The sequence below is a fragment of the Ovis canadensis genome, chromosome X (assembly GCF_042477335.2).
Source record: "Ovis canadensis isolate MfBH-ARS-UI-01 breed Bighorn chromosome X, ARS-UI_OviCan_v2, whole genome shotgun sequence".
In the NCBI taxonomy this organism is placed as follows: Eukaryota; Metazoa; Chordata; class Mammalia; order Artiodactyla; family Bovidae; genus Ovis; species Ovis canadensis.
In genome coordinates, this window is record NC_091727.1 from 99,907,606 (window position 1) to 100,195,963 (window position 288,358).

The window sequence follows — 288,358 nt, forward strand, 5'->3', positions numbered from 1 at the left end:
ACCTAGAGCCAGACATCCTGGAGTGCTAAGTCAGCACTTAGCCTTAGTCAGTGGGCCTTAGGAAGCATCACTACAAACAAAGCTAGTGGAGGTGATGGGATTCCAGCAGAGCTATTTCAAATTCTAAAAGATGATGCTGTGAAAGTGCTGCAGTCAATATGCCAGCAAATTTGGAAAACTCAGCAGTGGCCACAGGACTGGAAAAGGTCAGTTTTCATTCCAATCCCAAAGAAAGGCAAGGCCAAAGAATTTGTTTCATAGCACCTTTCATTTTCAAACACACATTATGTATTTGATTTATTGTTTATTGTCTAGCCCTCCTCACTAAAATATTAGCTTTAGGTGGTCAGGGACTATTGTCTTTTTGTTCACTGATGAATTCTCAACACTCAAAGCAGGCTGACACACAGTAAGCACTGAATAAATATTTGCTAAATGAATGAGCAGATGGATGTTCCTCATGACAAGATTATAAAAGTATCTACCCATTTTTCTTCTAGTACTTCAGTGGTTCTACATTGTACATTTAAACCTTGGAGCTGGAATTTATTTTGGAGTAAAAAATGTGGTCTTCCCTGGTGGCTCAGATGGTAAGGAATCCACCTGCAATGCAGGAGACTCAGGTTCAATCTCTGGGTTGGGAGGATCCCCTGGAGAAGGGAATGACAACTCACTCCAGTATTCTTGCTTGGAGAAATCCATGGACAGAGGAGCCTGGCAGGCTACAGTCCATGGGCTTGCAAAAGAGTTGGACACGACTGACTAACACTTTCTTTCAAAAAGTGTGGCATGAATCTATTGCAGGAAGGGGAACCACTTACTTCAAGGGCCCAAGTGGGGTCTCTTGTTTATCACTCAGGAATTGTCTGAGGAGACACAGATGCTGACAAAACAAGAAATTTTCTTGGGAAGGGGTGCCTGGGAGGAGAGCAGGAGGGTAAGGGAGCCCAGGAGAACTTCTCTGTCACATGGCTTGCAGTCTTGGGTTTTATGGTGATGGGATTAGTTTCTGGGTTGTCTCTGGCCAATCATTCTGACACAGGTCCTTCCTGGTGGTGAATGCATCCCTTAACCAAGATGAATTTCAGCAAGAAGGATCCTGGAAGGTTGGTAGGACTTACAGACTGGTGTCTCCTTTTGACCTTTCCTGAATTCTTGCGGTTGCTGGTGGCTTGTCAGTTCTATGTTCCCTACCAGGACCTCCTGTAGTAAAACAACTCATACAAATGGTTACTGTGGTGTCTGGCCAGGGTGGGGGATTTAGGTCAGTGGTTCTCCTAACAAATCCAGATTTCTTTCTCCCTTCCAAAGGCTCTCTAATTGCCTTGACACAAGTTATTGAAAATGCAATCATCTTTCCAGCCCCCACCATTTTGAGATATTTCTTATGGTTTGCTTCAGTTCCTTTTTAAGGGGGTATGAAAGGTGAAAGCATTAGTTGCTCAGTTGTGTCCAGCTCTTGGCAGTAGCCCACCAGGCTCCTCTGACCATGGAGTTTTCTAGGCAAGAATACTGGAATGGGTTGCCTTTTCTTTCTCCAGGGGATCTTCCTGACCCAGGGATCAAACCAGGGTCTCTTGTATTGCAGGCAGATTCTTTACTGTTTGAGCCACAAGGGAAGCTCAAATATGAAGCCTGTTTAAAAGTCATCATCTCCTCCACTGTAGAGAAAGATACAGTAGAATTCTATCTTCACTCATCCTTCCAGTTACCCTATATCAGAGCTGTACACTGGTTACAAAGTTTTTTTCCTTGCTTGTTGTAGCAAAGTAGGCTATCTTCTGAAAAGTGTCTTGGAAAGCCTCCCAATCTTTAATCACATACAATTCTTCTCTCCCTTCCTCCTTGTTTCATGCCAGATAACAGACATTTTTAGAACAAGTGGCAAGATATCTTTCTGTAATTTGAAAAACAGGCATAACTGGCTGCAGAGTGACCTCACATTTGCTTTTTCTGTAAAAATGCAAGGCTGACAGGAGAGCTTTCCTTTAACTAACTCATCACAAAGGGACCCTTAGCTTGATGACTGAAGGTTATTTCTTAACCATTTAATGGTTTTAAGTTTTTAAAACTATGGAGTGTTTTTGTTTTATTGTTGTTTGTTCAGTGAAAAAAAAGTGAGCCCTTTTCAGGTGAATTGGGATTTGAGACAAGGCCATCAGTATTCATTAAATACTTATTATACACCCATCTTATACTAAGTACCACGGAGGATAAAAAAAGCTTGTAGTTCATTCATGCGTGTGTGCTAAGTCACTTCAGTACGACTTTTTGCGACCCTATGGACTGTAGCCTGCCAGGCTCCTCTGTCCATGAGATTCTCCAGGCAAGAATACTGGAATGGGTTGCCATGCCCTCCTCCAGAGGATCTTCCCTACCCAGGGATCAAACCCATGTCTTTTACATCTTCTGCATTGGCAGGTGGGTTCTTTATCACTAGTACCACCTGGGAAGTCCTGTAATTCATTCAGTCAATATTTATTTAGCACTGATTATATTCCAGGGATACATAGGGGCAAATTTAATATAACTTGACTCAGACCATCAATCACTGAGATGACATCTGGAGAGAAACAAATGGGGCAAAGGAAAAACCAGAGTTAAGAAAACTATAACTACATGTAATAATAATCCAAAGGAGTAAACAGGAAGAAAGAAGTAAAGAGAAAAATCTAGAAGATCCAGGAGAGGGAAGGATGGGATTCAGAGATTCATTTGGGGCAGTGTGAGACTTGCTTACTGGACTGTCTGTGGACCAGAGTTGCTAACTCTCAGCCTGCCCACATCCCTTCTCTCTTGGAACTACATCAGCAACACCCTGCTTCCTGCCCCTCCCTTCCCCAGCACAGCCATGGTGATCTCTTTAGATGAAATCTGATTACCTCCACTTCTGATCAAATCAGTACACCCTCTGCCTCCCTCTCCACCTACTTGCTTTGTCCTCTCTGTCTCACCTCTAGATTCTAAGCTACAGCCATAATGATCCTGTCTTACAGATTCTTCAACTAGACATCCCCCACCACACCTTCCTCTCTCTTGTGGTCCTTTGAAGTGCTGTCTACCCTAGTCTAGAGCACAACACTCCCTACCCCCATCCCCATATTCCTGAGCACCAACCACAAAACCTGCGTGATCTGTTCCCATCTTGAGACCCAAGGGGACAAAGCCATCTATGGTAGAGTCAGCCCTGTTTTGCCCTAGACTGGAAGAGGCCCTGTCATCCTCTGTCTGGATCTGAGACAGAGAAAGAGTGCTTGCTGGCCTCAGGGGGAGGGATTTCTCCTAATTCTCCCTGGAGGTGCAAACTCTGCTTCCTGAGCCATACATTTAAGTGGTTTATGCCAACCTGGCCAGTTCCCAACTATTGGCAGAGACAATAGTATATATAACTTATTCTGAACACAAGTAGACGTGACTTTTGCTTTTCTTGTTATCATTTGGCTGAGAAAACAAAAAAATAAGAACAAATATTCTTATGCTACTGAGCAGTATTCCCTCCATTAATGTTAATAACTCAGAGCTGGTTCCAAAGTACCCTGGGGGTTTTTACCTATGACCTGAGTTGAGCATCATTTACTACCACCTCCCCGGCATAAATCATAATTCACCATGGCAGACAGACCAACTGTAACTGTGTAGAAGAAAAATAACAACTGTTCACAAAATAAACTGGTAACATTTTAGCCTATTTCCTTCCAGTGTCTTTCTCTCCACATGTATTTTTTAATACTTAATACTGTGCGATTGGGGGACTTCTCTTTTCCCCATTATAGTCTCTTCTTTGGTGGTCTCATTCATTCTGATGAATTTTATTACTATTTCTAAAGCAACAAATTTAGCCCTGATCTTAACTCTGAGCATCAGATTTCTCCATCCCCACCCACATCCCCAAACTTGCTCCTTTGCAGCTGTTTTAGTAAATGGCCACCCCTTACTAATACCAGATATTTACTCATCCATAATGACTTATCCTGTTTTTCAAATTATACCTCAATGCTTTTCCATCTGATTCATGAGCAAATCCTGTCCATGCTGCTTGCCATATACACCTGCCACAACCTTAATTCAAGGCACTGTCTTCTCTTTCCTGGTCCATTTGCACAGCCCCATTGTTGTCCCTGTTTCCACACCTACCCCCTGCAATCTTGTAGTGGGTTTGAATGTTCTGCCTGCCTTGGCTCCCTCATATAATGCCCCTTAAATTCTGGTCACCCTGGATCCCTTTTTGTCCCTTGAAACATGCAAGGTCTTTCACTCCACTTTGTGCTTCTTTTTCTGAAAAGCTTCTGATCCTCCCCTGCCCTCCAGCTTACCCATGGAGGGTTTCTTTTCTTCCTCAGATCTGACCTCCAAAGTCACTTCTTCAGGTAGACCTTCCCTGAGGGTTAGATCGAATTTGGTCTCTCAAATATTGTCTATCAAAGCACCGAGTTTACTTTCTCCCTAGCAGTAATCACAGCGTGCAATTAATTTGTTAATTGTATTTAAATTTCTTCTTCAGTTTTTAAAGAAATTAGCAAATCAGAAATGTTTGTGATCCCCTCCACGAGTAGGATTGACAGGTAAAAATGAAAACTCCAGTTAAATTTGCATTTCAGATAAATGCCTAATAAGTACATCATATTGAGAGCTATTATACTGAAAAAAGTATTTGGTATCCGAAATTCAAACCTGACGGTGTTTTCTGTATTTTCACCTGCTAAATCTGGCAGCATTACCAATGAAGCGCGTTGACCTCGTCTTGCTTATTCTGGGTTGTACCCTCACGGCCAAGCCCAGAGCCTGCCTGCAATTTAGTAGGTGCTCAGTAATTGTTTTATAAAACGGGTTATCTCCCCGCTGTTTACTACAGGTTTTTTCCCCCACTTGACATTTATCAGAATTTTCCCCATTCACCAAAAATTCTTGTTAAAGGCATTTTGGGGAAATATATTTTATTATCTAAACTCCTTTGTTTTTCCTTTCTGCAAAACTGGCATAGTTCTACCCTCGTCATGTTGTTTCGAGAATTAAATGAGTTAATGGTTGTAAAGTTTAGCACCTTGCCGGGACCACTAGAACATGCAAAAAATTTGAATTCTTTATTATATTCAGTCTGTGAACCATTTTAGCAGAAAGCAAAAACGCGGGTTTGTGGAGCACCGGTGGGGGCTGGGAAAACGGTTAGAAACTGGGGCCGGCCGAAGAGACAAGGGCCCGGGAAAAGGGGAGGAGCGAAGAGTGATTAACAGCGGGAACAGCCAGTGAGGATACTGGGAACCTCTCCCCCTCCCTACACGTTTCAAATTCTAAGCCCCGCCTCCATCCGGGTCCTTGAGCCTCGTTCCCGGGCCGTATAAAGTTTGCTGTCTCCTTTGTTCGCCCTCGTTGCGCAGTAGTGCGAGCGCCTCACAGCTTCCGTTCTCAGGGTCGGCTGCCCTCCCGCGTGCCGAGCTGCTTGGAAGCCGCTGTTGGCGAGCTCGTAGGAGCTTGAGACCGTCGTTCATCTCTCCAGTACGTGAGTCCTTTTCGTTACTGTGTATCTTGCGTCCATTCTTGCCACGTTACAATTTGGGATTATCTCCGTGGAGATGAAGGTGGCGGACGCCATTTTAAGAACCCGGAGGTGCCGACCTATTTAGGCAAAGCTGGGAGTGTCGACGGGAAACCGACGGCGGTGGGGGGCGGGGGGCGCTTCGTAGTGTGCCTCCCCGGAAAGTTTGGCTGTTTCTCCTGCAGGGGTGGGGGTGGCGGAGGTTACACCGGAGCGGGACGAGGAGGGACCGCGCCTCCTCCGCCGGTATCTGCGTGGGGATGGCCCTGGCCTCGGGCGGGCACGTGCACTTTTGCGCGGGGTCCTTGTTCATTGGCGGGCCTTGGAGAGGAAGCCCTTTGAATTTTCTGAAGCGCGGCTGGTGGCAAAAGTTACTCCCTGACCCGGGGAGGTTGTTCTGGGCGCAATCCAAGTGTCGCCATTTTGTATTTTCCACGCGGTTTTTAATGACGGGTTTTAATTGGGTTCCACTGCAGCCTTTGAGTGCTGGGTTACAGGGCGCGCTTCCACATTCCGTTATTTCGTATGAGATAATATTAATGCTTTTAAAAAGTCGGTAATGTGAGCGGGGCAGGGGCTGCTGTGGAGAGTCATAACTTGGTTAAAACTTTAAATTGCTGCTTAGATTTACTAGGAAATCGTAATGAAAGGAGCTAGACTTCTTGGATTGGTCAGAGGGACCTGCGTTTGGTCTGTGACCTTGACTGAGTAGGTTTTTAAAAATCAGTAGGATAATTGGGATGGGATAATTGAATTTTTTAAGGCTTCCCTGGTGGCTCAGCGGTGAAGAATCTGCCTGCAACCCGGGGTTTGATCCCTGGGTTGGGAAGATCCCCTGGAGAAGGGAATGGCTACCCACTCCAGTATACCTGCCTGGAAAATCCCGTGGACAGAGAAGCCGGGCGGGATGCAGTCCATGGGGTTGTGAGAGTCGGACACGACTTAACAACTAAACAACAACAATTTAATTTTTAAAATGCAGTAAATCTAGTGTTTAAAGTAAAATGCGCTTTTTGAAGAGTTGTAGTTACTTAAGACTGCCAAAGTGGATTAAAGATAGAGGAATTACAAGTTGGCTTTATAAACCAGTTTATTAAACTGCTGTCACTAAACTAATTACACAGGTTTTCTGGTGAGGCTTAAGAATTGCTTTCCGTGTATTATGTTAATGATTTTAGTAAACAAAAAATAAGCCCTGATACATAACATTGGGTAAACTTGAACTTTTTTTTAGGGAGGGTAACTCTTTTTTTTCCCAACAGATTTTAACCAGGGGGGAAAAATGGTTGAGGCAGATCGCCCAGGAAAGCTCTTTATCGGTGGCCTCAATACAGAAACCAATGAGAAAGCCCTTGAAGCAGTATTTGGCAAATATGGACGAATAGTGGAAGGTGAGTTATCTGAAAATGTATGCAGGGTTATTATAATTAAAAAGGTGAGCTGTGATGACTTCGATTGCATTGATCACATGAAATGATAATGTGCTTTGTCCTCTAAGAAGTTCTGAGCTTGCTTTCTTTTTTACAGATTAATTTTTGGTTTTCGTTTTCAAGTAGAGTAACACTTTTTCCTCCTGAAAACTACTTTTTAGTTCTCTTGATGAAAGATCGTGAAACCAACAAATCTAGAGGATTTGCTTTTGTCACCTTTGAAAGCCCAGCAGATGCTAAGGATGCAGCCAGAGACATGAATGGAAAGGTAAAATTATCTGCAGTATACAATGTTTCCTCGTATGTAAAATAGCACATTGTTACCCAAGTCCAGTGTAGGGCTGCTCTTGAATTTGAGTATAAACCTTTCCAGGACCCTGCTACAGTGTCTTGTAATTTCAGCTTTTCTTTTTGGTTATTTGTCTTAATAAGTTGGTAATTGTTTCGCCTTGTTAAATTTTACCAACTTAACGTTTTAGTTCAAATAATACCTTAAAATTTTAAATGTTAAACAGAAAGGTAAAAACATTTTGAAGGACATACTAGTGTCAGTGCATAGTGGATCGGCAAGTTCTCTTTTAAATATTTCTAATTAACCATTGGTATTATTTAGTCTTTAGATGGAAAAGCCATCAAGGTAGAACAAGCCACTAAACCCTCATTTGAAAGTGGTAGACGTGGACCACCTCCGCCTCCAAGAAGCAGAGGCCCTCCCAGAGGTCTTCGAGGAGGAAGAGGAGGAAGTGGAGGAACCAGGGGACCTCCATCCCATGGAGGGCACATGGGTAATGACTTAAGTTTAATTTAGGCTTGGTATATAAATTAAGAACTCTAACACAGTGTGTACTTTGGTTAATAAATCTTTATTTTAAAGGCCTTAGCTTTTGAAATTGAGAACATTTTATTCATCTACCAAAGTGATTTCCTTAAGGGAAACATAGAAGGCGTACTCAGTTAAATTAACAATGCCTTGACATAATTAACAATAAGCTATTCTTCATCCAGATTAACTCATTCTATAGGGGAAAACACTTATAGAAAAATCTTGATAGGTATTGTTGGTATTTGGGGGATTTTTTGAAGTAACTTGAACCCTCAGTAGAACCTTTCAGTTCTACTTTTCTGATCTATACTAACTCATGTCTCTATGTAGACTAACATGTCTCACAGTCTCTCTGTAGACTAACAACTAAAGATTTCCCCAACTAAACAGAAATGGTCTTGTTCTTGATCAAGCAAAACTTTTGTAGCTTTTTCATGTATTAACATGATATTTTTTTTGTTCTAATGTAGATGATGGTGGCTATTCCATGAATTTTAACATGAGTTCTTCCAGGGGACCACTTCCGGTAAAAAGAGGACCACCACCACGAAGTGGGGGTCCTCCTCCTAAAAGATCTGCCCCTTCAGGACCAGTTCGAAGCAGCAGTGGAATGGGAGGAAGAGGTAAATGTTCTGTATATGACAGTCTATCCTACCATCATAACACAAGGATTGAGGTGAATCCTAAAAATGATATTTAAATTGTACCTAGATCACTTGGAGTCATGAAGTTAAATGCAGAGCATTGAAAATAATTTTGGTGTAATTAAGAAATTTTAGAGAATTTCCTCATATACATCCATATTGTCATATTTGTTTGAATCACTGCTTTTCATTGCTTCAATGCAAATATACATTTTTACTTTGCTCAGGGTGTATTTTTAAAATTGATTTTTCCTTAAGCTCCTGTATCACGTGGAAGAGATAGTTACGGAGGTCCACCTCGAAGGGAACCCTTGCCCTCTCGTAGAGATGTTTATTTGTCCCCAAGAGATGATGGATATTCTACTAAAGACAGGTAACAGAAAAGTATGGTAGCTTTTGTCTCTTAATACTTCAGATTGAGGAGAGCTCATCAAAAGTATGAACCAAGTTACTTTTGTTTCTGTAGCTATTCAAGCAGAGATTACCCAAGTTCTCGTGATACAAGAGATTATGCACCACCACCAAGAGATTATACTTACCGTGATTATGGTCATTCCAGTTCACGTGATGACTATCCGTCAAGAGGCTATAGGTATGTGACTTTGCTCTTGCTGCCATGGCTTGATGTAAAAAAATTTTTTAGCTGTAAAAACTATTGTTTTGGGGCTTACACATATTTCTCTTTAATATAGTGATAGAGATGGCTATGGTCGTGATCGTGACTATTCAGATCATCCAAGTGGAGGTTCCTACAGAGATTCATATGAGAGTTATGGTAAGATTTTGGTTGAGGGTCTCCGACTATCACCAGCTTGAGTTTTTAGGTTCATGAGCCAGTTTATTAGGCTGTTGTGGTGCTTGCTTTTAAAGGGATGTTTGCTTGCTTTTAAGGGGGTAATTTATTCAGCTGGGCTTTTCCTAGTCTTGTGAGGGGCTTTTGTTTTTTCTAAGTTTTTTTTGAGGCTGTTGGCTTGCTTTGGAGGGGATTTTGCTTGCTTAAATTGGCAGCCTTATGTGTTTTCCCCCAACAGTGAAAATACAATTTAAAAACTTAAAATTAACAAGATCAAATGTTTACCATTGCAATATGAAGGAAAGTCTACAGTTCAAAATTGCAACTTATCACTGGAAAGTTGGCTGAGTGTCTACTATAAAATAACAAGCTGTCTGGAATATCCTCTTGAAATACACACCGTCTTCAGTCTTTTCAAACAAACATTAAAACCCACCCATTTCCGTGTCTCAGCAGATGAGCAAATCCCTGTTAATGGCCAGCAATGGCAGAGTTTAAAATCTCCCAGTTAAGACAGTAAACGTTTAATACAAGAATTCTGTAAATTCAGATTTAAATGTTGTATATATACAATTTATAGTGTTGCCATATTACCTGACCATTGACCCTGCAGGTAACTCACGTAGTGCTCCACCTACACGAGGGCCCCCGCCATCTTATGGTGGAAGCAGTCGCTATGATGATTACAGCAGCTCACGTGACGGATATGGTGGAAGTCGAGACAGTTACTCAAGCAGCCGAAGTGATCTCTACTCAAGTGGTCGTGATCGGGTTGGCAGACAAGAAAGAGGGCTTCCCCCTTCTATGGAAAGGGGGTACCCTCCTCCACGAGATTCCTACAGCAGTTCAAGCCGCGGAGCACCAAGAGGTGGTGGCCGTGGAGGAAGCCGATCTGATAGAGGGGGAGGCAGAAGCAGATATTAAAAACAAACAACTTTGGACCAAAATCCCTGTTCAAAGAAACAAACAAAAGTGGAACCTGTTCTATCATAACTACCCAAGGACTACTAAAAGGAAAGATTGTGTTACTTTTTTTAAATTTCCTGTTAAGTTCCCCTTCCATAATTTTTATGTTCTTGTGAGGAAAGAAAGTAAAACATGTTTAATCTTTGATTTTATGACATTGCTTTCAACAAGCAAATGGAATGTTAAGTGTGTTTAAGACTTGACATGTGTACTAGTGGTGTAATCTTCCAAGTAAAAGTGTCCCTAAAGGCCACTTCTATAGGATTTTCCCCAGTAAATGATGAGGCAAGCAGTTTATCTTACACAAAATATCTAGTCATCTAAAATGGAGAGATGAATCCTCCTGCCTATATAAACAAGCTAGCTATTAGAGGGTGGTCGGGGTATGCTACTCTTAGGATTTCAGAGTGTCTTCAAGCTGAAATCTCAAATGTTCTCAGTATGAAAAACCTGAGATCAGATGCATATATGTAAAAAAGTGCTATTCGCCCAGTAAACCCAGAAAAAAGCAAATGGATAATGCTGGCCATATTTTGCCTTTCTGACATTTCCTTGGGAATCTACAAGAACCTCCCCTTTCCCCCTCCCCAATAAGACCATTTAAGTGTGTGTTAAGCAACTACAGAATACTAAATAAAAAGTTTGGCCAAAACCAACCATGAAGCTGCAAACGATGCTTGCTCTTACTGTTTCAAATTTTTGCAACTCTGTAGTGTCTCACTTTTAAGGAACAGCTTGATTGCAAAGGAGAAAATAGATAAGCAATGAAGTTATCTCCAACTTCTCAAAGGCTTATGACTTCTAAAAAGTGAATCTATCAGCATTCCACATCAGATTTAAAGCATCAAATGCCTGTGAAACAGCAAAGATGGTAAGCAAAGCAAACTAGTTTTTCCGTCTAAGTCGAAATTGAACACTTACCTTCCTCATAGTACAGTGAAACATACTGTACCTCATGGCAATGGAAATGCTTTCTAGATTAAAAAAAAAAAAAACTTTTGGAAAACAAAGTGTTCGATAGCATATTAGAAGTCCTCCAAATTCAACACTTGGATTTCTTTTTTTTAAAGCATGTGTGACACTTAAAGGCCTTAATACAGCTGTTTACCAGTAGCGATCTGGGGCTTGGGAGGGGGTATTTTTTAAATCTTATTTTTGATGAAGACCTTTAAACATGCTTCATGTTTTAACGTTTTTCAAGTTAGTCTTTTAGTCAATATAGGAAATGGCTTAAGTTTGGGGTCCCCCTCTCTTTACCCCCAGTAAGCCATTGCAAACCTGACATTTAGTTGGATGCCTGACTTGTTTTTAGTTCTGTGAAACTACACTCTATGGAGAAAATCTATTGCAAGTGGTCTTTAAAAAGCAAAACCTGAGGCAGCATGACCCAGGTCCAGCCATGAAGTTGAAAAAGATGCTCTTGAATATAGTAAACTTGAAGACCTCCAACTAAAAATCCTTACACTGCACTTAATTCCTTCAAATTTTGTCCGTTCAACTTATGGATTTAACATGGCAGTGCACCATTGGAACAGAATGGGAATCCATAAGCCATGCAACTTAACCATTTAAGCCATTCCAGTCCATCCCAAGCCAGTGAAGCTTCCACCACTTAAGAGAAATAGTAGAACACGAAATACATTAAGCTGCAAGTCTGAACTTGCCTTTTCTTTCTGGAAAAGAGGGCAGTTATAGGCAAGTTTTGAAGAATTTCCTTAAGAGAGATAACTAGTTACCTATTTAATTTTTACAGGTTGAGAATTTTGGTCATGGTCTTGATGGTCATGGAGTGCTGATTTTTTTCACACTAGATAAAGCTGGCAACAAGAGAAATGCAATGCTAAGGTAAGTTTTGAAAGCAGTGGTTTTTATAGGTATAAATACTATGGCATTGCCATGTTGCATGCCTTGATATTGGCAAGTTATCTGTAATGGGTTAATTTTAGGATTAGCAGGGTAAATCTGTAACACCTAGTACATAAAATGGGAGTAAGGTTTTCTCAAAGATAGCTGTATTGAATGTATTTAATGTATACAGCTTGCTAGTCCTTTGTTACCAGTTGGCTGGAGTGATAAAGTGTAGCGTTTTGCTATGTGAACAAACTTGTGTGAGGTTCAAACTGTTTGCTGAGCCTTTTTAAAAAGGATACTGTATCAGTTCCAATTTTGCTAAAGGGTGAACTGATAACTGATGCCACTAAATCCTTAGCTTGAGTAACAGTTCTACTGGTACAATGATAACAGGAATTCTGACGGGGTTTGTTTGTTTTTTGTTTTTTTTTTTGAGCTTCCTGGGTTATTTCCAGAATGAAACAATAAATATCTTGTGACCTGATAGCACCTTTTCATTTTACAGAGCTGTTGAAGCAGAAGAATTGCTGATTGTCCTTAAGGCACAACAGTTGCATAAGCAGTACTCATCAGAATTGGTTTGGTGCAGACAAGATGTTTGCCTTCCAGGGTTCCCGTGGCTCTAAGGAAGGCATCAACCCCAGTTGGTTAGCACTCTTAACTAGGGAGTGGCAGTTTCTTAAAATAAGTAATTGACAAGATGGAGAAAGGGGAGTAATTAAGGAAATGGGTAAGTGGAGGTAGTCAGGAAGTTCTTGTTCTTTTTTCAGCTTTGACTTTACTTAGCTAAAGTCGTAGAAGTGATGTGAAAGTCGCTCAGTCATGTATGTCTCTTTGTGACCCCATGGACTATACAGTCCGTGGAATTCTCCAGGCCAGAATACTGGAGTGGATAGCCTTTCCCATCTCCAGGGGATCTTCCCAACCGAGGGATCAAACCCAGGTCTCCTGCATTGCAGGCGGATTTTTGACCAGCTGAGCCACAAGGGAAGCCCAAAGTCATAGGGACAACTGCAACTTAGAACTTCCTAATTACCACTGATTGTCAGAAAGTTGGATTAGAAAACTGAAAGGCATAAGAGGTAACTTTATCCAGTAAAGTGATTTTTCAGTAAGTAAAATATTTCCTTGTGTTTATCCAAAAGTGAGATTTAGTTTTAAAACTAAGTGGAAGACTAATATCTGGAAACTAAAGTAACTGGAAACATAACTGAAATGCTCGAAAGCACACTTTGAAAACTGGAGACAAAATTGGGCCGGTTGGCTTTTGCTGTTTGTTTTTTTTTTTTTTAAAGAGAATAGTTGTTTTGTAAGCTTCCTTTACCCCCTACCCTAGTTCATGTCATGCAAACAAATCGTTACAGCTTTATCATTTATTGCATTGAAGATTAGAGCCAATGGTGTAAAAGCTAATGTTCTCAAAGGAAACAGATTTGAGTTGTTGGGTTAGAAGGAACCAACTCACCTTCTGAATGTTTACCTAGTAAATATCAGTACTGTCATGTTTACCATTTGCAGTTGTGGAAAATATGCAGAAATTTAACCCTCACTTTGATAGGCTCTTCCAATCACAGATGATGAGGGTATTGACCAAATTTAAAAAGCCATTGCACTTACATAGCTGTCTTCCTCAATCATTCTGTAATTGAAATTACTTGGGTCTATGCTCCCAAGGACCTTTTGGCTCTTGAGATTTTATTTAGGTATCTTGAAGATAGTGTAGAACATAGAGACTAATCGTAGTAAAACAAATACTAAATTGAAGACTGTTTAATGACCAGACAGCTATTTGGCAAATAGTTTACTGACCCAGCAGACTTATTTCTGCTCCTGTTGGGAAAAGAATTGGTCTTGATTTATACTTGTAAAAGAAACAGAACAACATGTTTCCCTTGTTTAACTGGTAGTTGAATATAGTACTTAGATATAATAGATGGCTTTTCTCTTTTTGGAATGTTTTGTATTTGAACCTAATAAAACTTGACGTGCATATTTTGTGGCTCTGGGGTCTTTTTTATAATAAAGGATTTTACTTTGGCTTTTAAATAAGGATCTGCAAACATCCCCCACCCCAAAACCCTAGTTCTTAGGCACTGTTTGCCCTTGCAGCCAGTTGCCAGGGAACATGGTCACTGAAGTAGCCTATGGCTAGGCTTCTTAGGGGAGGGAGCTTCAGGTGGGCATTGAGGTAATTCAGGTGATTTTATGTAAACCTTACCCTGAAATTGGAGCAATAACACCAAAACCCTGAAAGCTAGAATACCAAAGATTGACTAATGTTTCTAGTATTTCCTGCTGGCTCCTGGGAGAAACAGGTCGGTTAATTCAATTTGGCAGTGAGTCCCACTTTGAACGAAGTCCCTTGGGGATGTCATTAAATCAGCACAAGACTAGTGTGTGTGGGTTCATGTTTATTTGCACTTGATAAAACTAATTTAGTGACAGTTGTCCTTTAAGGGAAAGCAGTCAGTGGGTTGAGTACAGTACCTCACAGGCAGCGAAGCACTGTTCCCAGGGGATCATTGGCTGTGGGGCCCCTGTTTCTAGTAGGGGAAGGTGAGCTTGCTAAAGCTGAGTTGGGCTAAGTTGATACAGATTTTGTAACCCTGTGGACTGTAGCCCACCAGGCTCCTCTGTCCATGGGATTCTCTAGGGAAGAAGTGGGTTGCCATTTCCTTCTCCAGGGGATCTTCCCAGCACAGGGACTGAATCCACATGTCTCATTTGCATTGGCAGATAGATTCTTTACTAGCACCACCTGGGAAACCCATAAAGCCGAGTTAAGTCGCTTCAGTCTGACTGCTACCCCATAGACGGCTGCCCACCAGGCTCCCCTGCCCCTGGGATCCTCCAGGCAAGAATACTGGAGTGGGTTGGCCATTTCCTTCTCCAATGCGTGAAAGTGAAGTTGCTGAGACTCCTAGTGACCCCATGGACTGCACCATACCAGGCTCCTCTGTCCATGGGATTTTCCAGGCAAGAGTACTGGAGTGGGCTGCCGATGTCGTCTCCATAAGCTGAGTTGGAGGATTGCAATTGTGTCCCGGCTTGCCTGGTTGCTCAGTGGTTAGAGAATCTACCAGCTAATGTAAGAGACAAGGGTTCCATCCTTGGGTTGGGAAGATCCCTGGAGTAGAGAATGGCAGCCCATTCTAGTATTGCCCAGATAATTCCATGGACAGAGGAACTTGGCCAGTTACAAGTAACAGTTCATGGGGTTGCAAGTGACATAATTGAGTGACTGAACAATGTTAAAGGTCACCTTGATGTGGTTTCCTGTAATCATGCGCTTTGTAGGTTTGCCTTTGTGAAGTGAGTCAGGCCACTGCAACAGCCTTCACTTTGTGGTTCCTGTTACATGTATTTCATTTCACTCAGTCGTGTCTGCCTCTTTGCAACCCTATGGACTGCAGCATGCCAGGCTTCTCTGTCCATTAACTCCCGGAGCTTACTCAAACTCATGTCCATTGAGTCGGTGATGCCATCCAACCATCTCATCCTCTGTTGTTCCCTTCTAATACACTGTGTAGATTATATAGCCAGGTGAAAACTCATCACCAAACCCCCTCTCTGGTGGCTCAGATGGTAAGAAGCTACCTGCAATGCAAGAGACCCAGGTTCTTCCATTCCTGGGTTGAGAAGATTCCCTGGAGAAGGGCATGGCAACGCGTTCCAGTATTCTTGCCTAGAGAATCCCATGGACGGGAGCTTAGGCAGGCTCCCGTCCATGGGGTAGCAAAGAGTAGGACAGGACTGAGTGACTAACACTCATTGTGCAAATAACCTCAGGCAGTTCATGGCAGTGTGTGCATGCTCAGTTGTGTCTGACTTGGGATCCCAGGGACTGTAGCCGGCCAGGCTCATCTGTCCGTGGAATTTTCCAGGCAAGAATACTGGGTTGGGTTGCCATTTCCTACTCCTGGGGGATCTTCCTGATCCAGCAATGGAACGAACCCGAGTCTCTTGCATTGGCAAGCTCATTCTTTATCATTGAGCCATCTGGGAAGCCTGAATAGCCTCAGCTCTGTACTACCAGCTGTTCCAGGAAAACTTAAATCATCCCATCAATTTTTATTTTTTTTAAGTTAGTTTTAATTGGATAACTGCTTTGCCGTATTCTGTTGGTTTTCTGTGAAACATCAACGTGAATCAGCCATAGGTATATCTGTGTCATCCCATCAATTTCTGTTTAGTTGCAAATGTCAACCTGAAAAACATAACAAGCTCTGAACAAATTTTGAAGGGACTTCAACCTAAAGCATATCATGAGATTTGGTGAAGACATACACACTCTCAAGGTAGAGAACGTTGCTGTCACCTCACCACGTTACCTTGTGGCCCTTAACAATTCTTTCCTTCATCCCCAGACATACAGACTAATTGCTTGTTCTGGAACTTATAAATGCAAGATACGGGTCCTTGTATAAGGCTATCATTAGGCAGAATGTTTTTGAGATTCAGGCATGTGTGTATGTATGAGTACTGGATTTTTTTTTTTAACATACTCTTGGCTATTACAAATAAAATCCCTATGAATGGTGTTCTTATGCAAGTCTGTACATGGTTAGAGATGAAAACAGGTAAGAAATTGCTGGATATTACATAAAGCAGAAAGTTTTGTGAGAAATGGCCAGATGATTTTTCCAAAGTTGTGTTACCACTAACAGTATGAGTTCTGGTTACTCTGTACCCCATCAGTGTATCATTGTGAGTAGCATCTACATTTTAAAAATTGTGCTGGGTCTTTGCTGCTGTGCGGGCTTTTCTCTCACTGTGGCAAGTGGGGACCACTCGCTGTGGTGGCTTCTCTTGTTGCAGAGCACAGGCTCTAGGGCCTGTGGGCTCAGTAGATGTGGCTCACAGGCTTAGTTACTCCACTGCATGTGGGATCTTCCTGGATCAGGGATCAAACCCACATGTCCTGCGTTGGAAGGAGGATTCTTTACCATGAGCCACCAGGGAAGCCCCACCCAGTATTTACATTTTTTGAACTGAAATATTTACAGTGAAATGCATAGATTTCAAGTGCTCAGTTTGATTAGTCCTGAAAAATAGGCCAAAACCTGCGCATCAGGAGAGAACGTTTCCCTCCAGGAAGTTCCCACCCGCTAGAGAAGCAACACTGACTTGATTTCTACTGGTGAAGGGTATTTTTGCTTAATTCACCTCTTTATATACATTAAATCCTACATCAATGTACCTTCTGTGTTTAGTTTTAAACATGTTTGAAGCTCATTCATGTAGTTGTATTAGTAGTGTGTTCCTTTTCGTTGCAGGGTAGAATTCCAGTGTGTAGTTTATCCCTTATATTGATGGACATCTGGTGTGTTTGCAGTTTGGGGCTATCAGGAATAATGTTGCTATGAATATTCTTGGGCAAGTTTTGGACATACATTTTCATGTCTTCTGGAGAAATATCCTGCAGTGGAATTGATGCAGTAATAGAGTAGATGATACATGCTTGATTTTAAGAAACTGCCAAAAAGTTTTCTTCAAAGGTGACTACCACTTTGAAAAGTGAAAGTGAAGTCGCTCAGTCGTGTCCGACTCTGCGACCCCGTGGACTGTAGCCCACCAGGCTCCTCCATCCATGGGATTCTCCAGGCAAGAGCACTGGAGTGGGTTGCCATTTCCTTCTCCAGGGGATCTTCCCGACCCAGGGGTCGAACCCAGGTCTCTTGCATTGCAGGCAGACGCTTTAACCTCTGAAGTCGTTAACAATTTATGAAAGTTCTGGTTGCTTTCCAACATTTGCTGCTGTTGATCTGTTCCATTTTAACCATCTTAGTGGATGGGGTGGTGGTGGTATCACATAGTGATTTCTTGTTTGTTGGCCACATGGCACAGTTTGTGGGATCTCAGTTCTCCAACCAAGGATCAAACCCACGCCCCCTGCAGTGGAAGCCCAGATTGTTACTTAGTTCTGCTTTCCAACTTCAAACTCTCTTCCACGATAAAGGCTTGCCTCAAAGGAGTGGAGATTTCTGGTTTGGTGCTCATGATTATGAGTAGGAAATTAACATGTCTGTAAGCTCTGAGGGCTTCTTCACAGCCTCACTATTGAGTACTGTGCTCAGGAAGTCCTGATGCCATTGCCTTTGGGTTTTTTTTCTTGGGATACTCACATTCCTCAATGAAATCTTGGTCAAATTCCTGCCTTTGAGGGTCTTGTGTTTATTCACTTGCTCTAGACGTAGGGCTGGGGTTTCTCTGTGTGGATGGGAGTGGGAGATGACTCGGCCTGTGTACCTGCCAGTGTAATATACCCCCTGCTCCCAAGCAACTCCGGTGCTGCCCTGTGTGACACTTGACACCACCGTTCTGTTTTGCTATGCTGACAAAGTAGACCATGATTCTCCCAGAACAACACAGAAGGGGGAACAGAAGGACACAATCAGAAAGTTTCCTCTGGCCTCTCTCGTCCCTGGTGTGCGCCCCTCTTCCATTTTAGGCCGCTTGTCCCTGACATCCAATCCCCCACCCCAGACTCGCCCCTTCCAGTCTCTTGGTGGTCCTCAGTTTTATCTGGACTGAGTTAGAATTTCAGCTCCAGTATCACCAGTTCTGTGACTTTAGGCAAGTTACTTAATCTCTCTGTACTTGTTTTCTCATTTGTATAATGGGATTAATATAGCATTGGCTGGGAAGATTAAATGAGCTAATAGTGCCTGGCGCATGGTAAATGCTGCAGAATGATTTCATCATTGTCTGTCAATTTTCCTTCTGTGTGTCATCTTTAGGGCTGGAATTGCAGGGAGCCAGCACCTTATGTTAGACCAGCATCTTGTCAAGGACTGAAAGTCCCTACTGCAAGCCAATGTTCGTTCTTTCTCTCCTGAGTCATACTCCTCAATTTTTTAATTGTTGTGATTAGTCCACACAGGACCCTTGTCGTTTAATTTTCACTTTTTATTCCCACTCCCATTCCCCTGCCCAGCAGTGGCAACAATTCTAATGCATTTAATCTATATTCTTTTTGTGTGTGTTCTTATTGAATATATCAATGTTTTATATGCATGTTTTATTCATTTAATTTTAATTTTTTAATTATGAAAGTATTATACTTTTTACAGGATAAATGTGTGTTATCAAACACATTTACAGGAGACTTGGAAAATACAGAACAAGGTTATATGAAGTTCCACTTTATGTTATAATTATTTTATAAGTAGATAAATTATGAGTTTTAGTTGGAGTTTCAATAATAAATGTTCAAAAATTAATAGAATGAATATACAGAGAAGTAAAAGGATATAGTGGACCTGAAAAGCATTGTGAACCAATTCAACATAATTAATATTTATACAATTTTCACACAACAGTAGGATACAAATTCTATTCAAGTTCCCATAGACTATAAACTAGGAGATACTGGAAAATATCCAGGAACATAGCACAAGGTGAAAAAATTTCATGGTCTAAAGTTAATGAAATTACACAGTCTGTTCTCTTGTCACTGTGGAATTATGGTAGAAATCACTATCAAAAGATATTTGAAAATAACCCACATTTTCCAGTGCTATGTGACATTTACCAAGGGAGATCTTCAACTTAGCCATCAAAGGCATATATTTTAAGTTAAATGATATATTGTATACCTTTCTCTGCTTCTTACAACTTCTGATCACCAGTTTTGAAGTTTTGAAGACGTTGCAAATATATATCTAGTCCATTGCTTCTAACTAGCATAGTATTTGAAGGTGTTCCTTCCCTGTTTAGCCTGTTCACTCTCCCAGTTTGGTGTATAAACTGTTCTTCCTGGGTTTTAAGTGTATCTAGCTGCCTAGAGTAGACTGAGATTTGACTATAGCTATGGATTTAATGGCAGTTTAAGTGGTTTTGGTGGGTCTTAAAGAGAATACCACCCCCTTTCAAGGAATCTGCCTCAGGTGAAGTTATCATAGGATTTTAAGCAGCGGAAGGCTTATTTCTCCAGATATAGCAGGACAAGCTGCTTCAACTGGTAAGGGAGGTTGAGAATGGCTTGCGGCTTCAAAATTGTTCGTTTCAGCTAGGTCCAAACAGTTTCTACTAGGTCCAAACTCCATTCTAAGTTTCAGGGTCCCATTCCTTATCAATCACTGCCTTTCACAAGAGAAACCTGAGGCTGAATTCAACTGTCGCTGTAATTCAACATCCTATGATTTTGGTTTTCAGGAATATCCGCCCTGTGATTACAAGAAGTAAGAGGTTTGTTTTAGGGTTGTCCTGCAAGCTCTTTGATTTTCTTTGATTTGAACTGAGAATTAATGGACTTCAGCTTATATTTTGTTTCTTTGTAAGCACTCAAACACACTCAGAAAAATCCACCCAACACCGCATTATGATGGTCATCATTACTGGTATAATGGTTAGACGTAGCAGCTACTTGATCCTCCAAAGCACTGCTTCAGTTGGCACTTCTTGATGCATTGTGATTGCCTCAGCATGCCACGGATTGCTAGCATCTTTTCTTCTCATTTGCAAAGAGCACTTCCCTCAAGTCCAAGTTCAGTTCAGTTCAGTTCAGTCGCCCAGTCATGTCCGATTCTTTGCGACCCCATGAATCACAGAACGCCAGGCCTCCCTGTCCATCACCAACTCCCAGAGTTCACTCAAACTCATGTCCATTGAGTCGGTGATGCCACCCAGCCATCTCATCCTCTGTCATCCCCTTCTCCTGCCCCCAATCCCTCCCAGCATCAGGGTCTTTTCCAATGAGTCAACTCTTCGCATGAGGTGGCCAAAGTACTGGAGTTTCAGCTTTAGCATCAGTCCTTCCAGTGAACACCCAGGACTGATCTCCTTTAGGATGGACTGGTTGGATCTCCTTGCAGTCCAAGGGACTCTCAAGAGTCTTCTCCAACACCACAGTTAAAAACCATCAATTCTTTGGCGCTCAGCTTTCTTTATAGTCCAACTCTCACATCCATACATGACCATTGGAAAAACCATAGCCTTAACCAGATGGACCTTTGTTGGCAAAGTAATGTCTCTGCTTTTGAATATGCTATCTAGGTTGGTCATAACTTTTCTTCCAAGGAGCAAGCGTCTTTTAATTTCATGGCTGCAGTCACCATCTGCAGTGATTTTGGAGCCCCCAAAAATAAAGTCTGACACTGTTTCCACTGTTTCCCCATCTATCTGCCCTAAAGTGATGGGACCAGATGCCATGATCTTCGTTTTCTGAATGTTGAGCTTTAAGCCAACTTTTCCACTCTCCTCTTTCACTTTCATCAAGAGGCTTGTCAGTTCCTCTTCACTTTCTACCATAAGGGTGGTGTCATCTGCATATCTGAGGTTATTGATATTTCTCCTGGCAGTCTTGATTCCAGCTTGTGCTTCTTCCAGCCCGGCATTTCTCATGATGTACTCTACATATAAGTTAAATAGGCAGGGTGACAATATACAGCCTTGACATACTCCTTTTCCTATTTGGAACCAGTCTGTTGTTCCATGTCCAGTTCTAACTGTCGCTTCCTGACCTGCATATAGGTTTCTCAAGAGGCAGGTCAGGTGGTCTGGTATTCCCATCTCTTGAAGAATTTCCCACAGTTTATCGTGATCCACACAGTCAAAGGCTTTGGCATAGTCAATAAAGCAGAAATAGATTTTTTTCTGGAACTCTCCTGCTTTTTCGATGATCCAGCAGATGTTGGCAATTTGATCTCTGGTTCCTCTGCCTTTTCTAAAACCAGCTTGAACATCTGGGAGTTCACAGTTCACATACTGCTGAAGCCTGGCTTGGAGAATTTTGAGCATTACTTTACTAGCGTGTGAGATGAGTACAATTGTGCAGTAGTTTGAGCATTCTTTGGCATTGCCTTTCTTTACGTGGGGTCGCTCCTCTCCCTCAAGCCCAAAGACATGAACAAATCAATCCCCAAATCATGTTTTTGTGAGTCTGGAGTTGTCAATTTTCCGGGTCTATCTCCAGGCCATTTCAGTATTTATTTGGAGAGGGAAACTACACAGCCCTACATAGCAGGGAAGGTTTGATATGAAGAATTATTTAACATGGATAGAATAATGAGGGATTACTTAGAAGTAAAGAGAACTCTTAACAGCATATGTAGTAACCACTATTCCTAGGGCCAAGATGGAGTACTCAAGGAAGAGCCCCACTCCCACCCCAGGGCTGAAATCTAGACCTTGTTGGGGAGGCATGGCTTTGGCTTGTTGAATGGTAGAGAAGTCACTGTGGTGCCACACCCACAGAACTTGCTAGAACTCTACCCTTTAGGGTACTGAAAGTGAAATTGTCGCTTGCTCAGTCGTGTCCAACTCTTTGAGGCCCCATGGACTGTAGCCCACGAGGCTCCTCTGTCTGGGATTTTCCAGGCAAGAATACTGGAATGGGTTGCTGTTTCCTTCTCCAGGGGATCTTCCCTTCCAGGGATCAAACTCGCGTCTCCTTCATCTCCTCCATTGGCAGGCGAATTCTTTACCACTAGCGCCACCTGGGAAGCCTTTAGGGTACTGACGGAGGCTTTTGGTACTCAGCTGTAAAACTTGAGCAGGGAGGGGAGTTTCTGGGGCAACTGCTGCCCATAGCACACTGCAGGAGCTCTGAGCACAGTAGGGCCTGAGGCTGGAGACACCCACCTCCACCAGAAGAAGCTGCCCTGGCTGGAGAAACACATGCTGCAGGAGCCTGCCAGGCAAGCCTATGTCACCCCGAAAGCAAAAGTCTTTTTTCTTCTTATAATCTCTCTACAGTGTCCTTTACTGACAAAACGTAATATGATGTTGTGATGGGATAAGAAGTACGTACTTGAATCTTCATCCCCAGCTTCTTCTGAAACAGCCCCAGAGTGATAGACATGAAAAGAGCATCTTTTGCTGTAATACTTGGTTTTTGTCCTCAGTTACTGAAATAGTTCCAGAGTGGTAAATGTGAGATGATTTTCTTTTGTTGCAGGCCTGTTTTCACCACACCCGGGTTTGTGCTAATAGAATGACTTTTGGAAAGTCCCTAAGGGTGTGGGGCTGGTTGCCAGGAAACCAACTCTGTGGTGAGAGGACTGGAACTTTCAGACCCACCTCCTGACCTCAGGGAGTGGAGAGGAGTGGTCAATGATGTAATCATGCCTATATAATGATACCTTCATAAAAACCCTAACCAAAGAGTTAACAGGCTTCCCCCGCTGGCTCAGCGGTAAATAATCTGCCTTCAACGCAGGAGGCTGGGGTTTGATCCCTGGGTCAGGAAGATCCCCTGGAGAAGGAAATGACTACCCACTCCAGTATTCTTGCCTGGATAATCCCACAGACAGAGGAGCTGGGCGGGATACAGTCCATGGGGTCGTGAAAGAGTTGGAGACGACTGAGCAACTAAACAACAGCATGAAGGGTAAACTAGTCTTATAAAATGAATTGGGAAGTGTTTGGTCCTCTTTTTTGGCCATGCTGCACAGTTTGTTTAATCCTAGTTCCCTGACTAGAGGATTGAACCCAGGTCCCTGGCAGTGAAAGCACAGAGTCCTAACCACTGGGCAACCAGGGAACTCCCCCTCCTCCTCTCTTTTCTGAGAGTGTGTTCAGGGTTGGTACTACTGTCTTTTCTTTAATGTCTGATAGAATTTATTAATGAACTCCCCTGGACCTGGAAATTTATTTGTGGAAAGATTTTTTTAAATTGCAAATATAATTTATTAAGTAGACATAGATCTATTCAGGTTTTCTATTTCTTTTTGTATCTGTGGTAGGCAGGATTCCAACATGGCTCCCCAGATTTCCCTGCCTAGTCCCTGGGACATGATATGTCATAGTCACAATTATGTTCCTTGATAAAAGGGATTTTGCAGATATAATTAAGGTTATTAATCACTTGACTTTTACAAAAGAGAGATCACCTGAGTAGGCCCAATATAATCTCATGAACTCTTTAAAAGCAGAGGTTTTTTTTTTTCTCTAGCTGTTAGCACAAGAGGCAGTCAGAGAGATTCAGATATGAGAAAGATTTCATATGCCATGACTTGCTTGAAGATGGAGGCAGATCATGTCAAGGAATAAGGGTAGCCTCTGCTGCTGCTGCTGCTGCTGCTAAGTCGCTTCAGTCGTGTCCGACTCTGTGCGACCCCATAGACGGCAGCCCACCAGGCTCCCCAGTCCCTGGGATTCTCCAGGCAAGAACACTGGAGTGGGTTGCCATTTCCTTCTTCAATGCATGAAAGTGAAAAGTGAAAGTGAAGTCGCTCAGTCATGTCCGACTCTTAGCGACCCCATGGACTGCAGCCCACCAGGCTCCTCCGTCTATGGAATTCTCCAGGCAAGAGTACTGGAGTGGGGTGCCACTGCCTTCTCCGAAGAGTAGCCTCTAGAAGTTGAGAAAGGCCAGCAAGGAAAAGGAACTAAATAATACCATCAACCCAAATGAGCTTGGAAGCTGATTCTTCCCCAGAACCTCAAAAGACTAGCCCGGCCCAGGCAGTGCCTTAATATTAGCCTTAGATGACCCTAAGCAGAAAACCTAACTGAGTTGAAAACATCCATTTGATTAACTCTCTCATTTCCTTCAAGTCTTTGCTCATCTCATCCCCTCAATGAGGCCTACTCTGACTCTCCTATTTAATGCTGCAATCTGCCCATCCCAGGCTTCCAGGGTGGCTTGGCGGTAAAGAATCCACCTGTCAATGCAGGAGACACAAGAGACATGGGTTCAATCCCTGGGTTGGGAAGATCCCATGGAGAAGGAAATGGCAACCCACTTCAGTATTCTTGCCTGCAAAGTCCCATGGACAGAAGAGCCTGCTAGTCTACAGTCCATGGGGTTGCAAAGAGTCAGGCATGACTGAGCACACATGCAAAACCCATCCCATCTCTCCCCATGCCCAGCAGGCCTGAGCTCCATTACCCTGCTCTAGTTTTCCCCCATAATTTTATTACTTTCTTGCCTACTATTATACCCATTATTTATTTTCTGTCCTTCCTTGTTAGAATATAACCTCTGTGAGATTAGGAAACTACCTGTTTGTTTATTGATGTGTCTTAAAAGTCTGGCAGAGTAAAAGTTCAACAAATATGTCGAATGGTTCAATACCCTTTTCTCCCCTTACTCTTCCCAAAATGTTTCTGCCTAACACACTTTGACTATTTTGCATATACCCCAAATATACTACTCCATTTTGTTGTTCAGTCACTCAGTCATGTCTGACTCTTTTTGTGACTGGACTGTAGCCCACCAGGCCTCTCTGTCCATGAGATTTCCCAAGCAAGAATATTGGAGGGGGTTGCCATTTCCTTCTCTAGGGGATCTTCCCTACCCAGGGATCGAACTTGCATCTCCTGCATTGGCAGGTGGATTCTTTACCACTGAGGCACCAGGGAAGTACCATACTGCTCCACAGCCAACCTCAAAGAAAGATAACCCAAATTTTGTGAATAATTGCATTGAACTCCAAATGCAGAATTTCTGGGCTCTTACCTCTATATTCTCCTAGATATGGACTAAAAATGCTAACTTTCTCCCCAAACATTCTATATAAAGTATTGGGAGGAAACAAGAGTATGATGCAGCAAGGGACAAAATTCAAGTGGAATCTATAGCCCTTGCTTAGGTAACTAGTCACAAGGCTATAACTGGTATTTATGATTCTCTCTAAAAGATCCATTTATTATACCCTTTTACTTCAGTTAATGGTATTTTACTTGGTGATACAACCTAAACCTTCATTCCTGAGGAGTCCAACTACCTGTGTGTTGTAGTAATCTTCTTTAGCTTTTAAAAAACATTTTAAAAAATATTGAAGTGCGACACAGAAAAGTCAAGAAAGCGACTTCCACCTTTGACCATGATGGAGTAATTGGTACTGAACCAACTTTCCCACCATAAGCAATAGTAAAACTGGATAAAGTATGAGACAACTATTTTCAGGCATTGCTCAGTAAGTGTTAAAGGAGTACAATCCCTGAGGAAAGAGAAACACATGAGGGGAGCCGCATATTCACTCCAGTTCTCTGGCCTGGGACGCTTTCCTGACTGTAACATGGGGGGGTAGAGTCCAAGTCCCATCGAGTTAAAGTCGGGGTGTTAGGACAGTTGCATTCCTCTCGGTAGGCTCAAGAAGATCCATTTTCTTGCTCATTTGCTTTGTCGGTAGATTCCATTTCCACAGTAAACTGTGGTCCATGTTTACTCACAGATTGTAAACTGAAGGATACTCCCAACTTCTATGTGCTCAGTAGCTTCAGTCATGTCTGACTCTTTGAGACCTAATGGATTGTAGCCCATCAGGGTCCTCTGTATGGGATTCTCCAGCAAGAATACTGGAGCGGGTCGCCATTCCTCCAGGGGATGTCCCTGACCCAGGTACTGAACCTGGTTCTCCTGCGTCTCCTGCATTGGCAGGCTGATTCTTTACTGCTGAGCTATCAGGGAAGCCCTCCCAGCTTATAGAGGCTACCAGATTCCTTCGCTTGTGTCCCCCTTCCTCCAACAACAGAGACAGCAATGGCAGGTGAAGTCCTTGTTACGTTACATCTCTCTGACCTCTTCGGCCTCTTTTTTCCACTTTTTACAATTCTTGTGATTAGATTGGGCCCACATGGATAATCCAGAATAATTTCTCTATTTTATGTAAACTGATGAGTAACTTTAATTCCATCTACATCTTTAACTACTTTTCTCCATGTAACATAACATATTTATAGGTTCTGGGGATCAAATGTAGACATCTTTGCGGGCACCATTATTCTGCCTACCATATAGGATATGTTCTCTAACTATAATGGAACCATGCTAGAAATCAATATCAGAAATGCAATAGGAAAATCTATGACCACTTAGAAATAAATCTTTAGCACTGCTAAATAACCCATGGATCAAAGAGAAACTCTCAAAGGAAATAAAAAAAAGACCTAAGAATTGAATAAAACAGATCAAACTATGTGGGACTGAGCTAAAGCAATGCTGAAAGGGAAATTTTTTTTTAATATAGTAGCTTGAGATAGACTTTATCCTTTTAAAGTGTGCAATTCAGTGGTTTTTAGTGTATTCACAGAGCTGTACAACATTACCACTATCTAATTTAAGAATACTTTCATTGCCCCCAAAAGAAATCCCATACCTATTGCAGTTTCCCATTCCTCCTTGCTCCCAGGCCTTAGAAATAACTAATCTCCTCTCTGTTTCTATGGATCTGCCTGTTTTTTACTTGCATGTGAATGAAATCATATAATATCTATGATTGGCTTGTTTTAGATAACACAATATTTTCAAGGTTCATCTTTGTTGTAGCCTGTATCAGAACTTTCTTTTTTGTCAAGTAACATTCCATTGTGTGGATATAAGGCATTTTGTTTACCCATTCCACAACTGATGGGCATTTGAGTGGTTTATTCCTTTTGCTTGTCATAAGTAATACTGTGTGGGTTTTGGTGTGTGTGAACATGTTTTCAGTTCTCCTAGGAACATACCTCAGAGTCAAACTGCTGGGTCATATGGTAACACATTGCTTACCATTTCGATTAAAAAAAGAAAACAAAACACATCTTTTTCCAAAGTGGCTACACCATTTTACAATTCCATGAAAGAGAAATTTATAACACTAAATGCTGTTTACATTAGAAAAGAGAGGTCTCAGTTCAATAATCTAAGTTCCTTTTTCAATCAACCAGAAAACAAAAAGCAAAATGAAACCAAAGGAAACAGAAGGAAGGAAAGAATAAGAACAGAAATCACTGAAATTAAAAACAGGAAAACAGTAGAGAAATCAATGAAGCAAAAGGTGATTCTCTAAAAAAAAATCAATGAAATTGATAAACTTCTAGTAAGACTGACAAAGATTTTTTAAAAGTTATAAATACCAATATTGGGAATCAAACAAAGGATAGAAGTACAGATCCTACACACACTGAAAAGATGTAAAAGGGAATGTTAGGAACAACTTGACACTCACATATTTGAAAACAGAAGAAATGTACCAACTCCTCCAAACTCACGAGGTACCTGTGATGTTTAATTTTATGTGTCAACTTGACTGGTCTAGGCGAAGCCCAGATAACTGGTGAAATATTATTTCTGGGTGTCTGTGAAGGTGTTTCTGAAGTAGATTAGCATTTGAGTTGGTAGACTAAATAAAGAAGACTGCCCTCATCCGTGTGGATGGGCATCATAGATTCAAGGCCTTAAAAGAACAAAACAGGCAGAGGAAGGATGAATTTGCTCTCTGCTTGAGCTGAGAAATCCATCTTCTCTTGCCCTTGGACATCTATGCTGGTCCTCAGGCCTTTGGACTTGAACCGACTTATACCATTCAGTTCAGTTCAGTCGCCCAGTCGTGTCCGACTCTTTCTGACCCCATGAATTGCAGCACGCCAGGCTTCCCTATCCATCACCATCTCCCGGAGTTCATTCAAACTCACGTCCATCGAGTCGGTGATGCCATCCAGCCATCTCATCCTCTGTCGTCCCCTTCTCCTCCTGCCCCAATCCCTCCCAGCATCAGAGTCTTTTCCAATGAGTCAACTCTTCGCATGAGGTGGCCAAAGTACTGGAGTTTCAGCTTTAGCATCATTCCTTCCAAAGAAATCCCAGGGCTGATCTCCTTCAGAACGGACTGGTTGGGACTCTCAAGAGTCTTCTCCAACACCACAGTTCAAAAGCATCAATTCTTCGGCACTCAGCTTTCTTCACAGTCCAACTCTCACATCCATACATGACCACTGGAAAAACAATAGCCTTGACTAGACGGACCTTTGTTGGCAAGGTAATATCTCTGCTTTTGAAAATGCTATCTAGGTTGGTTATAACTTTCCTTCCAAGGAGTAAATGTCTTTTAATTTCATGGCTGCAATCGCCATCTGCAGTGATTTTGGAGCCCCCCAAAATAAAGTCTGACACTGTTTCCACTGTTTCCCCATCTATTTGCCATGAAGTGATGGGACCGGATGCCATGATCTTCGTTTCCTGAATGTTGAGCTTTAAGCCAGCTTTTTCACTCTCCTCTTTCACTTTCATCTTATACCATTGCTCCCCCCCCCCCCCCACCAACCAATCCTTGGACCTTCAGGTATGGACTGGAACTATACCACCAGATTTCCTGGGCTTACAGATGGAGATGGGACTTCTCAGCCTCCATAATTATGAGACACTTCCTCATAACAAATCTCTTTCTGTATCTATATCTTGTTGGTTCTGTTTCTCTGGAGAACACTAATATAGTGCAGGCTTACCTCAGGGATATTGCAGGTTAGGTTCCAAACCACCACAATAAAACAAATATCATAATAAAGAGAGTCACACCAGTTTTTTGATTTCCCAGTGCATATAAAAGTTATGTTTACACTATACTGTAGTTAATTAAATGGGTGTTAGACTGCCCCTTTCAGGCTTACAAGTCCTGTGCTCACCCAGCTTCAAGACCAAAGAGCCCTTAGTCAGTGACAGAGACATCACTGGTTTGATGGATGGGGGGAGCTTACATGACAGAAGCAAGGTCCTGCAGAAATACCCCACCCACTGTGTGTGGTGGATGGAGGGGCGATCTCCAGTTATAGGGGAATTGACAATCAGGTGGGCTCATTAGTTACCAGGGCAACTAGGGGCAAGCCCCTCACCACCCCTTTGACAAGAACAATGACTAGCTGGGGCCTGAGAAAAGTACATAGGAAGGTCAGGCATGTGAGTAGCGTGTAGGTGAAGCACGCACTGGTTGGGCAGGGGATATACAGAGAGCAAGAGAACAGCCATCTTGAGTGGCCTAACCATACAATGTGCAATAGCATTACGTCTAAAATAACAATGTACATACCTTAATTACAAATACTTTATTGCTAAAAGCTAACCATTATCTGAGCCTTCAGTGAGTCATAAGCTTTTTGTAATGGTAACATAAGGTATCACTGATCACAGATGACTGTAACAAATATAATAATGAAAAAATTGGAACTATTGTGAAAATTAACAAAATGTGACACAGAGTCATGAAATGAGAAAAGACTGATGGAAAAATGGTGCCGATAGACTTTCTTGATGCTCATAAACCTTCCATTTGTGAAAAACACAGTGTCTGCGAAGTGAAATAGTGAAGAACAATGAAATGAGGTGGGCCTGTACTAAAACTCAACCAAGATAAAATAGATCATCTGAATAGCCCTTTTACCACGAAAGACGTTTGAATTCACAAACTAAAAAAGCTCCTTAAAAAGAAATCTTGGGAACTTCTCTGGTGATCCAGTGGCTAAGACTCCAAGCTCTCAATGCAGGGGGCCGGGGTTCAATCCTTGGTCAGGGAACTAGATCCCACATGGCACAGAGACTTTGCATACCACAAGTGAAGATCCTGCAGGTTGCAATGAAGATCAAATATCCTGAAACTAAGACCTGGCACAGCCATAAACAAAAAAAAAAGTGCTACCTCCATAGCATGGAGTAATGTGCAGCAATAAAGAAGAATGAGCTTGATTCATGCCACAAACTAGATAAATCTCCAGAGCATCGTACTAAGTAAAAAAAGTTAATCCCAAATGTTACATAATATATAGTTTCATTTATATGACATTATTAAAATCACAAGTTTATAGAGATGAGAAGCAGACTAGTAGTTGCCAAGGACTGGGCACTGGGGCATGGAAGGTTTTGAGGTTGGTGTAAGAGACTGCATGAAGGAATCTTGTGATGATGGTGTTGCAGAAACCAGTACTCGAGAAACCAAGCACCACACTCAGAGAGTTGGAGAACTCATGTTAATTACACCGGCAGGCCCAGAGGGGTTAACACTCCAAGCTCTGAGCCCTGAACAAAGGGGTTGCAGAGTTTTTATACACAGACAGGTATGATTAAGTGGGTTTGTGGGTTTGTGGGTTTGCAGGGGCTGGGAGATTGCAAACAGCAGGACAAGGGTGAGTGAGATAAGCTCCAGTTCCTGGTATTGTGAGTCCCCACTTTCTGAGACCTACGTGATCCAAACTTTGCAAGGAGCAGGAGGTTATGTAAAATTTTAACTTTGCCTCTTCAATGGAACAGTTAGTTCTACACTTTCACTTTCAAAGTATTGAAAGAAAAATCTGTCAAACGAAAGTCCTATATCCAGAAAATGAATATGAAAGTCACTCAGTCGTGTCCACTCTTTGCAACTCCGTGGAATTCTCCAGGCCAGAATACTGGAGTGGGCAGCCTTTTCCTTCTCCAGGGGATCTTCCCAACCCACGGATCAAACCCGGGTCTCCCATATTGCTGGCAGATTCTTTACCAGCTGAGCCACCAGGGAAGCCAATATCCAGAAAACTTTTCTTCAAACTGAAGAGAGTTGCTAACAGAGTAGATCTTAGGAAAAAATTATCACATCACAAGGAAAAAAATTATTATGTGTGTTATGGATGTTAACTAGATTTATTGTGTTTATTGTGGTGATCATTTTGCAATTAAACAAATAAAAACTGAAGGCAACACAAATTCCCAGATAAACAACCAGTGAGAGAATGTATTGCTAGCATAATTACTTCACAAGAAATAGCAAAAAATAAGTAAATTAAATTAAATGGAAAAAAAATCAAAAGAAGTTTTTTTTTAGGGTGAAAAGATTTGATACCAGAGAGTAAATCAAATCTGTACAAAGAAGCAAAGAGCATACTAAAGGTAATTATGTAGGCAGTTATACAAAGACAGAAATTATATAGCTATAGTACATTCTCTTTTCTTATCTGAATAGATTTTTAAAACAACTCCATAAAATAATAATTACAAAATTGTATTATTGGGCTTTTAACATAAAAAGATGTGATCTATATGATGATAGTATCAAGCGGAGGAGAGAAGGAATGAAACTATATTAGAGTAAATAAATGACATAAAACAGTAAGTTGAAACCACAGGAAAAAAAAAAAAAAGAATGCCACAAGTGGTAATATCTATGTTACTACAAAAAATTCGAGCAACCACTAAGAAAAATAACTCAAAATATTGAGAAATTATTCAACAAAGGAATGAAAAAGACACAGTAGAAAATGTGTTTAATAAAAAATAAGGCAATAATTAAAAGAGGGACAGAATATTCCTCAGATGACACATACATAAAAAATTAGCAAAATGGCCAACATAAATCCAACCATGCCAATAATAACATTAACTGTGAATGGATTAAGTGACTTAATCAAAGGTAATATTATGAGTGGATTAAAAACCCAAGATGAAACTATGTATTATCTATGAGAGATGTACTTTAGTTTCAAAGACACAAATATGTTGCAAGTGAGAAGATGTGTTCATACAATGTGATGAAAATGTTCCTAGAGACAAATGATATTTTATAATGATTACTTGCATGGGTGCTAGGTAGTTTCAGTCATGTCTGACTCTTTGCAACTCTATGGACCATAGTGGGCCAGACTCCTCTGTCCATTGGATTCTCCAGGCAAGAATACTGGAGTGGGTTGCCATGGCCTCCTCCAGGGGATCTTCCCAATCCAGGTATTGAACCCGTATCTCTTATGTTTCCTGCATTGGCAGGTGGGTTCTTTTCCACTAGTGTTACCTGGGAAGCTCGAAATGATAAATGTTAACAAAAAATGTAGAGAAATTGGAACCCTTGTGTATTGATGTTGGAAATATAAAATGTTTCAGCCACTTTGCAAAGCAGTTTGACAGCTCCTCAAAAACTTAAACACACAGTTACCATGTGACCCAGCAATTCTACTCCTAGGTATGCATCCAAGAGAAATGAAAACATGTTCACAGAAAGACTTATGCATGGATGTTTGTAGCAGCTTAATTCATAATAGCCAATGAATGGTTAGAAACAATCCAAAATCTCCATCAACTGGAGAACAATAAAATGAAATATATTCATTCAGTGGAATACTATTTCCATAGAGATGAAAAAAAAAACAGACTACTGTTTCATGCTAAATATGTGAAAGTTGCTCAGTCGTGTCCGACCCTTTGTGACTATATAGTTTACAATGAAATTCTCCAGGTCAGAATACTGGAGTGAATAGCCTTTCCTTTCTCCAGGGGATCTTCCCAACCCAGGGATTGAACCTAGGTCTCCCACATTGTGGGCAGATTCTTTACCAGCTGAGCCACATGGGAAGCCCAAGAATACTGGAGTGGGTAGCCTATCCCTTCTCTAGAGGATCTTCCTGACCCAGGAATTGAACCGGGATCTCCTGCCTTGTAGGTGGATTCTTTACCAACTGAGCTATGAGGAAGCCCTGCTATAACATGGATGAACTTCAAAAACATTCAGAAACTAGGTGCAAAAACTACCTATTCTATAATTGCATTTATATTAAATGTCCAGAAAAGACATATCTATATAGACAGAAACTAGGTTAGCTGTTACCTAGGTATGGGAGTGAAGATTAACTGCAAATGAACATGAAGGTGATGATTGCACAATTCTGTAGAGCTACTAAAAACTGTTGAACTGTTACAGAGATGAATTTTATGGTATGCAAATTGTACCTTAATGAAGTTGAAAATATGATCAATATCACTAGTTACTATGAAAAGGCAAATTAAAACCCAAATGTGATAACATCACATATCCACTAGAATGGCTAAAATTAAAAAAAAAGTAGACAACAATTATTGGTAAAGATACAGAGAGATGGGAAACCTCATAGATGGCTGATGGGAATGTACATGGTGCAGAATGTGTATGGGAATGTGCATTGGAAAACAGTTTGGCAGTTTCTTAAAATGTTTAGTTATAAGTTTACCATATGACCCAGCAGTTATTTTCTAGGGTGAATGTGTACCCAAGAAAAGACTAGTACAAGAATGTTCCAAGGAGGGTGCTACATTATAGCCAAAAAGTAGAAGCAAATCAAATGTCAACTAACTGATGAATTGATAAACAAACTGTAATACAACAGAGTGTCATTCAGCCACAAAAATGTATGCAGTACTGATACATGCCACTATGCCACTGAACCTCTAAAATGTGATGGTAAGTGAAATAAACCAGATAAGAAAGTTTGCAGATTGTAGCTACATGTATTGATACACATACTGTATCACATGTATTATATGATACCATGAAATGTCCAGAACAAGCAAATCCATAGAGACAGAAAGTGGTCACATGGGCCTCATGATGAGAACAAGCATTATCAGTAAATAGGATTTTACTGGGATGATGAAAATGTTCTAAAATGGATTTATGGTGACAATCATACAGTTTAGTAAATTTACCAAAAATCATGGAATTGTACACTTGACATGGGTAAATTATATGATATGTAAATTTGCATCAGTAAAGAAATATATACATTTTTTTGCTCTGCCACTTGGCTTATGAGATCTTAGTTCCCTGACCAGAGTTTGAACAAACAGGAAGAGCATGAAGTTCTAACCACTGGCCCACCAGGGAATTCCCAATAAAGTTATATTTTTAAAAAACTGATGTGTGTTAGGGATGTGTCGTCATTACTGTTGTTCTGCCTGGATTCCCTCCAGGGATACTGTGATTTACAATAAGAAATATATACTTGGTTTTCCTCATCATTGCTCGCACAGAGCTGCTAAAACATTTGAAATTTCCTGAGTGATAAGAGATATTAAGGTATATTTTCTTTTTTTATGAATAATGAATAACTAATTTTTATTTAAAAAAAACTTTTTTTTTTGTATTGGTTTTACCACACATCAACATGAATCCGCCACGGGTGTACACGTGTTCCCCATCCTGAACTCTCCTCCCTCCTCCCTCCCCATACCATCCCTCTGGGTCATCCCAGTGCACCAGCCCCAAGCATCCTGTATCCTGCATCAAACCTGGACTGGCGATTTGTTTCTTATATGATATTATACATGTTTCAATGCCATTCTTCCAAATCATCCCCCCTGCCACAGAGTCCAAAAGACTGTTCTATACATCTGTGTCTCTTTTGCTGTTTCGCATACATGGTTATTGTTACCATCTTTCTAAATTCCACATATATGCGTTAGTATACTGTATTGGTGTTTTTCTTTCTCGCTTACTTCACTCTGTATAATAGGCTCCAGTTTCATCCACCTCATTAGAACTGATTCAAATGTATTCTTTTTAATGGCTGAATAATACTCCATTGTATATATGTACCACAGCTTTCTTATCCATTCATCTGCTGATGGACATCTAGGTTGCTTCCATGTCCTGGCTATTATAAACAGTGCTGCGATGAATACTGGGGTACATGTGTCTCTTTCAATTCTGGTTTCCTCGGTGTGTATGCCCAACAGTGGGATTGCTGGGTCATATGGCAGTTCTATTGCCAATTTTTTAAGGAATCTCCACACTGTTATCCATAGTGGCTGTACTAGTTTGCATGCATTTATTGCTTGTAGACTTTTGGATCACAGTCATTCTGACTGGCGTGAAATGGTACCTCATTGTGGTTTTGATTTGCATTTCTCTGATAATGAGTGATGTTGAGCATCTTTTCATGTGTTTGTTAGCCATCTGTATGTCTTCTTTGGAGAAATGTCTATTTAGTTCTTTGGCCCATTTCTTGATTGGGTCGTTTATTTTTCTGGAATTGAGCTGCAGGAGTTGCTTGTACATTTTTGAGATTAGTTGTTTGTCAATTGCTTCATTTGCTATTATTTTCTCCCATTCTGAAGGCTGTCTTTTCACCTTGCTTATAGTTTCTTTTGTTGTGCAGAAGCTTTTAATTTTAATTAGGTCCCATTTGTTTATTTTTGCTTTTATTTCCAATATTCTGGGAGGTGGGTCATAGAGGAGCCTGCTGTGATTTATGCTGGAGAGTGTTTTGCCTATGTTCTCCTCTAGGAGTTTTATAGTTTCTGGTCTTACGTTTAGATCTTTAATCCATTTTGAGTTTATTTTTGTGTTTGGTGTTAGAAAGTGTTCTAGTTTCATTCTTTTACAAGTGGTTGACCAGTTTTCCCAGCACCACTTGTTAAAAAGATTGTCTTTTCTCCATTGTATCTTCTTGCCACCTTTGTCAAAGATAAGGTGTCCATAGGTGCATGGATTTATCTCTGGGCTTTCTATTTTGTTCCATTGATCTATATTTCTGTCTTTGTGCCAGTACCATACTGTCTTGATGACTGTGGCTTTGTAGTAGAGCCTGAAGTCAGGCAGGTTGATTCCTCCAGTTCCATTCTTCTTTCTCAAGATTGCTTTGGCTATTTGAGGTTTTTTTTGTATTTCCATACAAATTGTGAAATTATTTGTTCTAACTCTGTGAAAAATACCATTGGTAGGTATCTTTTCTTATTCACAACAAACTCCTTTGAACCACAACCAAGTTTCTATTAATGAGGTGACTTTTGGAAAGCCCCCAAGGATAGGGCTGGTTGCCATGGGAACCAATCTTGTGATTAGAGAGTTTGACCTTTCAGCACCAACCTCCAACCTCTAGGGATGGGAGAGGGGTAGAGGTTGAATCAATCACCAATGACCAATGATTTAATCATTCATGTCTAAGGAATGAAACCTCCATAATAACTCAAAAGGGTGGGTTTAGAGAGCTGCCCAGTTAGTAACCACATGGAGGTGCTGGAAAAATGGTATGCCTGGAATGTGCATGGAGCTCTGCTTTCTTCCCACAGACCTTGCCCAAGGCATCTTGTCAGTCTTGATATTCCTGAGTTGTATCCTTTTATAATAAACTGATAATAGTAATTATACTTGATCTTTGAAAAATTCGAGAGTTAGGGGCACTGACCCTGTGAGCAGTTGAAAATCTGCTCCATTTGGGTGGTTCCTCCATATTTGAGGTTTCACATCTCAAATTCGGCCAATGGTAGATGGTATAGTAGGTCGTATTTATTACTGTAAAAAAAAACCAATGCATATAATTAGATACTCGCAGTTCAAACCCTTGTTACTCAAGGCTTAACCATAAACTTTTTCCTGACTCCTGTGAGCTACTCTGCTGCTGCTGCTGCTAAGTCGCGTCAGTCGTGTCCAACTCTTTGTGACCCCATAGACGGCAGCCCACCAGGCTCCCCCGTCCCTGGGATTCTCCAGGCAAGAACACTGGAGTGGGTTGCCATTTCCTTCTCCAATGCGTGAAAGTGAAAAGTGAAAGTGAAGTCGCTCAGTTGTGTCCGACTCTTGGCGACCCCATGGACTGTAGCCTACCAGGTTCCTCCGTCCATGGGATTTTCCAGGCAAGAGTACTGGAGTGGGTTGCCATTGCCTTCTCCGCGTGAGCCACTCTAGCAAACCTCAAATTCTTTTAACAATTTGTGAGCACAATTCCACTGGCTTTTGTTGTCACTTTGCTTCTGTACCTGTGTCTCTACTGCTCTTAGAAGCCTGGTTTTGGGTTAATGGAGCCACTTTGCTTGTACATGCAGAGAGCTGGCATTGTCTCTGAGTTTATAGTCATCCTTACACAAGCCCTTTTCTTCCCATCTGCAAGTCGTGGACAGTCTTTACTCAGTGACTGACTGCTGTGAGAGTATGTGTATGTAGTTCCTTTGCCTCAAGTAGGAACAAGCTCTGAGGCAGAATTTCCATTTAGTGTTCTCCTGCTGGATCACACTGAAGCAACCCTCCACAAGATGTTGCCAGAAAGTATATATTTGTTTAGCTTCTTCCTCTTTCCGGTTACACTTCCTCCATTCTCTTATCAGGTTGTCCTGGGAGAACTTCCTTAAGTTCATTGCAAGTACATTTCAGCAACTGCTTCTGGGGAACCCAACCCAAGATGAGGGAGCTATTTATTCCTCATTCCCCCAGTTTGCAGGTGGAAGAACACCCACTGAGGTAACACTCCAGGCTTCTCTGTCCCCTCACTTGCTTCTCCCTATGGGACTAGGAATTTGGCATGTGTGGCTAGAGCAGATGCTCTGTGAGCCCTCAGATAGAGATGCTGCCTGAGACCTTGTGGGCCAGTCAAGGCAAATCCATACTTCGCATTGTGTGTCAAAATGAACTGTTGACATTGTCAAAGGGAAGGGGTCATGTAATCATTTTGACAGCAAGTGAATGGTTGATATCCTCTGTTGCTGGAATGTTAACATTTGGCCATGCCAATGTGTACATCAGTGAAGCCCTGGCTGATGGGCTCACGCATAGCTGCCGTCACTGTGCCTTCTCCACTGTTCAAGGACTAGGATGGCAGAGGACAGACTGGCTGACATCAACTGACCAGATCATCCTGTCTCCTTGGTCATTTTATGAAAAGACAAATCCTTCATTTTGTGCCCATTCCCATAAGTCTATCCACATGCCTCTCCCTCAGACCTCCTTGACCCCAGTCTTTCCATCTTTCCCATCCAAGCTCCTGACCAACCAACCAACCAAACCATTCACTGTTGGCCGTGAACCAATATATATCATAACCTCAAGCCACTTCTTCCACACAAAGTGGATGACCAAGTGTACCATCAAAAGCTCTGCCCACTGTCTTTCAGGGACATCCTTGAGCGGAGTGGTAGGGAAGCAGCTGCACATTATCAGCTTATACCCAAACACTGAGCCGATACATCCAGGAACCAAGTTTGAGCTCTTTTTTGCTTGCAGCTTGTCATAAGGGATGCTCCATTTCATGTGCGCATAGGTGAGATTTGAAGGAGAGACCCCAGTGCAACAGTGGTGGGTGACATAAATGTCTGGACCACTTGTTCCTACAGCTTCCTTGTTTCCTCTGCTTGATCCCAATCCGGTTGGATGTACCACTTCATCTTAGAATGAATTTCTGCTGGGTCTGCCCAACCTTGTAGCTCGGCAGATCAGACAGGATCCAGCTCATGATAGGCAGTTCTGGGAACATGGTCACTTGATGTCCCAAATTCAGGTGTTCAATCTCTTTTAGGGCCCAGTAACCTGCCAGGAGTTCTTTTCAAATGGTATACAATTCTCTCCTTCCTGATGGCATGGCCCTGCTCCAGAACACCGAGTAATAGCACTGCATTGCTCCTATTTGGCCTCGTCAGAGACTCCACATGGCTTTTTTTTTTTTTTTTTTTTGAAAACCACCAATACCTCTACCTTCATGGAACTTTCTGGATCATGCATTTCACTGACCCAAATAACAGGATTGCATTTACTACATCTGGGGCTTGCTACAGAGGCCTTTCTTGCTCTGCTGCTGCTGCTAAGTCACTTCAGTCGTGTCTGACTCTGTGCGACCCCATAGACGGCAGCCCACCCGGCTCCGCCGTCCCTGGGATTCTTGCTCTGAGCCCCATTTAAAATGAGTAGCCTTCTGTGTCATTCAATAAACAGACCAGTGCAGTATTTCCAAGTGCAGAATGTTGCTTCCAGACCCAAAGGGTCCAACTTGCCTCCTGAATCTTTGTAGGGTTTCTCTCCAACTCTCTAGAGTGTGTGTCTTATCAGGGCATTCAGGGTACTTTTGCGTTTTGCTCCTCACATCCAATTAACATGATACCATCTGTATGGTGGACCAATACGATGCTTTAGGAAGTATCCAGATGGCTTAGTTTCCTTTGTGCTTCTATGAGAAGCTTCTATGAGAAGCTTCTTAGTTTCCTTTCTATCTTCTATGAGATAGAGTACAAGAAATAACATAGCCCTGGGGTAAGACTGTGAATATATAGTCTTGATGTCTGTCCCATGTGAATGGAACCTGTTTCTGATTTTCCTTCCTGATGTGTGTGAAAAGAATATATCTGCCCAAATCTGTGGCCACCTGTTAATCTGCTCAAGTAAAGAGACCATGTCCAGCTCAATAAGTGTAATTAGGACTGTTACTGGGCAGATGCCAGACTGATTAAATGGGCATATGGTAGAGATCATGGCTCTTTTTGTAAAAAAAAGTTTGTTTATTTGTATTTTTGACTGTGCTGGTTCTTTGGCTGTGCTACACACGGGCTTTCCCTAGTTGCAGTGAACAGGGGCTACTCTTCACTGTGTAGTTCACTGGTGCACGGGCTTCTCATTGCAGTGAAATCTCTTGCAGCATGCAGGCTCAGTAGCAGTGGCTCCCAGGCTTTAGAGTGTGGTGGGCTCAGTAGTTGTGGTGCATGGGCTTAGTTGGCCCATGGCATGTGGGTCTTAGTTTCCTAACCAGGGATGAAACCAGTGTCCCCTTCACTGGCAGGCATATTCTTAACCACTGGACCATCCGGGAAGCCTGGGATCATGACTCTTGCATCATTTAATGTTTTGAGAGTGACACTAATCTTTGCTCCCACCCCCATGCTTGTGCAGGGATTTGAGGTTTTTTTTTTTTTTTTTTTTTTTTTAATTTACCATTTTGGCCCTTAGAATGTTTTCTGGGGGAGAGAGTTTCAGGGTCTTTCATAGGGCCTTTCCTATTATAATATCTCTTACTTTGTAGATCAAGGAACTAATGTAAGATATCTACTAACTGCTAATATATTCATTGCAATTATTCATCTGGGAGTCATGGAGATAACTACTGGACCTACAGAGACAGACCTGAGCTGATACTGTTTATCTCATTATTATCTGACCCTCGTATATCCCTCTCTAACAGGGCAGCCACACAGCAGTTTGGGCTTCTGTGTATCAGTGTCAATTTATTTCCTGGTTCCAATAGACCTTGAAAGTGTACTCTCCTTTCCCCAGCTGAGTAAATGGTCACAGATCCTGACTTTCAGACTGAGGAAATCACTACCAGGTATACATGCCATGTTTTTATAGGGTCCTTCCTTACGGGAACCTGGCCTTACCTTCACTTTATGGATTTTGGGATCTGAGAACTGTCTTAGTTCTGGAAGTTGGGAAAAGAGATGTGACTTTCCACTGCAGCAGTTGACCTGTGTCTTAGTCTGTTTGACCTACTATAAATAAAAACATCAGAGACTGGGTAGCTTATAAACAATAAACGTTTATTTCTCACACTTCTGGAGGCTGGAAAGTCCAAAATCAAGCTGACAGCAGATTTGTTGTCTGGTGAAAGCCCACTTCCTGGTTCACAGGCAGCCATCTTTTCATTGTAACTTCAAATGGCAGAAAGCATGAGAGATCTGTATGGGGTATCTTTTGTAAGGACACCAATCCCATTCATGAGGGCCCTACAGGACCTAATCATCTCCCTAAGGTTCCATCTCCAAATACCATCACCTTGGGGATTAGGTTTCAACATATGAATTTGAGGGGGACACAAACATTCAGTCTATAGCAACCTCAGACTTCTGCTTATTTAATTCATATATATATATATATGTCAGTCTCTCAGTCGTGTCTAACTCTTTGCGACCCCATAGATGCAGCACACCAAAATTCCCTGTCCATCAGCAACTCCCGGAGCTTGCTCAAACTCATGTCCATTGAGTCGGTGATGCCATCCAACCATCTCATTCTCTCTCTATGAAAGAGAATAATCATGCCCCTAGGAATTCAGTGTTCTATGAATCATCTCATTTGAAATACATGGGTCAGGCACACTTTGGTGAGATTGTACCTTTGGTGCCCATTACAGTAATTATACCCACCGTGCTTCTCATGCTTAAGTGCTATCACCTGACCTCACATTTTCCAGAATCTTATCACCCCTGTTGCTACTAGGGAGTCCAGTCCTGCATCTTCTACCATAAGCCCTGGCTCACATCCACAGCCTCCCTTCCTCCCCTGTTTTCCTCTTTCTCTCTCTCTTTCTTCCCTCCCTTCCTTCCTTTCACCCTCTTTTCATTCTGTTCCTCTATCTTTATTTGCTTTTGCTTATGAAAGAGTCCATTTAAAAAAATTTTTTTGTATTTATTTTATTTATTTTTGGCTGTGCTGGGTCTTTGTTGCTGCACAGGGTTTTCCCTAGTTGTGGTGACATGGGGCTACTCTCTAGTTGCAGTGCACGGTCTTCTCATTGCAGTGGCTTCTCTTGTTGCAGAGCATGGGCTGTAGGCATGTGGGCTTCAATAGCTGCAGCACGTGGGTTTCAGTAGTTGCAGCACGTGGGCTTCAGTGTGTACAGGATGCAGGCTAAGTAGCTGGGGCACACTGACTTTAGCTGCTCCATGAAGTGTGGAATCTTCCTGGACCAGGGATCAAACCCATGTCCCCTGCATTGCCAGGAAGATTCTTACCTGTTGGACCACCAGGGAAGTCCTCAGGAGCCCAGTATTTATGGCAAAGAATTTCTCATGGGTTTTGAGACTCCTCTATTGTTTTTTTCTAGTCATTTACAGGAAAACAGAGAAATTTGTTCTACTAATGTTGTATATGGTTTGTCACTAATCTCAGAAACCAAAGAACAATATAAAATTGATTGATACTTGGCTTTGGTACAGTTCTTTGCTTCACAGGGACATAAGGCCTCACTGGACAAATCAAAATATTGCTGATCTGAGGTAAAACAGGACATCTATTGTCAGCTGTAGGCCACAGAGTGTGGCAGTCTGGGAGACAGCCCATTTTGCAGATCTATCTGTTACTTTAAAAACCTGAGATAATTTTGTGATGAGTACAAAAGAGCTGTAGACAGTAGATTCCAGTTTTTGCAGAGGAGACAAATCTGATGAAGCAATTGCCTGGTTCACCTCCAGATTTTCTGGTTTGGTCCTTAGAATCTGAAGAGGCTTTTGAAAAACTGAAATTGATGATAGCCTCTCCTTCAGCTTTGAGGCGTCCAAATTTTGAAAAAAAAAATTCTGACTTGTTTTATGTGCTGTTCTTGTTAGAAATGCAGATTTAAGGGAATTCCCTAGTTGTCCAGTGGTTAGGACTCAGCGTTTTCCACCCACTGAGGTGGCCTGGGTTCAATCTCTGATCCAGGAACTAAGACCCCTTAAAATGTGTGGGGTGGCCAAAGGAAAATAAATGCAGATTTAATGATATTTACCAATGGACAATGTACTGTAGCCAAAAGTGACCCACTTATGTCCTCCAATGCTGTGCTGGCTTGGCATACAGTCATGGAAGCTCATGGTTTGTCTGGAATTAAGCCAACACAAGCATATGAGTTAATATCAGTTACTAGAGCTACAGTCCTTGGTCTGGGCTTAAATATATAATGTATTGACTAATAATAAAGGGCTTCCATGGTGGCTTAGTTGGTAAAGAATCCGCCTGTGATGTGGGAGACACGGGTTCAGTCCCTGAGTTGGAAAGATCCCCTGGAGGAGGGCATGGCAGCCCATTCCAGTATCCTTGCCTGGAGAATCCTCATGGACAGAGGAGCCTGGCAGGCTGCATACAGTCCATGGGGTTGCAAAGAGTCAGACATGACTGTGCGACTAAGCACACAGCACTAATAATAAATGTATGTTTGGTATCTGTCATGCAACAGAGCAATTTAAAAAATGGAGGATTTTCACTTTATTTAGAAGTGAAAAACACAAAATATCACGGAAAACTGCAAGGTGATTTGTGGTACCAGTAGTTCACATTGCTGACAGAGTGGCAAAAACTGCTGTTAAAACATGGCAGACTTCACAAACTTAGAAGCCCTATTCTTTTTTTTTTTTAATTTATTATTATTATTTTCAGCTGGGAGATTCTATTCTTTGAAAAATTTAATGTTTTGTACAATTTTTAAGAAGTCACTTTCCACTTGCAGTTATTCCAAAATATTGGCTGTATTCCCTCTGTTATACAATATATCTGTGAGCCTATCTTTTTTAAATATAAATTTATTTATTTTAATTGGAGGCTAATTACTTTACAGTATTGTATTAGTTTTGCCATACATAAACATGAATCTGCCACAGGTATACACGTGTTCCCCATCCTGAACCCCCCTCCCTCCTCCCTCCCTGTACCATCCCTCTGGGTCATCTCAGTGCACCAGCCCCGAACATCCTGTATCAAGCATCGAACCTGGACTGGCAATTCATTTCATATACGATATTACACATATTTCAATGACATTCTCCCAAATCATCCCACCCTTGCCCTCTCCCACAGAGTCCAAAAGACTGTTCTATACATCTGTGTCTCTTTTGCTGTCTTGCATACAGGGTTATTGTTACCATCTTTCTAAATTCCATATATACGCGTTCAGTTCAGTTCAGTTCAATTCAGTCGCTCAGTCGTGTCCGACTCTTTGGGACCCCATGAATTATAGCACACCAGGTCTCCCTGTCCGTCACCATCTCCTGGAGTTCACTCAGACTCACGTCCATCGAGTCAGTGATGCCATCCAGCCATCTCATCCTCTGTTGTCCCCTTCTCCTCCTGCCCCAATCCCTCCCAGCTTCAGAGTCTTTCCCAATGAATCAACTCTTCGCATGAGGTGGCCAAAGTACTGGAGCTTCAGCTTTAGCATCATTCCTTCCCAAGAAATCCCAAAGGGTTGATCTCCTTCAGAATGGACTGGTTGGATCTCCTTGCAGTCCAAGGGACTCTCAAGAGTCTTCTCCAACACCACAGTTCAAAAGCATCAATTCTTCGGTGCTCAGCCTTCTTCACAGTCCAAATCTCACATCCATATATGACCACTGGAAAAACCATAGCCTTGACTAGACGGAACTTAGTCGGCAAAGTAATGTCTCTGCTTTTGAATATACTATCTAGGTTGGTCATAACTTTTCTTCCAAGGAGTAAGGGTCTTTTAATTTCATGGCTGCAGTGATTTTGGAGCCCCCCAAAATAAAGTCTGACACTGTTTCCACTGTTTCCCCATCTATTTCCCATGAAGTGATGGGACCAGATGCCATGATCTTCGTTTTCTGAATGTTGAGCTTTAAGCCAACTTTTTTTACTCTCCTCTTTCACTTTCATCAAGAGGCTTTTTAGCTCCTCTTCACTTTCTGCCATAAGGGTGATGTCATCTGCATATCTGAGGTTATTGATATTTCTCCCGGAAATCTTTTTTTTTTTTTCTCCCCGCAATCTTGATTCCTGCTTGTGTTTCTTCCAGTCCAGGGTTTCTCATGATGTACTCTGTATAGAAGTTAAATAAGCAGGGTGACAATATACAGCCTTGACGTACTCCTTTTCCTATTTGGAACCAGTCTGTTGTTCCATGTCCAGTTCTAACTCTTGCTTTCTGACCTGCATACAGATTTCTCAAGAGGCAGGTCAGGTGGTCTGGTATTCCCATCTCTTTCAGAATTTTCCACAGTTTGTGGTGATCCACACAGTCAAAGGCTTTGGCATAGTCAATAAAGCAGGAGTAGATGTTTTTCTGGAACTCTCTTGCTTTTTCAATAATCCAGTGGATGTTGGCAATTTGATCTCTGGTTCCTCAGCCTTTTCTAAAACCAGCTTGAACATCTGGAACATTGGCTACAGTCCAAGGGGTCGCAGAGTCAGACACAACTGAGCATGCACTCAGGATTATTGTTAGGTAATTCCCACAGCCCAAATTTCCTGCAGAGTTTGGGGCACTGAGTGTAGCAGTAAATTTGGGCTGTGGGAATTACCTAACAATAATCCTTGAGTGCATATTAAAGATATTAAACATATTCAAGAGATGTGCTGTTTGTCAGCAGAATTCTTTACAGGTCTCTCCCAAGTTAACACAGGAGAATCTCCTAACTAACTTTACCAAGCACCTGGTGATGACTGGATTTCATAGAACTAATGGTTGTGAAAAGTAAGAGATTTTGTCTGTTTATGGTATGTATGATGTTTGGATGGCCTGAAATGTTGCCCACTTCAAAAGCCAATATTCTGGAGATGGTAAACCCTGCTTAATGTATATATTTCCCCCTTTTGAGATACTAGAGCATATTGGCTAGGACAGAGGAAGTCACCTTATTTCTACTGTTGTTCAGGAAGTATGCAAATTTTTGCAGATTCCTGTAAGCCTCAGTCCTCCAGATGTGTAGAGGAAAGACTCAAACTCCCTGGCTAAGACTCAGCAATCTACCCTGTTAACATGGCCTAGAACCTTATTTAAAATTTGAGAGATGCCTGCAGGCAAGTATGGAATTTCTCCCTTTGAAAGTTTGGCAGCTCTATGAATTTGGGTCTGAGACCACCAGGTCCTGTGCCTGCTTTACCTGAATCTTCTCATAATCATGTGCAATACTTGGAAAGCTTTCTCTTGAGACTTCCTTGGAGGTCCAGGTGTTAAGACTTCACACTCTCACTGCAGGGAGGGCGGGTTCCGTCCCTGGTGAGGAAACTAAGGTCCCACATGCTGTGAGGTGTATCCAAAAGTAAGTAAATACATACAGAATTAAATAAAATTTCTCTTCCTTTGGCCTGAGAAAGAGAAGGTAATCTTAATCAGGATCTTTTGGTTTGAATTAGTAAGCCTAGGTTCACTTCCGGTTTCGGCAGGGTAGATTTTTTAACAAATTATTTTTAATACAACATAGTCCATGGGGTCACAAAGAGTCGGACACAACTAAGCGACCTCACTTTCACTTTTCATTTTCATGCATTGGAGAAGGAAATGGCAACCCACTCCAGTGTTCTCGCCTGGAGAATCCCAGGGACGGCGGAACCTGGTGGGCTGTCATCTATGGGGTCGCACAGAGACAGGACTGAAGCGACTTAGCAACAGCAGCCTGTGTAAAAGACAAATCTAACTTTTCTTTTAAATCTTGTTTTAAATTAAGTGCTTCTGATAGAAAAACTAGATATGTTAAAAGTCAAGAATCATAAAGTAGGAATTATAGCTTTAAATTTCATATTTATAGGAGGATGCATTTATGAGACTCTTAGAAACTTATATATAAGACCACAGAAAATAGGATAATAATCAAATCCCTGGAAATATGATAACTTGTAAACCATGAAATGATAGAAGTCAGGGGGCTGCTCTGGCTATCCAGTGGTTAGGACTCCACACTGCCAATGCAGGGGACACAGGATCCAACCCTGGTCAGGGAACTAAGATCTCACATGCCATGTGGCATGGGCTAAAGATTTTTTTAAAAAGGCTTCTCTCTTCCCTGGAAACCTTGAGACAATGATATAGGACCTGGAAGGACCCATCGGAGGAAGTCTTCCACCTCTACCAACTGGAAAACTTTATCTGTATAAAGGTATTCCAGTGAAAAAATGGGCTGAGTTGAACGTTTTTAAGTGCTGCTGATCACCCATATGGCTATAACGGTAAAGGAGAAACTTAGCTGGATTCATGCTTCCCACTGCAGGAAAACTGCACTGTGTTTTTCACAAAGGATTTTTCTAGAACCATGGATATTGATACCGAGCTCAATTGAAAAGAGATTCTAGAAAATTGATTACTATTCTCAGAAGCTACATGGCTGTCCTACTCACAGCAGTGCTTATTCTAATTACTTTAAGAATCAAATTTACTAAAAAAAGAAACATTATGACATAACTTTTTCTTTCTGCACTCTTAATGGTTCCCGAAATCACATATTTCCAATCAACTCTAACTTGTGCTCTCAGTTTGTACTTGATCTCAGTTTAAAATCTCACAGTCCAATTATTGGCAGAGTACAAGTGGGACTATCCTCATTAATAATTTTTGATTGTTGTTGTTCAGTCACTCAGTCGTGTCTGACTCTTTTTGGCCCCATGGACTGCAGCATGCCAGGCTTCCCTGTCCATCACTAGGTCCCAGAGTTTGCTCAAACTCATGTCCATTGAGTTGGTGATGCCATCCAGCCATCTCGTCCTCTGTCATCCCCTTCTCCTCCTGCCTTCAATCTTTCCCAGCATCAGGGTCTTGCATCTATGTACTTGAGCTCTAAATATAACACAGAATATTTCAACTGGTTTGATTGGAAGGTTGATGTAATTTTAAAAATCGTCTAATTAGCAGACAAATGGAAAGCTCGCATCTACAGATAAAAAATGCAGAAGACAGGTCTGATTAACACTTAGAGACAAGTCTCAGTATTGTGGGATAAACAAAGGTGGATGCCTATTATCTATAGATATTCAATTGACTGTTACAATAGTGTGAGTATTGATTTAGACCAACATGAAAACGGCGCATAAAATGGGTTTGCCCTCAAGACATAAAACATTAGAATCGGGTACATGAAACACTACAGTTTCAATCTGTATTCTTTTTTTTTTTTTCATTTTTTTTCAATCTGTATTCTTGAACTGGTGTCTCATAATGAGACTTTGATATTAGATGATGGACGTGTGTCTCTTTGTATTTCACATTTGAAAAAAAAATTTGGAAAGATGAAACAATTATTGAAAGGCCTAACATCATGTAAATATGATGTTACTTGTATAATCAATGGAAACTCAGGATAAATTTATTGCCCTTAAAAGGAAGACTCTTTGGACTTCACTCATGGGATGCAGTTTCCCAAAATTAAAATTTATTAAGAACTAGTTAGCGACTTCTTGGGTGGCCCAGTTGTTAAGAATCTGCCTGGCAATGCAGGGGACAAAGGTTCGATCCCTGATCTGGGAAGATTCCACATGCCAAGGAGCAACTAAACCTGTGCACTGCGACTACTGAGTCCACAGTCTACAGCCCACTAGCCACAACTACTGAGCCCATGTGTTGCAGCTGCTGAAGCCCACATGCCTAAAGCCCATGCTTTAGCCACCATGAGAAGCCTGCGCACCACAACTAGAGAGTAACCCCTGCTCACTGCAACTAGAGAAAGTCCTCGAAAAGCAATGAAGACCCAGCACATCCAAAAATAAATACATAAATAAATATTTTAAACAAGGAAGACACTTTTTTTAAAGCTTATTTTATTAAAGCATAGTTGGGCTACCCAGGTGGCTCTGTGGTAAAGAATCTGCCTGCAATGCAAGAGATGTGGATTGTATCCCTGGGTTGGGAAGATCCCCTGGAGAAGGAAATGGCAACCCACTCCAGTATTCTTGCCTGGGAAATCCCATGGACAGATGAGCCTGGCAGGCTACAGTCCATGGGATCACAAATGAGTCAGACACGACTTAGCGTTTTAGCACACATGCACGTAATTGTTAATTTCTACTGTACATGTAAATCAACTATACTTCAATAAAAATTAAAAAAAAATTCGAATGTACAGCAAAGTGATTCAGTTATACATATATAGACATTCTCTTTCATATTCTTTTTCTATTATAGTTTATCACAGAATATTGAATATAGTTCCCTGTGCTATACAGTAGGACCTTGTTGTTTATTCGTTCTATCAATATGTATAATACTTTGTATCTGCTAATCCCAAACTCCTAATTTATCTGTCCTCCTCCCTTTCCCCTTCAATAACCATAAGTTTGTTTTGTGTATCTGTGAATCTTTTTCTGTTTTGTAGATAAGTTCATTGTAGATTAACTTGTTTTTATAGATAAGTGTCATATTTTAGATTCCACATGTAACTGATATCATATGGTATTTATCTTTTTCTTTCTGACTTAGTATAATCTCTAGGTCCATCCATGTTGCTGCAAATGGTATTATTTCAAGAAGGTTAATTCTCCTGGTTGGAAGTAAAGTATGAGATTTCCTTCTCCTTTTTCGCTAAGCACTTATTTTAGAAAACTTGTAATAATAAGCACTTTCTCAGCTCTTTGAAATTTATTTTATTTTTTAAAATTAATTTATTTATTTTAATTGGAGGCTAATTACTTTACAATATTGTGGTGGTTTTTGCCATACATTGACATGAATCAGCCACAGGTGTACATGTGTTCCCCATCCTGAACCCCCCTCCCACCTCCCTCCCCATCCCATCCCTCAGGGTCATCCCAGTGCACCAGCCTGAGCACCCTGCCTCATGCATCAAACCTGGACTGGCGATCTATTTCACATATGGTAATATACATGTTTCGATGCTATCCTTTTGAAGACTATAGACTTTTTGCCAGCTTTGTGACCCAGGAAGTTCTCTCATATGGACCTGGGAACCAACTCTTTGATATAAACCTCAGGAGAGATTGCCCCCTTATCTCCTAGTTTCTGTGGGAGGGTAGGAGCCTAACATTGGTAGGTACTTCACTCAAGTTGCAAAACCATAATTTGCCATAAAGATATGAGATGTTTGTTTTTTAACTTGATAAATTTGCTAACACAGATGATCACCCCAATTGCCGAGTAAAGTTAGGATTAACTGTGTGACAAATGGTGCTGTCAGGTCCTTTTGCTGAAGAAATAATTACCATTTAGGGACTTCCCTGGCAGTCCAATGGTTAGGACTTAGCACTTTCACTGCTGGGCCTGGGTTCAATTCTGATTGGGGAACTAAGATCCCACAAGTCGCATGGCAAGGCCAAAATAAACAAAAACAAACACAAACAAACCATGTATATAATAGGTTGTATTTGCCTGGCCATACAAAAGGGTGAGATTGCTTTCAGTCTTTGCAATCTCTTAGTAGATTACCTGTGATCCACATCACAGTCTGGTTTAATGCCTATTGACTAACATGTGTTTTTCTTTCTCTGCTACCACTGTGGAAGCGATTTCTGAGTTTGGAGAGATTTTGTTTTTAATTGTATTTCTCTAACTTAGGCAAAATTACACCCACCCCCACCAAGATGCCCATGTACTAATCCCTGAAATTTGTGAATGTTACCTTACATAGCCAAAGATGCTTTGCAGATGTGATTAAAGCTATAAACCTTGAGATGGGGAGAATAGCCTGGATTATCTATGTGCTAATCCAGCTGGGCTTCCCTGGTGGCTTAGTGGTAAAGAACTTGCCTGCAATGCAGGGAGCTGCAGGAGACTTGGGTATGATCCCTGAGTGGGGAAGATCCCCTGGAGAAGGACATGGCAACCCAATCTAATTACATGAGTTCTTCAACAATGAAAGAGAGAGGCATATGAGTGGGTCAGAGATTCGATGTGAAGACTCAACTAGTTGCTAGCTTTCAAGATGGAGACAGGGGGCCAAAAGCCAGGAAATGGTGTTCAGGCTCTTATAACAAAATGCCATATACTGGGTAGTTTAAAACACAACCTCTTCCTGGTTCATAGCAACTGCCTTCACATGGTAGGATGGACTGGGAGCTTCTTTTTCGGTTGTCCCCTTCTCCTCCTGCCCCCAATCCCTCCCAGCATCAGAGTCTTTTCCAATGAGACAACTCTTCACATGAGGTGGCCAAAGAATGGGAGTTTCAGCTTTAGCATCATTCCTTCCAAAGGAATCCCAGGGCTGATCTCCTTCAGAATGGACTGGTTGGATCTCCTTGTCTAACATATACCAAATTCCCACATGTGCATGGGTTAGTTTCTGGGCATTCTATTTTTAGGGGAGACACTGATTTGTTCACTTAATTCTGAGTCAACACCACATGTGTTTACTTATTGTACCTTTATAACATTTCCTTATGGAAAGGAAAGTTGCCTTGTGGGTAAAATCTCTTTTTTTAATTTTAATTTTTAAAAATAGTCTTCTCTATCTGAGAGGAAATGTAGCATGACCCTAGATGAAATCACCTAGGGAGTGAACACAGATAGAAAAGAGAGGGTGCCCAACAACTGAGCCCTGCTGTGCTCCAATATTTAACTTATGGAAGGAGGGGAGGAACCAGTGAAAGAGACAAACAGAAGCCAGTGAGGCTGGAGGAAAACTATCGGGCAGTCTGGAAGCCACATGAAGAATCTGTTTCAAGTGGAGCAACTGCTAAGCCATATTATTCCTTTGTGAAACCAAAACAAAGCAAATAACAAGACAAACAAGAAGCCTTATCTCTTCCTCAAGTTAAAAAAATAATTGTTAGTGTGCTATTTATTTTCCAATATAACAATTATAAAACTATAAGATCATTCTGTATAAATTATACAAATCAAATATTGAACACAAGAGTAGAAATAACTCAAAGATTTAATCACAACATTAGGAACTCAAAACTGTCAGAGTATAATAATTTATTGTTTAACAGTTTTACATCTTGTTTTTATGAAAACCGAAATCTTTATGACAGTTTCAATACTGACTTGCTCTATGTCTATAGAAACAATCACTATATATGACAGTTTTCTTTTGACTCTGTAGACATTAAGTAGTTCTTTTTCTTTTCTTAAAGTGTCTTTTGTTATGTTTTTTACTTTATTTATTTATTTTTGTCTGTGCTGGGTCTTCCTTGCCTTGCACAGGTTTGTTTTAGTTACAGCGAATGGGGCTACTCTCTAGTTGCTATGTGTGGGCTTCTCATTGCAGTGGCTTCTCTTGCTGCAGAGCATGGGCTATAGGGTGCAAGTATGCTTCAGTAGTTGTAGCACATGAGCTTAGTTGCCCCGTGGCCTGTGGGATCTTAGTTCCCAGATCAGAAATCGAATCAGTGTCCCCTGTATTGGCAGGTGGAGTCTTAACCACTAGACTATTCGGGAAGTCCTTAAGTAGTTCTTAATACATTTTAATTTGGGGAAACTGCATTCTCTATTGGTGACCATTATTGATGAAATTAAATACATCCTGAGAGCTCTAGAAGTATTCAGAAATGTATCTGGTGAACTATTGCTACCCAACTGAATGCAGAGTTCCAGAGAATAGCAAGGAGTCATAAGAAGGCCTTCTCAAGTGAACAATGCAAAGAAACAGAGGAAAACAAAATAGTGGGGAAGACTAGAGATCTCTTCAAGAAAATTGGAAATCCAAAGGGAACATTTCATGCAAAGATGGGCTCAATAAAGAATAGAAATGGCAAAGACCTAACAGAAGCAGAAGAGATTAAGAAGAGGTGGCAAGAATCCACAGAAGAGCTATACAAAAAAGGTCTTAATGACCCAGATAACCACGATGGTGTGGTCACTCACCTAGAGCCAGACATCCTGGAGTGTGGAGTCAAGTGGGCCTTAGGAAGCATCACTATGAACAAAGCTAGTGGAGGTGATGGAATTCCAGTGGAGCTATTTCAAATCCTGAAAGAGGATGCTGTGAAAGTGCTGCACTCAATATGCCAGCAAATTTGGAAAACTCAGCAGTGGCCACAGGACTGGAAAAGGTCAGTTTTCATTCCAATCCCAAAGAAAGGCAATGCCAAAGAATGCTCAAACTATAGCACAGTTACACTCATTTAACACATTACCAGGGCTTCCCTGGTAGCTTAGCTGGTAAAGGATCTGCCTGCAATGCAGGAGAACCCAGTTCAATTCCTGGGTCAGGGACTTCTCCTAGAGAAGGGATAGGCTACCCACTCCAGTATTCTTGGGTTTCCTAGGTCACTCAGATGGTAAACAGTCTGCCTGCAATGAGGAAGACCTGGGTTCAGTCCCTGGGCTGTGAAGATCCCCTGGAGGAGAGCATGGCAACTCACTCCAGTATTCTTGCCTGGAGAATCTCCATGGACAGAGAAGCATGGAGGGCTATAGTCCATGGGGTCACAAAGAGTCGGACATGACTGAGTGACTAAGCACAGCACAGCACATGCTATCAAGATTACCCTCAAAATCCTTCAGCAGTATGAGAACTTCCAGATATACAACCTGGATTTAGAAAAGGCAAAGGAACTGGAGATCAAATTACCAACATTCATTGGATCACAGAAAAGAGAATGAAATTGCTCCCTTCCCCCCCCCCCCCCCAAAATCTACTTCTGCTTCACTGAATACACTATAGCCTTTTACTGTGTGGATCACAACAAACTGTGGAAAATTCCACCACCTGTCTCCTGAGAAGCCTGTATGCAGGACAACAAGCAACAGTTACATGAAACAATGGACTGGTTCCAAACTGGGAAAGTAGCAAGTCAAGGCTGTATATTGTCACCCTGCTTATTTAACTCATATGCAGAGTACATCATGTGAAATGCCAGGCTGAATGAAGCACAAGCTGGAATCAAGATTGCTGGGAGAAACATCAACAACCTCAGATATGCAGATGATACCACTTTACTGGCAAAAAAAGTGAAGAGGAACTAAGCCTCTTGATGAAGGTGAATGAGGAGAGTGAAAAAATTGGTTTAAAGCTCAACATTGAAAAAATAAAGAAAATGGCATCCGGTCCCATCACTTCGTCGCAAATAGATGGGGCAAAAGCAGAAATAGTGACAGATTTTATTTCCTTGGGCTCCAAAACCACTGCGGACAGTGACTGCAGCCATGAAATTAAAAGACGCTTGCTCCTTGGAAGAAAAGCTATGACAATGCTAGACAGCATATTAAAAAGCAGAGATACCAGTTTTCCGGCAAAGGTCCATCTAGTCAAAGCTATGGTTTTTCCAATAGTCAGGTACAGATATGAGAGTTAGACCATAAAGAAGGGTGAGCACTGAAGAATAGATGTTTTTGAATTGTGGTGTTGGAGAAGACTCTTGAGAGTCACTTGGACAGTAAGGAGATTAAAACATTCAATTCTAAAGGAAATCAACCCTGAATATTCATTGGAAGGACTGATGCTGAAGCTGAAGCTCCAATACTTTGGCCCCCTGATGTGAAGAGCTGACTCATTGGAAAAGACTCTGATGCTTGGAAAGATTGAAGGCAGGAGGTGAAAGGGGCAACAGAAGATGAGATGGTTGGATGGCATCACTGATTCAATGGACATGACTTTGAGCAAAGTCCAGGAGATAGTGAAGGACAGAGAAGCCTGGAATGCTGCAGTCCATGGGGTCAAAAAGAGTCAGACATGACTTAGCAACTGAATAACAACAGCAACATTGCTGCAAATATATGGTGTACTTCAACAAGAGGCTTACTAGATTTTAGTAACCAGTTTTTCAGTTCCATATTTTAGTTCCTGATACATCAAGGAGTATCAATATCTCATTTCTTACATAATCAGTTCAGTTCAGTTCAGTTCAGTCACTCAGTCATGTCTGACTCTTTGCGACCCCATGAATCTCAGCACGCCAGGCCTCCCTGTCTGTGACCATTTCCCAGAGTTCACTCAGACTCATGTCCATCAAGTCGGTGATGCCATCCAGCCATCTCATCCTCAGTCGTCCCCCTCTCCTCCTGCCGCCAATCCCTCCCAGCATCAGATATCATCAGTCATTTCCATTTTAAGCCTTCCCAGATGTATTAGCTTATTTATATTATTATTTTATATTTATATACTATATTTATTAATGACATATATATATATATATATATATATATATATATATATCAGTTCAGTTCAGTCGCTCAGTCATGTCCAACTCTGTGACCACATGAATTGCAGCACGCCAGGCCTCCCTGTCCATCACCAACTCCCGGAGTTCACTCAAACTCATGTCCATTGAGTCCATGATGGCATCCAGCCATCTCATCCTCTGTCATCCCCTTCTCCTCCTGCCCCAATCCCTCACAGCATCAGAGTCTTTTCCAATGAGTCAACTCTTCGTATCAGGTGGCCAAAGTATTGGAGTTTCAGCTTCAGCATTGGTCCTTCCAGTGAATACACAGGACTGATCTCCTTTAGGATGGACTGGTTGGATTGCCTTGCAGTCCAAGGGACTCTCAAGAGTCTTCTCCAACACCACAGTTCAAAAGCATCAATTCTTCGAAACTCAGCTTTCTGCACAGTCCAACTCTCACATCCATACATGACCACTGGAAAAACAATAGCCTTGACTAGACAGACCTCTGTTGGCAAAGTAATGTCTCTGCTTTTCAATATGCTATCTAGGTTGGTCATAACTTTCCTTCCAAGGAGTAAGCATCATTTAATTTCATGGTGGCAATCACCATCTGCAGTGATTTGTGAGGCCCCAAAATTAAAGTCTGACACTGTTTCCACTGTTTCCCCATGTATTTGCCATGAAGTGATGGGACCAGATGCCATGATCTTTGTTTTCTGAATGTTGAGCTTTAAGCCAACTTTTTCACTCTCCTCTTTCACTTTCATCAAGAGGCTTGCCAGTTCCTCTTCACTTTCTGCCATAAGGGTGGTATCATCTGCATATCTGAGGTTATTGATATTTCTCCCTGCAATCTTGATTCCAGCTTGTGCTTCTTCCAACCCAGCATTTCTCATGATGTACTCTGCATGTAAGTTAAATAAGCAGGGTGACAATATACAGCCTTGATGTACTCCTTTTCCTATTTGGAACCAGTCTGTTGTTCCATGTCCAGTTCTAACTGTTGCTTCCTGACCTGCATATAGGTTTCTCAAGAGGCAGGTCAGGTGGTCTGGTATTCCCATCTCTTGAAGAATTTTCCACAGTTTCTTGTGATCCACACAGTCAAAGGCTTTGGCATAGTCAATAAAGCAGGAGTAGATGTTTTTCTGGAACTCTCTTGCTTTTTCAATGATCCAGTAGATGTTGGCAATTTGATCTCTGGTTCCTCAGCCTTTTCTAAAACCAGCTTGAACATCTGGAAGTTCACGGTTCACGTATTGCTGAAGCCTGGCTTGGAGAATTTTGACCATTACTTTACAAGCGTGTGAGATGAGTGCAATTGTGCAGTAGTTTGAGCATTCTACGAGACCTTTTAGAACTAATACCCCAAAATGATGTCCTTTTCATTATAGGGGACTGGAATGCAAAAGTAGGAAGTCAAGAAACACTTGGAGTAACAGGCAAATTTGGCCTTGGAATACGGAATGAAGCAGGGCAAAGACTAATAGAGTTTTGCCAAGAAAATGCACTGGTCATAGCAGACACCCTCTTCCAACAACACAAGAGAAGACTCTACACATGGACATCACCAGATGGTCAACACCGAAATCAGACTGATTATATTCTTTGCAGCCAAAGATGGAGAAGCTCTATACAGTCAGCAAAAACAAGACCGGGAGCTGACTGTGGCTCAGATCATGAGCTCCTTATTGCTAAATTCAGACTTAAATTGAAGAAAGTAGGGAAAACCACTAGACCATTCAGGTATGACCTAAATCAAATCCCTTATGATTATACAATGGAAGTGACAAATAGATTTAAGGGACCAGATCTGATAGATAGAGTGCCTGATGAACTATGGACTGAGGTTCGTGACATTGTACAGGAGACAGGGATCAAAATCATCCCCATGGAAATGAAATGCAAAAAAGCAAAATGGCTGTCTGGGGAGGCCTTACAAATAGCTGTGAAAAGAAGAGACGTGAATAGCAAAGGAGAAAAGGAAAGATATAAGCATCTGAATGCAGAGTTCTAAAGAATAGCAAGAAAAGATAAGAAAGACTTCCTCAGCAATCAAGGCAAAGAAATAGAGGAAAACAACAGAATGGGAAAGACTAGAGATCTCTTCAAGAAAATTAGAGATACCAAGGGAACATTTCATGCAAAGATGGGCTTGATAAAGGACAGAAATGGTATGGACCTAACAGAAGCAGAAGATATTAAGAAGAGGTGGCAAGTATACACAGAACTGTACAAAAAAGGTCTTCATGACCAAGATAATCACAATGGTATGATCACTCACCTAGAGCCAGACATCCTGGAATGTGAAGTCAAGTGGGTCTTAGAAAGTATCACTATGAACAAAGCTAGTGGAGGTGATGGAATTCCAGTGGAGCTATTTCAAATCCTGAAAGATGATGCTATGAAAGTGGTGCATGCAATATGCCAGCAAATTTGGAAAACCCAACAGTGGCCACAGGACTGGAAAAGGTCAGTTTTCATTCCAATCCCAAAGAAAGGCAATGCCAAAGAATGCTCAGTTGTGTCCGACTCTTCGCGACCCCATGGACGGCAGCCCACCAGGCTCCTCCGTCCATGGGATTTGCCAGGCAAGAGTACTGGAGTGGGATGCTATTGCCTTCTCCAAAGAATGCTCAAACTATCACAAATATATATATAGGTATGTATAAATTATATATTTATTGTTTGCATGCGAAGTCGCTTCAGTTGTGTTCGACTCTTTGTGACCTCATGGACTGTAGCCCACCAGGCTCCTCTGTTCATGGGGTTCTCCAGGCAAGAATACTGGAGTGTTTTGCATGCCCTCCTCCAGGGGATCTTCTCGACCTGTATCTCTTACATCTCCTGCCTTGGCAGGAGAACTTTTTTAAAATATAAATCATGATTATATTTTTTATTTGTATTATTACTCTCTAACATATTGTTTGCAATACTGAAAAGGCAGATTTGTACTAGGCTGAATTGTTGTTTAGTTGCTAAGTCATGCCTGACTTTTTTTGACCCTATGGACTGTAGCCTACCAGGCTCCTCTGCCCGTGGGATTTTCCAGGCAAGAATACTGGAATGGGTTGCATTTCCTTCTCCAGAGGAACTTCTTGACCCAGGGGTGGAACTCAGGTCTCCTGCATTGGCAGGTGGGTTCTTTACTGCTGAGCCACCAGGGAAGCCCACTAGTCTGAATAGCCAGGACCCTGGAACGTGTAAATGTAATCTTATTTGGAAAGAGGATCTTTGCAGAGGTGATTAAGGGCCTTCGGGTTATTACGAATTTTCCAGGTGGTCACTATATGCCAACACAAGTGTGTTTATAAAGGAGAGGCAGAGACTTCCCTTGTGTTCCAGTGCTTAAGACTGTGCTTCGACTGCAGAGGGAGGGCACAAGTTCAATTCCTGGTTGGGGAACTAGGATGCTGTGCAGTGTGGCCAACAAGAAGATAGAGGCACAGGTTTTAGTGATGTGGGTAGAAGGCAGGGAATGCTGGTAGGACCAGAGAATGGCTTCTCCTCTAGAATGTCTAAAGAGAGCAGGGCCCTATTTGATTTCAGACTTCAGGCCTCCAGGACTATGGAAGAATAACTTTTTGTTGTTTTTCTGTTCACACTGCTTTATTGATTTAGTTTGGCTGTGCTGTGTTTTCAGGGCTGCACTCGAGCTCTCTATAGTTGCCGAGAGTGCGGGTCACTCTCCAGATGCAGCGCACAGGCTTCTGTCTTGGAGCACAGGCTCTGGGAGCACGGGCTTTAGTGGTTGCAGCATGCAGGCTCAGCAGTTGCGATTTTCTGGCCCTATGGTTCTTGGGCTTCAGTAGTTGTGGCACAGCGGTTCATTAGTTATGGCTCGTGGGCTCTAGAGCTCAGGCTCAATACTTGGGGCACATGGGCTTAGCTGCTCCCTATCCCCACTGCATGTGAGATCTTCCTGGACCAGGGATCACACCTGTGTTCCCTGCATTGACAGACAGATTCCTATCCACTTTGCCACCAGTTCAGTTCGGTTCATTTCAGTCGCTCAGTCGTGTCCGACTCTTTGCGACTCCATGAATCGCAGCACGCCAGGCCTCCCTGTCCATCACCATCTCCTGGAGTTCACTCAGACTCACGTCCATCGAGTCCGTGATGCCATCCAGCCATCTCATTCTCGGTTGTCCCCTTCTCCTCCTGCCCCCAATCCCTCCCAGCATCAGAGTCTTTTCCAATGAGTCAACTCTTCGCATGAGGTGGCCAAAGTACTGAAGCTTCAGCTTTAGCATTATTCCTTCCAAAGAAATCCCAGGGTTGATCTCCTTCAGAATGGACTGGCTGGATCTCCTTGCAGTCCAAGGGACCCTCAAGAGTCTTCTCCAACACCACAGTTCAAAAGCATCAATTCTTCGGCACTCAGCCTTCTTCACAGTCCAACTCTCACATCCATACATGACCACAGGAAAAACCATAGCCTTGGCTAGACGGACCTTAGTCGGCAAAATAATGTCTCTGCTTTTGAATATACTGTCTAGGTTGGTCATAACTTTTCTTCCAAGGAGTAAGCATCTTTTAATTTCATGGCTGCAATCACCATTTGCCACCAAGGAAGTCCAATTTTTGTTGTTTTAAGCCACCAAATTCTGTGATAATTTGCTATAGCAGCTCTAGGAAACTAATACAGCCATGATAGTCTTTAATTATTGTAAACTTTTCTTTTAAATATGATACTGTATACAATATAGACAAAAGCTTAGCTTGAAATTGATCACCATAGATATACAGTTTAAATGAGTTGTCTCTCCCTGTTTTATGTTTTTACACTGAAGAGGTTAGTCTCAATTTTAATAGGCCCTACAATTTGTTTAGCATCATTAATATATTTGGCTTAAACATCATGGTTCGTTTTTTTGTCAAACAATTTCTAAGTTCCTTCGATGCTTTCAAAGGCACCTGTATGTGGATGACTGATAGTGATAACTGTGATATTTCAATTGTGATAATATGCTACAAACTGATTCTGTGATTCTCTCCAAACTCATTTCTCCTCAAGGAACTGAGAAAACAGGGTATTGAATTGATCATATACATGGATATTGAAATCACCAGTTGAAAAAAGCTTTCAGGTTTTAAACTTAGAGTCCTCAAATTGTAAAAATATGAACACTTTGCTAATAATTAAAATATCTATGATTGTGAATGGCACTTACTTAGACATAAGGCACTTGTGCAGTGGACAACCTGAACAATATGTAGTGACCTTGATTTCAAGAAGGAGAAAGTAATCCGATATTTCAAATGCCACTGAGAACTACTAATGTGTCTTTATAATTGACCACTGGGTTTGATAACATGGAGATTGTTATGGGCTGATTTCTGTCCTCCCAAAATTCATATGCTGAAGTCCTAAACCCCAGTACCTTGGAATGTAATTATATTTGGAGATAAGGTCTTTAGAGAGGCGTTTAAGTTAAAGTGAAATCTTTAGAGTGGGTCTTAATCCAGTATGACTGAAGTTCTTATGAGAAAAGAAGGCTACAGAGACAGTAGACACGATGTGTGTAGACAGCCAGGTGTCCACGTGAAGATACAGAAAGAAGGGAACCATCTGTAAGCCAAAGAGAGAGGCTTCAGGAGAATCCAGACTGCTGAAGCTTTGATCTCAGACTTCTAACTTCCAAAATTTTGAGAAAATAAATTTTCTGCTATTTAAGCTACCCAGTCTGTGGTATTTTTTTATGGCAACCCCAGTGTTACTGAGTCCAAACTCATATTGCTTGCAGCACAACAGGTCAATCAATGGAAAAACAAGCTGTTGGGGCAAGCAGTGTTGGCTTTATTAGGAAAGCCAACAGGCTGGGAAGATGGTGGACCAGTGTCCCAAAGAAACATCCTGCCCAGGTTTGGATGCTAGTTTCTTTTATTGTACAAAGAGGGGGAGGTGTATGTGTGTGTGTTAGTCACTTAGTCGTCTCCAACTCTCTGTAGCCCCATGGACTGTAACCCACTAGGCTCTTCTGTCCGTGGAATTCTCCAGGGGATCTTCCTGACCCAGGGATCGAACCTCTGTCTCCTGCACTGCAGGCAGATTCTTTACCATCTAAGCCACCAGGGAAGCCTCAAAAGACAATAAGTTGTTGCAAATATTTCCTGGTTCCGGCAGACTCCAGAGGAGATGTGTTGATGTCTTCTTTCCTGCAGCCTTTTACAGGTGGGCCTGGTCAGAATGATTCCTGTGAGCTAATATATTTTAGCTTAACTTCATTGCTTAGGAGGCAGGGTCCTGGGAAATGGACCATTATGTCTACTTTAAGCTATATGATGCTGTGAACATGCTGCACTCAATATGCCAGCAAATTTGGAAAACTCAGCAGTGACCACAGGACTGGAAATGGTTAGTTTTCATTGCAATCCCAAAGAAAGGCAATGCCAAAGAATGTTCACTCTACCGCACAGTTGCACTCATCTCACACACTAGTAAAGTAATGTTTAAAATTCTCCAAGCCAGGCTCAACAACACGTGAACTGTGAACTTCCAGATGTTCAAGCTGGTTTTAGAAAAGGCAGAGGAACCAGAGATCAAATTGCCAGCATCCACTGGATCATTGAAAAAGCAAGAAAGTTCCAGAAAAACATGTATTTCTGCTTTATTGACTATGCCAAAGCCTTTGACTGTGTGGATCCCAACAAACTGTGGGAAATTCTGAAAGAGATGGGAACACCAGACCACCTGACCTGCGTCTTGAGAAACCTGTATGCAGGTCAGGAAGCAACAGTTAGAAATGGACATGAAACAACAGGTTCCGAATAGGAAAAGGTGTACGTCAAGGCTGTATATTGTCACCCTGCTTATTTAACTTATATGCAGAGTACATTATGAGAAACGCTGGGCTGGAAGAAGCACAAGCTGGAATCAAGATTGCTGGGAGAAATATCAATAACCTCAGATATGCAGATGACACCACCCTTATGGCAGAAGGTGAAGAAGAACTAAAGAGCCTTGTGATGAGAGTGAAAGAGGAGAGGGAAAAAGTTGGCTTAAAGCTCAACATTCAGAAAACGAAGATCATGGCATCTGGTCCCATCACTTCATGACAAACAGATGGGGAAACAGTGGAAGCAGTGGCAGACTTTATTTGGGGGGGCTCCAAAATCACTGCAGATGGTGACTGCAGCCATGAAATTAAAAGACATTTACTTCTTGGAAGGAAAATTATGACCAACCTAGATAGCATATTCAAAAGCAGAGACATTACTTTGTCAACAAAGGTCCATTTAGTCAAGGCTATGGTTTTTCCAGTGATTATGTATGGATGTGAGAGTTGGACTGTGAAGAAAGCTGAGCATGAAAGAATTGATGCTTTTGAACTGTGGTGTTGGAGAAGACTTTTGAGAGTCCCTTGGACTGCAAGGTGATCCAACCAGTCCATCCTAAAGGAGATCAGTCCTGGGTGTTCATTGGAAGGATTGATGTTGAAGCTGAAACTCCAATACTTTGGCCACCTGATGCAAAGAACTGACTCATTGGAAAAGACCCTGATGCTGGGAAAATTGAAGGCGGGAGGAGAAGGGGACGACAGAGGATGAGATGGTTGGATGGCATCACTGACTCAATGGACATGAGTTTGAGTAAACTCCGGGAGTTGGTGATGGACATTGAGGCCTGGCGTGCTGCAGTCCATGGGGTTGCAAAGAGTCAGACACAACTGAACGACTGAGCTGAACTGAACTAAACTGAAGCTATAGGCAACATCTCTTTAGTGATTAACTTATATAGCAAAAGCAATAGAACACAAAGGTTAAAGGAAAAGAAGTAGATCCAATATGGAGTAAGATTTGTTCTTCCTTATTATAGTAGCAGACTAAGATAATACTGTTGCAGGAAATGGGGGGGGGATAATTGCAAGAGCAAAGTCCTTGAGTGGGTGAGGTTGATCTTCGCAAGGAGCACTGACAGTTCATTGATTATAACAGGAGGGAGGACAGAGCAGATGAGTACAGATGCAGATAGCTTGGTTGACTTGGAGAAGGGGAGATAACTGGTTCAATTTTCTCAGTTAAATATGCAAGATTATCATCTGGCGGTGAGGAGCATAGAGAGGAAGATGCAGATCTGATGAGAGAAGCCAGTGTTTTCAATAATCTTCTGATGAAGTGGAACAGTAAGTGAACTAGAGAAATACAGTAAGATTACTTGGTAGTGCTAAAGGTCCAATCAAGGTGTGAGATACTAAAGTGAATCCAGAGACTTCCCTCATGATCCGAAGGGAAGGATCGGCTAAGACTCCAAGCTCCCAAGGCAGGCAGTCTGGTTTTGATTTCTGGTCAGGGACCTAGACCCCATATGCAGCAACTAAAAGATCCTGCATGCCACAACTGAGACATGGAACAGCCAAATTAATAAATATATATTTTTTAAAGTGTATATTGTACCTATGGCATTGTGAGACCTGTGGGTATCTTTCATTTCAAGAATGTTATATAAATGAAATCATACAGTATGTAACTTTTGGGGATTGATTTTTGTTTCATTCAGCATCATTCACTTGAGATCCACGTAGGCTGTTGTGTGTATCAATAATTTGTTCCTTTTTATTGCTGAGTAGGATTCCATGATACGGATGGACCACAGTTCGTTTATCCATTTGCCTGTTGAAGGAAGGACATTTGGTTGATTTCCAGTTTGGCCTGCTACAAATAAAGTTGTTTTGAACATTTATGTATAGATATTGATATTTTTATTTTTTCTGGAATAGATTACCAGGAGTATAATTGCTGGGTTAGATGGCAAATACATACTTAGTTTTTAAACAAACGAAAAACAACTTTTTTTTAGATTTTTTAAAAATATATTTAATTGGAGGATAATTGCTTTACAATGTCATATTGGTTTCTGCCACACAGCTTTTTTTCCCCACAAACTACTTTTCCATAGTGGCTGCAACATTATACATTCCTCCCAGAGATATAGGAGTGATCCAGTTTCTCTGCATCCTTAGCAGCATTTGGTGTTGTCACTGTTTTTTGATTTTAACTCTACTGATATGTGTGTAGTCAGATCTCACTGTGATTTTAATTTGCATTTCCCTAGTAGCCAATGATATTTAACATCTTTTTCATGTGCATATTTGCCATCCACATGTCCTGTTTCAAGAGCTGTTTATGTCTTTTGCCCATTTTCTATTGGATTGTTTATTTTTTAACTACAGTTTTAAATGTATTAAAAGGTGTTTTAGACTTTTTAGTATGTATTCTAGATAGTAGGTCGTTATCACATATATGGTTTCTAAGAGTTTCTCTCAGTCTGTAGCTGTCTTTTCATCCTCTTCAAATGGGTTTTCAAAGAACAAAAGTTCTTAATTTTGATGAAGCCTAATTTCTTAACTTTTTTTGTTCTGTAGATTGTGATTTTATAATCTTCCAAACTTGTCATTATTTTCCTAGGATAAGTTTCTAAAATGACCTTGAGGAAGAACTTTAGGCATGATATAAAAAATGTACATCATAAAGGAAAAGATTGGTATATTTTATTATGTATAAATTTTAAATTTCTGTATAATAATTGCTAAGAAATTAATAAAATGTAAAAAAGGCAAATACTAACCAGGAAACAATTTAAAAAATATATATCAAAAGATTAGTATCCTTAATTGGAGAAGGCAATGGCACCCCACTCCAGTACTCTTGTCTGGAAAATCCCATGGATGGGGGAGCCTGGTAGGCTGCAATCCATGGGGTCGCTAAGAGTCGGACACGACTGAGCGACTTCACTTTCACTTTCACTTTCATGCATTGGAGAAGGAAATGGCAACCCACTCCAGTGTTCTTGCCTGGAGAATCCCGGGGACGGGGGAGCCTGGTGGGCTGCCATCTACGGGGTCGCAGAGAGTCGGACACGACTGAAGCGACTTAGCAGTAGCAGCAGTATCCTTAATATCTAAAGAGCGATTATAAGTGAACAAGAACAAACTATATTAGGTCTCACTTGTATGATATAGACGACATAATTAAAAGTAGACTGAGCGAGGGACTTCACTGGCAGCCCAGTGGTTAAGACTTTGCCTTCGAGACTTCCTGGTGGTGCAGTGGATTGGAATCCGCCTGCCAGTGCAGGCAACAAGGGTTCATTCCCTAGTCTGGGAAGATTCCGCGGCCTCGGAACAATTAAGCCCCCGCACCACAACTACTGCGCCCGTATGCTCCACAAGAAGAAGCCACTGCAATGAGAAGCCCAAGCACTGTAACGGAGAGTAGCCTTCGCTGATTGCAACTAGAGAAAGCCCACGCAAAAGCCACAAAGACCCAGCACAGCCAAAAAAACCCCAACAACTTTGTCTTCCAATACAGGAGGTGCAGGCCAATCCCTGGTCAGGGAGCTAAGATCTCACATGCCTTGTGGCCAAAAAACCAAAGCATAAAACAGAAGCAATATTGTAACAAATTCAATAAAGACTTTAAAAATGGTGCACACCAAAAAAAAAAAAAAAAAAAAAAAAGTAGGCTAAGCCAACCTCTGCTTCTACCCATGAAGGATTATGTGGTATGGACTTGTCCTCCCAATATAAACAACTTGAAAACCAGTCAGAATATATGAAACAACTCTTTCCAGAAATTGAGACAACCAGCAGTATAGGACTTTGATCCCCAAGAGAAGGGAAACAAATGGGGAAGAACCTTATGGTCACTCAGATTTTTGCCTAGAGGCAAATTCAGTTCTATAACACGAGGAGGGGTAAATTGATCGGATGCTGTGTTGAAAAAAAAAAATCTCTGAAAGACATTTTAGGGACAAATGGGAAAGTCTTAATATGAACTGAAAATTGGATGGCATTAGTGAATTTTGCTTATGTTGAAAATATCCTTAATTTGAGGAGAAGCATGCTGAAGTATTTAGGGTGATTTAGGGTGATAGGATGTCTGCAACATATTTAATCATTTATTTACAAAAATATAGCCACTGCGCCTATTTAGGCAAGTGAAATATGGCAGAATGTTTCCAATGATTAAATCTAGATGGTGGGGACAAAGGAGATCATCATATTCCCTCAGTCTTTCAGTAAGTTATACATTTTCCTTATTAAACTGTGTGTGGGGAGTTTCAGTTTTAGTCCCCCATCCTGACATTTTGGTTGGAATGCAAACATCATGACTAGTGTCCAAGCAGTCTGTTTTATTTACTTTTTTTTCTTTGCTCATCACAATTGCTTTTTTATTTTATTATTATTATTTTTTGGTTGCACCTCACAACTTGTGGGATCTTAGTTCCCTGACCAGGGATTGAACCTGGGCCCTTGGCAGTGAGAGTGCAGTCCTACTACTGGCCCACCAGGGAAGTCCCACAATGGCCTTTTAAAAAATAGCAATTTTGTTGAGACATGATTAACATAGTATATAACTTACCTATTTAAACTGTACAATTCAATGGCTTTTAATATATTTACAGAGTTGGGCAACCATCACTAAATCAATTTTAGAATATTTTCTTCACTTCCCCCTCCCCGCCTGGAAGTCCCACTCATATCCATTGGCAGTCAATCCTTATTTCCCCTCAATTCTCACCTCAGTCCTAGCCAACTGCTGTTCTACTTTCTATCTCTGGATTTGCCTATCCTGAGCATTTCATATAACTGATCATACGATATATGATCTTTTGTGACTGGCTTCTTTCACTTAGCATAATGTTTTCAAGGTTCATCCATGTGTAGGATGTGTCTGTACTTAATTTCTTTTTGTAAAATGAATAATATTTACTTGTAACATTTTATTTATCCATTCATCAGGTGATAGAAATTTGAGTTTTCACTTTTTGGCTATTATGAATAATGATGCTATGAATCTTTGTGTAAAAGATCTTATGTGGACATGTTTTCATTTCTCTTGGATTAGAATTGTTAGCACATATGATAACTGTATTAACATTCTGAGTCACTGCAAAACTGTTTTCCACTGCAGCTGTACCATTTGACATTTCCACCAGCAATGTATGAGGGCTCTAATTTCGCAACAGCCATGCCAACACTTGTTATTGTCTGTGTGTGTGTGTGTGTGTGTGTGTGTGTGTGTGTTTTATCATAGCCATCCTAATAGGTGTGAACTGGAATCTCATTGTGGTTTTGATTTGCATTTCCCTGAAGGTTAATGATGTTGAGCATCCTTTCTTGTGCTTATTAGCTATTTGTATATCTTTGGAGAAATGTCTTTTCAGACAATTTACCCATTTTTAGCTATTTGTCTTTTTGTTGTTGTAAGAATTTAATATATATATATATATATATATATATATATATATATATATTCTGGATACAAGTCCCTAATCAGAAATATGATTTGCAAATATTTTCTCCCATTCTGTGAGTTGTCTTTTCAGTTTCTTGATGGTGTCCTTTGAAGGACAAAATTTTTAGTTTTGAGAAAGACCTGTTTATCTCTTCTTTTCTTTTGTGGCTTGCGGCCTTGGTGTGATATCTAAGAAACCATTGAGGGGACTTCCCTGGTGGTCCACTGATTAAGACTCTGTGCTTTCACTGCTGGAGGCGTGGGTTTGATCCCTGGTCCAGGAACTAAGATCCCACATGTTGCACAGCCACAACAACAACAACAACAAACCCACTGCTTAATCCAAATTCACACAAAGAATCATTTTGAACTATGAGGTGGGAAGCTAAAAATGGCAAAGTAACTGAAAAGTAGCATCCTGGATCTCTGATGACTTGGAAGCTGCATGCTAGCCTTGGACTGCCAAATTCTGTATTTGTTTTATATGAGAGTGAGATAAAGTATCTTATTTAAAAAATTGAGGACTTCTGTTTCCTAAAATGTGCTACAGAATGAATTATTTGCAAACAAATAACTAACATTAATTTAGTATCCACAAGGTGTGACAAACTTTTTTTTTTTTTTTGGTTGCACACTTCAGCTTATGGATCTAAGGTCTCTGACCTGGGAACAAACACAGATACCCCTTACCTGCCCCCCTTCCCATTGCACAGTGGAAGCGTGGAGTCCCAGTATGACAAAATTTTATGAATCAATAACAAGAAGACAAACAACCTAGTAAAAAATGGGCAATAGAAATGAACAAAGATTTTACAGAAGAGGAAATATGAGTGGCCAATCAACGTATAAAAAAATTCTCAGGACTTCCCTGGTGGTCCAGTGGTTACGACTCTGTGCTTTCACTGCAGGGGTCCTGGGTTCCATCCCTGGTTGGGGAACTAAGATCCCCCAAGCTGTGGGGTATAGCCAAAAAAAAAAAAGGCTCAACCTTATTAGTAGTCATACAGGAGTAAATTTCACACCCACAAAAATTTTTTTTAATTAAAAAGTCTGTAATATGGAGTGTTAGCTATGATATGGAGCGACGGGAAATCATACCCTGCTTGTGGGAATGTAAATCTGTATAATCATCTTAGAAAACCATGCTTTGAGGATCGCTATGTGGCTAAGGACTAATTGTAGTGGGAATAACTGAATAAACAAGCTGAAAAGACAGTTGGTTGTGGTTAGAAAATGTAGTGCTTGAATTCATGATGCAGGAGGCAGAGAAGTTTGTTCGATGACCAAGTACAAGGTGTGACCTTGCAAGTGGTTAGCTAAAGTGGAGGTGAGTTCACTGAAGATGATGAAGCGTGTTAGTTTGGGTCCAATTAGGACAGAGAAAGCACAGGGGGATTTTAATAGGAAAAGTTTAACATAAAGAATTACTAACGATAACAGGGGACTGGAGTAATAAGAGATTGGCTGGTAAGAAGTCAAGAGAACTCTAAAAGAATATAGGAAGAGCAGATATAATATACAATGGCAGACAATATAAAAACAATATGTAACAGTCACTACTCACAGAGCTGTGATAATCTCTCTTTCCCTGTATAGCTGAGATCCAGGCCTTGTTAGAGAAGTTGCCTGTGGTGTGCTGAGTCAGAGGAACTTGCTGGACATCCACCCTCTGGAACTGGCTGAAAATGTGCTTCTCTAGGATGTTTCCCATTCATAGGGGAGGTATCGCACCAGAAACACTGCTACAGAACCACCCAAGGGTGGTGCCAGGGGAAATTGCCACTCACTGTGCATTGAGGAAGCCAGTGCACAGAAGGTGGGTGCTAGGAAAGAGGAGGGTAGGATGGGTGGGGGTGAGGTGTCAGCGGGGGTGGGGTAGGTAAGGGGGTGGTCTCACCAGGAGTCTATGGAGGAAACACACAGGAAACAGGAAGTAAAGCCCCTTCTTCCTGCCAGGTCTTTCCACCACCATCTACTAGATAACATATATCAAACCTGCTGGCAAAAGAACACAGCCTGAAAGGCCCCAGATCCATTTTCACAACAAAAGGAGGGACTGAGAGGTACTATATCAATTACAGGCACAGGAGGTCTAGAAACTGAGTGGTCATGCAGTTGGGTTGCTGTTCTTGTGAATACTGAAATTATCACCGGTGTTTGCAGATGTTTTGGTGGAGCATAAGGTTATAAAACAACTTGTTTCTTCAAGTGTGACCTTGGTCCACTGCCTTAGAATCAAAGGGATACTTTAATAATACAGATTCCTTTGTCCCACTGCAGATCCTCTAAACTGGGATATTAGGGAATTGAGCCCCCAAATCTTTTTAACAAGTGCTCTAGATTTAAAATTCCAAAAATCATTTATGATTATTCCAAACACAGAAAAGTAAAGAAAATAACATAATGGGTTCCGATGTACCCAGAAACAACAAATGTTAACACTTGCCTTATTTGCTGTAGGTTTTTAAATTTTTAATATAATATTACCAATTTACCAATCAGCACAAGTTCCACTCTCATGCCTTTCTCCTCCCTCCATCACAAGAGGTGATTATTTTTGTATGTTGTCATTTGTAAATGACTGCTTTAGGTGATGCAGAGCCTTTGAGAGTTTTTGAGCAGGAATATTAAACTATTACAGAGGTGTTTTTGGGAAATCAACCAAACTGTGCTCTGTAAGGGAATTCATTAAAATGAGAGGATGAAGGGGGAAAGCCAGTGATGAGGCAGTTTCAGTGACCCAAGGTGTGTGGTATTAAGGATTTGAAGTAGAACCAGAAACCTTTGCTCTTTGTATGGCAAAAACCATCACAATATTGTAAAATAACTATCTTCCAATCAAAATAAATTAATTAATTGAAAAAAGAGCACTATACTAAAAAAATTTTGTGGGAGGCATTTAATTAATTAATTTAAAAGTAATTTTTATAAGAGGATAGTTGTCTTATCTTTTTAAAAAATTTGATTTGCTCATAATTTATGTTATACTTTATTTTAGGTGAAATCTATATGTAATTTCAAGTTGAAAAAATCAACTTCAGTGCTCCCATTTCATTTAGTTTATGTTTTCCAATTTCTCTGTCTCTTTCTTTTTTCTTTTGATGTTCTTTCTCAAGCCTTTATCTATCACATATAGTAGAAAAGCTTTTGTATACATATATAACATATGTATAATATATATATTTTAGAAAACTTATGAATTTTTGCCTAGCTAAAAAGTTTATGACAGTTTGATTCCAGATGTTTGACTTAGTATGAATAGAATGTTACATTTTTAACTCATATTCACTCAAAATTTTGGTACAGTTCCATGTATTTGGTATCTAGTATTACTGCTAAAAGTCTAGAAAGTTTATTATCTTAGTGATTTAAAAAAAATGAATAAAGCTTGAAACTTCTAATCCAATTCTGAGAATATAAAGAAGTACCATGTTGTAAAAAAAAAAAAAAGAAAGAAAGAAAATTAACATGTGGTACAATATTATTAATTAAAGTACAGCTTTTGTTCAAATTTCAAAAAAAATGGGAGCATTAAGTTAATTAATTTAAAATTAATTTTTATTGGCATATAGTTGCTTTATCTTTTTATTTTATTTTTTTTTAAATTTTATTTTTACTTTATTTTACTTTACAATACTGTATTGGTTTTGCCATACATTGACATGAATCTGCCACGGGTGTATACGAGCTCCTAATCCTGAATCCCCCTCCCACGTCCCACCCCATATCATCTCTCTGGATCATCCCCGTGCACCAGCCCCAAGCATCCTGTATCTCGTATCGAACATAGACTGACACTTCGTTTCTTACATGATAGTATACATGTTTCAATGCCATTCTCCCAAATCATCCCACCCTCTCCCTCTCCCTCAGAGTCCAAAAGTCCGTTCTATACATCTGTGTCTCTTTTGCTGTCTCGCATACAGGGTCATCATTACCATCTTTCTAAATTCCATATATATGTGTCAGTATACTGTATTGGTGTTTTTCTTTCTGGCTTACTTCACTCTGTATAATTTTTAAAAAAATTTGCTTATAATTTATGTTCCACTTTATCTTAAGAAATCTATGTATAATTTTAACTTGAAAAAATCTGCAAAAAATATAGTTTGCAAAATAGAGCACATACTGGCTACTTTTTAACAAATCTGAGCAATATTCATTCAGTTCAGTTCAGTCGCTCAGTCGTCTCTGACTCTTTGCTACCCCGTGAATCGCAGCACGCCAGGCCTCCCTGTCCATCACCATCTCCCGGAGTTCACTCAGACTCACATCCATCGAGTCAGTGATGCCATCCAGCCATCTCATCCTCTGTCATCCCCTTCTCCTCCTGCCCCCAATCCCTCCCAGCATCAGAGTCTTTTCCAATGAGTCAACTCTTCCCATGAGGTGGCCAAAGTACTGGAGTTTCAGCTTTAGCATCATTCCTTCCAAAGAAATCCCAGGGCTGATCTCCTTCAGAATGGACTGCTTGGATCTCCTTGCAGTCCAAGGGACCCTCACAAGAGTCTTCTCCAACACCACCGTTCAAAAGCATCAATTCTTCAGCACCTAGCCTTCTTCACAGTCCAACTCTCACATCCATACATGACTACTGGAAAAACCATAGCCTTGACTAGACGGACCTTAGTCAGCAAAGTAATGTCTCTGCTTTTGAATATACTATCTAGGTTGGTCATAACTCTTGAAAACAATACCAAGATTATAGAAATTCAAAGTTACAATCCTGTTCAGAAAACTCAGATTTAAAACATCTTTTCAGAAAGTTCAGTGTCTATCTTCTAAAGTTATCATGAAATCGATTTCATATCTGGTGTCATGTTGTGTGCTTAGTCAATAAAGTAGAAATAGATCTCTGCTTTATTGACTATGCCAAAGGCTTTGACTGTGTGAATCACAATAAACTGTGGAAAATTCTTAAAGAGATGGGAATACCAGACCACCTGACCTGCCTCTTGAGAAACCTGTATGCAGGTCAGGAAGCAACAGTTAGAACTGGACATGGAACAACAGACTGGTTCCAAAGAGGAAAAGGAGTACGTCAAGGCTGTATATTGTCACCCTGCTTATTTAACTTCTATGCAGAGTACATCATGAGAAACGCTGGGCTGGAAGAAGCACAAGCTGGAATCAAGATTGCCGGAAGAAATATCAATAACCTCAAATATGCAGATGACACATCACCCTTAATGGCAGAAAGTGAAGAAGAACTAAGCCTTTTGATGAAAGTGAAAGAAGAGAGAGAAAAAGTTGGCTTAAATCTCAACATTCAGAAAACTAAGATTGTGGCATCCGGCCCCATCATTTCATGGCAAATAGATGGGGAAACAGTGGCAGACTTTATTTTTCTGGGCTCCAAAATCACTGCAGACGGTGACTGCAACCATGAAATAAAAAGACACTTACTCCTTGGAAGGAAAGTTGTGACCAACCTAGACAGCATATTAAAAAGCAGAGATATTACTTTGCCAACAAAGGTCTGTCTAGTCAAGGCTATGGTTTTTCCAGTAGTCATGTATGGATGTGATATTTGGACTATAAAGAAAGCTGAGCACCGAAGAACTGATGCTTTTGAACTGTGGTGTTGGAGAAGACTCTTGAGAGTCCCTTGGACTGCAAGGTGATCCAACCAGTCCATCCTAAAGGAGATCAGTCCTGAATATTCATTGAAAGGACTAATGTTGAAGCTGAAACTCCAATACTTTGGCCACCTGATACGTAGAGCTGACTCATTTGAAAACACCCTGATGCTGGGAAAGATTGAAGGCGAGAGGAGAAGGGGATGACAGAGGATGAGATGGTTGGATGGCATCACCGACTCAATGGACATGAGTTTGAGTAAACTCCGGGAGTTGGTGATGGACAGGGAGGCCTGGCATGCTGCAGTCCATGGGGCCACAAAGAGTCAGACACAACTGAGTGACTGAACTGGACTGTGTGCTTAGATAAAACAATTGCTAGATTTCTGTATGGCAGAAGGGGAGCAGATAGTGTTGTTCATCAAAATGGATACACTCTAATATTCATATGATGGAAGAGAAAACTTAGGCTTCTGCTTGAATTAAATTAAATGAGTCAGTGAGGTAATTTTATGCAAGTTCTGGATACATGTATCCACCTTTACTTCTGCCATTTTCTTCTTGCAAGCTTCAACAAGGTAACTTTTGCATAGTGTTTTATTTTTTCATACTCTTACGTAAAGCCTGTGCTTTGTGCTGCTGTGATCTCCTGTCTTTCAGCCTTCCACTCTGTTCCCCCAGGTCCTTAACTTCTTTTCACTGCCCTGGGTTCCATGGCTAGTCATTTCACCTGTATGGTTGCTACTGTCCTGGAATGCCTTGCTTTCTTGACATTTGCCCATACCGACCCTAACTTCCAATCTTTATACTAGTAGAAGTGTTTTTCTGCTTTGAGATGGTCTTGCCTTTCTGATTTTACTCTGTTGCTTACAGTCACTTGCGATAGCCAATGTCTAAAATGAGGCAGATTTTCACCCCAATAACCCCAGTGGGCTCAAGCCTATTTTGAACGAGGCTGGATTCCTGAAATTACCCAGGCTTTATTCTTCAACAAAAAATGTAAGTGATACTTCAATAATACTGCCGGATCTGTTTGTCTGTAGGATACAATTCTGATGAGCATTTGTGAGAAAACTGGTCAAATGAGATATCAAAGTATATTTAAGCAGGTTACATTTAAGAATTTCATTGATCAACACATGGATTTTGGTTTTATTTCCATTACATAGATTTGGTCATGGATCAAAAGTCAATGAAAACTTTTGATTGACTATATTTATTTTGCTCATAAATATAATTATATCAAACTGAATATCTGGAGGTCAAATCTTTCTTATAGAACTATTGATAGATACAACAACATGAATGAAACTCAAAGGGATGATGTTAACTGCAAGAAACCAGACAACAGAAAGTTCCATATTGTGTGATTCCATTTATACAAGATTCTAGAAAATGCAAACTAATCTATAGGATTGAAAAAGGTTGTTCATTGTCTGGGATTTTAAGGGAAGGGAGGAAAGATCGGGTTGAAAGGGCACAATAACACTTTTTGGGGATGACAGAAAAGTTTTTTGAATTGTGTGTATATGATTGTATCATGGGATGTATACCATATGTCAAAATCTATTAAATCATACATCTTAACCATATGCGATTCATTATGTCAGTTATATCTCACTAAAAGTACAAAAATCATTAGCAAGGAAAACATGTTGGTTTTAAGTCAAAATGTCTGCTGTGTACCAGGCACTCTGCTGGGGACAGTGTTCATCAAGGCAGACAAGACCCCTCCCTTAGTGGAGGCTACATTCTGGTGGAGGAGACAGATCAACAAATGACAATAGTCAAGTCGGATAACTGTTATGACAAGGTAAAAAGGGGAAGCTTTGAAAGAATGTAGCCAGATTTTTTAAACAAATTTTTATTTGGTTGCACCTGGTATTAGTTGCGGTATGTGGGATCTTCACTGTGGCATATGGGATCTAGTTCCCTGATCAGGGATGGAACCTGGGCCCCCTGCATAAGGAGTGTGGAGTCTTAGGCCCTGGACTACCAGGAAAGTACCCCAAACATGTAGCAGGATTATCTAAGCTGATTATTTGGTAGTAGATGCCTGTCACTGTATTGAAAAGATTCTGAAAGTTAGCATGATCCCATGCATCAGGAGAGGGTAGGGAGTACCATGCATTTGCCCAGATCAGGCTATACTGTTGGCCTTATCATAAATTTCCTAATCATGTGGCTATTATAACTGGTTATGAAGATGTTTTAAGAATAGTGTAGATCTCTTGTTATAGACCAGTTTTTTTCCAGAGCAATATTTTTAAGGCAAAGTGTTTCTTGTTGGGGAAACATCAACCTTCAGACTGTAGTATAGACAGAGGACAAGTGTTCTTTTGTTCTCAAAAATTCTGTTTCCAAGTGCTTTTTACTCGCCGATATGACTGTGTCTGAGCCTTTGCTAAGGGCACTGCAGCTGGATTGTGTAGTGGAACCAGGTCCAGAAAAAGAATCGCTCAAGAATGCAAGTAAACAGGATGTCAGATGTTATCCTTAGTCTATTTCCCTAAACATAGCTTTTTGGCTGCAAAGTAAAATGCCATTCTTCTAGTTTGTGCTTACACAGAGTGATGGCTGACAGCAGGCACAGTCTTCATCTGCTTGGCACGTTGTCACCGTGCAATTCAATGTGTTTTGCAGAGGAATGATCATGACACATTATCTCGGTGAGACAGTAAGAGGACATCCGGCCATTTCTTGGAAGAATTTTCCCAGCTTACCTTCTCTGAGCCCTGTTGTGCCAGCACAGCTCCCCACGAGGCTCAGATCTGTCTGACCTAAGAGCCAGTTGGCATCTTCCTCTTGACAGAAGCCAGATTTTCACTGGGGCTAGACTATTTATTGACAGCATTTTCCCAGACTGGCCCATGAGTATCTCATTTCCAAGGTCCCCTGAAGTGCTGGCTCGCCTCTATTTTCCCAGAGCACTCACTGCCTTCTCTTTCCTCCCTCCCCAGCATCCTGCTCACTTCCTTCCCTTACAGCTTCTTGCACTGTTGGTTTTTTTTTTTGGGGGGGGGGAGGGGTGTGAGTGTGTGTATGTATTTCTTCTTTTTTTTTTAAAAAAAAATCCTAATGAATTTGTTTTGCAGCTTTTGAAAAAGAATCCCAGTGTTATCCAGGATTTTCCCCTCATTCATTCTATTTCTACATCTTTGAGTGTGAGCTCTGTGGTTTTCAAATCCCAGAATTGGAGTGGCTTCCACCGTTGTCTAAGGAACGTTGTTTTAGAGCTTTGCTCTGCAAGCACGAGAAGAGAACTCATAAAAAGGAAGACAACAGCAGATGCAATCGCGGATGTGGCTTAGTCCTTGCAGCTGCCCCAGAGAGGTGCTCGGGAGCGTTCAGTCTGCAGTAATGAATCCAGAAGAGCGCGTCGTGACCTGGCTCATATCCTTGGGAGTATTAGATTCCCCCAAAAAGACCATCTGTGATCCGGAGGAGTTCTTGAAGTCCTCGTTGAAAAATGGGGTAGTGCTGTGCAAACTGATCAACAGATTAAGGCCTGGCTCTGTAGAAAAGGTAAGGGAAATTTGCAGTATCTTTAGGGTTGCTCACCACCAGAGAGCAGCGGTAATGTCACTCTGGAGATTTTCGGTTGCCTGGGTCATGGGACACTCCTGCTTTCATCTCTTTTTGAGATTTAACCGTTCTTTCTTACTGTTTTCATAGTCGGAAAAAGTCAGAAAATGAAAGGTTTTCCTTTAGTGATTGGCCACTAGAGGTTAGTACAGTAAAAACCTTTGACACTACTGGTACCAGGGGACAAGGAGAACACCCCTGTCACGAGCTGGCTCTGCCACAGAGACGTGTGTTGTGCCTCTCTGTGCACCGAGGACATGTTTTGAACCTGAGGTTCATGTGAGTCTGTGGAGTAATGGGATGATTTGTAACAGATATTCAGGGTGCTTATTGATGGTATGACTAAATTTGCTGTGGATTTACTTCTCAAAGAAATAAAGTATCCATTGAAAGAGAGGCTATTTAGCAATCAGGAGAAATAATCCAAAATGTCACAATGGGTTTGTTAAAACAATAGAAACCAAATATATGTTTTGAATGCAACACGTGTTCAAAGTGAAACTAACCTTACTCATTTTTAAAAATCCAAAATTGTGAAGGTTGGAAACCCATGATCACCAGTAAGAATAATTTTTAAAATGGGCACCTTAATCAAGTTTAAAAGTGGAGCCATAAATTATTTTCTTAAGGTCAGCAGGGAATGAGACACTGAGTACAGTTCATTTCCCTCCTTGAGGCAGTGTTTTTATTGAACATACCGATTTACTTATAATTTCTTAAACTTGGAAAACAGTGATAAAATGGAAAATGTCGAGAAATGTGATCAAATGTAAAGAACAGCGAAGAGGGAAATACAATTTTAATACATTATCATGAGGAGGATGGAGGGAAATGATAGGTTGAAAGCAGGAACCATGATGAAAAAAACTTGCAGGGTCTCTCTAATTTGCTATCACCATGCTTTGCATGAGAAAGTTTATAAGTGGAGATGACTTGGGGCTAAGGATTTGGTGACATTTGGAACAAGACCAACCGTTTAGATTTTTGCATCACTTCCTTCAGTGGTTAATTTCTCTTCCTGGATTGACAGTAATGTTGGCCCCACCTTAAAAAGCCTACTTTATCTACTTATCAGCGAATGATGCAATGATGTGTCCCACTTGGGATGACAGTCTCCAAGTGATATTTGACTGTGTTTCTTTAGTACTGTCTGGAGCCCCAAACTGAAGCTGACTGCACCAACAACATCAACGACTTCCTGAAAGGATGCGCAGCCCTTCAAGTGGAGGTAAGCCCACCCAGGTTGCCTTCCTTGTGGTCATTTTTCACTCTGCTAATGAATATGGTGTCGTGGTAAAAGGCTTATTTTTACTGTTAAACCGAGGAAGCATTTTTATGGAAACCATGGTTAAGATCGATGGTCCCCAGTCATGGTTTGCTAGTTTGTTTGTTTGTTTATTTTTTTTCCGGAAACCAATTCCAAAGCAAAACAAAATCAAAATTCAAAATATGGTAACTTTTATCTTACTGTATAGCACAGAGAACCATATTCAATATCCTATGATAAACCATAATGGAAAAGAATATTAAGAAAAAGAATGTCTGTATATGTGTAACTGAATCATTTGGCTGTACAGCAGAAATTAACACAGCATTGTAAATCAATTAAAAAAAGACAAAATATGGTACCATTTAGAAACAGCTCCCAAAATTTGTTGTATGACTCAGGGAATTCAAACCAGGGCTCTGTGACAACTTAGAGGGGTGGGATGGGGTGGGAGGTCGAAGGGAGATTTGAGAGGGTGGGGACATATGTATGATTCATGTTGAAGTATGGCAGAAACCAACACAATATTGTAAAGCAATTATCCTCCAATTAAAAATAAATTAAAAAAAAAAACACAGCTCCCAAGCTCTGAAAGCAGGCTTTTGGTGCCAGAGGTTGTATGGTATGCGTCCCTACTAAGTGGAGCCCAAAGTGGGCCACTGGATGCTGCAGAGGGTTACTGTAATCCTTTTGAGTTGGGAAGCGTGGAAAGATTATAACCACTTTTCCCTACTAACACTTTAGAACAGAGGCCATGAAAGAACTTGGCCCTGAGGTAGAAATTGTATATTAAATTACACTGTATTCCTTTATGTTATGTGGATCCTTGCAGTAAGTATAGGGGGTGTTGCTGAAAAGGAGGTGATGCTTTTGCTTGTATGTCACATTATTTAATGTCTCTGTACCTTAGTGTTTTAATCTGTAAAATGGACACAATAATAACTACCTCATGGGGCTGTTTTAAGGATCAAATGAGATACTGCATAATAATTTAGAGCTAAGAGCTTGAAATTCCAAAGATCTATGAAGTAACATAGGTAGAGTACTCAGCACAGGACCTGGGGTGTAAGAAGTATAGACATGCATTAGTAGTATCACTTGTGGAGAAATGTTAGTACTGGTTTGAGCCTGGACTCTTCCCTACTGGCTCAGACAGTAAAGAATCTGCCTGTAATGCAGGAGACTCGAGTTCAGTCCCTAGGTTGGGAAGATTCCCTGGAGAAGGGGACAGCAACCCATTCCAGTGTTCTTGCCTGGAGAATCCCATGGACAGAGGAGCCTGGTGGGCTACAGCCTGTGGGCTTGCAAAGAACTGGATACAACTGAGCGACACTTTCACACACCTTCTGATATTAGACTACTTGGATTCAAATCTCAGTTATCTCTTGCTAGTAGCTTTGTGACCTTGGGCATGTTATGGCTCTGTGCCTCAGTCTCCATACCTGCAAAATGGGAAGAATAGCAGCACCTGTCTCATGGGATTGGTATAAGGTTTCAAAGAATTCACATCCTTGGAAGAGTGCATGGCACACAGAAAGTTTTCTCCAAGTGTTAGTTAACTACTAGTGGTACTAGTACAAGTAACTTTTCCCCAGATAAACTTTGCTTTCTTCAGAGTTTTTCTGAAAGTTAGCCATAGCATCAAGCTATGCTTGTTTCAGAATATTTTATTCCAGATTTCCGTATTGCCAAATTTTAGCTCCTTCCCTCTCTCTCTCTTTATCTTTCTGTGTGTGTACCTGGGCACATGGTGTGTATGGCTTTTAAGGCAGGTGCAACCTACTCTATATCCCTTATGGAATGATGTCTGCTACTAACAGATCATGGCATTTTCTTTTCATTTGTTAAATAAAAACATGGTGAGGTTGCCAAAGATTTATGCACTCTGAAGCTGTCAGAAGGTATATTGAGCTTCTATATGGTTCTAAGAATACTAGGTGATACAGAAACACCTCCTGGGTCTGGCATTGTTGGAGAATGAGTCTTTTCACATAAGTGGATTTTTCTGATAACTAATGCTTATTCCGTTAAGCACCCATACTTAAAATATTTTTGGCCACTTTGGACACAAATCTTTCTTTGAAAGTATAACATAATTTTCATTTCTTACATTGAAGGTCGCCAAACATATTTTGATCTCTTTTGGATAATTCAGGCTGGTCTGAGCATCAGATGAATATTGTGAGGAGGCAATATCTGTCAGGATGGTTAAGCACATACCTTCTCCAGTTTGACAGACAGACATGGGTCAGAATTTTGGCTCTGTGTGATTCTGGGAAAAGTTATTTGGCCTCTCTCTGCTCCAGTTTCCTCATCTGTATAATGGAGACATGAGTAATAGGTACTGCATTGGATCTGTTTATTTATTTTTAATATTTTGACCATACCTCGCAGCATGTAGGATCTTAGTTCTCTGACCAGGGATCAAACCCTTGTCCCCTGCAGTGGAAGCAGGGAGTCTTAGTCACTGGACGGCCAGGGAAGTCCCTGCACTGGATTCTTTTAAAGATCAACTGAAATAATGCATCTAAAGCACTTCATATGTCATCGCACATAACACATGCATAATAGCTCTTCACTCATACCATTATTACTAGGTAGTGTTGCACACAAAATTATGCCTGAAAGGGGTGCATAACAGTCATACTGAGGCACTGCTAGAACCCTGAGGGAAGATTAATAAAATCAATACAGGAGGAATGAGATTGAAAGCTGAGCTGGGTGCACCCAGCAGCCAAAAATACTGACCATTCAGTCTCAAGTTCCCAAGGTAGCTAGAATACAGACCTAAACACAAATATTTGCAAATTAAAAAACATTATTTTAAACATTGAAAGTATTGGACATACAATATGGTGTAAATTTAAGGTGTACAATGTGTTACCTTAATGCATTGATATTTTTTAATATCATTGCCATTGTAGCGATATTTATCACATCACCTAAGTACAGTATTGTTGTCTGTGTTCCCCATAGTGGACATTAGACCCCTATGGTGTATTTACTGCTCATTGTAGGTTGGTACACTTAAACAATGTCAGTTTTCATCCCTCAGCCTCCACCCTCTGATAACAGCTCTTTTTTTCTGTTTGATTTTTTAAGATTCCATGTATAAGTGAGACCATACAGTATTTTTATTTGACTTATCTCATTTAGCATAATGTGTTCAAAGTCCATCCCTGTTTTTGCAAATGGCAGAATATCCTCCTTTTGCATGGCTGAATAACAGTCCATTGTGTGTATATACCACATCTTTTCTTGAAATCCATTCATCCGTTGATGAACATTTAAATTGTTTCTGTATCTTGTCACTTTAGATAGAGTATCTCTCAGAACTAAAGTACCTAGCACAGTGCCTAGTCTGAAGTGAAGTGAAGTGAAAGTTGCTCAGTTGTGTCCTACTCTTTGCGTCCCCATACAGTCCATGGAATTCTCCAGGCCAGAATACTGGAGTGGGTAGCCTTTCCCTTAGGGCATACTTAATACTTTTTTTGTTGACACTATGAAACTGTTAATGTTTAAAAAGCAAAAAGAGCAGGGCTTGATTGTTGCCAAGGACACACTATTATTTATATACAGAAAGAGTGCCAGCTTGAAACGGTCAGTTTGGAAATCTAGAAAAATGAAAGCAGAGACGCAGCAGTACATTGACAATTTGGGTGTTGACTGTGGGGCACGGTGACCACATGAAAGAGCCTGCTGCCTTCTGACCCTCTGAGTGGCCAGCTGGTCTCTGCAAGTGACCTCCATCTTTGTGTTCTCATGTGGCTTTAGTGTCCTAGGGTCGCTAGAGGCTCATGCCACTCGCAACCGATCAGGGAAGTCTGCTGAGACACCTGGGAGACAAGGGTGTTTCTGAAGTGCCTCCCAGACTTCGATGGCATCTTCCTAAAAATATTTCCCCATTTTCTTTCTTTTTAATTTAATTAAAATTGTTATTATTATTATTGGCCGTGCTGTGTGGCTTGTGGGATGTTAGGTCCCCAATCAGGGATCAAACCCGGGCCCCCACCAGTGGAAGTGAGGAGTCCTAACCACTGGACCACCAGGGAAGTCCCTAAAAATGATTTTTTATTACATGAAAAATTCCTTAAATTCTATAGTGCTTTCTAATTTTCAAAAGTTTCACACATGTGATTTCGTATAGTCCCATAATAACCCCTTTTATTCCCTTATCCCTATGTTGCCCCCTCCCTCCTTCCCTCGCCCCACAGGCAGTTTGTTTTCCATATCTGTGAGTCTGCCTTTTTTGTTTTAGTCACTAGCTTGTTGTATTTTTTAGATTCCACATATAAATGATATCATACAGTATTTGTCTTTCTCTGACTTGTTTCACTTAGCATAATGCCATCCAAGTGTCCATCCATGTTGGTATAAACTGGCATTATTTAGTTCGTTTTTATGGCTGAGTAGTATTCCATCCATAACACACACACACACACACACACACACACACACACACCCCACATTGTCTTTATCCATTCACCTGTTGATAGACACTTAGATTGTTTATACCTTGGAAATTGTAGATAATGCTGCTATGAACATTGAGGTGCATGTATCTTTTGAATTGGTGTTTTTGTGTGTGTGTTTATATATATATATATGTACCCAGGAGTGAAATTGCTGGGTCATATGGTAGTTCTATTCTTAGTTTTTTGAGAAACCTCCATACTGTTTTCCACAGTGGTTGTACCAATTTACATTCCCATCGACAGTGTAGGAGGGTTCCTTTTTCTCCACACCCTCCCCAAATTTGTTATTTGTGTTCTTTTCAGTGATAGCCATTCTGACTTGATTTGCACTTCCTTGATGATTAGCAATGCTGAGCATCTTTTCATGTGGCTGTTGGCCATCTGCATTACCTCTTTGGAAAAATATCTATTCAGGTCTTCTGCCCACTTTTTAAATTGGGTTGTTTTTTGATGTTGAGTTGCATGAGCTGTTTATATATATTGGATATTAACCTCTTATTAGTCAGCATTTGCAAATATTTTCTCCCATTTAGTAGATTGTCTTTTCATTTTGTCAATGGTTTCCTTTGCTGTACAAAAACTTTTAAGCTGTAGGTTCCATTTGTTTATTTTTTAAATTTCCTTTGCTTTAGGAGATGGATCAAAAAATATTGCTGTGATTTATGTCCAAGAATATTCTGTCTATGTTTTCCTCTAGGAGTTTTATAGTATCTGGTCTTTAATCCATTTGAGCTTATTTTTGTGTATAATGTTAGAGAATGTTCTAATTTCTTTCTTTCACATGTGCTGTACACTTTTCCCAGAACCACTTATTAAAGAGACTGTCTTTTCTCCATTGTATATTCTTGCTTCCTTTGTCATAGATTAATTGACCGTAAGTGAGTGGGTTTATTTCTGGGCTCTCTGTTCTGTTCTACTGATCAATGTATCTGCTTTTGTGCTAGTACCATACTGTTTTGATTGCTGTAACTTTGTGGCATAGCCTGAAGTCAGAGAGTGTGATTCCTCAGCTCTGTTCTGTCTCAAGATTGTTTTGGCTATTTGGGGTCTTTTGTGGTTCCATACAAATTTTTGAATTATTTGTTCTAGTTCTGTGAAAAATGTCACGTTGGTATTTTTGATGGTTTGTTGTTGTTGTTCAGTCTCTAAGTCATGTCTGACTCTTTGTGACCCCATGGACTGCTGCATGCCAGGCTTCCCTGACCTCCACTATCTCCCAGAATTTGCTCAGATTACTGTCCATTGATCAGTGATGGTATATAACCAACCATCTCATCCTCTGCTGCCCTCTTGTCCTTTTGCCTTCAACCTTTCCCAGCATCAGGGTATTTTCCAATGAGTTGGCTCTTTGCATCAGGTGGCCAAAGTATTGGAGCTTCAGCTTCAGCATCAGTCCTTCCAATGAATATTCAGGGTTGATTTCCTTTAGGATTGACTGGTTTGATCTTGCACTCCAAGGGACTCTCAAGAGTCTTCTCCAGCACCGCCAATTCAAAGGCATCAACTTTTCAGTGCTCAGCTTTCTTTATGGTCCAAGTCTCACATCAATACTGAAAAAACCATAGCTTTGACTAGACAGACCTTTGTTGGCAAAGCGATGTTTTTGGTTTTTAATATGCTGTCTAGATTTGTCATAGCCTTCCTTGCAAGGAGCATCTTCTAATTTCATGGCTACAGTCACCGTCCACAGTGATTCTGGAGCCCAAGAAGATAAAATCTGTCATTGTTTTCACCTTTTTCCCATCTATTTGCCATGAAGTGATGGGGCCAGATGCCATGATCTTGGTTTTTTGAATGTTGAGCTTTAAGCCAGCTTTTTCCCTCTCTTCTTTCACTATCATCAAGAAGCTCTTTAGTTCCTCTTCACTTTCTGCTATTAGAGTGGTATCATCTACATATCTGAGGTTGTTGATATTTCTCCTGGCAATCTCGATTCCAGCTTGTGATTCATCTAGCCTGGCATTTCACATGATGCTGCTGCTGCTAAGTTGGTTCAGTCGTGTCTGACTGTGCGACCCCATAGACGGCAGCCCACCCAGCTCTCCCGTCCCTGGGTTTCTCCAGGCAAGAACACTGAAGTGGGTTGCCATTTCCTTCTCCAACACATGAAAGTGAAAGTGAAGTCGTGTCCAACTCCTAGTGATCCCGCGGACTGCAGCCTACCAGGCTCCTCCATCCATGGGATAGAGTCTGCATATAAGTTAAAAAAATAGGGTGACAATATACAGCATTGCCACACCCCTTTCCCAGTTTGGAACCAGTCCATTATTCCATGTAATGTTCTAACTGTTGCTTCTTGACCTGCATACAGATTTCTGAGGAGGCAGGTAAGGTGGTCTGGTATTCCCTCTCTTAAAGAATTTTCCACGGTTTGTTGTGATCCACACAGTCAAAGACTTTAGCATTGTCAATGAAACAGAAGTACATGTTTTCCTGGAATTCCCTTGCTTTCTGTAGATGATTCTTTCCCCCACTGAATTGATTAATGTAGCTGAGTGGTAAGTTTTCAAATCAGAAAGCATGAGTCCTCCAACTTTGTTCTTCATTTTCAAAATAATTTTGGCTATTCTGGATCTCTTGTGTGCGCATATGGATCAGGATCAGCCTGTACATTTCTGCAAAAAGGCAAACTGGAATTTTTAATAAGGATTGTATTCAGTCTGTATATTGCTTTGGGGAATATTGCCATCTGAACAACATTAAGTCTTCTGATCCATAAACACAGGATGTCTTGCCATTGATTTAAGTCTTTAAAATTTCATTCAACAATGTTTTGTAATTTTCAGTGTACACGCCTGTACTGCCTTGATTCAATTTATTCCAAAGTATTTTATTTCTTTTGATACTATTGCAAATGGAATTGTTTCCTTAATTTCACATTTGGGTTGTTCATTGCATAGAAATACAATTGATCTTTCACCATTAAGCATAATGGTAGTTGTGGGTTTTCATAGATGCTCTTTATCAGGTTAAAGGAGTTCCATTCCTTTCCTAGTTTTTTGAGTGTTTTTTGTCATGAAGGGGTGCCAGATTTTTTCGAATGCTTTTCTTTGCATCTGTTAAGATGACCATTGATTTTCTCCTTTATTATACCGCAATGTTTATTACATTATTAATTTTCATATGTTAAATCAATCTTGTATTCTTGGGATAAATGCCAGAGGGTCACGTTGTATATGCACATAGAGATTTGTGTACCTCTGTGATTATTCTTGAAGCATCTTTCTTCATAGAAATGGAATACCTGTGTTACAATTTGATACTCTCAAATTCCCCTACAAACATGCTGTATGAAGCTCTAATCCTACCAACAGTGTAGAAAGTGCCTTCTTCCTCATGTCTCTGGTGGCCCTGGATATTATTTATCATTAATGTTGGCTAAAATGTTGGGTGCAAATGGTATTTCTTTATTGCTGTAATATTAATTTCATGATTCCATGTGCGTTTGGACACCTCTCATGCCTTTATTGTTTATTTGTATTTCCATTTTTGTGAACCAAATGTATCTTTCTTATTTATTTACAGAATGGAGAAGGCAGGGAGGACACTCAGGCCTCAAGAGAAAATCTTCCAGAACATATGGAAAAATCCTCATGTCTAGGTAGAGTGTCACTAATGTGACCAATAAGTCCCTCGATAGCACTGTCCTAGCAATGGTCTTTTTTCTGCCTTTGAACTTGCTGGGAGTCAGGGACAGCTACAGTTCTTATGATCATCTGGGACTGGCCTGGGTGGTACCTCTGACTACACGGTCCTGGCTAAGCCCCAGGAAGGACTGGTCTTTCCCAGCTCTAGTCCTCTGGTTTTTCTTTCAGCCAGGCTTCCCCCAGCCTCATCCCCAGTAGGCACTTCTTTTTCACCTGCCACTTTTATGAACAACCCATTGCCAGGGATACTCTACCATCTCCTATTCTGCTCCTGGGCCAACATTACTTCGCCGTTTTGTTTATGAAGGATTTCACTGAACGTATATGAAGCTCAGTTAGGGCTTCTTTCACTCTCTTTCTTCCTCCTTCTCTCTCACCAGCTGGTATCAGTATGGCTTTTTCTTTGCCCCCACCCGTAACTGCCTCCTGTCTCCCTGAGTCACTCCATCTGCCTTGTCACTGGAACAGCATGGGTGCTGTCCCCAAAGTGGGGCCTGTGGGATGGACGATTTGCCATTTCCCAGGGCCGGCTCGACAGGGAAGCAGTTCTGGAAGGAAGGCAGCTCTACTAATGATCATGAGTCAAGGGCTAAATCTCCCATAATCGATCTGAGCTCTAGGAGAGCAAAGCCTCCCTGGAGCAATGAGGCAGAGGCCAGGCAACTAAGCAGTAGCTGCAGTGGGTATCAGGCCCTGAAACGGGCGACGTTCTCTCCGAGAACTCAGAGTCCCCTTCTCTCGGCCTCAGTTGACTCATCTGTAAAAATGAGGAGACTGGAGTAAGGATTGGTAATGTCTCACTGTTGGACACTGTTTTTAACTGGCCGTTTCCATCAGTTTCCGCTGGGGAAAGCTTTGTATATTTAGCCGCTCAATTTGAGCTAGTGAGAAGACTAAAGAGGATTTTGGTAAGTTTTTGGTCTTTTTTTTTTTTTTTCCCCCTCTTTCTGTCGAGCCAGTCTGACACTCCTACTGGAATTTCCGTGAGTTACATCAAATGACACCCATGACTGGCCATCCTAATCTACCGATTCCATTGCTTTTCGGTAAAAACTGGACTTCAAGTAAGGTCGGAAATATTTGCCTTCTCTCACGAACCTTTTCATTCTTCCTCGAAGAGACTATTTGGTGTGGGGCCTGTTATCCGAGAAGTCCGGGAAGGGCATCCAGGACAGTTCGGGGAAGGGAGGGGTGCGGAGGGCCGCTGGAGAGCGCTTCCTCTCTGGGGTGGCTCAGCGGCTCACCACAGGGTTTAGGGGCTCCAAGCCGCGTCCGGGGCTGGAGGAGGAAGCGGGCCACCTGGCAGGGCTGCTCAGTGAGGCCGGGATTCCCGCCCGAGGCTCTAGCAGAGGCCCGCGGCAGGCCAGGCGGCGGCAGCCCGGGGCTCGGGGTTGAACCCGGCGGCAGCAGCATGCGCAGTGTGGCGGCCGCCGCCGCTGCTCCGTGGCTTCTGCTGCCGCCACGGCTACCGGGCGGCGGCGGCGGTGGCGGCTGCTCTGCCCTGCGCCGCTGTCACTTCCAGTTCCTACTTCGGCGATCCAGGTCCGGGTCACTGCTTCCCCGCCGCTGGCCCGGTCCCTCCAGGCCGCTCTCCCTCCCGGGCTCTGGCTCCCGGCTGGAGGGGGCCGGCGAGGTACTGAGAGCCGGGTGCGGAGCGGCCGCAAAGGCGGGTTCCCAGGGCAGCCGCTGCCCGCCCGTCGCCGCCCCGCGCGCCCTCGGCCGGCTCGCCGCCCGCGCACCCAGCAGGGCGCGTCTCCTGCACCCCGCTTTCGGCCCCGCGCTCCCCACCGCTTTGGAAACAAGAACTTGAGGGCCAGCATCTGGCTTCCCTTTAGATTAAAAAAGGCGGGGGGGGGGGGCATTAAAAAAAAACAACAAATAAAAAAAAACCCTGGTCTGGAGAGGTTGCGGGCGCTGCTCAGAGTTTGGAGACGGGCGCCCCCTCCTCGTCCGCGTCCAGGAGCAAAGTTGCAGTCGCCCCTCCCCGCCCCGGCGAGCCGAGCCCAGCTCTCCAGTTTCGCCCTGGTGGCGGCCGCGCTCAGGGCAGAGTCCCAGCTCCGGCCGAGTGGAACCGTTCCCGCAGCCTTGGCACCGGCTCGGCCGCCCGCTCGCCGGCCCGGTGACTCGGGAGGGCGAGCGGCTTCCCGGAGGCGGCAGCGGCGCGGATAGAGCGAGCGAAAAACTGGAGGACCAGAGGGCAGCCGCCAAGCCAGGTGACCTGCCCGGGCGAAGGGTCAGGGGAAGGGGACCGCGCGAGGGCCTGGGGTGGGGCCGAAGGACCCTCGTTGGCGAGGAGCCGCCCTTCCTCCCCTGGCCGTGGCCGCGGGGTCCGTCCTCCGCCAGGGCCTCGCGGGGCTCTGAGCGCCTGGGTGCCGGGAGCGGGGGCGGGGGCCGAGGGCGCAGAGCGGGGACGCGCCAAACTTAGGGGCGAGTTGTCCGGCTCTGGCCGCGAGGTTTGCATCAGACCCGATTCCTTCTTTTCCCTGAAACCAGAGCAGGAATCAACAGTACTATTTTTCTTTTATACTAATTGACATCCCCCACCCCCCCGCCACCGTCCCCGGCATCCGTACATTTGGGGATATTTTAGGCGTTGAGTACACAGGTCTGTCGCAGGAATGGTTTGTGGATGGGGAAAGTCCTGTATCTACAAGGTGTTCTAACGTACCTGTGGTTAATTTCGAGTTTTCATTTTCCAGTCATTTAGGAACCCAACAGGTATTTGAGCGATTTCGTTTCTCAGCTCTAGAGTGGAGAGCCCTTAAGTTTATCTGTCTCTTCGAAAATCTTATAGTTTTATTTTTGGTTTGTTATTGTTTTTGGATACAGGGGTGACTCACATGATTTTTTTTTTTTGTCTCTCCTTAATGTGTAGTGGGAGAAAAAATAGAGTCCTAAGGGAATATATTTTTCTATGCAACTATGTACCTTTTGTCAAGAAAAGCTTCACATAAACCAGAAGCCATTATAGGAGAGGAGACAATTTTAAAAGCAAGATTCTGAGGTTCAGACTGTTTTTCTAACTTGTATTTGCCTGGGAACCCCACGATTTGTCCTTGAACTTCCTATCTTAATTTTGACATTGACCATGGTAAGAAGAGCTCCGATGACATCATTTGCTCCAGCCACAGTTCTGGTGTTCCGTGACTGAGAGCGCCTGTCTCCAAAACGTAAAGCCTGGGCCTGCCCTTGTAGTTCAGCTGAGGCATTTCCAAGGATTTCTCTTAAGCAAAGTATTATGCTACATGCCAGGCAGTGCTGCAGTCTCTTCTTACATAAGCGAGCTTCAGGCTGGTGGAGTCTCTGGGTGTGCTTGAAGCAGTTAATATCAGAGAGTTCTCAGTCTTGGGGAGGGAGGGTGGTGGTTGGTGACTGGAGTTTGGAACAAAGTAAATTTCCAGCCTAGAAATCTCATCTTGCCTTCTTTTGCTGCTTCAAGTTTTGGAAAACATTCTATTTATCTTATCTAAAACTCACCGTGCCCTTGTGAAGGATGTAGGAGAGATGGCATTGCTTTCATTGGCCAGAGAAACAGAAAAGTTTAGTGATCCAAAGTCACAGAGCTGACGGGTGGTGTCATCAAAACTCTCACCCGAATCTTCTGCTCTCAGCCCATGATTCTGCTTTGTGTTTATGCCAATGTGACATTTGATACAAAAGTGTCTCATTTGGTACATATCCTGGATGGTATGTCTTCCAAGCTACTGTTTCTTTCTGTTCTTTCTTGCCAGCTCACAGGACTGGTACTGTTACTGTTACTAGAGGTGAGGTCAGGGACAAAGCTTTCCACAGGAGGGTCTGTGGTTGGTATTGATCTATGGTCTGCCTCCTCTCCAGTCATCTTTGGGGGTAGCAGTGTTGAACAGAGTGAGCCCCCAGGGCCCAGAAATGTCTGACATTCATTTGACATCACTAGCCCAGGTATAATATTACTTCAGTTTTTACAAAGAAACTCATTCAGGAGGAGAAACCGGAGAGTGTGAGTTTTGTTCGTCTGCAGCGATCTGCTCATCACTGGGCTGAGACTTAGGAACTTAGACTTGAAGGAGAGAGAGGAGTTGGGTATCTACCATTTCTCAAGCACATACTGTGTTCTAGGTTGCGTGCTAGGTGCTCTAAGTATATTATTTCATTTCATCCTCACAACAATCCTAGGGGGGAGAGGATATTGTGCCCATTATACACTGGTGGAAACTGAGGTTTGGGGATGATCCAGACAAATGCCACACACTGCCAGTGCAAAACAGAGCCAAAATGTAATCACTGATGTTCCTTACTTCAAAATTTGTTCCCTTTGCCACGTGCCAAGCTGTTAACCCAAAGGAGCTATTGAGAATATGGGAACATCTAGCCTTGGTTTTCAGACATAGCTGTACATCAGAGCCACTTGGGGTGTTTTTAAAAAAATACAAATGTTGGGGTCTACCCACACTGGGCTTTTGTGTTAATTGGTCTGCAGTGAGATCCAGGCCTTCCTCACTATTTCTTCTTTTTTTCTAATGTTTAAGTAAACTTTATATTGACGTACAGCATGAATTTAGGAAACTGCGCAAGTCCTGAGTAAAAAGTTCATTGGATCCTTACAAACCGAACACATCTGGAACTGGTGGTTCAGTGGTTAAAAATCTGCCTGCTAAGTGCAGAGGACACAGGTTCAATCCCTGGTATGAGAAGATTCCACATGCCTCAGGGCAGCTAAGCCCATGTGCCACAGCTACTGAGCCCAGGCGCCCTAGAGTCTGTGCTTCGTTGTTCTTTTTTATTGCTAGTGGTATTCCATTGTGTAGATGTCCCCTATTTTCTTTATCCATTCACCTGTTGATGGACATCTGGGTTGTTTCCAGTTTGGGTTGCTATGAACAATGCTACTATGAATATCCCTGTGTATGTCTTCTGGTACACATTTCTGCTGGGTTTATACATAGGAATAGAACCGCTGGGTCATAGGGTATGTGTATGCTTGGCCTGAGTAAGTGCTGCCCCCAAATTTTCCGAAGTGGTCTTATTATTTGGTTTTGAAAGCTCCCCAAGTGATTCTAATATGTAGCCAGAGTCGAGAACTATTTCCCTGGTTTATTTAGAGTTCAGCCGTCCAGCAACCCCTAGAGTCTGCCACCAAGCTGAGAACCTCATCAGCCTTGGATCGTCTAGAAAATCTCTGCTGAACTGGGCAGCTAGCATCCATTTTCCCATAATCCTTTGTGCACGGCTACCTTTTTGCTGCCTGCCCATTCTCAGCATGGTAATCTGTGATTACATTTCTCTCTCTACTAGTCTCGGGGCTTCTCAAAGGCAGGAACTAGGGGTTGATCATCCTTGTAATGCCAGCAGTCATGACAGAACGTGGCACATAGCAGGTGCTCAGTAAATGTTTATTAAATGAATGATTGCTAGAATGACTGAGTGGTCAGGCAAGGTCTGGGCTGCAAAAGAGATGCCCGCTCTTTGTCCTTGGACATGTGCACTTCATTCCTAGGAGTCTCCCTTAAGCCCTCAGTCAGAACCTAATTGCTTTTATTTATCAAAGCCTGTTGGAATTATGGGTAATCTGGTTGCTCATCCCCAAACTGATTAGAAATAGCAAATTAGATTAGATGAGATAAGGTATGTGGAAGCACTTTGTAAACTGGAAAACAGCATCTAAATGGAAAGTTGTGATAAAGGGAGAAGAGAGGTTGCTCCAGATTCTACTTGCTGGTGATGGTAGAAAGTCTATATCTATGTGAAACATGGAAGCAATGAAATCAGCAGGAGACACAAACTATAAAAAAGCAGACTGCCAAACATAACCATCCAGGTATTTTTGGCATGGGATCAGGTAACCCAACACATGCTGTGTGGTCTAGTGGTCAGAATTTCTAACTTTCTCCGCCTTGGTCTAGGTCTGATTCCTGCTCAGGGAACCTTTGTTCTTGAGAAGTCGTGTAGTAGTGCAAAGGCTAAGAGCTTGAGTTTTAGACTTGAACTGACCTGAGGTAGCCACTTGTGAGGTATATGACAATTTCCTTCATGGTGAAAAGCGTTAGTCGCTCAATTGTGACCCTATGGACTGTAACCTGCCAGGTTCCTCTGTCCATGGGATTCTCCAGGCAAGAATACTGGAGTGGGTTGACATGCCCTTCTCCAGGGGATCGTCCCAACCCAGGGATTGAACCCAGGTCTCCTGCATTACAGGCAGATTCTTTACCAACTGAGTCACCAGGGAAGCCCTTTCTTCACGGTAGTGTTAGGTAATATTAGGTATATATATATTACTTTCTTATTATTAGATATATGTTGCTGCTGCTGCTAAGTCACTTCAGTCATGTCCGACTCTGTGTGACCCCATAGACGGCAGCCCACTAGGCTCCTCTGTCCCTGGGGTTCTCCAGACAAGAATACTGGAGTGGGTTGCCATTTCCTTCTCCACTGCATGAAAGTGAAAAGTGAAAGTGAAGTCGCTCAGCTGTGCCCGACTCTTAGCGACCCCATGGACTGCAGCCTACCAGGCTCCTCCATCCATGGGATTTTCCAGGCAAGAGTACTGGAGTGGGTTGCCATTGCCTTCTCCAGATATATGCTACCTCTTAGCATTAAATGAGAGAAGTAAAGCACTTCACACTAGTGCCTGGCACTGAGTAAATACTCATTAGCATCTAATTAGTTCCTAATTTAGCTGTATTTTAGTTTTTTGGTTGCATTGGGTCTTCGTTGCAGCATGGGCCATGTGGGATCTTAGTTCCCTGACTAGGGATTGAACCCACATCCCCTGCATTGGAAGGTGGATTCTTAACCACTGAACCATCAAAGAAGTCCCTGGAATTTTAATATATCCTAGTAGACTAGTGTTCACAAATGATCACAATGCAGTATCCAAAAAGGTTCACTTTCTTTCTTGTTGACAGGTTAGGCAAACTCTATTTAAGAAGGGAATCATGCTTAATAGAAAGATTTGCTTTAGAAATTTTAACATAAAAAAAATCTTGGGACTTCCCTGGTGGTCCAGAGGTTAAGAATCCACCTTGCAATGCAGGGGACATGGGTTTAATCCCTGGTCCAGGAAGATCCCATATACTGCAGAGTAACTAAGTCCGCAGGCCTCAACAACTAGAGCCTATGCTCCACAAAAGTAGCCACCACAATGAGAGGCCCCCAGTCACTGCAACTAGAGAATAGCCCCCGATTGCCACAACTAGAGAGAGCCTGCACAGCAATGAAGACCCAGTGCAGAGAAATAAATAATGAAATAAAATAAAAGCCCTTGGAGACAGGAAAGGGTAAACTGTGGCCTCTGGGGAATGATGGCTTCACCTGGGGTTCTGAAGTTTTACACTTGTTCCACTGAGAATTTAGATGAGGATGAAATGTAAACCAGGAAAAAGAAAATCCAGCCATCTTGTTTCACAGTTCTATGCTTTATTTGGCAGAGATTGCTTGTTTTTGGAAAAAAAGTTGTTAGAAAATAAAGTTGAAGGTTAAAATCCCCACATATTTTTTAATACTTAACATCTTTCTTCCAAAGATAAAACAAAGTTGAACATTTCTGGGAATTTTCGGTGAAAAGTGGTGGTGGGCTTGACCTCTGTTCTCCTAGTGAACAGCAGAACTCCATCCTGCCAACATTATTAACCTCTTTCACTCACTAATTGAAGTGGTTTTTTTTTTTCTTTTTCGGAACTTGAAATTCTTAGTGTCTCGCATCACAGAAAATAATTTGACTTTAGATTAGAGGGTGTTGAAATGTGTTGAAAATTATCTGTAGGTCATATTTACTGTGTTTACATATTTTATTTGGAAGATTGCATAAAGACAGTTTAAATTTTGGTGATGTTATAGCCCAGTGATAGCCATGGGACAGAAACTGGAAGCTGTAACTCTAATTTCTGATAATATATGTGTAATCTTAAGAGTTTTATGAACTGGTTATAAAAGTTCCTGTTAAGTCTCCAGCCTAATGTCTTGCTGCTGTTTTTAGTGCTTAGTGTGGTTGATAAGAAATTTGTATATGGGTTTCTTTATAACAACTCAGGACACGAAATATGTTTGGGGATCCAGTTCTAAAGAGGAACTGGAGAAGACAAAGCGACTGAATTCTTCTGAGACTATGAATTATTCAGTTGTTAACCACAGTAACTTCTTTAGCTACCATTTTGTGTGCTAATAATAGAAACGGTTTGGACGGATTCCTCTTGGAATTGAAAAATCAGGAAAGCTTTTCACTCTTTTCTAGTCTATGCATAAACTAGGAGAATGTTTAAAAGGATATTTTCAGTTTCTCATGTTTACCTGGATAAAATAATAGGTGTGTCTTCTAAAACAAAGGTATTGATATTCGTTTGTATAATTACTATAGCTTGAAATTTAAAAATCCACTCCAGAGCAGTTTGCTTCTTGTTTTAGTTGAATGAAACAATTCAACAAATGGTTTTTTGTTTTTGATGATGACTGACAAAACCTTTCCCCTTTGCTCCCAGGAAATAAGTAATAAACCTGTTGAATTGGGCACAGTTGAGGGGGAAAAATAATTAACTGCCTCTATACAAAAAACAAAAACAAACAAAACCCCCATGGTATGTAATACTTAAAAAGGAAACAGATAGTTTCTGAATTCAATGTGTGTTGATAATACCAAAAGGAAGGCATTTTGTTGGAATTAAATCTAAGTCAACTCTAATTTGGTTTTAATGTTGACTCGAATCCAGGCTGTTTCTGGGGGCAACAGAGCACAATACAGGCCTTTATTAAGACCACACAATCTTGGCCAGTTCTCCCCTGCTCCAGCCCATTCTAATTTGGTCGTATGCTATAATTGAGGCGACCCCCCGAGGATCGGTCTGAGAGGTGAGGACGTTGCCAACACAGCATAAGGTAGGAGAGCCATTGGTGATGACACTGGGGCTAGCACCAAAGGGAAGTACAAGGTCTGGCCGATTGCTTAGGGCCTTTGCTTAGCTCCGTTTTTAGAGGAGGTGTATGTCCACTCAGCCCAGAAGGCTGCTCCTTATCTACATTTCAACATTGACCTTGCCACTTCCTCTGTTGTCATCTGAAAGAAAGACTTACAACACCAGACATCTGTCTAATTAGTTCCCATCTTTGTCAGACCCTGGCAAACTGGACCCTGCCACACAGAGGGTTGTGTGGCTTCAGATGACATCTAGTCACGTGTCATTTTTATTTGACTTCTTGGCAGAAGATTTACCTTCCTAATTAAGTTCTGCTTAGAGAAATAGAGTAAAATCCCAGCTTTGTACTTTCTTAGGGACTTGAATATTATTACAGAGATCAGACATGTCAACTGAGAGATTGAATAGGGCAATGGGGAAGAGAAAGAATTAAATTAAGGTGAGATGAAGTGCAGCAGTTTGCAAAGCAGAGAGTGAAAGTGTTATAAGGACTTGCTTGTCTCACCCTAGACAAAACATGAAGGTTTCCCTACCCTTGGAAGCATGGGCATTACTTTAAGAGGCATCTTTAAGGGGTCAAGCTGTGAACAGCTTTTATGAAGAGCTGGCCCTGTGAAGCAGTCCCTCAACACTGAGGAACATTAAGTCTTGTATTAATAACTTGTCTGTTCTTCATGGCTAGGTTTCCAGCAAACTGGGGCTACTTACCAATGATTTCTGAGAAATGTATGCAAACCAAGAGAATTTGGTATTTTACTAACCAAAGAAATTTAACCACTTCTTTGGAGAAATGTGTGTTGTGATAGTGTAAATCACCATTTTTACTGTGAAATAACCCGCTTGCATTCTTTGAAGATATGCTGGTATTTGGGAATGGATTGGGGATTAAAAAATCACCTTCAAGGAAAGAGAACAGAATGAAAAATAATGTTTGACAGTTGGTGTATACTTGTAGGGACTTTTTTTCTTGATAGATGTCATATAGCATCCGTTTTGTTTCTTATCTTAAAACAAATTTATGCATTAGTGCCTGGCGTATACCAGGTGTTCAGTAAATATTTGTTGAATGGGTAATGAGTGGATGAATTGTTAAGAATTAATTTTAGATAGCTTGAATATCTAACAGCCTAAATGTAGATTATCAAGAGCTGACTTAATTTATTGAAGTGACTCTTTAGTGGATGAAAATAAGGCTAACAGGAAAACTGGGTCTCTCCTAGTCAGTATTATTACTCAGTTTCTTTATACCAAGCTGGAGCACCTGTTTCATGTTTTTAAAAGTTAAAAAAAAAAAGAAAAGAAAAGAAAAAGAAAAACATGAGAGATTAGGTCACACAGTGTCATATGGAACCTTTCTCTGCCTTTCCTGTCCTCAGGTCACTTCTTATTCCTTGTGTTACCCAAACTCTGTCAATTTCACTACAATTTCAAGTGTGAGATTTGCATATCCAGGACTCTAACTTTGATTCTCCAAAGTGGTCCCATGCAGTAACCGCACTTCTTTTGGGTGAGGTAAATGCTTTATCAGCATTCTTTTCTTCTCTCAATCATATTCTTCAAAAACAAACATCTGTCTTCCCATGTGATGGAAAATATATGAGCCCTGATTTAACAAGTTCTATGAGAAAAAAAAAAATGACCTCCCCCTGCCTTTCCTTCTGGAGAAGGTAGGCCCAAAGGACAGGTGTTTCTGGTGGAAGAAATAGCCACTTAAATTTTAGGTTGAAAGGAAAGAGGAATAGTCAGCAAATGTTTGTGGATCGTCTGTGTGGCAAGTGCTGAGCATTGTGGAAAAAGGCAGCATGTGTACGGGAAATAGTCATGGAGTTTTGCAGTGGATGTCTGGCCGGGTAGCCATGCTGCCAGAGTCTAGAGCATAATACAGAGTGGAAAGAGAAGCTCATTGTGTACTAAGGTAGAGTGTTGGAGAAAGACCCTGTGGAGGAGAGTGGCGGAGGATGGGCCCCGAAGACCTGCTACAATTCAGATGATTTAGGGAACTTGTTCATAAAGAGAAGGGTGCCTAGCAGAGAGCGGCACAGTGAAGGAAGCAGAGGATTCTGGGGCATACATAGAGGTGATGGTAAGAAATGACATACTTGCTAGTGGTGAGACCAGCTTGAGAAGCACTTTGAATGCTGGCTTGAAGCATGTGGACTTGATCTTGTAGGCAGTCACAGGCAAGGTTACCTTAGGCTGAGAGACGTGACTTTTAACAGAAAGCACTGTTCATGCTGGCTTGGATGTCTGAGCTCCTGAATGCCCACTTTCCTGTGTTTGGATGGTTTCCTAGGCACAGATCTTGTTTGGGGTCAGATGGAGGAAAACTAATTAACTTATTCATTAATTGGTTGATTGATGTCTGCTGGGCCTCGATGGGCATCTCTGAAAAGGGCATAATTTTGAAAAAGTGACTCACATAGAGAAGTAAGCAAAGTATGCCAAAAGTCTTTGCCAAATGAATTGTTGAAGGTGTTCTCGAAAGAAAGAAAGTGGGAGAAACTTTGGCACAACATCCTTCCTACCCAGATTAGCTGGTGTGAGAGGGACTTCAGGCGTGTGATTTGTGGTCTTGCCAATGGCCTGTCACCGCTTCTTCCTTCTCCTGGGTTACTTTGCCATATTTTGTCATGTCCCACTGTGCCCTGCTGGGACTTGGACTCTGTTTTAAGGCAAGGGATAAACAGGTTAATGTGGCTCGTAGTGGCTGTCTTTTAAGCTGTTTTACAATAGACTGTTCAAAAAAAAAAAGATAACCCAGCCAGCCAAACAGTGACATCTCACAGTTCTTTCCAGCATCCCTTCTCTGTAGTGCCTACATCATGGTGCTTTGGGAGGAGATTTGTACCACCTGAGACAAGCCAGAAATTGCATGGGTACATGAATCACTGAAATCCATCCCCGTGGAGTTTGAAGCATCTTTAGTCACCTCACAGTCACTGGGCTTCAGTTTGGGGATAAGCACAGGTGTGTGTTAGTTTAGATAACAGATGTTTCCTGAAAAGTCATATGGAAATAGATTCTTTTTCTTTGCTAATCATATATATATTTTTTTGCCTTTACTTGTGATCCTGACAATGCCTTTTCCTCAATTGTAATTAATCACCAATTGGTGAAAGCTTCTAAACTGTAATTCATCAAACAGCTTTTGAACACATACTATGTGACACTCTTCTAGACACTGAGGATCCAGAGATGAAAAAAAATTTAAGACTATTGCAGTATAGTTGATTTACAATGTTATGTTAATTTCTGCTGTACAGCAAAGTGATTCAGTTATACATTTTTAATATTCTTTTCCTTTATGGTTTGTCCCAGGATATCAAATATACTTTCTTGTGCTATACAGTAAGACCTGGTTGTTTATCCATTCTGTAAGTAATAGTTTGCATCTGCTAACCCCAAACTCCCAGTCCGTCCCTCCTCCACAACCAGATATGAAAACATTTTAAAAATCTGGCTTCATGGGGCTTATTTCAGTTTTTCTGATAGTCCACCCTACCAATCCACCAATGAATGGTGGTTTATTGAGTGTCTCATATGTATTGAATGCTGGACCAGGGCTGGGGGACACTGTGCTGCAAAGAGTTGGCTTTCCCTGCAGAATAAGTAGAGAGTATTACATGAGTTGATTGAGAGCTTATGTGTGTGCCATCTGTGCAGACAGCAAGAAGAAAGAGAGGCATGAGGGTGGAGGACTTTAAGGAAGGCAGTGGATGAGACTGCCAGAGGGGGGACTCCTGTGTTCATTGCCCACCTCCCTCCCTCAGCTTTGTGCTCGTAAAGGCTATATATCGTCACCCTGCTTATTTAACTTATATGCAGAGTACATCATGCAGAATGCCTGACTGGATGAAGTACAAGCTGGAATCAAGATTGTGGGGAGAAGTATCAATAACCTTAGATATGCAGATGACACCACCCTTGTGGCAGAAAGTAGAGAGGAAATAAAGAGCCTCTTGATGAAGGTGAAAGAGGAGAGTGAAAAAGCTGGCTTAAAACTCAATATTAAAAAAACTAAGATAATGGCATCTGGTCCCATCACTTCATGGCAAATAGACGGGGAAACAATGGAAACAGTGACAGGCTTTCTTGGGCTCCAAAATCACTGCAGATGGTGACTGCAGCCATGAAATTAAAAGGACTCCCTTGCTCCTTGGAAGAAAGCTGTGACCAACCTAGACAGCATATTAAAAAGCAGAGACATTACTTTGCCGACAAAGGTCCGTCTAGTCAAAGCTACAGTTTTTTCCAGTAGTCATGTACGGATGTGAGAGTTGGACCATAAGAAGGCTGAGCACCAAAGAACTGATACTTTCAAACTGTGGTGTTGAAGAAGACTCCCGAGAATCCCTTGGACTGCAAGGAGATCCAACCAGTCCATCCTAAAGGAAATCAGTCCTGAATATTCATTGGAAGGACTGATGCTGAAGCTGAAGCTCCAATACTTGGGCCACCTGATGCGAAGAACTGACTTATTTGAAAAGACCCTGATGCTGGGAAAGATTGAAGGCGGGAGGAAAAGGGGATGACAGAGGACCTGGTTGTTTATCCATTCTATAAGTAATCGTTTGCATCTGCTAATCCCAAACTCTCAGTCCATCCTTCCCCAATGCCCAGACATGAAGATGTTTTAAAAACTGGCTTCATGGGACTTATTTAAGTTTCTCTGATAGTCCACCTTACCAGTTCACCAGCGAGTGATGATTTATTGATATAAGCTTGGCGTGCTACAGTCCATGGGATTGCAGAGTTGGATGCAACTGAAGGACTGAGCAACAACATGTAACACTAGTCTCTCCTGTGCATGGAATTTGTTGCGAAGCAGTTGCTTCTACTAGGTTTTCAGGCTCTGACCCTAAATCATAGAAAGCAGGGGCTTTGGGAACCCTGTCTTCACAGGAGAGTCCCCTCCTTCACTGCCTGGACAATTAAACCAGCAGGAGCTCTCGGCACTTTGACTTTCCGAGCCTCTTCTCATGGTCTTTATACCTATGGCTGGATTCATCATGGGGAGTTCTAAAAGAAATAGTACCTGGAATATCTAGGGTGTTTTTTATCTTTTTAATTTATCCTTTACATGAAAGGACAAGGAAGAAGTATAAAGGATGAGGATGTTGATTTGGGACCCCATGTTCAGGCATCCTTCAGTGTAAAAATGGATTTTCCAAAAGTTTGTTTTTAAGTTATTGTAAGGAACACATAGCAGATTTTCCCATAGAAATATGGCGCTACACGGTGACTGTTTTCTGGCCGGCCTACAGCGGCTTGTTTAATAACTAATGTGACTGAATTACAGATGTCACAGAGACTAAGTGGCGGGAATGATGCTGTATCTCTGGGAAAATATGTTCCTTATTCCATCTGCAAGACTAAGAAATAAGTCGCCTTCTCTGAAGGGGTGGGGACTTAGGGCTCAGGGAGGACACCCCCAGCTCCGGTGCACAGATGCTCCAGCGGAGGAGGGAGGGGTCTGGAGGGTCTGTCCGCCCTACCCTTCAAAACTGGCAGCTTGTGTAAGCTCTAGTGACAGAGGCACAGGAGGACGGTGGGGGGCGGGAGGTGGGCCACAGTGGCCATCTGGCTGGGCGGCAGCTGGTTCTAGGTCTTCAGCTTCTCTCCTTGGCTTGGCAAGTGCTATTGACAAGAGAGATTTTGTCTTTTCCTTTCTTTCACGTCTACTCTCTTTTTGGTGAGATTATCCAAAGCCAATTGTCCTCTCTCTTTCTCTTTTTAATCTTGGCACTGTTTCCATGCTGCTGCTACTGCTAAGTTGCTTCAGTCGTGTCCGACTCTGTGCGACCCCACAGACTCCGCCATCCCTGGGATTCTCCAGGCAAGAACGCTGGAGTGGGTTGCCATTTCCTTCTCCAATGCATGAAAGTGAAAAGTGAAAGTGAAGTAGCTCAGTCATGTCCGACTCTTTGCGACCCCATGGACTGCAGCCCACCATGGGATTTTCCAGGCAAGAGTACTGGAGTGGGGTGCCATCGCCTTCTCCGACTGTTTCCATAAGGATGCCCATATTATTCCTCATTCCTTTCCCTCTTTCCTGAACACTTGCTACTCAACTGAAGATAAATTTCTGTCATAGAGAAAGTAGTTTTTGCCGTAAACATGTGCTCACAAGGAAGAATGGAGATCATAAAGTTGGATGCGGTGATGTCAGTGATGCTGAGGAAGCCATCTGGAAGTGGATTTTGGGATTTCGAGATGAGGCGTGAGCAGTAACAATTATGCTCAGACCTTTGCTCGTTTTACAGGAGCTCTGTGAAGCTGGACTTCCTGGCTCTGGATATTATGAGGTCCAAGTCATCAAGAAGCCCATATTAGTTATCTAAAGTAACTCTGTATAAATCCACAGAAACAAAAGGACATAGATGGTCAAAGCCATCCCCAGTTGCAACGCGAGTCCCACAAAGCACTGGCAGGAAGATAGAGCCAGAATTTATAAATAAACCATTTAAAAATGACATTTTGGAAAAAAAAATCGGCTGTAAACAGGTATTAATTATGTTAGGCTGTGATACTGCAGACTCCCTTTGCTCTGATTCTGTATTATCCAACAAATTTCTGATTGTAATTTGGCTTACCATGTAGATTTCTCTGTTGGGAGAGAGTGATCTAGGCCATAAAATGGAAGGATCCAATCCTCTTAATGGTTCATTTTTTGAAAACTTAGTACATTGGCTTTTCACTTTATGTATTAGCCTTTTGTGAATGTGGTTAATGTGAGTCTATTTTCAAGAGCCTTGAGATTTGAAGACCAGATTCTGGACCTTGGGGACCCAGCCAAGATGCTGCCTTTGGGAGCCCCTGTTCAGAGGATGAATCAGCAGGCCTTTTTACTGCGCTCCTTTGGTCAAAGACATCTCTCACCATCCAGATGGGAAACAGAGACACAAAGAAAGTAGTGTTGCTTTCCTTGAGTCCTCACAACTGCCCCGCAGTGACAAATCTTGGATTAGAGTCAAGGCTTCCTGACCCTCACGTCGGTGTTCTTTTCAGCACACCGATGTTATTGCAGCTACGTGCATAAGTCAGACCTTGTTCTCTAAATGGCTGAAGTGTAGAGGAAGGAAGGAAATAATGGAGAGAAGTGGCGAGCAGGCTTTGCACCATATCAGATTGGAAGAGTTATCATTTAAAACCAAGCAGAGTAGAAATGTTAACTCCTGTATTCTAGTAAGTGGAATACCAATATCAAAGTGAGTCCAGTTTCTGAGATGAGAGGATTATTTGTTGCTGACTGGGTGACTGCTTTCAGGAGGAGCTGGGTAGAAGCATCACAGGTCGTGTCTACAGAACCAGGAGCACTGCCACCCAGTGAAATATGACTAAGCAGCTCAGATGTGCTTGCTCTGTCGCACGACGTAATGACATTTCCTCCAAAGTTCAGGGGTTAACAGAGGCAGTGTGCTCAGCTGTGAGGATTAGAGAATGGGATTCAAGATGGTCTAAGTTAATTTAAGATCTTATTCAATAAGAACAAGAAGAACAAGGAAGAGATGGAATGTTCCTAAAATATTTGAAAAAAGTTATTTTCTTTTTCTAAATGGGCCTGAAACATAAGCTATATACATGCGGTCTCACTGAATCACTTGCTTTGCAGTTGATTAGGCTTTAATAGTTGAGTGATGGAGTCTATTGTGATCCCCTCAAACCCCGAATTAGCTTTAAATGAAATGCACTGAGTGGTACTGAAGCCACATGGCATTAGAGGCATCACCTAGTTCTGAACTGGTTTGTGGTATGGCTTCTTGTCTTAACGAGGATGTGGCGGGGGCTATGACTGGTTAACGCAGATGCTTAGAGCATGACCTGTAACCATGGGCCGGATCCCCCACCCCGACCCCCACCCCCACCCCGTCAGCCAACGCTTAACGTATATGGATGATGGAACCAGACGAACAAACAGGAGTAACTTAGTACAGCCCTGAACCCCTTCTGGCAAACACGACGAGGTGCCTGCTGGGTCAGGGCTGCCCCCTGAAATGAGAAAGACAGCACAGGAGTTAAGTAAACCCCTGCAGAGACAGTCTTCTCATACAGGTGAATTTCTCTTTGTCACAATTAGTTGAACTAAGTTGACTTAGAGGTTGTAACCAACTTGCTGCGGGTGGTAAAGGTACTCCTTGTATTGACAGCAGCAAGGGATTTCTTTTCATGTACAGACTCACAGATTTCATTCTCATCTTTTTAATGTCAGGAAAACATGGTGGCTCAGTTGGTAAGGAGGCTATCTGCGATGCAGGAAACCTGGGTTCGATCCCTGGGTCAGGAAGATCTCCTGGAGAAAGGAATGGCAACCCACTCCAGTATTCTTGCCTGGAGAATCCCATGGACAGAGGAGCCTGGTGGGCTACAGTCCGTGGGATTGCAAAGAGTCAGGGCATGACTGAGCAACTAACACACACACAGTAAAACTTCGAGTATGCATACAGGGCTAAAATGCTCCTCAGAGTACTTTCTTGTATATTTTTATTGATTCCATCACATTCTTGCTTTCTGACTTAACTACTTACTTTGAGTCACCATTTACTTATCTATAAAATGAGGGAAAATAACTGTACCTAGATTACAGGCTTGCTGGGAGGATCAAAGGCAATGAATGGATGGTGTCAGCCCATAGCACATAGCAAGGGCTCAGTAAGTCAGGAAATTGTAGCAGTAAGATTACCAAATGGTTGGGGGAGTGTCTTCTGTGCTTCCTTACTTTTGTCAGTTTAGGGAGGATGTCATAAAATAGCATACATGTTGAAATTGAAAACTCCTCCAAAAAGGATCTATTTGTAAAGCCATATAAATATTAACTTCTGTGCAGCTTATACTGGCAGATCCCCAATGGTTCAGAATTAACACCTGGTGTTTAGTGGATGGAAAATAGGTTTTGCTGTCATTGTGGATATCCAAAATGGAAAAATGTGGGGAAACATTTAAAAATGAAGGGCCTTGTCTGATTTCAGCTGCTGATGTAGGATTAGACCTTAGGCTAGCCCTATGTAAATACTTAAAATCTTTAATGAACTTTACTCCTTGTCTCTCCATTGCTTACCCAGTGTAGAGTAAATGTTTTTTTGCTGTTGTTATTCTTGAACCTTGCCTCATTCCATGGCAGGCCTGGGACCTTGAAACCGTTGAGCTGTAGTCTAAGAAGCAATCTTTTCTTTCCTGTCTGTCTCACAGTAGTGGTGAATGGAGGGAGGGAATCCTGCTGTTCATTCGACCTTCACAGATCCAACTGGAACTAAGCAGCTAATTTCTGCACCAAAATAAGTATCAAGAAAGTTCAGCTAGGGACTTCCCTGGTTGTCCAGTGGTTAAGACTCCATGCTTCCAGTGCAGGGGACACAGGTTCAATCCCTGGTCGGGAAACTAAGATCCCACATGCTGCATTGTGTGGACCAAAAAAAAATTTTTTAAAAAGTTCAGCTAATCTGAAGCTCAGTTTCATACCAGAGACACTAAACAGGTGCATGAAGCTTTCATAAAGGAGCCAGAGATGCGTGTCATCTGGCCACTGTATTGGGAAATCGCATATAGCATCTGAGCAGAAATTTGTATTACCTTTTCACCATCCCAGTGCTTTGCAGATAGAAAACGGGAATTGGTTCTCCATTTTGTACATGTAAATGATTGGGATTAATCCTAGGCAAGTGACTTGTACTGGATTCTACTTACCTCATACCCTCTCCATGGTGGGGGAGTCTCCCTTGCTTTTTCCCAGATGGATGCCAGTGCCCTTAGTTTTTCTCCACATCATCATCTCTAAACTTGGTTTCACACCTCTCATTTCCACTAAGGTGTAAAAGACTGATAGCAGCTCAAGGTATTGCACTTTCTGTAGACAGTATTTCCATTTTAGTAGGTGACCAATCTCAAGAGCGAGGAAGAAGGTCTGGGACGGAATGTTCAGTATTATTCCATGTGAGGCTCATGAGGGTGTGGTGCAGTGGAGGGTGACATGGTTCTGTCTAACTTTCCATTGGCTCAGAAATCATAACCCTCTGGCTTTGCTTTCTCTACTAGTCCCGAGAGGCCGCTTCCAACTTCTTCCTGTGTAGTTCCGAGTGCTTCAGAACAGCATCTGTGGGTAAATTCTTGTGTATTGAGGTTTTCTAAAAAAGGGAACTGTGTATAGTGCAGGAACTTCCCTCAAGCAGATGCAGTACCTCTTGCTGATGCATGTTTCATTTTCTGATCAGTGTCTTTGTTCTCAAATTCGGCCAAGTACCAACACAAGTGGGCTTCCCTAGTGGCTCAGTGGTAAAGACTCCGCCTGCCAATGCAGGAGATATGGGTTTGATCCCTGTGTCGAGAAGATCCCCTGGAGAAGGAAATGGCAACCCACTCCAGTATTCTTGCCTGGGAAATCCCGTGGACAGAGGAACCCGGCAGGCTACAGTTCATGGGGTTGCAAAGAGTTGGACATGACTGAGCGACTAAACAACAACTAATACAAGTGAATATTGCCAGTGTGGTCGCCTATAGGAGGTCAATTAACCTGGATAAGGAGCAACCTCAAAAGAAATGTGGAGGTTTTTTTTATCACAGTTCTCAGTCTTTTTCTGCAAATATTTACATCCATTTATTATTTTAGACACTACTCATCTCCACCACATCTACCCAATGCACACATCCATGTGCATACACATGCTCACACTCCCACTAGGACTTTTTTGCTTTGTTACCATTTTGGCATACATGTCATTAAAGTGAAGTTGAAAGTGACGTCGCTTGGTCATGTCTGACTCTTTGTGACCCCATGGACTGTAGCCTACCAGGCTCCTCTGTCCATGGGATTTTCCAGGCAAGAGTACTGGAGTGGATTGCCATGTCCTTCTCCAGGGAATCTTCCTGACCCAGGGATCGAACCCAGGTCTCCCACATTGTAGACAGACGCTTTACCATCTAAGCCACCAGGGAAGTCCTTACATGTCATTAACACTTTCCCATTGATATCACTTCTAAGGGAGATACAATAAGTTTGGAATCCCATGGGATACTTGATAGTGTCTCTAGGGTCTGTTGCATCTTGTTCACTCAGGTCTTGGCAAACTAAAACAGAATGCCTATCCATTTATTCCTGGAAACCTTTGCATTTTAGATTGTAGCATTCAGGAACATATTTGGATTGTAGTGTCCTTTAACTCTTTAGTAATATTGACATCTCCCCTTTGCTAGAAGTATATTAGAATCTCATTTTTAGATGTGATTGGGCTCATCAGTCATTTTAAGCTTGAATGCAAAACATTCATTGATTAAATGAATAAAGACTTGTGGGTCTCAGAAGAGGCCCACATTTGCATATATTGTTTACATGGACGGCCTCCCTCCCAAATGTGGGAAAAAAAACGGATACTATATATTTTCACTCAAGAGACAGATTTTAGGTCTTAAAGAATATGTACACAAAGAAGACAAAATTGGATTTTGACAAAGCTCCCAGAAAACATGCAGATTAGAAATGGAACAAATGTCTCTACCTTCCCATCAGGGAAGACAGATCCTTCAGAATCTTAGGCTCATTACCAACCATGCCCCACATGAAAAGGTACATTTTATTCCCATCACCACACTGGGGGAAAAAAAAGGATACAAACTTCTTGACATCCTGGAACAAAATGTTTTAAGGTGTATTTCCATCCAGAAAGTGGGCCTCTGGTTAAGCATTGGAGGGAGGTGCTAGTGGTAAAGAATCCACTTGCCAATGCAGGAGATGTGGGTTTGATCCTTGGGTTGGGAAGATCCCTGGAGAAGGAAATGGCAACCCACTCCAGTATTCTGGCCTGGGAAATCCCATGGACAGAGGAGTGTGGTGGGCTACAATCCCCTGGGTAGCAAGAGTCAGATACAACTGAGCACAGCATGGCACAGCACAATAGATATGTATATAGATCTGGGAATCCAGGTGGCTCGGTGGTAAAGAATCTGCCTGCCAATGAAGGAGATGTGGGTTCGATCCCTGGGTTGGGAAGATCCCCTGGAGAAAGAAATGGCAACCCATTCTAGTATTCTTGCTTGGGAAATCCCATGCACAGAGAAACCTGGCAGGCTACAGTCCATGGGGTCATAAGAGTCAGACAAGACTTAGCCACTAAACCATATATAGATCTGTATCACTGACTGGCAGATTAATAGGTTGAGCCTGTCCTTGAGCAGACTTCTAGTTTCAAATACACATTTATGAGACTAGAAGACATCGCCATACACTTTAATACATTGAAAGCATTTACAATTTTATTCTTAAATTTGTGAAATTATTTTTTACTAAAGTATAATTGATCTACAATGTTTCAGGTGTACAGCAAAGTGATTCACTTATACATCTATAGATCTATTCCTTTTCAGATTCACTTCCATGATAGGTTATTACAAGATATTGAATACACTTTTAAATGAACAATTGTCTTTAAAACAGTAACTGCTTGGTATCTTCCCTAGGGACAGGGGATATCAGAATGATGGTTACAACTGGCCATGTGAAATATTGTATTTCTTCAATGTTTTGCTGCCAGCAGTTGAGCAATACCAGGAAGGGCAGAGGTCATATCCGGAAAAGTTACCTAAGGCCAGGAAGAACCTAGAGGCTCAGAGTGGCCAAGGGTCAGATCCATGAAGATGAGCTGAGAGGGGCAAGATCAAGCCGCAGAAACTGGGCACTGAGGCTGGGAGCAAGAGGCAGGCCTAGGCAGGAAGTTTGGGCAGTGTGAAGTTGGGACCCAGTGTGTGGCCACAGTGAGGATGGGCAGAAGTGAGGAAGGCAGTGCTGACAGCGCCCGGCTGAGCACAGTGAATAAAGTGTACTGAGGGAAGGGTGTCACAAGGGCTCCCCCTCCTTCGGTAGTTGATGGGCACTGACTGTAACCTAGCACAGGGTTTCCGGTAACTGGGCCGAGAGTATTGATGGGTTCAGGTCAGAAGAGCAGGTCTGTGCATTTCCTGGTGGGCGCTGCACTCGGCGTAGTTCTCATTTCCCATTACTGCTTCTCTCTGACTCACTGATGGCTGCCATATGTCATTAGGCGGCTTTGCTGCCGCTTTCATTTTTTCCCAACGGTATACAGAGGTTTGGGTCTTGGCTTTTACATTATTTTCCCCTGAGAGCTGGAGGAAGTAGCCTTCTGATACTTTGGTTTGTTGAGTTGAATACTTACAGTGTCTTAACAGTTTCAATTTCCTTTCTCATAGATATTTGATCCTGAGGACCTTTATGCAGGGGTCAATTTCTCCAAGGTTCTGCACACTCTTTTAGCTGTCAACAAAGCAACAGAAGGTAAGTAGGGCTTGAGATGGGTGGGGGGGCCTGGGTGACATGTTTGGGTTCATGTGTCTCTGATTCCTCTAGGATCCGACTATGTCCACAACTGTGCCCTTGGGACAGATTTCTCTCTTCCCCTTAAAAGAACCCCAGTGGGTGCCAGATGCTTTAACTCGTCATACTTTAGGATTTCAACATAACTATTACAGATGTTTTCTAATGCCCTTAATATAGTAAGAATCAAGAAACAATTTCATTCAAAGCTATCAAATAGACCCCTGAGTATAACAGGCAGAAAATTAAAAGGAAAAAGATCAGTTCCTTTTTTCATAAAGTTTACAAAATGCAGCTGTTACTTCCCTTTCCCCGCCAGAGACATTTTTTTTTTTTCTCATAGTTTTCAGTATGTCTTTGTCCATGTTAAGGAACCCTTCAGTAACCTCGCACTGGAAATGAAACCTCAGGTTCATAGTGAGAGAAAAGAACATCATTTATTTAAATGTTTAGTACCCATCACATTGGCAGAATGAAATAAATATAAATCCTAGTACATGTGAACCAAATGATGATAACCTTAAAGGATAGCTTCATTCCTTCCATGATACAGTATCTTACTGAGAGCAGGGCAGTAATAACCATAGTTAGCATGCGTTGACCCCTTACCATGGGTCATGACTGTCCTAAGAGCCATCGGTAGTCCCATTCAATCTTTGAAACAAGCCTGGGAGTAGGTGGAGTAGGTGTCAGTAGTAGGTCCATATTACAGATGAAGAAAGTCAGGCCCATAGTGGTTCGAGCAGAAAGTAAGCAGCAGACCTGGAATTCAGACCCACATCTCACTGACTCTAGAGCCCCGACGCTCCAACTTGGTTCTTGCTGCTCAAAACACTGAAAAGTCAACACGCTGTGTGCCCAGCACTGCCAGGTGCTACAAAGAAAGTGTAAGACGTGGTCCCCGCCCTGGAGAAAATTACCATCTATTTAGGGAGACTCAACTTACCCATGTGAAACAATTAAAGAACAGACAATATAATCAAGTGCCAAAGAGGCTGGGGCATCTTGGAAGCTATCAAGTAATTACAGTTTTAGTCAAAAGAGCTGTATATAATAGCAATAAATGTAAAAATACTTCTCTGAAGTTGTTCTTTTGCTTTCTGGAAGAAAATGCTTTGGCGCTATTGCAAGGCGTATAGCAGAAAGTACAGCTAATTCAAGTAACTATATTTAACACACATGACAACTATCCAGTTCTGGGCAGGGAGGATCGTATAATTCTAACATTATGCCATACAAATTATATGTTCCTTTGCCAAACTCTCCTAGCAAGTTTTACAGTCTCTTCCCTTGCCACAGATATTTATAAAATACAAGGAGGTGAAAGTTAAAACCCACAGCATCAAGGAAATTACTTGGATACTGAGCTTGTCGCCTAGGGAATGTTTGGGCTTTAGACTTTTGCAGTTTATATCTTTTAAAAATAAATGGAGAGGAAAAGAACTCTCATTTGAATTTGTCAGGAAGCCAACTCCTCCCTTTAGTATGCTCTGGGCATTCTGAAAACACCCAACTCAGCGCTGGGCTGATCGAATTTCACATGGTTTCAAGGAAAAGACTCTTGAATTTGAGTTAAAAAAATTTTAGTATCAAGACTGCATCTTTCCCAGACACACATTCCCTCTCATTCTTATTCTCCCATCCCCCAGGCACAAAGGGAGATTTGACATTATATGTGCCACATTGCTCCATGTGAGGAAGAAAAGAACCACTCAGTTATGGGCCAAAAAACAAAGCGAGAAATTTAAAATATTTCAAAGTAATAAGAGCCACAGACAGCTGTTTGGTACCCAATATAGTTCTGCTGGGGATCACAGGGCATACTGTTGCAACGGGTTCAGGAGCAAAGTGTTGTAGAGAAATGGGTTAAGAGAAAATGTGGTTGTGTCGCTGTTTTTCTTTCTACTGGAGAACAATGGCCAGTAAGGTTAAGAAAGAGAAGTTGGCCACTGCAATGGAGGGGAGGGGGGATGAAATAAGCTCAGCATGTTCATCATGGAACAGTTTAGAAGTTTGGTCAGATTGCCTTTGATAATGTCCCGTGAAAGATAATATTTTGCTGGAGACGTTTTTCTGACACAAGGGCCTCTCTTTACGGTGCCTTTTCCTCTTTTCACAGATCAGCTCTCAGAAAGGCCATGTCGACGTTCCTCTTCTCTTAGCGCTGCTAATAGTTCTCAGACAAACCCACAGGGAGCAGTTTCTAGCACAGCTCCAGGACTGCAGAGGCAGTCAAAGCCAGTGGTAAGTATGGTCCCCAATTCCCCTGGCCTGTTTTTAAATCTGTAAAATTCGATGGCTATCTTGGTTACATCTCCATAGGTGGTGACATACCATCCTGTTGGTTTGCGGTGTTGTGATAAAATGAATTTGGAACCTCACCCCAATTCAGGCTGGCCCAAGGGAACACATCAAAGGCATGTGGGCCGCAGAGTCAGAAAGTCAGGGTTGAAGCCTCAAAGTTCTATCCCTTTCTACTGGAGTGGGTAGCCATTCCCTTCTCCAGGGGATCTTCCTGACCCAGGGATTGAAACCCAGGTCTCCTGCATTGCAGGCAGATTCTTGACTGTCTGAGCCAGCAGGGAAGCCCATCCCTTTCTAGAATTGAGCAACTGAGAACCCTATGCAAATGTCAGTTGTCAGTCCAACTTCCTGAGGGAAGTTTGCTGTTATTTCCCCGTCACCAGCCCCCACCCCTCGCTCCCGCCCCCGCCCCCGGCTTATTAGAGAACTAAATAGTGCCTGGCACAGTGCAGGCAATCAATATATATTACTTGCTCTCATCATCATCACTGCCATTTTCTTTTTCTCTTTGCATTCCTATTGAGCTCCTGTATTGGGATGGCTCAGTTATCATTGCATTTGGTCTTAATGGGAGCTTTCTTTTGGAAGGAAGCACCCTAGCTTCTGTTCTTTTGAGACCTTTATTCCTTGTCAAAATCCACCCACTTGCTTTAAGCCATCAGGAGCTATTAGTTCCAAAGTACTTTAATTACTTCCAAAGCACTTAACCTTTTGAGATCAGAGATCCCTTTCAGAAGCTGATGAACACTGTATGGTTCCATACCTCTTGGGCCCTCTCCAATTGTATGCAAAATCTTCTCCCTGAACTTTCTAGTCTCTGTTTTGGGTAAAGGCACATTGTGCCATCATCTTCTCAGGGACCTGTGACAGGTTAAGAGCTCCTGACTTGGGTAACTATGGGATATTTGATCTTTGCATATGACTAAGCCTTAGCCAATTTAAGATATTCTTAGTAATTGGGAGGTGGGAGGCAGATTTTATGAGATGAGGTTAGTACCTAATCATGGTCATGTAATTATGTAAGACTTTGTCTGAGTGTTGGGTACAGGCAGAGTGGGATAGTTTATTAATCTACTTTGTTTCCTAGCTCATTTAAATAAGTATCTTTCAGGAATTCCCTGGCAGTCCAGTGATGAGGACTCCATGCTTCCATTGAGGGGAGCCTGGGTTTGATTCTTGGTAGGGAAACTAAGATCCCCACAAGCTGAGTGGTGTGGCCAAAAAAATAAAAGTAGTATCTACTGGTGGGGGACAAGGAGATGAAGGCATGACCCCCTCCAAAATACACATTCTCACAAATGCAAAAGTTTGCCTACAATTTTGAGGGCTTTATTAATCCCCTTCTTCTCACTGCCTGTGCCCCCGAAAGGCCTACCTACATTAGGCCCATTCCTAAGTTAAAGATTCAAGACTGAGATAGACCTGGGGTTTTATCCTTGGTCACCCTACTTTATTTGCCTAAATTCATAGAATTTCTGCCCCAGCCTCGTTGACATAAGTACCTAATCTGGTGTGACTTTTATTTCTCCAGGAGATGACGGAAAATGGAAGTCACCAGTTGATAGTAAAGGCGAGATTCAACTTTAAGCAGACTAATGAAGACGAGCTGTCTGTCTGTAAAGGGGACATCATTTATGTCACTAGAGTTGAAGAAGGAGGCTGGTGGGAAGGCACATTAAATGGGAGAACAGGCTGGTTCCCTAGTAATTATGTCCGAGAAATTAAATCCAGTGGTAAGTCAATCTTTTCAAAGCTTTTTTGACTCTCAAAGCTTTTTTTGGTCTTTGGACAGAAAATCTTGCAGTTTTCATTGGTTCACAGAATTGTTTGTACTGGTATATGTGAAAAAGACTAGAACAGAACTGGGGTAAAAAAAATCTGTGATTAGATATTTTGAAGCCAAGTTGTATTTAGATTACATCAAGGCGGCAAGAAACTAAAAAAGCAAAAGAATTCAAAGCTTAGACAACTGTTCCACCTTAACTATGTCCCTTTCTGCTACTAATTCTAGCCCCTGTAGCCCATCTACAAAGTCCTTCCTGCTACTCCAAGAATCACTGATGGCAGAATACAATAATAAGAGAGGCCATGTGCTCGCTTCCTTTTTTTATCCCTAAGCTCTTTGAGCAAACTTAAGTCTAAATGTCTCAGAGATATGTAGGAGAAATAACAATCACAAGGCTGCAGGAAGCTGTCTGGCCACTTTGATTCTGAATAAGATTGCCCTTAAAGTCATTGCACACTGCTAACCGTTTACCCTTTTTCATGATGATACCCAGAGAAATGCAATCTAATCACTCATCAGTAATCATTCTAGAACTTTCTTAGGTAACTCTCTTGCCTTTTATTCTTCAAGAAACTAAATCTTGCTTATATTACAAAACCAACAAAAATCCTTGGCATTATAAAAATGTGTCATAATACAGATAAAATAAGGTTCAGTTATTCACATTATTATTGCTCTTCCTGCTTCAAAACTATTTACCCAGGGGCTCCTTTTGAGTAGTTAGCTCCTTGGTATATTTTTTCCTTTGGTTGATGTCTTTTTTGCTTTTTTAATACCTCAAAATTAATACTATTATTTAATAAGATTATAGGCTCACTATAAGTTAAAACTTATCAAAATAGATAATGGAGACAATAAAAGTTCCCCTCTTATCTCTTCCTCCAGATAACCACTGTTAGGAGCTTTTCCCTAAAGTATTTGAGCTGAAATTTAGCTTCACACTTTTCTGTGTTGTGTGTCAGTTGAAGGTAGAGCATTTCCTTTAGTGGAATAAGTATTTACTAACAGATTTATAATTATGTGTGTGTGTGTGTAAATGTCTTAGTATCTTTTAGTACTGGGAATCGAGGAGTTTCTGTTGAGCCCTGAAGTATTTTCATGGGTTTTGCCTGGAGTTTCCTTGGTTTTGATGATTTTCACAGCCGATTTTTACCCCTTTTACATCTTTCAATGTGTATAATCTGATTGTTAGACTCTCTAAATAATTTGACAGATTCACTGTAACTTTGTTCACTGATTCAATGCCTTCATCAGAAAAGTAAAAGGAACAGCCCTTGCTTCCTGGCCTGGCCTGGGAATCCCAAGAATTGTTGAGGGGATGTAGTAGCCAACAGACAGCACGCCACACTCCTTATAGTGTCCTTTACTGAGATGCCTTGTAGCATATAGTCTGGCTCCTCCCTTGTGAACCAACCACCCTAAGTTTGTCCTGGTCTTGGACCCCTTCTCTTGGAGTTTTTCCTAAACTCTCTTTGGTTTACAACTCAGTTAAGGATACACTTGGCAAGCTCTGGCTCTTGTTTGAGCACCTGGGGAACCTAACCCTTAGAAACTCTTTTCCAGCTGTCAAGAATAGGTCTGCCTAACTGGGGTCAGGAGGCCTGCCTCTCAGGGAAAGCCTAGGACTGGAAGAGTATGGACCACTTCCCACCTAGTTTACTGCAATAGCTTCTTAACTGGCATCCCTGCCCCTGTCCTTGTCACTCCTATAGTGTAGTTTAAACTCAATAGCCAGAGGGTACTTTTAAAATGTACCTTGAGCACTATTAAAATGATTGAGAAGGTACTTTTAAAATGATCCTTTTAAAATGTAACTTGAGTACTATAATGGCTCCCAGCTCAAAAACAGTGAAGGTCAAGGTCATCCCAGTAATCTACATGGCCTCCAGGATTGGCCTCTGGTGTCCCCTCTGACCTTCTTTCTGACCTCTCTCCCCCTCACTTGTCCCACTTCAGCCATGCGGGCCTCCTGGTTGCCTGTTCCAGACAGGTTCCTGCCTCACCTGCTGTCCCTCCACCCTTACCTACTTCAGGTCTTTGCTCCCTTGTTGGCTTCAAAGTAGCATCTTATCCGGTCACCCAGGGGAAAATTGGACCCTGTTGCCACTACTGTTGTCCCCTTTCCCTTTTGTAGGTTTTTTTTTTTTTTTTTTACCATTTATTTCTAACAGTGTATATTTATTTATTTATTTAATTTACCACCTGTATTCTACCATTAGCATATAAGTGCCACAAGGGCAGAGATGTTTCTTCTGTTGATTTGGTTTGGTAAATATTTGTAAAATGAATGAATGTTGTGGGACAGGTCATTCAGTTCTGTTCAGCTTATTTGTTGAGTATTTCCTGGGTACTGGGTAGGGCTGTGCTGTACTTACCCACTGAGACGTGTCTCACTCTTTGCGACCCCGGACTGTAGCCCAGCAGGCTCCTCCATCCATGAGTATTCTCCTGGCAAGAATACTGGAGTGGGTTTCCATGCCCCCCCCCTGAGGATCTTCCCAACCCAGGGATTGAACCCAGGTTTCCTGCATTGCAGGTGGATTCTTTACCATCTGAACCACCAGGGAAGCCCAAGAATACTGGAGTGTGTAGCCTATCCCTTCTCCAGGGGATCTTCCTGACCCAGGAATTGAACTGGGGTCTCCTGCATTGCAGGTGGATTCTTTTTACCAACTGAGCTACCAGGAAAGCCCACTTGGTGGGAAGGGGTTTGTAATAATCTGTCCTCATGGACTCTGCCCCCAAGGACTTTTCAGTCTAGTAGTCAGGATAGGTGTGCACATGACAGGTTAGGACAGAGTCACACAAAGTTATATGTACAAAGCTGTTGGAAGAGTAAAGAAATTATTTGATTAACAGTAACCTAAGAGGAAAGAAGCACTTGACTTCGGTCTTGAATGATGAAAAGAGGCTTCTGATGGGCAGAGGATAGAAGCAGTTACTAAGTTAAAGCTGGGAAGTAGGGAAGCATGGAATGAGTGGTAGGAGGATTTGGGTTGAGGGTTAGGTGAGTGAAGAGAAGGGGTGTGGCTGGAGCTACTTTAAGAAGGCTGTCAATGACAAGCTGTAAGCAGGGGATTGCATGTGGTTTAGAGAAATCTTTCTAGTGGTGATGTTGGGGCTGGATGGCAGGGAAGTGGTGGGGATAATCAAGGAGGATGTGGGGAAAGCAGTAAAGACTACTGCTGAGGTCCCAGCAATTGACTTTGATGACCGTGGAGAAGAAGAGAAAGTGGATGGATGCAGTTGCTGCTGCTGCTGCTAAGTCGCTTCAGTCATGTCCGATTCTGTGCGACCCCATAGACGGCAGCCCACCAGGCTCCTCTGCCCCTGGGATTCTCCAGGCAAGAACACTGGAGTGGGTTGTCATTTCCTTCTCCAATGCATGAAAGTGAAAAGTGAAAGTGAAGTCTCTCAGTCGTGTCCGACTCTTAGCGACCCCATGGACTGCAGTCTACCAGGCTCCTCCATCCATGGGATTTTCCAGGCAAAAGTAGTGGAGTGGGGTGCCATTGTGTTCTCCGGATGGATGCAATAGATACTGTGAAAACAGAATCAAGAAAACTTGCTGATGATTAGCTATGAGGAAAAGGAAGAGGTGAACATAATGCCAAGCCTAGGGGTCCAGGTGGATGGTGAGCTCCTTAAGGGCATGCAGTGTCATCCGCCTAGCTGAGCAGCAAAGGTTTATTTGCCACGAGTAGGATATCAGTTCTATGATGAGGGAACCAGTGAAGCACATAAACCTGAACCATGCCTCTTGCCCTCGTGGTGTTCATAGTCTTGTGGGGAGATGGTCTTACTAGCATATCGAATGTTAAGTTCTAAATACAAGGTAGTCTGGAGAATGGTGAGCAGAAGAGAGGTACCCAGCTCATCCTGACAAGGAGGTCAAGCAGAAATTATTCATCTTTGTATATCTTTCTGTGTCCATAGTGCCTAATGTAGTCCTTTGCTGCTGCTGCTGCTGCTGCTAAGTCACTTCAGTCGTGTCCGACTCTGTGCGACCCCATAGATGGCAGCCTATCAGGGTCCCCCGTCCCTGGGATTCTCCAGGCATGAACACTGGAGTGGGTTGCCATTTCCTTCTCCAATGCATGAAAGTGAAAAGTGAAAGCGAAGTCGCTCAGCCGTGTCCAACTCTTCGAGACCCCATGGACTGCAGCCTACCAGGCTCCTCTGTCCATGGGATTTTCCAGGCAAGAGTACTGGAGTGGGGTGCCATTGCCTTCTCCTGTAGTGCTTTAGACATAGGAAATGTTTGGTAGATGCTGAACTCCCTTAATAGAGAAGATAGGAGGGTGTGTGTGTGTGTGTGTGTGTGTGTGTGTGTTGGGGGTGGGTGATTGGTACTGAAAGATGATGAGTTGTTTTGGACATGTTGAGTAGAGGCGCCAGCAGGTTATCATTTTGAAGATTTCTAGCAGGTTGGCAGGATGAATTTAGAGCATGGGAGAGAGCTAAGAGCTGGAGATTAAACTGCCAATGAACACTACAAAGTGGTAGATGATGAAGTGTCAAATAGATAGCAGATCATCAGTGGACAGAGAGTACACTGTGACTGGAGTGGATGGGAGAGGCTTCTCGGAAGAGATAGGACTTGAGCTGAACCCTCAAAGACACGGAAGCTGTGTGGATAGGTCCAAAAGAGAGTGGAGGACAATGTAAGTTGTAGTGATTATTTGGGGAGAATGAAAACTGTGAAAGATCTGTGGTAGTTCAAGTGGAGCATATTTAAGGGACTTTGGAGGAGATTAACTTGGTGTAATGCAAACATCTTGTTGGGAAAGTAGGTATCAGCTCTTTGCCAACTTGAATCCTTTCCCACCCAAATCTTGCTGCACAAAACAGTAAGAAGGCCACAACCTGCTTAGAAGGCTGCTGAGGGACAATATAAACTCAGTGTTATGCTGTTTTATCCCCTGGAGAAGGGAATGGCTACCCACTCCAGTATTCTTGCCTGGAGAATTCCATGGACAGAGGAGCCTGGTGGGCTGTAGTCCATGGGGTTGCAAAGAGTCAGACACGACTAAGTGACTAACACTTATCTTTGGAATGTCTTTCCATAAAATCCATAGTGATGTGTCCACTTAGGAAAGAACATTTATCTTTAATGAGTCTTTAAAAATGATTTCTAGATTAAATGTGTAGCTCAAAGAAATGAAACCTTCAACTTGGAGTTTTCAACCCCTCTGCTATACAGCTTCTGGGTCCTTTATAAAGTTGAATCAGGCATGGAACAAAGGACTCCTGTGATCTCTATCTGCTTACTGTTGGGCCAGATGTGTAACATGGAGATCACTGGAAGAGTCAGGAATTCTGGAATACTCATTTACGGTAGCCTGGGTACAATTCAGGCTGATGCTACAGGTTCTTTTGTCTTAGAAATCAAAGAAAGGAACTCCAGTCCCAGGCAACCCTCAGCCCGCAGACAGCTCTGCTGGCTCCGCGGTGGAGAGCTGTGCAGAGTTTTGTTCCACTGACAAGAGCACTTCATGCTCTGGTAAGTTTGCCCTTGGGGAATGGATTTTTAAGTTTGAGAAATCCTCTGTAACTTTTGTCTAGAGATAATTATGGCCAAAGCCCTGGAGACAGTTTCTTCCTCTCTTCAGGAGGAGGTTGATTTCTGAGGACTTACAGAACCACCACTCTAAAACTGTAGAAAGTTGAGAAATAGAATATTTGAGTATAATGTGTTACACACACACACACACACACACACACACACACACACACCTTTTAACATGAGTTTAAGGCTGAAGATAGAATAGCTTTTTGTGACCATGATGACGAAAGCCTCTCCGCAAGAATGACGGAACTCAGGCACAGGTGACATTAGGGAGCTCTTGTCACCAGTCCTGCTGGCCACCTTTCAATTTCCTGTCACATGAGAAAAATAAACCCCATTTTGAGGAAAAAATATTTTTTTCAAGGATCTTACTTCTTGAAAAGTACACGTATGAATAACTTAGTCATTATATAAACTACAGAAGCTCTTTTTTTCCCATCAGTTCACTTGACCCAGATACATTATAAATAAGAAAATTAGCCATTTATCCTGTTTTCAGTCTTTTTCTTTAAAATTAGTGGTAACTTGTGAATGACCTTGTTGTTTATACACCAAAATCATGTTTGCCACTACATCACAGTAAGTTATATCTCAGTAACACAGTAGGTTATATCTCCCCTTAAAATTTTTGTCTGTTACCAAGAAAGGGTGAAGTTTTTTTTTTTTTTTTTTTAAGGGTGAAGGTTTTATCAGGACTTTGCATTAAATTTTTCCTGGCTATTGAGGCAAATATGACTGGAGCAGATATTTTAAGCAAGTTCTGTTTTCTTCAGCTGATTCAGTTAAAGGGTCAATAAATCCTTCTAAAACTTCTTCTTTGCAGGTAAATATAGATGTCAAATGAGGGGATTAGGTAGATGGCTAATTAAATTGTATTAAGGCAGATTAAGAAATGACTCTTCCTACTTATTCTAATCCAAAAGCATGATGGGGCTTTATATTTACACTTTCTGTTTTAATCCCCAGGGTGTATCACACAGATCCTTCACATCCAGAGAAAACCAGTTATCACTAGATTTCTTTTTGACTTGTCACCACCAACAGGCATAGGAATCTATACCTTAGCAAGGGAGAGGAATGAATGGAGAGTTAATGGGAAAAGGATTGTTACATAGGAATAAGGACGATTTCTTTTTTTCCCAGCATTTGTAACTTTTTAAATTGAAATATTTGTTATTGTTGTTTAGTCGCTAAGTTGTGTCCAACCCTTTGTGATTCCATGGACTGTAGCCCTCCAGGCTCCTCTGTCTATGGGATTTCCCAAGCAAGAATACTGGAGTGTGTTGCCATTTCCTTCTCCAGGGGATCTTCCTGACCCAGGGATTGAACCTGGGTCTCCTGCATTGCAGGCAGACTCTACCAACTGAGCTACAAGGGAAGCCCCAGTTGTATAGTATTATATAAATTATAAAATATAGTGATCACAGTATTTAAAGGTTATACTTATAGTTATCATAAAATATTTGCTGTATTCCTCATGTTGTACAGTATATCCTTGTAGCTTATTTTATACCTAATAGTTTGTACCTGTTACTCCCCTATCCCTATATTGCCCCTCTCCCTTTCCTCTCTCCACTGGTCACCAATAGTTTGTTTTCTGTATCAGTGAGTTTGCTTCTTTCTTGTTATAGTCACTAGTTTGTTTTATTTTTTAGATTCCATGTGTACGTCATATTGTACAGTATAGTATTTGTCTTTCTCTGACTTATTTCACTTAGCATAATGCCCTAGGAAGGTTACTTACGTCTATACTTATATGACACTGTTGTTGTTTGAGTTATGCTAAATAACCCATTTGAATTCTTCACTGCATTGATTGATTTCTTTTTTGTTGCTTGAATTGAATTGACCAGTTTTTAATGGCCTTAGAAACACCACCTAAAAGGTTTATGTTTTCATATTAGTTCTGGTTAGGTTATATTGGGGAGGAAGAAGTTTTCCTCTACCCTTCTAGGTTCTTTTGAAATTGATGAGACAGATCAACAAGTGAAAATCACAAAAAAATTTTAATAATCTGTCTACATGGGAGAGACCCAGAGGAACTGAGTAAGTTGCCAAAATGGTGAAACGTTCACCTTAAATACCATCTTCAGCTAAAGATAAAAGAGGGTGTTGGGGGTAGTGGTTTGAGACTTCAAAGGGGAGGAAGGCAATTGACATAGAGATGGAAAAGCAAATGTTTGGCAAATAAATGTTTGCTGGGCCTTGCAGAGACCATGGAACGCAGAGTGGACTCTGATCTCCAAGAGTTGTCCCCACCACCCCCAGCCCATGTTCTTTCTTTGCAGATATCTCTGCTGATAGCTCTGTTCTGGGAACAAGCCTTCTACCTAAATTCTCTAGGCATCTAAGGGGGAGGTAAAAACCTGTGGCGGATTCATGTTGATGTATGACAAAACCAATACAATATTGTAAAGTAATTAACCTCCAATTAAAATGAATAAATTTATATTAAAAAATAAAAAAGAGAAAGACTTCCTGAGTCTTTAGAGCCTTGATTGTTTCCAGCTCAATATAATCCACGTGCCAAAGAGACATTTTGGGGAGGGAAAATTGACCCCCCTTCTGTCACTTGGAACCACCCCCAGGGACTGAACTTATCTCTTCTGAACCTCCACGTATTCATTCCTTCTCTGCGTGTCTCGCTGAGAGTGGGTCTCAGCTAAGACCGCACGTGGTAAGAGTAGGCAGTGGTGGGCTGGGGGGTAGAGGGCAAAGGAGGGACAAGAGGCAAGAACTGTCACTGAAACCTAGTACTGGTGTTTTTCTCTTTGCATCCACCCCTTGAGTTTTTTCATGGGGCCGGTTGTTTGCAAAGACTACATTTTTAAAGACTTTCCAAGGTTATCCTTCCAAATCTGTTTTCCTTCTTCTCTCGGGATTGATTCCCCATTCTGCACCAAGACTGCAGAGACATCCAGACCTTCCAGTACGACGCTGAGTGAGAGCAGGCATCCTTGCCTTGTTCCTGATCTTGGGGTTCGGAATGCATTCAGCCGTAGGTTTTTCTCCACTAGGTAAGATGCTAGCTGTAAGGTTTTTGTAGATGCTCTTTATTGAGTTGGAGAAGTTCTTTATTCCTATTTCTTTCTGGAAGTTTTTGTTGAATGGGTATTGAATTTTGTCCTGTGCTTTTTCTGCATCCATTGATATTATCATTTGATTTTTCTTTCTAGACTATTACTAACATGGGTTTCATCTATTGATTTTTGAATATTTAACCAACTTGTATCCATGGGATGAATTCCATGGTATAAAGTTCTTATAAAATATTGCTGAATTCTATTTACTGATACTTTGTTAAGGTTTTTTCATTGAAATTCATGAGGGATATGGGTCTGCACTTTAATTTTTTGTACTGTCTTTGTCTGGTTTTGGTGTCAGTGTAATAGTGACTTTATAAAATGAATTCTTTTATTTTCTGGAAGAGATTGAGAAGAATTGCTATGACTTCTTCTTTCAACATTTGGTAGAACTCTGCATTAGAACCATATGGGCCTGGAGATTTCCTTTTCTCCAAAGTTTTAAATTTATAAATTCAGTTTCCATACTTGTTATAAGGTTCTTCAAATGATGTATTTAATATTGGGTGAACTGTGGTAGTTTTGGTTTTCTGAGAAATTGCTCCATTTCACACCTAATTATCAAATTTATGTGTTTTGAGTTGTTCATACTATTTATTATCTTTTTGGTATCTCTAGAGTCTGTAGTGATATCCCATATTTCACTTCTCATATAGGCAATATGCGTCTTCTCTCTTTTTTCCTCTGTCAGTCTTTCTAGAGTTTGACTATTTTATTAAAATTTTTTTACTATAATTTTTTTATTGAAGTGTGATTAATTTACAATATTGTGTTAATTTCAGGTGTACAACAAAGGGATTTGGTTATACATATATATATCTCTATATTTTGAAAAAATCTTTTCCGTTATAGATCATTACAATATACTGAATATAGTGCCCGGGGCTATTCAGTAAATCCTTGTTAACAATTTTATTGATCTCATCAAAACACCAGCTCTTTTAGCATTATGTTCAGCCACCCAGCAATCTCCATGGCAGTCACTGTTTTCTTTCATGTTTCCCTGTTCTACTTTACGTAGTTACCATTTTTCTTCACTTGCAGTGACCAATTCCTTTGGGCTTTCCTTTCCTCTTCTGCATCTTTGCAGACTTTCCATTACTCTTTACCCTTCCTTTTGGCCTTGCTTTCGAAAGGCGACCACATCTTGCTGATTTCTCTGGAACGTTCTATTTTTAATCAGACTGGTTTATGTCATAATTACACAAAACAACTGAGTTTTAAGTAACATCAGGGCTATACTGTAGAAAACTTGCTTAATAAAAACTAAAAGAATTTGGTAACTGTTGATTTCAAGTATGCTGAAGAGTCGAAAACCGTAGTGTGGTGGCAGGGGGCGAACACTAAGCTTGGCAATACAGTACTTGGGTTCATGTCCTGACTCTGCCACTTATAACCTCAAGTAATAGTCTGGGTGGCTTTGACTTGCTCAGATTTATCCAGTAAAGCCTCGTGAAGCCACCATGTGGATCCAGGCAGATCTTAAACTAGATATGCCCCATTTTTTGTTGCTGAGGAGTGAGAGAATTGGCCCTCATTCCTGCATTTTTGCTGTATTTCCACTTTATACAGCCTGGTCCAGCTGGACAGTTCACTGTCGCAGGAACAGCCCTGCCTTGAGTGTTGCCATTTCTACAGCTGTGCTCCGGGAATCTTCCCTGCTGAGAAAACGCTCTACTGTCTTCTCAGCCTGTTTGAATTCTAGCCCCCATCCAGGGACAGATCAAATACCCGGCTGCCCAGCAAGGTCTTCTCTGACCATCCCAGATCGAACTGATGGCCCCTCTGAGCTCCGAGGTAGATGGGGAACCACTGCTCCTGCCACCAACCAGGCCTTTCAGTAGCTTCATCTCTGGACGTCCTGCTGCTTGGGAGCACAGGCTCTTGTCAAGACACACCTGGGCTTCAGTCTTGGCTCTGCCATTTCCCAAATTCATGCTCTTAGGCAGCTGACCTCACCTTTCTGTACTTTAGTGACCTCTGCAAAATGAGAAGATCATCTCTGCCTCACAGGGTCATTGTAAAGATCAAATAAAATGTCCTAAAGGCTGTTAATTGCCAAGTAAACATAAGGGATATTTTAAATATAAAAATTATTAGAAATCAAGGTTAAATGGAAAAATGTTCATGAAATAGTGTTGTAATAGGAGAGTTAAGCTGTAGATGAATTAAGAAAGATCACTGTGTTTGTGTGTTCACAAACACATGATAAAAGGAATAGGAAGACATACTTCAAAACGTTACTGTGGATGATGGTTAGCTCTTGGTGACGGGTTAATTGTTGGTTTTTCTTTTCTGTATATTGCATTTTTTAGGAGTGGAATGTCATAGATATAAAACTAGAAAATATTACTTTTAGCAAAGGGAAGATCAAGGCCTGATGATAATACTTGGTTATGTATACTCTACCATACTTCAGAAGGAATTTAAAGCAGCATGCAATATAATATAACAAGGCAAAAATGGAATATAAAGCAATGATACAAAGGACAAAATGAGAGTAAGGAAGATAGTCTGTAGTGACACTGTTAAACATTTATGATTGCTGTCTTGTACTTTTTATTTTTAAAATTTCTTTTGGCTGCACAAGGTGTCTTGTGGGATCTTAGTTCCCTGACCAGGGATTGAATCTGATCCCCTTGCAGTGCAAGTGAGGACTCTTAGCCACTGGACCGCCAAAGAAGTCCCCTGTCTGTATTTTTATTAAGTGGTTTCTTTGTTTTTTAAAAAAAGCATTCTGGGATGTCTCTTAGTCATGAGTTTAATAGATAAGACAAACTTTGTAAAAGAAAGACAATATTTTATAGCACAATATAATGATATTAAAATGAATTTCCTGCTACTTTTCAGTGTATTCAAGATTCTGATTATTTTATTCTGGGCACAATAAACAGCCAGCCCCAGGAAAGAATGGCTGCTATTATCTGTATTATGTTATTCTTGTATGGTTAGTTGCAAGTTACAAACATAATGTATTTGGTTAGCATTCCTTTGCTTATCTGTTTTATAATAAGTCGAATGGAGAGGCAGATGAGTAAAGAAACAGCCCAAACTGGATCTGAAGTTCTTGCCTTGACCCTGTCATTAAGAAGCTGTGACTTGGCCATCTGTAGTTTAGTAAGGTTATAGCTTTACTTGTTTAGAAATGTACATTTCCTTTGAGCCTTCCACTTGACAATATTTATAATATGTTAGTTGACCTATGTTATAAGATGTTCATCTTAGACTTGTGTGATATTAACATAATTTAAATGTCTTTTTCACAGAGAGACCTCTCTCCCCCAAGGCTGTCAAAGGATTTGAAGCGACTCCACTTACCAAGAATTATTATACTGTGGTGAGTGTTCAGATGATAAACAAAAATTTTCTTGACTCTCTATATGGAGAATCACTGAAGTATCGAGGCGACACCAATGGAAGACTGGAGAAAGTTGCATTGCAAGGGTCTAATGTCAGCTTCATTATAATGGAACTCTTCTACTTGTAGGTTTCTTACAGATGTCTAGAAGTTTTACATCCACTGTACTGAGTAATTCAGGGGGATTCAGAGCAAGGCCTTTTAAACTGCAACAAAAGAGAAATTGGCCGATGTGTCAACATTATGGGGAAATTCAGCAGTTAGAGCTTGCCTTACAGATAGGAGGTGAATTCCCAAGTTCCTTTAATGCAGTAAAGTTTACATGATTGCATAGTGTGATTTTATTTTAGAATCAATCAATCTGCTATGATATCCTTGGAAATATTATCAACCTTGTTCTTGAGGAAAGCCCAAAGGAAAGACTGCCCTTTGGCACAGAGGGAGGAATGAAATGGCTCTGGCTTGAACACAGATATGACAAAATATATAAGCTCTAAATAGGGCATGTGCAATACTCAAAATAAGTTCCTGTTGAAAAAGAAATTGTATAATTTCCCTTAATCTACTCTGTTTTCCTCCATGTCTTCTTTCCAGACTTGGCCCAGTCACTAATGAAAAGGTCAAGTCCTCATAACCCTGAAGTCTCCCCGTTTGGTAGCCTTGTCATCTTCCTCATCACAACTGGAATATAGTTTCACTTTTCACCTAATGTACTATGTGTGTTTTTGCTGCTGACTCCTTTCATTGTGTGCATGGGTAAACAGTTTTTATTTTATTTTTTGGCCATACTGTGTGGCTTGTGGGAACTTAGTTCCCAAACCAGGGATGGAACCCGTGCCCCCTGAGGTGGAAGTGTGGAGCTCTGACCACTGGGCCGGCAGAGGAGTCCCTCAAGAGTTTTAAAATCTTTCTATACATTTGGTTTCAAAAAATGAAATATCATTCTTCAGTGAGTTTGCTTCATAATGATAACATGAACCGTAGTTGGTGTGAAAAATCAGGTAGGAACTTCATACCATGCTTCATTGTAGCATGAACAGTAATCACAGGGGATAATTTTGTCACTATTTTCCTTTTACATTTCTGAGGTTAAAATACATCACCCAGCAGAGCTAGGCTCCCTTCTCTCTTCATCCCTGATCACTTGTTTTAAAAAACTGGTAATGTTTTGATGCATTTCCTACATATATATAGCTATATATCATTATGTGGTTGTAATCATGCTATCTATACAATTTGTGTTCTGAGTTGTCATGTAAGGTTATCATATTTTCAATTATTTATTTGCCTTGTATTTTTTCTTCTAGTTTTATTGAGAAAAAATTGACATGCAACACTGTAAATTTAAGGTGTACAGCATAATGATTTGACTTACATACATCATGAAATGATGACCCCAGTAAGTCATTGAATATCCATGATCTCATAGAGTTACAAAATCAAAGAAATAGAAAAAAAAAGTGTTTTCCTTGTGATGAGAGCTCTTAGGATATACTATCTTAACAACAGTCATAAAGAGCGTACAGCAGTGTCAATTATATTTATCATGTTGTACTTTATATCCCTAGTACTTATAACTGTGAGTTTGTACCTTTTGACCACCTTCGCACAATTCCCTCCACCCACCTCTGGTCCTGGCCATTTCTTTTAGCTTCCAGGTGAACCCCAATGATTAAATTTTTAATGGAAGGGTGCAGTCAAATGGTGAATGAAAGTGTTACAATAGCTGCTTCTCCCTGCTGGTCTGGAACATACAATCACTCTGCTTTGGCTCTTTCTCTGCCTCTGCTGAGTCTATGGGCATTATACAAATCCTATCTATACTATATACCAACTCAAGATGTACTGCAGTTTCTATCACCCACCTCCTGTTGGAGTCCATGTACCTTATTTCCACTTCTCGCTGTTATAAACAATTCTGCAGTGAACATCCTGTGGGTAACTTTGGCAAAGTGTATAAAGATCTGTAAGGTGAAGTCCTAGAAGTTAAATTGTTGAGCCAAAATATATATATATATATTTAAATTTTTTCTCAAACCAAACTTAATTTTTAAAAACCCAAAAGGTCTTGGGGAGCCCAGGGTGGCCTGAGAAGGAGCTGTAGAGCTGTAGTATGAATATTGCTAGATTATTGAGGCCAATTGGACTTACCATTGTAATTAGATATGCATGTGAAAGGATTTGGGCTAGTTGTTGGTATTTTTAAAAAATCTACGTTTTTGAGTATTTAGGCAAATTTTTAGCAGCAACAAATTCAAAATATGTTCCGATTCTTCTGATCACCCTCCCAATCTGTGTTGAATACCTGAGTACTCACCCACAGTATTTGGAGATCTGGAAAATCAAGTTCACCCATATGTAAGGTGTCCCCATCTCATCTCACATTAGCTCTTCTTCCTAAGAGTCATTAGTTGTAGATGTTTTCCGTTGCTAGTTCTATAAGAGCACTAGTGTCTGATTTTTACTTCATTTTTTTAAAAACAGGAAGAATTTTTTATTATATAAATAATGATTAAAAACTCAGTGCAGGAAAAGAATAAAGAAGAAAATAAATATCACCTGCAATTCCACCACTCAGAGATGATCATCATTAACATCTTACTGAATCTGATGCCAAACTTTCTGTGATGTGTGGGTGTGTGTATACATGTATACATATACATAGCCTGTTTAAATATAAATATAGCTATAAATAAAACAGGAACTATGTCTTCTTCATTATTTCTCCTTCATGGAGATTTTTTTGTTCTCACACCCTAACGATACTGTCTGTGATCAGACATGTTCTGATGCTCTTGCATTCAGCGAGTCCTCGCTAGTCTAAATGCTTTCTTTATTTTGGTCTTGTGTATTAGTCAGGGTTCTACAGAGAGACAGAACCAATAGATATAGAGAGATTTACTGTAAGGAATTGGCTTGTGTGATTATGGAGGCTGAGAAGTCCCATGATCTGCCATGTGTAAGCTGAAAACCCAGGACAGGTGATGGTGTAGTTCAGTCTGAGCCTAAAGGCCTGAGAACTAGGAGAGCTAAGGGTGTAAATTCCAGTCCTTGGGCAGATGTTCCAGCTCAAGCAGTGAGGTACAAATAGAGCCAATTCTCCCTTCCTTCACCTTTTTGTTCTCTTCAGGCCAACAGATTGGATGATGCACATTGGGGAGGGCAATCTGCTTTACTCAGGCTACTGGTTCAAAGTTCACCTTACCTGGAAACACTCTCACAGACCTGCCCAGAAATATTATTTAGTCTGGGCATCTCATGACCCAACCAAGTTGACACATAAAATTAACTGTCACATCCTGTAAGCTTGGACAGGATAGAAACCTCTTGGAATTTGCAGGTCTGCATACATTCTCTCCCCTTTTTCAAGTTTCTGAGGGATTATCAGCTAATCTCAGACCCATTTAAGCCTCAGTTTGCTTCTGATGGCACATCAGTTCTGAAATGCTTAGAAGTTCTCCAGTATGATTAAAGTGACATAGGGAGCCCAACTCAGACCTACATCTGCCATGAGGCATGTTTAATGTATCTAACTGAGGCTTGGCCTCTCCTAGCCGGTTGTTTTGAAGGGGAGTTTAGCATCCTTTAGGGACATGGCAGCCTAGAGGAGGCTTTTGCTCCTCCTGACTTTGGTTCCTTCATTGTCCTAAAAATTCACTGTCATTTGTTAAACGTCTCTCACCATTGAACAAAAGCATATCGTTTTCTATGAGTTATTTTTCTAATAATCTTCTGCTCAGTGGCTCTCTTTGCCTATTGTAAGTTGATGTTATGTGCCAGGAGGGATTAAAAATAAAGAAGAATAGCAACAAAAGAAAATGGTGACTATGTGAGGTGATGGATATGTTAATTAGCTTGATCGTGGTGATCATTTCACAATGTGTGCATACATCAAAATGTCAAGTAAGATATCTTGAATAATATAATTTTTATTTGTCAATTAGATCGCAATAAAACTGAAAAAAAAGAAAAGAAAGAGGAAATTATGTAGCTTAGTTGTCAGGCTTCCTTTGCATGCAGCGCTTAGGTCTTGGCATCCATGGTCTCACTGGGAAGACATGACTGATGTGGTGTAAGCCACATGGCAGGCAATGATGTCAAGTGACAAACTGTCCTAAGATGAGTTGCTCCAGATGTGGTTGGGAAATCTTTTGCATTTGAAAGCCCCCAGGGAGACCATTAAAACTGTAGATATCTGGGATCCACATCTGGCTTGTTACATCAGAGTCTTTGGCCACAGGTCCTAGTAAACAGCATTTTTAAACAGTTCCCTCAGCTGCCTTCTCTCCATTCCTCACAGGTGATTCTGATACTCACTAAACTAAAATTCAGAAATCAATAAAGGAAAATATTGGATTTCCTAGGTGTATCAGTGATAAAGAATCTGCCTGCCAGTGCAGGAGATACAGGAGACACGAGTTCGATCTATGGGTCGGGAAGATCCCCTGGAGAAGGGAATGACAACCCACTCCCATATTCTTGCTTGGACAATTCCATGGACAGAGGAGCCTGGCAGGTTATAGTCCATGGGGTCACAGAGAGTCAGACATGAATTAGCAACTAAACAACAACAGCAACAGGAAAAAGTTGAATGGCAGAGAGGGTTGAGGGCATGTTAGGGCTTAGATAAGCAGAGAAGAGCTGGAAGGGGAGTCAGGCAGGGAGAACCATGTGAGCATATTCATCCCGGCAAGAATGTGTGTGCCTACAACCTGTCCCTGCAGAAGGGACTGCATTCTCTTCCATTCCCATTAAAATGTCTCTCAGAAGGTGAAATTCCTTATTTATTGCAACAAGTGCGGCCCACTGTAAGAATGTGGTCCTTTGTGCTGCCACAAATAGGCCAGGCTCACAGTAATTCTGATACAAGTACCCCTCAAAGATATTGCAGGTTTGATTCCATGAGTGCTCAGTTGCTCAGTCATGTCTGACTCTTTGTGACCCCATGGACTGTAGCCCGCCAGGCTCCTCCGTCCATAGGATTTCCCAGGCAAGAATACTGGAGTGGGTTGCCATTCCAGTTGCCATTACTGGAGTGGGTTCCATTCTCCAGGGGATCTGCCCAACCCGGGGATCGAACTCATGTCTCTTGAGTCTCTTGCTTTGGCAGCAGATTCTTTACCACTAGAGCCACCTGGGAAGGCCCATTTGATTCCAGAGCATTGCAAGAAACTGAGTTACATGAGTTGTTTGGTTTCCCAGTGCATATGAGAGTTATGTTTCCACTTTATTTTTCTTTGAAGTCCTATCCAATTTTTAAATTTTAATTAAAAAATTTTTGACTGTGCTACACAACATGTAGGATGTTAGTTCCCCAACCAGGGATCAAACCCATGCCTCCTGCAGTGGAAGCGTGAAGTCTTAACCACTGGACCTCCAGGGAAGTCCCTGTTTATGCTTTACTGTCATCTATTAAGTGTGCAATGGCATTATGTCTTAAAAAACAATGTACACACCTTAATTAACAAATACTTTATTGTTAAAAATGCTATGATCTAAGCCTTCAGCGAGTTGTTATCTTTCTGTAGTAGTCATATCAAAGATCACCGATCACACGATGAATATAATAATAACGATAAAGTGTAGACTCTTGGGAGAATTACCAAAAGTGACACAGAGACCTGAAGTGAGCAAATGCTGTTGGAAAAATGGCACCAGTAGACTTGCTTGATTCAGGACTGCCATACACCTTCCATTTGTGAAAAAACATGATGTCCGCAAAGTGAAATGAAGCAAAGTGCGATAACACGAGGTTTGCCTGTACTAAACTCTGGAAGTTGCCTCTGTCTGCAACTGTTTATCTGTAGAGATATTTCCCTACAGCCAAGTAGGCAAATATAATAAGTAAGGCCCAGTATTGTTTATTTTTTCTAACTTTCTTCTACTTTATTGTAATGTATAGCAGATGCCTAACCAGTCTGTCTTCAGTGCCTCCATTCAGTAGGAAAGGTGGGAAGATTTTTTTCTCTACCTTTCTAGTGCTTATCTACCCTTCTTAAAAAAAAAAAAAAAAAACCTTTATATTTTAGAGTAGTTTTAGCTTCATGGTGAAATTGATCAAAAGGGAGAGATGTCTTGTATACCCCTGCCCTCACACATGCATAGCCTCCCCCACTATCAGCATGTCCCATCGGAGTGGTATGTTTGTGACAATTGATGAACCTACATTGACACATCATTAGCACCAAAGTCCAGAGTTGACATTGCCATTACTCCTGATGTTGGACATTCTAGGGGTTTGGACAAATGTATAATGACATCTGTCTACCTTTAGAGTGTTGTTCAGGGTAATTTCACTGCCCTAAAATACTTCTGTGCATTCTCTCTTTTTTAAACCACTAATCTAAACTACCATACCCATCTATCCATTTATTCCTTCTCCATATGCCCTATTCTTTTTTGCCTTCTTACTTCCTGTTTGACTCATCCATCTATGTCTTCCACCTGAAGCTGGGGAGATGATGAGAGTTTTCAGAGTCCAATTCTGTTTTGCTGAGTCTGTCAATTACAGGGCATGGTGCTGCTTGTTGTGTGAAAACCAAGGACCTGGAGAAGTGAAACTGACCACTGCACTTGAATGTAAGCAGGTGGCTCTTCTGTCATATAAGCCAAATATGGTATAAATACAAAATGTATTGCCCTTTCCTGTTTCATAGTAGTTTACCAACACAAACTCATTTTTTGTAAGCATCATGATTATCTCAGAATTCCTATAACACAGTGGTTTGGCTTAGATTTAAGTTTTCCTAAGGCCGTTATAGTTTTCCTTTATCATGGGACTTATCTCTATATTCAGCCTTTGTTTCTGCATTTTAGCCCTGTAAAATAATTTCCTCAGACCTATATGATTTGTCCCCTTTGGAAAACAGAGTTATCAAAATGAATTCACTCTAAAGCCTTTCCAGGAAATGGAGGAAATATATTTTACTGGAAAATCAATAGCCTAGGATGAGGTTCAAAAGGCCTCTACCTCTTTTTCTATGGCTTCTAACCATCTGTTTTATTCTGAATTTAGTCAAAGGTTAATTGAGCAAAAGGACGCTCCGTTGTCCTTGTGAAGAAGGAGTCAGGGAAGCAAAGGCAATGTCTGGACAGTCTATTTTAGTATTTGAGTGGATTTCATCTCAATCAGATTGTACTGCTCTGAAGTTGGTTGGCCTGCCAAACTCCCTGCCTTCTGACTCACCACTGAGGCCTTCTGTTTGGGAACACATAGCCTTCTCTGTCTGCTTCCCTTTTTAATCCTTTTACAGTAGATGCCCTGTGGCCTGAAAAATAAAGAACCAGTCTCCAAAGTTCATCAGTTGGTCTATTGAGATTGAGGAAAGCAATAAAAGTCCAAGTGAATTTGGGAAAGAATTTTAGGCATCCACCGGGATGAGCATTTCTACTAATCACACCACAGCAAGGGCAATACTGTTTAGTACATCATCATTCAAACACATTTTGCATTATTTAACGAAGGACTCGTTAACCCTTTGTCAATCTAGCTTGTAAAATCAGCATTTAGTTCAGTTCAGTTCAGTCACTCAGTCGTGTCCGACTCTTTGCCACCCCATGAATTGCAGCACGCCAGGCCTTCCTGTCCATCACCAACTCCCGGAGTTCACCCGAACTCATGTCCATCGAGTCGGTGATGCCACCCAGCCATCTCATTCTCTGTCGTCCCCTTCTCCCCCTGCCCCCAATCCCTCCCAGCATCAGAGTCTTTTCCAGTGAGTCAACTCTGCATGAGGTGGCCAAAGTACTGGAGTTTCAGCTTTAGCATCATTCCTTCCAAAGAACACCCAGGACTGATCTCCTTTAGGATGGACTGGTTGGATCTCCTTGCAGTCCAAGGGACTCTCAAGAGTCTTCTCCCACATCACAGCATGGTTTTGATGCTTCTTCCACATCAAAAGCATCAATTCTTCAGCACTCAGCTTTCTTCACAGTCCAACTCTCACATCCATACATGACCACTGGAAAAACCATAGCCTTGACTAGACGGACCTCTGTTGGCAAAGTAATGTCTCTGCTTTTGAATATGCTGTCTAGGTTAGTCATAACTTTCCTTCCAAGGAGTAAGCGTCTTTTAATTTCATGGCGGCAATCACCATCTGCAGTGATTTTGGACTGGAAAAGGTCAGTTTTCATTCCAGTTCCAAAGAAAGGCAATGCAAAGAATGCTCAAACTACCGCACAATTCCACTCATCTCACACACTAGTAAAGTAATGCTCAAAATTCTCCAAGCCAGGGTTCAGCAATACGTGAACTGTGAACTTTCAGATGTTCAAGCTGGTTTTAGAAAAGGCAGAGGAACCAGAGATCAAATTGCCAACATCCGCTGGATCGTGGCAAAAGGAAGAGAGTTCCAGAAAAACATCTATTTCTGGTTTATTGACTATGCCAAAGCCTTTGACTGTGTGGGTCACAATAAACTGTGGAAAATTCTGAGAGATGGGAATACCAGACCACCTGACCTGCCTCTTGAGAAATCTGTATGCAGCTCAGGAAGCAACAGTTAGAAATGGACATGGAACAACAGACTGGTTCCAAATAGGAAAAGGAGTACATCAAGGCTGTATATTGTCCCCCTGCTTATTTAACTTATATGCAGAGTACATCATGAGAAATGCTGGGCTGGAAGAAGCACAAGCTGGAATCAAGATTGCCGGGAGAAATATCAATAACCTCAGATATGCAGATGAGACCACCTTTACGGCAGAAAGTGAAGAGGAACTGACAAGCCTCTTGATGAAAGTGAAAGAGGAGAGTGAAAAAGTTGGCTTAAAGCTCAACATTCAGAAAACGAAGATCATGGCATCTGGTCCCATCACTTCATGGGAAATAGATGGGGAAAGAGTGGAAACAGTGTCAGACTTTATTTTGTGGGGCTCCAAAATCACTGCAGATGGTGATTGCAGCCATGAAATCAGCATTCAGCCACCCTCAAAACTTGCAACAGTATGAGTTTAGTATATGTTTTCATTCAGCTCTCCAGAACTCAGTCAAAGGCAGTAAGGAGTGTCTGCCTTCCTACTTCTGTTTGTCCTGTATGAGTGATTGCAGCGCAGATAGAACCCTTGGAATACTGCTTTGCTTAGCACACTCCAAAAAACCCATTGGAGCAGGGCAGTTGGCACCTTTCTTGCAAAATCTTAGTCTTTTCTCTTAAGGGAACTTGAGATGATTGCATTTTAAAGGAAGTTGAAATAATAAAACTGTTTGAACAGGGAGAGGGAGGTTGAATTATAGCAACCTTGGAGTTAAAGTAGTGATGTTTAATTGTCTTAAAAAATCACACTTTATGATGTAAATAATGTCTTCAAATTTTCTTATTTAAAAATCCCCTCAGGCAATGATTGTGTTTTGTTTTCTTTTTCGCTTTTTCTTTTTTTCTTTTTTTTAACGAACATTATTATCTGGGTAGTATGACAGTTTCAGACAACGGTGCTTGAAAGCAAGGTTGAGAATTTGAGACAGTACATTACCAGACATGGTCTCTTCAGAAAAATGTGAAGAAAGGAAGTGATAAACTGACTTCATTCTCTCCTGGATATAAGTGGGAAGTCAGGCCACCAGCCTTTTTCTTTCAATAAGAATACTGTAGACAAATAAATATTGCTAAAAAGGAAATCTGTATATGAGTTTTACCTCTTAATAACTGTGGTCCTGTTGAATTCTAGTGCAGCTCTTTACATTTCTAAGAATAAAAAATGAATCCTAGGGCTGAATGTGAGTAAAAGTGATTATTTGATACACTGCAGTGAACAACAGCTCAGCTGGGCAGAGAGGTGTAAGGATGGACAAATTGAGTTTGGAAGGATATTCTACTGGATAAGAACTTGAACTCAGAGAAAAAACAGAAAAATTTCCATTAACAGATGAGAAATTTGTCCTTTGACTTTAAGATAACAGCTATAATGAAATATAATTCACATACCACAAAAGTCACCACTTTAAAGTGTACAATTCACTGATTTTTAGTAAATTAACAGAGTTGTGTTATGATCACCACCATCTTATTTTATAACATTTTCATCACCTCAATAAGAAACCCTGTACCCATTAGTACTCACTCCCTCCAGCCCTTAACAACCACTAATCTACTTTCTGTCTCTCTAGGTTTTCCTTATTCTGGATGTTTCATATAAATTGAATCATACAATCTTTGTTCTTTTGTGTCTGGCTTCTTCCTTAGCATAACATTTTCAAGGTTCATCCACGTTGTGTCTTAGTAACTCATTGCTTTTTTTGATTGATTAATTTTCCATTGTATGGATATAATAGGTTTTGTGTATCCATCCATCACCTAATGGACCTTTGGGTTATTATTTATAATGCTGTTGTGAAAATCGATGTGCAAATATTTACATAGACATATTTTTTCATTTTTTCTAGTAATGGATTACTGGGTCATATGATAACTCTATGTCTGACTTCTTGAGGAACTGCCGAACTGTTTTCTACAGTAGCTACTTTCCATAGAAAGTTTTTGACTTTCCCACCAGCAATGTATGAAGGTTCCAGTTTCTCCATATCTTCACCAACCCTTTTTGTTTTCTATTTTTTATTTTTATTATAGCCACTCTACTAAGTGTGAAGTAGTATTGTGGTTTTGATTAGCATTTCCCTGGAGAAGGAAATGGCAACCCACTCCAGTATTCTTGCCTGGAGAATTCCAGAGACGGGGGAGCCTGGTGGGCTGCCTTCTATGGGGTCGCACAGAGTCAGACACGACTGAAGCGACTTAGCAGCAGCAGCAGCAGCAGTGGTTAACTATGTTGACTATCTTTTTATGTGCATATTGGCCATTTGTATATCTTCTTTGTGAGATGTCTATTTAAATCCTTTGCCAACTTTTAATTGATTACTTTTATTGTTGAGTTGTAAATTCTGAATAGTAGACCCTTTTCAAATACATGATTTGTAAATATTTTCCCCATTTTGTGGGTTGTCTTTTTCTTGACAATGTCCTTTGCTGAGCTTCCCTGGTGGCTCAGTGGTAAAGAATCCAAAGGAGACACAGGAGACATGGATTTGATCCCTGGGTTGGGAAGATCCCCTGGAGAAGGAAATGGCAACCCACTCCAGTATTCTTTTTATTTTAATTTTTAAAATAAATTTATTCATTTTAATTGGAGGCCAGTTACTTTACAATATTGTAGTGGTTTTGCCATACATTGCCATGAATCCATTCCAGTATTCTTGCCTGAGGAATCCCATGGACAGAGGAGCTGGTGGGCTATAGTCCATGGGGTTGCAAAAGAGTTGGACATGACTTAGCGACTAAACAATGTCCTTTGATACATAAAAGTTTTGAATTTTCATGAATTTCAATTTATCCATCTTTAGTCTCTTGTTGCTTGTGCTTTTGGTGTCATCCAAGAATCCATTGCCAAATCCAAGGTCAGGAAGATTTCCTCTTCTGTTTTCTTCTCAGGGTTTTGTAATTTTAACTCCAGCATCCATTTTGAGTTAATTTTTTAATATGATGTAAAGTTGGAGTGCAAATTCTTTCTTTGCATGTACTTATCCAGTGGTCCCAGCACCACTTTTTAAAAAATATCTCTTTAAAAACTCTATTTTATATTGGGGTAGAGTTTATTAACAGTGTTCGTGTTGTTAGTTTAAGGTGTACAGCAAAGTGAGCCTCCAGCAACTCATCAATTACAGTTCAGGTTTTCCTACCTTGCTTCCCATTCCTGTGGAGGCTTCTCATGATTTTCTGCTCTAGCAATATATGATCTCTATCTGCTTGTCTGTTTCTCTAATTTTGAGTGTATCATTTTTCCCCTGTGACCTCAATTCCCTGACAAATGTAAGCAAAGTTCTTTTTCCCATTTTTTTTAAAGCTATTTGCTTGTTTTTAGGGTGGAGTGATGACTAGCAAATGCCTTAAATGCTGGAGTGGAAACCAGAAGTCCTGTTTCTTCCTTTTTGATGTAGGCAGTCTCCAAACACTATTTTAACTGCATCCTACAAGTTTTTTATGTTGTGTTTGTTTTTTTTTTCCATTCATCTCAAGATGGTTTCTAATTTCCTTTGTTGTGCTTTGACTTCCTATAGGGGGTAGCATTTCTATTCCATTATTGGATTAATTTCACAGCACATTGGTAGGCCCCTAGGTGCACGCTTATTTTTAGAGTAGGCATTCCTTCTTAAGGAACAGATAAACTGAAAATAGACATGAGTGGCTGGCAGGAGGGGCTACAACTTAAGCCCTAACTTTTGAGGCCACCCCATAGCCTAGTCCTTGTTGGCTAGGGGTGATATTGCCCTTTAGGTGACATTTGGCATGGTCTGGGCACATTTTTTATTGTCATACTTGGGTAGGGGGTGGCGTGCAGCTATCTGATGGGTAGATTCCAGTGATGTTGCTAAACATCCTACAGTGCACAGGGCATCCCCTCACAACAAAGAGTAATCTGTTCTGAAATGTCGATAACTGCCATTGAGGAACCTTTCTTTTAACCCTTTAAATTGGAAGGGACTGTTTCCCAACTCACCCAGCACCTCCATGTACAGTGTCTCCCTTACCTCTTCACAATGGTCCCTGAGGTAGGTGAGATGTCACAATCTGAGATGAGGCAAGTGAAACCTTAAAGCTGAAGCAACCTGTTCATTGGTAGCAGAGCCTGGACTACTACCCTTCAGTTCAGTTGTTTCAAAAAAACCCACAGCTACCTGGACCTCCAGGAGGTTTTTCCATTCCACCTTTCAAAAGCAGATCATCATGCACTGTCTTGTGAGTACACATCTGGCATGTTGGTAGGTTAAGGGGCTTCTCCTGGCTAAGAATGCTTCACGTGGTCTTATGAGTCCCCCATTTAATGTCTCCCTCTGCAGATAGAGTAGAAACTCCCTGAGGGCAGGTATAGCCTTTGTCACCACATAGTGAAAGTTGCTCAGTCGTGTCTGACTCTTTGCGACCCCATGGACTGTCCATGGAATTCTCCAGGCAAGAATATTGGAGTGGGGAGCCTTTCCCTTCTCCAGGAGATCTTCCCAACCCAGGGATTGAACCCAGTTCTCCCACATTGCAGGCGGATTCTTTACCAGCTGAGCCACAAGGGAAGCCCTGTCACCACATAGACACTCAGTAAATTTGTGTTGAATGGATTAGAAGATATGAGAGAAAGTACACCAAAATATTAGCTTGGTGGATCTCTAAGAGCTTGGAATGAAGGTTGTAGCTGCCTCCACAAAAGGCTGGGAAATGGGGCATGACTCCAGGGCTGGTGGGGGAAGAGAAACTGTGGACCTATTTATTGATTATTTTGCCTAGAAGATTCTCTTTTGGCTATCATTAATAATACTGGTAAGCATCATTTAATTCCTCACATTTCAGCTTCTTTGTCTCTTTGAAATGTTTATACTAGCACTTCTTACTTTGAATTAAAAAACCAGTTTTAACCCTGTTTAAAAATTCAGTGTCCTCAGATTTTGTCACCTAAAGATCTTCTCAAAAACATCATTTTAAAAAAATCTGTTTTGGTGTTTGATATCAGTTATCATGACATTATCCTGACATTGAATCTCTGTGTCTTGGGGTAGTTGGTCTCAGTCTTCTCAACCATAAAATGGAAATGATGACCCTTTGTTAGCTGAGACTTTTACTGAGGATAAAATAATTTAAAGCACACAAAAGCATTCTGAGCCATGCTATGTAAATGATAGGGCCCCTCCAAATAAAGGTAGTTCTGAAAAAACATGTTTGTGTGAGTTATACAATATAACCAGTTGTCATGCAATTATTAGTTTGCTAGAATGTGTTCAGATTTTGTGTTCCTTACTCACAGTGCTAGCCTGAGTAAATAAGACTTTTCTTTCTTATAATTTGATCAAAAGATCTAAAACTGTATTTTATTTTGGACTTTTCTGACAATTACAATACCTTGATGTTTGTTTCTCCATAGGTGTTACAGAATATCTTGGACACTGAAAAAGATTATGCTAAAGAACTTCAGTCTCTTCTTGTTACTTACTTAAGACCCCTGCAGTCCAATAACAAGTAAGTTTTATATTTTAAACCCCTCACTAAGGAAAGCAAGATAATGTCAGCATATGGAGTCATTACTCTTATGTCAGTGAATAATTGATTTTGCCCTTTAGAAGAATTTCCACAGATCACAGGTTGCCAAGAACATGGTCAAGGCAACAGAAATTATGCAAGATGTTGCTTTTGGAGAGCTTGACTTTCTCTCTCTTCTGGCTGTGGCGGGAATGAGTCGATCTGCTTTTCTGTCTGTCACCATTTTTGTCTTGTCTGTTTTTAAAGGGATATATTTGGTTCTACCTTCCAGAGAAAGGACTTGCTGATGTTTTTATGCAAAAATCACAGACACTGGAAATTCTTCTGCTTGCTGTGACCTTTGCTTGCCAGGGCAGAAACTCTTTCCCATGCTCTGAGAGTGGAAAAAGCGTGGCGTTTTGTGAGTGTTCCTAAGAGCCATTCAAGCCAGTATTTCACCCAGGCCAAAGAGAATGAGAAAGAGATGTTAGGATGTTTTGCACAATCCAATATTCAAACCTTATTCTGGTCGTGGAAATCTGAAGGCCTGAATTGCAAACTTACTTTTCACAAAAGAAAACTGTTGACCACTCATTTTTTTCAGTGCTTGTAGACCTGGCATATGTAACAAATAATGTCCAACTGCATTTGTGTGTTTTTATTTTAATGGATTAAACTTTCCTAGAGATTATGATTTAAGTCAAATAGAAAATTTAGCAGTTGATAAGTAGAGTGGAGGACAAAAACCTCTTCTTTTACTTCAGTTTGAGTATATTTTTGACAAACAATTGCCTAAATTGTTGGCTTCTAGGTTAAATAAGTTTAATGATGTATTTCACTATTTTCTTCCTTTTTCTAAATCATGCTTGCTTAGACATAATATCCTATTAAATTTCCCACTTGGTTATTTTCATGACACTATGGGAATCCTACTTCAGTATGAAAGGATTTTGTATTCCTGTGTTTTTTCAGAGTTTAAATGATCAACAACAAAGTAGCTTTTGTTATTATTTTGTAAAATATGAAGTGCTCTGTGAATCATAGTTCTTAGAGCTGAATGGAACTTCAGTGAATCATTGGGTCTATTGCCCTGGAAGAAATGACTTTCCTCACTGAATAAATAAGAAAACCAAATCCCAGAGAGGCTCACTGCCCTGCCCATCACATGGTCTAGTCAGTGGCCAGACTCAACCCGCTGTGTCTCCTGCCACTGCGTGAAATGTGGGTCTGTGTTCTAGAGGTGACAGGCAGAAGAGGAGAGGGACACTGATGTGTTAAAGCTGACAGCAGAGATGGCAAGATTTCAAATAAAGGAGTGATTGATGAGCGATCAAGAACTAGACAAAGGCAAAGAAAGGAAAAGAGCCAGGGCAGAGGAGGTGAGAGAACCAAGCCCGAACCACACTGTTCCATGGAAATTCAAAATGCACTTGCAGTCACTTCCCATTGGTTCTGCCTTGTAGACCCTGAAATGATTTGAGCAAAGCAGACTATTTACTGTTTAATCCTGAAGGGTCCAGCTAAGTGCTCAGTCAAGTTCCTGCTGCTCTAGGGGAGCAACGGCCAGGAAAGCTGGCTAAATGGTTTCACTTTTGACCCCCATGAGAGGGGTTTTTCAGCTTGTGGTTCAAGAGAGCATCAGAGTGGAGGAACTGGGTGCTTTTTATACTCTAGGGGTTCCTGGTAACATCTGTTTGGGTCTTCCTTTTCTTTGTCAGCAAAAATTACTCTCCTGTAAACCCTCTCCTAGTATTATTATATTAAGGAGAAATAACGTGTGGCAGACACTGGCCTTTTAAGTCAATCTTCAGAAAAGTTTTCTGTCAAAAAGTGGTTAAGAGCATTTACTCTGGAGCTAGAATGTTTGAGTTCAACTTCTGGCTTCACCATTCACTGGCTTTGTGACTTTGGCTGATTTGCTTAACCTCTCTGTGTGGGGGTTTCCTTATGTGTAAAATGGAGACAGCAATAGTATCTATCTCATAAAGTCATTTTAAGGTTAAGACAAGTTGTTATTTGTAAAATGCTTACCTCAGTGTTAAGCGCTATACTAGTGTTGGCTCCTTTTTTTTTTTTTTCCCGGTAGGAGAAGAAAAGATGGGAGAATTCTTAGTACAGAGGTGATGGATAAAATTGTTCAGTTTGTCTTTGTCTGATTCCATCCCATTCCAAAAACAAACACACACATCAGTACTATTTCTTCCCTCCTACTTCCTCTCCACATTTCCCTGAGTTGATTTACAAGCCTTTTAATTTAAGAGAAGCTGGATTTTGCTCTTTTTCCTTGTGCCTTATATGGCATATATAATATCTTCCAATTACTGTCCCAGCTCCTCTAGGGAAGAGAATTCAAAAGTTTTTACACTTATTCCCAACTGTGATGTATTCTACCTACTTTAGATTCTTATTTATTTTTTATTGAGATACAGTTGACATGTAAACATTATATTAGTTCAGATGTGCAGTGTAATGATTCAGTATTTGTATATATTGTGACATAATCACTACAGTAAATCTAGTTAACATTTATCATCACACATAGTTACACAATTTTTTTCTTGTGATGAGGACTTTTAAGACCTACTCTCTCAGAAACTTTCCAATATGCAGTACAGTATTATTGACTATGGTCACCATGCCGTACATTCCATCCCTATGCCTTCCTTATTTTATAACTAGAAGCTTGAACCTTTTGACCACCATAATCCATTCCACCCACCCCCTCTCCCCACCTTTGGCAACCACCAATCTGTTCTCTGTCAATGCTCAGATGTTAAGCACTTGTTACTCATTTACTCCTTGCTTTGTAAAATACCTAATGTCCCTTGTAAACACTCATTTTCTTTAGGATCATTATTCTTGTTATAGAAAAGGAAACCAAGAAAGAAGTTTTAGAAAGTTGCTTAAGACCACAGAGTTGGTGTCAATTCAGAAGCAAAAGTTAAAATATAAGAATTGCTTCTTTTGTCCCATTTGCCAGTTACTAGCAAACTATCACCTAACCAGACTAGAGAGAGATAGCTGATGTCATCCCCAAGTTCTCTTCACTGAAGCTGCATATATATATTTTTCAGTCTGAGTACTGTGGAGTTTACATCTTTATTGGGAAACTTTGAGGAAGTATGTACATTTCAACAGACGCTCTGCCAAGCCTTGGAAGAATGTTCAAAGTAAGTGTCTCACATTGCCATTAAGATAGCTAGCAACATTGGGTTTTTTAATGTGCATTTTGTTTTCTTTTGACTGTTGTCTTAGATATGGGCACTTTGTATTTATACATTTATACATTTATTACAACTTTAGTAAATTGCCCCAATACAGAGAAAATCTGGACTTCCCTGATGGCTCAGTGATAAAGAATCTGCCTGCACAGCAGGAGATGGGGGTACAATCCCTGGGTCAGGAAGAGCCCCTGGAGAAGGAAATGGCAGCCCACTCCAGTATTCTTGCTTGGGAAATCCCACGGACAGAGGAGCCTGGCAGGCTACATACAGTCCATGGGGTCACAAAACAGTTGGACATGACTGAGCAGCTATACAACAACAACAGAGAAAATTCACTAGGTGGTGGTATTCACAGTGTCAGACCACTAGTTGAGTATCAGTGTTCTACATCTAGTCAATTACTTCTGGCTCTATTTAAAAATTATATTGACAAATAAGGTCTAAATTGACTATGGATATTAGATGATAATTCGTACATAGCAAATTACTTTTCCAAGTAATGCCTTTATGTGAAGCACAATACATCACTGAAGTCTAGCTAGATCATTGAGGTGTTCAACTTCATACTGCAGAGTGAACTGTGATGATCATCAGGCAATTTACTTCTGGGGCAAGATTAGTTGTCCACGTGGTGGATCTCAGACATTGGTGACTTTTGTTGTCTATAGGGAACTTGGGGGCAATTGCCTGTTTCTTGAACTTAGTGAAGCACAAGTGGTTGTCCGCAGAGGAAGCTGGTGAGAGCCCTCCCAAGGAGACCTCAAGAGCCACTCCAAATGCTGATAGGGATCCAGATGATTGGTATGGAAAGATGGTGACTAAGAGCAGATTGCAATCTAGATTTGTCATCTTTGTTTTCCATTTTATAGAGAAATACATAGAAGAGTCCAAAGAATAAGCCAAAATTATTATAATCAATATCTCTGAGTGGTGGAGTTCCAAGTAATTTTTTTCTTGTGCTTTTCTGAGTTTTTTGCAAATTAAGATAGGTGACTTGTAATTTTAGACATCTGGGTGTCACCTTGCCTAGCAACTGCCACCAAGACTACATAACACTTCTTTGTGATGTGTCATTTCTGGATTCAGTTAGTTTTGTCTGTGCTTGAAGTGAAGTGAAGTGAAAGTTGCTCTGTCACGTCCGACTCTTTGTGACCCAATGGACTATACAGTCCATGGAATTCTCTAGGCCAGAAGACTGGAGTGAGTAGCTGTTCCTTTCTCCAGGGGATCTTCCCAACCCAGGGATCGAACCCAGGTCTCCCACATTGCAGGTGGATTCTTTACCAGCTGAGCCACCAGGAAAGCTCAAGAATACTGGAGTGGGTAGCCTATCCCTTCTCCAGGGGATCTTCCCAACCCAGGGATCAAACCAGGGTCTCCTGCATTGCAGGCAGATTTTTTTTTACTAACTAAACTATCTGTACTTGAACTTCATGTAAATTAATCAAGAGTATTTTTAGTGTATCTGACTAAATTTGAATATCATAATTTGAATAAGCATCTTAGAACCCCTATTAATGCAAAATAAGTATCTGATTCTATGTATTGGAGCTATGTTTGGTGGCTGGGGTTTAAAGCAGTGGCCAAGAACTTGCATTTCATAGATAAAATGGTTATAATATAGAAGTTTCTTTTTAACTTTGGCAAAAGAATTCAAAAGGTTTGCATGTTGCCAGGTTTAGCAGAAATCATCTTCCTTTATCTTATTTTCTCTATTACATTGTGTGTTCCACTTGTTTTACTTACAGGTTTCCAGAAAACCAACACAAAGTAGGTGGTTGTCTTCTGAGCCTCATGCCTCATTTTAAATCTATGTATCTGGCGTATTGTGCAAATCATCCTTCAGCTGTAAATGTGCTCACCCAGCACAGGTAAATTATTAACATTTCCCCCCAAAAGCTATTTTGCAATGATACCCTTTCCTCAGACTACCTATTTGGAAATCTAGAGTCTCCCTCTGAACTCTTGATTATCCCTGTTCATACCAGAAATTGATTCATTGTTATATGGTTTTATTGCCCATTCATGTAACAAGTAATTTATTGAGCACCTACGATGTGCAAAGTCCTATAGTAGCTGATGGGGATCCAGTTGTGAACAAGGAAGAGAAGGTCCCTTCCCTCATGGAGCGTAGACTCTTGAGAGAAATAGACATGAAATTATGTGTCATGTACTTTAAGCAAAGATCTCTGATTATAATTATACACGAATATAAGCTTTTGGATTCATGGAGAACAGCAGAACACTGTCTCCTTTAAGAGTCCTTGCAAGGGATCCAGCTGAGCTCACGTCTCTCCTGCCCTTCCTTACGCTCTGACAACTCATCCTTGACACATTCACTGATATAGTCATCGGGACCAGGATTCTGTAGGATAGACTTGAAGACAGTTTTGACTTTGAAACTGTGTGCTAGAAATCCAGGTGGGAAAATAGGAAGAACAACACATAGAGGCTCTTACGAGTGAACTCAGAGTCTAGATTCAGACCAACATGATTCTGGAGGCTGCTATAGACAGAAAAGACTTTTCTCTTAATTTGACTTGAACTCCCAGAGCCAGGCTGGAACACTAGTTGACACCAACCCTCAGAAAGTGATGGAAACTTTGGTTTTGTCCTATTTTGTGAGGGGCTTGATTGGCTTTATGAGGGCATTTTGAAGGTAGAATTCAGTAGGTCCTCCTTGGAGGTCAGTTTTACTTCCCTGATGAAAGTTGTGAATTTTTATGAAATAACAAATATGGACGTTGGAGTTTAAAGAAAGAGAAGCCATGACTCTCGATTATTTAGGCAAGTGGCTCAACTGCTTAGAGCTAATAATAACACTGACAATGTGCCAAGCGCATGATGTAAAAGCCTATGATAGAGTTACTATTATTACCATCTCTGCTTTACAGATAAGACATTGGAAGGTTAAGTAATCTGCCCAAGTACTCATAACTGTTAAGTGGTTGAGCCAGAATTAGAATCCAGGTCTGTCAGACTTCTACAAAAATGTCTTTATGGAGGCATATGTTTCACCTACAAAGAGAATACTCTGAATGCAAATTTAAAGGATTATCATAAAATGAACACTTATGTACTTAAGAAATAAAATGTTGCCATTTCCTTTTTAATATAACAGCTTTATTGAGATATAATTCACATACTTTACAATTCACCCATTTAAAGTGTTAAATTAATGTAAGTAAATTCAGAGCTATGCAACCATCACCATGATCAATATTAGAAGATTTTCATCATTCTCCAAACAAATCCATATTCATTAGCAGGGAGTCTCTATTGCCAGACCATGGCAACCACTGAAATACTTTAGGTCACTATAGATTTGCTTATTCTGAACATTTCATATAAGTGAAATGACACAACATATGGCCTTTTGTGTCTGGCTTCCTTCACTCAGCATGTTTTCAAGGTTCATCAGTGCTGTTGCACTTATCAGTACACTGCTTTTTAAATTGTCATATAATGACAAGCATTCCATTGTATGAATACCACATATTGTTCTTCCATTCACCAGCTTGTGGACGTATGGATTGTGAATGGTGTTATTATGAAGGTTCATGTACAAGTCTTTGTGTGAACATGTTTTCATTTCTTTTGGGTAGATACCTAAGAGTGAAATTGGTGGGTCATACAGTAACTCTGTTTTACTTTTAGAGGAACTGTGAGACTTTTCCAAGTGGCTGCACCAATTTATATTCCTACTAATAATTTATGAGGGTTCCACTTTCTCCACATCCTCACCAACATTTGTTATCATTAGTCTTTTTGACTATAGATTATAGCCTTCCTAAAAGGTATGAAATGATACCTTATTGTGATATTGATTTGCATTTCCCTAATGACTTGTGATGTTGAACCTCTTTCATGTGCTTATTGGCACTTGGTGCACCTTCATTTGGGGAAATGTCTATTCAGATCCTTCACCTGTTGTTAAATTGGGTTACTTGTCTCGTTATTGAGATATGATTAACATACCATAAATTCACCATTTAAAAATGTACAACTCAGTGGTTGCTTATATATTATTTTGTGCAACCATCATCTCTATTTAGGTCCAGAGTATTTCCATCACCCTCAAAAGAAACCCCTTACTAGTAGCAGTCACCCTCCATTTCTCTAAGGGCTAATGATATTTCCTGTGCTTCTTGGCTATTTTAATATCTTCTGTGGAAATGCGTCTACTCAAATCGTTTGTCCATTTTTTATGTGAGTTAATTCATCTTTTCATTTTTGAGTGGCAACATTTCTTTGTACATTCCTCTTTATATACTCTTATCCAATGTGTGATTTGCAAAAAAATTTCTCCCATTTTGTGGGTTTTCTTTTTACTCACTTGATGGTATCTTTTGAAGCACAAAAAATTTTATTTTGTTTAATTTTGATGATGTCCGATACATCTATTTTATCTACTTTGCTTATATTTTGGTGTTGTATCCAAAAAACTATTGCCTAATCTAGGCTATGAAGATACACCTTTCTAAGAATTCTATAGTATTAGCTCTTTAATCCTTTTTTGAGCTAATTTTTACATATGATGTGAGGTAGAAGTCCAATTTCATTTTTTTGTATGTGGATAAGAAAGTAGAGAAGACCACTAGACTATTCAGGTATGACCTAAATCAAATCCCTTATGATTATACAGTGGAAGTGACAAATAGATTCAAGGAATTAGATCTTAGATTAGAATTAGATAGAGTGCATGAAGAACTATGGATGGAGGTTCGTGACATTGTACAGGAGGCAGTGATCAAGACCATCCCCAAGAAAAAGAAATGCGAAAGGCAAAATGGTTGTCTGAGGAGGCCTTACAAATAGCTGTGAAAAGAAGAGAAGCAAAAGGCAAAGGAGAAAAGGAAAGACATATCCATCTGAATGCAGAGTTCCAAAGAATAGCAAGGAGAGATAAGAAAGCCTTCTTCAGTGATCAGTGCAAAGAAATAGAGGAAAACAATAGAATGGGAAAGACTAGAGATCTCTTCAAGAAAATTAGAGATAGCAAGGGAACATGTCATGCAAAGATGCGCTCAATAAAGGACAGAAATGATATGGACCTAACAGAAACAGAAGATATTAAGAAGCGGTGGCAAGAATACACGGAAGAGTTATACAAAAAATATCTTCACGACCCAGATAATCATGATGGTGTGATCACTCACCTAGAGCCAGACATCCTGGAATGCAAAGTCAAGTGGGCCTTAGAAAGCATCACTACAAACAAAGCTAGTGGAGGAAAAAGATGATGTTAAAGTGCTGCACTCAATATGCCGGCAAATTTGGAAAACTCAGCAGTGGCCACAGGACTAGAAAAGGTCAATTTTCATTCCAATCCCAAAGAAAGGCAATGCCAAAGAATGCTCAAACTACTGCACAATTGCATTCATCTCACATGCTAGCAAAGTAATGCTCAAAATTCTCCAAGCCAGACTTCGACAGTACATGAACCGTGAACTTTCAGATGTTCAAGCTGGTTTTAAAAAAGGCAGAGGAACCAGAGATCAAATTGCCGACATCCGCTTGATCATCAAAAAAGCAAGAGTTCCAGAAAAACATCTACTTCTGCTTTATTAACTATACCAAAGCCTTTGACTGTGTGGATCTCAACAAACTGTGGAAAATTCTTAAAGAGACAGAAATACCAGACCAACTGACCTGCCTCCTAAGAAATCTGTATGCAGATCAAGAAGCAACAGTTAGAACTAGACATGGAACAACAGACTGGTTCCAAATCGGGAAAGGAGTACATCAAGGCTGTATATTGTCACCCTGCTTATAGTGCATCATGAGAAATGCTGGACTGGATGAAGCACAGTTGGAAGGAAGATTGCTGGGAGAAATATCAGTAATGACACCACCCTTATGGCGGAAAGCAAAGAACTAAAGAGCCTCTTGATGAAAGTGAAAGAGCAAAGTGAAAAAGTTGGCTTAAAACTCAATATTCAGAAAACGAAGATCATGGCATCCGGTCCCATCAATTCATGGCAAATTGATGGGGAAACGATGGAAACAGTGACAAGACTTTATTTTGGGGGGCTCCAAAATCACTGCAGATGGTGACTGCAGCCATGAAATTAAAAGACACCTGCTCCTTGGAAGAAAAGTTATGACCAACCTAGACAGCTTATTAAAAAGCAGAGACATTACTTTGCCAAAAAAGGTCCATCTTGTCAAAGCTATGGTTTTTCCAGTAGTCATGTATGGATGTGAGAGTTGGACTTATAAAGAAAGCTGAGTGGTGGAAGAATTGATGCTTTTGAACTGTGGTGTTGGAGAAGAATCTTGAGAGTCCCTTGGACTGCAAGGAGATCCAACCAGTTCATCCTAAAGGAAATCAGTCCTGAATATTCATGGTAAGGACTGATGCTGAAGCTGAAACTCCAATCCTTTGGCCACCTGATGCGAAGAACTGACTCATTGGAAAAGATCGTAATGCTGGGAAAGATTGAAGGTGGGAGGAGAAGGGGACAACAGAGGATGAGATGGTTGGATGGCATCACTGACTCAATGGACATGAGTTTGAGTAAACTCCGGGAGTTGGTGATGGACAGGGAAGCCTAGTGTGCTGCAGTCCATGGGGTTGCAAAGAGTCAGACACGACTGAGCGACTGAACTGAACTGATCCAATTGTCCCAGCACCATTTGTTGATTTCTATTGTTATAAATCTGTTCCATTGTATTTTATGTCCCAGAATTGGATCTATCTTTGTAAATGTTCATGTGAACTTAAGAATTTGTATTTGCTGTTGTTGAATCAATTTTTCAATAAATGTTGATTAGATCAACTAGATGAATGATACTATTCTTTTCAATTACATCCTTATCAATTTTCGACCTGCTGAATTTACTGATACTGATAGAGGGATGGATTATAATAGCAGAGCCATCTATTTCTCCTTCCAGTTCTATCACTTTCTTTTCCCTGAAGTGTTTTGATGTTCTTTTGTTAGATGCATTTGTGTTAAGGATTGCTTTATCTTGTTGGAGAGATGGCCTTTTTATCTTCATGTAATTCTCTTTCTTTATCCCTGATAATTTTCCATGTTCTGATAATCAGCTTTTTCTGAAATTAACATAGCTAGTCCAGCTATCTTTTGATTACTCTCAATATGTCTTTTTCCATTCCTTTGCTTGTAGTCTGTGTCTTATAGACAATATATAATTGAGTCTTGTTTTTTAATCCACTTTGAGAGTCTCTATCTTTTAACTGGCATATTTAGACCATTCATATTTAAAGTGATTATTATTATAGTTGGATTAATATCTAAAATGTTGTAACTGTTTTCTATTCATTGCACTTGTTCTTTCTTTGCTACCCCCCTTGTACTACCTTCTCTGGTTTTAGTTAAACATTTTGTATGATTTCATTTTCTCTTCTCTTTTAGGAAGAATTTTAGTGATTTCCCTAGAGCTTGAAATATCCATTTACAACTACTCTGACAGCACTTACAACAACTACTCATATAACACTTAACATTTCACTAGTAACTTAGAGTATTATCAGTTCTTCCCCCTCATCTCTTATTGTTCTCATTCATTTCATTTATTCATAATGTAAAATCACTCAATATATTATTGCAATTATTACTTTGAACAGTTCTATTAAAAATAAGAAAAAAAGATTTTATTTTACCTGCATTTATTCTCTGACACTCTTCCTTTTTTATGTAGATCCAAGTTTCCTTCTCTCTGAAATACTTCTCTTAAAAATAGTTGATAGAAAATCTACTGGTGACAATTCCCCTCAGTTTTTGTTTGCCTGAGAAAGTTTTAATTTTGCTTCCACTTTTTTTCCTTCTATTTTTATTGTGTAAAATAAACAAACAACTGTATAACATGAGATCTATCCTCCTAACAAATTTTTAAGTGTACAGAACAACATTGTTAATTATTAGCATAATTTTGTACAGCAGATCTCTAGAATTTTTTCATCTTTTGTAACTGAAACTTTATATCCATTGAAGAGTAACTTCCCCATTTCCCCCTTACCTCAGCTCCTGGAAATCACCATTTTACTTCCTGCTTTTATGAGTTTGACTAATGTAGATACCTTATATAAATGGAATCATGTAATGTATTTCTGTGACTGACTTATTTCACTTAGCATAATGTCCTCAAAGTTCATTTATATTTTCACATATGACAGTATTTCCTTCTGTTTAAAGAGATAGGCATGTACATAGTACATTTCTTTATCCATTCATAATCAATGGACATTTAGGTTGTTTTCACAACTTGGCTATTGTAAATAATGCCTCAGCAAACATGGGAATGCAAATGTCTGAGATTCTTATTTCAATTTATTTGGATAAATACCCAAAAGTTGGATTGCTGGATTAAATAGTAGTTCTATTTTCAGTGTTTTGAGGAATTTCCATACTATTTTCCACTGTGGCTGCACCAATTTATATTCCCACCAACAGTGCACAAAGATTCCAGTTTCTTCACATCTTTGCCAACATTTGTCTTTCTTTCTTTCTTAATTTTAATTATTTATTTATTTTTGGCTGCACTGGGTCTTCATTGCTTTGTGTGGGCCTTCTCTAGTTGCGGCGAGCAGGGACTACTCTCTGGTTGTGGTGCACAGGGTTCTCATAGGGGTGGATTCTTTTGTTGTGGAGCACAGCTCTAGGCATGTGGGCTTCAGTAGTTGTGGCGCACAGGCTCTGGAGCATAGACTCAGTTGTGGTGCTTGTGGTGCCCAGTTGCTTTGCAGCACGTGGAATCCTCCTGGACCAGGGATCAAACCCATGTCCCCCACACTGGCAGGTGAACTCTCATCCACTGCACCACCAGAGTTCTCTTTCCTCATTTATTGATAATGACCATCCTAATCAGATGTGAGGGAATGTCTCATTGTGTGTGTATCTCTGTGTGTGTTTCTACAGTTCTTTACCTGCTGCTGCTGCTAAGTCGCTTCAGTCGTGTCCAACTCTGTGTGACCCCATAGACAGCAGCCCACCAGGCTCCCCCGTCCCTGGGATTCTCCAGGCAAGAACACTGGAGTGGGTTGCCATTTCCTTCTCCAATGCATGCATGCATGCTAAGTCGCTTTAGTCGTGTCTGACTCTGTGCGACCCCATAGATGGCAGCCCACCAGGCTCCTCTGTCCACAGGATTCTCTAGGCAAGAGTACTGGAGTGGGTTGCCATTTCCTTCTCCAGTTCTTTACGTAAATGTATACAATCTTATGTAGTAAGGGTCATGTATCTGTTTTCCTCAAATAAATACTCATGTAATATTTTAATTGAAGTATAGTTGTACAATGTTAATATGTTACAGGTGTACAATATAGTGATACAAAAATTTTAAAGGTTATACTCCATTTATAGTTATTATAAAATATCATCATAGTTCTGATTTGCACTTCCCTAAGGATTAGTGATATTGAACATCTTTTCATATACCATTTGTATGTCTTAGGAAAATGTCTATTCAAGTCCTTTGCCCACTTCTAAATTGGGTTATTAGTATTTTTACTATTGAGTTGTAGGAGTTCCTTATTTGTTTTGGAGGTTAGCCTTTTATCAAATATATGAATTACAAATTTTTTTTCCTATTTTATAGATTGCCTTCTCATTTTCTTGATTGTTTCCTTTGCTGTGAAGAAGGCATTTAGTTTGATGTAGTTCCACTTGCCTATTTTTCCTTTTGTTAACTGTGCTCTTGGAGATCATTACTAAGACCAATATTGTAAAGCATTTCTCCTGTTTTCTTCTAGGAATTTTATAGTTTCAGGTTTTAGGTTTAAGTCTTGAATCCACTTTGAGTTGATTTTTGTGTGTGGTGTGAGGTAAGGGTCCAGTTTCTTTCTTTCTTTTTTCACATGTGCATGTCCAGTTTTTCTAGTACCATTTGTAAAACAGTTTTTTCTCATTATATATTCTTGGCTTCCTGGACAAAGATCAATTAAATATATATACATAGACTTATTTCTGGGCTTTCCTATTTGTTCCATTTATCTATTGTCTGTTTTTGTGCCAATACCATACTGTTTTAAATACTGTAGATTTGTAATATGTTTTGGAACAAGGAAGTGTGAAGCCTCCAGCTTTGTTCTTTCGCAAAATTCTTTTGGTTATTTGGGGTCCATTTTGGTTCCATATGAATTTGGAGATTTTTTTTTCTTTTTCTCTAAGAAATGCCATTAAGAATTTATAGGGATAACTTTGAATCAGTAGATCACTTTAGATGTCTAGACATTTTAACAAATAATTTCTTCTGATATGTGAATATGGGATGTCTTTACATTTGTTTGTTCCTTCTTTAATTTTTTCATCAATGTTTTGTAATTTTCAGTGTACAAGTCTTTGGTCTCTTTCGTTATGTTTAGTCCTAAGTATTGTGTTCTTTTGATGCTATTGTGAATGAGACTTATTTACTTTCTTTTTTCCCTCCTTTCTTACTCTGTTTCTTTTTCTTTTTTTTGGATAATTCATTGTTAATGTTTAGAAATGCAACTGATTTATGTATGTTAATTTTGAATACTGCAACTTTACTGAATTCATTTATCAATTTTACCAGTTTTTTTGGTGGCATCTCTAGGGTTTTCTATGTATAAAATCATGTCATCTGTGAATAGAAATCATTTTACTTCTTCCTTTCCCATTTGGATACCTTCTGTTATTCTTTCTTGCCTGTCTAGCTAGGACAGCCGGTACTATGTGAATAGAAGTAACCAAAGTAGGCATCTTGTTCCTGATCTTAGAGAAAAAGCTCTGTTTTTCACCACTGAGTATGTTAGCTGTGTGCTTTTCATCTATTGCCTTCTTATGTTGAGGCAATTTCCTTCTGTTTGTGATTAGTTTAGTGGTTTGGTTTTTTTTAAATCATGAAAGGATGCTGGATTTTTGTCAATGCTTTTTCTGCATCTCTTGAGATTATCATGTGATTTTTATCTTTTGTCCTTTGAGTGTGATGTATCACACTGATTGATTTTTCTATGTCAAATCATTCTTGTGTCCTAGGGATATTTCCCACTTGGTCATGGTGTATGATGCTTTTAAAAAGTGCTATTAGATTTGGTTTGCTCATATTTTGTTGAGGATTTTTGTATCTATGTTCATCAGGATAATGGTCTGTAGTTTTCTTGTGTTTTCTCTGGCTCTGATATCAGGGTAATGCTGGTCTCATAAAATTAGTTTGAAAGTGTTCCTATCTCTTTAATTTTTTTGAAAAAGTTTGAGGAGGATTGGTGTTAATTCATTTTTAAATGTTTGATAGAATTCAGCAGTGTAGCCATTGAGTTCAGGGCTTTCCTTGGTTGGGAGGTTTTTGATTACAAATTCAATCTTCTTACTCATTATTGGTGTGTTAATTTTTTTTTTAATTTTTCATGATTCAGTGTTGGTAGGTTGTATGTTTCCAGGAATTTGTCTATTTCTTCTATGTTATTCAGTATGTTAGTTTATAATTGTTCATAGAATAGACATATCTTGGAGATATTACAGATTTGGTCCAGGCCACTGCAATAAAGTAACTCACCTGAAATTTTCCTAATGCATATAAAAGTTATGTTTACACTATACTATAGGCTATTAAGCATGCATTAACACGTTTTAAAATGTGCATATCTTAATTTAAAAATAATGCTGTTGGAAAAATGGTGCTGATAGATTTGCTTGACGCAGGGTTGCCACAAACTTTCAATTTGTAAACAACACGATATATGTGAAGCACAATAAAGTGAAGTGCAATAAAAAGAGGTACGCCTGTAGTCACTTATGATCCTTTTTATTTTCATGGCATCAGTTGTAATGTCTCTTATATAATTTTCTTTATTTATCTGAGTCTTTTCCCTTAGTCTACTAAAGGTCAATTTTGTTTATTTTTTCAGCTCTAATTTTTATTATTTCTTTCCTTCTGCTAACTTTGGACCTAGTTTGTTGTTCTTTTTTCTAGTTCTTTAAGGTGTAAAATCAGATTGTTTGAGCTCTTTCTTCTTTTTAATATAGGCATTTATCACTATAAACTTCCTTTTTAGAATTGTTTTGTTGCATTCTGTAAGTTTTGACACGTTATATTTTTATTATAATTTATCTGAAGATATTTTCTAATTTCCCTTTTGATTTCTTCTTTGGCCCTTGGTTGTTCAAGTGTGTGTTGTTTAATTTCCACATATTTGGGGATTTTCCAATTTCCTGTTAATTTCTAGTTTCATTCTGTTGGAATCAGAAAGGATACTTGGTATGATTTCAGTATTTTTAAAGTTAAGCTTGGTTTTGTAACATAACATATAACCTAACCTGGAAAATGGTCTCTGTACACTAAAAGAATGCATATGCTGCTCTGTTGGGCAGATTGATATGTATATGTTTGCTAGGTCTGTATGATCTATAAACATTTTTCAAGTCATTTTTTATCTGGATGTTATATCCATTATTGATAGTGCAATATTAAATTTCTCTGGTATTATTGTGTTGCTATCTATATCTCCTTTTAGTCTGTTCATATTCGCTTTATATATTTGTGTGCTCTGATGTTGTTTGCATATATACATATTTTAATTGTTATATCTTCTTGGTTAGTTAATAATTTTACTGTGATACTTTTTTTGTCCTTCTTTGTCTCTTTTGACAGTTTTTGATATCAAGTCTATTTTGTCTGATATAAATGTGGCCACCCATGTGCTCTTTTGGTTACTATTTGCATAAAATGTCTTTTTCCATCTCTTCAGTTTCAGCCTGAGTTTGTCTTTAAAAATAAAGTGAGTTTTTTTAGACAGCATGTATTTGGGTCTTTAAAAAAAAATCCATTCAGCCGTTCTATATCTTTTGAGGACTTTAATCCATTTAAATTTAAAGTAATTATTGAAAAGGAAGAACTTGCTATTGCCATTTTGTTCATTGTTTTCTGTTTATCTTGCAGCCTTTTTTGTCTCTTGCTGTCTTCCTTCATGTTTTATTGATTTTTGTGTAGTGACATGTTTTGATTCCTTTCTTATTTTCATTTGTGTATCATCTATAGGCATTTTCTTTATGATCACTATAGGCTTACATAAAATGTGACAATCTCTCTTAAGTTGATAAAAATTTGACTTCAGTTACACACACATCTCTACACTTTACTTCCCCTCCACTTTATGTTATTGATGTCACAAGATACATCTTTTTACATTGTATATCCATTAGCATCTTTTTATAGTTATTTTTATACATTTATCTCTTAATTTCTATGCCAGAATTAAAGCAAGTTATGTACTATAGCTAACAGTATTATAGTATTCTGTATTTGTTTATATATTTAACTTTACCAGTGACTTTATAAATAAGAATGCTATTGTGTTGCTGTTTATTGTCTTTTAATTTCAACTTAAAGGGCCCTGTTTAGAATTTCTTGTAAAGGCAGATCTAATGGTGATACAGTCTCCAGCTTTTGTTTATGTAGGAGTCTTTATTTCTCCTTTGTTTATGAAGGATAATAATGCCAGATATGATATTATTGGTTGGCAGTATTTTTCTTTCAGTACTTTCAATATAGGACTTCACTGGTGGCTCAGCAGTAAAAAATCGACCTGCAATGCAGAAGAGGTAGGTTCAGTCCCTGGGTCGGAAAGATCCCCTGAAGAAGGAAATGGCAACCCACTCCAGTATTTTTGCCTGGGAAATCTCATGGACAGAGGAGCCTGACAAGCTACAGTCCATGACATCACAAGAGTCAGACATAACTTAGAGACTAAATTCTGTAAAGCAATTATCCTTCAATTATAAAAAATTAAAAACAACTTTCGATATATCATCCCTCTCCCTTCTGACCTGCAAAGATTCTGCTGAGAGACCCACTAATAGTCTTATGGGAATTCTATTATATATGACAAGTTTCTCTCTCTCTCTCTCTTTGAGCTTGACACTTTATTTAGATTCCACATGTAAGTGATACCATACAGTATTTTTCTTTGTCTGGTTTATTTCACTTTAGCATTATGCCCTTAATGTCCATCCATGTTGTGCATGGCAGGATTTCTTTTTCTCATGGCTGATTAGTGTGTGTATTATATATATATATATACAACTCAATAGCAAAAAAAGAGCCAAACAATCTGATTTTAAAATGGGCTGAAATGTTATATAGATATAGATATAAAACAGCTTCTTTATCCATTCATCTACCCATGAAAACTTAGGTTGTTTTCGTATTTTGGCCATTGTAAATAGTGCTGCTATACTGGGGTGAATGTATCTTTTCTAAATTGAGTTTTTTTGTTTTGTTTTCGGATATATACCCAGAAGTGAAATTACTGGGTCATATGGTAGATATATTTTTAATTTTTTGAGGAACCCCTATACTGTTTTACATAGTAGCTGCACCAATTTACATTCCCACCAATAGTGAACAAGGGTTCCCTTTCTTCTACATCCTTTCCAACACTTGCCATCTCTTGTCTTTTTGATGATAACCATCCTAGCAGGCATGAGTAGTATTTGATTATTGTTTTGATTTGTATTTCCCTGATGATTTGTGATACTGAGCACCTTTTTATATACCTGTTGGTCATTTGTATGTTTTCTTTGGAAAAATGTCTTTTCAGTTCTTCAACCCATTTTTAAATCAGATTTTTTTTTTTTTGCTATTGAGTTTAGTTCTTTACATATTATGAATATTGCCCCTTAAAGGATTATGACTTGCAAATATTTTCTTCTATTCCATAGGTTGCCTTTCTTTCTATTGATAGTTTCCTTTACTTGTGCAGAAGTTTCTGAGTTTGATATAGTCCCACTTACTTATTTTTTCTTCTTTTGTTTGTGCTTTCTGTGAGTACTCGAGGCTTTAGTTTTTTTCTAGTTTCTTTGTTTTTTCCCCTCCCTCTGTGTCTTTGTGTTTCTTAAGAATTTCTTCACAGAGTCTATATCTTGCAGCTCTCTCAGCTGTAATCCACCATTGTTATATTGGAGCCATGTTGATGTGGTTGTTATAAGGTGTAATGGAGGGGATGCATTCTATAATATTATGGATAAATTTTACTTATTTAATAGACCAGTGTCCCTGACCTCTGATCTGTAGAAATGTTTCTTAGACTTTTTTCCTCCTCTTACCTATGAGAGGAAGATTAGAGAGGGTCAGATAAGTCTCTGACAACATAGTTTCCTTTGGAGAGCAAGCCTTTGTTACAGAGAATGTTCTGGGAGCATTTCAGTACGGTCACTTTTCTCTCCCCTTCTCTGAAACACAAAGGGATTTTTCTCTGATTTTCTCTGTGAGAGCCTGCTTGGGTTAATGGATACAAAACACACAAAAGTTTTGGGCTCCCTAAGACTGGATCCTTGGGAATTTTTAATTGTCAAGCCAGTTCCATGCTCAGACTCTTGCAGTGTATCAAAAGTACCAGTGGCTTCTCCTCAAGGAAGTTGATCTTGGTTTTAATTCTTTGTGTTTGACTGTCTTTCTAGATTTTGGGCTGGTGGCTTTCCCTGTGATCTCAATTCTCAGTGGATCTAAGAAAAGTAATTGATTTTCAGTTTGTTCAGTGTTTTTCTTGTTGTGAGAATGGTAATGATAACTTCTAAGCTCTTTGGATGTCAGAGCTGAAACCCAATTTCCTTTAATGATTTTTTAAATTATTTTGTTTTTTAAGCAGTTTGCTTAACTTATATTTAGTAAATGTATAGAGTTGTGCAACCATCACCACAATTCAAAATCATTTTCTGTCACAGCAGATCCCTCATGTCCATCTGAGTCAATCTCTTCTCCCACCCCATAAATTATTATTTAGTGTTTGCTTTGAGGCTTTCCATATACATCTTGCCTGAATCTGCTTCATAGTAACAGTAACTTAATTCTGGGGAGATATAAAAACGTTGCTCCTAGTGTAGCTCTATTTCTACTTCCTTTTCTTTTTCTCTAATTCCCTTTTTGTGCTACTTTTGTTATACATATCATGTCTATATGTTATAAACCCAATAATACATTCCTATAATTATTATTAGTATAATAATTTTCTGTCTATTAATGAAACTGAGAGAAGAATGAGGAGTAAGGATATATTATAGTATTTGTTATTTTCCATTTGTGTGAGGTGATACCTCATTTCAGTTTTGTTTTGCATTCCTCAAATAATTAGTGATGTTGAGCATCTTTTCATGTGCTTATTGGCCATCTGTATGTCTTTTTCAGAGAAATGTCTACTTATTTGACAAAAATGTCAAATCTATTTTTGGGTTGGATAGATTTTTTGATATAGAGTTGTATGAGCTGTTTTTATATTTTAGATATTAAGCCCTTGTCAGTCACATGGTTTGCAAACATTTTCTCCCATTCTGTGGGTTGTCTTTTCTTTTTGTTAATGGTTTCCTCTGCTGTTCAAAAGCTTAAAAGTTTGGTTAGGTCCCATTTGTTTATTTTTGCTTTTATTTCTATTGCCTTGGGAGATTGACCTAAGAAAACATTGGTACAATTTATGTCAGAGTGCCTATGTTCTCTTATAGGAGTTTTATGGTGTCCTGTATTATATTTAAGTCTTTAAGCCATATTGACTTATCTTTGTGTATGGTATAAGGGAGTGTTCTAACTTCATTGATTTCCATGTGGCTATCCAGCTTTCCCATACCATTTGCTGAAGAAACTGACTTTCCCCCATTTTATACTCTTGCCTCCTTTGTCGAAGATTAATTGACCATAGGTATCTGGATTTATTTCTGGGGTCTCATTCTAGGGATAGTTTTTTGAGACCAGTGTTTGAAGTTTCTTCTGGCCCGCCTTAGTTGTCTCTTTCCCTGGATCTCTCTAGCAGCCTAGCTGGCCTCTTGTGTAGCTTGTTGCTCTTAATTAAGAGGACCAGCCTCCTTTCAGTTTTTGTTGTTGTTCATTCACTGAGTCATGTCCAACTCTTTGTGACCCTATGGACTGCAGCACTCCAGGCTCCTTTGTCCTCCACTGTCTCTCAGAGTTTTCTCAAATTCATGTCCATTGAGTCGGTGGTGCTACCTAAGCATCTCATCCTCTCTTGCCCCCTTCTCCTCCTGCCTTCAATCTTTCCTAGCATCCGGGTCTTTTCCAATGAGTCAGTTCATCAGGTGGCCAAAGTATTGGAGCTTCAGCTTCAGCATCAGTCCTTCCAATAAATATTCAGAATTCATTTCCTTTAGAATTGACTGGTTGGATCTCCTTGCAGTCCAAGGGACTCTCAAGTCTTCTCCAGCACCACAGTTCAAAAGCATCAATTCTTCACCACTCAGCTTTCTTTATGGTCCAACTCTCATATCGATACATGACTACCGGAAAAACTATAGCTTTGACTATATATATATATATATATGTATATATATATATGTGTATATATATATATATATATATATATATATATATATCTTTGTAGGCAAAGTGATATCTCTGCTTTTTAATATACTGTCTAGGTTTGTCATAGCTTTTCTTCCAAGGACCAAGTGTCTTAATTGCATGACTGCAGTTACCGACCACAGTGATTTTGGAGCCCAAGAAAATAAAATCTGCCATTAGAGTGGTATCATCTGCATATCTGAGGTTGCTGATATTTCTCCCAGCAATCTTGATTCCAGCTTCTGATTCATTCAGCCCAGCATTTCACATGATGTATTCTGCATGTAAGTTAAATAAGCAGGATGACAATATACAGGCTTGTTGTACTCCTTTTGCAGTTTTGAACCAGTCAGTTGTTCCATGTCCATTTCTAACTGTTGCCTCTCATGCTGCATACGAACTTCTGAGGAGACAGGTAAGGTGGCTAGAACTCCCATCTCTTTAAGAATTTTGCACAGTTTGTTGTGATCCACAGAGTCAAAAGCTTTAACATAGTCAGTGAAGCAGAAGTAGATGTTTTTCTGGAATTCCCTTGCTTTCTCCATGTTCCAACGAATGCTGGCAATTTGCTCTCTGGTTCCTCTGCCTCTTCAAAACCCAGCTTGTACATCTGGAAGTTCTTGGTTCACATGCTCCTGAAGCCTGGCTTGAAGGATTTTGAGTATAACCTTGCTAGCATGTAAAATGAACTCAACTGTATGGTGGTTTGAACATTCTCTGGCATTGCCTTTCTTTAGGATTGGAATGAAAACTGACCTTTTCCAGTCCCTGAAGTGACTTAGCAGCAGCAGCAGCAGCCACCACTGAGTTTTCCAAATTTGCTGACATATTGAGTGCAGCACTTTACCAGCATCATCTTATAGGATTTTAAATAGCTCAACTGGAATCCCATCACCTCCAGTAGCTTTGTTTGTAGTGATGCTTCCTAAGGCCCACTTGACTCCACACTCCAGGATGTCTGGCTCTAGGAGTGACCACACCATCGTGGTTATCTGGGTCATGGAGACCTTTTTTTGTAGAGCTCTTCTGTATATTCCTTCTACCTCTTCTTATTTTCTTCTGCTTCTGTTAGGTCCTTGCTGTTAGACCCTAAACTTTTTCCCACTTTTATATTGTCTTAGTTTACAGTTCTGCCACTTAGAAGCTGTGTTATCCAGGGTGATTCACTTCACTTTTTAAAAATTTAATTAATTAATTTTAATTGGAGGCTAATTGCACCCAATATTGTGGTGATTTTTGCCATACCTGGACATGAATCAGCCATGGGTGTACATGTGTCCCCCCGACCTGAACCCCCACTCCCATCTCCCTCCCATCCCATCCTTCTGGGTTGTCCCAGCACACTGGCTTTGAGTACCCTGTTTCATGTGTCGAACTTGGACTGGTCATCTATTTCACATATGTTTCACATAAAAGTTTCAATGCTATTCTCTCAAATCATCTCACCCTTGCCTTTTCCCACAGAGTCGAAAGTCTGTTCTTTATATCTGTGTCTCTTGTTGTCCACATATAGAGTCATCGTTACCATCTTTCTAAATTCCATATATATGCGTTAATATACTGTATTGGTGTTTTTCTTTCTGACTTACTTGACTCTGTATAATAGGCTCCAGTTTCATCCAGCTCTTTAGAACTGACTCAAATGCATTCTTTTTAATAGCTGAGTAATATTCCATTGCGTATATGTACCACTACTTTCTTATCCATTTGTCTGCCAGTGGACATCTAGGTTGCTTCCATGTTCTAGCTATTGTAAACAGGATTCACTTCACTTTTAAACCTTAGTTTACTCACTTGTAAAGTGAAAATTAAGCCACCTACCTTGCCAGGTTGGTGTGAGAAGTCAATGAAACAGTGTGTATAAAGTACCCAGCAAGGTAGCTGCTGTCACTCCTCATTTGTACTTTATTCATCTTCTACCAGCTACTTGCTGTTTTTTAGAAAAAAAAATCATGCAATATTTCAAGCACACAAAGAGCAGAGAGAAAATAAAGTACACCCACATTCCCACCATTCAGCTTGAGAAACAAATTATAGCGGCAATTGGAGCCCTGTGCACACTTTCCAATATTTCCTGCTCCTCCTTTGCTCCCTCCCCCAAGGGAACGCCAATCTTGAATTTGTTTTCATTATTTCCAGGAATGTTTTCATACTTTACTACTTATCTTCAATAAAGACAAAATGGTTCAGAAGCATTTTTCCTGTGATGGATACTTAAACATCCTGTGTAGATAGGGTAAATTTCTTAATACCTATCCCCATCATGTTAGCTTGCCATTTATACGAGTACATATTCTCTTTTTTCTGATCCAAGAATAGCAATCCTGAATAAATACCAGAAAGAAATGGTGTACCTCAGATGGCAGATTTTTGTAGTGTTTAGAGAATTTTCTGTCTTTAAAAAATTATTTATATTGATTTATTATTGTTTTTATTGGAGTATAGTTGTTTTACAATGTTGTGTTAGTTTCTGCTGTACAACAAAGTGAATCAAGTACATGTAAATATATATCCCCTATTTTTTTGATTTCCTTCCCATAGAGGCCATTGCAGAGTATTGAATAGAGTTCCCTGTGCTATATAGTAGGTTCTCATTAGTTATCTATTTTATGCATAATATCAGTAGTGTATATGTGTCAATGCCAGCCTCCCAGTTCATCCCACCCATCACTCCCCTGTTGGTGCCCATTTGTTTGTTCTCTTTATCTGTCTCTAGTTCTGCCTTACAAATAAGTTCATCTGTATCATTTTTCTAGATTTAACATATAAGCAATATTATATGATACAGTAAGTCCCCTACATACAGACAACTTCCATTCTGAGAATACATTTGTAAGTCCAATTTGTTCATAAATCCAACAGTTAGCCTAGGTACCGAACTAACACAATCAGCTATATAGTACTGTACTGTAGTAGGTTTATAATACATTTCACACAATACATAAAATAAAAACACAAAAAATAAAAACATTTTAAGTCTTATAGTACAGTACTCTGAAAAGCACAATAGTACAGTACGACAGCTGGCATACAGGAGCTGGCATCGAGTGAACAGGCAAGATGAATTACTGACTGGAGGACGAAGAGGAGGCGGGAGATGGTAGAGCAATAGGAGACGGAGGGCAAGCTGCAGTTTCACTCATGCCTTATGTTGATGGCACAGGTTCTGGTTCCTTGATGGATTCAACTCTATCCACCCTCTTGAAAAAACAATCCAGTGATGTCTGGCTAGCAGCTCTTTTTTCTTCTCGTCAGAGATGCCTCAGTAGCACTGGATTGCAGTCTGAACGGCTGCTGCAACCTTTGTGTACTGTTCTGCGTTTGGGTCCTGTGACTAACAGAGCCTCCTCAAATAAAGAAAATCCCCTTGCCTTTTCCTGCGTCGTGAAATTATTCAGCTCTGCAGTTATTTCTGCTTCCTCTTGTCTCCCTTCATCCTTTCTCTTGGCCCCCATTTCCAACAGGTCTTCATTAGTAAGCTCCACGTTCGCATCTTTGAAAGTTCACAACTGAAGAATTTTCTGTTGTATTTCTGTGTGCTAAAATGCTTCTGAGTCTGTATTTATCCATGTTAGGAGTTTAAAATATAAATAACAGCAGAGATTCCTTCAAACATTATGATTTAAAATTTGTTCCACAGTTAATATAAAGATTCTCAACTTTGGGAGGAAAATTACTGTATCTTATTGGCTTGATTTTGGTTAATGATTTTTTTTCATTGAAGTATAGTTGTTTACAATATTCCATGTTTACAGCAAAGTGATTCAGCATATGTGTGTGTGTGTGTGTGCGTGCACGCACGCATGTGCATGTGTGCTAAGTCACCTCAGTCATGTCCAATTCTGTGCAACCCGTGGCGTAGCCTGCCACGCTCTTCTGTCCATGGGATTCTCCATGCAACAATATTGAAGTGGGTTGCTATGCCCTCCTCCAGGGGATCTTCCTGACCAAGTGATCGAACCCGCAGTCTCTTACGTCTCCTGCATTGGGAGACAGGTTCTTTACCACTTGGGGCACCTGGGAAGCCTTTTTATATATATATATATATATATATATATATATATATATATATATATATATAGTTTTTTTAATTCTTTTTCATTATAGGTTATTACAAGATATTGAATATAGTTCCCTGTGCTATATCATAGCTCCTTGTTTATCTATTTTACATGTGGTTAAGGAAATGGCAGCCCACTCCAGTACTTTTGTCTGGAAAATTCCATGGGCTGAGGAGCCTGGTAGGCTACAGTCCATGGGATCACGAAGAGTCGGACACGACTGAGCAACTTCAGTTCAGTGATTTTTTTGAAAATTTTTTAATATCCCTTGAATTGATGGAAGACTTACTGGAGTCCCATAGAACTGAATTTTTATCTTGGTAACTTATTTACATGTAAGGAATGAAAATTAAAATACTTGGGGTTATCCTCAATGGTGTTTCTAGTATAATTCAGCTATATTTTTAGGGATCCTGTGGTAATTTATGCTGACATACTAGAGGCAAAGCATAGTTGAATGAAAATTCAGATTAAAATCCTGTTTTACATGAAGGTTTCAGCTGAGATAGGGACATTGTTTTATTTCGGCTAAAGCTGTAGATATTTAGCAGCTTGACAATCACAGGGGCTTCCCTTGTGGTTTAGCTAGTAAAGAATCCATGGAGACCTGAGTTACATCCCTGGGTTGGGAAGATGCCCTGAAGGAAAAGGCTACCCACTCCAGTATTCTGGCCTGGAGAATTCCATGGACTATGTAGTCCATTAGGTCGCAAAGAGTCACAACTGAGCGACTTTCACTTTCACTCACTAATCACCGAGTCAGAGCAAGCCAGTCAGGTGAACATCTTTCTTTCTGCCGGCAGGTGGCAGTAGCATACTAGAAATGTTTATGACGATTGGCACTGAGACCACACAGCCTTAAAATGATATGATCGTGTGTTGGTACCTTGTGAAAAGTACAGTAAGCCATTTTCTGGATTTCGAGATATAAAGCAGACCCCAACCTTGATATGTTCCCCATATTTACATATATTTGAATGACTGCCCCGGTCTTTTGCTCTGCCCTGGGTGAAGTCTTTTGGGATTTCCCCTCTCTCTCCCCTTCTGGCTTCCTATTGTAGCTCTTGTTTCTTTCTGGGAGTAACTTCACCCTTACAAAAATACCCGCTTCTCTCCCATGCTTCAGTGTGGCATCCATTCTTTTTCACGAGGGAGAGCGACCCGGTGTGAAACGACAGAGTAGGGAGAGAAGAGAGAGCATGGAAGCAGATCTGGACCTCACTTCCGGCTCTACTGCGGCAGCTACCACAAACACCACGTGTCCTCTTCCTCTTGTTAGTTTTATTCACTCTCTTGTTTACCATTGTTGTCAGCAGTGAAGACTTTGAGAAAAACCCAGAGCTGTGTACTTGCTTCCGGGACGTAGAACATAGGGAAAATTCTGAGACTAGATTCTGTTCTGTCTTTGAGGAACCAAGGAAGGGAGCAAGTGAGACTAATCACAAACAAAAAGTGGTGGGGACAGAAAAGAAGCAGGCAGCCTAGGTTCTGGGACTGGATCAGTGAAAAAAGGGCTAAGTGAGATCCACCCAACACAGTGGGAGTGGCATCCCTGGGACTTTCCACTGGCCAGACCCAGCCTCCCAGCTCCTCATGTCTCATCACCACTTTCCCGATTACAGCGATTCTCAAGAAAGGCTGGTGCGAGAGAGTGAGGCAAAAAGGGGGAAAAGCCTGACCCTTTTCTAGCTGCTTTAGATGGAGTTATCATCATTTGAAGTAGAAATCTATGCAGAGATTCTACAGAAACACTGTTAGATGAGATAGTTAAGCCCTGTACTGTTATTATAATGTACAATAATTTTCTTGAGTTTTCCAGCCCAACCCAGAATGTGCCAAAGCCCCATCCACTGTGTGCATTCTGTGAGATAAGGTTATATTGAGTTGCAAACAACATTCACACATTGAAAACTGCTTCTGTTGTATCACATCACAAATACAGAACATGTTAAACTCAAAAGACATTTCAAATAGGCTATATAAAAGTTAAAAGCTGTATTTGAAAGACAGATTGTGTTTTGGTACAGTGATATATATTTGCATATTATACTTGTGTATAATGATATTAATTTGTGCATTAAATTTATTTGGCTATGTAAAATGTGTCTTTGAGGATCTATTTATCATAATGGGCAGTGGCTTTAAGATAATTTTGTTCTTTTGTTGCAATAGTCAAATGTTATTTTTCCCCCAATAACTAGTGTTTTATTCTGAGATAGCGATCTCATGTTATATTGGAAAAATTAAAGAAATTCTTTTGTAATATTTGACAAGACTAGAAGTTAGAATGCTGCATGGAAAGTAGTAAAATACACATTGACATTTGCTTTTAATTGTTGTAACTCTTGTATCAATTTGAGTAGAACATTGAGGCTGCGGTAGTTATTTAGTCATGGAAAGGAAAAATAAGACTTGTTTACCAAATTGAAAAGAAGTTAGGAACGCGATTTTCTCAAAATTACATTTCTACTCAAACGCACTCTCCCACTTGGAGTTATTTGCCTAATTATATTTTATATGTGATGATTTTTTTTCTAATTTTAAGCCAATCTGACCCAGAGGCAGGCTAACCTAGGTGTTTCCCTAGTGACTTGCATTAAGCACTATTTTTTAAAAAATTTTATTGAAATATAGTTGATTTACAATGTTGTGTTAGTTTCAAGTGTACAGCAAAGTGATTCAGTTATACATATAGAAACATATTCTTTTTCATATTCTTTCCCATTGAGGTTTATCACAGGATATTGAATATAGTGTTGTATAGTAGGACCTTGTTGTTCATCTGCTTTATATATAGTAGTTTGTATCTGCTAATCCAAACTCCTAATTTATCCTTCTCCCATCCTGTTACCCCTTTAGTAACCATCAGTTCAGTTCAGTTCAGTCGCTCAGTCGTGTCCGACTCTTTGCAACCCCATGAATCGCAGCACGCCAGGCCTCCCTGTCCATCACCAACTCCCAGAGTTCACTCAAACTCAAGTTCATCGAGTCAGTGATGCCATCCAGCCATCTCATCCTCTGTCATCCACTTCTCCTACTGCCCCCAATCCCTCCCAGCATCACAGTCTTTTCCAATGAGTCAACTCTTTGCATGAGGTGGCCAAAGTACTGGAGTTTCAGCTTTAGCATCATTCCTTCCAAAGAACACCCAGGGCTGATCTCCTTTAGATGAACTGATTGGATCTCCTTGCAGTCCAAGGGACTCTCAAGAGTCTTCTCCAACACCATAGTTCAAAAGCATCAATTCTTTGGTGCTCAGTTTTCTTTATAGTCCAACTCACACCCATACATGACCACTGGAAAAACCATAGCCTTGACTAGACGGACCTCTGTTGGTGAACTGTCTCTGCTTTCCAATATGCTGTCTAGGTTGGTCATAACTTTCCTCCCAAGAAGTAAGCATCTTTTAATTTCATGGCTTAACTATAAGTTTATTTATTTTCTATGTGAGTCTGTTTTGTAAACAACGTCATTTGTATCATATTTTAGATTCCACATGTATGTGATATCATATGATATTTGTCTTTCTCTATCCAATTTACTTCACTTAGTATTATAATTTCTAGGTCTAAAGGACTATTTCTTACAGAAGTTCTCCCTGTGTTATTCAAGTCACCTCAGCCCCCACCCTCCTTTTATTCATGATTTAGACCTCAGAGGTGGCCCATGCCATTGCTGTGTTCCACATCAAGCATCAGATGGTACTGATTTCCAACAGACTTGGGTATGAACCCCAACTTAGCTATTTACTTGCTTTCACTCACCCTTCCTGAGTCTTATGTTTCTCATCTGTAAAATAAAGATAACACCTGTTTGAAAATGTTGTAGTTAATATTAAACAAGAACAAATGCATGCAAAGACTTAGCATGAAGCAATAGCCTTATAAACCTCAATATTTAGGCTTCACGATTTTAGTAGGAAGTAGGTTTTATCCCTGTTTTACAGATGAGTCAGCTGAGGTTGGTAACTGATCCAGGGTCACCAAATTTGTTTTATGATTTCAAGTCCAGGGCACTTCGATCTCCTTGGCTGCTTCCGGACCAAGACTGCAGAAACTAATAAAACAGGCAGCACTGATGGTTAGGTGTGAGCACTCAGATGAGCTCTAGCTGCCGTGGAGGTAGCAGTTCCCAGTTGTTTTTTCCTCTGACAATTCCTTTAATTCTGTGTGATCCAAGGTTTCTGTTTAACAACTGAAACTCCATTCTTTTCTCTCCTGCTCGCAAAAGCCCAGGGAGAGGGAGAGTGTTTATGGTAGGGTTAACCTGTAACCCACCCCACCCCCACCCCCTAGCATGTTATCACTGATAGTGAGTTTCTTTGAACACAATACAACTTATTCCAACATGCCATAGTCAGAAAGTGCTGTGTAAGATGTATTCTAGGGCGAATAACTAGGTCATTTTGTAGTACAGGGTTCCTTTTGGAGAGTGATGAGAAGATTGGTGGGGTCAGTGGGAGTCTAAAAAGTTAAGAATTGATCTCACAGGCAATTGGAGGTTTTGAAGTAGGAAAGCAGCAGGAGGGAAATGGTGGTCTGCAGGAGGTTTCAGAAGCCAGAAAGCCTGGAGGCCAGGGGATCCACTGAACTATTGAAGTGAACTAGACTGAATGAGATGAAGGCCTGAACCAGGTCAGTGGCAGTGGGAATGGAAAGGAGTGAACAGATACAAGAAGGCTTGTGATGGATTGGATATGCATGGGCGAGCAAGGAAGGAGAGGGGTCAAGTGATAAAGCAGATTTCCTTCATTTCTATCTTGCAGAAATGTAAACTATAATGATCTTGCAGCCCTAGGACTCAGAATCCTGATGGAGGAAAGGAGGAAATCTAGAATGTGCTGAAGGGCAGGGAAAACCCAAGGTTACACATTGGCAGGACATGGTTCCTAAAAGGTTTTTTTTTTTTTGGCCCCACCACTTGACATGTGGGATCTTAGTTCCCCAACCATGGATGGAACCCATACCCCCTGCCAGGGAAGCTCGGAGTCTTAACCACTGGACTGCCAGGGAATTCCCTACAGTCCTTTATTTTATTTTTGACCGAGTTATTTGGGTAACCTGCTGCATGTTTTCAGATCCTAGGCTAAGTGACTTTGTGATTAGTCGTGGAGACATGCTGTTGTCTGAATTTAGGACTTGATTCTGGAACATTGCAAGTGATGTTCTGGTGATGGAAAGCACTTGGTGAGTTATTCTCTTTGGCATCTCACCAGCCAGTAACTAAATGTTTGCAGTGACTCAGAAAAGACTTTCTGAACCTGACATTGAAGTCATCTGATAGATTGTACACCCCATGACTCTGGGTGTAGGCTTCCTTAAGGGCAGAGATTTTTGTTTTCTTCACAGCTATATTCCCAACAGAAAACAGAGCTTGTCACTTAGTAGATGGTCAATAAATAATTGTTGGATGAGGAAACGAAGCCAGGGGTCACGGGTGCCTGGCTCACCACTATACCCAGTGTTGTGTGCCATGCTGATGGAATTGAGTTGAAATGCGTTGGACAGCATTTGGGCTGGTAACACAAAATGTATTTGGTTTTATATGCTGTGAAATACAGGAAAATCATGTTCAGTCCATAGCTCTTTACATGGAATATTAAGCAATAACAAAACTATATTCGTCCTTTTGCCAGTGATGAGCTGGAACGATTTATGGAAAATCAAGGTGCGTCCAGTCCAGGCATCCTCATTTTAACAACAAGCCTCAGCAAACCTTTCATGCGACTGGAAAAGTATGTTACACTCTTGCAAGAGTTGGAACGGCATATGGAGGTAAGGGAAGGTGAACTGTTTTAAGCTCTCATACAAAATATGGGCCTCTGCTATGGAGGCAGCAGCCAGTCCGCCTCCAAACTAGCCTTGGTGAGGAGTTCAGGAAAAATCTTGGTTTCAAAATTTACTTGATCCAGTCTTTCCTCTTCCCAGGCTTTTAGTTTTCCTCTTTATGCAGCAAGATAAGAAGGGGACTTTTTTTTTTTCTCTGAAGATTTTTAAATTTTTGGACTTATTTTTATTAATTTTTTCTAGCTTTGTTTTTGAGGTATGACTGACCAATAAAAACTGTATACATTTAGATTGTATAACGTGACTTTTAAAAGGTGTATAATGTGATTATTCATTATACACGTACTTGGTGAAATGATAACCATACAATCAAGTTAATTAGCACATCCACTTTTTTTGTGTGAGAACGTTTAATGTCTTTTTTTAGCAACTTTCAAGTATACAATTCAGTGTTATTAACTATAGTCACCATGCTGTACATTAGATCCCCCAGATTTACTCATCTAAAAACTGAAAGATACTCCTTCTTTATTATTAAATATTCATGGTTATTCTCCCTCCCCTCCCTTCTCCCAGCCTCGGTCTTGCTCACTGGTTGACTCAGATGGTGGTTCTACAGAGAGATCTTTCACCAAGAAATCTTCTATTGCTCTGATATATGAACCAGCTTTCTTGTGGGAGATAAACAAAGCAAAAGAGCATCAGAAAATGCACAGAAATTTTTTCATTATTATTATAGACAGGAGCATTTATCCCTAGGTCACTGCAGTCATTCAGCTTTCTGAGGCTAGATTACAGTGGAAGATTCTGGTATTTCTTGAAAGAAGAATAAATGGGTCCACTCTCAGTTTCTTTCTTTATGCAGCCAGACATCTCCATCAAAGTCCTCTTGCATTTTTTGCCTCAAGAGCCCAAATCCTCTTATTAAAAGCCAGTCAACAGGGGTAGCTTCTTGAGTGGTTCTTGTGTGCAGGAGCCTGGGGGATGGGGTTGTGGGTGGGTGAGGGGGGCCTGGAGGCTGCATTTACCCTACTTGTTCTTCCTGTGTCTGGGGAAAGGTTTTGAGGTTTGAAAGGGTTTGAATATCTTTAAAGAAAAAGGTTGCACGCTGCCAGTCATGTCAGCATTTGTAAGGATTGAAAGTGTGTACTCTGAGCGAAACCACATTCTCAGGTTCTTTGACCTGCCAGAAATCTGCAGGCAGTGGGGAGCCAGTGAATAATGCCAGCCAGAATGAAATTTCAGTTAGAGCCCGGCAAGGTGTTGAGCCCTGGATGGCTTTCCAAAAGCTAAACCAATTTGCTGAATCGTTTGAGGTTGGCCCCTCCTGGTTTCTCACAAAAATTCAGAAATGAGCAGCCTCAGGTTCCGTGACTGCTCAGTGCTGAAGTGCAAATATTAATACACGCTTCACTGGAGGAGATAAAATCCCAGGTGCTCCTCCTGCCTGGATCCTCTGTCTTGGAGCCTGTTTCCACTCCTTCTCCATGTGCTAGTGGTCCCCTGCCTTTGGCTGCCTTTCATTTCCCACTATGAGATTATACATACCCCAAGTATGAATTCACCATCTGGTAAGACACTTTATCCAGACTTCTGATCATTGAGCATGGCTGCCGGCTCATGATAGAGTAACATTTGAACTTCGCAGTGGTCAGCTGATTTGGGGGAGGATGAGTTTATAAAGGAATACAACCTTTCTTTTCATAAGCAGTGCTGTTCTTGGCTTGGGTTAGACCCGTAATCTACTCAGCTCTGTATTTTATCACTGGAGGCTGGTTGCACAGCAGATATCGTCCCATTACTCCAGCTGAAATTCAAAGCTTAGCTGGATCCCTCCCCAAGAAGCTCCACTTTCTTTCATAAAGAGTTGTGCAAGTGTGGACCCCTCAAAGCCATTTTTTTAAAAAAATGGCTGTTTATTCGTTCTGAAGCTAATGCATTTTTTGACTGTACCACCCAGCTTGTGGGATCTTAGTTCCCCAACCAGGGATTGAACTGTTGCTACCTGCCTTGGAAGCACAGAGTCTTAACCACTGGACCGCCAGGGAAGCCCCTCAGAACCATTTTTGAACCTGTTCACTTTTGGGGATTGTAAGTCCTGTGAAATTGCAGATCAAATAAGCTTGCTGAAGAAGGAGCACATGATATAAACTTGGAATTTTTTCCCATCTGCCAGGTTTAGTCTGCTAAAAGAAAATGGAGGAGGTTTAGCATATGAGATTGGATTGATTTTTCTCTGAGTACCACTCAGTTTCTACAGTTCCCTACCTCTTATCATTTACTAACAACATGACCTAATGATGACCCCAAATAATTATTATTTATTATCCACAGTATAATAGCAAAAGGGGAAATGGAAACTCTTGCCTCAATAACCAAATATATGTTACCAAATATATAATGTATTCCAAACTGTCTTAATTTCTTCATCACCTAATCATTAAAGGTGCTGAGATTCCAAATGCTCAAGTGCTGTCTTACTTTTTAATCTTGACGTTAGCATATAGCAAAACTGATTTTTTTCTTTGAGGTACAATTCTATGACTTTCAACCCATGTATAGATTTGAGTTACCACCATCACTAATGCAATACACAACAGTTCCATCATCCCTCAAAATGTCCTCTTTTGATCTCTTTGCAGCCACACCTTCCTCCCACCCCACCCTCTGGCAACCACTGATCTGTTCTCCTTTAATACTGTTTTAAAATGTATTCCTTTGATAGGATACGCATCCAGATCACCAGGATATTCTGAAAGCAATCGTAGCATTCAAAACTCTCATGGTAGGTGATGCTCTAAAATTATTATTCTGTATTTCGTAGTCTTTGTTTCTAAAACAGTGACTTGTGTGTAATGTTTCTTTCCTTTTGCAAAGGTCTTTGGAGTGGAAACAGTAAGCTCTAGTGACCGTATTGCAGTGATTGTGTCATTTAATGTTGTCTTCCAAACATCATGCTTACCTGTGAAAGGTTGCCAGGCTGAGGGTGTAAAGTACTCACATTTGAAGTCTCTGCCACATTAAGCATGGCTGTGTAGGTGGGGGGTTTCCTTTTGTCTCTTTGTCTTTACCCCTGTGTTGCTCACCTTACGTCTGTGCAACTCTTCCTTCACTGATTGGCATCAATACTGGATTCATCTACTTATGCCAAAGGGTGTGAGTCTATTCTTTGCATAGGAAAAAGAAATCCTTCATCAAATCTAAAAGGAAAAAAAAAAACCCAGCTAAAATGCAATTGCCGTATACAGATTGCTATCAAAGTTACCTTTATCTTAAATCTCGAGCATGATGGCTTAATGTCCTCTTGAAACCACTGATGTAAAACCGCTTGGTGGCATTTTAGGAGGAAAGTAAACGTTATTTGGGGTGATTGATTAAGTTGAGCTTCATTTTAGACATTTCCGTAGTATTCCAAGTGATGGGATCAATGTTCAGTTATTGATTCTTGCTGTAAGATTATGATGCACCTTTCACCGTCCCCTCATTTTTGTTGCTGTTGAAAGATCTGTACCTGACGTGTCCACAGTTAAACAACAAGTTGAAGACCAGAGCGTAAGGTATCAGTTTAAATTCGCTGTGGTAGACAAAAAATGGTCAAATATTGGCAGTTTGACATGGTTCAACCTAATAGAACAGGCCACTGAAACCTGTGGCATTTGTTATTGTTCTTTGTGTCCCCTTTCTTTTTTCCTGTGTAGATTGAATATAACATGTCTCTTTTGAAAACAAATTAATTCTAATCCTTTTACATGTTGTACAAGTTGCTTTGATGGTTACAGTATACTTACTCCCATTCCAGGTGCTTCAAAAATGTATCAGTTTATTTCTTTAAGCTTCCATTTACCTGAAAGGGACAGCAGAGATTTTATAGAAAACACATCCCAAAATGCTATGACAGTCATTTGGAAACAGGAATATGACTAATCGTATGCTTATTTTCATATTCAATTTGGATTGAATACTGTTAAATTAAGATAACTGCATTTTCTGAAACAGTGATACATATATATATAGTAATATAGTAGTGTATATATATATGTGTGTGTATATATATATATATATATATATATATATAGTAATTATAGCCTACATATTGTTTCTTGGCTTGTATTCTCAATTTGTATTTGTGCGATTCAGTTGTATCTCTTTTTCTAATCCTTTTAAGGATAAAAATGAACTTAGTACTTTTTATAGCAACCTACTACTAGTCCCAAAACAAAGTGTAGCACAGTGCACATGTTTCATTATAAGATCAGTTTGAGTCACTGTGGCATAAAGAGTTTAATTTTCTCTTTTGCAATAACTCTTGGAGTCATTTTATAAATTAAGATGTTATTTGGTTGGAAACTGAATTAGAAAAATAAGATTGCCTTGTAACTCAAAGCACTATTCATGCAAAGATAGACAAGATGGAGGGGAGGTGGAGCCAACAGGAATGCCAAGCAGCAGATCTGAATGTGCTGTCCCTGTTTGATGTAATTCTGCTTATTTTCCCATACTCCTTGCGGGGAGGGAGAGGCAATCCCCTTCTACCAGTTTATCTTGATGTTTTGACCAAATGAGAAGTAGCTCTTTCTTACAAAATGTCTGGGGGCTCAAGGCTAGCGATTTAAGGTAGTAGACCTTTCTGCCTGTCCAGAATGGAGCTGGTGATGGGATTCGCGATGAAGAACAGGGACTCAGTGGAAATCTGAGAGTCAAGAACCACATCTTATTTTAGTCTTGTTTTAGGTCTGTTTCGGAAGATTCCTATTCCATTATGTTCTGCTTTGGTTCTGTAGGGGCAGTGCCAAGATCTCAGAAAGAGAAAACAGCTGGAGCTGCAGATCCTTTCAGAACCTATTCAGGCATGGGAAGGGGAGGATATTAAAACCTTGGGAAATGTGATCTTTATGTCACAGGTCATGGTGCAGTGTGGAACAAGTGAGGTAAGAGGTTTCACAGCTCAATACCACTTCTTCCATCTCTTCTTCCATATGTTTCTTCCTTTATGTTTTCTCCCATCAAGGTCAAACACTCGAACTTTCGCATCACAAACTGAGGACCTCTTCTTTGCCCAGCCCTCTGCTTGGTGCTGTGGGAGGGAGGTAGGAGGAAAGAACAGCCATGATCTTGATCTGTGCCTTCAAAGTACTCATTAGAGACAGATGAAAACCCAAACTGCAACTAGAAAACAAATCAAAATAGTCCATGACAGATTGTGACATCCCAGCAGTAGATTCCACAGAAGTTCAGAGAAGGGAAAGAGCAAGGAAAGACTATATGGAGACAGGACCCGAGGAGAGGGCCATGAAGAGAAGAGGGGAAATTTTTGTAAGGGAGAGGTCCTTATTGTCTCAGGAGAGAGCAGGATCTTGGCGGCCTTTGTTCTTCAGGGCACTTGATTGGGATCAGAGGAAACCTCCCAGGCAGAGTGCAAGAGCAAGCTGACTGAGAGGCAGGTTGTGAAGAATGTCAGATGTCAGGCAAGGGTAGTTCAGATGGATGCAACAGGCAGCATGAAACCATGCCAGACCTGAGTGGGAGAGAAACACAATGAAAGGGCTGTTTATGATGCCATCTGGCAGCCGTACTGTCCACTAAACTGGAAGGGATGGGGCTGGAGACAGGCCAGCTGGGTTGGAAAGTGGTAAGTAAGTATCTCCCCCCCACCAAGCAGGTGATGGTGGAGAGAATGAAACTTAAGGGGCAAGTCTGAGACCTGTTTGGAAGGGAAAGCCTACAGGAAGTGGGGAGCCATGGGCTAAAAGAGATGACAGGTGTCATTTCAGATCTGGTAACTTTCACGTGGTGGTCGGTATACAGATGGAGGTGACTTGTAGGCAGGTGTTGAGAAGGTATAGAAATGTGGGTAGGAGGTCAGAATTTGAGGCAGAGGCTTACAGGTCGCTGATAGATGTGCTTTCTTGGGAAATAAATGTCCGGAGAGAAGCACAAAGGCCTGAAGATGGATTATATCTTTTAGGAAGGGGGCAGGGTAGGAGAAGAAGGTTGATTACATCATCTGGCATGATTTATTGGGTACTACAATCATCTTCTCCTTCCCTAAATATCTTCTTCTACTCCCTGACAGGTCTGTGTCAGAGATTCATTACTTTGGGTTAATGTGGTTACCAAAGAGGAAAGTGGGGAGGAATAAATTAGGAGTCTGGGATTAACACATAAAGCAGATAAACAACAAGATTCTACTGTATAGCACAGGGAACTATACTCAATAGCTTGTAGTAACCTATAATGGAAAAGAATCTGAAAAATATATATATCTGAATCACTTTGCCATACACTTGAAACATTGTAACTCAACTAGGCTTCAATAAAAAAAAAACACTAGAAGAAAAATAAGCAATCTTATGTAAAATGCAGATACCCTGGGGAAAGTTAATGTAGCGACTCTAACAGTCTTTCATACCTTTGGGATAAACCTCTTGGGTAAAGCAAGAAAGAAATAGTGCCAGAAAAAGAAAGTGGAAGATAGAGGGAAATTATGGGAGTGTGTTGTCATGGAAATTCCAGAAAGAACATTTGAAACTGGTCAGACTGCTGAGGGCTGCAGAAGGTTCAGAGTATGGAGACCGAGAAGCCATGAGATGTCACAAAAAGGCAGTGATTGATGACTTTGAGAGAGCGACAAGGGTGCAGTTATGGAGGGATCAATGGGGAGAAAAAGAAAGCAGCCAGTAATTTGGCAATAAAACGTCAAGAAATAAAGCCACAGGGGGCAGATGAAAGCCTATGAAATGGACAGACATTTCATATGCTAAAGGCAGCAGAAAAAGCGAGTTAGACAAGAGAAGTGGCTGGAAGCAGGAGCAGGAGATGTCTGTAGAAGGAAGCCAACCAAGAGAAAGATGGGAGAGAACGCAGAACACTTGTTAGAAAAATTAGCCTTGAAACGTTGCTCTTCTCAAGCAGGAGGAAGGAGATGGAACTGGGCTTGAGGATCTTTGGCATTTACTCACTGCATATCTGCTCAAGGAGTTCAGAGAAGCATTTGTGTCCAACATTTCCTTTCAGTTCAGTTGAGTCGCTCAGTCCTGTCCAACTCTTTGTGACCCCATGAATTGCAGCACGCCAGGCCTCCCTGTCCATCACCAACTCCCGGAGTTCACCGAAACTCACGTCCATCAAGTCGGTGATGCCATCCAGCCATCTCATCCTCTGTCATCCCCTTCTCCTTCTGCCCCAATCCCTCCCAGCATCAGAGTCTTCTCCAATGAGTCAACTCTTTGCATGAGGAGGCCAAAATATTGGAGTTTCAGCTTTAGCATCATTCCTTCTAAAGAACACCCAGGACTGATCTCCTTTAGAATGGACTGGTTGGATCCCCTTGAAGTCCAAGGGACTCTCAAAAATCTTCTCCACCGCCACAGTTCAAAAGCATCAATTCTTCGGCACTCAGCTTTCTTCACAGTCCAACTCTCACATCCATACATGACCACTATTTCCTTCTTTGTTTTATGTGGGTATAAGAATTATTGTGTAGTTACTGATTAATAGTAATTTTAGGAAGAGTTTAACACATGAGTTAAGAGCAGTGGTCCCCAACCTTTTAGGCACCAGACATGGGTTTTGGGGATAACAATTTTTCTACGAATGGGAGAGGGGTGGCAGGATGGTCTGGGGATGATTCAAGCACATTACATGTATTGTGTACTTTATTTCTATTATTATTACATCAGCTCCACCTCAGATCATCAGGCATTAGATCGCAGAGGTTGAGGACCCTTGTGTTAGAGCATAATAAATTTCTTATCACTTGAACCCCTTTATTTGGCCACTTTTCAAAGTAAAATCATTTTCACTTTGAGAACCTCAAGACTTATATTGTGCTATATGGTTGCATCATGGGCAAGAAGGCATTAACAGTGTGACTTTTCAGGCTTCATGCTTGGGAAACAAGCATGGTCATTTGTATTTAACTGTTATGTATAGTGGACTTACCAGGTGGTACTAGTGGTAAAGAACCCGCCTGCCAGTGCAGGAGATGGGGGTTCAATTCCTGAGTCAGAAAAGTCCCCTGGAAAAGGAAATGGCAACTCATTCTGGTATTCTTGTCTGGAAAATTCCATGGACAGAAGAGCCTGGTGGGCTACAGTCCACGGGGTCACAAAGAGTTGGGCACAACTGAACGACTGAGCACACACGTTGTGTATAGGAAGGAGACAGATAAACTGGATTTATATACATTTCAAAGTACAATTAAACGAGTTGTGTACTTTTAAGTTGGGTATCTTTTTTAAAAAAAATCACTATTTGTGTTTCATTGCCTTATATAAGATCTATCTTACAAAAACGATTCCAGAAATTCTTAATAAACAAAATGTGCAATTTCTGTTTACATGTAATCTTTTTGCCTCCACTTCAGGAAAAAGAGGAGCGGTACCTCATGTTATTTTCAAGTGTTTTGATAATGTTATCTGCAAGTCCTCGGATGAGTGGCTTTATCTATCAGGTTAGTAGATTTCATATAGAGCAACAAGACAGATAATGAAAATAGGTTTTCATCTAGATGCCCTGTTTCCAGCCTGTGTTAAGAGCTCCAGCCAGAAAAGGCGGAATGTTCTGACCCTTTGTATAATTAAACAATTTATGAGAGCAGATATTCCTTTGAACACAGACCTTTGTGTTAGTATAATGAGTTTATCCTGAACCTCCACTGCTCTGGTTATGAGATAGGTCATGAATGTGTAAACAGAAATCACAGTCTGCAACTAAGTAAATTAACAGCAGCATTTTCCAGGCCTAGATCATATCATTATTGCTGAGAAGATATAAAGCTGACAGTTGCCTCTGTGATTGTCTTATTACAGTCACATTATATGACCCAAGTTTCTGAGATGGAAGTCATTCAACTCCTTAGGAAATTCAGCTTCTTTCAGTTGACTCCCAAGACACTGAGTATTATAAGTTATTGTTGCCTATCCTATCTTGCCCTAGCAATGACTAATTTTCATGAAATTTGAGTTTTTGCTTTGTTGACGGACTCTCCTGAAAATCTGTTAGAAGCGTAAACTGTGATTTAATCCTGACCTCATGATTTATGGTGTGTTAGCAAAACACAACCCACATTTTCCTGTTGCTTTCTTGTCTGATTAAAATTTAAAGCAGAGAAACACATTATCTATTGACACACCAGAGAAATATGTCTCACCATAATTCAGCAGTGGTTCCTAAGAGGGTCAGAAAATCCAACAAAAACAGAGACATGTATAAGCACAGAATTAATGGGGATGTTCTTTTTCTGGTAGGGAAAAATACCAATAGCAGGAATGGTGGTGACTAGATTAGATGAAATTGAAGGGAATGACTCTACATTTGAAATCACAGGTAGGTAATTTTCTCTTCTTCAAATCCTTTTCAAAATGAACTGGGGTTTAAATAAATAAACAGTATTATATTTTCTGTTATATAGTCCATGAGCAAGTTTTCCATGGACATGGTAAAGTATATTCCATTTCCTTGGATAATTAGGTTACAGCAAGAGGAGGGAAGACTCGTGGTCATTCATGAGCCTCAGCTTGGCCATTAGTTTCAATCTTCTCTTGCATAAGAGCTACGAAATAACAAGATGGACTGATTTAAATACAGTTTTCTCTCCCTTCTGTCATCTATTCCCTGGTGGCAGAGGAGCCAAAAATGTGAACTTTTATCAAAATTTTATCATCAGCCTATGAATTAGCAAGATTTGTGTTTCTAAAAAGTGCTGAAAAGCCATGAAACTTTCCTCACAAATTGAGCAATCTGCCACACCTTGGTCATGCCCCCCCAACTGGCCTGCTGTCCCTTTTCCCAAACCTGTTTGATGTAATGGTTGCACGTTTTTCACTGATACAACTCAATGGCTAACACTAGGATCCTGGCCCCAGACCTTAACCCCTTCTTTCCCAATAGGGAGCCCGAGATTTGGTATTGGCCTAAAGACCAGTCTTAGTTGGATCTGGCTTCATCTTTGATATTGGGTAAAGCAGTATGCTATTCTCCTTTTAGACTATGAACTAGATGGGCCCTGTGCTTAAATTTGGGGACTGTGAGTTTGTTTGGAGTGAAGTTTTATATTACTTCCAAGATTCTATAAGCAGTAGAAATCAAGGATGGTTTTTATAAATCAAATACGAGTATTTATATATTTATTATCACGGCTTATCTGTTCCTGATAGAAGAGTTTCAACAGGGTTAACTCATAGGTATGAAAACTTCTCAAGATAGACACCCAAGTCCTAGCTGCACGAAGTGTGTTTATGAATGAGGCAAGCTCAAGGTCCTCCTTGTCTTTTGTTTCCAAATGCTCCTAATCGGGTGATCCAGGTAACACAGTAGAGAGAATTGTGGTCCACTGCGGCAACAACCAGGACTTCCAGGATTGGCTGGAGCATCTGTACAGGCTGATCAGAGGACCTGCCTCTTGCAGTTCATTATCCAAAACATCATCGTCATCTTGTAGTGCTCACTCCGTAAGTAGCGTGTCTGTCCTGTCCAGGGATTATTGAGTCTCTTGTCAAATCCTGCCTACTGAGGACTTACAAGAGTGGTGAGCATGCCCTTAGCCTTTGGATAGTTTGGATTTGTAGGATTAGAAGTACAGTCAAACCTCATTAATTCTGCTTTCTTGTTATGGGGGAGGCCTATCCCAATTAACACAGAGTTTGAGATATGCAGCCTTATTTGACAGTTATACTCCAACTGAACTGCTAGCAGAGTTTTTCTAACCAGAAGTCCTGCTAAGATGTTTTAGTGATAAACAGGATGTATTTTACTTAGCAACCGTTATGCTCATCAATGCTTCGGCTCCAATCCTTTGGCCACCTGATGCGCCGAGCCGACTCATTGGGAAAGACCCTGATGCTGAGAGAGATTGAAGGCAAAAGGAGAAGGGGGTGACAGAAGATGAGACGGTTAGATAGCATCACTGACTCAATGGACATGAATCTGCACAAACTCCGGAAGATAGCGGAGGACAGAGAAGCCTGGGGTGCTTCAATCCATGGGGTCGCAAAGAGTCAGACACAACTTAGCAACTGAACAACAACAGCGTGCTTGTACTGATAATGTGCTAAGGCAAAAGAGATAGTTTACCCTCTTAAGTACTGAAACATCTCCATGCAATCCCATCTATGCTATCACATTTCTTCATTAACCTTTAAGGGTAAACTTTGAGAGCTGCCTCCTTCTGCTTTATCACAGAGTTCACAGAATTTGAATTGATGAGATTTTACTGTACTTGCTGAGTGAGACTGAAGATGTGCTGTGTCGTCTGTTAACATTCAAACCTGTGATGCCCAAATTCCAGTTTTGAGCATAGTGTGTTGTGAGAAGAAAAAGGGCTTTTGGCATCAGATCTGGGTTCAAATCTTGACTTTGCCGATTGCTGACTGGTTACTTCGCTTTGCTAAAGTTTGCCTTCAGCTTTTCTGAAAATAACCTATGTAAGCACCTAATTGAGTGCCAAACACATAACTGAACTCATTAAATGTTGACTGTTATTCCACTTTCCTCCCTTTCAGGGGAAAAAGAAAACATCTGACTTGAATGAAATTGCAGGACAGAGGGAGGGCAGGCTCATGGGATGTGGAGTCATTGTTGTGCTGTTCCTTTGAGGCCCCAGGTCTTGACTGGAGAATGCCAGTTCTCCAACTGGAGACTTGTTTTCCCATCTTTTCCTTTCTGGGCCTGGCTTTTCAGATCCAACCAAGCTATTGCTGTTCTTTCAGTGTGTGGCCCAGGGTTGGGTTCATATGGCCAATTGCTACCATCTCATCAGCCATTTTCCCAGTCTTTTAGCTCTACTGGACAGCCCCGAGGACCCTTGGAGCCTCCTCAAATTATAAAACCTTGGAGCTTAAGTTGTCTACGACCTGCACCTCCACTTAGACCATCAGCAGCACTAGGTTATAAAGAGGTAATTTTGCTACATATGGTATAAAATGCTTCTGACAAGCTGATTTTGTAGCTTATTAAAAATAGTTCTGTGGGGATGTGCTAGAATTGATGGTAGGTGATACAGTCAGTCAGTCTTGAGTTGCCAGACTCAGTGATTTTTTTTTTTAATTTCTTAATTTTTCATTTCCCCATTGTCCATCTACACATATATCTTAAATACCCACAGGCTTTCTGTGCACTGCCTGAGTTTCTCCAGTCTCCTCCTGAAGGGCCCCTGGTTTGCCTTTATGATGATATGATAATTCTATAAATTGGTCATGATGTACACACATCTCAAACAAAAGTCGCTTCATTAGCGTGGAATTGCTAACCAAGCAGAGCCAGTTCTGCATTTTTAATCATTTTGATCTATGAAACCAAATCTGGGACCAAACCCTGGGTCTGAACTATGAAAGTCTGAATTATTTGCTGCAGTTGGAAAGAAAGAATTTAATGAAAGGAATGTCTTTAAAAAAGAGGCTTCTAAGCAACAAGCCTAGAGGACATTTGATATTTGGGTAGAATGGGGATTTCAAGTTGTTTTTTTTTTTTCTTGTCTCGAAGTTGCAGTCAGGAAATGCCAGTCACTATCTTCTGAAACTGTGTGGAGTGTTACCTTTTCCATCCAAACTTTTTTTTTCCCTAGCATGGTTCTCATCATTTCAGCTTTCAGAAAAGATCCTCATTTATTAGCAACTGTTCTTTAAATAGGTATTAACGCATGAAGATTTAAGTTTGTGACAGTTATGAGATGTGTCTTAGAATTACGGTGCCAAGGCAGCATATGTTTTTGTACCAAATGTGTGTTTTTGATGCATAACACAGACTTAGCTCAGTTTTGAGTTTGTTTTGATTTAAAACACCATGCCATTGTTTCACTTGTTGCCTCCAATGCTTAGTGCAGTAAAAGTAGAACAATATTTGGATACAAGAGGATTTTTTGATCTTTTCAACCTGACATGATAGGAAAATAATCCTTGAGCTGAATCTTTATTATGTACCTCTATTCAGAATTTGGCCAGAAAACAGCCCCAGAGATTGGCTTTGGAAATTGATCGGTGATTCCTGCAATCATCCAATTTTCTCCTCTGATTACCTTAACCAGGAGTGCCACTTCATAGTTACCTAAGTCCCCTTTTTAATGATGGATATTTTGTAATTGTCAGTTACTAAATTCAAATTAAGGTGAGCTTTGAAGTGTAAAGTTGACTTAATCCTTCACAGAACTAATCCATTAAAACTAAGGCATGATCACTTTGTTTCTGCTGGGAGAAGTGAGTTATTAATATGTTCTTACTATATAGTGTGTATTTCAGTAATTTTCAGCATTTGTAATTCTTCACAGAACTGTATTCCTTGGGCTTTTGCATGACGATATTGCATCTGAAACTAATGTGGGAAACATGATGATATTCTCTCTGTGTAATTTATGATAACACTAACATTTCAAATGTTGTTTTAGAATTATTGATAAATGGATTTGGTCACTATAACCATCGACCTCTCACGCTCATCTTCTCTTTCTTTACATATTCACTTTAGAGGATGTCTTATATCTTAAAGGTAAGGGTAGAACAATATCTTTGGTGTACAGTGACATCATTTAATGCTGTGCTGTAATCTTTGATGAATGAAGCTTTCCTTTATGCTTGTTTTGTCCCTTTTTACAATTGGTAGCTAAAATATGAAGATACATTTCTGACATGTAAGTACTTTCTTCAAAAAAGTAGGCTCTTGGGAAATATGAACAAAAATGAAAAACTACGTGTGACTAAAGTAACAGGGAAAATAGAAACAGCATGTAAAATGTCTGTTTTCCATGGGCTTTTTTTTTTCACTATTTCTATTTTTCCTGTTATTTTTGTCACATGTGAGTTTTTCATGTCTATCTGCTTTCTAAGGACATCACTGAGGCTAATAGGAAGAAATTAAATTCTTTGTCGTATTTATTTTTAAGGTAGCAGTTGTTATCCATTCATCCTGTATATACATAGCATGGAAGGTTGAAATAAGATGATCACTGTTTACTCGGATACTTAATGAGCACTTTTTAGACTTTCTGGTTATTCATATGGCAAATCCAACAATTCATATATCTTTTATCTGCTAATTAAAAATATGCCTTGCTTGGCTGTCGGTACATTACGTGTAACCCCACATTATTTACCAGGAAATCTTTCATTTGGCTATTCTCTCTGAATACAGGGAATGTACTTAGTCTCTCTGCCTTAATTTTCCTGTCTGGCCAGTGGAAGTTGATATTCTTCTTTGTGGGACTGTTGCTAAGGAGAATTTATTAGTTTTGAAGCTCTTTGAAAAGTGGTCTATACCCCACTAAGAGTTATCATTGATATTTCATTCCCTTAAAACTGTATCAGTGGGAAGTATAAACCCAGTTAGGAGTAGTGTTATTTCTCTAGGAATGGCATCCATCACCATCTCTCCAGATTGTGCCCTAAAGGCACTTTGCCTCCTGCATCTGCAGTTGGCCCATGCCATTCTTGGAGCCACTTTTACTGTGTCTAGCATTAAATTTTGATTCCCTCCTAAGTGAAACTGTAAAAATCAGAGAGCCATTCTACTTAATTTCATTTGCTCTTTTTAATTTTTTTTTCGGGGGGTGGGAGGGGCGAGAACCTTAATTCATGAAGAAATCTCTACCCTTATAGGAGTCTAGTAAAAGCCCCAAAACGATGAAGAAGTTTCTTCATAAAAGAAAGACTGAAAGAAAACCATCAGAGGAGGAGTATGTCATCCGGAAAAGTATGTATGTGTTTTTTATTTTTCGAAAGTTGATTATAGATGAGGAATTTTTTGAAAGCAGAAGATTTGAGCAGTATGTTCTCAGCGTCATCTTTCCATAGGGAAAAACGCATGTGAAGGCTTAGCCTCCTCTAAGACTTTGGAATAAGCTGTCTCCGGCTGCTTTTCACCTGTATGGTTTTCGTGTTGACTGTTTGGCCTTACCTGGTTTAGAAATACTAAAGGGACCTATTTGCAGTGGATACTTTTTTCCGTTCTTAGTTTCTGAATGCCTGAGATATTTGCCTTTACTGAGACTCACTCAATAGACCTGAAGGGAGTTTAATGTTCAGTAATGTTCTCAGTTAGTCAAGGAATCTGCCTGCTGTCATGTAGAAACAGGGCTGGATTTAGAGACAGACTGCAAAGTCTGTCAGCCAGTGGGTACATACACATTTGTCTCTGCTGCTGGGAACAAGGCACTCTGGGACACATATGAACGAGTAAGTGACGCTTCCTAAATGGGTGACAGAGCTGTGCGTATCAGTCAGAGATAGTCTGGATAAACCTTTGCTAGACTTTAGCTTCTGTATCCCCCATCCCCCACCCCACTCCTAGGTCTGTGCACACGAGCGTGTTAATAGTCACTTCTAGGATGAGTTGGAGGGGCTTGGAGAGGAGAGGGAGAATCAATGACTAGCCTGGCTGGTTGGGAAAAAAAATGTGTTATGTTACTGGTGGAAAGCTTCCTTAGAGAAGGTGAGCCTTGAAATTTGATGGAGAGGAAGGGTGTGGTGTGTTGGCTAAGAACTGAGGCCAGCGCCAAGCCCAGTGCTGGCCCTGAAGCCTCTGAGACACTTGGGAGACCCTCTAATTTAGTGTTCTGAGTGGCTTCCAGAGCAGACCACTCTTGGTGCTGATCTCACTGGTGCTGACCGCAGAGCTCCTCAGTCACTCTTGCTCCACCATGACAGCTGGTCAGCTTTTCTCTCCTGCCTTGCATGAACACCATTGGTCAGAGAAGCCAGTGCCCAGCACCCACGTGCATCATTTCAAGGGTCCAGAGGTGTGTATCTCTGTGAAAAGTCACAATTCATTACATTTGACAGGTACGGCTGCTCTGGAAGAAGATGCTCAGATTCTGAAGGTGATTGAAGCCTACTGTACCAGCGCAAGCTTTCCACAAGGCCATGGCTCAAGTAGGTCCCCCCAGCCACTTTCTCTAATGAGTGATGTTTCTTCGCTACTGCTCACTGCCTCTTGGAAAAAGAGCAAAGCAACCCAGATGGGCTGCAGGGTGTGGAAAGCAGGTGACTTGAAGCAGAGGAGTGGGTACAAGGCTGCATCTTTCAGATAAGCTGGTTTTAGCTACCAAGCGGTTTGTTTACCCACTATTTCTTTTCACCCAGAGAGAAAGAGAGATGCAAGAATAAAAAAAAGTTGGAGGTGATAGAAATGAAAAAAAAAATTTTTTTTAAAGTCAATTTCCTTTGAAGTACACAAATACCTTCACCAACACTAGTTAGGAATTAAAGAGCCCAAAGGGTTCCTGTGTCTGTGAACTGATGCTAATCTCTTCTTATAGGCAGATTTGGAAAGGAAGTCAAAATATTATCTTTGATCAGCTGCATATTTAAGCAAACAGAGCTTCACCAAGCTCAAGTTTCAGAGTTGCTCTGAAAATCTGGAAATGTAGCTGCTTAGCAGGGCCTGTTGAGAGTGTCTACAATTTATCAGGGACCTATTAGCTGAGGGTATTTCCCCCAGCCTGAAAGTGAGATGATGTTTTCTGATTCTTCCTTGTGCTTTTATAAAAGACATGTCACATGGCTTATGTCCTTGGCCTTTCATTATTAGAGACATTAAGGATACCTGGTGTCAGGGTCTTGCCTCTGCAGAAGCCATGAGGTCTCCCTAAGGCTCCACTGGGACAGCCACTGAGCCCATGCTTGAGCATGGGCAGGGCTTCCTCAGTGAACCACCCTGAGGGGTGCTGTCAAAGTGACATGTCTCTAAGGGCATCATGGGAAAAGCTTTCTATGTGGACTTTGATACATTTGACTTTGAAGGGGAGAGTGTCACACCGTGTGCTTCTCAGACCCAACCTGGCTGCAGCTTTGGGCATGCCTAGCCCTAATAACAAGATTCCAGGAGCCAGGAAAGGCAAGTGAGAGCAGTTTTTATCATAGAAACCAGGAAAGAGAGGGACACAAGGAGACACTAGAAGCAGCAGCCCTCCTATGATATCTGACCTCACCTCCTGCCTCCTCCTGTCTTCACTCTGATAGACACAGGAAATTTGCTCAGAGGTGCAGGCAGGCATTCTGGCCTCAAGAGTCACATTGTCTCTCCTCCTCCCTGGCCTCCCTTTTATGTGTGGAAAGTGTCTAGCACAGTGCGTGGCACACAGTAAGCCATTTAGCATCATGGTGTCATGGTGACCGACACCATACATCCCTCTCCAGCCAAAAGTCCTGCTCCCCTAAAACTGATCCTTACTGTTTCTCGCTGCATCCAGTTGGTTGGTCAGTCAGCCAGTCTGCTACCCACTTATTAAGCATCTACGAAGTCCTGGGCCCTGCAGAAGACAGAGACAGATCCCCTTCGAGGAAAGCATGGAGATTGAGTGAAGGCAGTGAGTGTTTAGAAGTTGAAGGGAATTGGCTCAGAAGAGAGGAAGCCAGTGGCTCAAGGAGACAGAAGATTAAGGGATCTAGCTCTCAGAGGAAGGATACAGAAGGGAGGCGGAGGTTGGAGGTGCAGGAGAGCTGTCTGGTCAGGTCCCATGGCTGCTCTGTCACCTTCTCCATCCCAGAGCAGGGAGATGGTGAGCAGACAGTGGTCAGGACGCCTGCATCTTTGCAGCTGTTGTGATCATCTCCCCACCCACACTCTACCCTTGATCAAAATAGTCTCCACTGACTCTGCGTCACCCTGTAAGGTGGAGAACAAATGGGGTGAATGATGCTTCTGAAGACTTTTTAAGCATGTTGCATCCCCATGTAGTGCTATGTTCTGCATGATTTTTACTAAAATACAAAACACACAGAGTGTGGTGTGCCATTCCCCAGAGATGGGCAGGGAGGAATGGTTGCTGGCCAGCTCTTTGCTTTGGAGGAGGCAGAACAGGAAAGGAGGGAGCCTTGGTTGAGGATAATCTCACAGCAGCCTTTTCACATTGTTTCTGGATACAAAATGTGCCCCTGCCCCCAGGGCTGAAACAATGTATTCGGCCATTTCATTTCTCATGTCAGAAAGATTTCGTCAGAAAATGTGACTGCTCTTGGGGTGCCAGTCAGCCAGATGCCGTCAACAAAGACCCCTCAAAAACAATCGTAGAAAGGAACAAACCCCCAATAAATAGTCTCCTCTAGTAATCCCCCTCCTCTGCCTCTGGCTACCCTTGTCTGTAGGTGCTCGCAAAGATTCCGTTCCCCAAGTCTTACTCCCCGAGGAGGAGAAACTCATCGTTGAAGAAACCAGAAGCAACGGCCAGACCATCATTGAAGAAAAGTGAGTAGAGCTGGCTAAACCTTTTCTGGTATTTCCAGGGGCTGGAAAGAAGGTTCCAGCAGACCAAGCTAGCACTGAAGGGCAGACCCTCCTCATCAGAGCATGAGGCCCTCTTGGTTGATCGTACAGTTGGGAGCCCAGGGAGGGCTGCTTCCACAACAAAGGGAAGGAGAAAGGAGAGGCAGAGGCGGCAGCCAGCTCCCCGGACAGGAAGGGACTTCAGGGTAAAAAGGAATACTGCTCCAGATGGGTTTGGGAGGCATTGGGAAGGCCACAGCCCCAATTCCCCTGCCCATGGCAATGCCCCTCACATTTATGGACTCAGGCACTGGACTTTCAATACTTGACCTCATTTAAACTCCTAGAGCAATCCAGTGAGATACACCACCATTGAGATTCACCACCGTTACAGATGAGAAAATTGTGCTTCAAGAAAGTTATGTCCTTGACCTACCTTTGCACAGTAATGAGGGTGACCTACCAGGGGAAAATCAGGTTAAATACTTGTTTAAACTTGAGTCATTTCTGAAGTCAGGCCTAAATTTGCATAGGACAGCTTTTTTCATAGCACTTGGCACCGTCAATATATTTTTCCATCTGGTGTATGAAGTGATACGGCCAAATGGTAAAGCACTTGGGCTCAAGAGAAGAACAGCCCTGGTTCAAGTCCAGATTCTGGTACTTGTTAGCTGTGTGACCTGGGACAAGTTCCTTCCCTTCTCTCTGCCTCAGTTTCCTCATCTATAAACTGGATGTGATAATAATACTTTCAGGGTTGTTGTGAGGTTAAATGGAATAAGAAGTAAAAGGCTCAGCACATGATAATCACTCAATAAGTGATGATCATATAGTAATAGTTATTTACTCAATAGTAATAGTTAATAACTGGTTACCCAAGGTTAGAGGACTGGTAAGTTGTAGAATAAGTGGAACTCTGATCTCCAGAGTCCTCGTCCAGGGAGAGAGAGTGAGAGAGAAAATGACTCTTCTATAACTCAGCCAAGGTGCTTTATCCCTTTTGGAATATGTGGAATCTTCCAGAAATAATGCCCTGACTTTGTGTCACGTATGCTGGTGAGAAGGGCAATGTGCTCGTGCAGATACTATAGGCTAGGCAGGGCCTGGTGCCACCTCTCATTACAGAATGTCAGGTGATGCACCTTCCTTCCCCCAAGGGAGAACTCAAAACCTTACAAGCAGCCCTAGTCTCTTCTTTTTCTTTTACTTTTTTCTTTTTAAAATTGAAGTAGAGTTGATATACAATAACATATAAGTTGGACTTCCCTGGTAGCTCAGATGGTAAAGTGTCTGCCTACAATGTGGGAGACCCAGGTTCGATCCCTAGGTCGGGAAGATCCCCTGGAGGAGGAAATGGCAACCCACTCCAGTACTGTTGCCTGGAAAATCTCATGGACGGAGGATCCTGGTAGGCTACAGTCCATGGGGTCACAAAGAGTCGGACATGACTGAGCGAATATATAAGTTACAGGTGTACAATATACTAGTTGCTTTTTCCGTACTCACCCAAGCTGGGGAGTGAGCAGTGGAGGAGAGAGGTAATAAAAAAAGTGTGGTGACTCAGCATTGGAATGAGCTGGTGTGATGGTGGTTGTTAGCCCATAAAAATGAGGGACACAGGGGCCATTCATAGTAGCATGTCTCCCCAGAAAGGTCTGCTGGAAAGGTCACTGGTTTTCAGAAACTGTATTTCTATAAAGTTGCTTTTCTTCTTAAGTATCACTTAATACTTCGATGCCAACTATTAATCTCTAAACTTTATGTTCTAGGAGCCTTGTCGATACTGTCTATGCCTTGAAGGATGAGGTCAAAGAGCTGAAACAGGTAATGAAATTTCTCAGATCCTAACAAGCCTGCTCCCTCTTCCCTGCCACACATGGGTAAACACCCTCAGGAGAAAGCCAGGAACAAGGTGGTGAGGTGGGGATTTCCCTTGTGTCATCCAGGTGAGTTTTGTCGATTTTACCATGTGGCCTTGGATTTCAATTTCTGAGGCTTGCTTATATACCTATTTAGCGTTTAAAATAGGGTTCCAAACTTGGTTACAATTTTCGTGTTCCCTGACATTTGCAAACAGAATTTAAGAAAAGATAAGTCATTCATGGGACTTCCCTGGTGGCTCAGACGTTAAAACGTCTATCTACAATGCGAGAGACCTGGGTTCAATCCCTGGGTAGGGAAGATTCCCTGGAGAAGGAAATGGCAACCCACTCCTGTACTCTTGCCTGGAAAATCCCATGGATGGAGGAGCTTGGTGCAGACTACTGTCCATGGGGTCGGAAAGAGTCGGGCACGACTGAGCGACTTCATGTAAATAGAACCAATAAGTCATGAATTGTGGGCTCCTCTGGCACTCTTCCTTGAGTTTGAGGACTGCCTGTACTTGGTGATGGGGTAAAGGCTAGATTGTAAGGAGAGAGACCAGAAGCTGGAAGATCACTTAGGAGGCTATTACAGAACTTGAGGTGAGACGTGATGAAGTCCTGAGCTGAGGTGAGACGTGATGAAGTCCTGAGCTGAGGAGAGAGAGCCACTGAGGCTGCAGAGGAGGGACATGGGAGTAAAGGAGGTATATAGCCGAGTTAGAGCCTGCGGAAAATGGTGCTGTGATGTGGGAGTTAAGAAAGACTCAGAGGGCTCCCCTGGTGGCTCAGTGGTAGAGTTCACCTGCCAGTGCAGGAGACATGGGTTTGATCCCTGACCCAGGAAGATCCCACATGGCCCAGCGTAGCGAGGCCTGTGCACCACGGCTATTGAGCCGGTGCTGTAGAGCCCATGTGCCACAGCTACTGAAGCCCGCATGCCTAGAGCCCATGCTCTGCAATGAAAGAAGCCACTGCAATGAGAAACCTGTGCACCACCACTGGCGAGGGGCCCCCCCTCCAAAACTAGAGTAAAGCCTGTGCAGCAATGGAGACTCAGCACAGCCAAAAATAAATAAATAAAATTATTTAAAAAAGAGAAAGAGACAGAGATGGCAGATGAAACTTTTTCATCTGGGTATATACTTTGATATGGTGGTGTCCTTCCTGAAAATCAGAAACTACAGGAGGAAGAGATGTTTGGATGATGGGGGAGATACTGGGTTCACTTTAGAACATAATGAACTTGAGGGCCTTATAACAAGTGTAGGCAGAAATATCAAGTTTGCCCTGGGGACTGCGGACCTGGTGCTCCTGAGCTGAGCTGAGGTCAGTGCCAGAGAGAATTGGGGTGGCCTCTTCATAGATACTTGAGTTGAAAGAAAAGAAACAGTAAGTGAAAAGAGTGAGTCAGAAGAGGGCCCAGGCCAGAGCCCTAGAGAATACTTGTCTTGATACTCCAGGGGTGGTCAGTGAGAAGTAGAATAATCCAGAAGCTGCTGAGGGAGAGGAGTTTGAGGAGGGAGAGTGTCCTCAGTGGTGAAGGCTGCTAGGAGGTTGAGCATGAGGAGCCCTGTGGCAGGGACTGTTTGTTTGGTAACCAATCAGCCTTTTCCCATCGTAGGAGAATAAAAGAATGAAGCAATGCCTGGAGGAAGAGTTGAAATCAAGAAGGGACCTAGAGAAGCTGGTCCGGAGGCTGTTGAAGCAAACTGATGAGTGTATTCGGGCCGAGTCCAGTAGCAAGACCTCCATCCTCCCATAACCATCACTGTGCGGCTGGCAGAGGGTGCCTGTAGGGTGTCAGGAAATGTCCAGCTGAGTGATCTGACTCAGTTTGCTCACTTCTCTGGTTTTTAGTTCATATCTTAGTCTCTGTGTGTGTGTGTGTGTGTGTGTGTGTGTGTGTTTGGATGAGTGTTTGTGGTTGTTTGGTTATTGATTGGTTGTTTATTTTTTGACAGGAGTAAAAAAGCAAGAGGGGGTGGGAGAAGTCTCCCCAGAGTCTTTTCCATCAGTAAGCAAAGGGAAGCTATTGTAGGCAGATGACTCACAGGGTCTTCAGATGGCCTTCAATTCATAGTGCCTCTTTACCAGCCATTATCCTTGGGTCACTCTTGTTGGGCTGGCTGCTCTCCCCAAGTGGCTGGCCACAGCTTATTAAAATGTGAACTTGACTTTCCCCTTAATGCTTCCCTCTACCTGGCAGCCCCTCAGTACCTAATTTACTGAAGGCAACATTTCTGGAACTCTGACTGGGGAAGGTGAAAGGCAAATATGTTTGCCCAGTGATCCAGCTGCCCTTCCCTGACACAGCCTGTGCCACCCTCAATACCCGCTTTTTAAAATGATTACCCTGTGTTGTCTATAAGACCAAGAAAACTGTAGTACCCTTTCTCCTTTCATGGTGGTTTATGTTTCCATTCTGTGGGGCAGAAGCTCTGGTCACCCATGCCAACACCAAATCTATTAGCAACCTGCACTGGAGCGTCTTCCCCTCAGTAGCCGACTTGCCCATCTCTTGCCAGTGCATGCTAGGTTTTGTCCCTGGCCTTCTGCCTTGTGTAGAAGTTTTCTATTTCCCCAGTGCTTTAAGCCAACCATCCCAATCAGTGTGTAAACTGGTTTGTGTGTGCTTTTGCTTTTTAAAAATATAGACTGTGAGCAGTTCCTTTTATCTACATCACATACTCAAGTTGCAACTTCTCATCCTTCAGTCTACACTGAGGTGATGTGGCGCCCTAGCAGACAGCTTTAATTCCCTTGATTGTCCTCCCATATATGCTGTGAGATGCTGTAATAGTCATCAGCCTCTTTGAGTAGGACTCTAAGCATGATTTGCAGATATGTGCTGTTGGGCCAGTTTGTATAGCTGGAAGGAAAGGGCCCCTCTAGTAGCTGTGTGCTGGTTCCTAGCAAAGCTGATTATTTGGAACTGGTTTACTCAAGTTGTTCATTGAATCAAACCCTTGCTGAGGGTTTCTAATATCTGAGAAATTAGAACTGTGATAAACCAGGCAGTCATGACAGAGCAGCACACATCCAAATCCAGCACAGTTGAAAGTTGCAACCTGCCACTGTCTCTCCCAAAGAGAGGCAATTTGACCAGATGAGGGAGATCGCTGGAAAGAGAGGTCAAGGACCAATGGACAGATCAAAGTTGTCTCCCAGATACGTTCAGTAGGTACCTATAAATATGGGTTTTGCAAATGTTGTTTAGAAACCAAACTTGAACTCCCCAGCTTGCTAAGCCCTTTTCCTTTTTAGTACAGGGTGGGGAGGGGTCTCAACTCCCATAGCTACTTGTTATGGGGCTGTTGACTGCTTGCCACATGGCAGAAATTACATCATCCACAGGAAATGGACTTTTCCTGCAGACCAATCTCAGCCAACCACACACAGCCGTCTTTGGAAGCTGAAGACCAAAGAAGACTTCTTGGAATGGCTGTGTTCTGTTTTTAGCCCAATGATTTAGAGATGCCATCCTTCACTTCCAGAAGAAAAACAATAACAACAACACAGATCGTAGCATCTGCCCTGTCTGTGGTTAGTCAATGGCTTGCAATAAATGTGCAAACGATATCTGTAGGAAACATTTTTTGTGATTACAAATACTTTAGTTGATAAGGTATATAGGATTGCTTAAAATATTGACAGGTCTTTATTTTAAAGTGACGTGTCCATATGCATGTTTTGGGGGTGTGGCCCTTCTGATGAGAGGCCCTGGGTACTCTGGGTAATGTAGTTTTTGCAGAGTGGTGTCCACGCTCACACTCAACAATCCTATACAGGAAATGAAGCCATGTTAGCCTGACAGCAGTGTCTCCATAGTTGTGTTGTTTACAATACTCTATAAATGGGTCCCTGTAACCCTGTAGTTAAACTGCTACCCTTCGAGGCCTTTCAGTTCCTCTTCTGTCATGTCCCTTCTTACACAAGCTCAAATTTTCTAACTTGTTTTTATTTTGAAGACTTTTAAAATGGACATTTTCAATAAATAAGAATGACAATGCTTTATAAAATAAGTCCTGTGTTTCTTTTTCTTTTCTTTCTTTTATTTATTTATTTTGCTAGCTGGTGTGTGGAAAGATTTCTCATGCTGTGTCAGCTTCCTTTCCTGTTTCCCTCATTAGTTATCCATGCTCATCAGGCCCCTGAACTAGCTTCTATCTTTTTCACTCAGGGCAGATGATATTTGTTCCCCACTTCGCAGAGATAATATGTCTCTTGAGGGAGAACCTCCCTTAACTTCACCACCCCTCTCCTCCTGGCCCCAAACTATAAACTGTCTGTACCTCTTCTTGCCGTTTTTCTTCAATATTAGAGATAGAGATATTCACTTTCCTCTTCAAACTTATCCCTTGATCTTCAGTCTTGTTTCCATCTCTCTCTGTATATTTAGCAGGATTTTGCCAATTTTGCTCTATTTTGACCACAGTTGGAATGACCGTTTCAGCAGTCAGGGTGAAAATATTTACTCCCAAACAAGATAGCTGCACTGGGTATTATTGGTTGCTACTCAGCATCCATTCCTCCCCTTACTTTACCCCAAGGCTGAAAAATAACTATCTCAGACTCCCTTGCAGCTAGGATTCTGGATATAATGTGGGTTCTGATACATTTTCAGTTCTGCCAATGAGATGCCTTTGCACAAGGTTGAAAGGCTTCAGTTAGGCAGAGCCTCTCTTCCCCGGGGCTTGGTGGCTGGCAGGGAGATCCAAGGACACGTCTGTGGCTTCTGTACTACATTCTGTACTCACAGCTTTGTGAGTGACAGACTGTAGCAGCAGCCATATCCCCTGAAACTAGATTTGGATCACGACCACTGTGCTATGACCTTGACAGCCATTAGTCTAATGGAAGCCCCCTGACTTCCACTTCTGTAGTCATCAATTTTATAGGCACCTGATACTACTTTTCTGCTTGAGATCGCTTCAGTGGTTTATGTTTCCTACACTGAAGCAATAGCTGTAACACCATACCTCCTGTGTGTTAGACTCAGCACTGTTTTACGTGGTTAAACTCCTATAACCCTCAAAACAACCCTATTAGGTATTCACTATTAATATCCCCGTCTTACAAGTGAAGAAAGGTACAGTGACTGAACAATATGCTAGTGTGTGTGGAGCAGGGATTTGAAACCCTGGTCTGTCTGCCTCTTGGATCCATGTTCTTTCTACCACATTGCCTCTTCTACACATGACACTTGCCAGGTTGGCTTCTACCTTGGCCATCTACTCTCCTGAAGTCACTGATGAGCTCTTATTGACGAATGCAAGGAGCACTTTTCAATATCCATCCTGACTTTTCTTCAGTATCTGATTCTTTGTTATTCAGTTGCTAAATCATCTCAACTCTTTGTGACCCTGTGAACTGCAGCATGCCAGGCTTCCCTGTCCTTCATTATCTCCTGGAGTGTGCTCACACTCATGTCCATTGATTCAGTGATGCTGTCTAACCATCTTATCCTATGTCATCCCCTTCTCCTCCTGCCTTCAACTTTTCCCAGCATCAGAGTCTTTTCCAGTGAGTCAGCCCTTCACATCAGGTGGCAAAGTATTGGAGCTTCAGCTTCAGCATCAGTCCTTCCAATGAATATGCAGGGTTGATTTCCTTTAGGATGGACTGGTTGGATCTCCTTGCAGTCCAAGGGACTCTCAAGAGTCTTCTCCAACACCACAGTTCAAAAGCATCAATTCTTTGGCACTCAGCCTTCTTTATGGTCCAGCTCTCACATCCGTACATGAGTACTGGGAAAACCAGAGCTTTCACTATGTTGACCTTTGTCCCTTGCCTCCTTGTTAAATCTCTACTTCCTTGGCTTTCATGATCCCAACTTTCCTGGCATTCATTCATCTTTCTGACCACCCCACAGTCTCCTTTGCTGAATCTGCCTCCTGCCTGCCCCATGAATGTGCTGATCCTTAATGCTCTTTTCCTCTCTCTCTTTCTATTGCCTCTTCTTGGACAATCTTGTCTATTCCTATAACTTCATTTATCAAAGTACAGATGACTCCCTTGTCCATATTTTTCCATCCTGACCTTTCTCCTGAGCTCCAGACCCATGGAGGCAGCTACCTTGTGGACATCTCAGTTTGGATGTCCTACAGCACCTCAGAGTCAGCATGTCCCAAACTGGACCCCTCATTTGTAGTCCCAGATCTGCTCTTCCAGTGTTTCCTATCCCAATAAATGGCTTCCATGGCCACTTAGTTGCCCCAACCAGAAAAATAGGCGTTATCCTTCATTCCTTTCTCTCCCTCAACCCTGTATAAATGTATACATTAACCCTTTATACATATAGTCATCAAGTCTTACCATTTTTAACTCTGCAGTAGCCCCTGAATTTCTCTCCATCCTCCATTGCCTATTTCTGGTGCCAGTCATCTCTCCCTCAGATTCATGCATCTCTTTGCCTCTTGGTGTCTGGCCTCTTTAGTGCCAGTAGAATGATTATCTAAAAGATCTGACTATATCATTGATCTGTTTAAAAATGTGGTGTCTTGCCTCTACCACACTCAGTTAAGTTTGATCTCCTTGAATTTCTCGTAAGTCCCAAATATGCCATTTGTCCTGTCTAGAATCCCTTTCCCATCCCTGTACATCAAACAACTTCTTTCTTTTTCCATTTAGACTCAGGTCAAGTATCTGTATGAATTCATGATTTCCAAAATGCATATGCATATATATCTCTGCATGTGTATGTGTCCATTTATGTACATGTAGTGTGTGTGTTTGTATGTATTAGGATTGCCAGATAAAATGCAAGATACCCAGTTAAATTGGAATTTCAGCTGTACATCAAATAATGTTTTGGTATATATCAGGTCGCAAATTTTGAATGGAATATATTTATACTAACTTTTTCAGTGTTTACCTGAAATCCAAATATGACTGGGTATCCTGAGTTTTTATTTGCTAAGGCTGACAGCTTTAGTATGTATGTGCATATACATGTACATCTAAATGCCTACATTTCCTAGGAGAAGTGACATCTTAATACAATGGACACACCTAGTGCCCACAACTTGGTTTCTAAACACTATATTCTGCACTGAAAGGAAGAAGGGCTTCTTGGAGAAATGGCTGATTCTGCGTCTGAGGCAGGAAAGGTACAAAATGAGCCTGGAACGTCTTGTTCTGCCAGAAAGTGATGCTCAGAAATATGAGAGAGGCATGTGAGAAAGACCCAGGTGTGAACTTAAAGAGGCTCTTACTGGCCAAACTAGGGAGAATTTGAGCACCAAAATACAGTAATGAATTAGAAAACACTGGAAAGAATAGAAATCTATGAGTCTATACCAATAAATAAATGGGGAGAAACGGAAGGTTCTTGTTTATAGTACCATGAGTATTGACTGGTAAACGAGAAAGGAACTCTGGAGTTGGAAAAATCCCCATTTTGCAGCCATCGTAGTAAAGACCGATTCAGGTCAAAATTACCATTGGATGCTAAACATAGAGGGAAACTTTGATGATGAGCAAATTACTTGCATGGTCTTTAAGTGTTTCCCCAAAGAGTGCTTACTAGTTGCAAGGTAGGAAATAGTAACTCTAGATAGAGTGGGGATATTGGACAGCACCTGAAGTGAGGGATCACAGTTTACATCAACAATGAGAGGCCAATGACCATCACATGCCTCCAAATAGGACACCCGAGAAGAACACATCAGGTGTGTAGTTTTCCATCCAAAAAGCATAACCTGAATTTAACCATGGGGAAATATCAGACAAACTCAAAATAAGGAACAATCTTAGGGACTTCCCTCATGGTTTAGTGGTTAAGACTGTGCTTCCACTGCAGGGGGCAGAAGTTTCAGCCCTGTTTGGGGAACTAAGATCCCACATGCCACAGGAAAAAAAAAAAAAAAAAAAGGGAACAAAAGAATTTAAGGAGCTCAGAGAGCTGTTTTTCTCTGCCAGGTAAGCACAAATGTTCTTCTAGATTGGGCTTCAGCATGTGCTGTTAGGCCAGTATATCAACATATTTTTTTCACATGAGGCCCGCTGTGAGCTGACTCCTCCTGCCTGCTCCCCAGAACCCTTTATTTGTCGTCACACATTTGCTTTTACACGATTCACTCTGTCTCTTGGGCCCTCCTTTCCTCCATGTGGTCCCTCTCCCCCAGCATCCCCTAAGGCTCGATCTGTGCCACATGTCCTGGAAAGCCTTTCCTGAAAGCCACCTTCCCCCACTTGTCCTAGTTACATGTCCTCCCCGTGTATCCCTTGTAACACTGATTCTGACCCATGTTGCAGCATTCACGGTGGGCTTTCAACGTTTGCACACCTGTGATGCAAAATTCTGTAAGCTACTTGACAGCAGAGACTGGGTCATATCCATTGCATGCAAAGCACAGAACCTATCATACCACTCACTGTTGGATGGGTGGGTGGATGGATAAAAAACCAAGTCTTTGGGACTTCCCTGGTGGTCACTTTCCAATGCAGGGAGTGCAGGTTCAATCCTTGGTTGGGGAGCTAAGATCCCACATACCTTGTGACCAAAAAAAGCAAACATAAAACAGAAGCAATATTGTAACGAATTCAATAAAGACTTTGAAAATGGTCCACATTAAAAAAAAATCTTTCAAAAAATACACATCTTTAACTCATAGTAACAAGAAATGTGAATCAGATTGAAGTTGTGTTAAAGGTTTCATGTGGGCTTTCAAGAAATGGCAACCCATTCCAGTATTCTTGCCTGGAAAATTCCATGGACAGAGGAGCCTGGCGGGCTACAGCCTATGATGTCGAAAAGAGATGGACACACCCGAGCATGCATGCACAAACACACGCAGTTACCATCAGAGAGGTACAGAAGATAAGTTCAGTGACCAAAATTATTGGGCTTTAAGTGGAGTTACATTAGCAGGGAAAATGTGATGGATAACTCAGTGGAACTCCAGGAATGAAGAATGGAAAGCAGCTATATATTTAAATGGTTTTCTTGAGAGTTGCTGAATTGCCTCTTAGGGTTACTCAGAGGAGTGTGGTATGGAAGGAGGAGGTTTTATTATTATTAATAATTTTATTGAAGTACAGACTTCCCTGACAGCTCAGTTGGTAAAGAATCTGCCTGCAATGCAGGAGACCCCAGTTCAATTCCTGGGTCAGGAAGATCCTCTGGAGAAGGGATAGTCTACCTGCTCCAGTATTCTTGGGCTTCCCTTATGGCTCAGCTGGTAAAGAATCCTCCTGCAATGTGGGAGACCTGGGTTCGATCCCTGGGTTGGGAAGATCCCCTGAAAAAGGGAAAGGCTACTCACTCCTGTATTCTGGCCTGGAGAATTCCATGGACTGTATAGTTCATGGGACCGCAAAGAGTCAGACACGACTCAGTGACTTTCACTTCACAGTTGATTTACACTGTTGTGTTAGTCTCTGGTATATATGATTCAGTTATACATACATATGCATATTCTTTTTCATATTCTTTGCCATTATGGTTTATCACAGGATATTGACTATACTAATAGGTCCCTGTGCTACATAGTAGGACCTCATTTATTTTGGAAGGGGGAAGTTTATAAGCTGACATGCTTTATATTGGGAATCAATGATTAAAAAAGAAAATCTTCCTAAATATCCTGAGGATGGAACTTGGAACTGCTTAAGACTACTGAAAAGTTTGGCAGCCCTCAGCCTCTGATTGTTAATCATTTTTGACAATGAAACTATAGGAAAGTCTTTGCTACACACAGACCTGCTCTAGTATTCGGCATATGTTCTTGTTCTAGACTTGCCTTTTTTTTTTTTTTTTTTTGCTTTCACTTTGCTTCAAATTGGGTGTGGTCTTTGGTTTACTACATGGCAAGGCCTTTCATGTGTACCTGGGCTGCTATTCACCTTGGTCTCGGAAGTTTCAAACATTTAAAGGCGCCATCCTGTCTACCTATGCCACTGGATGCAGGCTGGTGTGCTGGGGACCACATGGGGACCCCCTTTGGTGCTCTTTATAGGATGATCTGTTCCAGAGAGCAGACTCTGCTGGGGGCTTTCTGAGAATGGTCTCATCAAATCCTCATCAACTTTGCAAAGCAGGTATTTTTAGCATCTCCTCACTTTACAGATGAGGATACCGAGGCCCAGAGGAGATGAAATGAATTGTCTGTGGTGATGATATTGGAAAAACAGTGGAGCCTGGATTAAGACTGTCTCTGTCTGACTCCAGACTTAACCACTGCACTACACTGAGGATTTCCGGTATTTTTTAAAATGGAGATGTGCTTCACAGAGCAAAAGAAAAATAATGAAAATCATGTTCCCTTTTTGTGTCTCCAAAGTATTTCAGACTGCTCTAAAGGCCTAAGGCAGTGCAACTTCTAACAATGCGGTCAGGCCCTCTGGGAATAGTCAGATTCAACACAAAATGTCTTCCCTCCTAGAGCCCAGGAATCTATATGTTGTTTCTTTTTAACTGGGGCCCCTGTATTGATAGCTTGCCAGGGCACACTGTTCCTTTTGTAGACATTTGCTTCTTAGCAAGGAACACAGACAGTCCTGTTCATACTTTATTTTCTCTTTTTCTGAAAATAAAAATCACTGATCATTTCAAGCATTCCTCTCTCCATTCGTTAGCGAGAATGCAGAGTGATACATTTACAAAAATAAATTCGGTTTGATAATTTATGATCAGGATATTATTAATATAGGTAGATCAGAAATGGACCCAAGTCCTTGTCATTTACTCGAACAACTTTGAAAATATTACATGAAGTTTGTAACCAACATCATGGACTATCTTGCCAATGATCATGTACTATTTTGCAAAATATAATAAAAATATATTATCTATTTTTATTGACAGTATAATTTTCAGTCATTCTCTCCTCCCTGAGTATATTTTCATCCTATAGATATTTTGATGTCATGAAGGTTTTTACAGTATGGCAAATTCTTGCTTTCACCAACACACAGAATTATTTCATGGACTCCTGGGTTGGAAGCAGCTACATGCACTAATTCACTGATTCCTTCCCACACAAAGAATAAATAACCAATTCTGTGCCAGATCATCAGTAGACACTGAAGTTACTGTCTTGGAAAAAGTCTTCCTTACTGTCACAGAGAAAGTCTTGGTCCCTAAGCAGCTCCCAACGTAGGAGGAAACACCTTAATCTTGTAAGTGCTGTGAGCCCCAGTGCAGGGGTCAGTGGGGAGGAAAATGGGGTCACAGGCAGAGAAAATTGCACTCCCATCTCCTAAGGCAGGAAAGCATTTGTAGCTTTGTGCAGAGGAGCTGAGGTTTGGCACTTACACTGGGACAGACATTGGCAGGATAAAAAAAATCAGTTCATTATTTTTGGTCTTTATTCTCAGGTTATTAAGAAGGAGCAGGGCGTGAGACTTCCCTGGTGGTCCAGTGGCTAAGACTTGGCACTCCCAATACAGCGGCCTGGGTTCAATCCCTGGTCAGGGAACTAGATCCCACATGCTAGAACTAAGAATTCAAATGCCAAAACTAAAGATCCTGTATGCTACAACTAAGACCAGGCATAGCCAAATAAATAAATTTTTTTTTAAAAAAAGGAGGGGAGTGGTGGGCATCAGGATTGTATTTAAGAATTCCCTCTGGCTGCTGAATGATGGATGAGAAGGATGAATGGATGAGAGGGAGCAGGCGTGGAGGCAGGGAGTCTAGGATGCTGTTGTAACTTCCAGAAGACAGACGGCAGGAGTTCAGACTAAGATCCTGGCAGTAGAGATAGAAAAAAGTAGGTTAAGAACTATTTAAGAAATAAGGTTGACGTATTGGGTTGGGGGAACGGGATGTGGGATTGAGTGCAGTGAGAGTTCAGGCCTGGTTGGTGGCTCGGGAAGCAGACTGGGTAAGGCTGTCCCGAGTGGAATGGGCCACACTAAAAGTGGGTCCCGTCGTGCAGGGTTAAGATCAAGGACTCCATATGGATACCTCGGATTTGACCCCTGGGCCCACCGTTTGGAAATGTGAGCAGAGGGGACACACTATGGAGGGCAGGTCAGGACCAAAGGCATGACATTAGTAGCCTGAAGGGGGTCATTCAACCCCTTAGCTGGGACAGATGACCCCCTGTGAACAGGTAGAACAGGAGGAAAACAGGAGGAGAACAGGAGGGGACAGGCCTTTGAGTTCTTGGCAAGGGTAAGGCTGACTTCAGGTGGAAGCCATCTGAGGGGTTGAAGGCACTTGGATTGTGAGGCTGACACTTAGGAGAAAGTTCTGGGCTGGGGCTGTGGGAGGTGGCATTTAGAGGACAGTAGGAAGCATGGCCGGAGAAGGCAATGGCACCCCACTCCAGTACTCTTGCCTGGAAAATCCCATGGATGGAGGAGCCTGGTGAGCTGCAGTCCATGGGGTCGCTAAGAGTCAGACACGACTGAAGCGACTTAGCAGCAGCAGCAGCAGCATCAGGAAGCACAGCAGCAGAGGAGATAACCTAGAAATTTTGAGGTTCTGTGTCTACAGCATTCCTTCTGATAACAGATTTTATTAGCCACTCAGTTCCTCTAGGTGGAGATAGCCTGGAACATCATGGTTTCCAAAGAAGAAGAAGGCAGGGTGAGGTTCAGGGACAAGGTTTCAATCAGAGGATGTGAGGGTAGAAAGGCCTGGACATGAATTCCCTTCTAATGACCCTCTTGCCCACCCAAGGCTGTGCTCCACAGTGGGTTCTCAGCAACCGTGAGGCGAGGACAGTCGTGGCCAGTGTATTTTCTCTTGGGACTGGGCCAAGCCTTCCCGTCAGCAAGATGGGGGCCTGGCCTCCGTGTGAGAAGATCATGACCAGGGTCTTCTTGCTGCCACAGCTGCTGCCCCTCTTCCTTCAAGTCTCCCATGTGAGAGTGACACTGTAGAAGGATCTTCACTCTGGAGGACAAGATAGCACTGTGGACATATCTCTGAACCTACAATGTCACCCAGGCTCAGACCAAACTTCTCTTGGAGAAAGTACACAAGCCAGCAAGTTTGCCCAGCAACTCTTCAGCCTCATGTTAGAAATTCATGCTCTAAGGCCTTCTGAGTCACTCAGCCAAGAAGGGATTGTGCTGTCCAGAGGACCAAAAAGCAGGACCAGCAGCCGAGAACTGTGCCGACCTCTCCTCAGCCTCATTCTTATTGCTACAGTAATATTTTTCTGCTTGTATTTGCCAGAGGAAGGGCCCCCTACTGGTAAGGAAGATGAAGCCGCTCTGGGCTTCTTGTGTGAAAACTCCCTCAATTGGAGGTGACAAGACCGAGGGACAAATGCTTCCCTGCTCCATGCCCTCTTACCTAAGGTGGAACCACTTCGACAGCTATTAAAAAGATAAGCAACTGCTTCTCATTTAAGCTTCACTTAGCTGTGACTAATCAAGAAGAAAACCCAGCCTCTTTGCAATCCCCTGCAACGTTTCCAGAGCAAGCTTCTCACTGGCTAAGCTCCCCTGTCATCCATCAGAGGCTATCACAGCCCTCCAGGGAGTGTACTGTCACCAAGATATTTTGTGGTGCCACAAGCTTCAGAACCAAGTTTCTGAAAACACCACACTCTTCCTTTCCCCGAAACTCACACCCCCACAACCTGGCCTGGGGCTTCAGATGCTAAGTAACAACAATCATGTTAAGAGATCTTTATTATTCAAAAAATAAATAAGATAATCACAAGTTCATTCTGGAAACAATGAGGACTACAGGTAGATACAATAGGTTTCCTTTAAATACAGTCATTTCTCAGGGAGGAGTGTGCAGCCTCAGAGCCAACTTCTCTTCCCCCCCACCCCCCACCCCATCAACAGTAGTGGAGACAGGAACAGGGTTGAAATAAGATACTTGATGAGCAACAGCCTGACTCAGTGTGTGTGTGTGTGTGTGTGTGTGTGTGTGTGTGTATGTAGGAGAGAAAGAGAGGATGAGAATGAGTGTCAGGGTGGCTGGTGGGGGCAGGGTTTTGGTTCTCTACTGCCTTATACTTCCTGAAGTCTGCGCCACCTCCACCAGGGCCCTGGGGACCCAGAATCCACCATGATTGAATGTGAGCTGAAGCTCCCCGTTTCCCTTCAGCATCTTCACTGAGAAATCAAATACATCCTCCACTGAAAGACACTGCATGCAAAGAAACAAAACTAAACTTGGCTAATTTTCTGCTGTTTACTCAAATTCGAGCTGTGCATAATGGTGTCTTTTCACAGGACTCTGAACGTCTGTGTCAGTGGAGTTGCTGCTTCAGAATATAAGCTCTTATGGATCAGGGCCTGTTGGGGTTTCCCCTGCCTGGTAATTTACTCATTGCAGCCCTACATGCCTTAGGATGTATAATAAATAGTTCTCCGTCAGGAGGATACTAGGGTTATAAATAGGCAGTTCAACGGGGGAGTTATCTTAACTGCTTTCCTGGATTGTGAAGACCACCAGCATCAGCCCAGCCGCAGCCTCCCGGCTTACGCCGTTCAGAGTTTGAGTAAGCCAAATGATGTGAAGCCGGTCCCGTGGCTCACTTGACTTGGATCAGTCACATTGACAAACACCGAAGCACCCGGTTGCAATTCAAAGACTCCTCCCAAGTGAATGGATTGCTGCCCGCATGGTTTGGAAGAACTGTGGGTGTTTGCAGCTCTCAGTAAGATTCTCTCCGATCCACTTGGGGACTTCAGGCAGAGGCTGGCTATAAATGGAGCTTGATTCAAAGCTTCCCGATTGGAACAGAAGGTGACTTGGGTGTAGATGTAATAGAATCCTTGTCTTTTCACGGCCAGCTGTTTCCCGTTTTCGAGGGTTACCAGGTTGCTGCTTAGGGTGTAGTATCCTTTGGGGGCCCACTGGAGAACTGTAGTGGAGAAGGGGGAAAGCTGTGGTGAGGTTGTGCATACATGATTCAGATTCTCACAGACAATAGAGTTCCATACTGGATACTGGCTTCATACAAGAAGGCAAGTTTTCAGTGTCAGGGAGTCTAAAGGATCCCTCCAGCCCTCAAAGACTATGGAGGAGCCATGGCTGACCAATCAGCCTGGGCTGCACTGTTGGACAGAGCTGGGTTCCAATCCAGATCTTATTCAAGCTTGGGCAAGTCAATCTCCCTGAGACTCGCTGTGCAGACTAACTCAGGTAACAGAGCACAGGGAGTTTCCTTCTCCCCTTAAAAGCTCTTAAAGCCAATTGACCCTTGAACTTCAGACGGTGCAAATGACTTAAAAAATCCCATGTCATAAATCATGCATGCCAAAATGCTCAAAGCCTTGCTAATATCAACTTTCATATCTTGCTTTCCTTGAAGTTTCTAAAGTCAAAGACTTGCTGATCTCTCTCACTCAGCCACAGCATAGAGCAAAGACAAGACCCCCATTTCTTCCTACCTGATCAGGCTCTTGCAAACCCAATCTGCCTCCCACAGCAACGACTAAAATTAGGCAAGGAAGTATGAAAATAAACCTGTCATTTCACTGTGTGTTTTGATTTCCCATTGTAGTGGGCGCCACCAACTTGAAAGTGCCTGTATTCTTGTGGCTAAGCCAGAGTACCCACCAACAATGTGCCATTTTCTCGGCTGAGATGTTGAGTGGGTTCAAAGTAGTGTGTGCAGCCGATTTCAAATCTCAGCTCCCACAGAGAGCGAGGCTGGGGGGGTGGGGTGGGGAGAACTGAAAGTACTGAGGCATTTACTTCCTTGAGCTGTTTCTTTTTTACTCCTGCTTGGTGGTCTTAGGCCTATCAGGGTACAAGAAGCCACCTGTTCAGACTCACCCTTCCATAATCAGGAAAGGCATCCTGAAATACCTGACATTGCTTGGGCTTCCAGACCACTCTAGAAAGGCTTCATTATGATCTGTTCACTTTTAGACTATCAGATTGAGAAAACATGGGCAATTTCCCTATCTTTCCATCCACAAGGTTTATTGTTATCAAGTCCTTACCTAATTTTTGTCCTTGCTGTAAGAGGTAGGTCAGGATTAAAGCAGCATGACCAAGTAGGTCTGAGAGATTTGTGGCTGGGGTGGGGTAAGAAATGTGACTCTCTTCTCATCTGATCCTCTGCAAACCTACCGGGTTGCAGACTGTCAACTACGCTAGGATCAAGAGCCATCATGGACCTTTTGACAGAACGTGGGAGCACTGTGACATCTATCCAAGGCAAGCTATTCATCTAAGAGGTGTCTCTATAGCTGGCATCCATCCAATCCGGATGAGAGGGTATCACGTGGATGACCACCCTGGACATGTCGATATGGTTGTGATATTCTCCCCTAAGTGTATTTTCTGAGAAAGGGGTACTGGCAGAATTACAAAACATTGTGGGAGTAAGTGTTATTCAAAAAAGGCTTTATGTTACTCTTCTGACAGCTACAGGGAAGTCAGTTAAGGAATGACACTTAAGATTTGTACAGTGCTTGACAGAATAACTTTCTTCCATATTAGCTGATCTGATGCTCAGAGTCACCTCGTGAAGTAAGTGAGACAGGAAACTGCTGCATAGGTAAAGGGACTTGCCCAAGGTCACCTAACAAGTGGCAGTCGTGGTTCTTAAACCTTAGTGTTCAAAACCTTTCTATCCAGCGCCCCTACTCCTGTACCATGATCTGGGATAACCACCTATGTGTTACACCCACTGAGAAGCCCAAGCCACCTCAGAGATGAGGCTGTATCTCCTCTCTCTCGGTTTCTATCTGTTTCTCTGTGTCTCACACACATGCATATGCATATGCACACACACACGTGCACACACACAGACACACACACACACACAGACACACACACACTGCTTAGAACTCCATTCCAGAGCACTGTGCTGAAATTTTTGAAGACTGCTCTAATGCTCTTGGCCTGCATTTATGTAGATGGGAGATTTTATGCTAGTGTGTATATTTCCATCCGTTTGTCAGATGGGCCACATTCTCCAACACCAGCCGGTATGAGGTACAGATTTGGGAAAAAAGATCTGAGGGCTAGAATCATGCAGAACATATATGGAAAGAAAAATCATTCAGAGTTGAAAAGATTCCAGTATGTCATCTATTGTTACTTCATTGGAAAATCTAACGTCCCGGCACCTATTGATCATTACAGAATGATTTTACCTTTAATTTCCCTAAGGTTGGCCCCAAAGAGGTGGGGGTTAATCATACAGGGATTGGAAGATGGCAGGAAATACCCCTTGAGGCCCATTTACACACAGTGAAGAGGGATTAGAATGAGGGATGCTCCCAATCAAGAGGTCACTACCTGCCATCTCTTCTATGTTATCAGCATAATGGTCCTTCCACCCAGTAATTCATCACTCAGAATCAGCCACAGAGCAAGAACCTAATGAGAACATCAGGATTGCTTTCCACTGCCTTTTGTCCCTCCAAGTCCCATCTGTGCATTTGAGCCCACTTTGAAGACAAAGGCAAGCGTGTGAGACGTGTCTGGGGAGCTTTGTAAATTGGGCCCCAAAGGAAGAAAGGAGCCTAATCGTTAGGCTGCCTGACTGTAGCCTCCTGGCCTGCCCCTCACTCAGATGACTGATGCGCAGATGCTTTGGACTTACCAGAGGTTGTTTTACTACTGGCCTCACTGATGACATGTGCTGCTATTTGAGGCTCCTGATCACCTGAAATGAAACCAAAGGCCAACTGTCAGGCCAAAGAAACACGAAACTGGCCACCAAACAATTTGGTCTAGTTCTGCAGCTGGGTCATAGAGACTGTACTTAAACAGGTTATGTGAAAGGAAGCATAAGATGGCCTGAAATCCCTCCCACAGAGGGCAAAGTTTGTTTCTAAAATCTAAACAATCGAATTGATTATTTCCACTGAGCCCAATTCTTCCAAGAGAAGTTCAGTACTTGACTTCGCTTTACATAGATTGACACAGGCTAAAGATAAGTGATCCTCTTTAAACACATTTTGAATCTTACTTTGAAGAAAGCTCCCATCCATTGGTCATCTTCGTGAGCCCCAAGGTCATGCCTGCACACTTAGCTAGTAAGATGCTTATGGTGTCTGATTTGGTCGAGCACTGGCCACAGTATATCTACTTCCAACCATTGCTTGTGTAGAAGACTTGCTCCTTAGTTAGCTGTGCTGATCTTCTAAGTACAGACATGATGTGAAAGTTCCTTTTTTTTTTTCCAGTAATGAGCTTGGAGCTGGACACCTTGTAGGTGTCCTGTAAATACTGAGTCAAGTTGTGTGACCTAAATGACTGGTTTTGTTAAGTATGTATTTTCTCAAAGGCTGCTAGGCAGCACCCGCATGAACTGGTTCCTCAAATTTCATGGCAATTAACAGACAATTTGGTACCACTCAACATATTTTATAGTCATTCTGAAAGCAAAGCCTTCATGGAAATCAGGCAACCCCTTGCATTCAGACCAACAGTTAAAGCAAGCTCTTTGCCTCAGAGAACAGTATCTGTATCTCTATATGTATGAATGCATATCTTTGTGTATATTAAATTTGTATAAGCCATACCATCTTTACACTGACTTTGTGATATAGTAGTCTCTCTAACAACACCCATCTACCAACATTCCATTTCTCCCGTACTCAGCTGCTCAGGTCACCCCAGGAATTATTATATTGGTTTTGGGTGCTACATTCTAATAGGAAAAGCGAAGTCAGTGTGTCCAGAAAAGGACAGAAAAGTCCTGGAAAGGGGGAACAGTGGAAGACACTGAGGAGGTTTATCCTAGAGAAGAAAAGTCTCAGGGGCCATGATTGCCATTTTCAACATCTGGACAGCTGCTGTGTAGAAGAGAAATTATATACTTTGCTTAGTATGGCCCCAAAGATCACAAGTCAATTCAGTGAATGGGGATGACAAGAACAAATTTCAACTCCAGAGAAGAAAAGACTTCTCTTGAGTATATAGTAACCTTCTTTTAATTATTAGAGTCATTCAAAAATGGCCCAGGCTGCTTTATGAGCTAGAAGGTGTCTAGACATGTTTGTTCAGAGGGAAGATGGTTAGTGCTAGTGTGAAGGAGATTCATGACCTGGGGATGGTGTGAGATTTGAGGACAGTCAATAGGTCCCTTCAACTCTGGGATGTTTGAGATGCTCGGACATCAAGAACAGAGCAAAGGACAAGGCTGTCATACTGAATCACTTCTTGATCCCTGAGGTTCTACTGGCTGTGGTTCCCCATGAAAAACTGTTATTGCTGAGTGATGAATGACACCACTACCAAATGCTGACTGGTCATCTTATACTCCGTAGGTGGCACTAGGCTGTATGATTGCTGTAAGGTGTTGAAAATAATACAATTTCCTCATACTTGGTATTGTCAGCACTTAAAGAGCACAGCCTTCCCTGTAAATATGTCCACACAAATCCTTTACAAGTAACAGGCACAAACAAAGGTGTTGATTTTGCAGCCGTGTTCCTGCTTTATTTCCAGGGCTAAAGGTTCCCTGATTCAGCTTGGCATTGTTCAATACAGTCAGCCTAAAGCTTCCTTTTTGCTTTTAAGTATTCATAGAAATGGTAAAGAGCAACCTACCTTTGTGCATTTCAAAGTTTTTTTCTTTCTTCTTTACTTCTTTGTTTTGCATTATATCCTAAAATAAGAATCATAGCAAAAGGTCATTTTTACAGGAACTCTGGCAGGGCCTTTAGAGGGAGGTTGCATGCATTTGACATCTGTCATTACTCTGTTGTCTGTTTCTGGTGAGGATTATCATATAGACTCTGATCTTGTCATTAATTCCATCCTACTGTAATTCAGAGCCCAGGGCTTTGACAGATGAGCTGACAGCCCAGAAAGCCCAGGGGTAGACCTGGAAACAGAATTTGGGCTCTGTTATTGTGCCAGGCCAGAGGTTGCCATCCCTACCCCTCTTATGACCCCAACCTCCCCAGCTTTGAGAGATATTGACAAATAATGCTGAATGGGGAGCTGATTCTTCCTTGGGAACTGGTAGATAGAATATTACTAAACATAAAACATGGTGTGTATCTATTAGAATAAAATCAGTCTGAAACCTCTTAGGAAATGGAAATAGTAAATTTGACATTGGGAAGAAATCCCAGACCCTGAAAAGACCCTCAGACTTGTTTTTTATTTTGTTGTCCATTTCAATGGGCTGAAGAGATTCTCTTGTTGTTGGTTGCCTCATGTGGCCTGTTCTTATTTAGAATAATCTACATAGAAGAAACCTAAGTAATCTCTCAGTGCAGCTGAGATTCCAAGGCAAACACAGTACTTCTTAAGGGGTTGCTTCTCACTAGCAACTGCAGGATGGTTAGAGGTCCTTACGAAAGCTAGCAGAAAGTATCATCTGCACAGGTTGGAAGGTAGTAAAGGCTGCTGTTGCCATTTTAAAGATACTGAATAAAAGGTCTGGTGGGCTTAACTGGCAGACATGAGGTCACCCAAGGAGTCTGAGGCTGAAGCCGAGAGTAGAAACTATGAGATCACGCTCTGAGGCAGGGCTTAACCCACACCATCATCCTGTGCTCTGAGCACAAAGGAGGAAGGCAATAATATTTTCACATCTTTGGATAATCAAAGGCTTGTGGTCCTTCCCGTTACTGGAGTCAATTTTCCACAGCACCCTTCCTTTTTCTTCCTCCCTTAAAAGGAATTAATGTTGTTTCTGCTGAGGGGCTCAGGTGTCAGGTGTGAGAGTATAAGTCATGGAGCCTAATGGGCAACCTGCACCTCAAAATGCTTGCACGGGGCTCAGAGCTTCAACTTTCCACTTGAGCTCAAGGGTGGTGGCTTGAAAGTGCGGCGACAGGAAAATGTTTGTAAGATAATAAGCCAACAAAAGAGTATTTTGTGTCTTTTCAAAAGATGGAGTGTGATGATCGAAGTCGAGATACTTTTAGACTAGGTGGTTGCCCTGGTGTCAGGGCTTGGCCAACATGAAAATGTGAAGTCAGCAAAGTTTGTCTTTTATGCGTCCGGCCTTGCCTTTCTGTGAACTTTCCCCCAGCCACACGCCCCAGAGCCTTCCCCCTTCTCTTGCTTCACTCCCCACCTCAACTGACAGACTTTTTAAAGCTGATTTTAGAAAATCTGGAAGGAGTTATTTCTTTCTTAGTGGGAACTCGATTGGCAGGGCTGGATAGGTTGATCTTTAACTTGAAAAGGCGATGCTCTGACCTTATCAAAGACATTGTGGGCATTGGCCAGCAGACAATCATGGAACTGATCATTCTAGCAGGCGGTTGGTGGGGAGGAAGATTTAATGTGAAATTATACTAGTTAAAATGCTGCCTCCATTTACCTAATGTCAACCATGAATCCCATCTTCTGCCCAGAGTGACAGCTCGGTTCTACCTGCCTCAGGAAGTAATTAGTTCCTTGTCTCTAAAGGTGTTCCAACAGAGATGGAGGGACTGCTGGGTAGAGACTGTGGGGAGAAGCAGCAGCTCTGGGTTGATAATTGGATCTGATGAATTTGAACATCCCTTCCTGAGATTTAAACTTTGGATTGCTCTGGAGTAGTCAGATTGTGACCCAGAAGGGAAGCCTGTTAACATTAGCTAAGAATATAAATGATCCAATTTGGGGTTATTTTGTTGTTGGCCTGTTGGGTTAAAAAAAAAAAGTCCGAAGTATTTTGTTTTAGAATGAGAAGTTTCATGGCATGGATAGTGGAGTGGGGTCAGTCATTGGCAGAGGAGAGGGAGCTGGAGTATTTTAGGTCTGACTGTCGTGGGCATCGGAGGTACAGATGACATTGACTTGGACTCTACTCCGCAGCAGTGGAGGCAAGAGGCTTCCTCTGTTTCACAGGAGGCACTCTGGTGGACATGCCTGAGAAGGTCTGCCTTTTCAGAATATGAAACTTGGGAGCTGCCACTTTTTTCATGCAAGTATAAGCAGAGAGACCAAACTGACTTTTTCCTTGCTTTTCTCCTGATAGCTGATTTGGGAAGCTTTGCATATCTGACTGGAAATATAGCCATGAGATATTGGTAATATAACTATAAAACTCTCAGTAAGAGGGAGGAAAGAAACCAACAGCTATTCTCAATGCCTTTGGGGGAACTGGCGGCTGATCCCAGAATTATAGAATGTCGAAGCTGGTAGTGCCTGGCGGAACATCTCAGCCCTCTCATTGGATAACTGAGAAAAATGAGGCCCAGAGAGGTGAAGTCATCTGCTCAAGATCACACAGTCAAGCACACTTAATATGCTAAGCATTGATCTCAAAGTGGATTTATTCACATTTAAATTTGCAACACCTTCCAATATTCTGTAATACTGGCCAGAAGCCTCAAGGAACCAGAGAAACTCAAATCATTTCCAAGCCTTGCATGTAAAGCGTTAGGAGTCTTCCTCTAAAACCTGTATTCCTGTGGAGAACCTAAAAGCCAGCCACAGATTTGAGCTGCATTCTGATTCCCATAGGTGACTCAGGGATAATCTCCCAGAGTCCTCACTACTGGATTAAATGATATACCAGGGACAGAATAGGAGGACAGGAAAAAGCTCAGAAATAAGATCTCGGGCCGTTCCACTCCTGGATTAAATGACACATTATCTGTATGTGAGAACTCCTGTTGGTTTCTCTAGCTACCCACCCACCTGGCACAGCACTGTCCTCAGCCTGGATGTGGCCTCCTACTCACAACCCCCAAGTTCCCTGAGGGCCCAAGGTGTTTAACTTTGTTCTGAGGAGCAAACAGGCACAAAGATTTCTAGATGCTGTTCTGGAGAAAGAGCTCCTAGACCCCTTGTCTACAACGATGGGATTAATATTGTAGGCACATCCTCAGTAAACTGTCCCAAAACTCTTGCTTTAGGTACCCATCATAGGTCACTGATGGAGAAGGAAGTGGCAACCCACTCCAGTATTCCACCTGGGAAATCCCATGAACAGAGAAGCCTGGTGGGCTACAGCTCATAGGGTCACAAAGAGTCGGACACAACTTAGCGACTAAACAACATGAACCACCACAGTGACTTAATGCTGGGCACCAGTCTGTTGGGCAAGACGACTTTCAACTCTCTCTGCCTTGGGTTTTGACTGGCCCTAGAGCAGACTGGCTCCATGAGCAGGGGGTATTCTATGGAGTCTGGTTTGAGTGGCACTGAGACAGTCCATCACCCATTGCCCATAGCTCTCCTCACAGTAAAAGGAAAAGATCTTACTTACGTGGCACCTGAAATTCCATCACGAGAGAAGCAAAGTGTTCCTTCACATGTTAAGAGTCTATCAGTGTTCAGAAGTCCCCCTCACCCCCAGTGAAGACAAACCCTTAACTGGTGGCCTGCCAACACTGCAGTGGCCAGTGTTTATCGCTTCCCTGGGAAATGGGGACCAGACTCTGGGTCCTCAGTGGGAAGGCACCAAGATTTGGATGGAAAGATAAGAAAAGCGTGGTGGACTTCATCCTCTCCCCCGCCCCGAGGCATCTGCCTGTCTGAGCTCACATGCATGTGTGAATGTGCCCAGGAGAGTGTGTATTTTCTCCAGAGAGAGCCTTTTTTGTTCTTAAGGGCATTCCTATGAGCGAGCACACTTTAAACTTTCCTTTCCCTTTTAACCATAGGGTTTTGGCTTCATTTTTGCTTTTTTATACACACACCCATATACACGTGTGTACATATGTATGTCTACCTGTATCTATAGTATATACCTGACACATGTTTAAACTTTTACATGGTTAGGTTTTAGTTTCCCAACCTAGCAGGTTCACCCCTCCAAAACTTTTCAATGATATTTTTCCCAACGACTGAGGTCCTTACCTTGACTAAGTCTTCAAACCGGCTTCTAATTTCCTCACAGTTGAGTAAGGATAAGGACCCCTCTCCTTTATTGCATCTCTGTATCGTTTTCATGAACACAAAGTCTTCATGAAGATTCCTTTCGTCTTCTATCTATTTTTGAAATGACAGGGACATGAGAAATTGTAATTCTGAAGAAGGCAGCTAATGATGTCTGCCGCTACAATCACTTCCACGGCCTCAGCAACACAAGGAGGGCTTTGCGAATATAAATGGGGAATGATAACACATTAGTACACTGGACTGGTGCTTCCCACGTGGCTCAATGATAAAGAATCAGCCTCCCAATGCAGGAGACTCAGGTTCAATCCCTGGGTGGGATTGAAAAGGAAATGACAACCCACTCCAGTATTCTTAATGGAAAAATCCCATGGACAGAGGAGCCTGGCAGGCTACAGTCCATGGGTTGCAAAGAGTCAGACACTACTTAGGGACTAAGCAATGATACTGAATTAGAGATATTTAGTATTAGCAGTTTAAAAAAATCTACAAAAGCCAGCAAAGAAAATATGATGTTGCCTGAAATACTAGATAGAAATCATAGCTATTCTAATGAAATTTCATCACAAATTGTACATTTTTCCATGTATATTAGCAGCAACATTCTTTAATGGTCATATTTCCCACTTCTTCAATAATGACAGGTCATTATAAACACAATCTATAAAATAGTTTTCTGGTGAGCTAATTTGCCCACTTAGTTTTAACATTTGTGATCCAGCACTTTATAAAAAGAAGGGGATTTGCAATGCGTGTCAATTACTCAAAGTCTAATTACATCTCTCTCTTTTTAACTTTAGTATTTGCAAAAAGCATTTACATTTTTAAAGAAATCATCTTTCATTCCCAAAGTTGAGATATTTTATTTTCTGATGTCCTAGAATAATTAAATGTATGGAAGTCACTTGGTTAATCAACGAATTCTGTGCCATTTTCTTGTATTCAGATTACAGTTTTAGATTCAAAACAAGGTCCAGTTAGCCAGCAGCTCTCACTGTCATTAAGAGAACACCCAAGTGCCAGGGTAAATTTGAGTCTCTGTGTGTGTATGTGTTAGCTGCTCAGTCGTGTCCAACTCTTTGCGATGCCGTGGACTGTAGCCCACCAGTCTCCTCTCTCCGTGGAATTCTCCAGGCAAGAATACTAGAGTGGGTTGCCATTCCCTTCTCCAGGGGATCTTCCACCCAGGGATCTACCCAGGTCAATATTTCCCCTATTGAGGCTAGGGGAAATATTTGATTGGCAGGGCATTTGATTAGCAGAGCCCACCAGCCCACCAACAAACAACCAGACACAGAATCCCACTCTTTTCTAAGCAGTGAAAACTAAAATTTGTAGTAACCCAGTGAATTGCCTCAATTTTGCCTGCCCCACCTTATCCTGATAGAATATCTTAGGGTCGTAATTGAAGGTTGGCGGCTCAATAAAGACCCCTTGCACATCCCTGAGAAAACACAGTCTCCAGATGCTGTGCATCCATAATTCCCACATCCAGACCAGACAAATAATTGGTAAAATTTCTCCTTTTCATCCATGATTGATATTTTGTCAACACAGCCAATGATGCTTATCAGTGGAGAGGGGTATACACATGGAAACAGAATAAATCCTAATGGTAACTTTTTCTTAAGAATGCAGAGCAACCTACTAACTTACTCCACTCTTCTGTTCTACAAGTCCCGCTATTTAAGAATGCACAGCATCTCAGAGGGAAACTGAGCAGCTTACAGCTACAATCAGCATTTGAGAATTACACAGAGACCACCACTTCCACTAAAAGTTGCAAACTGGGGACTTCTCTATGTCTATGTTAACCTGAAGCACTATGAATTTTCAGGTCAAATTGATGCTTTCCTTCTCTAGTTGAAAATTTAGAAGAAAAATAGTTGTCTCCATCAGGAAAAAAAAATAGTTTACTTTTTAAGCAAAATATTAGCACATCATTATAGCTAATGTCTCCACAGTGCTTATTTTGTGCCTGGTTCTGGTCTTAGCTTGAATTTAATCTATGAGGTGAGTACCATTATCATCCCCATTTCTCAGATGTGGAAACTGAGGCATAGAAGTGTAAAATAACATGCCCGGGATCTGAAAACGAGTAGGGGATTGAGTCAAGATTTGAACCTAGCAGTCTAACTCCACAGCCAAGGGTCCTGACCAGAGAAAAGAATAGAATATCTCACTAGCTAGACCACAACCACTATGCCACGAGACCATTTATCTATTTGGCTTCTTAACATTGTCCATCATTTGGGTAGCACTAAATCCAACCAACCCACACATCAATAAGAACCCTAAATTTAGTTAATGAAGACCCATGGTTCATCTTACCTTGTCCAATCTTCTGTGAAGATACACAGCAAAAAGCGCTGACCCAATCATCTGGGTGATAAGAAAAACTGTAAGTAAATACATAAAAATTTTCATACTGACAGGTGGTCCAGTGGCCACAGAGCGGGGAGAAGGTTGACTGTATGTTTCGATCATGCTGCGTTAGAGTTGAAATGATGTCTTCTGACTGAGAAGATGGCAGAGGCAGCATGAGAAGACTGTCAAAGTGGCCACCTTACTCAGGATTAGTTAAGAGCGCACAATCGTCGCAGCCCACACTTCCTGGAAAATGTGCTTCGCAGTCTTCTCTCCCAGCAAAAAAGTTACGTAAAGGTTTTTTTTTTTTTTTTTTAACCTACCCATATCATTCACTTCCAGGCTTTCCCTTTCATTAGTAAAGAAGAAATAAGTTTCTTCTTCCATATATTCATTCTTGCCTTGAAATGTCATAGACTCCTTAACAGACAATGGCAGTATTTTCCTATCACTGTCTAACGTATGGGGTTCACCAGTTTCAAGGAAAGTGACAGATGAATCCACCAGCAATAGGCTTATTTCAATTTCAATCTTACTAATATAAAGCGGGAACCTGGTAGATGGAGAAAGAAAGAAACACCAACGGAAGTTTGGATTGATTTTATGACTGGCTTGCTGCTGGTTCCTTAAGATTTCTTTCATCTTTAAACCCAACAAAATCGCTGTGGCATTTCAAGTCAAGTCTACACAGCATAAAGCAAAAAGGAGTGCTAACAATTAGTAAAGAAAATTTAACTGGAAAGATAATTAGAGAAAAATACACTTCTTAATGAGAACCTACTGTATAGCACACAGAATTCTATTCAGTGTTCCGTGGTGACCTAAAGGGAAGAAAACCCCCAAAACATGGTGCATATATATATATATATATATATATATATATATATATATAGTGTGTGTGTGTGTGTGTGTGTGTGTGTGTGTATGTCTGTACACTTTGCTGTACAACAGAAACTAGCACAATATTGTAAGGCAATTATACACCAATTAAAAAAAAAAAGAAAAATACATTTCTCCAAGGCCAAGAGAAGTAGCTGCTGCTGCTAAGTCACTTCAATCGTGTCCGACTCTGTGTGACCCCATAGACAGCAGCCCACCAGGCTCCCCTGTCCCTGGGATTCTCCAGGCAAGAACACTGGAGTGGGTTGCCATTTCCTTCTCCAATGCATGAAAGTGAAAAGTGAAAAGTGAAGTCGCTCAGTCGTGTCCGACCCTTAGCGACCCCATGGACTGCAGCCTACCAGGCTCCTCCACGCATGGGATTTTCCAGGCAAGAGTACTGGAGTGGGGTGCCATTGCCTTCTCTAAGAGAGAGAAGTAGAGTGTTGAGTAATTCAGGCCAAAATTCTGCAATTGAGATTAAAGTAGGAATATTAGGTTGATTTAGACAAGTTGCCTATCTACACTGTTCCAATTCATCAGATAACTGTTGATGCTGATCTGTCGGTTTGGAATAGGGAAAGTAGGCTACAGTTAAGAGACCTGAATTCTAGACCTTGGGGTACCAATGAATTGCTGTGAACCTCCAGCAAATCTACTCTCCCTCTACAGATCTCAGTTACCTCCTACCCAAAGGGGCAATTGTACCTCCTTTGCCTGTCCTCTAGGTTGTTGAGAAATCAAGTAAAGATGTGCCTGAAAGATCTTTGAAACAAGCAATAGCAAAACACTCTCACCTTAAGTTTTCTGGTATTTGTTCAGCCTATGAGGAGTTTTCCAAATGATTGCCAACTCCTTACATACTAGTAAACAGCAAACAAACAACAATAGCTTCAAAAACACCCAATGTTTTGACCGTGATTTGAATTACTGAAGTGTGTAGAATTACCCATTTCTGAATGGCTTTTGATGGTCTTATCAGATTGCCTTTGAAATAAAAACAGCTGTGGAAATCCCTACCCTACATCCAAACCTTTTCTAGAACCATGATAAGATTGCTTTTGTGATTCCTATAAAATTGTTTTGAGAGACAAATAGGAAATGTAACAAACTCCTCTGCTAGGCATGCTATCTGCATAGTTACCACCTGCTCTCTTCCCCTCCCACGCCCTAGCATCCTGTCCTGGGCCCAGATCTCACTACATCTGCCAAGTAGGTGGCTTCAATGCATGTGATAAACTTTGATCAGTCAAATCAGAGGCTTCGGTTCTTAGACAAGGAACCTTAGTTCCACTAAAGGAAAATTATCACGAGAGCTAAAAGGGGCTCAAGGACATCTCCAGGGCCAGTTTCATGCTATGACAGCATGCCAGAGTTGCAAGGACCCTGTGACCATCAGCTCAGCCAAGCTCTGAGGGAGAGGTCACTGGAGGGACCACAGAGATGCTGACAGTGGCACGTTTATTCCTGGGACAAATTTCAAGAGAAAATTGTTGTCCCATCTCCCTGCTTACACTTCCTGACTTCTGCTCATAACATTCCCCTGAAACTGCTTCCTATTCTCAACACAATGGTTTGAGTTGAATACTTTATAGGGTTAATTTTTAGTGACCTTTCCAGTAGTCTGTTGACCTATTTTTTTGTTGGCATCCTTCTGAAATCTCTCCCCTCTTGCCTCTTAGTATCCTTCTTCATGTGCTTCCTTTTCCCCTTGTACCCCTTAAAACTTTGGCATCTCCCATCCTCATGCTCCTCCCACCCTTCCCCTCTTCTCACTCTATATGTTTACCTGGGATGGCTGCCATCCATTTTCATGGTTTTCACTATTACTTTCATTGTGATAAACCCCAGATGTATACCTGAACCCTGAACTGAAGATTTGTAAGTGCAGGTACCTCTGAGTCCAAGATATCTCCACTTGGACACCCCAAAGCCACCCTGCATCTGCCAAGACCCCATATTAACTCATCCCGCCACTCCACTTCCTATCCAGACTTGTTTTCCCTCCAGACTCTCCCCATCTCAGTGACTGGTACTACTATACTCACCTAATTGTCCAAGACCTAGGAGCCATCCAGGATTCCTTCCTCTCTCTTGCCCAGATTACTCCCCAATCCCAGTGGCTTCCTCATCCCCAAAAGCTTCTTGATTGCCACCACTCCTTTCTAGCCTCCAGGGAAACATCCTAGTCCAGGGCCACATCCCCTCTTTCCTAGATGACTGAATTGATTACCTTGTTGCCTTTCTAGCCCCACCCCATCCATCTTCCAGAAGAATGTTAACTCTGAATCTTGTCACTGACCATGTTATCTAATCTATTTTTACCCTCCTACAACTCTGCATCTGGACCCAGGGAAGCAGATGGACAGTTTCCTGGCATATTCATCATGAATGGGATTAGCTCCAAATAGACTGATAGTCCTTTAATCCTTGAAGTACCCTCTTTCTCCCATCCTTCCTCTGCCTGGTCCTCTAGGTTACTGTAACTCGCGTGCATGCTCAGTCGTGTCCGACTCTTTGTGACCCCACGGACTGTAACCCACCAGGCTCCTCTGTCCACAGGGCTCTCCAGGCAAGAATACTGGAGTGGGTTCCCATGCCCTCCTCCAGGGGGTCTTCCTGACCCAGGGATCAAACCTGTATCTCCTGCACTGCAGGCAGATTCTTTACCACTGAGCCACTAGGGAAGCCCCCAGATTACTGTAACATTGGCTACCTTTCCAGCTTCCACAATTTTAGTTCTATTTTCTGATTCTCTGTCAGATGTCCTTTGTCTAAAGACCTCCCATACCTGTCTCTCCGCGGAGAAGGAGTGGACTGGCCCTGATATTGGGAACCCTTTAAAAATTTCAGTTGTTTACTGCATCCAGAAGTACTTTTTAAACTAGATTACCAAGAAATCTATAGACCTGAGGAGTACAGGAAAGTGCCTTTAACTAAAGACAAATATTGACCATCTTTTTCTTAGTTCACAGAAAGAATCAAGTTAATGGATTGAATTGTTTCATTTTTCAGTTTTTCTTGCCTAAAATTTTCTGAAATTTCTGTCACCTTTCTCTTCTTTCCTTCTTGCTGGTGATTGATCTGCAATAAACAAGCATCAAGGGAAAAACTCAAAAAAACAATGGATCTCATGTATTCTGATGTGACTACGCTTGTGGTTGTGATTTTATATTGATAACCTAGAACACAGTCAGAGTTTCTGCTAGGAAAGTTATTTCCAGTACATAAGAAAGAGTTAAATATATCAGCGTTTTGTTTGTTTTACAAAGGGCCTCTCAAGGACTCTTTTCCCTGAATATGTCTGTAAAACCCTAGCCTAGAGGATAGTGTTTCCATTGTAAGCATAGCACAAGTTCTGACCCCTGCCCACCTTTCTGTCTTCATCCTCCACAACTCACTCATGCTCAACCTTGAGCATGACCCAAGTCCAGCTGAGTTTATTTCCCTAAACATATTGTTTGTTCAAGTTGTCCGCTATGAATATCATGAATGCATCCATGCGTAGTCACTCAGTCGTATTCAACCCTTTGTGATCCCATGGACTATAGCCCTCCAGGCTTCTCTGTCCATGGGGATTCTCCAGGCAAAAATACTGGAGTAGGTTGCCATGCCCTCTTCCAGGGGAATCTTCCCAACCCAGGGATCCAGTTCGCATCTCCTGAATTGCAGGCGAATTCTTTACCCACTAAACCACCAGGAAAGCTCATGACTCCTTCCTTTGTTATTCACTAATGTTGAAGAAATACCCACTCTGTGAAATGAGCCCTCCCAGGTGATAAAATGCCCTCTTCTGTGCTTAATCAATCATAGAGTTTGACATACTACATCATAATTGACTTGTCTGATTTCCCTACCATTAGCTTTTAGAGGAAAGACAATTAAAAAGCAAATCTCAGAATCCTTGCATCCTGACACATTGTAAGGAATTAGTAAATCTTTACCAATTTACTAAATTTTCTTTTCAGGGGATAGAAGGGAAAGTGTAAAATGTTCTAATCTGGTAGTACAGCACTGGCGAGGCCCTCTGGTGATAGACATCACAATGCATTTGTTTTCTGTTTTCTTCTATTCCTTTATCTCTCTTTCCTCTAGGATCAGTTTCATTTTCTTTATTTTGGTCCTTCTGTTTTATGTTGACAGTTTTCCTCCAATGTCTGATGACTTTAGTTGTCTGGATTCCCCTGGAGGAGGGCATGGCAACCTACTCCAGTATTTTTGCCTGGAGAATCCCCATGGACAGAGAAGCCTGGAGGGCTATAGTCCATGGAGTCACAAAGGATTGAATACGACTGAGTGACTACACATGGATGCATATTTATGAACCTGTTAGCTTTTATGATTGGATGGCATGGGTTTCCTCTACAATTGTGTTGATCTGCTTCCCCCATGAACCTCTCTCTGGAATGGGAGAACTGACTGTGGGTTCTGTTTAAGTGGGTAGGGCTTGTCAACAGGCAGTCTTCCCTTTAGGTTATGTGGGTGGAGAGGTAGAAAGGCTGGGACCCCCACAACTGATAAAGAAGGGCTTTTCTCTGGGGGTAGAGCCCTTTAGAGGGTTTCACTCTTGACTGAGGTTGGTTTTCTTTTTCCTATCCATTGGAGCACTCTCAGGGACCTCCCTAGGCTTTAGCCTGAGGGCAAAGGCCCAGTATTGCTGCTGACAAAGAATCCATGGGGGTAGGGAGAGAGGAAGAAAGGAGTCACTTGTCCTAGCTGTTCCACTCTAGCACGTTAAAAAGAAATAGTTGTTTATTTATTCATTTATTCCACTGTATTCATTTTATTTTTTAATTTATTTATCTTAATATGGAGGCTAATTACTTTACAAATATTGTAGTGGGTTTTGCCATGCATTGACATGAATCAGCCATGGTGTATATGTGTCTCCCATCCTGAACCCCCCTCCCACCTCCCTCCCCATCCCATCCCTCAGGGTTGTCCCAGTGCACTGGCTTTGAGTGCCCTGTTTCGTGCATTGAACTTGGACTGGTCATCTATTTCACATATGGTAATAAACATGTTTCAATGCTATTCTCTCAAATCATCCCACCCTCGCCTTCTCCCACAGAGTCCAAAAGTCTGTTCTTTATATCTGTGTCTCTTTTGCTGTCTCACATATAGGATCATCGTTACCATCTTTCTAAATTCCATTTATATGTGTTAATATACTGTATTGGTGTTTTTTCTTTCTGACTTACTTCACTCTGTATAATAGGCTCCAGTTTCATCCACCTCATTAGAACTGATTCAAATGTGTTCTTTTTAATAGCTGAGTAATATTCCATTGTGTATATGTACCACTGCTTTCTTATCCATTCATCTGCTGATGGACATCTAGGTTGCTTCCATGTCCTGGCTATTATAAACAGTACTGCGATGAACACTGGTGTACGTGTGTCTCTTTCAATTCTGGTTTCCTTGGTGTGTATGCCCAGCAGTGGGATTGCTGGGTCATATGGCAGTTCTATTTCCAGTTTTTTAGGGAATCTCCACACTGTTCTCCAGAGTGGCTGTACTAGTTTGCATTTCCACCAACAGAGTAAGAGGGTTCCCTTTTCTCCACACCCTCTCCAGCATTTATTGTTTGTAGACTTTTGGATAGCAGCCATTCTGACCAACGTGAGATGGTACCTCATTGTGAATTTGATTTGCATTTCTCTGATAACGAGTGATGTTGAGCATCTTTTCATGTGTTTGTTAGCCATCTGTATGTCTTCTTTGGAGAAATGTCTGTTTAGTTCTTTGGCCCATTTTTTGATTGGGCCAAAATAAAACAAATGGGGGGGGTCCCTTATTTTTCTGATATTGAGCTACATGAGCTGCTTGTATATTTTTGAGATTAATTCTTTGTCAGTTGCTTCGTTTGCTATTATTTTCTCCCATTCTGAAGGCTGTCTTGTCACCTTGCTTATAGTTTTCTTCGTTGTGCAAAAGATTTTAAGTTTAATTAGGTCCCATTTGTTTATTTTTGCTTTTATTTCCATTACTCTGGGAGGTGGATCATAGAGGATCCTGCTGTGATTTATGTCAGAGAGTGTTTTGCCTATGTTTTCCTCTAAGAGTTTTATAGTTTCTGGTCTTACATTTAGATCTTTAATCCATTTTGAGTATATTTTTGTGTATGGTGTTAGAAAGTTTTCTAGTTTCATTCTTTTACAAGTGGTTGACCAGTTTTCCCAGCACCACTTGTTAAAGAGATTGTCTTTTCTCCATTGTATATTCTTGCCTCCTTTGTCAAAGATAAGGTGTCCTTTTTTTTTTTTTTTGAAGTCTCTCAGTCGTGTCCAACTCTTTGCAATCCTGTGGACTGTAGCCCACTAGGTTCCTCCATCCATGGGATTCTCCAGGCAAGAATACTGGAGTGGGTTGCCATTTTCTTCTCCAGGGAATCTTCCTGACCCAGGGATTGAACCCAGGTCCCCTGCATTGCGGGCAGATGCTTCAACCTCTGAGCCACCAGGGAAGCCCCAAGGTATCCATAGGTGTGTGGATTTATCTCTGGGCTTTCTATTTTGTTCCATTGATCTATATTTCTGTCTTTGTGCCAGAACCATACTGTCTTGATGACTGTAGCTCTGTAATATAGTCTGAACTCAGGCAGGTTGATTCTTCCTGTTCCATTCTTCTTTCTCAAGATTGCTTTAGCTATTCAAAGTTTTTTGTATTTCCATACAAATTTTGAAATTATTTGTTCTAGTTCTGTAAAAAATACCACTGGTAGTTTGCTAGGGATTGCATTGAATCTATAGGTTGTTTTGGGTAGTATCTTATTTTCACTATATTGATTTTTGTTGCAGTGTATGGGCTTCTCACTGTGGTGACTTCTCTTGTTGAGGATCGTGGGCTTTCAAGCACAGGCTTAATAGTTGTGGGGCACAGGCTTAGTTACTCCAAAGCATGTGGGATCTTCCCAGACCAGGGATCAAACCTGTGCCTCCTGAAATTGGCTGGCAGATTCTTATCCACTGGCCCACAAGGGAAGTCCCTACTCCAGATCTTAAATGAGTTACCATGATTCCTTCCCTATCTACCCTGCTCTTTGCATTTACCAACCCTGAGATTGCTGTGCGGTTGAGAAAACCCACTCAGTCTGATTTTTTGAATTGCAGTGTTTTCTGCTGTGATTTCTCTGTTAGTACAAATTCATTGACTTTTTTACTTCCCAATATCCCTTAAAATTTATTTCATATTGATATCATCTTTTCTTGTTTAGCATTGTTGCTGTGATTTCATTCTTTTTATATTTATTTATTTTCAGTATTTATTTATTTGTCTGTGTCGGGTTTTAGTTGCAGCACACAGGATCTTCAATCTTCATTGCAGCATGTGAATTTTTAGTTAAAGTATGTGAGAACTAGTGCCTTGACTAGAAATCGAACCCTGACCCTTTGCATTGGGAACACAGAGTTTTCGCCACTGGACCACCAGGGAAGTCCCTACATTTACTTTTGACTAAGTAATACATTCACATGGTTAGATATATAAGTGATACAAAAGTGTGTGCAATGTAGAGTCTTCTTTCAGCCTTTTCTGCCTAGTTCTTCACTGGCAACCAATGTTGTCAGTTTCTTAGTATCCTCCAGAGATGCTTTTATGTACATTCAAGCAAATACAGTTATTCTCTTTCACTCTTTTTTACACACAGTAGTATACAATGCACTGTGTGCATCATTCTTTTTTCATCTAACACTACCTTGGAGATTAGTTTAGAGCAACAAAGTGCTTCTTTTTTCTTTTTTTTTTAAAGAACTGTATAATATTCCATTATATGAATGACATACCATAATTTATCTAACTAGTCCCCTCTTGATGAACATTTAGGTTGTTTCCAGTCATATGATATTAAACAATGCTGCAACAAATAATCCTATACTTATTCATTTTTTATTTAAAATTTGTTAAAATTTTACTTTAGAGTATATTTGATTTAAATGTTGTGTTAGTTTCAGGTGTACAGCAAAGTGACTTAATTACACTGATTCACTTTTTAAGCATTTCTGTGGGATCTGGTAGGCTAAAAATCACACTCACAAACACACACATACACAAAGTTCTTTTTTAAAATATTTATTTATTTGGCTGCAGTGGGTCTTAGTTGCAGAATGTGAGATCTAGTTCCCTAACCTGGGCCCCTTGCATTGCATTGGGAGCATGGAGTCTTAGCCACTTGACCACCAGGGAAGTCCTATATATGTAGGACTTATATTATATATTAACATTGACTAATCAATGTGTTAACCTGAATACATCACACTCAAAGGAAGATAATTTAAAAGTTATTGTTTATTTTCCATTAGTAAGATCAATGAACAGTTTAGTTCAGTCTCTTAGTTGTGTCTGACTTTGCGATGCCATGGACCACAGCACGCCAGGCCTCCCTGTCCATCACCAACTCCCAGAGTCCACCCAAACCCATGTCCATTGAGTCGGTGATGCCATCCAACTATCTTGTCCTCTGTTGTCCCTTTCTCCTCCTGCCTTCAATTGTTCCCAGCATCAGGGTCTTTTCAAATGAGTCAGCTCTTTGCATCAGGTGGCCAAAGTATTGGAGTTTCAGCTTCAACATCAGTCCTTCCAATGAACACTCAGGACTGATCTCCTGTAGGATGGACTGGTTGGACCTCCTTGCAATCCAAGGGACTCTCAAGAGTCTTCTCCAATGCCACAATTCAAAAGCATCAATTCTTTGGTGCTCAGCTTTCTTTATAGTCCAACTCTCACATCCATACATGACCACTGGAAAAACCATAGCCTTGACTAGATAGACCTTTGTTGACAAAGTAATGTCTTTGCTTTTTAATATGCCATCGAGACTGGTCATAACTTTCCTTCCAAGGAGTAAGTGTCTTTTAATTTCATGACTGCAATCACCATCTGCAGTGATTTTGGAGCCCAGAAAAATAAAGTCAGCCACTGTTTCCATTGTTTCCCCATCTATTTGCCATGAAGTGATGGGACCAGATGCCAGGATCTTAGTTTTCTGAATAGTAGATGCATAGTAAATTGTGTTATTCACCCTCTTCAAAGCCAGGTGGACTTCCTTGATAGCTCAGTTGGTAAAGAATTGTCCTGCAATGCAGGAGACCCCAGTTCGATTCCTAGGTCAGGAAGATCCACTGGGGAAGGAATAGGCTACCCATTCCAATATTTTTGGGTTTCTCTTGTGGCTCAGCTGGTAAAGAATCTGCCCACAATGCGGGAGACCTGGGTTCGATCCCTGGGTTGGGAAGTTTCCCTGGAGAAGGGAACGGATACCCACTCCAGTATTCTGGCCTGGAGAATTCTATGGACTGTATAGTCCATAGGGTCACAAAGAGTTGGACACAACTGAGTGGCTTTCACTTTCACTTTCAAAGCCAGATATTACATTTTAAAGCTTTCAATGCAAAGTCCTATCTCGCCTTGAGGATTCTGGTTGCACCTTGTGGGATTCTCCATGCAAGTCTACAGCAGAAAGCCTGAGATGGCTTGATATCTGCTGCTTCCATCCAGATGTTGCACTTGTTGGCAAGATTGTAAGATGCGTTTTCTGGAGATTTTTCCTTCGATCAGTTCATTTGCTCAAATCAACATTCACAGAGTGCTTACTGTGGCCCAGGTGCTGAGCTGGATGCTGGGAATACAAAAAAAAAAAAAAAAAAAAGGATAATCCCTACTCTGTCAGGAGCTCCCAATCTAGAAAAGCCCATGAACAGATAACCAGAAAACAATGTGAGAAGAGCCCCAGTGGAGGTGAACACAGAATGCTGTGGGAGCATTAAGGAAGAGTCACAGCAGGAAAGTAGGATAGGAAGAATGTCCAGGAAGGCTTTCTCAAAGAAGATACACCTGTGATAACTTTGTATACATGGGGTCACAAAGAGTCAGACATAACTGAAGTGACTTAGCACACACACACATTAGTTTTGATAGTGTGACTGGAATCTTCAATCTCTAGCTGCGTACCTCCATCCTATGTCTCCAAGATGAATCTTCTTGACAAATATCCACTCTTTGTTTCTAACTTGTGGGCACCATGACTCCACTCTCCATTAGTGTGAGAAAAGCCCTATTTGTTTATGTGCTTAAATAGACAAGAGACACAGGTAATAGTGGTTACCACTGAGAAGTACAATGGAGTTTACAGGGAACAAGTTTTAATTTTTGATCTATGCCTCTGTACCCTTTGCATTATTTTTATAATGAGAATATTTTACTTTTATAATTAAAAAAAATATTTTCTTGGGTGCACTGTATGGTATGTGGGATCCTAGTTCCTCAACCAGGAATTGAATCTCACCCCTTGCATTGGAAGCACAGAGTCTTAACCACTGCACCATCAAGGAAGTCCTGAGTTTTATAATTTTATAAACTCATTGAAGTAAACCTTTATATACAGAAAAGTGCACAAATCATGTTAGTGAATTTTCGTAAAGTAAATACAGCCATTGTAACCATCACCCAGATTGAACAGTTGTAGAGTTTTACTAGCATCTTGGAAGTCCACCTCTTGTCTCCTTCCAGTCACCTCCACTTCTCACAAAGGTAACCACTATTCTGCCTGCTATCACCAAAGAATCATTTCGACTAAGATTTCCAATTGTTCCTTATCCTCACTAGCAGTTGGTATCATCAGCATTATTTATCTTAGCCCTTCTAACAAGTCTGTAGCATTGTCTCATTATAGTTTTGATTTGACTAATGGGGCTTTCCACGTGGCGCTAGTGGTAAAGAACTCGCTTGCCAATGCAAGTTAGATGTTAGAGACATAGGTTCAATCCCTGGGTTGGGAAGATCCCTGGAGGAGGGCAGGCCAATACATCCCAGTATTCTTGCCAGTATTCTTGCCTGGAGAATCCCATGGACAGAGGAGCCTGGCAGGCTACATAGGGTCACAAAGAGTTGGACATGACTGAAGCAACTTAGCATGCATGCAGTGGCTAATGATGTTGACCATCGCTGCATGTGCTCATTTGCTATCCACATGTCTACTTGTGTGCTAACATCCTCCATAAATATAGAACATAATCGTTTAAGAAAATTGTTTGAAAATAATTGAAATAATTATTTTATGATTATTATTACATAATAATATATAATAACATACTATTATATATTACTATTGTTATATAATTAATCATAATTATTGCAAACAATAATAATTGTTTGAATAAATAAGTAAAAATAATAAATAATAATAAATATTATTAATAATAGCTATTATTTCAAACAATCCCCTCCAAGGGGATATCCTTTGAGCATAACAATTCTTCCAAGAGGCAGATTAGGGTGGTGGAAATAGGCAGATCTCAGTAGCAGGCATTTCAGACCACCCTATGTGCTGTGGGATCTTAGGCATATCTTTGAACCTCTTTGTGCCTTGGTTGCTTTGCCTAAGAAGCAAGGATAATAATAGTTCTTGCTTTATAGTCTGGGTCTGAGGATTAGATGAGAAAATTATGCAAGGTTCTATGCTTCATGCCTGAGATGGTCAGTGTTCATCAGTGTCTCTCTGCCCTTCTGGCAAAGCCTGGAAAGAGGCAAGAAAGAGAAGGTTGTCCTTGAGGCAGTCAACTGCTTACTATCTGAGAGAGAATGGATGAGAGATTCCTCTTTCTCTAGCTCTAAGGGAAAAAAAACTCTAGAGTTGTGTTCTGGGGGTAGGATTCTGTCCCCTCACTTCCTGCTGCCTTCCCAGCTCAAGCCCACCAAGCAGTAGGAGCAATCTGTTTTGAAGGAAATTCTATGAGAAATTCTAGTCATAACTGGGCTTTTGGACAATTTAAACACCTCCTGCTGTGTGTCTAGCAGAGAGACACAAGCCCCGTGGCATCTTTCTGTATAAGTCGCCCAAGTTCTCCCATTGATGTTTCCTGCGGGAGGATTGGGCTTCCCTGGCAGCTCTCCTGCCTGCCAATGCAGGAGACACAGGAGACCTGGGTTTGATCCCTGGGCAGGGAAGATCCCCTGGAGAAGGAAATGGCAACCCACTCCAGTATTCTTGCCTGAAGAATCCCACGGACAGAGGAGCCTGGTGGCTACAGTCCAGGGTGTCACAGAGCTGGACATGACTGAGTGACTAAACAACAATAATGGCAGGACTGCACAAGCGCCCTTGATAACTACTTGATATCAAGTAGTTAGTGTCTGTTCAGCAAATATTTGCCCAGGACTTAGCAAGCACTAGGCTCTCTGATATGTCTGGGGAACCAAAATGAGAAAGAAAAGAGTGCTAATTAAGGAGAAAAGCATGGAGGAGGAAAGTTCCTGGAAGAGGTGACACTAGTGGAATTTTCTGGGTGAGGGAAGAATGCTTTCCAGGTACAGGGACTAGCCCAGGCAAGGGCCCAGAGGCTGGAGCCCATGGGCTCTTTCTCTTCCTGAGTCTGCAGTCTTGGGACCACAGCCTTGCTCTGGGCTCTGCACAGTATCTATCCCAGGGTTTTTCAATGTGCCCTTAAAATGGAGCATCACCTAATGAGGACTTTATAGTAAAAACACCCTCTTTGTTCCAGGGTGAAGGGTCTCAGGGATCAAGTGCTACATGGGTGGGTAAATTTGGGGGCACCCCTCTCTCTTCAGAAATCAGCCTGGTATGCTTGAACATAAAAGAGCTGTCTGTGTGCTTCTAGCTCATTCTTTACCTCCCTGGCTGCAGTCTCGGACTACCTTCTGCATTTCCCCCTGAGTCTAGAACTTCAGTAAACCGGTTCCTAGCTCTTATTCCCCTGAATTCTGCCAAGTAGCCTCTCCCTGGGGCCCTAATCTATCTCTACCTTAATTCTTCTTCTTGACTTACTTTGTTCAAGGTTCTCTCTTCTCCCTGCCCCCACCTCAGCTTCTAACTCTTCTCCAGGCTTTCTTCTTCAGTTCTGACTGAAGGCTCAGGCAGTCCTTCCCAGATCCCTTCTGCATCTGTTCAACAACCTCTTGGGGCTATTTCCCAAATGAGAGCTTCTGCTTCCAACTTGTGTCCTAGGTCTCCTCCCAGGAGACTGTCCTCTTCATGGGGACTGACTTAGGTGCCCTCCAGTTCTCCCACAGTGTCTCCTGGGGTCAGCCTCAAGGTTTCTGAAATGGGGAAACTGAGGCTCAGAAAAGAAGGGTGACTTACCAGAGTCTGGCAGCAATTTAGTAACAGAGTAAAACTAGCCCAGGCCTCCAGACTTCTAGCCAATGCTCTTTCCCAGGAATCAGGCTGCCTCTCAGAAGGCTCCGATCTTGTTGCTGCCATCAGCTCCCACCCACTGACTGCACCAGGCACCCATCTCTCTCAGCACTTCCTTCCTGACCCACTTCATTAAGACTGAAGCTGGCCTGTCCAAACTTCTGACTCAGCAGCCCAGCAAAGAACATCCAGCCCTGTCTGCATCTGGCTAAGGGAACACCCAAGGCAGGAAGCCTTTTTTTTTTTTCCCATCTGGCAGGGTGGGGGATGCGAAAGAAGTTGAGGGAAGTTAATGAAATGGTAAGATGTCAGGGACTAAAGGGAAGGGGTGGGAGGTGAAAGCGTTATATCAAAACATTTAGGATTCTGGAGACATTTCTGACTGTCCAGAGGTCAAGACTCCGAGCTTCTACTGCAAGGGGCACAGGTCTTATCCCTGGTTGAGAAACAGAGATCCTGCACACTACATGTTTTGGCCATATATATATATATATATATATATATGCAAATATATATATATATATATATATGTATGGAAAAGTTCAAAAGGAAAAAAAGGTAGTAATATCCCTTTAAGAATTTCCCCCCCCCCAAAAAAAAAAGATTTAGGATTTCTAGTTAAATACATTTGGGTAACAGAAATATATTTACTGACTTAGAAGGACCCCTGTGATACACTGTTAGTGCAAATATGGCAAAAATAGAATGTTGCCATAGTTCTACTTCTGTACAAATAAGTTGAGAGTGTCCCCAAAGTGCCTATAAGCAGTAGTTAGAAATTGGCTGTATGTTCCCTTCCACTCTCTGCACCAATGTTAATTTTTGCCTAGAGAGTAATGGTTGACAAAGACTACAACCTTGGAGAGCTGCTGTAACACAGGCATTCACTTGCAAATAACTGGAGCCAAGAACTTTTCCTCTTTCACAATGTGCCACAGTGAATGGTGCCATCTTGTTCAATGTGGATATATTTTTATTTTTTAATATATTTATTTACTGGGTGCACTGAGTCTCAGTTGTACCATGCAGGATCTAGTTCCCTGACCAGGGATCGAACCCTGGCCCCCTGCATTGGGAATGCAGAGTCTTAGCCACTAGACCACCAGGGAAGTCCCTGTTCAGTGAGGATCTGGAATGGCTCCCACCAGAGAACATCTACATCTAATGCAACATCTAATCCAGTCAGGGGTCTTGACATCAAGATGTTTTCTGACTGGGAGGAGCAGAAAGCTCTGGGGACCCCTATTGTCACAGGATCACTGATGCCTACAGATCTCTTTCCTGACATGAGGGTCCCAACTATATCTAAAGCCTGTTCAAATAAGCAACAGGATTGACACTTGCAGTGGTTTGAATAGCTTCACCCCTCCCCCGCCAAATTCTTGTCCACCCGGAATCTGTGAATGTGAACTTAGTTGGAAATAGAATCTTTGCAGATATTACTTAAATTAAGATGACCTCATACTGAAGTAGGACGGGCCCTAATTCAATGACTGATGTCTTCACATGAAGAGGAAAATTTGGACATGGACTCAAATTGAGGGAAGATGGCAATGTGAGGATGGAGGCAGAGATTGGAGTGATGAAGCCAAAAGCCAAGGAATGGCAAGGATTGCTGGCTGTCACCAGATGCTGGAAGAGGCCAAGAAGGACTCTTCCCTAGAGCCTTTGGAGGGAGCACATCCCTGCCAAAACCTTGATATCAGACTTCTGGCCTCCAGAACTGTGAAAGACTACATTTCTGTTGTTTTAAGCCACTCAGTTTGTGGCACTGTATTAAAGCAGTCATTGGAAAGCAATACCACACATCTTTGAAAATAAAAAATGACTCCATCTTCCAAAATGTTGCTCTAGTTGAGATGTAAGGTGAAAGATGCTCATCCATAGAGGACACACTTTCAAGCCTGGGGACTGTGTGGTCCCTCTGGTTATGCTCTACACTGGTCTATACATGCATAGAGAAATAAATCTGCAAAGAACCCCAAGACTTGTCTTTGAGTCATAAATTCTGGGAGATTTTTATCTTTTTGCTTTAACTTGTATTTTCTAAGTTTCCCACATGGCTATGTATTGCTTGTGTAAAATATGTGTATATACATCTACCTGGCATCTACTTATCCATCTACTGATCTTTAATTACTAGTACGCTTATATACTCAAAGAATTTTCCAAGTCAGATTACCTTCATTTCTTATGGATCCAAGGCTAGGAACTACTCTTGAAAAGCCCAGTGGTGGGGAATGTAAGACAATAATAAAACCCTGTATCTGTGTGGTATTCCATGCTCTTTAAAGAGCACTCCTCATCAATCCATTCAATGCCATACCCTCCTCTGGTGGATAAAGAATCTGAGACTCAGAGAGTTGTTGAGGAACTTGTCTAAGGTTTCATAGCTAATAACTCATAGGGCTGTGACTAGCACTCATGGTCCCAACACCTGGTCCAGTAGCACTTTCTAGAACGTAAGATCTATAAAGACACTGCTTTTTGTCTGTCTTGTTCTCCTAGCCCTTATATCTCCAGCACTTAGAATGGTGCCAGGTACACAGTACGTGATCAGTACCTTTTCAGTGAATGGATGTGACAAAAGCAAGCTTCTCCTTAGAAGCATTTTCTGCTACTAAGAACATTTTTGTTCAGACCAAGCTTTGTGCTCTGCAGAAGATACCCCACTCTCTTCTCAATCCCTGTCCTTCCACACAACCTCCTCCTCTGCCTCCATCCCCCAAAGGGTAGCTAATTTCCAAGGCTGACCTCTCAGATCACCTACAGGGATAACCCCAAGTGGTGTGGCTCAAAGTGAGTCTGGAAAAGGGTCCTCATCCAAAAATAATGCCACTCAACAAAAAGATCCAGGGTCAAGAGGAGGGCAGGCTTTGCCAGTGGGTGGGGTTGTCAACCTCAGAATGATTTATTTGGTTCTGAGACAAGGAATAGGACATATCAAAAAATACTGACACACAATAAGGGGACTATACCCAATATTTTATGATAACTGTAAATGAAAAGTAATCTTTAAAAATTGTATACAGATAAAAATTAAAGTGAAGGAAAAAGAAAGAATTATTAACAGAGAAAAGACATACACATGGAGGAAATGGCAGCAAGGTGGATGGAAAAGAGTCTCAGTTCAGAAAGAGGACATGAGAAGTACAGAAAATGTACCAAAGTGAGTCTAGAAGGAAGACTTGGTGAAACAATGGGAAAAAGGAAGTGAGGTGGGGCAGGCGGAAAACACTCCCACCTAGCCTTTCATCTTCGCCCAACCCCCAGTCCTCACATCCTCTCCTAAGGCTACCCCTCCACACAGGTGACATCTTCCCACAAGGCCTTGTGTGTGGGGTGAGGTGGAGGGGGTGACTCCCTTGAAGGCAGGCTTTGTACAGAGGGGCTGGCTGCCACCCCAGGTCTCCTTTTTAAGTGCAAATTTCCGGGAAGCTTTAAAGTTGCTCCCTGCCCTGCCTGGGGGGTTTCCTAGGTGGCTTAGTGGTAAAGAATCCTTTTGCAATGCAGGAGAGAAAGGTTCTATCCTTGAGATACAGATCCCCTGGAGAAGGAAATGGCAACCCAATCCAGTATTCTTGCCTGAAAAATTCCACGGACAAAGGAGCCTGGTAGGCTACAGTCCATGGGGTCCCAAAGAGACACCTACCAACTGAGTGACTAAACAACAGTAACAAAGCCCTGACTCAGAGGGTGTGGGTGTAGCTACTTTTCAGGCTGAGAAGGACTGGGTTTCTGGAAGCCCAGAAGCCAAGGACTTCAATTGGAGAAGGGGAGGGAGTGGGGGCTTCTGAGCACAGAGGTCAGGGAGCAGAGCTCCGGGGACTCCTCAGGATTTCACAATTCTCCTCTTCCCATTTAGCCAGGACAACAAAAGGAAGCTTAAAAAGAATTATGGGCCAATTAACTGAAGGTAAGGAAGTTACTTAAAAAGGAATGCCTACACCCGGGCACCATTGTCTTAATTAAAGACCATTCCTGGCTAATTTATTTGAGGAGAGGGGTGCTATTTTCACGGCAAAAGATTTGAAGAGATCACATATTGATGTGATTCAATTACTAATTCTCCAATTTTTGTACTTCCAAACAAAAGACCTGTCTCAAAATCTACTCCCAACTGCAAGCAAAATAGACATTTGCAGCTTAAGACACAAGAATTTTCCATCCATAGAGTGGGTATCCATAAAGTTGATGAACAAGGAAAATTACTGCATTTTCAGAGTTAGCTCCTCTGAAACCGGAAATGTGACAGAGCTGACTTAGAGCTAAGACTTTCTCTTACTCCTGTAAGAAAGAGGAAAGGCTGTGTGCAAGGTAGCAGTGATGTGCAAAAACCACAGTAGAGGTTTTGTAAAGAAGAGCAATTGTGGCTTTTGCACAAGTTATTCCTAAACCGAGGCTGGGGACGGCATATGACACCTTTCAAAGCAGCTTCTGGACTGGTATTTCACTGAAATGAAGAAGATCTGTGAGCAAGACCGGAAAGCCAAAACTCTGTTTCATGACCTCTGCAGGAAAGTAATGGTTGCATTATGGAACATTCTAGAATGGCAGGCTCAAACCGTGGTGCGGAAGAACAGTAGGCCTTTTTGGGTGGGAGGGGGAGAGGCAGGGAAAATATAATTCCCAATTAGGTTTCTGATAGATTTTCCACTCTCTCTCCCCACCCCCTCACTTACTTCTGTGCTTCTTCTTTAGCCATCTGCTCTAGCACAGGGGATTTGATTCAATAGCTGGAAAAAGGATGTAGAGGAAACAGAGGAAAAAAGGTAATGCCAATCTCAGGAAGTCCAGAATATTTTTAAATCAAAAGCTGCCTGCGCGTATATAGAGAATCTACATCACGTACCCATTACACTGGGAGTGCCCCTAAGTAAATCATGCCCTTCGATGTAGCCCTGGAAAAGAGTTTCACAGTAAATATTGTTTTAGAGCTAATCCGTATTTGGATAAGAAGAAAAGAAGACAGGTTAACTAGGTGAACAGAAATCACTAATGAGTAAGGAAATGAACAGGGAAAGCAAAGAATTGACCTGATACAGTATAATGAATTTTTTTTTTTTGTCCCTCATGGGGTTCCTTGGACTGACTTAAGCTCCTATAGGATAAACTAGGAATTTTTTGTTGTTGCACTACACAGGATGCAGGATCTTAGTTCCCTGATCAGGGATTGAACCCATGCCCCCTGCAGTGGAACCATGGAATCTTAACCACTGGACTGACAGGGAAGTCCCAGGAATGTTTTAAACAGCTAACTCCTATAAACAACATTAGGCCCAGTCAACTTCATAAATGAATTCTTCCAAACTTTCAAGGAACAAATAATCTTGATACTTTAAAAAATGTTCTAGAATAGTGAAAAATAAGGTCTCCATTTTTAAATCAAAGCTGGTGTAACGTTAATATCAAGTTCTAAATAAAGAAAAACTTAATTTAACACTTCAGGAAATTAGAAAAAGAAAAAAAAAACTAAGTCCAAAGTTAGCAGAATGAAGGAAATAACAAAGATTAGATATAAGTGAAACTAAAAATAAATAGAAAAAAAACAACAAAACTAAGTTGGTTTTTTGAAAAGAGAAACAAAACTAACTCTTAGCTAGACTAAGAAAAAAAGAGAGAAGACTCAAATAAATACAATCAGAAATGAAAAAAAAAGACATATATATTGAAAGGACATGTAACAACTGGTGCCACAGAAATAAAAAGCATCATAAGAGACTAGTGTGAAGAATTATACACCAACAAACTGGATAACCTAGAAAAATGGATACATTCTTAGACACATTTAACCTGCTAAGTCTGAATCATTAAGAAACATAAAATCTGAACAGACCAATATGAGTAAGGAGTTTGAATTGACAATCAAAAACTTCCCAATAAAGAAAAAACAAATAATCTGTTTAAAAAATAGGCAGAGGATCTGAATAAACGTTTTTCCAAAGGTGTCCAACAAGCACATAAAAAGATGCTCAACGCCATTAACCTTCAGGGAAATGTAAATCAAACCCACAATAAACCAACACCTCAAACTTGTTAGAATGGCTATTACCAAAAATACAAGAAAAAAAGTATTGGTAAAGATGTGGAGAAAAGAGACCCTGTGCACCATTGGTTAGAATGTAAATTGGAGCAACCACCACAGAAAACAATATGAAGTTTCCTCAAAAAAATAAAAATAGAACTATCATATGATCTAGCAATTCCACTTCCGGTTATTTATCCAAAGAAAACAAAAACAATAATTCAAAAGATATATGCACCCTCATGTTCATTGCAGCATTATTTACAACAGCCAAGATATGGAAGCCAATCTGTGTTTGTTGACTAATGAATGGATAAAGAAAATATGATAAGTCTCCTAACACAGAAAAGCCCAGAACCAGATGGCTTCACTAGTAAATAACATTCATTCTCAAACTCTTTAAAAAAATTAAAAAGAAAGAAATACTTCATCCTCAAATTCATTTTATGAGGCCAGGATAACTAAAGCCAAAGACACCACAAGAAAGCAAAATTGCAAGCTAATGTCCCTAATGAACATAGATGCAAAACTCCTGAAAAAAAATTGTTGTTGTTCAGTCACTAAGTCGTGTCCAAATCTTTGCAACCCCATTAACTTCAGCATGCCAGTGTTTCCTGTACTTCACCATCTCCCGGAGTTTGCTCAAACTCATGTCCATCGAGTCAGTGATGTCATTCAAACATTTCATACTCTGTTGTCCCCTTCTCCTTCTGCCTTCAATCTTTCCCAGCATCAGGCTCTTTGCTTCAGGTGGCCAAAGTATTGGAGCTTCAGTTTCATTATCAGTCCTTCCAATGAATATTCAGGACTGATTTCCTTTAGGATTGACTGGATCTCCTTGCAGTCCAAGGGACTCTCAAGAGTCTTCTCCAACAACACAGTCTGAAAGGATCAATTCTTCAGTGCTCAACCTTCTTTATGGTCCAACTCTCACATCCATACACGACTACTGGAAAAACCATAGCTTTGACTAGACAAAACTTTATTGGCAAAGTAATGTCTCTGCTTTTTAATAGATTGTCTAGGTTTGTCATGGCTTTTCTTCAAGAAGCAAGAGTCTTTTAACTTCAAGGCTGCAGTCACCATCTGCAATGATTTTGGAGCCCAAGAAAATAAAGTCTGCCACTGTTTCCATTTTCCCCCAACTATTTACTACAGAGTGATGAGACCAGATGCCATGATCTTCGTTTTCTGAATGTTGAGTTTTCAGCCAGCTTTTTTCATTCTCCTCTTTCCCCTTCATCAAGAGGCTTTTTAGTTCCTCTTCACTTTCTGCCATAAAGGTGGTGTCACCTGCATATCTGAAGTTATTGATATTTCTCCCAACGATCTTGATTCCATCTTGTGATTCATTGAGCCCAACATTTCGCATGATATACTCTGCATATAAGTTAAATAAGCAGGGTGACAATATACAGCCTGACTTACTCCTTTCCCAATTTTGAAAAAAAAAAAAAACATTAGCAGAGGAACAAATTGGGAGATTGGGATTGACATATACACACTGTTATATTTTAAATAGATAACCAACATGGACCTACTGTATAGCACAGGGGACTCTGCCCAATACTTTGTAATAATCTAAATTGAAAATAATTTGAAAAACAATAGATATATGTATATGTATAACTGAATCACTCTGCTGTACACCTGAAACTAACACAACAGTGTTAAATCAACTATACTTCAATATAAAATTTTTAAAAAATAAAAGAACAAAAATTTAGCAAACCAAAGCAAATTAAAATGATCAAACACCACCACCAAGTGAGATTTATTCCCAAGATGCAAACATGGTTGAACATATGAAAACCAATCAGTGATGCTCCACATTAACAGCATGGTCATCTCAACAGGTGTAGGAGAAACATTTGACAACATTCAACACCTTTTCATGATTAAAAACTCTCAACAAACTAAGAATAGAAGAAAAGTACCTCACCATGATAAAGGCCATTTATGACAAGCCCACAGCTAACATCATATTGGATAGTGGAAAGATGAAAACATTTCCTCTAAGATCAAGACAAGGGAGCCCACTGTTGCCACCTCTATTCAATGTTAAAAAAATTACTCTACTGAAAGAAATTAAAGGCATCCAAATCAGAAAAGAAAAAGTAAAATTATCCCTGTTTTCAGATGACATGATCTTATGTACAGAAAACCGTGAAGATTCCATTAAAATAACTGTTAGTATTAATAAACAAATTCAGTAAAGTTTCATGACACGTAACATAAAAAATCAGTTGTATTCCTAAACACTAACAAGAAACTATTGGAGAAGGAAATTAGGACAGCATAGCCATTTATAATAGCACTGAAAAGAATAAAATACTTAGGAATACATTTAACTAAGGAGGTAAGGTCTTGCTTATTAAAACTTGAAAATATTAATGAAGAAAATTCAGCAAGACACAAATGGAAAGACATTGCATGTCCAAGGACTAAAAGATTTAATAATGTTAAAATGTCCATATACCCAAAGTAATCTACAGATCTAAGGCATCTCTATCAAAATTATGATATTCTTATTTACAAAAACAGAAAAAAAAATCCCTAAATATTATGTGGAACCACAAAGGACTCTGAATAGACAAAACAATTTTGAAAAAGAACAAAGCTGGAGACCTCATAGTTTCTGATTTCAAGATATATTGCAGAGCTACAGTAATCAAAACAGTATGGCACTGGCATAAAAACAAACACACAGGTCAATGGAAGTAGCCAGAGAGCCAAGACATAAATCTATATATATTGTGTCAACTATCTTTGACAAGGGTGCAAAGAATACACAACAGTGAAAAAATAGTCTTTTCAACAAATGATGTTGAGAAAACTGGATAACCACATGCAAAAGAAATTGGACCCATGAAATTGGACCCTTACCTTACATGACACACAAAAATCTACTCAAAATGGATTCAAAACTAAAACATAAGACCTGAAACTATAAAACTCCTAGAAGAACACGTGGGGAAGAGTTTCACGACATTGGTCTTGGTAATGATTTCATGGATATAACACCAAAAGCACAGGTAAAAAATACTAAAATAGACAAACAGGATTATATCAAACTAACAGGCTTCTTACAGTAAAGGAAACATTCAAATGAGTGAAAAGGCAATCTACAGAATGGGATAAAATATTTTCAAACCATATAGCTGATAAGGGGTTAGTCTCCAAAATATATAAGGAATTCCTACCTAAAAAAGGGTTAAGGACTTGAATGGGCTTCCCTGGTAACTCAGTGGTAAAGAATCTGCCTGCAATGCAGGAGATGCGAGTTTAATCCCTGGGTCGCGAAGATCCCCTGGAGAATGAAATGGCAACCCACTTCAGTATTCTTGCCTGGGAAATTCCATGAACAGAGGAGCCTGGCAGGCTGCAGACCATGAAGTTGAAAGAGTTGGACATGACTTAGAGACTAAACCACCACCACCAATGACTTAAATAGACATTTCTTCAAAAAGGACATACAAAAGTCAACAAGTATATAAAAAATGTTCAATGTCACTAATCATCAGGGATATGCAAATCAAAACCACAATGAGCCATCACTTCACACCTGTCACAATTGCTATTCATCAAAGTGGTAAAAGGCAACAAGCAATGGCGAGGATGTGGAGAAAATGGAGCCCTTGCACATATTGACAAGAATGCAAAATGATGCAGCCACTATGGAAAGCAGTATGAAAATTTCTCAAAAAACTATAAAGAGAACTGTCATAAGATCCTGCAATGCCACTTCTGGGCATATATTCAAAAGAATCAAAATAAGGATTTCAGAGAGATATTAGCATTCCTGTTCATTGCAGCAATAGCCGAGATGTGGAAACAACACATATGTCCATTGATGGACAATTGGATTAAGAAAATGTGGAATAGACATATAATGGAAAACTATGCAGGCTTAAAAAAGAAGGAAATTCTGCAATATGGGACAGTATGGATGAATCTTGAGGAAATTATGCTAAGTGAGGTAAGTCACTCACAGAAAGACAGACAAATACTCGATGACTCCTCTTATATAAGGCACCTAAAATAGTTAAAATCATAAAATCAAAGAGTGGAATGGTGTTTGCCAGGGGCTGGAGTGGGGGAAGTAGAGAGTTACTAATCAATGAGCATAAGGTTTCAGTTAAGCAAAATTAATAAGATCTAGAGATCTGCTGTACAACATTGTAACTATACTCACAATAAGTACACTTTAAAAATTGTGTACACTTAAAAACTGTTAAGAAGGTAAAGCTCATGTTAGGTCTTCTTACCACAATAAAATAAAAAATTTTCACTAATTAAAACTTTTTTATTTGAATAACAATGTGTTAAGATAAAATTTAAAAACCTCACAAAGAGCATGAAGAATTAAACTGCTTATCAGTTTCACACATAAATATTTAGTGAAACTATACTAAATAAAATATTAGTAAATGAAATCTCAGTTTGGTTCAGTTCAGTCACTCAGTTGTGTCTGACTCTTTGTGACCCCATGAATTGCAGCACGCCAGGCCTGCTTGTCCATCACCAACTCCCAGAGTTCACTCAAACTCACGTCCATCAAATTGGTGATGCCATCCAGCCATCTCATCCTCTGTTGTCCCCTTCTCCTCCTGCCCCCAATCCCTCCCAGCATCAGGGTCTTTTCCAATGAGTCAACTCTTCGCATGAGGTGGCCAAAGTACTGGAGTTTCAGCTTTAGCATCAGTCCTTCCAAAGAAATCCCAGGGTTGATCTCCTTCAGAATGGACTGGTTGGATCTCCTTGCAGTCCAAGGGACTCTCAAGAGTCTTCTCCAATACCGCAGTTCAAAAGCATCAATTCTTTGGCGTTCAGCTTTCTTCACAGTCCAACTCTCACATCCATACATGACCACTGGAAAAACTATAGCCTTGACTAGACGGACCTTTGTTGGCAAAGTAATGTCTCTGCTTTTGAATATGCTATCTAGGTTGGTCATAACTTTCCTTCCAAGGAGTAAGCGTCTTTTAATTTCATGGCTGTAATCACCATCTGCAGTGATTTGGGAGCCCATAAAATAAAGTCTGACACTGTATCCACTGTTTCCCCATCTATTTCCCATGAAGTGATGGGACCAGATGCCATGATCTTCGTTTTCTGAATGTTGAGCTTTAAGCCAACTTTTTCACTCTCCTCTTTCACTTTCATCAAGAGGCTTTCGAGTTCCTCTTCACTTTCTGCCATAAGGGTGGTGTCATCTGCATATCTGAGGTTGTTGATATTTCTCCCAGCAATCTTGATTCCAGCTTGTGCTTCTTCCAGCCCAGTGTTTCTCATGATGTACTCTGCATATAAGTTAAATAAGCACTCCTTTTCCTATTTGGAACCAGTCTGTTGTTTCCTGTCCAGTTCTAACTGTTGCTTCCTGACCTGCATATAGGTTCTCAAGAGGCAGGTCAGGTGGTCTGGTATTCCTATCTCTTTCAGAATTTTCCATAGTTTCTTGTGATCCACATGCTCATACCTTCACCAAGAGGGACTCATTTCAAGCGATGCAAAATAGCTTAATATTAGAATATCTATTACTCAAATTCCCATTAGTAACAGAACACTATTGCAATAAATGGTGAAGAAGCAAAAAAATTCAACATCAATTCCTGACAATGCATTTATTTAGTTTTAGGCCATGCCATGCAGCATGCCAGATCTTAGTTCCCTAACGAGGGATCAAACCCTGCATTGAGAGTGTGGAATCTTCACCACTGAATTGCCAGGGAAGTCCCCCTGATAATGCTTTTAGAAGCAAAAGAATAGTGAGAATCTTTATTCATAAGATAACTTATATTTAAATCTTACTATCTCTATAATCTTAGGCATATCACATACTCATTTTGCCTCAGTTTCCTAATATTTTAAATAATGAAAATGAAATATACCTCTCAGTGTCTGAGGATTGAGTTATATATATATAAAGTGTTATCACACAATACCCAAGCCCCCCCACCCCATCTCTTACTACCTTATTTTCTCACCTGTATAACACTCATTAACACTATGTGCAGGACACTAAGGTAAGTGATATACCATCAATTTTCGGCTTTCCTGGTTTTTTTCATTTGCACCAGTGGATGTGGGATAATTTCACTGGGGCTGTAGCTTGTTTGTTCATGCATGGTCTTGTAAATAAACTCTTCCTGATCATCCGTCCATGGTAACTCCTGCTGCTGCCGCTGCTGCTGCCGCTGCTGCTGCTGCTAAGTCGCTTCAGTCGTGGCCGACTCTGTGCGACCCCATAGATGGCAGCCCATCAGGCTCCCCCGTCCCCGGGATTCTCCAGGCAAGAACACTGGAGTGGGTTGCCAGTTCCTTCTCCAATGCATGAAAGTGAAAAGTGAAAGTGAAGTCGCTCAGTCGTGTCCAACTCTTAGCGACCCCATGGACTGCAGCCTACCAGGCTCCTCCGCCCATGGGATTTTCCAGGCAAGAGTACTGTAGTGGGGTGCCATTGCCTTCTCTGATGGTAATTCCTAGACCCTCTTAAAACGAGATTGTACTGATTGACTTCATTGGTTGTATTAGGCATTAGTTCCCAGCCCTGTTTGCATGTTTGAATCATCTGGGCAGCTTCCCTTGGTTCTATTGGGTAGCTAGAATTGCAAAATGCAAAGTAGTCATTTCACTCCAAGTTACAAATACTTTTACTACCTCTACACAAATTGACATACACAGTCACCCCTTGGTATCCACAGGGTATCTCTTCCAGGCACCCCCGCAGATACCAAACTCTGCAGGTGCTCAAGTCCCTTACAGTGGTCCCTCTTTATCCAAGGATGCTCCACAATTTTGCAGCTGCAGATACAGAGGGTAAACATTCAATCAGCAATTGATTGAATCTGTAGATACAGAACCCATGGATACAGAAGGGTGACTGTATGTTATCTGATTCTGAAATCAACTTTGATTCATTACTAAAAATTAGCTGAATGACTCGCAATACAGAAAAGATCATTCATTAGAGGGATCTTTCTTTCAGAAAGAAAGAAAACTTAAAAGAGAGGGCAAAGAGCAAGTGACCACAACTTGGAGGAATCTCAAAATTAGGTACAAGAGAAGCAAGGCGGGTGTCAAAGTATAAAGAATCAGGATTGGACAGTAGCATAGAAAACAGAGGGGGAAAAGATGCAAGAAAGATTAAGCTCACATTTCTTGTTTCCCTTCAAGCACTGCCTACCTCCTTACCTTAGGAATGCTTTTTCTGGGCTAAGCAGCTAACTTGACTCTCAGAATGAGAGCCACTCTTCCTGGCTTCAAATCTCAACTCCATCATTCTCTAAGCAGACAACATCAGACAAGTGAACTCCCGGTGCCTTCAGCTCATCACCTGCAAAATGGGGCCAACAGTGGTCTCTACTCCTCGGGGTGTTGTGAGCCCTAAACAACACACCAAGAACAGCAGCTGGAAAACAGAACATACTGTGTTGAATGTTAGATTGTTGTTTCAAATACTCCCATTGTAGACCTTCATAGCACCATATATTCCCCTCTTGTAGCATTTGTCCCAGTTGTCATCTTACAATTTCTTTCGGCGCTACATTGTCAGGTCCACCAGGATAAAATCTCTTTGGAATAACTCAAAGCCAAATGATTTGGGACCTTAATTACATCTGCAAAATCCCTTCACCTTTCACATGAAATGTAGCCTAATCACAGGAGCGCTGTCATCATAGCTGTAGATACAGCCCCTGTGCAGGGGAAGAAGATTATAGCAGGTGTGTACACCAAACCGTGGAAATCTTGGGGCTCGTCTTAGATTTCTACCTACCACAGCAATGATTTGATTGATCTTTCTCCCACTAGATCATAAAGTCCACAAGGGCAGAAGCTATTTCTTTTTGGGGGAATGAGTGAGTGAATGAAAAATGCAAGAGAATGAAGGAAAAATAGTTGTGGGGATATGTGATTTGATTCACCAAAAACCTTACCACTATGGTCAAGAGGGAGCCCTTATTAACTTCACAAAAAGTTGTGAAAGCTGCAAAGCTGTGTAATCCAGACAAACATCAAGGGTGAACCCCTCTTTGGGGCTTGTGTTGCCAGAGGCCATGGGGGAGCTGCTTGGGGCTTCTGCTGGCCTGAGTAGTTCCTCAACCCTAGGGTCTCCATACCCCCAGCCAGCTCCTTGCCAGCACCCAGAACATAACACCTGGGGCACCATCTGATCTCAAGTGTTTATGAAGAGATCAAGGGCATCCTGAGTGAGGGAAGGAGGGGGAGAAGTGGCATCTAAGGCCAAACCTAAGAACTTCAGAGAATGAATCCAATACCTCACCTCAGAGGCACCCAGGCTTTTCTGCTGGGTGTGAGTGGTTATGCAGTGGAAAAATGGTCTGAACTGTACTGGCCTGCGTGCCATTCACTTGCCACGTTCCTCTCCCAGCATCTGAATCCCTGTCCTGAGCTGAGACCCAGGACAGGCCCTGGGGCTTCAGTATTTTTTTTTTATAACACCTTGATGGAGATATAATTCCCATACCATATAGTTGGGTATGTTTAAAGTGTATGAAGTAAAGTCTCTCAGTCATGTCTGACTCTTTGCGACTTTTTCAGGCAAGAGTATTGGAGTGGGTTGCCATTGCCTTCTCCAGAGGATCTTCTCAACCCAGGGACTGAACCTGGGTCTCCCACATTGTAGGCAGATGCTTTACCATCTGAGCCACCAGGGAAGTCCAAACATAGTTGGGTATGTTTAAAGTGTATAGTTCCGTGCTTTTTAGTATATTCACAAATTGTGCAACCATCACCACTCTCGAATTCTAGAACATTCTCTTTAGCAGTTATGCCCCATTTTCCCTCCATCCCCCCCCCAATTCAGTTTTGCCTAAGGCAGGAGCCCTGCCCCCAAGCCTTTCCCCAGTCCAAGGTTTTAGTCTTGGTTGTGCTCCTGACCAGTTGTGTCACCATGTGGCCTTCCTTTTCCTGGGTCTCAGGTTTTCTAGATATAAAATGAGAAGTTTGGACCATAAGATGTTCCCTAAAGGACTTTGCTGTTCCTATACTCTACCTACCAACTGCTGCTGTAAGCAAAGTGTTTATTTAGGCTGACAGTCCAGCATCCTCTTTTTGCCTTCATTGTGCCTGCCTTCACTTTCATTCATCTCACCTGCCATATCCCTCTCTCTTCTTCCACACCCATTCATACCCCTCCCTTCAAGAGCCAACCCCAGCTGAGCCTCCCCCAGGAAGCCCAATAGGGTTCCCTTTCTCTAAACTCCATGGGCAACTGTATTGTCTACAGCTTGATCCTTCCTTATACAGAGACAATTTGTGCTTCTTGTGGATAGCTAGGAAATGGTATCAAATATTTGCACTGCATCCCACATTGCCATCCTCTTTCTCCACCTGGTGCCTTGCATTGCTATGTTTTTGTGATTCTTTCCTTTTTGACCTTTGGTAAGTTATTTCAATACTTCAGAACTAGGGGTGAGAGTCAGAAGGAAACAGGAAGGGACGAATATGGGCTGGGTCCTTACTACACGCCCAGTCCATGCTAAGGAGCTGATGTGCTTTATTTCGTTAGAAGCTCCCAGCGGCCACTTGTGAAATAGAATCCAAGCCGGAAAGGGTCAAGTTACTTGGCCAAGCTAGTAAGGAGGCTTACTTTCTGTTAAGACTTCATTTTCAGTTAGTCAGAGATTTCTTTAACATTGTTCTTAAGCCCATTTTATTATTTTTCACAGAGAACTCTTACATTTTAGAATGCTTCACCCATCAATGCCTGATGGAGCTCTGGTTTTTTGATGAGAAAAGTGATAAGCGCTCATTGTGGGAAACTCTAAAATGCAGAAAAATATAAAGGAGGAAACAAAAAGCACCCACAACCCAAAGATAACCACTGATAACATTTTGGAGTATTTCCTTCTAGGCTCACCAGCTTGCATGCTCTCTCTCTCAATAAAGAAAGATGCATACATAACACATCACTGGATTCCAACTGAGTATATAAGTTTATGACCCCTTTTTCCCTGAACACTATGTGGAAGTGAGCATCTCTCTGTTTCCCAATTTGTCCCTCTGAGGAACTGATTTCATAAATCATAAGAGGAGAACCCCGGCTCTCAGAGGCAAATATATCAAATACCAAAGGCTAATAATCAAATGAAATCAGCTCCAGTGCCCAGTGAGTGGCAGAGAAATTTAGAGGTTGCTCTGGTAGCCTTGGAGTTCTCTTGCATTCTTGTGGCACTTAATTATATAGCACCAGCCTCTGGCACTCACTCTTTCTTCTCTCCTCAACAAGCACTAGGTACAAAGCTTTTTGGGTGTCCTGTTCCTCAACTCCTCATTTTGCAATAAACAATTGCTGGAATGATTCAAATGTATTTTCACGATCTTTTTTTTTTTTTTTCCTTTTGTCAATGTAGTAAGCAGGCCCCACAAAATATTTTGGGAAACCTGGTGATTCACTGGATGGTCTGTGGGGACTGGGGAAAGCTTTAAGTGGCAAGTCATAACCACAAAGGTCATATTCCTTCCATAGAAGTGGAAGCACCGGCTTGCACCCAGCAGGCTCTGGGTCCCTTTTTCCTACTTCAGGCCCTTGGAATTGAAATCAGGGGGCTCGGGTTGTTCTTCATCCTCCTCCTTTGGCTCAGCTGAGACTGCACCAGCAGACACACAGAAGAAAGGGCTGCTCCACGACCTCAATTTAGAGAAACGGATGGGAGCAAGACTGATGGCTCTCATTCTGGGGTGACTCAGAGTTTCTATGAACCTACTCATCACCGGCCAAGGACCCAGCTGAGCCCCGCTCCTAAGAAACCTTTTTAGGACGGAGCATTGCTCACCCCATTGAGATTCTCCATTTCTGGAAGATTGAATTAGGCAAGGGGAAAAAATCAACTCATGCTGTCAACCTGGGAATTTAGCTTTACAATAACTGCACAGGAACCTTCTTCTTAAATAAAATGTTGAAAAGGATTCTTTAGTGATACTGCACACACACAAAAAAGAGACTAAGAATAAAATGACTCACAAACCTAGCTTTCTAGCATAGCCATTGTTGTCATATTTCCTTTGTCTTTTCTCCACAGAAATATTTTATTCTTGTAATTACAGAACCCACATGTTTGTATCCTGCTTTTAAAAACTTACTTTTTTTTCAGCTTTATTGAAATATCATTGACAAATAAAGTTATAAGATATTCAAAGTGTATGTTGTGATGCTTTGATATACGTACACCTTGTGAAAGGATTCCCCCAGCTAGTTAATTAACACCTCCATCATCTCACGTATTTGTCTTCACTTGCCCTTTCCTAATAAGCATTTTTCTGTTACCCCACATTTTAATAACCACCGTTTTAAAAGGCAACATAATAGAATGCTTCTTTTAATAACATCACACCACTGCGAGACTGTGGTTTTTCTCCTATTCCTCTGCAGTAGGTGCAGAATTAAGAGGTTTAAGACATGGCTGCTGCTCTCGAAGCATTTCTGTTCTTTCTGGTGGAGTTAGTCATTTCTTCAAAGACCCTGAAGTTGGTGTCCCAAAGCTTGAGTAGCATCAAGTTTAGGATTGTCTACACAGGTACCCCCCTCCATGAGCAATGGAGTACATATAAGTGCCACAGGATGAATTACTTTCAGTGACCCAAATCTATCACCCTCCAAGTTCGATTCTCTATTGGCACCTATGTGACCTACTCTCAGCCAGAGCTGTTTCAATGGCCTTGATGTGGGGGTTGTATATGTGGAGGCCTCTCCCACACTTTTAATCTGGTTACTTGGTTTGATGGAGAAGGTGACCTGATGGGTTTATGCCCTACCTCTTCTGTGGTAACCAAGTGAGAAGATTCTAGCATCTTAAAGGGTATCACATTAAATCTTAAGGTGAGAAGTGGAAACTTTCTAAGTGGCTCAGCTGATGTAGGTGTCACCCAGACTCCGTAGTTGTGATAAGGGTTACTGCATTTTGTCACATTGCTGAAAACTTCCAACCCTACTTTTCGCTTAGAGACCAATAAATATTTAGACATTTTTACAATCTGTAATTTGTGTTTGTTGCTTGCCACAAGTATTATCAATCCAAATCATTTGCATTGTGAGCCCCATAAAAAGTATGGACCCTCTAAAGCAGTGGTCCCCACCTTTTTGGCACCAGGGACTGGTTTCATGGAAGACAATTTTCCACGGACAGGGAGCGGGGGGTGATGGTTTCTGGATGGTTTAGGCACATTACATTTATTGTGAACTTTATTTCTGCTGTTATTACATCAGCTCCACCTCAGATCATCAGGCACTAGATCCCAGAGATTGGGGACCCTTCTCTAAAGTATCCCAAATTTCAGGGGAAAAGCATGACCTCCATACAAAGAAATCTTCATCGTTGGCTGCCCAGATTCAGGAAATAACAAAGTCCCCAGCAGCAATGTATTCTCAAGCGGAAAGAGCCATTTGAACATTTGGTGGCTTTAGCTATTCTGACATATAAACAGAGTATCACTCCTTTAGCTAAAGCTCATCTTTGCTAACAATGACTTTTCTGCACTTTTCTAGCTAACCCTACAGTATGTTTTTTTTTTAATTATTTATTTGGCTGCACTTGGTCTTAGTTGCAGCCTGTGGTATGTTTAGTTGCTGCACTCGAACTCTAAGTTGTAGCATGCAGCATGTGGAAACCAGTTCCCTGATCTGGAATGGAACCTGGGGCCCCTGCATTGGGAGTGCAGACTCTTAGCCACTGGACCACTAGGGAAGTCCCTACAGTATGTTTTTATACAGACCCCAAGATCATGTGTATTTGTGGTCTTGGGACCCTGATCAAAACTATCCTGGACCAGAATGTGGACAATGCTAGATCAACTGGAAATCAGGGTTTCAGCTTTGAATTATAGAAACATTGTGAAAAACAGATGTTATAAAAGATGCAGGAAAATAATACCATTCCCTACAACCTGTAGAGAGGGGGCCTTGAATACTCATATTTTCTCCTCTTCCTTAAGAATACCTTCTGGGTATTTTGCTGCTAAAAGGTGGCAGATTGCACCCCACAATTGTAAAAAAGATGTTCTCCCATTTGAATTGCCTCTTTGGCTTCCTCGATAAAATATTTCAGTCGTGTGGTCCACAGCCATTGTCTTCCTCTAATTGCTCTGACTCAAATGAAGATTGACTTTGTGGTTGGAAATTGTGTGACATTACCAAGAAAGCTCAGTCAGTACCAGGACTCTTCTCAAACTCCTGTTTGCAAACCCAAGGAAAGACCTTTAGCAGGAAAGGCCAAAATACTGATATGCAAAACAATCATGCGAGGTAGAACTCAAAAGATTATCAAACCTACCCTTCTCTCCGTTGTTTTTTCAGTCAAAGGAACCAGTTCAAGGAAATTTTTAGTGCGGCTCCCTACTGATTATTTGTGCTCATGAAGGACAAACAAGTTCTGGAAAATTAAAAGCCACACAATATCAAAAGTTTATGTTAAGTTAGAAGTTTCAAAATTATTTCCCATCAAACTTATTTTTGCTTTTCTCCTTGCTCGGGGCCATCCTTTGCTGGAAGTAGAAAGATGGCTTTTAGAGCCAGAAAGCACTGCACCAGCTGCAGCAAGGATAGAAGCAGAAGCACAGAGCAGCAAACGGCCGCGGGGAGAAAGTGATCTTGTTTCTAAATGGATGAAAGCGATGGGACAGAGGAGATAACGGGTCACAGGCTCATGAGACTCTGAGTTGAATGAGACCATGGAACAATAGGGCTTGTTAAGATGTAGATTCCCACACAAGAGATTCTGATTGGGTGGGTCTGGGTTAAGGCCCAGGATGCTATTGGGGACAAGTATCCCAGATGATTGGGCTGCAGCTGGTTCATGCTGAATCCTACCTTGAGAAATCCTGCTTTAGCAGGAAGCAGATGCAACCATTTATTTTTACAGATAAGGAGAAAGAGGCCCTGGGAGGTTGAATAATTTGCTCAAGGTCCTTGAGAAAAAGATTAAGAAGCTAGGTTTCTCAGTCCAGGGCCTCTCCCTCTCTGCTGTGGTCCTAGAGTGAGTTCTTTTCCTTTATTCTGGGCTCTTCACCTGAGTCTATGGCAATGGCCAAGGCAATCAGGCCTACTGCTGCCAGTTGGGGTTGGATCTCTTTTAATTACGTGCCTCAGATTGGGTGGGCTGTGCTGGGAAGGGAGGGGCATCCACAAAATGGTGTGCCCCCCTGAGCTTCACTGTTCCCCACAAACTGAGTGAACTGCAATATAGACTTTCCTGGGGCCAGACTGCCAGGCTGTAAGGATAAAATTCTAAGCCCTGTAGTCACCATTGGTTGAGCCAGACAGCTACTTCACATCAGAGACCCTGAGCCTTAGAGTACGTCTGTCCTCTTGAGGACTTGCCCCAGGATACCTGGCCCTGAGGCATATATAAGTCATTAAAAACTTGGATATTTGATCACTTTACCTATCCAAAAAAAATAATATTAATTGACTGTATATGTAGTATAGTAGTTTGCTAGACTCCCATAACAAAGTACCACAGCCTGGGTGCTTATACAACATAGATTTATTATCTAACAGTTCTAAAGTTTGCAAGTACAAAATCAAGGTGGTGCAGGGTTGGTTTCTTCTGAGGCTTATCTTCACAGCCTATAGGTGACCATCTTCTCTTGTGTCTCCACGTAGTCTTCCCTGTGTGTTCATCTATGTCTTAATCTCTTCCTATAGGGACACCAATCATATTGGATCAGGGTCCACCTACATGAACTTTAAAAAAACTATTTTACTACTTCTTTAAAGATCCTACCTCCAAGTGCAGTCGTGTTCTGAAGTCCTGGGGGTTAGAACTTCAACACATGAATTTTGAGGAACCTAACTCACCCCACAGCATGTTGTCTTTGTCTATTTCTACAATAAACAAGGATGAGCAACTGATGATGGAAGTGGGTTGGGAGCAGCAAAGAGGAGAGGAAACAAACCCGTCTAGGGCTGCCCAGTGAAGGGAAAAGTGCTAAGTGAGAGAACTCAGATCTCAGGAAGGAAATTCCATCAATTTGATACTAAATCACACACCATATAGTTCGATTTGCACAAAAGCTGACATTTCACAAGAATAGATGACTGTTTCATGAAAACTCTTCACACACAGGAACTGATATATTTTACCAAAAATGTGTGCTCTTCTGAGTCAAGAAAAAAAGACAATCATGCTTTTTTCCAATCTTTTAGAGCTTTCCAGTAAAAAGTTTCCCAAATCTCTTAACTTTAAGTGTAAAAAATTATAACAGATTACCTCAGAAATTTAAAAAATACATAATGACATCAAATATTTCATCACTGAGAACATAGAGATGTTATAGACCTCTTCAGATGCTCCTGAGATGTGGTTTACTATGGCTGACATTGAGAAAATAGAGGTCATAGCTATCAAGGGTGGCCTGGCAAGAGGAGGGAATCCATCATGTGGGGGATGGAGACAAACAGTTTGGTAATGACAAAATTGTCTTGGCTCAGTCTTGCAGTTCACTAACAAACATTCAGAAGCTATTTGGGGTGGAGCATATTTGTTTCGTGAATGCGGGATTAGGCTATTTGAATCCTACTTGGACATAGGGGGACGTAGGTTTTGCTCAACCAGAATCCCATTTGGGGAAGGTCTGGAGCCGTAGACTAATAGTCTTTTGGGTGTCTCTTTGCAAGGAGCCCTGCCCAGGCAGAGTCATCACAAGAGCACTGAGTATCTGGGAGAATTGAAGGAGGGAGATGCTGAAGGAAGGAGTGAAAGAGGACACCCAATACGCACTGCCAGTGTCACCCACTGTTGTGGTTCAGGCTAGCCTCAGGTTTAGAGTTCTATGGGGGAATTAGAAAGCGAGTGCTGAGTCACCTACGCAGAATTGCTAAAAGACAGAGGTGGGCAATTCTGAGTTTTGGTGGTCACAGAGTGTGGCTTCTGGTAGTGCACAATTTAACTAATACCCTGGAGGTTAGCATCAAACAATGGAAAAGGGAAAGAGAAATACTTGGTGTACAGAAGTTTGAACTCGTAGGCTTCAGGTTCAACTTGCTGCTTCTGCTTTGTTTATGTGGTGGTCTGTCCACAAGCCAGTTTTGCATCACAGGATCATTTCTTACCTAAAGCAGCAGGATAGCTTATGGACTGTTGACTACACGCCAGGTTCTGCTCTAAGTGCTTTACAAATAATAATGCATTGAATTTGTGCAACAGATGAGGAAAAGGAGGTACAGAAAGATGAAGTAATTTGCCTAAGATTATAGTGCTAACAAGAGTCAGAGCCAAGATTAGAACCCAGGCATTCTGACTTCAGAGTCTTGGCTCATGATCACTTCTGCCTAGTCACTGCATACGAGGGAAGGACAGCTCTCCAGAGCCATTGAAAATGAAAGTGAAAGTCGCTCAGTCATGTCCGACTCTTTACAACCCCATGGACTATACAGTCCATGGAATTCTCCAGGCCAGAATACTGGATTAGGTAACTTTTCCCTTCTCCAGGGGATCTTACCAACCCAGGGATCAAACTCAGGTCTCCCACATTGCAGATGGATTCTTTACCAGCTGAGCCACCAGGGAAGCCCAAGGATACTGGAGTGGGTAGCCTATCCCTTCTCCAGGGGATCTTCCCAACCCATTGGAGGAGTACTTTCCTAGAAAAGCTCATTCATCGATAGCTGAAGGCCAGCCCTTTATGTATGGGAACTTACAAATTATGCCCGTTGTTGGCTTGAAATCTTCCTAAAATGTTACTTTCCAACAGAAGACTCAGTATGTGGTTCCATTTTATTGAAGATTAAATCCAAGAGCTAGATTATTCATGCCTTCACTCCCCCTTTGAGCACTGGTGCTGTTGATACGGCCACTGAAGCCAAAGGTGACGGTGTGAAGTTCCAGCTGAAAGAGCTTTCTTGTCTGTGTAGAATGACAGACTCCCAGTGCTCTGCTCAAATCCTGTAGAGAACTTGTTGGCATGTCTTCAGCTGGAAACACAGATGCCTTAAGGTTGGCTCCACATCAGAGAGACCTGTTCAAGTGGCTCTGCCACTGACTACCTCTGTGATCTTGGGCAAGTCAGTAAACTTCAGGTTCCTCATCTGTAAAATGGGAATAAAGATATTTTGTATCTCCAGGGTTGTGGGAACCCAATGAGATAATGCAGGGGAAGCACAGTGCTTGACTCCAGAGTGAGCCTTATGGTCATGAACCAATCAGAGAGTTCCTTTCATTCTACACAGGAAACCCACCACTCTTAAGCCCTGGGTGTCATCTCAGGGGCTCTGGTCTTCCTAGCTGTGTTTATCTGCGGCTGTGTTACTCAGCTCCCAGGCTGTCAGAAAAGTCTCTTCCAGTCCTAAGTCAAGCAAACCCGGGCCTGTCTGAAAGGGAGCAATAACACGAGTATTGATTGACATGGCTGGAGAATCATGCCTTGTTCAAGGCAGGCACTCAATGAGCGGTGCCTTGAACAGAGTACACAAGAAACCAGCTTGTTGATTTGATTCATCCCGTCTTGGCCTTGCCTCACTTTCTCCACCTGCACATGGGCCTAATAATACTCGCCACCTACACACCTTATTGTTATTGTGAGGTAGGCAAAGGCCATAGAGAGTGGGGGATCATTAGAAGATGTACATCTAACAAAGTGGAAACCTTTGAACTTTCAGCGCTGTGGGGCTGTCGAGCGGAGACCTGTTATCTTCATCTTTCAAACTCCTCTTCAACCTTTCAATTACGTTAGAAGTGAAGTGTTCCCTTCCGGCCCCAAGCTGGTGTGTATAGATCCAGGAGGGTGTTCTGGCCTCTGGCAGCTGGTACTCCAGCTTATCTCTTGCCAGAAGTCCCTTGAATGAAGATGGTGACAATATAACAGGTGCTTCTTGTTACGGCCACAGCCGTATACAATCTAATATACCAGTGGGACAGAGGGTACTCTTGTCGGCCACATAAAAAAATGAATGGGGCCTGAATTATCAAAGGCTATGGGGAAATGAACAGTTTATTTTCAGGAGAACTTGTTCTAAAATCATTTCAGTTCATTATTCTTTCACTCACTTTCCAAATATTTATTGAGCACCGATTATGTGACAGACACTCTTTGGAAGGTGCCTTAATGGATATAGGAATGGACAAACCAGACAAAGTTCCTGTCTTCATATATGTCTCATAATTGAGAGGATTAGACAGACAGTAATGAAACAAATAGATAACTTATCAAGATGATTTTAGCTCATCACAAGACTTATGAAGACTACAAAAAGGGGTCATTGGCTAGAGAACGACCACTGTGGAGGAAATGGTTTAGCTGGGATAATTGAGAAAGGTGTCATCCAAACTGGCTTACATCATTCTGAGGTTTGGGGACTAGAGGTCTCAAGGGCTTGGGTGTCCACCTCCCGAGATTTCTAAATCTAGCTGGAATTCCCTTCAAACTGTAAATTCTGGGACTTGCCTGCAGTCCAGTGGTTGGGAACTCCATGATTCCACTCCTAGGGGCGTGGGTTTAATCTCTGGTTGGGGAACTAAGATCCCCCAAGCCACACAGTGTGGCCACACACACAAAAAAGATTGTAAATCCTACCTAAGGGAGGTGGGGTCACACTCAAGACCTTAATGTGAATTTGGCGTCCAATCTTTTCTCCGTCTGGAGGGATAAAGCACACATGGACCTGGGGAGACAGCGGGGCATGGGATGAGGCGGGGTAGAGAGGGAGCTCTTCGCAGGCTCTGCATCATTGTTTCCGCCCTCACATCAAGGTGCTTTACCCCTCAGGAACAATCTTTAGATGACGGGTGACTAGAAATTGGTTTGAGAGGTTTCCAAAGCCGTCGATACTGTGATCACTGTTGCCATACCTGCATACTTCCCTTCCTATCAACAAACACTGGAAAAGCTCTGATTCATGGCGTCGGGCTTGCCATGCGAGCTTCTTGTTCTGAGTCACAGTGGAAGAGCTCAGGGGCCTTTGGGTGGTAGGGCTTAGTAATGAGGAAGGAAACGGTTACTAGGAAATGAAGAGTTTCACTCATCAAAGTGATCGGTAACCAAAGAATGGTGATTTGGTTCTTTGTTACATGGTGGAATAGAAAAGAGTAGGTGTGTGACAGAGCCAGACCCAGATGACCCCGCACTGCTCAGAGGGCCAATGCCAGCTTCCTATGAAGCTGCCTAGGAAGTAGGTGGGGACGGCCCCAGCTGTGTCTCCATGTTGTTTATTTTCGCCTTTCCCGAAATAAGCAATTTCGATCTTGAATTTCCATGTGGAAACACTCCTCACTCTCCTCTGCCCCCGAAATGTGGGTGTGTGGAAGAATAAGACTTTGCGGGTGGTAATCAGTGACCTGATTTTGGAAGTTTTACTCACAGCAGCTCTCCTCTCATCCGCCTTTGAATTGCTCTGTTTGTAATGGCTGCTCGCTAAACTGGCATAGCAGCCAAAGTCAGTTGAACATTCTAGAAACATTTGGAACTCAGAAACAATAATATAGAGCACTGAGCATATGTTTAGCTGTGTTGGAATCATTTTCTATATAACACATTTAATCTTACAGTAATTCCATGAGGTAGTTAGCTTGCTAATATACCCATTTTACAGATTGGGAAACTGAGGCCCACAGAGGTTAATTAACTTACTAAGCTATGGATAGCAAGGCAAGATCTAAACCTAGACAGTTGCCTTCCACCTGCCTATCTGTTAATCATTATGCTATTCTTATTTCTCCCAATGTCTGTGACAAGTGTTATGCAGATCTCAGTGCTTCTACCTGCTCTTGTGTGTTTTTCTTAAACTCTGCTTGTGATACTCATGTCATGTATTATTTATCTCCTCCCCAACTATTTCCAGAAAAGATGGGAGGTGGTGTCTTAACCTCTAAGGATTCAACCCATCTAGAACAAGAGTTCACTGAATGTCTACCAGCTGGCTTATAATTATTTGTTACCCACCCACACATTTCCCCCAAGTGTTTTTCATACCTGCCTCTTGCTCAAAGAATCAGGGCTGTGAACTTCTGAAGGCCAAACGAGCACTATAGTACTATTTGGAAACTATGAGTTGGGTGGGCATCATGCCCAGAGATGGCCCTAGCACATACTCTTACCTTTCAGAGATGACTGATTTCACTTTCAGAAATGCTGAGCCAAAGCAAAATGTTGCTGAATACTGGGATGAGATCCCAATGCTCAGTTATTATATGTAGCAAGATGCCTAAGGCTCTTAGGGGGAGCAGTTGTGTTAATGCCTTTGTTAGCTAGCTTGTACTTGGTTAGCTGATTGAAGTGGTGTGCTTATGAGAGGGTCATGAGTTTGCTACTAGGAGCAAAGGTATGATGGCTATGTGTAGTTTGTGTCTTTCTCCTAGAAACACGGGCTAAGAGGGGAGAACCTGAAATCCTCAAATCAAAGATCCATGTTAAAAAAAAAAAAAAGAAAATATCCATGTACATTCCCAGGGGAGCAGGTCAATGTGAAAACAGAAACTAAAGAGGCACATCCTAACTGGCCTTCGTAACAAAATGGGATGAGATTGTCTCTGCGAGTTCGGTGCCAAACTTGCACTTATTTACCATAATCCGCAGGTCAATTTCAAGATGCCTCCTATAATAGAAACTGCGACAACAGTGCAAACTTGAGTTTTATTTCCCCTTTCTCCACAGAGACGTCCTACCTCTAGGGTCATGCAGCATGGTTTTCTCTCCCTTCCTGGCCATACTTTCTTCTCCAACCCTTTCTTAAAATTCACTAATTCCATGATAGTAACCCATAAAGAGGGTTTTTACCTTGGGGAGGATTAAAACTTTGTCTTCTATTCCATGGAGAGAACAGGAGGAAACAAGCTTGAGAAAAGGGGGTTTGTCTGATGACACGGGCTCACTCCCAACACCCCTTCCAGTCATTAATTTGGTGTCATTTCAGCCCCTGAATCATTCATTTCACGTGTACCTCTTGGCATAGTCACCTTTTGCTTCAAGATGTCAGTGTCTGTTTTCCATTGGTTTACATATTTGTCCTTCCTAACAAAAGCCTCTGAGGCTTCTCACAGATCCAAGTCCGGTTTGAAACATTTGAAAAAGGTGAACGACAGGAGACAAAAATCTAGAAGAGTTGTTTTTGAGTTTAGGTAAGCAAACGTTACGAATTCCCCTCTGGGACTAAGTTGCGCCTAGCATGTGATAGCAGTGATTCCCCAGGTGCCTGGTGGCCTGCACAAGGAGCCCTTCCCACTGCTGCACCCTCTGAAGCACTAGGAAGACTCTACAGAGCCTGGACTGACTGACTGCTAGTCTCCACTGACTAAGAACCACCCCATTCACTGAACAGTGAGGGAAAGGCCCTTCATCTCAGCACATCAGGAAGTCAAATGAAAGATGAAAATGGTCTCCATTTAAGAAGCACTTGTTGGGCTTCCCTGGTGGCTCAGTGGCAAATAACCCGCCTGCAATGCAGGATTTGCAGGAGACTTGGTTCAGTTTCATTGAGGTAGACAAGGCTGTGGTCCTAGTGTGATTAGATTGACTAGTTTTCTGTGAGTATGGTTTCAGTGTGACTGCCCTCTGATGCCCTCTTGCAACACCTACCATCTTACTTGGGTTTCTCTTACCTTGGGCGTGGGGTATCTCTTCATGGCTGCTCCAGCAAAGCACAGCCGCTGCTCCTTACCTTGGACGAGGAGTATCTCCTTACTGCCGCCGTTCCTGACCTTCAACGTGAGATAGCTCCTCTAGGCCCTCCTGTGCCTGCTCAGCCACTGCTCCCCGGGTTGCTCCTCCCCGCCGCCGGCCCTGGCCTCGGGTGTGGGTGGCTCCTCCCAGCTGCCGCCCCTGGCCTCGGGCTCAGGGTGACTCCTCAGGGTCACCACCCCTGGCCTCGGGTGCAAGGTGGCTTCTCCCGACCACCCCTGACCTCAGACATGGGGTGTCTCCTCCCGGCCACCACTGGCCTCAGATGCTGGGTAGCTCCTCCCGGGCGCCGCTCTGACCTCAGATGCGGGTGTCTCCTCCCGGCCGCCACTGACCTCGGATGTGGGGTAGCTCCTCTCAGCCGTTCCTGCGCCATCACAGCCTGGCACTCTGGGATCAAATTGTCAACATCCGCTGGATCATGGAAAAAGCAAGAGAGTTCCAGACAAACATCTATTTCTGCTTTATTGACTATGCCAAAGTCTTTGACTGTGTGGATCACAATAAACTGTGGAAAATTCTTCAAGAGATGGGAATACCAGACCACCTGACCTGCCTCTTGAGAAACCTGTATGCAGGTCAGGAAGCAACAGTTAGAACTGGACATGGAACAACAGACTGGTTCCAAAGAGGAAAAGGAGTACATCAAGGCTGTATATTGTCACCTTGCTTATTTAACTTCTATGCAGAGTACATCGTGAGAAACACTGGGCTGAAAGAAGCACAAGCTGGAATCAAGATTGCCGGGAAAAATATCAACAACCTCAGATATGCAGATGACACCACCCTTATGGCAGAAAGTGAAGAGGAACTCGAAAGCCTCTTGATGAAAGTGAAAGAGGAGAGTGAAAAAGTTGGCTTAAAGCTCAACATTCAGAAAACTAAGATCATGGCATCCGGTCCTATCACTTCATGGGAAATAGATTGGGAAACAGTGGAAACAGTGTCAGATTTTATTTTTTCGGGCTCCCAAATCACTGCAGATGGTGACTGCACCCATGAAATTAAAAGACACTTGCTCCTTGGAATAAAAGTTATGACCAACCTAGATAGCATATTGAAAAGCAGGGACATTACTTTGCCGACTAAGGTCCGTCTAGTCAAGGCTATGGTTCTTCCTGTGGTAATGTATGGATGTGAGAGTTGGACTGTGAAGAAGACTGAGCGCTGAAGAATTGATGCTTCTGAACTGTGGTGTTGGAGAAGACTCTTGAGAGTCCCTTGGACTGCAAGGAGATCCAACCAGTCTATTCTGAAGGAGATCAACCCTGGAATTTCTTTGGAAGGAATGATGCTAAAGCTGAAGCTCCAGTACTTTGGCCACCTCATGCGAAGAGTTGACTCATTGGAAAAGACCCTGATGCTGGGAAGGATTGGGGGCAGGAGAAGAAGGGGACGACCGAGGATGAGATGGCTGGATGGCATCACTGACTCGATGGACGTGAGTCTGAGTGAACTCCGGGAGATGGTGATGGACAGGGAGGCCTGGCGTGCTGGGATTCATGGGGTCGCAAAGAGTCGGACACGACTGAGTGACTGAACTGAACTGGTTCAGTTTCTAGGTGAGGAAGACCCCCTGGGGAAGGGCATGGCAACCCACTCCAGTATTCTTGCCTGGAGAATCCCATGGACAGAGGAGCCTGGCAGGCTACAGTCCATGGGGTCACAAAGAGTCAGACACGACTGAAGCAACTTAGCACTACACTACACTACTGTGTTCACGTGGAACTTCACGTGGATTAGCTGGTTTTATCATCACAGCAGCTCTGTGAGGTAGAAAATGTTATGATTGTCCTCATTTTATAAGATATTGCAGGTCAGAGGGATTTAAAAATTCTTCCAAGTAACTCAAACAAGGGCTCTGTATCAATCTAGAGGGGTGGGATGGGGTGGGAAATGGGAGAGAGGTTCAAAAGGGAGTAGATATATGTATAACTATGGCTGATTCATGTTGAGGTTTGACAGAAAACAACAAAATTCTGTAAAGCAATTATCCTTCAATTAAAAGTAAATTAAACAAAAAAACTCTGCCAAGCTCACCTAGCTTGCAAGCGACATAGCTGGACTCAAACGCAGGGGTGGCCTCCTGCCACTGCCCTACCCTGTCCCCAGCACTCAAAGGTGGGATTGGAACTGAAGTATAGGGACCATTTCACCACCACTTCGATTTCCTCAATTCTAAGATGCTATTGGGTATCTTAAGAGGCCCCATTGGCTTAGAAAGAGCTTTGGGGAAAGAACATAAATCCCATGGTTTTGGTAAATTGCAGGAAAGTATCATGGTTGGGGTCATGACTCTGCCACTTAGTAGGGGTGCCTGTGTGACATCTTGGAGAACTGACTTCATTTTGTGCCTCAGATTCCTCGATTATCAATGAGGGGAAAATCTAATCTCTAGGGCTACAAATGAATTAATACAGATCAAGCACTGGGAATAACACCTGGCACTTAATAGCATTAAGTTGTAGATAAATGTTAGCTATTATTATTGCTATCATTGCCATCATCCCACCATCATCATAGTCACACATTCTGATTTCAGAAATAATGAAATGTGAAAACGCGCTTTTTAAAAGTGAGAAAATAAAGTTATCGATCTCATTCAACGGCTGCTGGAATGGATTGTGTAAGATGTCTTCTAATTTCATCACCTATGTGTCCTAAGCTTTAGTCACTTCTGCCACCCCCAGGGTCACTTTTCTCCTAAAACCTGAGGAGAAAGTTTGTCCCCTCACATTTACTCTTCAGTGGGTGTCCATTCAGCAGCCACTTCTCTGGGTGCAGGTGCCCCTGGCTACTCACAGCCTGTAGCCACGTGGGGCTCCCAGACAATAGACCTTTCCAGTGCGCTTCCACTCTTCTGCCTGGGACTCAGCCCTCCTCTTCTGGTCCTCACCAGCTCCATCTCGCAGAGTTAGAGTTCTGTAGCAGGATTGGAGGCTTGGGGATAAGGGCAACTAGAGAGGTAACAATGGCGGAGAGAGGGCGCAAAACTAAATACCAAACGTGGCGTTTGCTTTTATGTTGTTCAATAGAAAAGCATGAAAGAATTAACCCCTACATCAGGGTCCTTTGTGGACACATCCTGGTTCCTAGCCTTACTCTCCCCTATTGAAAGTGTGGCTTCCTTTCTCAATAAGGCTTCCAATTTCAAGGTGGACTACCTTACTGGAGGGATGTTCCACCCCATAATTACAGACTTGGAGTACTCCCCGTAGGCCAAGCACTCCTCTGAGCACTTTATCAGTATTAACTATTGTACTTCAGCAATTAGGAAATGTGTACATTTCATGTTGTAACATTTCTGACACTAGGATGTCTCCAAATCAGTGGTGTATAGAGTTTAAGGGGCAGCTTGCTTTTTCTTTTTTCAGTCAGTCCAGTCACTCAGTCGTGTCTGACTCTTTGCGACCCCGTGGACTGCAGCATGCCAGGCTTCCCTGTCCATCACCAACTCCTGGAGTTTGCTAAAACTCATGTCCATTGAGTTGGTGATGCCACGTAACCATCTCATCCTCTGTCGTCCCCTTCTCCTCCTGCCTTTAATCTTTCCCAGCATCAGGGTCTTTTCAAAGGAGTCAACTGTTTGCATCAGGTGACCAAAGTAATGGAGCTTCAGTTTCAGCATCAGTCCTTCCAATGAATATTCAGGATTGACTTCAGGATGGACTGGTTGGATCTCCTTGCAGTCCAAGGGACTCTCAAGAGTCTTCTCCAACACCACAGTTCAAAAGCATCAATTCTTTGGCTCTCAGCTTTCTTTATGGTCCAGCTCTCACATCTGCACATGACTATTGGAAAAACCATAGCTTTGACTAGACAGAACTTTGTCAGCAAAGTAATGTCTCTGCTTTTTAATATGCTGTCTAGGTTGGTCATAACTTTTCTTCCAAGGAGCAAGTGTCTTTTAATGTCATGGCTGCAGTCACCATCCACAATGATTTTGGAGCCCAAGAAAATAAAGTCTGCTACTGTTTCCATTGTTTTCCCATCTATTTGCCATGAAGTGATGGGACCAGATGCCATGATCTTAGTTTTTTGAATGTTGAGTTTTAAGCCAGCTTTTTCACTTTCCTCTTTCACTTTCATTAAGAGGCTCTTTAGTTCCTCTTTCTGCCAAAAGGGTGGTGTCACCTGCATATCTGAGGTTATTGATATTTCTCCCTGCAATCTTGATTTCAGGTTGTGCTTCATCTAGCCTGGCATTTCACATGATGTACTCTGTGTGTAAGTGAAATAAGCAGGGTGACAATATACAGCCTTGACGTACTCCTTTTCCTATTTGGAACCAGTCCGTTGTTCCATATCTGGTTCTAACTGTTGCTTCTTGACCTGCATACAGGTTTCTCAAGGGGCAGGTAAGGTGGTCTGGTATTCCCATCTCTTTCAGAATTTTCCACAGTTTATTGTGATCCACACAGTCAAAGGCTTTAGCGTAGTCAGTGAAGCAGAAGTAGATGTTTTTCTGGAACTCTCTTGCTTTTTCTGTGATCCAACAGATGTTGGCAATTTGAGCTCTGGGTCCTCTGCCTTTTCTAAATCCAACTTGAACATCTGGAATTTCTCGACTCACATAATGTTGAAGCCTGCCTTGGAGAATTTTGAGCATTATTTTGCTAGCATGTGAGATGAGTGCAATTGTGTGATAGTTTGAACATTCTTTGGCATTGCCTTTCTTTGGGAGTGGAATGAAAATTGACCTTTTCCAATCCTGTGGCCATAAAATAATGGTCTATCTTACATCTTAGTCTCAGTGGAGATATGGAAATTTAATTGTCACAATGACTCCATCATGTAGGGACTTTTTTTTTTTTTTTTTGACTGCACCGTGAGGCATGCAGGATCTCAGTTCCCCAACCAGGGATTGAACCCATACCCCCTGCAATGAAATTTGAAGTCCTAACTAGTGGATTGCCAGCAAAATTTTGTGGCTCAGATGGTAAAGTGTCTGTCTACAATGCAGGAGACCCGGGTTCAATCCCTGGATTGGGAAGATCCCCTGGAGAAGGAAATGGCAATCCACTCCAGTACTATTGCCTGGAAAACCCCATGGACAGAGGAGCCTGGTAGGCTACAGTCCATGGGGTCGCAAAGAGTCGGACACGACTGAGCGACTTCACTCACTCATGAGGCTTTCAGGGTCTTAGTTCCCTGACTAGGGATCAAACCCGTGCCCCCTTCAGTGGAAGCACGGAGTCCTAACCACTGGACCACCAGGGAAGTATGTAGGGACTATTCTTATCAACATTATAAAGATGACGTATTTGAGCCTCCAAGTCACACGCCTAATGAATGGTAATTGTGAATCTAGGCAGGCAGGCTCAAAAGCCTACACCTTTAAGAGATGATCTGACCCCCTTGGCATCAACATAGGTCCCCATTAACTATCAAGGATGGTCCAGCATAATTCAAACTGCAGAAGAGAAACATTTTCCAAAAGTTCTCGAAAACTGCCCAGCTGGCCCTGCTAAATTCCACTGTCACCCAAAGCAAGTGCCAGTGGTTTTTTTTCTCCTGCTTTCAGACTGTGCCCTGGGTGGGTGGGGCAGATGTTTCAGAGGCAGAAAAAGTAAGCCTACCACAAAGCCACCTACTCCAAAAGCTGGCAGAAGCTTTGAATGGAAAGTTTTTTTCTTTATTTTGGAGGCTAGGTCAAATTCCAGGGCAGGGCTACCTCCTGCAATCTCTGCAAAGGGAAGCTGGGTGAGATTTACTAGTTCCTATGGGCTAACAACATCTCTGGGCTAGAGAGGTGATGGAAAGGGCAGTGGTTGTACTTCCAGTGATATGTATTTATGATATTATTATTTATTATATTTTATCTATTAGATATGTTTATTTCATCCACTCATTTCCTGTGAGCTGGTGACAGAAAGAAGGAAGCTTAACACTTGAAGCAGAGATTTATATCTTCAAACTGTATGTGCATCAAGTAAGCAAGAAGCCAGAATATTTCAAAGTGAGGATGGCCCACCACAACCCCATCTCTAAAAACTGGAGGGAAACAGCTGTGAAATACCTAATAATTCATGAGTTTTGGAGCCTATTCTAAGCATTTCCAAATGCTGCCAATTTTTGTTCTTCCTTTTGCTAGGCAGACCTTTGTTAAACAAGATTTTCACATCACCAGGCAAGAAAAAGCAAGTTTAAGAAGAAATTTAATATTTTATTATTAATATTAATACATCTAACATAAAGATCATGGGACATTATTCCTGATATAAAATTAGCATCATGGGGAATTTCTTAAAAAAATACTTCACTTTTCTCATTTTTAAATGTCTTGTGGTATACATCATATTTTATAAAAAATGTAAATAAGCATTGTTTTATCTTGTTATATGTTTTATTTTTAGTGTCAGAGTGATTTAATTTCTCTGTTTTCAAATTTTGTAATAAAGGCTCAACCAGCATTTAAATCATATTTTGGTCATTTTTTTTTAGCAACAAATAATTGTGAAAACTACATTATGTTTTCTGCTATTTGCATGAGTGATCCATAAGCCCATGTTGGAGTACTAGCTATATATATTATAACTTTCAAAATATTTAATGGTTAAATACATTTGAAAACTCTTAACAGAGACACTATATTTTCAAAAGGAGAGCTGAATAATATAAATGACTTCTATGAAGGTCACCCTTGAAAAAGCTTGCCTTATGGTTAGTTCTTTCCTATATGATTGCACAGAGGATGAGATGGTTGGATGCCATCACCAACTCAGACATGAGTATGAGCAAGCTCCAGGAGCTGGTGATGGACAGGAAAGCCTGGCATGCTCCAGTCCGTGCGGTTGCAAAAAGTCGGACATGACTGAGTGACGGAACTGAACTGATATGACTGCACTGTCTTTTCCTTATGCTTCTTTATTCTATCAGTTTTTGGAAACATATTACTGCTCTGTTTGCCCTTAAAAATATTTTGAGATAAAATCCTACAAGTTCTACAAAGGCAGCTATGATATGGAAAATCACTCTGGAGCCAGTCAGACGAGTTGGGCTGCTTTTGAGTTTCCAAAACTAGTTCTCACCTCTTGGCCATGGCCTGTACAGCATCTAAATGTGCCACTTCTGAGACATCCCTGGTGGTCCAGTGGCTCAGATTCCACTCTACCAATGCAAGGGGCCGGGGTTCAATCTCTAGTCAGGGAACTAAATCCCACATGCTGCAACTAAGAGTTCACATGCTGCAACTAAAGATCCTGCATTCCTCAACTAAGACTTGGAGCAGCCAGATAAATAAATAATTGCCCTGGATCATTTTAAAAAACAAGTGCCACTTCACACAAGCAACAGCAATTGCTCTGTTAAACTCTAGTGACTCCTTGGCAGAGGCTAATGCCATCATCCACGCATGTGTCCCTGTATGCTTTCATTCTTCAGACTAGCGTGGGAAAGCCATGCACTCTGGGATGGAATTTCACTACCTCCCTTGACGATCTTTTGCCAGGATTTGTAGCTTTGTGTATTTCATGACAAGGCAAGTTAACTGGAAGTTAGGGTGTCTAATATTTTTCCTTCACTTGGACAATTTGTCACTAGTCCCAGAAAAAGTCTTTTCATAGTTCTGCTGTTTTGAGTCTTTGAGAGATGTGAATTTTAGTATATTCACAGATATGGGTAACTATAGCCACAGTAAATTCTAGAATGTTAGAAGTTTCAAGACCTTAAAAACAAACTCCGTACCATTTAGTTGTCACTCTCCTACCCCATCTCCACTCCTGACCCTGGGCCACCACTAATCTTTCTGTCTCTATAGATGTCTCTGTTCTGGACTTTGATATAAATGGAATAATATATAGTATGTGGCCTTTTGTGACTGGCATTTTTTCCTTAGCATAATGTTTTCAAGTTTCCTCCCTGTTTTTGCACAGGTCACTACTTCATTCCTTTGTATAACTGAATTATATTCCATTGCATGAATTCACCACAGTTTGTTTCAACTTAAATAGAGGCAGTGGGGGACCAATGATGGGGGCTAGAACTGGTACAAGTAGGCCTGATGAACCTTATGTGAAAACAAAAAGTGAAAATGTTAGTTGCTCAGTCGTGTCCGACTCTTTGTGACCCTATGGACTGGAGCCTACCAGGCTCCTCTGTCCATGGAATTCTCCAGGCGAGGATACTGGAATGGGTAGCCATTCCCTTCTCCAGGGGATCTTCCTGACCCAGGGACTGAACCCAGGTCTCCTGCATTGCAGACAGATTCTTTACCATCAGAGCCACAGGACCCTGATGGACCTTAGGACCTGCCAATTCTAAGAATCTCTGAGATCAGACTGGGCACATGAATATCATGCAGGATTTGCAAACCTTTGGAGACCTCTGGTCTAGGTTTTCATCAGAGCACAGTTTTCAGGCCTGCTATACTAAAGATGCTAATAATTTGGGCACCAACAGGGACTCTGTCCAGCTCATCATTCCTATGATCCTAAATATCCATGAGATACCCCCCCTTCCCAGTCTTGTCTGATTGCAACAGGATTGGGGGACATTTGACCAAGAATGGCCCCTTTATAGGCAAGTTGGTGCCCTATGCAGGACTCCTGTGGCCTGGCTGAAGAAGATGAACTTGAGCAGATTCCTCTCTTAGGAATACAGAATTGGGGAGCAGAGAGTCTGAGCCACCATCTAAAATGGAACCAAAAGACTGTAAGACAGACTTGGAGCCTGAGCCAAATGCGAAGGATCATCCCTGAGCAAAAGTTAGGAGAAAACTAGTCAAGAGAAAGAGGAGAATGAAACAGATATGCAGAGAGGAGCAGAGATATCAAGAGAGAGAACATGGGCCTCTGGAGAGAGAGACAGAGACTATAGCCAGAGCCTGTAGCTTGAGAGCTTGGGGCTCTCGAGGGCAGGGCAATAGAGTAGAAGCAGCTAAAATCCGGGCCTGGGGTAGCCTTCTGCTTGGGGAGGCAGGACTTGGAACCTTTTAAATTTTTTTCTTTTAAAGAAATAAATGCTTTTCTTTTCCCTATTCCACAAGTACTGTATGTCCATATGGAAAAAATCAACACATGCACAAAAGCATAAAGAAGATTCAAAAATAATCTGTGGTAATCCCACACCCAGATATAGCCACTGGTCAAATTATATTGTATGTTAATTGCAGTCTTTTCTTCCCCTATATTCACAATACTCTTCCTGGCATTCTGATTCTCACCATCCTGGCAGATTGAAGCAAAAGTTGAAACAACCCTGCCATCTGCTGCCTGACTTGTTCTCCTAAGCAGCTTTTTGGCTCTTTAAAGCTCTTTTTTTTTTTTTTTTAATATTTTTTGTTCATATTTTTCTAATTACAAAAATAGTATGTTCTTTTTGAAAAGAAACAAAATTGACAAACATTTAGGTAGGCTAAGCAAAAAAGGACTCAAGTAAATAAAATCACAAATGAAAGAGGAGACACTGCCACTGATAACACAGAAGTGCTAAGGCTTATAGGAAACTGCTGTGAGCAATCATATACCACAAATTAGATAACCTATAAGAAATGCAAAAACTCCTAGAAATATGCAACCTACCAAGACTAAAGCATAAAAAATAGAGAATCTAAATAGGCCAATTACTAGTGAGAACATTGAATCAGTCATTTAAAAAAAACTCCCCCCCCCCAAAAAAAAAGTATAGGACCAGATGACTTCACTGGTAAATTCTATCAAACTTTTTAAAAAGAATGAATATCAATCTTTCTCAAATTCTTCCAAAAAACTGAAGAGGAAAGAAGACTCATTTTACAAAGCCAGAATTACCCTGATACCAAAGCTAGAAAGGGACATTATGAAGTGAAAGATGTGTGTACTGAAAACTAGATGACATCAATGAAAAAAATTAAAGAAGACACAAATAAGTTAATAGATATTCCATGTTCATGGATTGGAAAAATTAATATTGTTAGAATGTCCATACTATCCAAAGCAATTCACAGATTCAATGTAATCCCTATCAAAATTCCAATGACATTTTTCACAAGAATAGATAAAGCAATTCTAAAATTTATTTGGAACCACAAAAGAAGCTGGATATCTAAAGTAATTCTGAGAAAAAAAAGAAGAAAACTGGAGGCACCATACTTCCTGATTTCAAACTATGTATTGCAAAGCTGTAGTAATCAAAGCCATATGATATTGGCATAAGAAATAGACATGCAGACTAATGGAAGAGAATAGAGTGCCCAGAAATAAACCTGTGTGTGTGTAGTCAATTAATTTTTGACAAAGGAATTAAGAATATACAATAGGGGAAAGGATAATTTCTTCAATAAATGGTGTTGAAAAAAATGGATAGCCACAGGCAAAGGAATGAAATGATTCATCTTAAAACATACACAAAAATCAACTCAAAATGGATTAAAGACTTGAATATAAGACCTGAAACCATAAGACTCCTAGAAGAAAATCTAGGGGGTTATGCTCCTTGACATTGATCTTGGCAATGATATTTTGGATTTGATACCAAAACCAAAATAAACAAGAGGGACCACATCAAATTAAAAAGCTTTTGCACAGCAAAGGAAACCATCAATAAATGAAAATGCAACCCACAGAATGAGAAAATATTTGCAAACTGCATATCTAATAAGGGGTTAAAATGCAAGTAACATATACAACTGAATAGCAACTCCCCCTGCTCAAACAATTTAAAAAGAGGCAAAGGACATTTTCCCAAAGAAGACATACGAATGGTCAACAGGTATGTGAAAAGGTGTTCAAAATCATTAATTATCAGGGAAATGCCAATCAAAACCACAATGAGATATTGTTTCACACCTGTTTTGACGCCTATTACCAAAGAGACAAGAGATGGCAAATGTTGGTGAGGTTACGGAGAAAAGGGAACCCTTGTACACTGTTGATGGAAAAACAGTACAGAGGTATCTGAAGAAAACAGAACCATTATCTGGAAGAGATATCTGTACTCCCATGTTCAGTGCGGCATTATATGCAATGGCCAAGGTATGAAAATGACTTAAGTGTTCATCAACAGATGAAAAAGAAAGAAAAGTGATATATAATCAGTATACTATTCAGCCTTAAAAAAGAAGGAAATCTGCCATTTGCAACAATATGAATGAAACTGGAGTGCATTCGTGCGTGTATGCTATGCCGCTTCAGTAGTGTCCAACTCTTTGCAACCCTGTGGACTGTAACCTGCCAGGCTCCTCTGTCCGCAGGATTCTCGAAGCAAGAATACTAGAGTGGGTTGCCATTTTCTTCTCCAAGGGATCATCCCTACCCAGGCGTCTCTTAAGTCTCCTGCCTTGGCAAGTGGGTTCTTTACCACTAGCGCCACCTAGGAAGCCAGGAGGCCATTACGCTAAGTGAAATAAGCCAGAAGAACAAATACTGCATGGTGTCACTCATATGTGGAATCTTTAAAAAGTTGAATTCTTAAAACAGATAGTGGAATAGTGGTCGCCAGGAGCAGGGAAGTGAAAAAAATGGGGAGGTATTGGTAAAAGGGTACAAACTTTCAATTATAAGATGAATAAGTTTGAGGATCTGCTGTATAACACAAAGATTCTAGTTGATAATACTGTGTTGTATAATTGAAATATACTGAAAGTATACAACTTAAGTGTTCTTGCCCCCCCCCCCAAAATATATAGATAAAATAAAAGTTCACTATGTGAGGTAATAGATGTGTCAATTAACTTGATTGTGGGATTCCTGTCACATTTTATGTATATCAACTCACCACACCGTACACTTTAAATACATTGCAATTTTATGTGTCCAGTTTACCTCAATAGCACTGGAAAAAATATACACACATGATATTTGCAAGCTCATGCTTTGTAAGAAAAAGTACTTCATGGAGTAACATTTTTCTCATACAGCAAATGATAGGGAAAAAATTGCCCAAAGTGAGAAGGGGAGTAAAAATATATCTGTTTATTTAAACATCAATGGGGGTGCTTCCCTGGTGACTCAGTGGTAAAGAATCCACCTGCCAATGCAGGAGACACGGGTTTGATCCCTGATCTGGGAAAATCCCACATACTGTGGAGCAACTAAGCCACTACAGCACAACTACTGAGCCTGTGCTCTAGAGCCTGGGAGCTCACATGCCACAACTACTGAAGCCCTCAGCCTAGAGCCTGTGCCCTGCAACAAGAGAAGCCACCACAGTGAGAAGTTCATGCACGCTGCAGCTAGACAGGAGCCCCTGCTCGCCACAACTAGAGAAAAGCCGGTGTAGCAATGAAGACCCAGCACAGTCAAAAACAAACTAATTAAATTCTCTTTTTAAAATTAAAAACCAATGGGGAGGGATGGAATGAGCCATACCCCCTCCCCTGACTTACAACATTGCACTTCAGGAATACTACAGACCAATCAGAGTGGGGTTTGGGACTTATATTTGAGTTGTGCTCATTGCTTGAGGGGAACAGGCTGTGTAGGGTGTGCAGAGTAGAGAAAAGATACTCAGATTTGTGCCACAGCAGTCGGGGGGGGGGGAATTCTCCTCATTCAATGAAATAAACAGTTGCAATCTCCCAGCAACAAACATATCATCTGAAGACCCTTTTGACTCTGGCTTACTTTTGCACAGATCCTAATCCAGCAACTTGGCTGGTGACAGGAATGAAATGGATTTGCAATATCTGTCAGCACAATTCTTTTCCCAGGAATTACTAGGAAGCTTTAGCTCTTATTTGAGACTGTGATTTATCTGATTGGCATGTTTGGGAAGAACAAACTAGACGTGCTTGACTTTTAAAAATACTGAGAAGCAACAGAATTTGGCCTCTGCACCAGAACCTGAGCAAATCTCAGAATTTCAATAGTTGCTTTCATGTCAGATTTCTCCCTGGCATATGGTGTTGGGTTGTTATGAAGTAAATAAAACAGATAATCTTGAACAGAAAGAAGAAAGTTCTCCAGATCATCTAAAGGGCTCAAACTTTCATCATGACCTGATTTCAAATTCCCCTTACCCCTACTTTACCTAAGACAAGGGCCTTTGTTGTAATTCTCACCAGAAGCAAGTCTCTCTTATGAGATTTCCATTTCAAAGATGAAATCAGTGGTAAGATAGCTCTGCTCTTTTGGTAACAGAGCTGTGCAAGCTTCCTCAACTCTAGCTGAATGAGGTCCCGCAACCTCCCTTCAACTATACTCAGGGAATGCTGAGGAGTGATTGGATGGGGAAGCCCTGGAATCTGTTCCCTAGTCAGAGAATCCCACATGAGCTGGCTTAAATCTGTAGGATTGGAAACAGTGGCCATGAGAACAGATGGACATAAATTCTGCTTGAATTATGTCAATAGTTGGTAAAAAGATCCTTCATGGTATTTGTTTGCAAGAGTCTTTGCCCAGGTTGATGGGATCAGCTGTCTTTTTTGAGACATTTTGATGATCATCCTTCTGACGTTGCTGGAAGCTAGTTGTTAATATGTGATTTGGCAAAAAGGGAAGGGCGACAACTCAAGAATGGACGAGTTTAGACAGAGTATGACATCCCTTATATGCAAAATAAGGGATGCTTAATAAATACGCTTATACGCAGAATAAGGGATGCTTAATAAATATGCTTAATAAGAAGACATGATACAAAAGAACTTATTTACAAAACAGAAAGAGACTCACAGACTTAGAGAACAAACATGTAGTTGCCAGGGGGAAGGAGAGGGGAAAGGGATAGTTAGGGAGCTTGGGATGGGCAGGTACACAGTGCTATATTTAAAATGGATAACCAACAAGGACCTACTGTATAGCACATGGAACTCTGCACAATGCCATGTGGCAGCATGGACAAGAGGAGTGTTTTTGGGAGAGTGGATACATGCATATGTATGGCTGTGTCCCTTCGCTGTCCACCTGAAACTATCACAACGCTGTTAATCAGAAACACTCTGATATAAAATAAAAGTTAGGGTCTTCCCTGGTGGCTTAGATGGTAAAGAATCTGCCTGCAATATGGGAGCCCTGGGTTCAATCCCTGGGTGGGGAAGATCCCCTGGAGAAGGAAATGGCAACCCACTCCAGTATTCTTGCCTGGAGAATCCAATGGGCAGAGGAGCCTGGTGGGCTATGGTCCATGGGGTCACAAAGAGTTGGACTTGACTGAGCCACTAACCCACACAAAATAAAAGTTTAATAAAAATTTTTTTCTTTCAGAAAAAAAGGATGGACTAGTTGATTCCAGGAAGAATCAGGGGCCAATCATTAAAATGGTATTCTAATAGGAAGCTATCAAGAAGTTTCCCACCTAGGTATTTTCCAAGAAATTAAGAGTTACAAATAGCAACCAGAGGCATCGCATTTAGATTCTGCTATTGCATACATTCTTTTCAAAACTGGAGTTTTGTTTTTGTTTGTTTTGCCCTAGGAGAGGTCTGACAGAATGTGGTCCACTGGAGAAGGGAATGGCAAGCCACTTCAGTATTCTTGCCTTGAGAACCCCATGAACAGTATGAAAAGGCAAAATGATAGGATACCAAAAGAGGAACTCCACAGGTCATTAGGTGTTCAATATGCTACTGGAGATCAGTGGAGAAATAATTCCAGAAAGAATGAAGGGATGGAGCCAAAGCAAAAACAATACCCAGTTGTGGATGTGACTGGTGATAGAGGCAAGGTCCGATGCTGTAAAGAGCAATATTGCATAGGAACCTGGAATGTGAGGTCCATGAATCAAGGCATATTGGAAGTGGTCAAACAAGAGACGGCAAGGGTGAACGTCGACATTCTAGGAATCAGCGAACTAAAATGGACTGGAATGGGTGAATTTAACTCAGATGACCATTATGTCTACTACTGGGGGCAGGAATCCCTCAGAAGAAATGGAGTAGCCATCATGGTCAACTAAAGAGTCTGAAATGCAGTACTTGGATGCAATCTCAAAAACGACAGAATGATCTCTGTTCGTCTCCAAGGCAAACCATTCAGTATCACTGTTATCCAACTCTATGCCCCAACCAGTAACACTGAAGAAACTGAAGTTGAATGGTTCTATGAAGACCTACAAGACCTTTTAGAACTAACACCCAAAAAAGATGTCCTTTTCATTATAGGGGACTGGAATGCAGAAGTAGGAAGTCAAGAAACACCTGGAGTAACAGGCAGATTTGGCCTTGGAGTACAGAATGAAGCAGGGCAAAGACTAATAGAGTTTTGCCAAGAAAATGCACTGGTCATAGCAAACACCCTCTTCCAACAACACAAGAGAAGACTCTACACATGGACATCACCAGATGGTCAACACTGAAATCAGATTGATTATATTCTTTGCAGCCAAAGATGGAGAAGCTCTATACAGTCAACAAAAACAAGACCAGGAGCTGACTGTGGCTCAGATCATGAACTCCTTATTACCAAATTCAGACTTAAAATGAAGAAAATAGGGAAAACCGCTAGACCATTCAGGTATGACCTCAATCAAATCCCTTATGATTATAAAGTGGAAGTGAGAAATAGATTTAAGGGCTTAGATCTGATAGATAGAGTGCCTGATGAACTATGGAATGAGGTTTGTGACATTGTACAGGAGACAGGGATCAAGACCATTCCCATGGAAAAGAAATACAAAAAAGCAAAATGGCTGTCTGGGGAGGCCTTACAAATAGCTGTGAAAAGAAGAGAGGCAAAAAGCAAAGGAGAGAAGGAAAGATATAAGCATCTGAATGCAGAGTTCCAAAGAATAGCAAGAAGAGATAAGAAAGCTTTCTTCAGCAATCAAGGCAAAGAAATAGAGAAAAACAACAGAATGGGAAAGACTAGAGATCTCTTTAAGAAAATTAGAGATACCAAGAGAACATTTCATGCAAAGATGGTCTCAATAAAGGACAGAAATGGTATGGACCTAACAGAAGCAGAAGATATTAAGAAGAGGTGGCAAGAATACACAGAAGAACTGTACAAAAAAGATCTTCATGGCCCAGATAATCATGATGATGTAATCACTAATCTAGAGCCAGACATCTTGGAATGTGAAGTCAAGTGGGCCTTAGAAAGCATCACCACAAACAAAGCTAGTGGAGGTGATGGAATTCCAGTTGAGCTGTTTCAAATACTAAAAGATGATGCTGTGAAAGTGCTGCACTCAATATGCCAGCAAATATGGAAAACGCAGCAGTGGCCACAAGACTGGAAAAGGTCAGTTTTCATTCCAATCCCAAAGAAAGGCAATGCCAAAGAATGCTCAAACTACTTCACAATTGCACTCATCTCACATGCTAGTAAAGTAATGCTCAAAATTCTCCAAGCCAGGCTTCAGCAATATGTGAACCGTGAACTCCCTGATGTTCAAGCTGGTTTTAGAAAAGGCAGAGGAACCAGAGATCATGGAAAAAGCAAGAGAGTTCCAGAAAAACATCTATTTCTGCTTTCTTGACTATGCCAAAGCCTTTGACTGTGTGGATCACAATAAACTGGAAAATTTTGAAAGAGATGGGAATACCAGACCACCTGACCTGCCTCTTGAGAAATCTCTTTGCAGGTCAGGAAGCAACAGTTAGAACTGAACATGGAACAACAGACTTGTTCCAAATAGGAAAAGGAGTACATCAAGGCTGTATATTGTCCCCCTGCTTATTTAACTTCTATGCAGAGTGCATCATGAGAAACGCTGGACTGGGAGAAACACAAGCTGGAATCAAGATTGCTGGGAGAAATATCAACAACCTCAGATATGCAGATGACATCACCCTTATGGTAGAAAGTGAAGAGGAGCTAAAAAGCCTCTTGATGAAAGTGAAAGAGGAGAGCGAAAAAGTTGGCTTAAAGCTCAACATTCAGAAAACAAAGATCATGGCATCCGGTCCCATCACTTCATGGGAAATAGATGGAGAAACAGTGGAAACAGTGTCAGACTTTATTTGGCGGGGCTCCAAAATCACTGCAGATGGTGATTGCAGCCATGAAATTAAAGGACGCTTACTCCCTGGAAGAAAAGTTATGACCAACCTAGACAGCATATTCAAAAGCAGAGACATTACTTTGCCAACAAAGGTCTGTCTAGTCAAGGCTATGGTTTTTCCAGTAGTCATGTATGGATGTGAGAGTTGGACTGTGAAGAAGGCTGAGCGCCGGAGAATTGATGCTTTTGAACTGTGGTGTTGGAGAAGACTCTTGAGAGTCCCTTGGACTGCAAGGAGATCCAACCAGTCCATTCTGAAGGAGATCAGCCCTGGGATATCTTTGGAAGGAATGATGCTAAAGCTGAAACTCCAGTACTTTGGCCACCTCATGTGAAGAGCTGACTCATTGGAAAAGACTCTGATGCTGGGAGGGATTGGGGGCAGGAGGAGAAGGGGACGACTGAGGATGAGATGGCTGGATGGCATCACGGACTCAATGGACGTGAGTCTGAGTGAACTCCGGGAGATGATGATGGACAGGGAGGCCTGGCGTGCTCTGATTCATGGGGTCGCAAAGATTCGGACACGACTGAGCAACTGAACTGAACTTGCCCTAGGAAGAAAAAGTTAAAGGAGAGTCTAGACATCATATAAAACACCCACCCTAATTCTGCTGGTACTAAATTCTAATATAAAGTGTACTTGGCTAAATAGTGCCCCCCCAATTCACATCCTCTCAGAACTTGACCTTATTTGGAAATAGGGTCTTTGCAGATATAATTAGTTAAGATGAGGACACACTGGATTAGGATAGGTCCTAAATCCTTAGACTGTTGTCCTTACAAGAACGTCATGTGAAGACTCAGACACACACAGGGAAGATGGCCATGTGGCATGTGGTAATGGGGACAGAGATTGGGGTGACAGAGGTACAAGCCAAGGAATGCCAAGAAATGGCAACTATTAGAAGCTAGGAGACGGTGTGGACCTGATTCTTATTTCCAAAAAAAGCCTGCCCTGCTGACACTTTCACTTCAGACTTCGGACCTCTGAAACTGCAAGAGATCCCATTTCTGTTGTTTCAAGCCACCCATTTTGTGGTAATTTATTACGACAACCCCAGGACATTAAGGCACAGGTGATTTGGAGAGAAAACTACTGCCTAATGAATAAGCCTCTTTAACATTCCCCTCCCCCATTCCCACACTCATCTGATGATACCTTTAATGACACCTCTACAGACGACCAAGCATTCATTCTCCACTGAGGAGCCTCCCATGTTGGCAACTTTTGTGTGTGTATGTGTTAGTTGCTCAGTCATGTCCGACTCTTTGTGACCCCATGGACTGTAGCCTACCAAGCTCCTCTGTCCATGGGATTGTCCAGGCAAGAATACTGGAGTGGGTTGCCATTTCCTTCTCCAGGGGATCTTCCCGACCCAGGGATCAAACCCGGGTTTCTCGCATTGGAGGCAGACGCTTTAACCTCTGAGCCCTTAGGCAATGAGTATTCAAGAGATATGGGTTCTCATTCTAGCTCCATGGACTAATTTTGTATCTTCAGATAAAATACGTACCTTCTCTGGGTCCAAGATTTCATCAATCCATTAAGGAGGTTGAACACCCCTGGAGGTTCTTTAAAATTCCATCATGCTCCCATCTTCTGTGGTTTCACTGGAAGATGCTCATTTTCCCTAATACATGCATGCTGCATGCTAAGTCACTTCAATTCAGTTTAGTTCAGTTCAGTTGCTCAGTCGTGTCTGACTCCATGGACTACAGCAAGCCAGTCCATGACCAGTCCCTGACCATCACCAACTCCCAGAGCTTGCTCAAACTCATGCCCATTGCGTTGGATGGATGCCATCCAACCATCTCATTCTCTGTCATCCTGTTCTCCTGCCTTCCATTCCCAGCATCAGGGTCTTTTCAAATGAGTCAGCTCTTCACATCAAATGACCAAAGTATTGGAGATTCAGCTTCAGCATCAGTCCTTCCAATGAATATTCAGGACTGATTTCCTTTAGGATGGACTGGTTGGATCTCCTTGCAGTCCAAGGGACTCTCAAGAGTCTTCTCCAACTCCACAGTTCAAAAGCATCAATTCTTCGGTGCTCAGCTTTCTTTATAGTCCAACTCTCACATCCACACATGACTACTGGAAAAATCATAGCTTTGACTAGATGGACCTTTGTTAGCAAAATAATATCTCTCCTTTTTAATATGCTATCTAGGTTGGTCATAGCTTTTCTTCCAAGGAGCAAGTGTCTTTTGATTTCATGGCTTCAAGATGGTTAATTTCAGGAACAAGAGGTTAGGAGGGGGGATATCACTTTTAGAATCAAACCCAATACCTGCCAGAGATGCTTGGAGGACTCAAAAAAAAAAAAAAACAAAACAACCTTGTGCACACCAGGACCCAGAGACCCCACAGAGACTGATCCAGACCTGTGTTTGAGTCTCCTGTGGAGGTATGGGTCAGCAGTGGCCTATCGTAGGGGCAGGGGCTCTGGGTGAAGCTACCTGGTCACACAGCCTGTGGCATAAGCCCTCTTGGAGATCGCCATTAATCCCATCATACAGCCGCTGAGCAGACAACCCACAAACTGCAGAACAATTATACCAAATAAATTCTCAGAATGTTAAGAAAGTTCTAGGACCCACAACAGATTTCCCAACCTGGGGATCTGGCAAAGAGACTGAGAACTCCCAGAGAATTTGACTTTGGAGGCCAGTGGGATTTGATTACAGAACTTACACAGGACTGGGGAAACAGACTTTGGAGGGCATAAACAAAACCTTGTGAGCACCAGGACCCAGGAGAAAGGAGCAGTGACCACACAAGAGACTGGCCAAAACTTGCCTATGATTGTCCAGGAGTCTCTGGTGGAGGCATGGGTCGGCGGTGGCCTGCTGCAGGATCGGGGGCATTGAGTGTGGCAGTGTGTGCACGGGACCTTTCTTTGGTGTCAGGTCAAACAACAGAGAGGGAACACAGCTCTGTCCATCAACAAAAAATTGGATTAAAGATTTACAGAGCATGGCTCTGCCCATTAGAACAAGACCCAGTCTCCCCCATAGTCAGTCTCTCCTATCAGGAAGCTTCCATAAGCCTCTTATACTTATCCATCAGAGGGCAGACAGAATGAAAACCAAAATCACAGAAAACTAATCAAACTGATCACATGGACCACAGCCTTGTCTAACTCAATGGAACTATGAGCCATGCTGTGTAAGGCCACCCAAAACAGACAGGTCATGGTGGAGAGTTCTGACAAAACGTGGTCCACTGGAGAAGGGAATGGCAAGCCACTTCAATATTCTTGCCTTGAGAACCCCATGAGCAGTATGAAAAGGCAAAAAGATATGACATTGAAAGATGAACTCCCCAGGTTGGTAGGTGCTGCTACTGGAGATCAGTGGAGAAATAACTCTAGAAAGAATGAAGAGACAGAGCTAAAGTGAAAACAACACCCAGTTGTGGATGTGACTGGTGATAGAAGCAAGATCTGATGCTGTAAAGAGCAATATTGCATAGGAACCCGGAACGTCAAGTCCATGGATCAAGGTAAATTAGAAGTGGTCAAACAAGAGATGGTAAGAGTAAGCATTGACATTCTAGGAATCAGTGAACTAAAATGGACTAGAATGGGTGAATTTAATTCAGATGACCATTATATCTACTACTGTGGGCAAGAATCCCTTAGAAGAAATTGAGTAGCCCTCATAGTCAACAAAAGAGTCCAAAATGCAGTACTTGGGTGCAATCTCAAAAATGACAGAATGATCTCTATTCGTTTCCAAGATAAACCATTCAATATCACAGCAATCCAAGTCACTTCAGTAGTGTCCAACTCTTTGCAACCCTATAGACCATAGCCTGCCTGCCAGGCTCCTTTTTCCATGCGATTCCCCAGGCAAGAATACTGGAGTGGGTTGCCATGCCCTCCTCCAAGGGGTCTTCCTGACCCAGGGATCAAACGTGTGTCTCTTACGTCTCCTGCATTGACAGGCGGGTTCTTTACCACTAAGCGCCACCTGGAAAGTCCAAAACTAATTAATTTATTTGGCAGTACAAGGTCTTAGTTGTCACATGTGGGATCTAGTTCCCTGACCAGGGATCAAACCTGGACCCCATCTCACTCCTGCATTGGAAGTGCAGAGTTTTAGACACTGGACCACCAAGGAAGTCCCTATACAGGGTGTGTATAAATTTCTTTCTTTTTTTTTTTTTGTGGCATCTTTGTCTGGTTTTGGTATTAAAGTGATGGTGGCCTCATAGAATGAGTTTGGCAGTTTACCTTCCTCTGCATAAATTTCTTGAAGACAAAGATCTTTCTCTTGTTCATTGCTGTTTCCTTGGTGAAGATCAGCATCTGTCACATAGGAGGGGCACAATTAGTCCTTGAGAGCAAATGAATAAATGAAGACACAATCAAGGGAAAATGAGAGTAACTGGTCCTGATGATTCAGGTACCTTTTTGCCTTGCCTTTTCCCAAGGCTGTTGAGACCAAGGTGAGGTCAAGGGTTCCAGATTGACTATCAACAGTGAGTGAGTGGTAGTCACTCAGTCATGTCCAACTCTTTGCGACCCCATGGACTATAGCTTGCCAGGCTCCTCTGTCCGTGAGATTCTCCAGGCAAAAATACTAGAGTGGGTTGCCATTTCCTCCTCAAGGGGATCTTCCCGACCCATGGTTCAAACTCATGTCTTTCACATCTCCTTTTGCATTAGCAGGCGAGATCTTTACCACTAGCTCCACTGGAAGCCCTATCAACAGTGAGCATTGATGGGATTCACGAGATAATTATTCCTTCTGCACTTCCTTTGCTTGAGGAGATAGCTGAAGGGCCTACATGCACAGGAGTGAGATACTCAATTTTTTCTGGCTCAGGACATATTCAGAAAGAAAGGAGGGTGGGACTTCCCTGGCAACCCAATGGTTAAGACTCTGAGTTTCCAATGCAGGGGGCACAGGTTCCATCTCTGGTTGGGGAACTAAGATCCCACATGGCCAAAAAGTAAAAAAGAAAAATTAATTTTAATCAATCAATAAAAAGAGGAATAGTTTGAAATAACAATTGAATTACTGCGTTGGAAAAAGTAAGATGGTCTGCCATAAGTCTTTTGGAAAAGCTGTGGGGAAAAAAAACAAACCACAATTCTTATGAAGATAGGAAAATAAATCTTCCACACATGGGAAAAAAGCATAATGCTATCAAGTATCTGAGTACAGTTTAAATACAATTTTCATGGTACTTCAATTTTAGAAATGTGATAAAATATTTTGACAAGCATTCAGTCTCTACATTTCCTGGGGTAAGAGGCTAACGGTAAAATATTGAATGCAAAATAATAAATGAGAAGTCTTGCCACAGCACAGATCCCTAATCCAGTTTGGGGCAGGCTGTGTTTTAAATTATTAAACTGTTAAGAGTCATCTGACAGCTGCTTTTAAAGAAAATATGACAACTGTTGATTTTTTTTTCTGGAGCAATACAAAATGTGGTAAAAAAATTTCCACTTGAGATGGACTTGAGGTCAAATATAATTCACTTAGAAATCTAACAGAAACAAATCTGTTCTGGATCTGTTATGCTACTGCCATGGACTATTTCCACTGTTATCTTATTTCCTTCTATGAGTAACATGGGACAGGACTACTTCCCAAACCCAGATTGATTAAGATCAGATGTTCCAACAGAGCAAGGGGCAAGAAGGAGGCCAGGGAAGGACAGGCCCTACATATCCTCTCACACCCCTAGAACCACCATCCATACAACTTAGTTTAAAAGGAATGTCAAGGTGAGTGTAGTGTGAGGGATGAGGAAGGAGCTTGAGTTGACTGTGCACATGCTGGTTGTTTTTTTGTGTATTTTTGTGATTGAATGGGGTTTTATTTTGTTTTGTCTTTTGACTGCAGTTAGAGCCTCCTCTTCCATCTCACCGAGAGTTGGTCCTAAGCCACTTGCTCATTTGTTGACAAGGAAACAGGCCCAAGTCAGATACTGTTGGATGCCTGCCCAATGGCCTTCCCACCTCCATGTCTTTCCTGATAGAGGGACCCTGATCGTGTCAGACCTTCAAGCCAAGAGCCCTTGATCTCAGGGAAGATGTCCCCACCCGCTGTCATTAGTGGTTCAGGCCAAGCACAGCAAACCCATTTCTCTTATCATATCATAGGTGACCATGTTGCCTACTTTGGGTCAGTGAGATAAAGGAGAAGTTCACTGGGAGATCTCTGGAAAAACTCTTCCTCTTTGATCAAGGATAGAGGTAGAGAGAGAGAAAGTGTCTGCCCTACACCCACTTCCTGCTTTGGGAAGTTGTCAGGCCATTGATTTAGCAGCTACTGAATACACCACTAAACTGTCTTTACCCACTGAAGGTAGCAGTGAGCAAGGACAGAGAGAAAGCTGGGTAAGGAGGGGCTTAAGTTGTGGTCTTTTCACTGGAACTGTTTCCAAATGTTTTAATATGTGAGAAAATGAAATGTATTTGTCATTTAAACCAGTGTTAGTTACTCTAATACTTGAAGCCCAAAGCAACCTAATTGATTGATTTTGTTGTTCAGTAGTTCAGTCATGTCTGACCTTTTTTGACCCTATGGACTATAGCACTCCAGGCTTCCCTGTCCTTCATCATCTCCCAGAGTTTGCTCAGATTCATGTCAATTAAGTTGGTGATACCATCCAGCCATCTCCTCCTCTGTCTCCCCCTTCTCCTTTCACCTTCAATCTTTTCCAACACCAGTGTCTTTTAAAATAAGTTGACTTTTCTCATCAGGTGGCCCAAGTATTTGAACTTCAGCTTCAGCATCAGTTCTTCAAAAGAATATTCAGGGTTGATTTCCTCTAGGAAATTGATACTTGACACAAATAAACAAAGCAACATGATACAAGACACAAATAAACAAAGTGACATGGCCAAGTGTGCTCAGGTCATTGGCATCAGTGGAAGGACTAGATGTGGAATGAATATGGATTTTGGAATTAAACAAACCCATATTTTTTGGTTCTTTTATTAAATTTTTTATTGAAGTATAGTTGATTTGCAATCTTATGTTAGTTTCTGCTATACAGAAAAGTAGTTCAGTCATATATATATATATATTTTTTAATATTCTTTGCCGTTATGGTTTACCCCAAGATACTGAATATAGCTCCCTGTTCTATAAAGTAGGACCTTGTTGTTTATCCATCCTCTATATACACCGCTTTGCATCTGCTAATCCTTAATTCCCAATCCTTCCCTCCCCGACCTCCCCTCCCCTATGACAAGTCTATTCTCTGTTAGACCCATGTTTGAATCACTAATTTCCTGTGTGCTCTTGGACAAGTTACCTGATCTCTCTGGGCCTGTTTTCTCCTCTGTTACATGGGGTTAACATGAGCATCCACCTCATGGAGTTGTTGCGAGTTTTAAATGAGATTACATGATGTGTCTGAAAGTCAGTGAATGTCAGCTCGTTCTGCTTCCTCCTTCACACTTTGTCCAGTGTAATCTTTTTTTTTCTTGTTTTAACAAATATATTTATTGTGACAAATATAATTCTAACAGAGTAATAATTTGTAAATTGATCATTTTATTTTTTACAAAATATGTTTGAAACAATGCAATCTTTTGACCTTGCCTTTTCAACCCACTCCAGTATTCTTGCCTGGAGAAGCCCATGGACAGAGGGGCCTGGTGGCCACCATCCATGGGGTCACAAAAAGTCAGACATCACTGAATGACTAACACTTTTGGTTTCTTTCCTTTAGAACTATATTAGCAGTTGTGTTTTCATGATAAAATATTAGCTGTATACAACCTCATAGTACTTACAGGATTAATTTTATTTCATTATAGACATTTTAATAATATTTACAATGTGCCTCCTCTTGGTAAGTCCCCCAACCAGTAGATTGCTTAGTACATTAGCATCCAGAAAAGTTACCGCTGAATGCCTATATCTCTGGCTTTAAAAAATATTAGAGACTTGAAATTCGATGCATCATCTTGAAATCTTTGTTTTTCTAGGTAGTCCTTAAATCTCTGGGTTTTTTTTTAATGCTATTTTCAGACACCTATGACAAAAGCAGATGAATATAAGCAGTGACTCAATTGTTTCTACCTGTGAATATTGGAAAGAAAAATTATGCCTAAGTAACAGTAATTTACTTCCTGGTGGCTCAGAGGGTAAAGCGTCTGCCCACAATATGGGAGAGCCCAGTTCAACCCCTGGGTCAGGAAGATCTCCTAGAGAAGGAAATGGCAACCCACTCGAGTGTTCTTGCCTGGAAAATCCTATGTACAGAGGAGCCTGGTAGGCTACAGTCCATGGGGTCCCAAAGAGGCGGACACGACTGAGCGACTTCACTTTTCACTTTAACAGTAATTTATGACATGGCCATAGTGTTTCTACAGCACAGGTCCTAATAACATCACATGTGAACAAATGCACTATCATAAATTTCTTCCAGTCATTATCTCAGCAAGTAGTGCCAACAACCCTAAATGGTGGATTCTGTTATCCCCATTTGAGGGATGGGTAAACTGAAACTTGAGATAGTCAGTGATTTCTCCGAGGTCACACAGCTAGTTAAAGTGCTACAGCTGAGACTGGACTCAAGTTCTGTCAGACTTGGGAGCCCAGGTTCTTAATTTCTACACTTTCAGTTCAGTTCAGTTCAGTTCAGTTCAGTCACTCAGTCGTGTCTGACTCTTTGCGACCCCATGGACCACAGCACTCCAGGCCTCCCTGTCCATCACCAACTCCCAGAGTTTACTCAGACTCATGTCTGCTCAGTCGGTGATGCCATCCAACCATCGCATCCTCTGCCATCCTTTTCTCCTAGTGCCTTCAATCGTTCCCAGCATCAAGGTCTTTTCAAATGAGTCACCTCTTCTCATCAGGTGGCCAGAGTATCAGAGTTTCAGCTTCAATATCAGTCCTTCCAATGAACATTCAGGACTGACTTCCTTGAGGATGGACTGGTTGGATATCCTTGCAGTCCAAGAGAATCTCAAGAGTCTTCTCCAACACCACACTTCAAAAGCATCAATTCTTTGGCGCTCAGCTTTCTTCACAGTCCAACTCTCGCATCCATACATGACCACTGGAAAAACCATAACCTTGACTAGACGGACCTTTGTTGACAAAGTAATGCCTCTGTTTTTTAATATGCTATCTAGGTTGGTCATAACTTTTCTTGCAAGGAGTAAGCATCTTTTTATTTCATGGCTGCAATCGTCATCTACAGTGATTTTGGAGCCCCCCAAAATAGTCTGCCACTGTTTCCACTGTTTCCCCATCTATTTGCCATGAAGTGATGGGACCAGATGCCATGATCTTCGTTTTCTGAATGTTGAGCTTTAAGACAACTTTTTCACTTTCCACTTTCACTTTCATCAAGAGGCTTTTGAGTTCCTCTTCACCTTCTGCCATAAGGGTGCTGTCATCTGCATATCTGAGGTTATTGATATTTCTTCAGGCAATCTTGACTTCAGCTTGTGCTTCTTCCAGTCCAGCGTTTCTCATGATGTACTCTGCACAGAAGTTAAATAAGCAGGGTGACAATATACAGTCTTGATGTACTCCTTTTCCTATTTGAAACCAGTCTCTTGTTCCATGTCCAGTTCTAACTGTTGCTTCCTGACCTGCTTATAGGTTTCTCAAGAGGCAGGTCAGGTGGTCTGGTATTCCCATCTCTTTCAGAATTTTCCACAGTTTATTGTGATCCACACAGTCAAAGGCTTTGGCATAGTCAAGAAAGCAGAAATAGATGTTTTTCTGGAACTCTCTTGCTTTTTCCATGATCCAGCAGGTGTTGGTAATTTGATCTCTGGTTCCTCTGCCTTTTCTAAAACCACCTTGAACATCTGGAAGTTCACGGTTCACGTATTGTTGAAGTCTGGCTTGGGGAATTTTGAGCATTTCTTTGCTAGAGTGTGAGAAGAGTGCAATTGTGCAATAGTTTGAGCATTCTTGGCATTGCCTTTCTTTGGGATTGGAATGAAAGCTGACCTTTTCTAGTCCTGTGACCACTGCTGAGTTTTCCAAATTTGCTGGCATATCGAATGCAGCACTTTCACAGCATCATTTTTTAGGATTTGAAATAGCTCAACTGGAATTCCATCACCTCCACTAGCTTTGTTCATAGAGATGCTTCCTAAGGCCCGCTTGACTTCACATTCAAGGATGTCTGGCTCTAGGTAAGTGATCACACCATCGTGATTATCTGGGTTGTGAAGATCTTTTTTGCACAGTTCTTCTGTGTATTCTTGCCACCTCTTCTTAATATCTTCTGCTTCTGTTAGCTCCATACCATTTCTGTCCTCTATCAAGCCCATCTTTGCATGAAATGGTCCCTTGGTATCTCTAGTTTTCTTGAGGAGATCTCTAGTCTTTCCCATTCTATTGTTTTCCTCTATTTCTTTGCCTTGATTGCTGAGGAAGGCTTTCTTATCTCTCTTCGCTATTCTTTGGAACTCTGCATTCAAATATGTATATCTTTCCTTTTCTCCTTTGCTTTTGGCTTCTCTTCTTTGTAAGGCCTCCTCAGACAGCCATTTTACTTTTTTGCATTTATTTTTCTGGGGGATAGTCTTGCTCCCTATCTCCTGTACAATGTCACAAACCTTCATCCATAGTTCATCAGGCACTCTGTCTATCAGATCGAGTCCCTTAAATCTATTTCTCACTTCCATTGTATAATCATTAGGGATTTTATTTAGTTTTAGCTGAATGGTGTAGTGGTTTTCCCTACTTTCTTCAATTTAAGTCTGAGTTTGGCGATAAAGGGTTCATGATCTGAGCCATAGTCCACTCCTGGTCTTGTTTTTGCTGACTATATAGAGCTTCTCCATTTTTGGTTGCAAAGAATATAATCAGTCTGATTTCGGTGTTGACCATTTGGTGATGTCCATGTGTAGAGTCTTCTCTTGTGTTGTTGGAAGAGGGTGTTTGCTATGACCAGTGTGTTCTCTTGGCAAAACTATTAGCCTTTGCCCTGCTTCATTCTGTACTCCAAGGCCAAATCTGCCTGTTACTCCAGGTGTTTCTTGACTTCCTACTTTTGCATTCCAGTCCCCTATAATGAAAAGGACATCTTTTGGGGGTGTTAATTCTAGAAGGTCTTGTAGGTCTTCATAGAACCATTCAACTTCAGCTTCTTCAGCGTTACTGGTTAGGGCATAGACTTGGATGTTGAATGGTTTGCCTTGCAAATGAACAGAGATCATTCTGTAGTTCTTGAGACTGCATTCAAGTACTGCATTTCAGACTCTTTTGTTGGCTTTGAGGGCTACTCCATTTCTTCTAAGGGATTCCTGCCCAGAGTAGTAGATATGATGGTCATCTGAATTAAATTCACACATTCCAGTCCATTTTAGTTCACTGATTCCTAAAATGTTGACATTCACTCTTACCATCTCCTCTTTGATCCTTTCCATTTTGCCTTGATTCATGGACCTAACATTCCAGGTTCCTATGCAATATTGCTCTAACAGCATCAGACCTTGCTTCTTTCACCAGTCACATCCACAACTGGGTGTTGTTTTTGCTCTGGCTCTGTCTCTTCATTCTTTCTGGAGTTATTTCTCCTCTGATCTCCAGTAGCATATTGGGCACCTACCAACCTGGAGAGTTCATCTTTCAGTGTCCTATCTTTCTGCCTTTTCATACTGTTCATGGGGTTCTCAAGGCAGAAATACTGAACTATTTGCCATTCCCTTCTCCAGTGAACCATGTTTTGTCAGAACTCTCCACCATGACCCGTCTGTTTTGGATGGCCCTACACGGCATGGCTCATAGTTTCACCGAATTAGACAAGGCTGTGATAGAGTGCCTGATGAACTATGGATGGAGGTTCGTGACATTGTACAGGAGACAGGAATCAAGACCATTCCCATGGAAAAGAAATGGAAAAAAGCAAACTGGCTGTCTGGGGAGGGCTTACAAATAGCTGTGGAAAGAACAGAAGTGAAAAGCATAGAAGAAAAGGAAAGATATAAGCATCTGAATGCAGAGTTCCAAAGAATAGCAAGAAGAGATAAGAAAGCCTTCCTCAGTGATCATTGCAAAGAAATAGAGGAAAACAACAGAATGGGAAAGACTAGAGGTCTCTTCAAGAAAATTAGAGACACCAAGTAAACATTTCATGCAAAGATGGGCTCAATAAAGGACAGAAATGGTCTGGACCTAACAGAAGCAGAAGATATTCTGAAGAGGTGGCAAGAATACACAGAAGAACTGTACAAAAAATCTTCACGACCAAGATAATCACGATGGTGTGATCACTCACCTAGAGCCAGACATCTTGGAATGTGAAGTCAAGTGGGCCTTAGAAAGCATCACTACAAACAAAGCTAGTGGAGGTGATGGAATCCCAGTTGAGCTGTTTCAAATCCTGAAAGATGATGCTGTGAAAGTGCTGCACTCAATATGCCAGCAAATTTGGAAAACTCAGCAGTGGCCACAGGACTGGAAAAGGTCAGTTTTCATTCCAATCCCAAAGAAAGGCAATGCCAAAGAATGCTCAAACTACCGCACAATTGCACTCATCTCACATGCTAGTAAAGTAATGCTCAAAATTCTCCAAGCCAGGCTTCAGCAATACATGAACTGTGAACTTCCTGATGTTCAAGCTGGTTTTAGAAAAGGCAGAGGAACCAGAGATCAAATTGCCAACATTCACTGGATCATCAAAAAAGCAAGAAAATTCCAGAAAAATATCTATTTCTGCTTTCTTGACTATGCCAAAGCCTTTGTGTGGATCACAATAAACTGTGGAAAATTCTGAAAGAGTTGGGAAGGTCAGGAAGCAACAGTTAGAACTGGACATGGAACAACAGACTGGTTCCAAATAGGAAAAGGAGTACATCAAGGCTGTATATTGTCCCCCTGCTTATTTAACTTCTATGCAGAGTACATCATGAGAAACGCTGGACTGGAAAAGCACAAGCTGAAGTCAAGATTGCCTGAAGAAATATCAATAACCTCAGATAAGCAGATGACACCACGCTTATGGCAGAAAGTGAAGAGGAACTAAAGAGCATCTTGATGAAAGTGAAAGTGGAAAGTGAAAAAGTTGTCTTAAAGCTCAACATTCAGAAAACGAAGATCATGGCATCTGGTCCCATCACTTCATGGCAAATAGATGGGGAAACAGTGGAAACAGTGTCAGACTTTATTTTGGGGGGCTCCAAAATCACTGTAGATGGTGACTGCAGCCATGAAATTAAAAGACGCTTACTCCTTGCAAGAAAAGTTATGACCAACCTAGATAGCATATTCAAAAGCAGAGACATTACTTTGCCAATAAAGGTCTGTCTAGTCAAGGCTATGGTTTTTCCTGTGGTCATGTATGGATGTGAGAGTTAGACTGTGAAGAAAGCTGAGCACCAAAGAATTGATGCTTTTGAAGTGTGGTGTTGGAGAAGACTCTTGAGAGTCCCTTGGACTGCAAGGAGATCCAACCAGTCCATTCTGAAGGAGATCAGCCCGGGGATTTCTTTGGAGGGAATGATGCTAAAGCTGAAACTCCAGTACTTTGGCCACCTCGTGCGAAGAGTTGACTGTTTGGAAAAGACCCTGATGCTGGGAGGGATTGGTGGCAGGAAGAGAAGGAGATGACAGAGGATGAGACGGCTGGATGGCATCACGGACTCGATGGATGTGAGTCTGAGTGAGCTCTGGGAGTTGGTGTTGGACAGGGAGGCCTTAACATGCTGCGATTCATGGGATCGCAAGGAGTTGGACACGACTGAGCGACTGGACTGAACTGAACTGTGGTCCATGTGAATAAATTGGTTAGTTTTCTGTGATTGTGGTTTTCAGTCTGTCTACCCTCTGATGGAGAAGGATAAGAGGCTTATGGAAGCTTCCTGATGGGAGAGACTGACTATGGGGGATACTGGGCCTTGTTCTGATAGGCAGAGCCATGCTCAGTAAATCTTTAATCCAATTTTCTATTGTTGGGTGCAGCTGTGTTCCCTCCCTGCTATTTATCTGAGGCCAAACTATGGTGGAGGTAATGAAGATAATGGTGACCTCCCTCAAAAGATCCCATGCATGTACTGCTACAGCCCGTGCTCCAACCCTGCAGCAGGCCACCATCGACCCATGCCTCTGCCAGAGACTCTCAGACACCCACAGGCAAGTCTCCTGTGGGACCATTGTTCCTTTCTCCTGGGTCCTGGTGCACAAGGTTCTGTTGTGCCCTCCGAGGGTCTATTTCCTACACTCCATTGTTGCCTAAAATACCTGCTAAACTTCCTAAGTAACCACATTTTCTTAAACAACTGAACTGAAACATATATTTATCATTCATCATACTACTTAGTATTTATTGAGCACCTACTGTATGCCAGGTAAATATCATTTCATTATCAGAACCCTGAAAGATAGGTATTATTGCTATAATAAAACAATAACTACTTATTGTAGTCTGTATTAATATCAGTATCAATGGCATCAACATTAATTAATATCAACATTAATGGTAATATTTGTTAGTGTTAACATTCATTATTAGCAATGTTGATTAGTAATATTAACATTGATTAACATTAATATTGATTATGAATTGATATGCACTGTGTGCTATGAATTAAGATAGATATTATTCATTCATAGTATTATAAATAAATATAGTGTCTATTATAATAACTTTACAGATGAGGAGTGGGCAGTAAGTTCTCCAAGTCTGCACAATTGGTAGTGGGCATTCAGTTACAACACAGCCCAATTTCAAAGCCTGTGTTCTTTCCATTGTGCCACATAGCTTCCTGTCATAACTAGAGTAACTGCCTTAAGGAAGCTGTTCCAGGTTTAAAGTGGAAAATATATCTATAGTAATATATTTTAAGTGTCTCAGGGGCCTTATAATTCTTTGGTTCCCCAAACAATTAAAATAGTGCTAGATACTGAGCATTCAATGACTGACTGCTTGATTGATAACGGACTGGTTGATAAACAGCAATGATCCCTTACTTACACCCATTTCCTTCTGAAGAAATGTTTATGGGCCTGACAGTGATGTGAATCTTATCATGCTTTCCAAGATATGTGTTATATTTGGCTGCAAGACATCCACAATGGCTGCAGGATGACCTTGCAGCAATGACAATGTCATCAGTTTGTGAAAGTCTTGAGGATACAATTGACAAAAGGAAAGCTGATCACATCTTTTTTTTTTTAAGGTTACATACAGCAGTACCTTTACATGAGGAAAAATGAAAAGCCTGGAGATTTGATTCTTCATTAGTCCTTTATGCCAAAGTCGAGAAATGGATATGAATCATAGCTTGTAGACTTAACATCTTAAGTGTCATGGCCGTAACTCTCCAGTAGATAGTGAAAGTGAAGTCGCTCAGTCGTGTCCGACTCTTTGCGACCCCATGGACTGTAGCCCACCAGGCTTCTCCATCCATGGGATTTTCCAGGCAAGAATACTGGAGTGGGGTGCCATTGCCTTCTCCAGGAGATCTTCCCGACCCAGGGACTGAACCTGGGTCTCCCACATTGTAGGCAGACGCTTAGATATATAAGCTGAAATTCTTGACATTTTATATATTCATGACCCTGAAGGAATAGAATGAATGGGAGTAGGAGTTGGTGTGTATTTTATGAAGAAAATTAAGTTTGGTGTTTAAAAGAATGTATTGC

At 41.4% G+C, this 288,358-nt stretch overlaps 3 protein-coding genes and 2 non-coding genes across 20 annotated transcripts; 3 read left to right on the forward strand and 2 right to left on the reverse strand.

The window, feature by feature from the left end:
- The first annotated feature begins 5,220 nt into the window (after positions 1-5,220).
- On the forward strand, positions 5,221-14,032 carry RBMX (RNA binding motif protein X-linked). Of its 4 annotated transcripts, none has more exons than XM_070290669.1 (11): positions 5,221-5,493; positions 6,796-6,924; positions 7,125-7,231; positions 7,577-7,748; positions 8,257-8,409; positions 8,689-8,803; positions 8,897-9,022; positions 9,123-9,205; positions 9,837-11,060; positions 11,943-12,034; positions 12,477-14,032. In XM_070290669.1, exons 2-9 carry the CDS (start codon positions 6,816-6,818, stop codon positions 10,145-10,147), a joined length of 1,176 nt encoding a protein of 391 aa, XP_070146770.1. In that variant the 5' UTR covers positions 5,221-5,493; positions 6,796-6,815; the 3' UTR covers positions 10,148-11,060; positions 11,943-12,034; positions 12,477-14,032. The 4 variants fall into 4 exon arrangements, with proteins under 4 accessions (XP_070146770.1, XP_070146769.1, XP_070146772.1 ...); XM_070290668.1 differs by having other exon boundaries at positions 12,546-14,032; XM_070290671.1 differs by having other exon boundaries at positions 5,314-5,497.
- On the forward strand, positions 6,973-7,044 carry LOC138931261 (small nucleolar RNA SNORD61). The gene has a single exon (XR_011446507.1). It is a non-coding gene; the product is annotated as a small nucleolar RNA SNORD61 (small nucleolar RNA).
- A 61,015-nt stretch (positions 14,033-75,047) lies between the features above and the next one.
- On the forward strand, positions 75,048-192,189 carry ARHGEF6 (Rac/Cdc42 guanine nucleotide exchange factor 6). 13 transcript variants are annotated; one of them, XM_070290673.1, is made up of 23 exons: positions 75,048-75,175; positions 75,602-76,031; positions 77,236-77,319; positions 107,557-107,641; positions 109,800-109,924; positions 111,516-111,717; positions 123,689-123,759; positions 137,683-137,777; positions 140,852-140,947; positions 142,750-142,872; positions 167,966-168,104; positions 170,842-170,901; positions 172,898-173,044; positions 176,482-176,568; positions 177,365-177,443; positions 178,422-178,567; positions 179,887-180,012; positions 181,575-181,595; positions 182,702-182,795; positions 183,884-183,973; positions 186,188-186,287; positions 188,075-188,129; positions 189,792-192,189. In XM_070290673.1, the coding sequence occupies exons 2-23, from the start codon at positions 75,795-75,797 to the stop codon at positions 189,930-189,932; spliced, it is 2,403 nt and encodes an 800-aa protein (XP_070146774.1). In that variant the 5' UTR covers positions 75,048-75,175; positions 75,602-75,794; the 3' UTR covers positions 189,933-192,189. The 13 variants fall into 13 exon arrangements, with proteins under 13 accessions (XP_070146774.1, XP_070146773.1, XP_070146775.1 ...); XM_070290682.1 differs by lacking the exon at positions 75,048-75,175 and adding an exon at positions 85,359-85,434 and having other exon boundaries at positions 75,758-76,031; XM_070290672.1 differs by lacking the exon at positions 75,048-75,175 and having other exon boundaries at positions 75,521-76,031.
- A 9,556-nt stretch (positions 192,190-201,745) lies between these two features.
- CD40LG (CD40 ligand) lies at positions 201,746-214,626 on the reverse strand. The gene is made up of 5 exons (XM_070290685.1): positions 214,182-214,626; positions 211,812-211,943; positions 207,609-207,666; positions 205,654-205,716; positions 201,746-202,953 (listed from the first exon to the last, which is right to left on the reverse strand). Exons 1-5 carry the CDS (start codon positions 214,335-214,337, stop codon positions 202,577-202,579), a joined length of 786 nt encoding a protein of 261 aa, XP_070146786.1. The 5' UTR covers positions 214,338-214,626; the 3' UTR covers positions 201,746-202,576.
- A 14,656-nt stretch (positions 214,627-229,282) lies between these two features.
- TRNAG-CCC (transfer RNA glycine (anticodon CCC)) lies at positions 229,283-229,355 on the reverse strand. The gene has a single exon. It is a non-coding gene; the product is annotated as a tRNA-Gly (tRNA).
- Between the last annotated feature and the right edge of the window lie 59,003 nt (positions 229,356-288,358).

Bases quoted from the DNA above. Each gene is read 5' to 3' on its own strand.
- CD40LG (XM_070290685.1), bottom strand. From the start codon at position 214,337: ATGATCGAAACATACAGTCAACCTTCTCCCCGCTCTGTGGCCACTGGA. The intron at 207,667-211,811 runs GTAAGGACCTCA...TTCTTATTTTAG, and splicing joins GGTTTGAAGACTTAGTCAAG to GATATAATGCAAAACAAAGA. The intron at 202,954-205,653 runs GTAAGTCCAAAG...TCTCCACTACAG, and splicing joins CAGTAGTAAAACAACCTCTG to TTCTCCAGTGGGCCCCCAAA.
- ARHGEF6 (XM_070290673.1), top strand. From the start codon at position 75,795: ATGCAATCGCGGATGTGGCTTAGTCCTTGCAGCTGCCCCAGAGAGGTG. The intron at 176,569-177,364 runs GTTAGTAGATTT...TTTTTCTGGTAG, and splicing joins TGAGTGGCTTTATCTATCAG to GGAAAAATACCAATAGCAGG. The intron at 180,013-181,574 runs GTAATTTTGCTA...TATTCACTTTAG, and splicing joins CAGCACTAGGTTATAAAGAG to AGGATGTCTTATATCTTAAA.
- RBMX (XM_070290669.1), top strand. From the start codon at position 6,816: ATGGTTGAGGCAGATCGCCCAGGAAAGCTCTTTATCGGTGGCCTCAAT. The intron at 8,410-8,688 runs GTAAATGTTCTG...TTTTTCCTTAAG, and splicing joins CAGTGGAATGGGAGGAAGAG to CTCCTGTATCACGTGGAAGA. The intron at 9,023-9,122 runs GTATGTGACTTT...TCTTTAATATAG, and splicing joins TATCCGTCAAGAGGCTATAG to TGATAGAGATGGCTATGGTC.